Source organism: Aythya ferina (assembly GCF_964211825.1).
Source record: "Aythya ferina genome assembly, chromosome: 8".
In the NCBI taxonomy this organism is placed as follows: domain Eukaryota; kingdom Metazoa; phylum Chordata; class Aves; order Anseriformes; family Anatidae; genus Aythya; species Aythya ferina.
In genome coordinates, this window is record NC_140304.1 from 21,297,555 (window position 1) to 21,524,650 (window position 227,096).

Genomic DNA, 227,096 nt, shown 5'->3' on the forward strand with positions numbered 1-227,096 from the left:
CAAAACTTTATCTCTAGGCTTTCAATAGCCACATCAACCCTCCCAAACTCACTGCATTAAGCTCCCCAAAGTTTTTGACCTGGACAATATTGTCTATCAAACTTCCATATATATGAACAGCAGAAATACAACCTAATGATCATAGAAACATAGAATGTCCTGGGTTGGAAGGGACCTCAAAGATGGTCTAGTTCCAACCCCCCTGCCATAGGCAGCAATGCCACCCTATACATCAGGTTCCTTAGTAAAATGTCAGTAAAATTTCCATTGCTTTTAGAGAGCAAGAGACTGTGACAATGAGATACAATAAACATGCTTGCAATAAACTGTTAAAACACAGGGTGTATTTCAGAATGAGATTAAAAACACAGATTAGTCAATAAACTGCAAATATACGACAGACAGAAGAAATCCCCCCTTTTCTCCCAAATTGGTATTAATAATAATTGCCATACCTGTTTTTATAGGAATTTGCTTGAGATATAAAAGCATTTTAAAATGAGAATTAATTTACTCTCATTTTATGTTGTTATTCCTAATTGTCACAGAAATAAACATGGTATAGATTATCAAACAGAATATAATTGGCAGAACTAGAAATGTCATCCTGTTCCTCAAACACAAACTCATTGGAAATCATTCTTGTAAAAATCTCTTTCCATAACCCAAAACACATTTTACTTCTAATTCATCATAGTGAAGTTATGTCTGTACTGTTTTTTGCATTCTGTTCAACCCAGACAACAGAGACTCTATAGCACCTAATGTAAACAGGTAAAATTTACACATAATTATAACACAGCATAATGCCATTCATAAGTTTAAACCCTGTCTTCACCTCAGTTGAAGTCTGGCTGTTGATTATTTGCTTTTCCCCATCCCTGCACACAGGAGGTTTCAGCTAAACTTTCCTGCCCAAACTTTTTATTTTGTTTCAGCTGGTCTCCCATCCTGGAGCAGAAACTGTTCTGAAACTTGCTATTTAAAAAACTTGAAGTCTTTTAGTATAACTCACCAAATATTCTCTCTTCCTGTAATCCAGTCCCGGTTTGAATAAATCTTGCTTAAGCAATAATTCTAAAAGCTGCAGATACGATGATGGGTGATGTCTTAACTGACATGTACAGCAACTTGCCTATTTCCTTGCCTTCAACAGTAATACCACCCTTAATATTTCCAAGAAAGACTTTTGCTTTTTCATGGCTGTACTACATTCTTGGTTGAGTCATTTTGTGAGTGAGGAATAGGAAAGTTTTCCTTTTTCTCTGGTGTGAGTGCATCCAGCTATTCCTACTTTATACAGAACAACAAAGTACACAAACTTTTGCTTTACTCTGTTGGATTTCTTCTTGTCTTTATTGACCCTATGCTAAAGGTCATCCAGTTCTTTCATAATATTCTAGTACTCTCTGATACTACTAAGATCTCACGATTTTGTATCAGCAATAAATTTCACTTACTTATTTCGTCTTTCTAAGGTTGTTAACAAAAACACTGGATAAGACTAGTCTCCCTTCATTTGGCTTCAGATTCTTGCAAATAATCACTACATCCTCTTTCTTCAACTAATCATATCATTTTGGTATCATGATTTACTGAAATATGTGTCAGACCTAACACATTTTCTTTTATACCAAGAAAGAACATCTTATAAAAGAAATAAGGCAGCTTGCTGTGGTCTAGCCCACCTCTTCCTAAGTTACATTTTAGCCCATTTTTCTCATCTCTCCATGACTTATCTTGGCTTTCAAAAACAATTTTAAAATATGCATTAAAGTAACAGGAATGTGTCAGTAGTTATTACAGGTACTTTCTATCCATCTAGACAATAGGTCATATCTTAGCTCTATTTCAGCTCTAGTTTTAGAAATTTCTTTGAGAACCAGCAAGTGTTCAGGTTTCTGTGTGTGTGTGTGTGTGTGTGTGTGTTGAGGAGGAGACCTGGGGAAGAGCTGAAGTCACTATGACTTGCCTATGAATGAGCCCAAGGCCAGGCTTAGCAGCAAGAGGGTTAGAAAGTATGTGGGTGAGAAAGTACCACTTAAAGCAAACTAAGGGATGATGCTAGTATTTCCTCTGAGCAGTGTCTGACTGAGATTAGTCTCTCAGCACAGTGTGGTCCCTGACCTAGAGATCAGCCTGGAGTTAAGTTCAGGCTGAGATAAAATCACAGTCCAGAGCTACATTTACATTTGTAATTGGAGATGGAAATAGGCTGCAAAATGAAACTGAGATCTGCAAAAGGAATTCTGTGAAAAGAGACTGTCTGTTCCCTTTGAATGCATTAGCTCTGTATATTAAATTTATACCTTGCTTCCAGCTGCAGTAGCATCTGTACTCTTATTTTTGCTTTTCTCAACTGAATTCACTCTTTTCGCAGGATTAACATAACTATCCCATCTTTGTGAATTATGACCATGCCTAAGTATTAAGTCCCTTAGTCATAACCTAAGTGGATTAAAACAATGCAATTTGCTCAGGCCTAAAGTGATCACTGTTAGCAAACCTTATCTAGGACAGGACACTGCAGCTGGTCTCCTCAATAACTCAAACAATAGCAACCTAGCCCTCACACTCCACACTCATTTGTCATAGGAAACAGAGAAAAGTTTTAGATCTCAGCTCTTGTACTCCAGGAACTTAGTTTCCTAAGACAGTGGAACTAAGAGATTACTGAACATCTTTGGAAAGATGTTTGAAAAAGTTACTCCAGCTCCCCATTGTAAGATATTCCTTAGAGAGAAATGGCCCTTTCTGAAGGCCAATCCATAACTGGAACAGAAAGTTGTCACAAACATCATCATTTCTTGCTCCAGTGCAAAGTGCCCATCTCCAGACCACATCCTCTAAAAATACTCTGCAAATGTTACATTTATATATGTGTGTGTGTGTGTGTGTATATATATATATATATATATATATATAAATCCCCAAGAGGATGACAGGAGAAAAAGAAAAAAAAAAAAAGCTATACAGTTTAGCAATTTAATTTAGCACACTACTAGAAGTATTCAGTTACAGCGGTAGACACCTAATTAGTTACACAGCTAAAATGAGTCATTGTTCTTCCTCAAAAGGATGTAGCCAAATTTCAGCGCGTATGCACAAAATTAGCTTCATCGTTCGTACTACAGTGATACAGTCCAAATCCTTAAAGCAAATGGAAAGACTCCCACTCATTTTAGTCAATTTAACTTGTCCCTGGACTTCCCTTCCATGGTTTGTGAGGGAGTGGAAAAGAAAAAGAGGTAGATAAAAATCACATTGTGGTACTAAGTTGACTTTTAAGTCAAAATAAAAAAGCTGTCTGTAATTAATGAAAAACAACAGATAAAATGGAACTTTTCAGAATCGGAAGTTTCCAAAATAGTGGGACAAATATGTCTGGGGCATTAGAGAAAGAACAGCCTAAAGAGACATGGGGAAACTGATTTTTCTGGACCAAGAATGCTATAGAGGGTTTATAAATCTTTCCAAGTCATTTTCTCATAAGATTACCATTGCAGACTAGGAGTTTTGGTTCAGGTTGTTTGTTTTTTTTAACTGTAGGTAGTTTAAAAAAAATCTTTCTCATGGTGTATTTTAATGAAGAAGAATCAAACAATTCTTACTAACACACCACCTTATGGTATTTCAGAAACAAGAGTAATGAAATATCAATGATTTTGTACATAAAGTAAGAAATTGTCATTCGTTACAGAAGAGTAGAGTAACATAACTGTGAAGAAATTATGGGGTACAGTCTTAATGAGGCCACTTTCTTTCAGAGACTACTCAAAGTGGTGTGTTGAATATATTTTGCCTCTGGAAACAATCCTGTGTGACACAGATTAAACCCACTCCTTGCCTTAACCCACTTCCCCTTCTCATATTTCCAAGTATGACATTACTAACTCAGCTACCAAACAATTCAGGCAAGGCAGAAGCTGAGCATTTTGTTCAAAACTAGGCCACAATAGGGCCTGAAGTTTAAGATACCATGCAGGTTGTCTATGGATATTCATACAGGCCTGAGCTTAAAAACAGACCCATTATAATTTATCCAACTAAGAATTCAGACTTAATTTGCATTTAAACTTCAAAACAAGTTTGTTAAGAGAAACATCAAGACAGAAACTAGCAAAGAGCATCGGAAGGAAGACAGCAAACACAAAGGAGGTATAGATGTGGAAGAGGACAATATAGACACAAGCACTCTATGACATATGTTTTTGTAACTTAGTTCTTCATTAATCCATTTAGGTTTATTGAAAATTACCCTAAGCTTCATTTAAGATAAGCCGTTGTGTTACCACAATTGTCTTCCAAGTTCAGTGACAACAGTAGATGAGTTACACAAGGAGAAAAAACATTACTGAGGTTACAAAACCAAACTCTCAAAAGTTAAGAAATTCCAGATTAAGGATTGCCTAATATAGCTTTTGATACAAGCTTTAACCATGCAATAGCATTTTTTCTCAGACCTCAAGCATAGTACAGGATGGATAATTCTCCTATCAGAAGTTCCTCAGTATTGTGTATTATAGATGTTTTTTCCAATATATTAACTCATGACTTTACTCTAATGTAAGGCTTTCAAACATTTCATGAAATAATCTTTAATGTACTTCAAGAAGAAATATGTCATTTTACAACAGGAACATTAGCAAAAGAAAGCAGAAAGATTAAACAGCAAGGGACAGACCTACAAATTTCACTCATTTAAATAAGAAGGAATTTACACAAGTAAAGTAGGCAACTCAGAATTAAATTTTAAATTACAAACAAAAATGGATGTGTTTGCTGCGTTCATTAATGAATCAAAATCTGCATACTTGAAACATGAAAGCTGAAATCTGCTGGAGTATACTCCTACTTACGATGATTTATTCCAGCATGTTTCTGGAAGAGATACCATGCGGGTGTCTGGAAGAGATAGCATAAAATGTTTAAGTGCTGTGTTCCCAACAGGATTCAGTGCACAGAAACATTATCATTAGTTTCATCTTTGGCCTGTTTCTGAGGACTACTTCCCTTCTTTTTTGTCAGAGGCATGACAGGTCTGGAGTACCAGGCAAGTTTAAGTACTCTTTGGCAGACTAAATGGCCCTGTGTTCAAACAGAAGCCACTCTCCTTTGTTGTTAAGGTTTTGAATTTCCTTCCCTTCTTTTTCAAGTGGTCAAGTGTAGTTGTGCCTTGAACAATGCTTTGTGCCTCCAACATTTCAACCTGTGTAGCTTTTAAAGTCAAAGCCAGGTGAAGCAAAAAGGGAGTCGATATCAGTCATTTGTTGGCTTAGTGCTTCTAGCTGAGAACAGCCCAGCTGACCAAAGACAGCTGCAGAAAGCAGAGCCAGAGTGAGGATGGAGCAGCAACACATTTGTCACTTGAAAAAGCACATTAGACCCTGTCTCCATCCATCACTTTGAGATCCATTTTGCTTTTCACTTTTAAAAGCTTAGTGGAAGCAATTAAATACTATTATGTTAACTATTTACAGTGAAAAAAATAAGCCTTGAGAATGTTCCGCCACCTGCAAAGTTTTTATTTTTTCACTGATTATGCAAGGGAAAGCTAGGAAAGAAGTTGGTGTTCTTGGGAAGGTAAATGGTTCCTTTGCTCTTCTCAGTAAAGGCTCCCAGGTACCCAGATATGAATTTTTGCTTTCAATTCTAAAAACTTTATATCATATCAATAAATCTACGGAATAGAAGAAAAGAAAATATAATTGGGAAAAAATATATAACTCAGAAGCATATCAAATAATAATTTGTGAGTATGCTCTGCTCTTGCAGGAATAAAATCAGAGGCGGTTCTACCATTGCAGTACTGATGGGGGAGAGACACGACAAAAACAACAACAACAAAAATAATTTAAAACGGAAGTAATGAACAAAAATTTCCAAGCCTCAGCTGAAAAATAAGAAACCCACTGACAAAAGTTCCATTGAATAGAGGAGAAGAGGGCCTTATATACCTATAAAATAAAATATTATATCCCTCCATTTATACCACTCCATTTATAAATGCTCTTCCTGCTAACTGTAGTGAGTCAGCCTGTCCACATCTCTGTGTCACATTAATTATTTATATTATAAATAATTATTTTATTTGCTTTTCTTATGTTACTCAGTGAAATTATATTTGTACACCTGACTACAAAGGAAGATCTGATTTATTTGCTTGGTTGCTACGTGAATATGTAGTACCATTGGAAGAGGAAACTAAGAAAGTTAAGAACAAGAAAAGAAAAGAGATGTAGTAAGACCAAAGTTTCAGAGATATAGGCAAGGCTATTTTCTTTATAGTAGCAAATTTTGTGCTGTACTTAAAGTATATAACACTGTGATTCAATATAACTGCCAAATTGAAATGATGTGTGAATCACCCATTTCAAAATAACTCCTACTTACCTTGAAATGGAAATACCAAAAAATCTAAACAAATAAGGGAATGTGGTTTTCCAGTATTTTTCCTTAACATGCAATGCATTGCCAAATACATGATAAAGCACAGAACTCAATGCCACCTAGGGTAACCAAAGTTCAAATGGGCTTAACACAAGACCTCAGCATCCCTAGTACAGTGGGACAATGACAAACTGTAAGAAAATTGTTTAGCTCTGCGAGAGCATGGACTGTTTTCCAGAGACAGGGAGAAGGCTGTTCTATGTCGTATTTAGAAGAGATGAACTAACAGCTGGTAGAGGACTATTTTAAGACAAGACTGCTGTAGATGTTGTAAGGATTGTGGAACTCACCCTGAGACTTTCTTCTGCTTTTGCTCAGCAGAGCCTTTGCATAAAATGTTGCTTGGCCTGTTGTCAAACAGCAGCAGTAGTTGGTTCATCATACCTTTCCTCTGTCTCTGATTGATTTTATTATTATTATTTTATCTACAGGATATCTAATTCTAAATTTATAAATAGTCCTAGGAGATAAGTTTATTTAACTCTTACTTTTCTCTTGTCAACATCCCTGTCACCAGTAAGCTAGACTCTCCACTTGCTTCTTTAAAAGTTGAGACAATAATTAATTCAATAATTTGTTCTTCATAAAACCACATTCACTTTATAAGAGAAAAAAATATATATATTCAGGAAAAAGAATCCAGTCAAAGATACATTGAGAGTAACTTTGGAAGACTCTACTTCATTTTTGGAGACTAACTTCTGCATCTCCTTGAGGCAGGACAAGGTGTTTCTCTTTTATTTATTTATTTATTTATTTATTTATTTATTTTGCCACAGGATAAACATGACTCAACTCCATTTTCATGATTCCACTTAAAAAGGCATGAAAAAGTTCCTATTACATCCACCTGAAAATTCATTTTCAGTGCTTTCATGTGATTGAAAAAGCCTTTAAAAAAAATAAAATAAAAAAATGAGAACAGTAAGAAACCTGTGTCCGATGCCAGAAGGGAAATCTACTCAAAATGGTTACCACACCAAAATAAAACATTAGGCAAAAATTATTTCTGTTAAAATCTAAGCACAGGAGAATACGAGGGCAACACAAAGACAAATGAAACACAGCATGTCTCTACATGCTGGGTAAACCCAGAAACAATCTACAGAAATACTGATTAAACCCATTGATTATCTTTATATCTAGCTGATAGAAAATGTAATGGAGATGGGAGGAAAAAAAATGGAGATGGGAGGGAAAAGAAAAAAAGAAAAAAAAAAAAGAAAAAAAGAAAAAGGAAAAAAACGAAAAAGGAAAAAGAAAAAAGGAAAAGAAAAAAAAAAAAAACTCAAGGGAAGACCATTAAAGAATTTCAAGCATATGTAGACTGCTGTTTCACTCCCCACACCACCACCACCACCCCAAAAGAAAAAAAAGAGTCACACAAAGTCTAAAAAGGATCAGTATGCCAGCATACTTAAATATTGCCACTTTCTAGCCTCTTCCATCTAGAAAAACAAGCAAGCCTCAAGTTGCTCAAATTAAATCTCCACTCCAATTAAGAAAATGTTATAATTCGTAATAAACAAATGAAATCCAACATTCCTTGACAATATATGAGCAAATCACTGGGAACGATTTTACTAAACTCTTTTATCTTCCCATATTTTCTTTTGTTTTTAATGTCTAATAGCTTTTATTTAATTCACCTCATTAAGTGCTGTGATTTTCATGATGGCAATTGTTTTCATTTGAAGCTAGCTTAAATATAATCAGCAAATATTAAGTATTTTCTAACCAAACCATAGATATGATAATATTTTTTGCTAAGCAAAGGTCCAAATTGCAGATTCTACATTGTTGCAATTAAGGAATGACTCAGTGTACAGACTCAGTGTATTTCCAGAACATTTTGCCATCTAAAATTAATTATGTTCAATCCATGTTTCACATTACCTCAACTCACTCAGTAGGTATACAACCAATTTTATTGAGTATAAAACTTGCTAAAATAAGTCAGGAATTACTTTTTAGCTCTTATTGCCACATAACTGCCTTAAGATGTATGTGCAACATTAAAAAGCATTATTTTCCTTTGGATTTATTAACTAATTCACATGAACCACAATAAAAATAAATTGGATATATTTCTAGAAATCTAAAGTTAGGATTCCTGGTGCTTTTTAGTATGAAAACTGGAGTCACAGGTTGAAGAAGATTCAAAGGATCCATATTTGTGCCAGGGGAAATTTAGATTGGATATCAGAAAGAATTTCTTCACAGAAAGGTTGGTTAGGCACTAGAACATGCTGCCCAGGGTGATGGTGAAGTTGTTTTCCCTGAAGATATTTGAGACGTGTGGATGTGGCACTTAGGGACATGATTTTTCAGTGGGCTTGTGGTGTTAGGTGGATGGTTCAACTTTTAAAACCTAAATGATTCTATGATAGCAATATATTAAAATTAACGTGCCTGCTAAGTAAACTACGTTGTAAGAATTGCTAGAACTCAGCTGCAAAGTAACTGTGGATTATAAAGGGAAAAGGTGTTTCTAAATGTTTGGTGGCTTTTTGTTGTTGTTGTTTTAATGTTATAAATAGCTAATTAACCTCAAAATTGAATTTACTGGAAAAACTTCAACCTTCCATCATCAAAACTTCTTTTTATGTTTTATCAAAAACAGTTTATAAAATCTCTGATTTCTGTGTGACTGAATTAAGAGGTCTTCACTTCCTCTTTGATATGCTCAATAGGAGCATAAAAGGAACTCTTGAGCTTTTTATACAGTGTAATGAAAGACACACTCTTCTCAGATATTTGTCAGTCTAACTTCTTGAGAAAAGTAAACATGTAGTCCATGAGTAATTTAATATTTCTTTTAAATTTTTCTTTGCCAGCACTTGCAAATATTGCAAACCTACAGCATGTGCATGCATTTGGTCTCATGCCTGTGAATTTCTGGTAACATGAACCATTAGATCAAACTAGGAAATACTAGATTAAATTCCTGAAAAAAAAAAGAAAAAAAAAAAAAGAAAAAAAAAAAAGAAAAAAAAAACTCACAGAATCACAGAATTTCTAGGTTGGAAGAGACCTCAAGATCATCGAGTCCAACCTCTGACCTAACGCTAACAGTCCTCCACTAAACCATATCCCTAAGCTCTACATCTAAACGTCTTTTAAAGACCTCCAGGGATGCTGACTCCACCACTTCCCTGGGCAGCCCATTCCAATACCTCACAACCCTCTCAGTAAAGAAGTTCTTCCTAACATCCAACCTAAAACTCCCCTGGCTCAACTTTAGCCCATTCCCCCTCGTCCTGTCACCAGGCACGTGGGGAGAACAGACCAACCCCCACCTCACTACAGCCTCCTTTAAGGTATCTGTAGAGAGCGATAAGGTCGCCCCTGAGCCTCCTTTCCTCCAGGCTGAACAAGCCCAGCTCCCTCAGCCGCTCCTCGTAGGACTTGTTCTCCAGGCCCCTCACCAGCTTCGTCGCCCTTCTCTGCACCCGCTCAAGCACCTCGATGTCCTTCTTGTAGCGAGGGGCCCAAAACTGAACACAGTACTCGAGGTGTGGCCTCATCAGAGCTGAGTACAGGGGGACGATCACCTCCCTAGCCCTGCTGGTCACACCGTTTCTGATACAAGCCAGGATGCCGTTGGCCTTCTTGGCCACCTGAGCACACTGCTGGCTCATATTCAGCTGACTATCCACCATCACTCCCAGGTCCTTCTCTGCCTGGCACTCCAACCACTCATCTCCCAGCCTGTAGCTCTGCTTGTGGTTATTGCGCCCCAGGTGCAGGACCCGGCACTTGGCCTTGTTGAACTTCATGCAGTTGACCTCAGCCCATCGGTGCAGCCTATCCAGATCCTCCTGCAGAGCTTTCCTACCCTCGAGCAGATCGACACACGCGCATAGCTTGGTGTCATCTGCAAACTTACTGAGGGTGCACTCAGTGCCCTTGTCCAGATCATCGATGAAGATATTAAAGAGGACCGGCCCCAGCACCGAGCCCTCGGGGACGCCACTAGTGACTGGCCTCCAACTGGACTTGACTCCATTTTCCATGACTCTTTGGGCCAGGCTATCCAGCCAGTTTCTAACCCAATGAAGCGTGGGCCAGTCCAAGCCAAGAGCAGCCAGTTTCTTGAGGAGAATGCTGTGGGAGACGGTGTCAAAAGCCTTGCTGAAGTCAAGGTAGACCACATCTACATGCCTTTCCCTCATCCACCAAGCGCGTCACTTTGTCATAGAATGAGATCAGGTTCGTCAAGCAGGACCTGCCTTTCATAAACCCATGCTAACTGGGCATAATCGCCTGCTTGCCCTTTAAGTGTCGTGTGATGACACTCAAGATAATCTGCTCCATGAGCTTCCCTGGTACTGAGGTCAAACTGACAGGCCTATAGTTTCCCAGGTCTTCCCTCCAGCCCTTGTAGATGGGCGTCACATTTGCTAGCTGCCAGTCAACTGGGACCTCTCCCGATAGCCAGGACTACTGATAAATGATGGTAAGCGGCTTGGCCAGCTCCTCTGCCAGTTCACTCAGTACCCTCGGGTGGATCCCATCCGGCCCCATCGACTTGTGCACATCCAAGTGCCATAGCAGGCCACCAACTAGTTCTTCATGGATAGTGAGGGCCACATTCTGCTCCCCATCCCCTTCCACCAGCTCAGGGCACTGGGTATCCAGAGAACAACCGGTATTGCCACTAAAGACTGAGGCAAAGAAGGCATTGAGCACCTCCGCCTTTTCCTCATCTCTTGTAACTAAGTTTCCCCCCGCATCCAGTAAATGATGGAGATTCTCCTTAGTCCTCCTTTTTGTGTTGATGTATTTATAGAAACCTTTTTTGTTATCTTTAACGGCAGTAGCCAGATTGAGCTCCAGATGAGCTTTGGCCTTCCTAATTTTGTCCCTGCACAGCCTCGCTACATCCTTATAGTCCTCCCTAGTGGCCTGCCCACTTTTCCAAAGATTATAAACCCTTCAAGCACTTCAAGCACTTCATTAGTCAGAGGTTTATAGGCAACAAGTAGAACAGTGATCTAAGAAATCTGTACTTTTCATATGAGATAAAATGGAGAAAACTGGATTGATATCATATTTTGTGTAATTCCAGTATATACAGCAATTGCTTATGGTGCTTAATCAGGACAGACAAAAAAAAAAAAAAAGTGGCAGGTGGCTACTCCATCCTTAATAAAGGATATTCAGAGGAATTAGGAAATTTCAATATTAGACTGGACATGACTTCAACAAACATAGGACTTACAGGACTGAATGCAGTTCAAGAAAATAAAACAGAGACATAGGATGAAAATTTAATGAAACACTACATTGACCAAGTCTTATTCCAGGTATGTCAGCATCCAGGGTTAGAAGCCTGCATTTTCATTTAAGTAGTACAGGCTCTGAGCTTTGATACCAAAATCAAATATGTAAAGAAGCAGGCACAGAATAGCTGGACTGTTATCGATTCACATCTGAGATTATTCTTATAGTCTTTACAAGATGTTTATATTTAGGTCTAAATAAATGTTACAAAAGAAATGTTGCAGGTAAGGGATGTATCTAGCTAAGATAAAGATTGCAGTTGGGAATAAAGAAAATTGAGTATCTAGTTGCAATAAACCAAAAAGCAGCAATGCTTCCAGCAGCTGAAAAAATATATATAAATAAATAAAAATAATTAACCTTTACCTGAAGAAATTCAAGGAGGCAGGGCAGGCCACTGTCTTCTATTACTACAACTGCAAAACTGTGGGTAAGAAGGAAACAGTTTCTTGGGGGACTAATGAGGAGAATTCCCTCTAGTTGTGAAATGTCTGAGAACAGCATCTTCTGCATGCTGAAACATGTCTAATTCAGAAAGCCTAGAAATATGCAAGTGAATAAATCATTAAGATTAAATACCAGTTCTTAAGACACTATGCAATGCTTGGATATCAAATGGAAGATATTTCAAGCAACTATGTTATGTGTACTTTTAACCATGAATTAACCTGTCCAAAATGTCATTTCTTCAATTAAATTGCTTTCAACATGTGTTTCGCATAGCTGTCTCTCTTCCAAAATTTGCCATGGCTTTCAGTTTTGAGCAAGTTTCTTTAAATACAGTCATCATCTTCATTTGCACTCTTTGATTGCATGGCTTTTTTTGAACAGTGATCTTCGTTTTATATTCCAATAGAGCAGAGAAACTAATAGGAGAGAAGCAGCAATGCATTAATGAAGGGTGAACTCCTGTTATTTGTGTTCTGCTAGATAAACAAGCACAGCAACCCATGCTTTCCCTATTACTTAGCAGTGCCTGAAGGTCACTTGCCACGAGAAGAGCACGAAGAACAGTGGTGACCGTTACTCACAGATCAACTGTCTGAAGCCATGTTCATACTGCCTCCAGTCAAAAACGCAATAATCGCAGTGATGTGGATTTTAAAAATTGCAAAATTAATCTAGTAATTGTCTTTTCATTATTGCCTCATACAGGCTTAAGATGTATGAACAACATTAAATACATTATCAGCACTTAGTTGTATTAACTGATTCAATGAAATAAAACCAAAGGAGTTAGGGCCACCATTCCTTTCTAGTACAAAAGCCAGAATCACAAAAGAGGACTTGAGACCTCTCTATTAAATTGAAATATCTGGGGTCTGACAAAGAAATAATCCCTGTACATGGCAAAAGTCCACAGACCAACCACCTAGCAGTTTTTGCACACAGGGGGATGGAAGGGATTGTTACAATCTTACAGTCTGACCTCCTGAATAAATTAGGCCATAAGATTTTATGTATTCATTTTGTTTGAATTGAAGCATTTCCTTCAGAAAAGCATTCCATTTAGATTTTAAAATGTCCAATAAGAGGAAATTTATTGCAATCTTTAATAAATCATTTCACCAGAAAATCACCTACACTATTTAAGACCTGCCTGCTTGGAATCTAAATTGCCTAGCTTGAATTTCATTGCATGGTTCTCATTATACCTCTGCCAGCCAGACAGGGGAGCTGCTGTTATCAAATCTCTGCTTCACATATGGTCAAGCTGCTCCTTTATCTTCTCCTTAACAAACTTTTTTGGATCCCAGTACAAAGCAAGGTTTCCAAATCTCAGAGCTCCTCTCTTAGACTTCCCTCATTAATAAACTCCCAGACCTGCATGTGATATTCCATTAACTGCTGTATTGCAGGTAACTATAGGTTGAACAATTTCCTATTCCTCTGTTCAGACAGAAAAAAATAAAATTAAAATTAAAAAATCACCTTTATAATGTTGCACTGGGAGCTCCCTCTCTCCCCTAAGGCCTTTCCTGAGCCATTGATTCCCAAGACAGTCTTCCTTCATAAAGAAACGTTTCCCTGGTTTGTTTCCAGAAGCAAAATTTTAGGCTTAACCACATTAAAACGCATACTGTTTGGCTATACCCAGGGCAAGATGCGATCATTATGTGGCTGTGGGTAAAAATAGTCCTGGCTGTATAGTCAGTCATGCACACATTTCCCTGTATCTGCAAGCACACAGCAGATCATGCTACAGAGAAACATCTCAGCAGAGAGTACACGAGCTTTGTCACCAAACAGCCCACATCACCCAAATATCTCCCTCTTCAGCCCTCACTATAGTTCCAGTCTTTGTGTAACCTCTATTCATTATTTGTAATGATTTCTTCCCAAATTTTACTGAAAGAATTAGAACTGAGGACTATGAAGCAACTTCTTTGGAATCCCATGGATACTGTGACAAACAGGCATATAATGAGAGCAACCAGCCAGCTTTTTATGTCCTAATTTGTGCTGTGCCGATTTCCTGTTTTGCTCCTGCAGAAGGCTGGCTGCATTATATCACTTTGTTTACCCTTGATCAGATTTAGAGATGTACATCTATGGAGCAAGGAAAGCAAGGAAAACACCAAAAATGAATCAAAAAGCATGTATTCTGTCCATTTGTCAGTCCCACTCCAGATCAGACCTATAATTTCATAACTCTGCATCAGCAGCAGGAGAAGAGGGGATGCTCCTGATGAGCAGGGCAGGGGGCAGGGAAAATAGTCACACAGCTGTGGAAAACACCCTTGTCCTAGTCCTTTCCCAAGCACCTTCATTTAACCCCTGGCAGAAGGGAAAGTTCAGAGGTTTGGAAATCTCTCTGATGAGTATAACAAGTAAGATGAGTAGAATTCATTACTGGAAACAAGAAAAGCACTTCCTTGTATCTTACACAATGCTTCCTAAGCAGAAGTTATAGTCCTGACAATGTTATACCAATACAAGATGATTTAGAAACATCTGCAAGCATTTACTACAGATAAAGCCAAAACAAATAATTAACTAAAACATGAGCTCATCAACTGTTGTCTTCAAAATTACAATCTTTAAAGTTGTAGTCAACTGAAAAAACATTTCTGCAAATATGGGAAAATTTCCATGGGAGGGCAAAAGGAAGAATTTGTAAGGAAACTGAAGTATCTGTGGTACATAGAGTCTGTCTTTTTAAAAATTATTTACTAGTTCTCAACTTAATTTACTTACTTTACTTTGAAACGTATTCCAATTTATAAACTAGCACAAAGACCAAATCTCGATGTATTCGTGAAATAGTTCAATACTTATTATTTTCATTTAAATAATGGACAGTATAATTTACTATTAAATGTAAATCTGCACTGCATATTAATATATTTATGTGAAGCTTTCCTTATTAATACATCTTCTAAAAAGTTAAAAATTTAAAAAAAAATACAAGATTTATGTTTAAACATAAAGAAAGGATATATAAATTGATCTTAAGAATGAAATGGAGGTTTAAGAGATTTTATAGTACATAAAAATGCCTGTAACATGAAGAATCTCTCTTGCTTCCCCCTCCCCCCCCCCCCCCACACACACACCTTTTAAATAAGGTTTTACATATATTCATTACATTAGAGATATCCATAACATATTTTAAGGCCTGTCAAATAGTAATACATAAAATACTTCATAGGTAATGGAAATCATTCAGTGGGACAGAAATGCAGCTGTAGTAATATTTTAAATGTTATTTAAATTATTAAACTATTCATTCTGAGAGAAATATTTAACTGAGAAAATCTTTAGTCTTACAAATAATTTACATGCATAGTCTTGGGAAAAAATAACAAGGTTATGCATATATTTGAATATTTCTTGTGAGGATGGGGTGGGAGGGGTCTTGAATACCCATGTCCGAAGTAAACAGAAGAGCTTTGGCCTTGAAATGATCACACAAAAACGTGTATCAGGACACATCCTCCAGCAAAACCGTCTGCAGACAGCAAGGAGGCCATGCAGCAGCGAAGCAACCCTGACTCTCATAGTATTCATCCCCTGGATGCAGGGCATCAATTTGGCCTCCTGTTGGCCTCTGTGCCAGGGGAAGAGGCTTATTTTGTTCCCAAATACAACATTCCAGCCGCACAAAAGAGAAGATCCATTCACTTCAACTCTTCAAAGATATAAAAACCATCTTTCCAACCAAATGTGTTGACTAATTACTGTAAACAAAGAGAATCCAGACATATTCAAGATCAACAGCTGCTTAGCAGCCACAACTGAATCAAAAGTTTACTTTAAGAATCACTTTGCGTTTTCCTTCTGATTTTTTAATTTAGTTTTGGATTTTATGTTTTCATTTATTTATTTTGAGTAGTACATCTTGCCTTATTTAACTAAGAACAAGAACAAAGGCATCACAGATGTAGTTAGAAATATTCAGTTTACTTTTTCTGGTGAAAGCAGCTGCTGTTATTCTTCTGGTATACAGGAACTGATATAGATAAGTGTAAGAAACTCAGAATCACTATTACCTTTAAATAAGACTCACATCAGCATGCATACATAGAAAGATCCAATTGGGGAATGCATTTCTTATAATAGAAAAAGACTAAGGAAGCTTATGGCTAGAAGCTGCATTTTAAACAGTCAAGAAATTACACTTTTCTTTTTTTCTTTTTTTTTTAATGATGAAGAGAATTAACCCTTTGAACTGCCTTACCTAGCAACATAGCAGATCCTTCATCTCTTGAAGCCCTTTAAATCACTATTCATACATTTCTAATTATCTATAGTATTACTATACCTATTCAAATTATTCAGTTGCTGAGGAAATTACCACATCATACTAAGGTGCTATGCAAAAATTGCCCAACCTTTAAAAGTGGTCAAAAGTCATTTTATTGCTCTGTCTGGACCCTCGATAGTATTTCTGCGGGGTTGGCACATTTAGCAAACCAACTCAGAAAAATGAAGCATTTTTTTTTTCCATTTCTTTCTCTTTAAATTTTAACTCTCCTGCTATAATAAAAAACACACTTAGGAAAAAAAAAAAAAAAAAAAAAAAAAAGAAATTCTCTCTCTTATAGGCTAATACAAATTACTCTGCTGGACAGTTTTCAGCTTATCCAGCCCTGTTATTAAATCTGTTTCACTTTCACACATTTGGAAGATTATCCTTTTTCCAGAGCACATTTTTCTGTTTTTCTGATCATCCTTTGTGTTTTTGATGCTTCATATCTTTCTAATCTTTCTCTTTTTTCCCTTTCCCATTGTCAGTGGTTTCAGTCCCAGCCTCTGGCTGCAGAATGTTCCCAAACCTGTTTCTCGGAAGACATCCTGATATGTCCAAATACAGAAAGAAAATCCAAATTTTAACAGCAGTTCTACTCTAAATCAAAACAAGCCCAAGATGTTAGGGAGACAATCACACGTTCTCCACCAAAATAAACTTACATTTGCCAGCAGTGTGACCATCCTGCTTCAAGACACTTTTTTCCATGATTATGATTAGGGAACTGAAGCTCACTGAGTGCACATCTGAGGTCATTAGGCCATCTAGGTAGATTGAGCTATTCTGCTTTTCAGAAGTAACGGAATAGTTATTTCTGCAGCTTGACTCTGCTCCTTGCAATGAAGTGAGGAGCTGTCATCTGGCTGAAGGAGTGCATGACTCCTTTACAACCAGAATATCTTCAGCTAGCAAACAATGCAAAAGTTCCAGGAAAAGTTTCGGTTTTGACAAATCAGATTGTTCTGTTTAAAGAAAAGTCTGCCAGAACACACTGATTAAAATGAATTAATCTAGCTTAGCCATAGCTGTCTCAACCCTTATAATTTCAGATGGGGAAGCACATTTAAGATACCTTTCTAAACAGGTACTGCCACTTCTGAAAGTGGAAATTTCACACATACTACACACTAGCTACCCACATGCATTTTAGATAACCTGCTGCATTCACATGAACACTTACAATACATATGTAACTAATTTTCCCATTTTTAGCAATATATCAATCATTTGGAAGTAAAAATTTGTGTTTTACCTGCAGAGAGTACAAGTAACTTTGCCACTGATCACCTTAGTGAGATTGTTAGCAGGCTAATTTACTCCATCACTCTCTCAGCTGCACAATGCGTAGAATGGTGATAGCAGTAAGATTTACTATAGCAAAGGACTTTGAGATATAGCAGAGAAAAACCTTTCCGATGGCAAATTGTATGCGATATGAATTTATATAACCTAGTGTTAAACCATGCATTTATGTACAGCATGTAAAATACTTCATTGATATTGCATTCACTCAGTGGTGGGCCTTTTCACAGCAAATACTGCATTGGCTGCCTAGTCCCTGCTTGCACACCCCATGCACAGCTCCCCGGTGCTGCCTAATCATAACCCAACTGTTATGCCTCCCCTGTACTGAGCACCCGGCCCTGAGTTCCTGCCCAGCTAGCTTTTTGTTCCCAGATGCAGTGGCCTCACTGCATCAACCGGGCCTTGGCTGCACGCTCTTTTGTGCAGATGTCCCTTTTCCTGTACACTCTGCACAGGGTGTTATAATGTTACCTCATGCTCTTCAGGCCATGCAAGAGCTGGAACCACTTCATTCTGGGGTTTCCATGTGAAAGAAAAAAGTACTCCAGAAGATGTCCATTGTGCAGATAAGCCTGGTATAGAAGATCCACGATTGGTTGTGCTTTTTTCTCCTTTTGAAAATATACTTAGCTTAAATATTAGCATATTTAAAATAGATTAACACAAAGAGGTGAAAAAAATTGTACTTCTGCAGGCATGAATTCTTAAAAGAAAAAAAAAAAAATCAATCCACAGAGAAACTAAAAGCAGGACTAATCTCTAGGAAAGGCGATAAAACTCCAAATAGGACAGTGTGGATGACACCGATGACTCTTGCACTGAGACAAAAGCTCAGAGGAAACATTCATACAGTGTTGTGCCTTATTTTAGCCATTTTTATACTTTGTCCTACACAATTGTCAAAAAAAAAAAAAAAAAAAAAAAAAAAAAAAAAAAAAGGCCTACTTTTTTACTTTTGATTTGCTTTTAATAATGCTGCTTGACTCCTTTGCTCTGTGTGGAAGCAAGTCCAGTTCACTGGGGTAAAAAGCACATGTAATAAATAAATAAATAATAAAGAAAGAAACAAATAAACAAACAAGGACAAATATATATATATATGAAGATATTAGGCAAGTGATTACTGCGGTAACTCTAGTGAACTGAGATTATATTTCTTTTCTGCCGGGTATGAGTTACTCCATGAGTCAAAGGAACATTTTTAAGTGACAAATAAAGTGTCACACAGGAATTAATTGTTGCATTGGTAACTGCTGATTAGTCATACATATAACAATATGTGGCTGAGTGATATCATCTTTCAAACTCCCATCCCACACAAACATAATAAGGAGGTAATTACAAGAAGCTGGCTGGAAGTCATCTGAGGCAAGAGACACGAAGCAGAAACTGCTGAAAAGGTCATTTTATTCTTGACCAAGAGAGAAGTGGCATTCCGGATTTTCAAGGAGAAATTACCTTACTTGCATCTCCATGAACTCTGACAATGCAGAGCTCTTTTGTTTGTGAGCAAATACAGCATTTTTTTCCTTGTAAATCATACTGACTAATGACAGTTGATCACCATTGCTAGGAGAAAAGCCACCAGAAGCGAGTGCAGATCAGAGCAGCTCGCTGTCCAATATGTGTTGTGAGACAGGCAAAATATTGAAAATCCTCATTCCCTGAAGCATTTGGGAAAAAAATGTCTTAATCCCTAGCTTTCAGTTTCCCTAATCAAGTTGCATTATGCTTTTGTCCGCATATAGTTTGTCTTGGTTTAGTTTATACACTGTTCGGGACAGATTCTTGGGCAGATTTATACACATCCTCAGTGGAATCCTGATAAGAAAATCCAGGTTTCCTATACTACAAACAATAAAGGAAACATCTTTTGCCAGATAAACTAAATGCATTCCTGTTCCATAAACCAGAACATTCAAATAAAAGTATTTTTTCTGCTTACTTAATTCTATCAGTAATTGCCTATCAGTAATTCCCCTTATAAATAATCCAGGGTGATGGGCTATAAAAAATGAACGTCTAAAATTCATAAAATCTTGATTCACTGTGTACTTAGATGTATCACAGAATCTGTTTTCTATCTGCACAGTGACTATAGTAGTTATAAAAAATTTCAAAAAAAAAAAAAAAAAAAAGTTGCGATCTTGCTATCAAGTTCACAGTCCAAACAGTAGAAGTTTATGTATTATTTTATTCATTCATTTATTCAAGTGTTTTCAGTAACAGAAGATTCAATTCTTTCTGCAGTAAAACAATTCACCAAAAAGACTTTATTGCAAAGAGTAAAATGGTTGAATTATAGGCATAGCACTGTCCATCTCATACAAATCCTAGCTGGCTTTTTTGCTATTGTGCCTCATTATTTACTCTGAATATGGGAGTGAAAAATCCAAAACCCAAGCTCCTACTTGTCTTAGAGCTGAAGCAATGGTAATGCAATGGTATTTTTTATTTTATTTTAATTTTTAAATCATCCAGCTTCCATGCTCTGAAATAGAGATTACTTTTGCAGTCGAGTTTGTTATAGTGGAAATATTAATAGATGTTATGCAGTCCAGCATTCACCTACAAGAAACACCAGACTCATAAAAATAGCGTGACAAGGCTGTTCTTTCAGCCTCACTGGCAGAAACAGTGAAGACCCAGTTAAAAGACAGAGTGAAGAAAGGAAAGTGAGCTGCAGCGCAATGCCTGACAAAATCTAAGCTGGGTGGACAGAGTGACTCCCTTATTGTTCAGTGTTGCTTGGCAAGCTTAGAGGCACAAAGGAAAAGAAAGAAAGCTGTAAGCAAAAGAAACTAAGGCATGGTTCTAACATGGAGCAAAGATGAAGAAAATAAAGCACATTGGAGAAAGCAGTTTGGAAATAAAATAAATAAATAAATAAATAAATAAAACACCTCCCACCCTCAAGCCATCAAAGTAAACCAGGAATTTAAAATCTTAACATTATCAATATTTCTCTTAAAAATAAAGCATTGAAGCTGTTAAGATGCATTCTCTCCCTTCTGTGAAGGTTAATGACCTTCTTACTGAAGCCATCACTGTCTCCAGGCTTGTTCATCAAGCTTATAAAGCCATATTGTTATGTAATGAAAATTTTTGTCATCTAGAAATATGGCAAAGTGGTCAGGCTGATTATCACACATTCCACCTGCAAGCAATAAAGCAGCATGCTTGCAAATCCACTCTCACATTTCCAATTGTCATATAAATAAGACATAATGATTCGCAACAAATCTTGAAAAATATTCTCTTCCATATAAATACTACTGAGACAGGCTATTTTCTTGCATATGCATTAATGCATTTAATTGAAAACCCAAGGCAGCTGTTAAATTGGTATTCATTTTATTATGGTCATAAAAATAACGGATGTTGAACACAGAGTTGAATACAGATTGCAGCCAAACCTATTTACAAATTCCTTTCCCCCCGATCATTCAGGACTCTAAGCACAAATTTTGAAAGGCCAGAAATACAAGGGAAAATAATACTGTGGCGAGTTTAGCAAGATATTGTCAGCCATTTTGTATTTACTACAGACTAGCAATCTAAAGAACAGAGAAAATGGAGGCCCAAGCAACAGGCCACAGCACAACCAATGGCCACCATGTGGTCTGCACCCTTTCTTCATTCAACTACAGCTAGAAACTAAGCAGAATTTAGCTCTACCTCTCATATGGCCTGAGCAATTCAACGTCTACACCTGAATATTGCTGAAGACCAGTACTAAAAACCAACTGTTCCTGGGGATAGGATGCCACCCTGGCAGACTCCACTGCATTACAAAGCTGCAGCACTGGCTTTAAGCATAGACTTAGGATAGCAAAGTGACTGTGGTGCACCAAATCCATATAAAAATCAGGATCCTGCTGCTAGCAACTGAAGGACAGGTCAATAGGAGGAGGAGTTAGTGAATGTGATGCATCCCAAGCCCCAGTAGAAGTAACAAGTTCAACTCTCCAGAGATATCTCCTTCCCTTCTCCAACACTGCTCCCTTTCTTTTGACATATAGTAGGAAGTCTTGTCCTTGGCTTAACCATGTTACTTTGGAGAAGTAAAATTTCAAATCACCTATGCTGCTGAGAAAGCTTAAAGTGGAATTTGGCATCCTACTTCAGACAAAAAGGTCCCTTTCTTCAGTTGTCTTTTGATAAATTTTTTAGCTCAATATTTTTACCATTAGCACAAGTCAGGTGTTGTTTTCTTTCAGGCGATACTTCAGCTGCCTTGGGCTTTATGGACTAAAATATCAGTTTGAGCTAAGTTTCATGAATCTTTCCTCAAAGGCAATTCACTGCAGTCAAGAACCTTGTCCAGAAAGTTATATGCTCTGTAGATAATACACAGTGCACTGTATTTGTACAATGAAAGTTATATTCAATTTATGTGATATTGAAAGATGACTATTACTTTGTTTACCAAACCAGAAAGCATGTTTATTAGAGCCTTGTTTACCTAGAGCAGAACTTCACCATGGTTCTTTGTGCTTCTACTCCTGGAAAGAGGTCATACTTGTACCTTTTTAACATTTGTTTTTATTGTAGTTAGACCCTTTCGTTCTTGTTTCACTTTATAGGTAACAAAAGCATACCAAATTTAAAGCAACATACTCTTGCATTTGTTAACATAGAAACAACAAGGTCCACTTCTTTTGTAGCCTTACAAATAGAAATTGTTCACTACCAAGTTTGGTCATGCTAATGGCAAACATGCATTGGACATTTCAGGTATCCTTACCAATGGAGCTGAAAATTATGTCATTCTTTTGATCAGTTTCTGTATCTGGTAGTCAGAAGTTTAGCTTACCTCAAGATAATTCAGAAAGGGTTTACTGGTTTCAAAGCTTAACCTCATAATTAAAATTACTTGTAAAAATATCTACTGTAAACAAAATCCTCATTTTGAAAATAATGATGTTTGAAAAGATTGCGTGAAGGGTTTTGGTAGAGATTTCAATGCCATAAGTTGAATGTATGAAGAATATGAGTTGCAATGGATTTTACCACACTTTCTTTTCTGTTTCAAGCCAGAGTTTATATCTGTGAAAAATAAATCTGTGCCTTTACTAGGGGGAAAAAATCACTGCTAGATCATCTGTGTTCCAAGCAAAACATGTAATTACAAGTTTATCAATAAAAGCTTTTTTCCACTAAAAGTTTAATTCCCTGGCTATTCACCATTCTGTAAGCTTATTTCCATATTAAAACAAACAAAAGATTTGGGAATAAAACAACCTTTTTATTAAACACAAACTTCTATTCTTAGATACTGCCCAAGTATTGTGGTGCAATATGTTTCTCCAATTAGAGTTCATCTGGAATTCAAATACCTTCTTTCTTTTAAGTAATTAATGCAGTTCATGCTCCAGAAAGAGATAGTATTAATATTTAACCAGTTAATCCCAAAGGAAGAGAGCAAAAAACAAGTTGATAGAAAGCATACTTAGTAATCAAAAATTAGAATATTATAATGAATCTTGCTTTTATTCTCTCTGCCTCCATGAAAAGTTCACTCAGACACACAATGGCTTGAGAAACAAAACAATATATTTGGGAACTGTTGTTTACAACCTTCAGGTTCAGGCAAACCTATGCCTGTCTAACAAGAAACAAAATTACAGTTAACTTCCAAGATTAAACACCCGGGCTTACAACAATTAATTAGGCATTAGTTTATATGCTAGATTCATGAGCCCACATGCCTAGTAAACATTAACAGGGCAGGACAGTGGGCACATCTTGGCAATTAGTCATGGAATCACAGAAGCACATCTGCTGAGCAGAACCACTGCTGCTGAAGATCCAACATCCATACCAATCCTTCATCAATACGTACTTTGATCTTGCTCTAGTCTGACCCATAGCCTCAGCCCCTCCTTAGCAGCTGGAAAGGTTAGAAATTAAAATATCCAGCAAGTGCTCCCCCATCATTATTCATTTATACCCAGCCTTATTACCCAGAATATCTGGTAACTGGGGAGGAAGATAGGATCAGTACCAGCAAATGAGTATCCTCGTAAGTGCAATGGCACAGCATGTTGTCCTTTGTGGTGAAGCTCACTTTCCTTTCTTTATGTACTACCCTGCCTGCACTGCTGAAAGCTCCTGTGCTTAGCATGTAGTTTATGTATCAATTTCCAGAGACCACATTTGGGACACCAGATGAGGACATCAAGATTAAAGGAAATGAGACAAAGATTTGGGAAGAAAGGTTGCGACTTGCTGCTGTGGTCAGTCTTGTTCTTTATCTGAGCTCCCAGAAAACACCTAACGTGAGCCATAAGCTAGGACTACCTGTTGAGCTTTTGACTAGCAGTTACTCTTTTTTTCACACTGACAATTTCTAAATACTTTACAGGGTAATCTTTCTGACTCTTTTTAGACAAAGACGTTACCAGATATAATCACATTCATTAATCTTCAGTGTCCTACATATAGGTCACTAGAGCAGAAATGACTAAAAAGTGGTACTGGTAGATAGCTTCTAATTTCAAACAATAAACATTTATTTCTCCATGATTTTTCCTCTTTCAAATACTATATAGTAAAATTAATTTTATGACAACTATGCAACAATATGCACCCAAGATTCAGCTACAAAGCCAACAGCTACAAAAACAACACGTATATTTTCCTGAAAGAGTTCTGCCAGCAATAGAGATTTAGACTACCATTATTTAAAGAAAACTGGAAAAGCTGTTCACAATCTCTCTCTTATTATAAGCAACAAGAGATGGATCAGCCTAAATACACCGGGAGATTGCTTCTTTTCACTGTACAGACCTCGTGCTGTTCAGTTTAAAGCTAGTTTGTGTTTCAATAAAAATTTTTTTTTTTTTTTTACACATTTATGCTGCCTCAATCTTTTTCTTCTTTTTAATTGTCATCCCTTGAAATTCATACATGTGAATATATCTTTTCTGAGGAGTATGTCTGTACTGCAGACTGTGCCTTTTTTAAGGAAAGACTGTTATTATTTGCAAATACCTTCAAGAAACCAACAGGTGATGATTTCATCTACTTTTGACTTTCAATTGTGTAAATTTGTTCATATTTTCATAAACAAAATCACAGATCTTTCAGAGCGTAGTGGAATTTAAAGGCAAAATGTCTTAGAAACACGGGGAGTCAAACCAGTAAAAGGAAAAAATACTTAATATAAATAACAGATTAAATTCAGATTAAACTCTTATTGCTAAAGTTAGGTTTTGAAGTTGATTTCAAAGGGGCAAACAGTTGACACCCTGATACCAAATAAAAATTCTCAGAGCTATTTTCATGAAAAAACAACATACAATATGAAAAGTAGCAGAAGTTCACATAAAAAGAGGAAAAGAAATCTACAGTTTGCTTTTTTGTCTACAACATATAGCACTTTAAAAATTATTCATCCTGCACTACATCTTGCCTGATAGCTTTTTCTTAATAAAGCTTTATAAATTAGCTGGACTTGAAGATCAATATTCCATTATCAAACATTAAGTACAAAATTTTCAGTTTCATGACATTTCAAAAAAAAAAAAAAAAATCTAGAAGTTCTGTAGAAAGTTACATACAGAAAAAAAAATTACATTATTCAAATCAAAACGCAGATTTGAAGACAAGATTTTCCTAAATACATGGATTATACTAATAGCTATCTGAATAGCAACTGCACTGTGAATAGGGTTACATAAAATCAATTCTGTAGCTGAAGTAACATCTGGCATACTAAAGGTGACACAGAAGATGTATCAATAATTTGCAAAATAAGCTTCTTTAGAAGAGTGAAATACCCATTGTTGACTATATTTTTAAGTTTATAAGCTCCAAACTTTATGAACACCAAATTTCATTAAATCCCCCTGATGCATCTAAAAACTATTGCTTATGGAGAACAATAGAGGTATACTTTCCATCTTCCTGGATACAGCAGTGAGTCTAGAATTAAAGGCACAAACAATTGCATGTATTTGCCATCTCCCTGCAAACTGTGCACCAAATTATAAGAATACAGTTAACTTTCAAATAGCATTCAGGCTGAGTTACTACCTTGCCTCACTGCACCTCAGATTTTGAGAGGAAAAGATGAAGACAGAAAGGACTATTTAGCAACATCCAGTTCCACCTGCAACGTTGGACTTGATGATCTTGAAGGTCTTTTCCAACATAGATGATTCTATAATTCTATATACTAAGAACTAGAACTAGTACTTCAAATTAATTTGAGAGATATTTATTGTGACATTTTCACCCTATAAAGCATACAAGCACTTTATTGTTGCTTTTGACTAGGTTTTAGAGGGATCTACAGGCTGTATATAATTAGTAAAAACAACATTTTCCACATAAACTGTTACAAAGAGCAAAAGTATTTATGATAGTTTATGAGGTAATGTTATTTTCATGTGACTACTTATTCGTGCATAGCTGTAACATGCAAACAAGAGATCAGTGCAGAATGACAGCTTCAGGGACTTATCTGGCTATTTCATGGATGTAATGAGACAAATTATGCCTTGAGTAAATTGCTTGAGCTGCATTAATTTCTCAATATAAAATGAACAGCCAAAATGCATGAGGAGTTATCTGCTATAGATAACATTTTATTATTAGTTTGTAATTTAACTCCTTCAATGTACTGCTTTTTTTTAGAAGGAATTATTTGTTTTTATAATCAATGGCATGTTGATTAATAACATTAGCATATACAAACATTTTCCAACACTTTCACAAAATTTGACATTTGGGATTTCTATATAACCATTCAAAGTGGACATGGAAACAACACCAACTCTCAGCACTTCATTGCTGACATTTCACTTTTTCTTTTCAATGAAAATGAGTTTAAAGAATAAATTACATTCACTTCATATACTATATTATATACATATTTACTTTTATTATTTATTATACTTTATTAAATTATATATATTATATATTATACTTTATACTTTTTACTATTTATTATATTTTATATTATATTTTAGCCCTTTATTACCAAGAGTAGCTTAGTTAGACTGCATGGCAGAAGATGTGCTCAACTGCAGCAGAAGATTGTGAGCTCAGATTCACAATTACTAAATACAGAGAAAAGTTATTCAGCTTATACTCTCCTCCCTAAAATTATGCTTCTCAAAATAATATTCTCATAGCCTCATTTGATCAAAGGGATTTATAACATTTAACCATCTGCTTACAAAGCTTAATTATGATTTATCTTTACTAACTCAAATTTTCTTGTAAAACTATATATTTTTTTGCTACTTACAGCTTGAAAATAGCCTAAATGTTTGTATCTGTATGTATTTCTACATATAGAAATAACTATTACATCTATTTGAAGATAAATGCATATTTAGTCCCTGCTGATACTGGTGATATGAGGCACTAGTACATAGAAATTTTGAAACCTATGAACTTTCTTAAATAGAATATAATGTACGACCTCCATACATCTCTGTACTACCTATTTCATAAAAAGGAATATCTAAATTATACAAAAGCTTTTTCTTAAATTGCAGATAGAAGAGCAAAACAATAAACAATAGCATTTTTGAAATTGAAGATTATCCCCCTTAAAAGACCAGAGAACTGTGTTTACAAGACTTCATAGTCAGGCCCCATATTTTTGTTCAATTTCATTTTCAAGGATACTCATTATGTGTTATTTGGCTAAAATATAAATTTCATACATATATATATATATATATATATATATATATATGTATTTAATCAGGATCACTAACTGCAATAATTTCTTGAAAACAGCGTTTTCTAAATAAATGAGCAACTATCAGTCTTGATTAGAATCCAGCACAGGAAAAACTGAAAAAGAATACAGTTATGAGTAAAAACAAAACATTGTTCTTGATTAAACACAGAGTGAACAGGAAGGCAAATGCAGACATAGTAGATACGTTAAAAGAGACAGTTCATTTTTAATAATCTGAGATTTATTAGTAAAACACCATCAGTTAGAATAAATATTTATGTACAGTATAATTTGAAATCTTAACATCTAAAATCAATTTAGTTTATTGATTAGGTTTTGGGCACACATTTTCATCCAAACTGTGACTTTACAATAGTATCTGCTGATTTTGAACACCTTAAATATATCTATGTTGCCATGTTGAAAAAAAAAAAAAAAAAAAGACAAGACAAGACAAAGGGGGAACTTCACAGGATCTCAGCAAGGCGTTTAGCATATGCAAAGATTACTAAAGCACTTAGTCACATACTACAGCCTCCAGTGTAAGATTACATATATTACTCAAATATCTGAATAGTAACCAATATTAACATTTGTTTCTTCTTATGCAGCTGCTATTGTGATAACATGGCATCTGAATAAAGCAGCAGATTCCTATTTTAGGCATTTCTACTATACTTAATAATTTCAGAAATACCTAGGCAGTATGTATTTTGACCAAAAATTAAAGTCTTTTTCATTTTAAGGTCATAGTTCTAATGTCCCAGAAGAATATTTTTTTCTTGAATGCAGGTTTTCCGGAAGTAGGGTGGCTTATTCCCAGCTTTGTCTACAGAAAAAAATAAATACAGCCAAACAGTATAAATGCCTAAGGCTTCAGGTTTTCCACAGCTCTCGGTGTGGTTGAACACATAAGAACAAGAAAAGACCATGGAACCGCAGTGTCTTGCTGAGTAGTTTTCCATCAAGTATATAAACCTTTCTTAAAGAAAAAGAGATAAAATAGGCCTTTTTTGTTGTTGTTGCATGTCTAACACTTCAAAATATTGATATCTAAGCACATTAATTTTCATAAAATGTGTGTATACATCTTGACGCAATCTTCTCATTGATTTCTACATGTAGTTTGTTTTAAGTGTACAGTTGTCAAAACTTTGGGTTTATCTTCATATTTGTTAAAAACCTTGTTTTGCAATAGAATTTTTCTGATAAGAATAGTTATACAGAGCACCCTAGATTTATAACAATAAAAGTATTAGTATTCTGATGTATTTGAAAGTCATTTTGTACTTTTGAATAGGGATTGACACACAATTCTCATTCCAGTCGTCCTTGCTTAGCATCTCCTATTGCTCCCCATACATCAAAGACAAACTCATCTGGAAATGCAAAGTCTCCGAGAGTTTCATCCAATGCCACTGCAAATTCATCTGGGTTTTTCTTGTCTCTTCCAGCTTCCACCATTGTTGCAGCTAAAAACAAACAAACAAACATTAAAATTATCATGGAAGTGACAGCTAACATTCAGCCAAGATAATTTTCAAATGTTTATTTTCAAAACCCAGTAAAGATAAGGGTATTTAAAGCTTATCTTCCAAATTTAGGATTCCATAGGATATATGTACTTAAATCCACCTGCAGTAGCTACATTCTATCGCACTAAATGGCAGAGCTTTCTTGGAGTGTACATTATATATTCTTCCATTTGCTTGGGGGGTGTTTAATTTGTAGTTCCACCAACCTTCATTCTTATCTTGCTAAATTAATTTCAGCCTTCTTTACTGAAGGCACACAAAGCATGAGCCTACAAGAGTGTGTTACCAACTTCTGTGAGTCTGATATGAGCTTACTGATCAAAAGGCATACCTGAATGTTGTGTTTTGTTTTGTTTTGTTTATTTCTTGGTTCAACTGTTTGCTGTTTTGGTTTGTTGGTTTCTTTGTTTTTTGTTTTTCCATGGTTCAAACTCTACAAAAGCATGGGAAAAGGCTTGCTGCTGTATCTCTGCTCTACAGTCTCTGTTCATATTCACAAGAAAAGATAGTATTGTACAATAGATGAAACTCTCAAAGTCTGCTTCATTTTGTTATCTTATACACCTGCCTTAAACTGCAAAATGTTTAAAACTTGAAAGATTTGATTGCTTCTAGCCTCTTTTTAGAGGAATATTTGAGTGAAAAACATGTATTACAGTGCCTGAGAAAGGAAAATCCTGAAGCCACAGAAGGCCATCTTCATTAGGACAATCTAGTCTACTATGTACCGCATACATTGTGTGGTATTGAAATGGCAAAATCTCACTAATAAATACAAAATAAACTTTCCCTGCTCTGAAGTATTATTAAGTGTATTTAACATTTTGTTAACCTGAAACTCAGATCAAGTTTATTGACAGTTACAAACCTCTGGCAAATAGTGTTCACTATTCTGCAAACTTGTAAAAGGCTGTGAGCAAACCTGAGATATATTCCACATTGTAGATGTCAGCAACAGCAATTCTGAAGAAATTTGATGTTTCAGTTTTAACTACATTCAGATGTGAGATGTGAGATTCTGTGAACAGAATCTGTATGCCAGTATACACAAAGCAGCCCAGAGAAAATTCACATAAATTTTGACAAACCAACCAGCGTGCAACTGAAGTGTAACCCAGCCTCCTGGGCACCACTAGAGGTTCTCAAGGACTCTCAGGACCTATTTTCATGAAAGAAGTAACCATGAACTTCCTGTTACACTGACTCACAGCAGTCTAGATGGGAAATTGGCATTAATCATAGGACTCTGAACCTCATAAGTGAAAGACAAATATTTGTCCTATCAATGCCACTCTCTGTCTCTCAATCCAAAGTCATAATAAGGTACTTACAAAGGAGACAACCCTGGAGGGAATGAGGTGAAAGGCCTAATTTAAACTTCACAGACTTCCTGGTGTGAACCAGGATACAAAGTTATTTCACACAGACACTGGAAGAAGGTTGGAGGGAGAATAGCTGTGCAAGGTGAAAGACAATGTAGACACAAGAGAAAACATGTCGAGATACAGTTCCTCAACATCATAAAAAGAGACAGGAGTGAGGATCAAAGGAGTGAGGATCTAGACCGTTACAGTAGAACCAGTGGTAGCAAGGAATTCAGCCAGTTTTGATATAAATTGATTAAGATAAATGAAAGAGCCATATGACATTCTAAGAGCAGTGATAAAACAACAACACATCATTATATTACAGTCCAACTGCTCTAGTTGAATCACAGAATCGGTATGGTTGGAACTTCAGAATTGCACAGGAAACCTTAACCCAGAATGTTGCTTCAAACACAATTGTCTTCAAACATTGAGATATGTTCTTCAAACGTTGAGACATGTTGAGACATGCTTCCCAAATTATGAAATGGAACCTTAAAAACCATTTTAGAGATTTAACAAACCTGAAAACAAAAACTACCAAACTTATACAAGACAAATTTCAATCCTGACAAGGAATCATAATTCCACTGCCATTTGAGAGCAGCAGCCTCAAATAAAATTAAACAACTGTAACCAGCACATCCAGAGCATGCTCAATGTACGATATTTATTAATGCACATCACCCTTCCAGATTCACCTGATACGATGAAATCTGCTTCTGCAAAAGTGCAGGATCTTTACTGCTCGTGTGAACCTTTTCAATAGCTTGGTGCTGACCTCTAGTGTCAGCAGAATTATATTACCGTTCAGCAAACGGTAATGCAAGTTGCAATCAATCCTTCCTGATAACTGGCACACAAGTTTTACCACTGATGTATACCAAGGTGCAAAGCTGAACCCTGTCTCACTAGTTTCATACATACAGAAACACTAAAGCAGACTAGCCTTCTCAATCACACAGTGTACATACTCTTATTTCTCCAGGCACTTAGCACACATACAGGCATGGGGTAGCATCCCCTCGGAGGCACAGCTGGAAATTTTGTGCAGAATACGCATGTTTACACAGTGACATTTTCAATGTGTAATTCCCAAATCAAATCAAAAAGTACTGATTGCCAAAGCATTTAGCAGATACTTTCCAGCCTGAAGAAAACTTTACTGGTTCTCAGAGGGCGATAGCTCCATGCCAAATCGCCTCCACTGCCCTCCCTTTCCCCCCCCACTGCTTCTTGTAACAGCTGCACAATAAGTGATTACAGGAATTTTATTCTAACACGGAGAATATTTTTCCACACAATCCAGAGAGTCCCATTGTTTTCAGATATTTGTTTTAAAATCCCACTACCAGCAATGCTCATACCTGAGAAAATTTTGCATAGAATGTGAATTTCAGTAAATTCAAACATAACAAAAGGAATTAAGTCTTCTCAACTTTAACCAAGAAACTCATTATCAGGCTTCCCAGAATATGAACAAAAAATATGTTGGCATTTTAGACCTAATCCCTTGAAAATAACTTCAAAGATCATTGTTCACAAAATCCTCATTGTCAACTTTTGACAGATGCATGGGCACGAGCCCTGAGAGTTGTGATCTGCCTGCCACTGATGCTGCTTGCTGTGGTTTAACCAGGCCGGAAGCTCAGCACCACACAGCTGTTGGTTCTCTCCCCTGCAGTGGGATGGGGGAGAGAACTGGCAAAAAAGGTAAAACTCGTGGGCTGAGATAAAGGCAGTTTAACAGGACAGAAAAGGAAGGGAAAATAATAAAGATGATAAAGAAATATACAAACAAGTGAAGCACAATGCAATTGCTCACCACCCGCCAAACAATGCCCAGCCTGTCCCTGGGCAGCAGCCACCCCCTGGCCAGCCCCCAGTTGTGTTGTTCCGCATGATGCCCTGTTTTATCGTACATCCCTCTGATCAGCCTGGGCCAGCTATCCTCACTGGCAGACAGCACAAGCAGCAGAAAAGTCCTTGTGAGCACTGCTCTGCAACAACTAAAACATCAGTGCATTATCAGCATTATTCTCATCTTAAATCCAAAACAGCACCACTCCAGCTACTGGGAAGAAAATTAACTCTGTCCCAGCCAAAACCAGGACACTGATAACCACCTTACATAAGGGTTTTGCTACCTATATCCTATCCTGTAACTTTCAAAAAACTTTCAGAAGCCTTAGCAGAAATTTCAATATTTATTTAAATGTAATGCTATCAGAAGCTTTGCCTTTATCAAATTATTCTGGCCTGACACTTTAGAGGAGCTAGAAGTCTCATCCACCTTCCTTAACAACATCGCAGAAAAAGAAGCATACCATTAAAGTTTTCACTGTTCAACTTCCCTTGGTTTTAGCTTCATGTTGAACATTGTCAGATTTGGCATTCAAGGAAACATTAAAAACATCCTTTCTTCTTCTCATTTCTTTGTACTAAGTGCTAATTCTTCTTGGAGTAGAAAAACAAAACAAGTTTCTTGTTTAACCAGCTTTTTCCTTTTTCATTGAACTCAGAATTCTCGAAGTAAATGAAGAGTCAGAAACAATATACCCTAGAGTGTATTTACATTGTTTTTGATTGTTCCTGTATAAAATATATATATATATGTTCAGTGTTTCGAATTAATCAACCTGAAAATTATGAAACAAAAACTGAAGAAACTACAAACAACTGTAATCCTTTGGAGAAGGAAGTTTGGCAACAGGAAGAGCAGAAAACAATGAATTCAAGGAGAATATCACTTTAGTCCAATCATTTCAAAATAAAAATATCTATCCAATATTGCTGGGATCCAAGAAAAGAAACTTAGGTGAGGAAAATTTAAATCTGTCAGGATGTTTTGACTAGATGAAAAGTTGGAAAAATAAAATCAGGAGTGGAAAAGATTTGAATTCTTCTAAATGTAGTTGGAGAATATAAAAAGGTGTGTAATACCTGACAACATTAAACAAACGAGCAAAAAGGAAATAATCATACAAAAGCATAAAAGTAGATTAAAATATCAGTAGATATCAGAAGATGCTGAAAGGAGAGGAAAAAAAAAAAATCAAAGTTGGACAGGAAGCCTTTTTGTCATAGTTTATCCATTGGTAGCACTCTGTGGTTGAAAGCCAAAGACCCAAGCTTACTCCCACCCCATGATCTTTGATATCAAATACAGCCTATCAATTCAAGCATCACTGATTTAAAAAAGAAATGCAACCAGCATTCCTTACTAACACTGTTTCCTGCATCCCTCCAATTAATCAACTGTTCACTTTCCTCTACCAGAAAACACTGACAAGATGTAAAATAATCTACAGCAGCCCTCAATGGTGCATTTCTTTTTTAAAGAAAGCTTAAGTCTTGGCCCAATTTCTCATGTGTCCATAAAATAAGTGGGTGGGAGCCAAGTGTCATTTCTAGAGCCAAGTGTCTCTTCCACAGATTAAGTTCCTTTTTCAGTAAAATAAAGAGTTAAAAAGGTAGAAATGTGTTCAAAAGGCAGATACATATATCTCAAAAGCATTTAGATCCCTGAAAATAAAAACCTGTGCCCTATATAAAGAAAGTATATGTATTTCCATTTCTGAGCATTTTCATCCAACTCAGGGATTTGTGTGTGGATTTAGTCAGCCATCCTTGAAACTGTCAAGATACTTAACAATGCAAAAATTAAGGGCTTTATCTCATCTTTAATTCTGTCTGTAATTTTACATTATTTTTCTTTCCTTTCTTTCTAACTTCTGGCTCAAAATTGGGGCACTGTTTCAGGATTCAGTCACACTATGGAAGTGTCATTTTAATGGAGATGAAAGAGCAATATTAACTGACAACCAGAGCTTCTGACAAACAGAACTGCATGGGAGTGAGCAATGATTGAGATCTTAATCACTTGTCGGCTGTCGCATTGTGATGACTTGCATTTACAACTAATCTGGCTTGAGTAATGAGCGAAATTTCTAGCTGAGTGGTGATTGGCATTCTCTGAATGAATCCTTTCCTCATATTTCATTTTCATGGGTGACTGATCACATCCAGTATATAAAAAACTGACATATGTTAATTGAACAGATTTGTGACAGGTGATTAGCTCTCCTTTCCTAAAGAGTCCTAGAGCTGTTTAATTATTTAAAAGTGATAAAACTTTTTTCTTTCTTTTTTTTTCCCCCCATCACCATCAGCCCTCGATTAAGATTTGAACTTTAGGAAATAGCATGAAAGGTGTAAACTAGAGTTACGTGAGCCCTGTAGTCTTTGATTCGTGACAATTTCTTTGTTTAACTGCCTTCATGGGAGGAAGAGAAGGAAGAGGTGAAAGGCAAACCAACAACCCAGTTAGGAAGCAGAAAGTGGCTTAGAGGACAAAGACTTCTTCATTCTTTGAGCATTCTTTAAAGACATTCTTTGAAATTTTCCAAGCTACTCACTGAAAGATGCAAGGCTATCAGATTTAAAATATATATACATATATATATATATATATATAAATGTCATGGAATTCATAGAAGAACTCTACCAGGTACCTGGCAATCAGCTGAGTCAACTCTTTTCTAGAGTTGAGCTCCTTGGTACTGTACAAGAGCCATCCTGTCATCCTATACGGGAAGGGAAGGGAAGGGAAGGGAAGGGAAGGGAAGGGAAGGGAAGGGAAGGGAAGGGAAGGGAAGGGAAGGGAAGGGAAGGGAAGGGAAGGGAAGGGAAGGGAAGGGAAGGGAAGGGAAGGGAAGGGAAGGGAAGGGAAGGGAAGGGAAGGGAAGGGAAGGGAAGGGAAGGGAAGGGAAGGGAAGGGAAGGGAAGGGAAGGGAAGGGAAGGGAAGGGAAGGGAAGGGAAGGGAAGGGAAGGGAAACAACAGTAGAAACCACAGGAACTCACTTCCCTGTCCCACAGCAGAGCCCAGCGCACCTTGAAATGCCAAGAAACCAACCTAGGATCTCAGGATCCTGGGCTACAGAAACCAAAACCATACCAGCTGCTTGCTCCTGTAGGGCCAGGAGTCTAGGGATCTTGGATGTAACTAGCAAGGACCTTCAGAAGCCTGCAGCAGACTGGCTCAAACTGGGCCTTGCAACAGTTGCAGGACCAAAACAGCTCCTGGAGGGGTGGCTGGCACCAGGCTTGGGAGTTTTGAAGCCTAAGCCAGAGACTGATGGCAAAAAAAAAATAAAACTAAGCAGCGGGTCAGCACCACCCAGGGCTCTTGACAGCATATTACATGCCAGAGGCATCACACATTAAAATTGTTGGGAACAGAATTTTGAGAACTTAGTTTTCTGAGAATGGGGAGATTATCATCTGCAAAGCAGCATTATGAAGTTTGGGGCAGCTCTGCTCTGTCTTCCATGCCAGGAAGCCCGCCTTTACCTTTAGGTTGGGAGACAAATAACACTTACCTACAATTTTTCCTGTGAGGAAAATAGTAGAAGCTGCTGATCAGATGCTTGCCAGTAGGAGCAGCCAGCAAAGGTCTTTGGGCTATTCAGATAATTTTCTATTGTTCTCATTCCTCTGCTAACTGCTGCCTGTCCAACCCCCCTTGCTCTGCCCTTAGCTACATGCCAGACCTATTATCTTTGCTTTGCCTCTGCCACTTCTCTCTCAAGGCTTGCTTTTCAGTATCACTTTCCATTTAGTTCATCCTTTCCTAATTCTTGGCTGATTTTTAAATATTTCTATAACAATAAATAACTTCACCCTTTGTCTCAGCATTAACAGTTCCATGAAACTGTACGAGGACTACACCCAGCTCTCACTGTGGCAATTTTTATTCAGCTAGACTGAAAAACATGAGCAACCTCTTCCCTTACAAACAGAAGTTCATATTTAGTTATTGTGAGATTAACAGAGAGGCAAACAGCTGCAGAGACAAGTTTGGTGTAGTTTTAAGGAACTTATCATACTAAATAGTTGAAATAGCTTCTCTTAGTTTGAATAGTTTCTGTTACTATAAATTACTTTAATGTTAGTAAATATAATAGATAATGTCCCATGTTTCTTCAGAATACAGGCTTTAAATAATTTGATACATTATGCAGTTACTTTATCAGTTCATTGCTAAATAATTACCCTTTCACTGAAAAAAGGTCTCAGATTCTAAAAGTAGTGATCTCTTTAATGTGTCTAAGACAAGAGGCAAAAGAGAGGGGGAAAAAAAGGCAAAAAGACATGCTTGTCCTTGACAGTCCTCAAATGCCACACACAAGCTCCACCAGAAAGAATAGTGATTGCAGATAATGGCAAATAACTAAACAAATTATGCAAAGGAGTATAGCTAATATGTAGGAAGACTAGCAGATTTATTAATTACATCATAAGGCTTTTAGCAAGAGATTCTTCCTTTTTATCAGAGAGATGCATTTGGAGAAATACATGCAAGTTTGAGGGACTACATCCTGGACAGGTTTTACTTTGCTTACATTCAGAGACTAAAACAACCTATAAATTTTATACAGAATTACAGAATCACAGAATTTCTAGGTTGGAAGAGACCTCAAGATCATCGAGTCCAACCTCTGACCTAACGCTAACAGTCCCCACTAAACCATATCCCTAAGCTCTACATCTAAACGTCTTTTGAAGACTCCCAGGGATGGTGACTCCACCACTTCCCTGGGCAGCCTGTTCCAATGCCTAACAACCCTTTCAGTAAAGAAGTTCTTCCTAACATCTAACCTAAAACTCCCCTGGAGCAACTTTAGCCCATTCCCCCTCGTCCTGTCACCAGGCACGTGGGAGAACAGACCAACCCCCACCTCACTACAGCCTCCTTTAAGGTATCTGTAGAGAGCAATAAGGTCGCCCCTGAGCCTCCTTTTCTCCAGGCTGAACCACCCCAGCTCCCTCAGCCACTCCTCGTAGGACTTGTTCTCCAGGCTCCTCACCAGCTTCGTCGCCCTTCTCTGCACCCGCTCAAGCACCTTGATGTCCTTCTTGTAGCGAGGGGCCCAAAACTGAACACAGTACTCAAGGTGTGGCCTCACCAGAGCCGAGTACAGGGGGACAATCACTTCCCTAGCCCTGCTGGCCACACTGCTTCTTATGCAAGCCAGGATGCCGTTGGCCTTCTTGGCCACCTGAGCACACTGCTGGCTCATATTCAGCCAACTACCAACCAATACTCCCAGGTCCTTCTCTGCCTGGCAGCTTTCCAACCATTCCTCTCCCAGCCTGTAGCTCTGCTTGGGGTTATTGCGCCCCAGGTGCAGGACCCGGCACTTGGCCTTGTTGAACTTCATACAGTTGAAATATTATTTATACTATATAAAATGAGAAATGATTGCATCGTGTAGTAAAGTATCTGTTAAAACTCACCTAATTCAATATCTCTTATTCCCATATATGTTTCAAGAAGCTCATCCACTTTTTTTATTGCTTTTTCTTCAACTTCAGATGGCTTTGTTGAAATAAAGGGAGAGAAAGAAAGTGTATGATTAGTATCTATGCAGACTTAAAAGTAACTAACTGGATACTGATTATCTTCACTCTTATAAGTGCCTAGACTTACAAAACCTAGAAGTAAAACATGTTATTCTTCTCTCTTCCCCTCTTCTCAGAAACTCAAGTATTCCTACAAACTTCAAACCACATAGCTCTCATATTCACCAAACTAAACACAGGCCTTCCAACTCCTGACAGTACAGATCTTTACCAAATCCTCATCAGCTTTAGAGGGATCCAAAATAAATAACATTTCTTCTTCCAGACCCTAATCATGGCTTTACACACATTCAAGTCAATATAAATTATTAGCCTCTCCTAACAACCATGCTTACATTATCCCAGTACACTTTGCAGTGTCACATATAGAACCACCCTTTCAAATGTTGCTTTTATTTTCACCTTCCCTCTTTTCAACACTCCTTGGTCTAATCCATCTTAACTTTATCCATGTAACATATGGGATCACCTAGATGGAGTATAGGCTCTCCATTTCCAGATTCTTCAGCCTCATTCTATCTTTCCTAGTCTTCAAATCTGTGTAAACATTTCTCCTTGGAGAAAGCAGACTTTGTCATAAGTCCCACAGGCTTTGTAACACCCAGAGTTTTCCTTCCTGCTTTACCTTATAAACCTCGATGATGAATAAATCAGGTGCTAGAAGATTAAACTATTGAAAGGTCTTGAAATAATCATACCATTTCCTCCACAGTGGCAGGGCCTTTAGTTCTCAGCCGAAGTGTTTCTCTTCCTCTCGAGATTTTAGCCGCTGTCAGAGTTCCACCTGTGGACCTTGGTTCTATCTCTTCTAGAGAGAAAGGAAAAAAAGAAAAAAGAATGGCAAACAAATTTAAGTATGTGTTATATCAGAATATAATGCATCTGCTTCAGCTGTTACATTAATTTCAGTTTTTATTCTAATCAATATCTAAGATGTATTTAACATTTTAATTATAAATTAGCAACATTTTAGCTTTGCTGACAATTTTTTTGTCTTCTAATTTTGATACCCACTTGACTTCTACAGACCGATATATACATTGAAGCCTATTGCACATCATATCTGCACTTCATTTAATTTTACCTCATTCTATAATAAAGTACAAAGACTTAATATTAGATAATGTCTGAAGTCATCAGCCAAATACAGACTTACCCTGCTCCTTACAGGCAGACTAAATTGCAACATTTCCATCCTTGACTGAAGATATGATACAAACAGGATTGCAAAATGTGCCATGATGAGCCACACGTCTGAGGCATGTCTGTTTGCTTCATGCTAAACTGTTTGATTACTATCAGTCACATAGGTGAAACATATGCATAAGTAGGTCTGTAGGAGTTTTTCCACTGGTTTCAACAAGGTCAGGATTTCATAGCTAGTAAGTCTCCAAAGATAATATCTGAATAAACCAATAGCTTTCTTTATCTAAATTCAACTTTCCTTGTTTATTCTTGGGCAAGAGCACCCCAGTCAGAAAATGGAGTATTAAATCATTTAAGATTTGGCTCATCTCAGCCTTCCTGTTATAAGAAATCACAGAATCACAGAATTTCTAGGTTGGAAGAGACCTCAAGATCATCGAGTCCAACCTCTGACCTAACGCTAACAGTCCCCACTAAACCATATCCCTAAGCTCTACATCTAAACGTCTTTTGAAGACTCCCAGGGATGGTGACTCCACCACTTCCCTGGGCAGCCTGTTCCAATGCCTAACAACCCTTTCAGTAAAGAAGTTCTTCCTAACATCTAACCTAAAACTCCCCTGGAGCAACTTAAGCCCATTCCCCCTCGTCCTGTCACCAGGCACGTGGGAGAACAGACCAACCCCCACCTCACTACAGCCTCCTTTAAGGTATCTGTAGAGAGCAATAAGGTCGCCCCTGAGCCTCCTTTTCTCCAGGCTGAACCACCCCAGCTCCTTCAGCCGCTCCTCGTAGGACTTGTTCTCCAGGCCCCTCACCAGCTTCGTCGCCCTTCTCTGCACCCGCTCAAGCACCTCGATGTCCTTCTTGTAGCGAGGGGCCCAAAACTGAACACAGTACTTGAGGTGCAGCCTCACCAGAGCTGAGTACAGGGGGACAATCACCTCCCTAGACCTGCTGGCCACACTGTTTCTGATACAAGCCAGGATGCCGTTGGCCTTCTTGGCCACCTGAGCACACTGCTGGCTCATATTCAGCTGACTATCCACCATCACTCCCAGGTCCTTCTCTGCCTGGCAGCTCTCCAACCATTCCTCTCCCAGCCTGTAGCTCTGCTTGGGGTTATTGCGCCCCAGGTGCAGGACCCGGCACTTGGCCTTGTTGAACTTCATGCAGTTGACCTCAGCCCATCGGTGCAGCCTATCCAGATCCTCCTATGTAAAAAATAATTTTACATTCAGGACTGGAAAGGATGTATTTTACTTATTGACACAGGAGTTACATAGCTAATCTGGAAAGTACTAAAAAGACTTGTGGAACTTTTTTAGTGTGCTAGTTTCTCCACCAGGGTATTCCTTTTCTTAAAGGGAGGCCTTAAGATGTTTTTATTTTGCCCAGGTAGGTTTTATCTCATTGTTCTTGCATTGGTGGGCAAAATACAGATTATTCTGCTAAACAAGCCTTGCAATATGAATTTTAATTATTTTTATTTTAACATATATACTGCACAGTCTATTAAATACAAGACTTAAGATCAACACCTTTTTTTTTTTTTTTTTTTTAACACTTTCATGGCTTCAAGGACAGTTTAAAACATCTTTAAAACTTCCATCACTTCTGTTAGATTTATTTCAAAAAGCCATTCCTGATGCAACATACATCTTTTTCTAGCTGTCACCACTAGCACCTTAAAACTCATGATATGACATGAGCTTTATTTGTAATACCTTACACCAAAGCCAAGACAGAAACTATTTTTCACAATCATACAATTTAAATTTATACTTTGTTACCCTGCCTTTGCTTTGTTTCTGTTGATTCTTCACCAATTCGCAGAGGGCTAGCTTATGACTGGTAAGGACAAATCTTATTCAGAGAAGCCTAATTCTGTACTTTAAATATTGCCTAGAGTGCTGTGACAGCATGCATGCACATGGTAGGAAGACACACAACCAGTAAGTTATACTTACTCCACATTCCACTGACGGGAAGAAAAATAAAAGCTAGTAATTTGACACAGACTTGCCTCTCATTCCTATACCCATACAAACTTGTAGAAACCAGATTTTGTGGCAACTAGCAGGCATCCTACACCTACGTGTCCAGAAGGATCTGAATCTTGTTTGTCATCTTCTCAGGGGCTATTCTCAGCAGGCTACAGCATAAACCCTAGATATAAATTTGTGCCTAAAGCTCAGCTGCACCTAAAGCAAGAGCCAGAGTATTCTTAACCTGTCACACTGGATACTGTAACTTCCAAGCTCGTTTCTGTAGAGTAAAAAATAACATGCAGCTTTCAAAAATCTGTTCAAAAAGCTCAATTCAATGTCTTAATTCAATGTCTTGTAAAATGTATTGCCATGGAATTAGCAGGTTTCCTTTTCTGTGTATGTACATAGAAAATGTATATGCGTGTACTTTATGCTAAATTAGTATTACAACATATATTTACTTAACAGGAATATCAACTTATACCCAAAGGTATTAGAGATTAACACATAACTCTTATTTTGTGCAGAAGCACCAAAAGTAAAAAGTCTTCCAACTTCTCTCATTTTCAATTTCTGCTGTTATTCTGACACCAAGTGTCAAGACTGGTGTATGACAGCAGTTGTAAACTAACAGAAAAATAAAACCCACAACTTTTGCCACTGTGATGAAGGTGATGATTTTGAACTCTCTGATAGTGCACATTAAGTCACACATACTTAAAATGTAGCAATGTTTTTAACTTTCTTATTAGAGGAAAGTACTGTGTGGATAATCGATAAAAACATTAAAAATTGAAAGCATAAAAATTAAAACTCAGTCTCTACTTTGACTCCCGAAGCTCAATACAAAGTTTTATTTATTTATATTACACTGATAAAATTAATGTACATAAGGACTAGCAGTAGGTATACATCTCTCCTATGTAATATTACTTTCATGGAGCTTGCAGGTGGTAGGTAGAGATAGAGCTTGTCATAATGCTTTCCTTGAGTTCTAAGTATACTTCCTGTATATAAAATATATATATGTATAAAAAATACATAACTTTAAATATATAAATCTAATACACAGATGAACAGGAATTGTATGTAAGAGATGTAGCAGAAAAAGAAGAGGAGGTTTGAGGATCAGTAAAGTGATCCATGCTTTAAAACTGTGCCTGTGAAACAATTCCTGTACTTGTTTTGCACCACCATGTGGTGGCAAAGGAATCAAACAACTGAGAATCAGGGCTGATTCAGACCACACAAAGATGACTGCTGAAGAAAGCAAGATGGAAGAAAATCCATGCCTAAATTTCCCACTTCAAAGTTAAAAAAAGGGGGGGGGGGGGGGTAGGTTTGTAGCACTTACATGTAGTTCACACCTGGCTGCAACCTGAAAACAAACTTACAATGCAACACGATGCTGGATTCAATGGACAAGGTGAACAGACAACCCACACTCACCAAATGCTTTCCTGGGTTCTATTAACTGCAGCTTAAACATCTGACCTTTCTCCAGATCTTTTAGCATTTTGGCAACTTCATAATGCCGACAATCTGACACATCTTTTCCATTTATAGATTCTATGTGATCACCCACGCAGATAATTTTGATTTGGTCCATAAGGCTACCTTCTTTGATTCGCTATAATTAAAAAAAAAATAAAAAAAAAAATTAGTAACATTTCTTTAAATAGTAATTTTAAAGAGATGAAACTGGGCTTCAAGAATGTCAGTTAACGTTAATAGCATTGAGCTCGTTATGCTAGCAGTGTGTTTTGTCTGTATAACATCAGCAACAGGAAAAAAAATACAACCAAACTTCAGAATTTAAGGTTTCTGAATAAGATAATATTTTTATGCTTTAAAGCTGAACCCAAATGTGTTGATAATGTGATTGTTTATTTGATTTTTTACTTTGATTTAAAAGCCTGACAGGCATGGGTGCAGCAGTTCTCTTTTCAAGTATAGTCCAGGGACATTTAAAAACAAAAAACAAAACAAAACAAAACAAAAAAAACATGGTGTTAATGATGTAAATGATTATAAAGGATAGTCTCAATAAGGCTTATCTATAGTGAAAAAAAATCTACCATTTTCCTCACTGAGCTATACAGTTGCATATTAATGTATTTCCTCTGAAATAACAATAAAGGATAAGAAATGCTTCCAAATGCCATCTCAGGGAATATAAATAGCCTAAAGGTCATAAAATGTAAGAGAAGCAAGCATTTATAGTTTTTGTGAAGTGGTATTTAAAGAGAAGAACAAAACAATCATTAAAAATCTTTATGATTTATCAAGTCAATTAAAGGACACTTCAGATTTCACTGATTCTGCTTATTGCTTTTAAATGTAGTCATATTTATCATGCTTAAGTCATGAAACCCATTATCCTATTTAATAGAATAGATATGACACGGTAGAATGTTGAATATATTTTGTAGAGATACAAGTTTCATTCCAAAATCTTCCTGAATAATGTGCTTTTTAATAAAGGCTGATGCTTTCTTCAGGCTAACTTTGAGTTTACAGTGAGGTAAGGAAGATAAACATACTACCACCTACTACTATAACACCTAGCCTAGCTGCATAACAATCTTAAAAACCTGCTTCTAGCTTATGTGTGCATGTCTGAGCCCACATATGAGAGAGTCAGTGGGAAGTGTGATAATGTGCACCATCCTATAAGATACTGCAAAAATTTTTAGCTTCAGGCAGAGTTTAACTCTTTCCAGTGCTTTTTGTTAATGTTGTTTAACCTAGATTAAAAAACAAAAAGCAGCGTTACGGTGAATGAAGAAGGGGGTATCATACACAAACAAGAAACCAGGTCTCAAATGATTTTTGTTACCAGGTGCCAGGATTCAAAATCATGCCCGTCATACTTCAATTCCTGCTTAGTCTAAGTGTTGGTTTAATTCCCATTACCTTTTTTTCTCCACTTTGATCTATATACCAACACTGTTTAAGTAATATTGCCTATGTTACACGTGTAACATTCAAACAATTTTTTTAATATGACTTAGCATTCCAAATTAACTGACCAGAGGCCATCAAGCTACATTGTCGCAGTAATTGTGATGCAACTGATATGCCTGTATCAAGTGCTCTACAGCCCATTTAGGAGCTAGGATCTATATTTCCTATGCAATGCTAGAAATTATTTATACAAAACCATTTTAAAATGTCTCCTTACACACCATGGTGTAACAGCACAATCTTAAGCACCTACAAAATGCTCCAAGTTCTATTGTTATTCTTTGAGTGGCTAATTTGATTCCATTATACATCTTTACATCTAGCTATGTACCCAGAAAGTAAATTTGTGAAAGTAGCACAACACCTAGTTCTGTTACTAATAAGGCACAACAACAACATCAAATTTCATAGCAAAAGAGTCTGCAGTTCAGAGCATCAGGTTTAAAATCTGGCTGGGTTACATACCAATCCTGGAAACTGCTGTTACACAAAGCACAACAAAATTACTGCAGCCCATACTAGCATCAACCCACAATTAGGTAAATTTAGTATTAATCATTAATTAATAATGGAACACACTAACAAAATTTCAAGGAAAGGAAATATATAAGCAAGTAATTCCATCAAACTATTTGTAAGTAGAGACAGTTTCTGCTTAGTGATTTAGCTGGACGACTAAACATAAAAAAATATGTAGCCTTTAAATTGCATATTTATTTTCTACTCGTTTAAAATGAGCCATTAGCTAAATACACCACAGTAACAAAGTAAGCTCCTAGAAAATCTTCTAAACTGATGCAGAAGTGCATTTCCATGAAGACTGCACCACGTTCATTATACCTATTACTGGATCAGTGCAATGACAATGACATATTTATTCAGACAATTTTTTAAAACAATTCATTCACGCAATTTTTTAATACTGGAAATTTCAGCTTGCTGTTTTTGTGAGTGTTTTCCAGTCTGCTCAAATTATGCAGTATGTGATGGCTGTTTCTCTCACCCCCTATTACCAAACAAGCACAGACAGAGTCATGCTCTGTACAATGCTGCACACGTGAACTTTAATCACTGAAGCACTGCTTTCAATGCCTTCTTTTAAAATGCCACATAAGCAGCAGCGTGACTGAATGTTATGAGCTATGCTGATGCTACCACTAGAAATTCAGAGTTCTGTATCTACGAGCATAAAAATGAGGCTACAATTTTGCCAGACTACTTGCTGAAACCTCCACTGCATCTCAGTTTTGTCAAGTATTATCTCTATTGCATTTTTCAACAACAAAGACAAGCAAACCTATCTCTAGACCATGTCCTGTTTTATATCCATGGTAGCTAAGGAATGAATAGAGTATACAACCTCCACATACAAGAAGCTCTGTTTGTAACGGTAATAATATTAGTAATTGGGACAACAGTAATCAAAGGTGATTTCCAGTGCTTCACTAATAACAGTTAGTTGAAGTAGATTAAAGCAAAGCATCTAAAAAGGGGGAGAAAATGAATATGACTGTCTGGAGGTCACATAGAGGATGATGAGGAGAGCAATTATGATTAGTATGTTGAATGTGTTGCTGCCTATACTTTCTATGCAAGTTAATTGGGGGTGAATTCTGTCAGTCCAAATCCTTACAACATTTTAACTCATCCTACCTACCAATATTGGAAATACTACTTTTGAAAAGTTGAAAATGCACTATACTTGCACCTATTCTTATTGAGCATGAAGGCTTCTGCCCTGTGAACAGTCATAAAGACTGAAAGAACATGTTCTCATTATCATGAGTGACAGATGTTCTACAAGCAACTATTCACCAACATCAGAAAAAAATCAATAAAAAAAAAAAAGGAGGGGGCAGATACAAGTAGCATTTAACACCTAGCATCTCAGAATAGGTCAGAAAATATAATAGTCACATTATAAAGCTGATATACATTATAGAAGCAACAAACGAATGACCTAATTTTGAAATGACATGCAGCACAGAAATAGCTGAGCTAATTTCAAAAGATGAATCTAAATAAAGCAATTTTTTTTGTACTTGCCATATGCTAAAAGATTTGATAGTTTGAAAGCAATTATTAACCCTTTAGAGTTACAGAAGCATCTATAAAAAGAAGCATTTAATTGATAAATAAATTTACCTTTATAAATGCACAGCCAGCTCCATTGTCTGTAACGGTAAGTCCAAGCATATCATCAGATTTAAGAACTTCGACTTCTTTTCGTTTTCCTTTTATGTGGGCAAATATGAAATCTTCAAGGCCAATCTGAGCACCTAACAGCTTGTCCATATCAACTTTATGAGTGTTCAAAGTGCAAAACATGATCTGTGCAGGAAGGAAACAAATACACTACCTTAAAATTTAACAGTTTATTTAGGCTTGGTGAGCTTGACAGGCTGATAGAAAGATAAAAATAGAGCATAATTCTGGCCACATTGACGGATCCGTAACTGACATTATAACAACTCTCCTTCTTCAGCTGCCCCAGGAGAGGTGATAGTCTCCATCCCACGCACATGACAAGAGGCATCAGTGGCTCAGACAGCAGATAAGAGCTGGCAGGGAGCAAAGGAAAGGGACATATCTCACAACCTGTCACACAGCACCAACCTTGACACAAGCAGCTTGAGCTTAAGCAGAACAGCTTGTTCCAGAGGCCTGAGTGAACAACCCCCAAGAACCACCACCATGTTGTTTATCGTGATTCACCCACCTCAAATAAGGGGCACTGCTCAGGGTCAGGCTTCACTTCTGCCCACCACAGGAATGGGGCCAGCCCAGGCAGGCTCTGGGCTTTCTAACACAGCCTGTACTCAAAGGGCAAATAGCCTAGCCAAAAAAAGAAGAAACAAATCCACAGTTTCTCCTCACAGGGTAACTTCACCTGATGGCTTCTCTCCAAGCTGAGGCTGGACAGGAGCAGTGGCTGAGGGAGGCCCACACAGCCTCTTCCTGGGCAGCACCAGAGCACGGGGCTACAGCCAAGAGAAAGTCATGCCCCCGGAGAAGCTTGGAGAATGCCTAAAATTGATTTCTCTGATGCAAGCTGTTCCCTCAAGACCTTCTTTCAAGTGCAATGGAAAGCAAGGGAGGAGGAGGAGGCTTGTCACCCCATGTGGCCCAGGTAGAGGAGCCACAGATGGAAGCCACTAGCCAAAGGCCATCATCTTGTTACCTCTGCACTGCTGCCTGCAGGATACACGGGGCTCTGGCAGGACAAGAGAGAGCAGATACAGGCAGAGGTTACAGAAGTATCTGCTGGACACAATTTTCCATCAGAACACACCTTGGACCCCCCTTGCTGCCTGACAGGTCCAAATTTGGAAGCAGGAAAAGAGGTGCCAGGGCCACACATGAAAGGAAGTACACATGGCATCCAAGAAAAACAGTGCAATGTCAGCTGCTGCTCTAGTGGCTGACCTATGACCCCCCCAGTGCTCTGCTGGAAACGTAGGCTTTCCTTCTGCTGCCCCTCACCACACCTATGAAAGTTATGGGGATTTCACCCCCAGAATGCTTCAAATACCTTTTCCTTCATTCCAGTATCAGTGGATGAAGTGGTATCAGCATGAAAACTACAATGAAAGCCACTAAGTTGTTCAGGTCTATTCCAGGCCAGATGAGGGGGAAATATTTTTCCTAATGCATTTCACAGAGAGCTTTCACTTTCTGAAGTTTTATAGATCTTGGACTCTATATAAATACTTGTTTGTTTGATTGGTTTTGCTTAAAAAAAGTTTAGTAGTGAGATGGTGGTTTTGGATTGGTTGGGTCTTTAGTTGTTTTTATTTTTAAATAAAACTACTTAAAAGTCTAATTGCTTATCTGATAATCCATTGAAATACTCCAGCCTAATGCTTTAATAATGACAGCCACAACAGCACACACTTAACAGACATCAGTTTTATTCTCAGGTAATGCTAAAGTTTTCCAGTTAACCAATGCTCAAACAACAGTATCATCTAGAGAAATTCAGCTAGTTTTAAGAGTAAAATTAAATTTTATTTTATAAATAGTAATCATATTTAATCATCAACATTGTTTTAAACTGAGACAGTTCAATTCAAACAGATTATATAAAATGCATATATATGTTCAGCTTTCTCTCAAGCTACGTAACTTGGCCAGTTTACAACTGCAATTCAGTTCTTGTTCTTACAATGAACAGCAAGCACTATGGCTTTACATTTTAGGTATTAACACCCTTCATCTGACCTTGTCAAATACACAATCATCTAGTAACTACTGTCACACCTTTGAATAGATCAACTGGCAACAGAGCAGAAATGTGATATTTAGAAACTCGATCCAGAGTTTCTCTTTTTAGACATTCATCTGGATGGCATTCTCCCTACAGCCTATAAGTCTCCAGAATTCTCTATGAGTCAGTTCTATACTAACCACAAGGCTGAGAGAGCATCAACCAGTCAAAAATAAAACTTAAATCATTCTTCATCCTCTTCAGTGAACAACTGCTTTTTCTCAGAACAGATAACTTCAAAGAGTAATGTACTAAAGAGAACTGTATATTATCCACCCACAATAATATACAGTTACACCATCAGTTACAGCACAGGTTTATTTGTACATGACTAAGGACTGACAATGGAAAAAATTATATTTTTTCATAAGTGTTGTGTAAGCTTAATATAGGTACCTTATAACTGCTTATATACTTAAATAATTAAACAACAGCTACTATAGTACACCTTGCCATTCACTCAAATCTTTATATAATTTTAAGTAGTGATTTTCTTACCCAGAAAAGAAACAAGAAAGATTCAATGTGTAATTTTCATTGTAAAGTCTCTCTCTCTCTTCTCACCCTCACCCTTCACATGCATTTGATCTTCAACTCAGCATACCAGTGCTGTGATATTTCGTGCCAGTTTTAGCAAGGTACTATAAATCATAACTGTTACATCAGCCATGAAGTATCTAGGATACCTCCTTCACAGAGTTATCTTGCACAGCAGACAGAACAAGGAAATTCCATTTGCCTGGCAAAGACTGAGGGCTTGTATATAACCTTATAAAATAGATCCATCAGGTAAGATTGCTAACAAATTATTCCTTGCATCCCAATTTTCAATAGTAAGAGACATTGGTCAAGAAAAACATTGTTACAGTGCATTACATAAAGTAAGAAACTATATTAACTAAGAAAGAGGGTTACGGTATGTGTTATATGAAGTATATAGGCAGCACCATACTACATATCCTATATGTTAATGACATTCTCAGCTTCCATTAAGCCTAAACCTTAAGAACTCAAAAATAAGTTGACTGACTGACAACATGCTCAGAAGCTATTAAAAGCACTTTTCAAATCAGTAGATCTCATAACTTTATAAAGGGCATTATAATCACTTTAAGAAGCTCAGAAATGGGATTTATACTATTGAGCAAAATATAACACCCACTTACATATTTCCCTCTATATGTAGGTGTCATCTATATCAAGAAACCACCAACACATTTTCTAGCTACCTTGCTCACTTCATCCTCCCTGAGAAAAATGTGGGATCCTTGGCTAGTTGCAGTGGTAGAAGTAACCAAGTCCTCTTAGGTATAGTGTGCCACTCTATCAAATAGGCAACTTCACCTTCCCAGACACAATCAAAGCATTGTAAAGTAAGCATTCAGTATTTTGTTGCCTTTTGTTGTTGTTGTTGTTGTTTAATTTCAGAACACACAAGAATTAGTGTAAGTTTTTCCATAGAGCTAAAAGGTATCGGAAATACAGGTCATTAACACAGCAAGCATCACGTGTAATGCAGTATCAAATTTAAGCACCACTTCAGGGAACAGCAAGCAAACAATTGTTGCCATAGGGTTGGGGGTGGCTCGTTCATTTAAAGTCTCCAATCTGCAGGAGAGATTGTGAGCAATTTGTTTCAACAGATAAGCAGATACTCCAAATATTTTACTGATGAGGATTTCACAAGCTGACCCTTTTCTCTAACCTCTTAAAACATGCTTTGGATTTTTTATTTTATTGTAAAAAGGTTACTTATTGATAAACCTAAACTTCAACATAGTGACTTATTTTCCAGTATTTTTATAAAAGTTTAAATTGAATGTGTTTAAATCAAACACTTCTATGAAAGTTTAACGTGCCCCACAGCACACTTAACTGTTTAGCATCAGGAGGCAAGCTCCACTGAACAACAGCCAGGGCACAAGCTCAGCAGCTGAACGCTTCTCACTGGAAGAAACAGGGAGCTGCATTTCTGCTCCTGGTGCTACTAGGAAGGCTTCCCTGATCCTCTATTCTCTTTATGAAGCAGAAGGCTTCACCCTGAAAAGAAATTTCTTTCACCCTGAAAGAAATCCTAGCCTTCATGCGCTCTTGATAGACCCACCCATTAAGCACTCAATTCACCTCACCATACTTCACCTTATAAAGCAAACAGAATAATCAAAAGTACAAGTTATGAGTACATTAACTGGAAGTTCATATGCCTTGTTATTTGCCATTCGCTTCCCAACTGACCAAGAAATAGCCCTGCCACATTTAGATTTTAATATTCACATTTCTAACACCTGATTAGCTACTTAGAATAATATTATAATAATAAACAGGAGCACACCACCACCAGATGCTTTAACAGATCCACACTGTCCTTTGGTCAGTGCTCGTTTATTTGTCATATGGGCTGCACTTCTCCCTGTGGGAAGAACACTGAGTTTGGACCAGGAAATAAAAAAAAAAAGGGGGGGGGGGGCATGATAAAACTCAGAGAGGTGGGCAGAAATGCATGCTGAAAGGTTCAAAAGGACTGAGATGCTATTCACCTCAGAAGACAGATGAAGAATAAAATACCTAGACAAGAAGAGATGAGTACAGGGAAAGCCTTAGAAAGCCACTGTTGTGGATTCACTCCTCTGATGTTTGCTAGGTGTCTGTGAAGGAGTGTCCCTCTCTGAAGGCACACCTCTGTTGTTCCAACTCCATCCTACCCTACTTATGACAAAGGTCTGCACAGAAGTTTTTGTCACTCTGCACTGATTCTTCAGTGTCTGTCCAACAAATACCATGTTTTACACAAGCTTCTCTATGTCACTGTTGGCAGTCAATCACAGTCTGGAAAGGATTCTCCAGCAGAAGCTAAGCTCAGCTGGTCCTGTGGGACGTGATATGAAGAGCAAATGAGGTTCTATAACCATGCTGAGTCAAAAGAAATGACAGATTACAAGTATAGCTCATCCTGTACCGTACTGAAACACTTAAGCAGGAACTTATCCAAGAATCTATACCCTTGCCTACGTCGCAGTAAACTCACACGTCACATTAAATGCATTTTTGCATTGGTTTGCCAACTGCTCTCTCTCCATGGAGCTTCTCTCACACCCCTTCCCCCAGCTATTTTCCACCTCGGTCACTGCAGGGCAGAGATCTCTGTGATAGTACCTGTTTCCAGAGGCATTCAGGTATCACTGCCCACAGGCTTCAGGAGAGCTAGGTCACAGAAACTTTCCTAGACGGATAACACCTACAGGTGGCATTTGAGTACCTCAATGTCTTTCTTTCAGTTTGCAGAGGTTCAGGCATTATTCTTTATGCCTAACTGTACAAAAGCAGCTTTAATTATTAGACAATACCATGCACGTTCTCTAGTCTCCTCTTATTTCCAACAAGCTCAACTGTTGTCAGCAAATTCATGTTTCATGGCATCCCTTGCTATTCACTCACCTATTTTCTTCTGTTAGTTTTTTCACAAGACTCAGATCCAGATTCCACAGCTTAATCACCTTTACATCAGAAAGTCATTTTGATCACTATTTTCATTTTGTACAGTATAGTTTCTTAAAGCCTACTGAATTTTTTGAGTTAAAAAATAAAAAAAAATAAATAAATAAAATAAGCTCAGTGCCTCCAGCACTAATTTCCCATCCTTTTCCAGCTACAAACCATATTTTAAAAAATAAAACCCAAACAGGAATGGGACAGTAAAGAGAGAAAGACAAGAAAAAGGTTTCTGTAGTTTAGGCACAAGACTGGCAGTGCCTTGATGCCCATGAAATACATGGTGCTTCCTCTAAAAAGAAAAGGAAGAAGAAAAAGAAGAGAGAGGAGAGAGAAGAAAAAAATATAAATAAATAAAAATAAAAAAAAAAAAGAAAAAACACTTTACTGTCAGATTCTCCATCTAACAGGAGAAATAGGAAGTGCACCATTCATCTTAAACTGAATTTCCAGAACATTACTCTTTCAAGTAAGCAGAGCCACAAGATCAGTAACAAAAATTCATCGGTGAAAGGAAGAAAATTAAAACATAATCTGGGAATTGTGAGAACTTGAGAGCTGAAGAAGTAACTGGAGGTTGAACAGAGAACAAAAGGGGAACAGTATCTCACAGAAAGAAAACAGAAAACCAGACAGAAAGCAGCTGGGAAGATATTGCTTAATTACTTAACGCACCAGTGACTGGTTAAACTGTATTCGCTGTTACCAACACTTTTATAGTTTACCATTAGAAACGCTGCTTGGTCTCTTTATTTTACAGAATAAAGTTTGTCATAGTAGCCTACGAAGCTTCAGAAGAGCCAGCTACAAATAAGAAAACAAGTCAAAGTGCTGCTTGCACACCTAATGAAATGTTAACACTTTCTTTCATTTTGCCACTCAGAGGTTAAGGTTCACAGAACCACGTAGGAAGAACTTGATACGGCCACTGCCTTTCAACTAAGGGAAAACAATGCATTTACAAATGAATCATAATCCAAACAAGTGCTTAAAGCTCAGCTCAGACAAACAAAAAATAAAAGATCAAAAAGACAGAAGAGTAAAAAAAGAAATAAACCATTAATATAATAATCCTTTTCTGGGTTTAAATAACCCCGATTAAACAGATGTCTTTCAAATCTAACTGTCTGGCACAGCCTCCTCCACCACCCCGCTCAGGGGAGACCCGACGAAGGGGCCAGGTTTAACGCCCGGGCACCCGTTCACCCTCCTGCCTCCGTCGCTTTGCTCCGAAGCCGGCGAGCACCCCCGCGGCCAGAACCAACCCGACAGCCGAACGCCGGCCCCAGCGCCGGGCTAAGCGCCAGGGGGCCGAAGGCGGTGAGGGCGCGGCCCCGCCCCGACCCCCCCGGGCCGTACCTCTGCGGGGGCGATGCCGAAAGCCTCGGCCACCTTGGCGTAGAGCTCCCGGGCATTGCCGAAGCCCTCCACGCGGCCCGTGGGGCTGCCGTGCGCCAGCTGCGCGTGGAACTGCAGCCGCGACGCGCTCCCCGCCCCGGCCGGGGCTACCGCTGTCCCCGGTGGGGTGGCCGCGGGGGCCACCGCCTCGCTGTCCACCAGCTTGGAGGTGTCCTTGGCCTTGCCCTTCTTCTTGTTCCCCAGCCCCAGGGGCATCTTCCCCGCCTGCCGCACGCTCCTGCCGCCGGCTTCCCGCGACGGACTCTGCCCCCGGCGCCGCCCAAGCCCGGTCCGGCCATGCCGCCGCCAGGTGAGGCCCGGGGCCCGCGGCCGCCCCGCCCCGCCCCGGCCTCTCCCAGGGCGCTGAGGAGGCCCGGCCGGGACAGGGGGCGAGCAGAGGGACCCCCCCTCCCAACGTAAGGAACCAGAGCCGAGCAAAAGGCCAGGGAGGAGAGCAGCAGCCCCCAGCCTGCTGCAGCCCCTATTCCTGTAACAACGCTTCCTGGGCGTTGATGGTGAAGGGTTCTTTAATGGAAGGCAAGGGCACGGTCAAGTAGCCCACAGCGATACTAAGGAGTTTGACAAAGGCAGGTATGTTTTGTCTTCTGGCCTGTTCAAAGAAATCTACTTCTGGTTTGGGGGGGGGGAGAGGGGTTCTTTTGTAGACAGAATGAAGTAAATAAAAAGTTATACTATAGGCACTTTTAAAGTAAATAAAGCCAGGATGTATGAAGTTTACCATCTTTCCACTGACCAGGTTTAGGGATTTCTACTGAGAATAAAAGTGTTAAATATTGATCAGAATAGGTTTATAATGAGGACAAAGAAGTATACAAGGACTTCTGCCAACTCTTGCTGTTTTACCACAATTGTACTTAGTGTACCCACCAAATATCAAAGGATCAATAAAGCAATAGCTATGTAAGCAAAGTTTAAAGGGCTATTGTACTGTACAACAGCTTTGAAGTACTGAGATTTAATTAACACCTATATTAGAAATATATATTTTTCTAGTAGTGGACTTAAAATGTTTCCATCTCCATTGTGGAACAGAAATATTTCCTATAATGACTTAGATGCTCATATACCACAGAAAACCTCTTCTGTCCTTCTCCAATGAAACTACATTCACCTGGGTGGAATTACTCCATTTTCACTGGTGTACTCAATCATGAAAAAGCATGTCATAAGTGGAAGTGTCACAACACATTCAGCGCTTCTAGAGGAGTCTGCTGCAAAGCTGCAGAGAGAAGCAGTATTGCTTTCAATCTTCTGAGTCTCAGGAGAGGAAAAGAAAGCATAGGGAATAAGCAAGTAGGATTCTCATATATGTAATCAGACCAGGTAGGTGCAATAAAGATGATTAGGAGGCAGCCTGGAGTTAATAGTTGACTTACCAGCCCAGTTTGAAAACAGAATACTTAAGTGGAAGATTTCTGTGAATTTGGAGAAATGTATTCCCCCAAAATACTAGAATAAAATTAAGGGAACATATTGCAATTTCATTCAATTTATGCCAGTGAGATGCCATTAAATGACAGTACCAAAGTGTTCATGTCCAAGCATTCTATACCAACTCATTTATTTTGTGAAAAGATAATTGAATCAATGTTTAAAACCCATCAACTGTTGTTTGTTTCCATTTAACATCAGTAATGAAGTAAAGACATCCAAGTTCCTGTATGTAACAGAGGGTGAGTAGATTTATTTCACAAATTTATGGACATTGACATAGCCGTAATTTAGGTATGTTGCAAAATTTCCTTTAACTGAAGTGTTAATGCTTCCATGCTTTGTATGGAGATAGATGGAAGTAGCTGAAGTTGTATCAGAACTGTGCTGATCCCATTACAGCTTGGAGGAACAGCATCAGTTTTCAAGCACAGAAAGAAAAAGTGATGGGAAACCAGCACAGCTGACCAAGTAGACTGAAGATCATATTGTACTGTTTAAAACAAACAGTATGGAGCATGTATACATGCTATCATTATCAACATAACAGATAAAAATAAACTTTTTTTAAAAAACGTAGTTTTCTCTACCTCTCATATGCTAAGATATTCTTGAAAGCCATTCCTCTAACAGAATCTACATTAAGTTGTCATTAGCAGCCTCCAGCTTTGGCAAGAAATCATTAAGTGTTTAACACATCCACTACTACTACATATACTTATTTTTTGATAAGCTGCAAATGCTACGTACTAGTATTACTCTGATCATGAATTAGGTGTTCCCACCACCAGCATATCAGTGTGAACTGAGTGATCTGTAGAACTAGAAATGAGTCAGACTGCTGAGAACCTCAGAGAAAAAAAGAGCCTATATAAGGCACAAGACATTTTCTCCAACTACAACCAGTCCTGCTCTCAGGCTTCCTTAAGCGTGTACCCACTAGGGAAACATCTGCCAACATTAAGTAATACATATAATAAGATCATGTATCCAAATACACCTCCAATAGCAAGGGGTAGTTGGGATCTGGAAAGTACTTAAGTTGCACTTTTAGTAAGTGACATTGCAAAGTGTTAATCATTCAATATTTGCCATAGTTTTGGAAGAGGAAAAATAAATTACACACTAAAAAAAAAGAAAAAATATGTTTCAGTCCTTTTTGTTTCAGTGCTTTTGTCCTACAATTACATTGCACAATGCAGGTTATCACATTCCTCAGTTTAAGCCACAGTACTTCAGGTGGAAGTACCATGGTATGCAACAAGCACGTCTGTGGAACAGAACAGAATCCTACTAGTAAATACAAAATGCCACAGTGCTCTACTGCAAAGTACCCGTATCATATACAAAACTTTCACTACACATGGAACATATATCTGTGACTTCAGGAGTTCTTACCTGCAACACTTCGTATCTTTCTGGTTATCCACACTCCAAATGAAGCAGCTGCTAAAAAGGATTTTGACTAGAGAATGAAGAATCTATTTTATAAAATATTGCAGGACCTCATCATGCTTACTCTAACAAAAACAAGGCCAAGAAGAAATATGGCTGGTCCATTTAAGTATCTGTGGGAGTATCAAGTTGAAATAAACTATAAAAAAAATAGAACTGAAGTTTCCAAGTCATAATGTTAAAAGCTATTTTTAAACCACCAGAGGACACTAAAAAAAAAAAGTCTTCAATAAAACAGAGGATGAAATATAATTTTCAGACAGGAGTTCAAAAAAGGATTGCCTGTGACAGGGGTCTAAACTCCATAACCAAATTGATCTTCTGACAGTATGGCCATACCACATTGAATATTCATACTTCAGCTTTTACACATGAAAAGCAGCAGCTAGTCAAACCATCTTCTGGAGGCAAAAATAAACTCATTTTGTGCACTGACTTCAAGTTTGGGACTGTGACTTAACAGGGAGCATAAGGTGTTCCCAGGGATTTGATCCCTGTTACCTATCACTTAAAATCAGGTTGTTGGTGTATGAGGAAAAATAAAAATGGATGTGGTTTTTCTGAATTGAGCTCAAAGTTGTTCTTGGTCTTTATTACACTTAACCACAGCTGTTCTGGCAAGGGCTTCTTCTCAATTAACACAGTTTTATCATCCCTCCTTTGGATATAAATGAGCAGTTTAGACACTTTTGTGGAACATACCATACCGTACTTGTCCAGGGAAATGCTATATGGTATTTCAGGAGCTGACTGGGTTGATTTTTGTTTTTTAATGATGTAGGGCAGAAAGAGCTAAGACAAATTTGTTCTTGATAAAGCAATCAGGCATGACAAACAACATAGCTGTTGTAGCTCCTCCCCTGGGTAGACCAGCACGTCCAGTAGAACAAACCAAGCACAGAGTTGCACCTTCAAACCTCCAGAGGAGCAACAGTAGCTCTCTACTTTCATTCTTTACATAAGAAAACAATTAATTGGAGGACCATGAAGAAAACAAATCATGCCACCTGGAAAGAGTCCACTGCTGAACAATTTGACAAAAAGCTGAGATTTCAAAAAATTAGTAGAAAAAAATAGTGAATACATGAATACCCAGGTTCTACGTGGCCTGATCAGAAAGCAATACAGTAAGAATTATTAATGTCGCCTGCAGAGGAAGACTAGCATTTACTGACTGGAAAAGGAAAATTGTCTTTTATAATGTTCAGTCACATACTTAATTTTTTTAGATCTAGCTTAAGAAATCAAGTGCACAGATTTTCGTCCTGACTCATCATAACAGTTTCACTGGTGGGGTAGAACCTACTGTATCCCCAAAGCATGTTACCAGCAAGTCAGACTGGTACACTGGATATGCATACTGAAAAAGACACGTTCTGGTATTCTATTCAAGAGTCAAAATGTCTGGTTACTTCTGAGTCTTCTGAGAAGCTCTGTCATAGAGCTTAGAAGCTCTATATAAACTGGTAAAAAGGGGGCTAGGAGAATCAGTCAGCACAAGAGCTTGGGAGCTCTGTAAGTGGATCACTGGCAGGAGCTCTGTAAGCGGATCACTGTGGTACTGATACTGCTGAAGTCAGGGGAAGTGATTCTGGACCCAACAGGGAGAGCTTGTCAAACGCAAGTTGAACTAGACCTTCACAAATATACTTCGGTTCTTCTCCACAATCATTAGAGTTCAGTGTCTTCCCTTTCTATTGTGCATTCCACTCTGCTGTCTGATACTACAGATACCATTCAGTAACACATCATTCTCTCCAATCCTTATTTACAAAGTACTTGCTACTTGATGTCAGACAGACACAGTCATTAAGTAGAGAAGTGTCCCAAACTAGCGAAACAGTCTTTTACGATAAGAAAAGAGACTATGATTAACCTACCTAGCACGTTTTTAACATCAGTCAGTTGTCATGAACAGAGTAAAACCCTTACAAAAGCTATGGACTTATTTAGCTCAGCAACATCCCAGACAGAACAGATACACAGTTCTTAGAATCACATTTTAAAATGGCATCATCGCAATAGTGAGACCAAGCTGCTGGGAAATACACAAAACATCTTAAGACTTCAAGGTTTGGGGGCACTTCTAGAACTACAACATTTTGAAACACCCAATGGTTACAGGCTAAGAATAAAAAAGGATGTAGATAAGTATTGGGTCAGTCTCAGTAAAGGCCAAGGAAAACAACTTTTGGAAACCACTATTGTTTTCCTCTCTCAGCTAAAACTGTCCATCAGCCAGTTGCACCTAGTATGTCTTTAAAAGATTATTAACACAAAGCATGACTCACTAGTAGGGGAAATGTCATTTACGCAAACATTGCACTAGTGGCACATACTAAGAAGTGGAACTCATTCTTTGCCAAACACACCAACGCCTTCTGGGGTGCTGAGTTCACTTTCATACTGGTCCTCCAAAAAATTAATCCACAACTAATGACAGATTATCCAATATAAACAAGTTTGTGATATTGCCTCCTCCAATACTGAAGCAAAACTACACGAGGTTGAGAACTTCATGGCACACTTGCACCTGCATACCTGTACACAATGCAACCAGCATCTTTACAACCAAGCCAGCTATAGACTACTTCCTCACCTGTGTTTTGGCTCTTTGCCATTGAAGGTGTAATCAGTTTAAGATCTTGACTTATTCACTGCATTATACATCAATCTTAGGGATGCCTTCCTATGCCTGGATTTTTGAAAATCAGACATGGAACTGTTTTGAGCATTTACTAAAATACTAGAACTGTCACACCTGAGAATCAGAACTCTGCTAATCTCATTTCATCGATCATCATAACATGTTCATCTGAGCATTGCTTGTAAGGTTTGGACTGGAGGTCATATTGAAAATAGGGGGGGTGTGAATACTAGAAGAGGACATACAAATCAATAAAACGCTTCTACTCCTTAAAAAAATAAATGGAAGTGAGCAATCACAAAGTTAAAAGATAAAGGTGGTAAGAACAAGAGCTTACCCAACCCCACCTACTTATGTTATGTTACTTCCCAAAGTAAACATGGCATGAACCAAAACCAACCCAATACCACACCACCTGTTAAATGCACCCAATAGGCTTTAAAAAATTGTCAACATAGGTAATACAAGGAATGCTGGAATGGAAGAATGGAATGCTGATATCCTCACAACATCAGAAAGCCTGTACGGCAACAGGCACAGAATACCTCTGCATGACAAAGGAAAAGTTGAACATACCTTTCCCAACTCTTTCAACAGCTTGAGGTTATTCTATAGTTTGATATTGGGGGAATTAAAGAGATACTTTTGAAGTATGGGTTTTCATAGACTTGTTGAATAAACTCTGAAGTAACCAAATAATTTTGCTTTCTGTGGCACTTAAGCAACCCTTAAAAATTAGGGAGTATTATATAATAGAGTATTAAAAATACTCTCCTCCCAACTTTGTCAGTTTTATTTCCATGTATTTTGTAGTTAAAGATACAGTAGGCTGCCTAGAATTCACCTGTCTCCCACATAGCCTTGACTAAATAAATACTCACATGGTTTTTAAAATATAGCTTTTAATATTTCTCTATTGAAAGCGTGCTTGTTTCTTGGAAATCTTGGATTAGATAGCTATCATTGTTCCCTCTCATTTTGAAGTAATTCCATGTGCTATTTTTGAAATGTATACTTTGTTACATCTCTCCAAAAAAAAAAAGTACAAGGATTTCATACCATTCCTATAGTTCTTCTGTATTTTGAGCACGAAAACAGTTGGAAAAGTTTAGTTTGCTGTACATATGCCTCAAAATGCACAAGATACTGCAAATCCTCTTACCTGAAGATAGTTACAAAAGATGGTTCTAGTTTCTGCAAGTGTTTTTAAAAGTTGGACTACGGTTACAAGATCCTGGATTATAAAATCTCAATTATATTAGCATTTAAACAGACATACACGTTAGAATTTTTTTTTTTTAAGTTGCTTTTAGCATCTGCCATCATAACAAAAGATGAAAAGGAAATTAAAAAACAACTTTACACTTTTTACTTAAAAACCACATAAGAAATGCAATACAGAACATACTGTTTTTTTTTTTTTTTTTAAACAAACAATATATAGCATTAACATTACATACAAGCACTAAGCAGCAAATTTTTCCCTTTGTGATACTGCTCCAGCATTTGTTCAGTTCCTTGTAGATCTAGGACTACAACAGACAATATACAAAGAGATCAGCAGTTGAAAAATTGACTCAAACAGCATCTCTCAGAAGTTCTAGTCCTTTGAGTAACAAAAAATGGGATTCTTTGTGCTTGTTAAAAAGCTATTGTAAATTAATTCCCAACTCCCTTATGATTTACTTTTCTGCAGAAAATCACTTACATGAAGATAACACTATTTCTTAAGCTACCTAACAGAGCAGGTAACTACTGAATTTCCACAGGCAAAGGCTGACAGCCTTCTTTCTTCTTATGAAGAAAAATCTTTGAAATTGTTGCTAAACACTGTGTTAAGGTTTTAAACTCAAGTAATGAGAACATCTGTAAGGCATTTTTTCCACCAAAATCAAGCCACAATCAAGGGAACCAGCCCTAGTACTGTATTATAAAACTAGACTATTACAGCGGGCTCTCTTTCTCTACGCATCTTTCAACTCTATAGACAGGTAAATAATATTTTTATTAAAAAAAAAAAAAATCAATGCAAGCACATAAAAAGTTTACGGGCAATCCCTATCCCATTTTTTCTTAGGCATACTTTTCTTTAGGTAGTAGCTGGGCATTTTCTTCATTGATGGAATAAAGTTCAGTTTTTGAAAATAATGCATACTTGAGATCAGCGTGATCTTTAAAATATCTGTACTACAGTGTACTTCTACAGTGTTCTTTGTGCATCTTTCCACTCCATTAACCATTAAAGACCTACTTCCTATGGATTCAAGCCATCTCATCAGCATCACCCATCTTTGGGCTAAGCCTCATTTGCAAAACATGGTCCTTAATGCTGTCTTGTGAAAACTGCTACATCAAAGTTCACAGAATCCTTTAAGTTAGAAGCAACCTCTTGGGGATCATCTAGTCCAATACCCCTATGCAAGCATGATCAGCTAAAGCAGGTTGACCAGCACCATGTCCAGTTGGGTTCTGAGTATCTCCAGAGATGGAGACTCCACAACCTCTCTTGGCAACATGTTCTGGTGTTTGACCACCCCCACAGTAAAAAAAAAAAAACAAAAAACCAACAAATGCTTCCTTGTGCTCAGATAGGATTTCCTGTGCTTTAGTTTATGTACACTGTCTCTTGCCCTGTTACTGGGTGCTACTGCAAAGTCTGGCTCCCTGTCTTCATTCCCTCCTTTAAGGTACTTATAAGATCCCCCAGAGCCTTCTTTTCTCCAGGCTGAACTCCATCTCTCTCAGCCTCACTCCAGCAAGTCAGTAACTTTCTTCTGCTGGGGAGCCCACAACTGGGCACACTACTCCAGATGCAGCCTCATCACTGAGGAGCAGAGAAGGATCACCTCCCTTGACCTGCAGACAAAGCTTTCTAAGATACCATTGGCCTTGTTTGATGCAAAGACACATTGCTGGCTCATGTTCAGTTTGTTGTCTGTCAGGACCTCAGCCTTTTCTCAGCGACTCTGTTTACCAGTCCTTCAGCTCCCAGGGTGTACGGGTACCTGGACTTAACCCTCAGGAAGCAGGACTTTTTCTTCCTCACTGAACTTTCTTCTGTGTCCAGCTCTCTGGTCTGTCAAGGCCCCTCTGAATAGCAGCACAATCATATGGTGTTATCAACCACTCCTCCTGGTTCTGTGTGATCTGCAAATTTGCTGAGGGTACATTCCATCCCCTCATCCAGACCTTTAATGAAAGTGTTGAATAGTATTGGCCCCAGTACTGAGCCCTGGAGTATACCACTAGTGACTAACCTCCAAGCAGACTTTGTGCTACTGATTGCAATCCCGCTGCACCCATTCCTTCAGCCAGTTTTTAATCCAACTCTAGTGTCCACTTAACTAACCTGTACTTTGCCAGTTTGCCCTAAGTCAAAGTAAACAACACGGACTGTTTTCCCATAAACCACCAAGCTGGTCACCTCCCTGTAGAAAGCTATAGAGTTGGTCAGGCGTGATTTCCCCTTTGTAATTCTATCTTGACTATGGACCTCCTTGTCCTTCATGCATTTTGAAATGCTTTCGAAGTGGATTTTCTCTATCACCTTTCCAGGAATCGAGATGAAGCTGACTGGCTTTGTAGATCACCCGTTTTCTTTCTTCTTGTTCTTGAAAATAGTCTACAGTCTCACAGTCTACAGGAACCTTTCCCAAATTCTACAACCAAAGATAATTAATAGAGGCCTTGCAATGGTATTAGCCAGCTCCCTCAGCACTTCTGGATGCAACCTGTCAGCCCTCATGAACTTCTATACATCCAGTTTAAGAGCACCGTAGCCCAGTTCACCACCACCACTGCTCTTCCTTGTTTCAGGCTTCCCATTGAAGTCTCAGGGGCTTGGGATTCCTGAAGCCTGATTTTACTGATAAAGGCTGAGGCAAAGAAGGCATTGAGTACCCAAGCCTTAGCCATGTCATTTATCACCCAGCTTCCCTGCTGCATTTGACAGCAGGCCAACATTTGCTGTTTATGTACTTGTAGAATCCTTTCTTGCTGTTCTGCCTGTAGCCTGAGGAACTATCCCATGGCAAATGGCTCCTTTCTCCTCAAGCTGCATGTTCTTAGCTCAACTTGCAATGTAGTCCTCTCACGTTCTTGGGCAGTAAAGAATTTTTTTCACTTCACTGGGGGGCAGTTCAGGAGTCCAAGCTGATTCTCCCAGTCTATGCTTTGTGCAGTGGAAGGCAACATAACAAAATACCATCTTTTATATTTTGCAATTTCAAATATTTGTGCATGTGTGCATTTCTACTACTATGTCCAATTTCCATATAAACAGGTAATGTCATAGATACAGTAGGGATATTATGAAATAAAGTACTCGGACACTCAAGTACTTCATCAGAAGTATGCATTGACTTTGTAAAAACTGACTACACTTTACATTAAGCAAAATACTGAATAAACTTTTCTGATTAGGAAGATCTAAAATAAAATGAGTGGTTTTCCCTGTAAATTATACTGCAGAAGTCATCCATGACTTGTACTTAACCCTTTTCTTCTCATGCAGCATTACAGTATTTCCCCCCACCCATCCCATAAACAAAAAACAAATATTCCACTAGTTGTTACAGATTGCACTTTTAAAGCACAGACTTGCCAGTCTTCTGCATTTCCAGTGTCCTGTTTAAACAGTTGACATAGTCTTCATTTTATGAAACTGGAAGATTTCGCCTAAGTACTTCTTTTGATGCTGGAGAAATGTTATCTGGGAAAACTACTTCAAACTCTATAATTAAGTCTCCACGTTGGTCAGGATTTTTGGGAAATGGCAAACCATATCCTATAATTCTTCGTCTCATCCCTGGCTTTACAACTTCATTTACTGTCATGGGTATGGTTCTTCCTTCTATTGTTGGCACGTTGATAGAGCTACCACACAAGGCCTAAAAAAAAAAATAAAAATAAAAATAAAAATCTATCATAAGAAAAAGGAATTGGTTATAACTTCGATTGTACCTAAAACTGAATCTGGATTAATTACAAAAGACTAGCATTGCAAGGAGTATTTGCACTAAGACATGCAGAGATATCAGAACTCCAATAGTGCTCCTATCCTAAGGAGGCAAGGTTTCAATTTATCATTGAATGTTACAGAATTTACAGGCTTATGGTCACTAGAGAGTAATTGAGCTTATATATTCTTCCACAACTTTATCAAATAGAATGGTAATAGAGTACAGGGTGAAAACACTGCTTGCCACTGTTTTCAAGTCTTTAGTAGCAAGTCTCCACAGAGACTTCTCAATCTCCTCTGCATATTTAGAATCCTGTTCCATTTTTAATTTTTTTACATTGCATGGGGGTTTACTGTAACACTTCATCAACCTGTATTAAAAATGGCAGAATGACATTTAAATGTCTATAAGAGACATCAAATTTGAGAGTTGTCTTAGACAAGCATTTGCAATGCTAAAAGCAAAGCAAAGACTATTTTGGTACACCAAAATAAAAACATCACCAGGAAAACCAGGCTGTCTCCTGCTCTATTCAATGGTTTGTTTACATTAATTACTAGGATCCCTGACAGACATTGATTCCTCCAAGTTATGTAACAGTGCAGTATGGCTAAATAAGCTTTTATCTATGAAGGAACCGTACTATTCATGTCATCATTAAACATTGTCTTTTCTCTCTCACTGACCCTATTTTAAGTGCTTCATCTCATTTCAGATATATTTTTAGCTAGGAATCCTTTAAGAAGGGAGCTCATAATATGCACAAATAGTTCCTAAGGCAAGCTTGCTTCTTCACCTAATGCTAATTAAGAAAAAAAACACAAGACACTCAGCTACATTCATTTTTCAGTTATGACTATTTCAAGCCTTCAGACTCTGAAGAACTCTCCCCAGTTGTCTGATTTTTCCTTCTCAAAGCCAGTGTGTTTTGTTCTTGGAACAGAATTTAAAAAGGCTATAGCATTCTGTTGTTATATATAGCTCCTGTGACACCTGTTCACAATAATTTATCCTCATGAAATCAATCTCTACCTACTTTGAAATCACACTGAGATAACTTATGACATAAAAAGACAGGCTTAAATATTTTCATTGCCAACGAATTTTAAGACATTTCTACTTTGTTCTATTGCAATCAGATCACACAAGCAAGGAGCATGCTATATTGGATGTATTTATTAATCCAACCTAACATATATTGTTCTAGAAAGATAAATTACAAAGATTTAAGCCATTACCAACTTTCACTTTTACCCTTTCACCCTCATTCTTCTCTACCTCTATAAACAGCTTGAAATAGTACTCCATTTATATAGAAACAGCTAGCATTTCCACTATAAATAACTATACTCTGTAGCCACATTTTGACTTCAGAAAAGAGATGCTCTCTAAAAAAAAAAAAAAAAAAAAGAATAAACAAAACACTTCATTGCTGTCATTTAGCTTTTGCTGTGTAGCTACTGTACCACATAATGGGTTTGAACACTGAGTTACACCAGAAGAGACACTTACCTCCCTTAAGCTGATCTTAACAGGATAGATAATATTTGATCCATCTCTCTTGAAATGCGAGTGAGGTTTATCTTTAATGATGAAAACAATGTCAGCTGGAATTGTGTTGGGTGTTTCATCACCTTCTTTTGGAAAAGTGATTTTAGTGCCCTCTTTCCATCCTCTTTTTATCTCAATAGTGAGAATTTTGTCCTCTGTTCGGACACTTCTACCATCTGGGTTCAGCCTTTTACGTGAAATCCTCATCCTTTTTGTGCAGCCATGATATATCTCTTCCAATGACACCTTAAGTTCATGAATTACAGGTGGATCTTGTTTACGACGTAATTGGCTACCAACTGTATTCCTTTCCCTTGGAAAACCATTCATACTGAAGCTGGTGAAGGATCCAAATGGATCACCATCCACCTCCATGTCTTCAGTATCTCTGCCACCAGGCATCCTCCTTCCAAAGAAGATCTCAAAAGGATTTGTGCCACCAAAGAAAGCCGCAAACGTAGCATGTGGGTCACCATGGAAGGAGTATCGGAAGGTACCACCCTGTCCATCAGGTCCTCCAGCTCCTCCCTTCAGACCTAAATTAAACAAGAAAGTAAAATTTTAAAAAAGAAAACTTATATTAATATTCCATTTATTGTTAAGTACAACAGTAGATATCAGAACTGACAAGACAATGTCTTCACAGTAGAGTGAAAAGACTCCTCTTCAATGAGAACTGAGACCATTCAGTGTCAAGCAGTAATTCATACATAATGTTTCTCATATGCTCCACAGTTCTTCTCAAATCCAGTGTTGAACAGCTTTACCTCTGTTTTCCTGCAATTCAGTTTGAGAATAAAGTAATATAATGGGCCAGCAGCTGTAACACTTCTTTAATTTTCAACTCAGAGTCCCAAACTTATCGCAGCTTGTGGTGCTATGATATGAAGCGCAGAAGAAACTCGGGAACAACTTTCCATCCAGCCACAAATAAAAATAGCTTAAACGTTCTTAAGACCTACAAAAACATTGTATATACACTGACACTGTACCTGTGCAAATAAATTACGGTGTTCTCAAATAACTATCTTCACCAAGAAGATATTTACATTTAACTTTTTCTTGATAAGACTTCCCTTATGATTCTCAATGGCTGGTCTTTCATACTTCCCCCATCCTAAACCCAGCTAAAATCAGTTTCAAATACCTCTCCCAATAGGTTCTCTACCTATTTCCTCCACCTAGATAGTACATTGCAGCATTTCAGAACACCAGAACACTCTCTCAAACCTCTAAGATTAAAAAAATTGAAGTTTTCGTAAGAGATGAATTTCTAAACTCATGTTTGGCTTTTTTTTTTTTTTTTTTTTCAATTTTAACTTATTTTTCCTTTCACAGGAGCTCAGCACTACACCTACAATAAAATTTGAGGGTTTAATTTTATGGAAGCATTCATTCCCTGAATTTGAAATAAGTCTTTTTACCTGCATTTTAGAATCTCTATGTACAACTTTAATACTAGTTATCAACAGTAACCAAGACAGATGTTAAAAATCCAGGTGTCTTCCCCACCTCAGTACCAGATCCTTTTAAAAGTACTTAGCAATGTGTAGTAGTACGTCCTTGCGTCACAATACTGTTCATGTCAAACAACCAGATCAGTGAATCCAATCTGTGATAATGGAATAACACCTCCAAGAATAGCTAGCCATAAGTTTTTATTGAAGGTACATCAAGTTTCTAGTTATAAGAAATGCTGAGGTTTCCTCCTTCCTCTTTCCTACCCCTCTACCTTTCCCTCAGAACTGCTAATTATACTCTCAGAAGCAACAGAAAAGCTTACAGAACAACTGAGTCATCAAGACATTTCCGGAAGTGGATACAATTAATATTATGCCCGAAATAAATAGAAATCCATGTTTTGAACATCTAGATTCAAGTATGCAATGCTATAATGCTAAAGGCTGCATTGCTTTATGTTTTACATCAAGCTGTCTGGAGAAAATGTCAAAGATGGCATTTTGGGAAAGTAGTTAGGATGAGCTACTGCACAAGAATCTAAAGTGTAATTGAATCCACAAGGTAAGTAGTTCTATAATAATATACAGAAAGGAAACCATAGAAGAAAGAAGTACAAGATGGTAAAAGACCCAGGTGACAACAAAAGTCTCTAGTATCTAAACAAGCACCATTTCCCTAGAATGTTTCAAAAACAGCACTAGAGCCTTTAGACACCTGCAGCAGAACAAAAAGCTGAAAAACTGCATCACCTGTAAGAGCTGAAGACCTTCTACATGAATTGATGGGCATTAATAATTGTATTAAGTCCTACAGATGACAAAGTGCCAAACCTCACTATAAGAACCCACAATTTCCAGCACAAAAATACTCCTAAGTGTCCTCTGTTAATTTAAAAAAAAAAAAAAAAAAAAAAAAAGCCCTGAGCAAATGGCAATGAATGAGTGGGCCTCCTTGTTAACACAGAACAAACTATTTCATCTGGAACTTCTGATACTAATACATTTAAGAGGAGGGTTGTTAACGTCTTCCCCTGTTGCTCAATCCTCTTATGACTGAGGCAAAGTCATGTCGGTCAAAAAAAAAAAAAAGTCATCTTCTCCAGATAACCATTTTAGGATAAAAATGACATTTCTGAGGCCTCATTCTCCTGGCATGTTATCACTGTTTACAATTAAAGCTAAAAAATTGTTCTGGTATTTCATGACATCAGCCAAATTCTTTCCTCTCCAGGCAAGAAGCCAAGAACAACTACAGACTGGACACCTGGGCTTCTGCTCAGGGCTGCCCTGCTGAGATGAAGCAGACTGCCCTTTACCAAAAATCTTAAAAAAGAATCTGTCAAGCTCTCCAATTGCACCTCAAGAAGTGTTAGAGCAAGGGAAGACAGCGGTACAGCAAGATCCCAGAAAACTCTTCGTGGGTCAAACTCTTTCAGTCCGGTGACTTTTTGCCTGTCAAGTATTTGGGGCTTTTAAAAACACAAGAACACATTAACATAAGAAATTAAAACTAATTAAGCTGTGAAATACATTTTACATTAAAAATCTAATAGAAATGAGTCAAATATCAAAGTAGTACAGCTACATTGCCAAAAACTCAATACACTGCATTTCCATGCATCATCTACATTTATTTTGCTTCTTTCAGTACAGCAAAAGTGACCATTCACAGACAATAACAGACATACATACCTTCTTCTCCAAACTGATCATAAATGTCTCTCTTTTTGGGATCACTCAGCACTTCATAAGCTTCTGCAATCTCTTTGAATTTTTCCTCTGCGTGGGGAGATTTGTTCTTATCTGGATGCCATTTAAGGGCTTGTTTTCTGTAAGCCTTTTTGATATCCTCATCAGAAGCCCCTTTTTCAATTCCCAGAATAGAATAATAATCCTTCCCCATCCTGAGAGTTGAAGGAATTTAGATTTTTCCTTGCTATAAAGAAACCAGTATCCAGTGTCTCAGCAATGTAGAGATGCTAGAGAAGGAAAAATAAAGACAAAATTTGGATATGAAACAAACAGAACAAAAATCAACAAACTGATACGTTAAAGAAACGCTAGACAGCTTTGCCGTATTTCATTCCTTCCCCTGTTGCTCATTTATAAATAATTATACACACAGGATAAGGCACAGCCCTCTTCAGAGTCCTCCCCTCTCCACTACGTGTCTTGGCTCTTTCTAGAACGACAAATAGTGCAGGACGTCACTTCCCCAGACTGCCCCCGCTGAACAGTCAGCACAACTTGCTTACTCTCAAGTGCACGCACACACGCGTGCAAGTTGTTCAACTATTTCCTCCCTCCTGCTCAAGCAACTAGAAAGTTTAAACGTTCAACAGGGTGATACAGTGCCTTTCACCAACAGAGCTGAATCCACCCTGGTTTAAAGACATAACTACCCCAAAAGTAATTCAGTAGCCCATACAAAATAATTATAGCATTTTACTTCAGTTTCTGTAGAGACAGCTGTACATACAACTGCTTTCCGAATGTATCATCAACATGGATTTGTATCCTTTCCAGCAAGGACTGCAAAATATTTTACACCCAAGTTAACTACAAAGCTTTAGAAAGGCTAACTGCATTTCTTTAAAAAATAAAATTAAGCTGCTCTCAGCTGCAGTTGACTGCAGCCAAGTACTATTAAACAGTAAGAAATCAAACCTGAGAGGAAGAAGACAACCAAATGATGATTTACCACAACTCAAGCCACTCAAAGCAGACCAAATACGGTTGTTTTGTTGGTTTTACCCCTCACTCTACACAGAGGCAGTATTAAGACTGTTATGCAAGTATAACCGCATATCAAGGAAATACTAACATCTCATCAGGTGAATGCTAACAGAAGACGACTTGATGTCTATAAATTTGAACTCCATATTGTAAATCAAATGTAAGTGAAATTTAAGTATTTAAGTTCAAATTTAAGTATTTAAGTGTTTCTGATGCTCTGCAGAGAGAATGGCAACAAGCTTCAACCTGCAAGACTTCTTTTGGTTCTTATTTAAGAAATTATCTTCACTTTTCAGTACTGGAATAAACTTCAAGATTGATTAGTATAACTTGGAAAATGCTCCTTCCTGGAACAAAATATTACAAGAAGCCAATTTTAGTCATACTTAGAAATTACCTGTAAGACGACATCTCTTAGACTCAATCATCTTCCTTATAATGCTACAAAGCTTAAGAAAGGGAGCATATAGCAGCTAAAGGACCATCAAACTCTAGAAGAGAATGCAACTTTTGATTTGGAAAGCATTATATTCGAAGTTTGTTTCCAGAAATTGCTCTGCTAGGGGACTAACCAGAAAAGATTGAAAATTTTGTCTAAACCAGACTGTTACAAAGAGAGATTCCCTCCTCTCCCCACTATGTACAATCACCCTATTCCCCACATCATATTTACTCTTTTCCACTTCCTGTACTAGAATTGACCAGACTCCTGGTACCTGGGATTTGCCTTTTTTCTTAATCCCCTTGGAATACAAGTGAGGATGAATACAGAACAGTACAAAGATGAGGTTTCTTCACTGTTTGAAAGAGCTTGAATTTGGCATACCTATAATTATTTCAAATCCAACATAGTAATATAGGAATAGGGTTCAACACTGGAACCCTTTGTCACCAAATCTTTAAGGACTAATCTACATTTTTGGAACTCTGGGAGCCACAAGGTTACAGAGTCCATTCTCTTAACAGCTGAAGGAGGAGGTTGTCATTAAGCTTCACAAGGGGCTAGGCTTTTACCAGTTACCCATTTCTTCCTGTCTTTCTTTAAAATGTACTGGTTTGGGTAATTTACTATTCCAATAACTTCTTGTAGACTCACATCCTAAATTCAGTGTTTTTCCACTAACAAAACCTTAAAGCAGTAGGTGCAATAGCTTGAATTAAAACAGGACTTTAACTGATTTAATTTAAAATACACTATTACTCTCTAAGAAGCTACTTTACTTGCAAGTATGACAAACCACTATCCAAACCCAACAGTCACTAACTCTAAACTACAACAGCAAACAAACTTCATCACTATTAATACAAGATTTAGAGCAGCCTTAAATTCTCTTGCAAAACTAGTAGTGCAAGGAGTTACAATGCTTAGCTGTGCTTCCATCACACAGCAACCTCCAGCAAGGTCAGGTCTTATATCACTTGAAGTACTCCCACCAAGAGTCTGAGAAGGACCCTGTACTATTTGTGTCACAGTGTTGATGCATCATAGAGCTGTCAGAACAGTAACACCTCATATTAGTCTCAGGACTATTTTTCATTAGTTTTTTCAAAACTTCCAGTCAATGGAAGTGGAAGAAGGTATATATGAAAATAATATTTTCCCCATTGAAAATATTAAGTAGCTATCAAAAAAATATCCAAGGAGTTGCAATTAAAAAGGGTATGGAGGGGACTTTTTAAGACATAATAATTAACTTCCTAGGTTTCACTGAAGAACATAATAGTCAGGATTTCTCCTTTCATCAAAACTAAAGTTTTGACACTGGAGTGGAAGAAAAAGTTACACTGGGACTTTATGCTGACAGTCAGTGAGTAAAAGCTCAGGCATCCTTTCTCTCCTTGCAGAGGGGAACATGCTATTCTGGCGCTGGTGCCAAGTTATACCCTAATTAGGTAAGTTATTCCCTAAAAATGAAAAGCCTTAAGATTCTGAGTAAGGTCCACAGTAACAACTCCACTATTTCTACTTTCTGCCCTGCAGGAGATCTTCACAGCAGAATTAATTCACAGCTTACAACCTCATATTTTCTAAAAGTTGATGGGTTAACTGGAACACTTTCAGAAAGTATGTTCCTGCTTTCTCTCCATAGCAAGACCTTCCTTTTATCATACAATCAGAGATTATAGATAGGCTGCAGTACCTCTCACATGTTTATCAAGTTCTTTAAACAAATTGTAATATAAGTTGTGGCATACGCGTCTTTCATAATCAGTGGAACAACTAGAATTGTTTCAACCCCAGCGTGCACAAGTTGAGTATCTAGCAATCACACTAATCAGACTGGCACTTCTTCAGATATCCATTCGGTAAACATGCTAAGTTTTTACATCTTCCAGTCTTTGAGTATTACAGCAGTTTCAAGGACAGATAAAATCACAACTGGTAGGTTTTTAAAACTCTGAATCTTCATTGTTCATTTTGTTATTTAACCCACATTCCCCTTCAACAGTTATTAACATGAAAACAAAATCCTTCATGCACTGTCCACAAGAACTCCTGACCCTGCAGTCCTTTCAAATAAAGGCACATGACCAGAAAACAAGACACCTATCAAGAAGAACTATATATTTCATGTTATTGCTATAGTCTAACCCTGCCTGCTACCATATACATAGAATCAGAAGCATTTAAAAAAAGCTGACTGTGGAAAGATCGTGCTTCCCATATGTTTGAGTAAGTTTTGTGTTGTTGTTGCTTTGTTTTTGTTTTTAATGCCTGAATGAGTATTCTCTATAAAAAAGGAGATAAGGTCATCACCTAGGGTGGGACAACTGAATTCATTTATGGAATCATTTTATTCTTTACAAATTCCTGCATTTCCACTTCCTTTGCAGTAGTATTTGGAACCATCATAGGGTATTTTGTTAGTAAGTGCATTTCAGTCACCTCTTACTTCAGATGCCGACGCTTTGTGGCCAAGTACCAGAAGCTAAGTGCACTACAAGCATACCTGCTCATGCACACAATTTTAGTTGTGGCATGCTGGTATGCATCCTCAGCCTCTACTTGGACTTTTATTTGAATTTTTACTTAAAGGAGGGATGGTTGCTGTAATCTAATTTGTTTAACGAGCATTAACAGTACACAACCTGATAGATCCCATGTAGCCAAGCCTGGTTGCGGCTTCCTTTATGTGACAAGCCAGCAGCACTGCATCCTGCAACTGACCAAAGCCTTCTAGAAGCAAGCTGCTAATCTGAGTATCTATAAATTAGTAAAGCCATCATCGAAAACTCGAATTCGGAGTGCTCCTAAATGAGTGCTAAGCAAATGCTCAAACATAAAACTCCAGTAATGGGGTGGAGTCACAGCAAAGTGCAAATATGTAATAAATTAAATCCACCAGTTAGTTACCATTCTTCCTCATCCTACCATATCCACTCTTCTGATTGATATACCCCAGTAAGAACCAATTCTCCACCTGTTTACAGTCATACACAACAACTGCATTCCAGTACTGTACTATCAAGTAGAGTCTATAAAGCTGTTGCTTTTACTTTGGCAGAAAATGGGTTTACAGAATTCATTGTGTTCACTGTTCACAATAGTATGAGACAAATTGAAATTGAAGAGTTTAAACACTGGTAGAACAACTTCTTCCTCCCAAACACCTGATCCCATGGTGGGGGAAGGAACGGAAATAACAGAATATTCCAGATGCCTGTGCTGTATGATATCTCACATTACAGAAGCATGTGAAACATGGCTTACATGATGAAAGAATCCCAGCTTTCTGAAAATATTACTCAGTCCACCTCGCATCCATATCCTTTCAGGGGGTATGTTACTTAGTAAACACAAATGAAAAGCATACTTCTGCAGACATCCTCTATACCAATAGTCCCAGCCTTTATTCTGAAGCATATGTACAGACCAAGTATCAGTAATGTTTAAGCATCTGATTCTTGTAGGATAAAGTGGAAAAAAAATCAATGTAGTGGAGATGTTTTAAGACACATAACCAGAGCTGCAATCTATATAAGTCTGCTTCTGATGCTGCGTGCCATGCTGAAGCATTAAAACACTAAGCGAAGATGTTACCCAGCTGTTTATCTACAAGACATGCCTAACAAAGATCATATCTTCTCTACAACATATCACTGAAAATGTTATATTTAAATTTAATTAAAGTCCACATACACTTCTCTGCTTTTTCTAAATTCTACTAGAATATTGATCTAAATGCCCTGAAAACCAAAAGGCACGAGAGTCTCATGCCTCATTCCTTAACTCCAGAAGATTAATTTTAAATCCATACAAAACTTGCCTAATAAACCCTTTTCTATTGACGGAGAATTTTGTTTGCTCTTCAGTTAAGAAGTGGCATTCGTTTTTGTAATAATATTTTTTTAAACTAAAAATGTTTCTGAAATACACAAGCTGAAAACTGTTCTTTCAACAGCCCACCTTCACTCTGAGAATGAATCCAACTACTCATTCGGTATTCTGCCTCAGTTATTTTAAAGCAACAATTATTTTACTGAAAGACTATCTTTCCCATTATTATTCTCTCTGAACTACCATAGCATTTGTCCATATAAGTTAGACTATACACCGTAACTTCAGCAGAACAGCAGGAGGACGGTCCTACCACTTCCAGATCTTAGAACAGTTACATTGATAAGGTTAACTTCAAAAAATGCAATTAATTCAAAGCCTAAATAAGAACAACTGAAATCGATTAGGATACAGACAAGGAAACATTCACACTAACAGACACTGTGAACTGAAATTCTAGGTTAACCATACATTAGTACCAGTACATGGTTATTTTAAGGAAAAGTTCCCAAGCAGACCTGCGTCCTTTTCTGAAGCTCAATAAAAACACTCCTATTCCTATTAAGTTAAGCCACTGCTTTTGCATTCCTCACTTACTGAACCTCAGACAAAACTGAAAGACACAACTAGATCACAGAACAAGTTAAAGAGCAAACAAAACCACAAAGGCAAATTCCAGACAGATCACAACTATAAATATACATGCGCACATAAATGTCACGGCAGAGGAGCCAAATCCCTACCCAAAAAAGCTCTTTAACAATTAAGTAGTATAGTATTTGCAAACCCATGTGAATTAATGGAATAAGTTAATATTTGTCTAAATGGATTTGAACAAAGCACATCCATATGCAACAGTAAATTTTCTGAAAGAGCATCCATGATCTTCCCAGAGGAGAAAAACACTAACGATGACTTTTCCCCCCTCTTCAACCATATGTAGTTGTTATAAGCTATGTTAATACTTGGGGACTATGCATAAGACCTCGTACATACAAACCACGTTCACGAATGCATTTAGTGTTTTACCACAGAAGTATTCAGAACTTTGTCTCATTTACAGAAACACATTTCAGAGCCTACAACAGAAGAAAACAGTTGATATTTATATATCTAACAGAACTTGCCAAAGCAAGCCTGCAGAGAGTAAATAGCCCTTTCTAATCAATCAACAGCTCTAAAAGAAAAGCTTCACTTCATATTAGTCATTCACTTCATATCCAAGTAACTACATACAAATTTAAATTTCACTTCTGTTCTCTGTAGGCATACGCTGCTACTGTGATATAAGTAGAAAGTTCCTTGTACAAAAGGATACTGGTAATTATACAAGTGAAAGACCACATAAAATTTTTAAACAATAGAATGATCAAGTTACAACAGATTGTAGTATTAACTTTGTTAAACAGCATATTTAAGGGCACACTTTTTGTATTTTCATGTTATACCTCTATATATATTTATTTTATATATATATCTTTGAAATACTCTGATCAAAAAATGCATCAGAGTGCACCATAAATATTTATGATAATTTCTTTTATGTACTAAATATATTTTATATATATCACTGATATGTTTATATATATTTTTCCTGAGACACATGCAAAAATACAATTTAATGCATTTCACCATTGAAGCTTACAGTAACAAGACTTTTTATTTCCTGATTTTTTATTTCTTCACAGATTAAGAAAGAATAGACCTATTCCTATAAAACATGACTATACATTAGCCCCGGAATTCACATTAGGGATGTATCTAAGTCACTGTTGAACACTACTTGATAGGAACCATCCCTACAGTATGTTCTATATTTCAAAGTTGATACTATTGTCTGAAGATCTGGCTTGATTATTTTTGTCTTAAGACAACATATTAAATGAAATTGTAGGATACAAAAGTTCTCTAAGATAATTAAATTTATTATATTGAAGTTATGCCAGCCCCAGCAGCTCCAACAAAAACATAATTTATACATTCATAGTATCTGCTTCAAAAATACTTTATAACATTACTGAAATATATGTGAAGTTATGCTCCCACCAACAGGGCAAAGAATGCTTTTCTAAGGTCTTTTATGGGAAGTCCTACTTTAAACTTACATTTCAGAGTCAGTGTGAATTTGCAGGTCAAGTTCAAATGTTAGAACTCAAAAAGCATATTGCTATCACCCAGAGATATGCTGCTACCACTTCTGAACTTTCAAAATGAATTCTTCAGCTCATGATTCAGAAAGGCTTCAGTTTTATTTGAAAACCCTACATGAGAAAACAGGTACTCTTAGCAAGTAATTTAAAGTTACAAAATAACAAGAAAAATAGAGTTAAAATAGACCAAAAGCTACAAATGCTACTCACAACTCAAAGTGTCCATCACTTTCATCTTAAGACAAGACAATTAACTCAACATCAAGTTCTAGAATTAGGTTCTCCTCTTCATAAAGTAATTCTTGCTGCTATTTATATCATGACCTACATGAAAATACATGCAACACTAGGAAAAAAAAAAAAAGAAAAACTGCTCTAAGTCAGATAGATTTTATTCTAAACATGGTTACAACTATCACCAAAAACATGAGTAGGACACTAGTCATACACATACTGATCCTTCATCACAACATACCAAACTTATAGGTCAGCATCAAGGAATTGCCTTCTCATGCCTGATTCTTGCCTTCTAAGTCACAATCTCTATCAAAGCTGAAGAGCAAGAATACACTTGAAAGAACTTTCTAAGTTTCACTTCCCATGAAGTGGGAACGTTCATCACCTTACAAGCAGGCAAAGTTCTTAGAACTCTGTTATGATGCAGCATGTTGATGAAACACAACTAACTTACCCCTACTTCACAATGGCACCATTAACTGCTTCAGTCAAGTATCATGTTGGACTTGATACCAAAAGGAAATAGAGGATGGTCACACAAAGTATTTTCACTTACAGATTAAGGCTTCTCCATTTTTAAACAACACAGATTCCTTACATTCTTTTCAGCATTCATTTCAATTCTCACCCACATAGAAGTCTCTACACATGGCCTCTTCTTCAAAAGCAACTTGATCCATCACCAGGTAAAAAAGCCAAAACACAAAAACATATAAGAGGTTCCCTCACACCGCTGGCTAGGCCTATTTACCACTACCACCAGCTTCAAGGGATTATGACATCATCTCCATACATAGTTTTGTAAACATCTATACACACAAATGCTATGTGTTGGTATGGAAAAACATCTTCTTAGACTTCTTACTGTTGTCACCAAAGGAAAAAAAATACGGAATCTGAAGATGTATTTCACCCATGAAAACATTTTGACAAGATCCACACAATTTACTACTAAGTTTAGCAGTTAAAGGCAAAGAAAGCAGAAAATGTAGTTGAAAAATATCTTCAATTTTACATATAAGCCTGTATTTTCAATGACTACTATCACTGAGACTCCAGGAACACTGTCCTGACACAGCACATATGCACATGGAGAGGTGGCCTTGATCACACACCATCATGTACCCATCAGGTTTCTCCCATGTCCACAGGATCTACAAAATGATGGAGCAAAAGGGGATGTATGAACTAAACTGCTTCATGATCTACTCCAATCTACACCAGAGCTACTAAGTGAAACCAGTAGAAGCCAGTTTCAAAAAATAAAATTAAGAAATTTTTAAGTGGTAAAATTCCCTGCCAAAGGACAATGCATACTCCAAAATAGTTTGAGGGGACACTTACAAAAAATAAAAATAAAAATAAAAACACAAGGAAAACATTGAAGAGATCCACTAGAATTTACCCAACAGAGAAACCAGAGTGGGAATTCTCAGAACAACAAATACACAGAACCTAGAAGGTGGAAATGAAAACCATGAGTTTGCTTTATTTCCACTTCCCCCAAAGCACCTACTTAACAGGCACTTTTGAATGCAAGCCACTGGGCTAAACAGGCCACTTAATGGACAACCTGCCCATCATTCTCTTGCTGATGAACACCCTCATTAGATTCATGAAAAATCTCTACGTAATGCAATTCAGTCACTTCCATGTTTTAAAGAATTAAGATTTTACAGCACAGAAGCTTAAGCTGCAAGCACTGGCACTACACAATCAACCTCAGGGGCACACAAATGCTGTTGAAACATATGGGCTCAGCCAGACAGTAAAGGTCTGCTTCACCTAACATATTAGGAAGAAAAAAATGTGTTTGGATACTCTCTATATTACAAGAAAACATGCTAGAATTAGTAGAGTATGTTTTTGTATGAGCATTAAGGTCATTTATTAGTATTGTCAAGGATATTATTTTATATATATATATATATTTATATATGTGTGTGTGTACATATACTAGAAACACATTGTTTAAAACCACCTGGAAATTATAAACCAGAATACCACTGGTGACCGTGCTACCTCCTCTTTCTCTCCTGCCACCTCTCCATCTGTCCTTACGAAACAAAGCAACAACCGCCTACAGGTTTTCCAACAGCTCATGCACAAAACCTTTAAGAGATATGTAAACAGACTCCTACTCTCATTTTCCTACATGACAACGTTTATTATACAAGCCTTGAATAAAAAAATATTAAGTTTATTTAAATTGCTTTCCACCTAAGTGAAACGATGAGGGGTATTTTCCAAAAAAAAAAAAAAAAAAAGTGTTTGAAAAAAAAAAGTTATTTGGAAACATCTTTACTAGTGGAACTAATTACCACTTTTAAAAAAAGTACAGAAAAGCATGGCTTAAGATTGCACAGTGAATGTATTCAGCCCCACTCTTGCAGCACAGAAGAAATAAAAAAGTTTCCCTACAAGCACAGACCAAACAACCAGCTCATACGCTGCTTCTGCAGGCCAGCATTCTCCACCCCATGGACCAGGGCCAGCTGGCACAAATCAGAGCAGCACTTGCTCTGGGTCAGGCTGGGACTGGACAAGAGGCCAACCAGCTCAGAGATCCTGGGAACCATGACTGGCTCCCTACCAGTTCTTCCACCAAATGAGTCCCAGTGTAGGAGAACTGACCTAATGGTAGTGGTATGTACAGATTAACAGGAAAAGGACAATGGAAAAATAGTGCTAATTCCCACAATAACCCTTGCTAATTTGCCTTGAAGAAATTAGAAGGGAGAAAAGACTTGAAGAGAAAGCACTTAAAATGCATTTTGATAACCTACATATAGTTATCCCAACTACCTTATCACCCAGGAGACATTAGAATGAGTAGGCTGTTACAAAGACTCTCTATTTCAGTGGAAGTAGCATACAACAGCTCCTCTTTTAGTCTTTCACCTACATAAAAGAGAGGGCATGTGCCACCTATAACAATGTTTTGGTGTTTACATTAACTATGGTAACAATTCCTTCATTCACACAAAAGGATTCCTAAGGGGTTTCTTCCACCAAACAATATAATTAACGACCTGTTGTCTCAACAAGAAGGCAGGAGAGAGTTCAGGGCACCTGGAGAATGACTAATAGAGAAACTGCAAGACAAATAATTCTACTTGAAAAAGCAACTCAGCTACACTGTATCGTTTTCAGTTGCTGTTATTGTCAAACACAATGACGGTTATTAACACATCACTGAACGGCACACATTTTTGCTGTGGACATGTGACCCAGCTGTTCTTACATAAGCAAAAGGAGATGGTCACACTAGGCACTTTTTCCAGTGTGCTTATCACAATCCCACCCAGCTGCTCTGATTCATGCAGCTCGTTCTACATGCAAAGTTGAAAGTATACAGACAAGAATTTGGTAAGGAGATGTCAGAACAACTTTGTTTCACTTGAAAGTATCAACATCTCTAGACATTTGATTCGAATTGAAACAGTAAGAATGTCCTTCTGTTCACCTACAGTAGACAAATACAGGTAGCCCTGGTTACATTTATTAGAATTTACTTCAAGAGAAGCCAGAACAGTTGTTTATGACTCTTTCAACTGTTTCTGACATACCATAGCTCAAACCAGGTTTCTTGGGGGAGGTAGGAAAACACAACTACCTAAAATCTAGAAGAGTTTTGGGAAAAGATGTAAGGGGGAAGTCTGACAGACCTACTTTCAGTAATCTCTTAAATGGCTTTATTACTCCAGATGAACTAATGCATGCTGGGCTAAGAGGAAAAGAAGGTACAACATAGGAAGATGAACAATTAAACAAAAAAAAAAAAGTCTAGATGGAGCATGTTCTGAAGAAATAGCAAACCTCATTTTCTGTCTACTAACAGACCATAGAAGTTCTGTAGTCTCATGAAAATTCTCCCCCAAATAATGAAAGTTTGAACCATCTTTCTAGGACTCACTACCATGGAAAGACATTTTCTTTTTCACCTTTTCCCTGCTCCTCTTAGAAAAAAGACGGCAGAAAGAACAGTGACATTTGCAAATTAAACTATCATTTCTGTGACTGTTTAATGAAAATATTACTCAGAATCAGCTTACTCATAGGACATAATCCTAACAGACAACAACCAGTACAAAAAAAGAGAGATCTGTTTAGATTCTCCATAAAATTCAGTCAAAAGATGTACATATGTGTACATACACACACAAAATCTAAACTTACAGAACCTCCTGCTTTTTTGCCGTGATGATACATAACTGATTTTATTTTTGAGTGAGATCTGAGATTAACACAGCAATATTTATCCCTTTCCAATCCTATGCAACATTGTTATGGAGGTCTGGGCTTTCAATGATTACAACAAGATACTTTCAAACACCACACTCAAGTGGCAGTTAGACTAGCTTCCCCTAAGAAGCCTTAGGATATCAATTTATTAAAGAAACGATAACTATTCTCATCCATAAGCTTCCCTGAAAATATTTTCCCCCTAAAACACACATATAATTCTTGCAATAAAGAGGATTTTCAGTTTAGACAAACCTGTTTTAGTTGTCATTTTAGGGACTGAAGAGGTTAGTCATTTAAGAGCTTCCAAAGCATTTATTCCATTTTCCCTTCCTCCCTCTCAGGAAAGACTTTTTTTTTTTTAATTGACTGATTAAGCACAATTTGGTTAAGCATAAGTTGGTCTGGCTCACAAATTAACAAAGCTGTTAGCTGTAATTAAACAGTATCAGAAAGCATACTACGAAGGATCAGGCCTATAAAATAGGCAAACACACCAATCACTCCGAAGTAATTAAGATTTTCAAAGAATTACAAAATAGTTGAGGTTGGAAGGGACCTCTGGAGATCATCTAGTCCAACCCCTGTGCTCAAGCAGGATCCCCTGGAGCACATTACCCAGGATTGTATCCAGACAGCTTTTGAGACTCTCCAGGGGAGACTCCTGTGGGCAGCCTGTTCCAGAGCTCAGTCATCCTTGCAGTAAAGAAGCTTTTCCTCCTGTTCAGACTGAGCTTCCTGTGCTTTGGTTTGTGCCCATTGCCTCTCAGCCTATCGCTGGGCACCACCGAGAAGAGTCTGGCCCCATCCTCTTTACCCTCCCTTCAGAAACCTATGTACATGGCTCAGATCCGCCGAGCCTTTGCACCTCCAGGCTAAACAGGCCCAGCTCCATCTGCCTTTTTTCACACGAAAGATGTTCCAGTCCCATAATCATTCCAGTAGTCCTCCGCTGGACTTGCTCCAGGACTTCCATGTCCCTGTCATACCAGGGAGCCCAGCACTGGACACTGCACTCAAGGTGAGGCTGAGCAGAGGGGAAGCATCACCTCCCTTGACCTGCTGCCAGCACTCTTCCTAATGCAGCCCAGGACACCTTCTTTCTTGACCACAAGGGCCTGGTACTGGCCATGGTCAACTTAGTGCCCACCAAGACCCACAGGTCCTTCACCACAGAGCTGCTTTTCAGCAGGTCAGCCCCCAGCTTGTCCTGGTGCACGTGGTTATTCCTCCCCAGGTGCAGGACCCTGCACATGTGTCCGTTGTATTTCAAGAGGTTCATCTCTGCCCATCTCTCCAGCCTCTCGAGATCCTTCTGAATGGCAGCCCAGCACTCTGGACTATCTGCCACTCCTCCCAGTTTTGTATTATTAGCAAACTTGCTGAGAAGGCACTTTATCCCTTCATCCAAGTCATTTTCCCCACTTTGAGATGAGGAAGTTGAATATTATTACCTTAATTCAACAGACACTTACAGCTTTAGTAACAGGATTTGGATGCACCTTCTTCAGTGTTCTGCTGAAGAATACGATACATTTCTATCCTCTACAGCTGCTGCTACATTAACTTGGTCTTCCTTTTAAAAAAGAAGCCCACATTCAGTCCCCATTTCTGCCCTTCTTAATCCCTACTCATACTCAAATACCATGCCTCGCTCTACCAACCAATCTATTACAAGCAAGACCTTTCACACTTCTGCCATCTGGGAGGAGTTTTACAGATGTTAACAGCAAACAAACGCTCTGGGCTCTCAAAGCTTTCCTTCCCGTGACTTCCACAGAAAAACATCCAGCTCCCGTGAGTGGGTAGGACACTGGAGACTGATGAGCACACTACCATGCCAACTGGTATTCTTCAGCTGGCCCTGCACTACGTTGTGCAGAGATCACTAGACGGTGATCCGCTGTCTCATTGCATGTTGCAATTGTATTCAAGGCAGAACTGCATGTTCTCTCATTAATCTTTCTGTAATTGTGATGGTGGCATAACACATTTGGTTGCCTTCTGTCAGCTAATAAAAGTTTCAGAGGTTAGATTAATCTTTTATTGCTCAACTGTCTTCAACCACAGAATAAAACTGGTGAGTAGACCTCAACAGAAACATTGGTGCAAAGACCCCTTCTCCCCTTTTAAGCTTTACTATTAAATTCCCTTTCATCAGGTTCATCCTGCTTATACCTTTAACCAAAGACATATGGAATAAGAACCACAGCGTAAAATGTGCAAAACACACTAAGGAATCTACAATACCTACACAGCTTTGTTTCAAATGCTTAATACAGCATGACATTTTTGCTAAGAAAAGCACCACAACTAAATGTAAGGAAAAAAAACCCTGAACAACTGTTGTTGTGTTTTGTTTTTTTTTTTAAGCTTACTATACATAAGTTGGTACACAGGGGACCAGAAATGGGCTTAGGGAGCAAATTTGCTCTTCCCCTTCCACAAATGATTTTTCCTATCCCCTCCAAATCCTCAGCAGCAACCCATGCCTCTGTCTGGAATATAGCACAATAGATGTATTTCCTGAATAGGAACATGCAGCTGGCCCACCACCTCTGGAATCCTGGGTAGGTGAATTCTGTGTGGCAACCTTCCTACTTCAAGCTTAAAAACCATTCCCAATGAACTTCATCTCTCTCAAAAGATGATCTAATTATAAAGCATTGCAAAGATTCTGTAGGCAATTTAAGTTACACTTTAGTATTACCTTTTCACAAATACATTCTCTTTCAGGCCCACTTCGTGACTGAAATGTGGAATTACTACTTCAATGTACATATGGTAAACACAGAAGCTTATGACAACAGATCAGCTCTTGTTTGGATATTGAGCATGTGCTCAATCTCCTCTCAGGAGTTACATAAGAGGAGTTTTCTACTGGTAGTACTGCCGATCCTGGACACCCTTTGCCAGTGCAGGAACACCAGCTGACAGTTAAGATCTGAATCTCCTGAAGTGATGAAATCAGCAGAAGCCAACTGCAAATTTCCCCAGCCCAACAATGATTTGCAGAAAGCAGAGTGGGTAAAACTACCACAATGGTTTAGAGACTGTCATCACTTTTAGTGCTGTTCAGCATACTGAGGCCAAGTCAAACCACCACATCCAGAGATGTACAGAAAGAACTCTGTAAGAAAATTTAATTCTTTATCTTATGACCCATTGAGAGGTGACCTATCTGGTCACCATGGACCACCAAAATTAAAATATATTGTTTAAAAATAAGGAACAGTCCTCAAAGAAGCATACACTGAAGTACCTCAGCTTACACAGAGAATGTGGGTTAGTTCCACACTTACACATTTATACTTCTACAACAACTGAACTGTTTTATTTAGAACTGCCCCAAGTATCTTTCTGTAGAAGTAAGGACTCCTTAACACACAGAATTAATTAATAAAATAGAAATGCTTTCCTTTTTCAGAACTCTCCATTATTAAGTTTGTGATTATCCACCCTGTACATATAAAGTTTTCTGACTTGTCACAGTTTTGTTTCTTTTTTTTTCCCCCAAATCATCTGTTTCTTAGTAACTACATTTATCAGAATGGTCTACTCTGATGATTACTGAAAAAAAGCGTGGCCTGAATACCATGAGAGATGTCATTAAGAAGCTTAAGGGAAGACACCCCTCTCCAATCTTTAAGAAATACTGAAAGACATTTTAAAGCTATGCTTCCGTTACCTCTTAAGTTGTCCACTATCTAATTATTAAAATTTCAAAAGTCGTAGATTTCTCAACTGTACATATTTTCTTAGCAAGATGTTACTGTAGAACCAAAGCTTATTTTACACAGCAAAATCAAAGTCCTCTGGCTCTAGAAGCACAGTGGAAATACTTGTTTACCAATCCACTTAATTTAATTTCTTCGAAGGCAGATTTTGAAAAAACATGCGATGAGTAATTCTGCAAGTGAGAAAGCATCACAGCCTGGTGTGTATTGCTATACCAAGTCAGAAAAGCACTTGAAAGAATGTTGCAGTCAACAGTGTTCAGGGATTAGATCCCCACCCCACTGAGAAAAAAGAGAGAAGGAATTAATCGCATAGTGGTAATTTTTCTCGAGGGAAGTAACATTTAATAACATGAAACGTAGACAGTTTTTAAGAGGCATGGGTTTCTAGCTGATAAGTGTTAAGTGCCATCATGGGAGATATAAAAGCAACTCTACCTGTTGACAAAAGGCCATTAGATCAACTTAAGAATGCTGTAAATAAGGACCTAATATTTGTACAGGATAACATGTAAGATGTTGTTCCTCTGTAATTTGCTAAGCTTCATCTTCTAACTACCTGGAAGGTCTAAGACAACAAATATACTGCCTTCAAGAATCTGGAAGGTTAAGGAATCATACATACACTAAACCCGTCTTGCCACTTTCAAGTAAAGAGGCACTTTAAACACTAGCAAAAAGCTGGTAAAAATTCTCAAGTTAACACTTACCTTTAGCTGCTAGTGAATCTAACTAGAACACTTTTAGTAGCACAAGTCCTTTCATTAGGCCAATACACATCCACTTTGAAATGTCATTAGCATTACACAGCTGCTGGCTCATCTCACAGAACTTAACAGTCATTACCGCATTTCATAACAACAAAAACAAAGGACGCAGAAGCTCCACATCTTCAAAGAAGTGACAAACCATAAAAGACATAGCCAGCAGCCAGTATTATATTCAACTCTTTGGTCAACTACCATCACTCAACTTATTTATCTGCATAGCCTGGCTGGTATACATAGCCAACTTCACAATAACAAAGGAAACAAAAAAAAAAAAGTTAATGCTCGAAGTATTGTTTTGAAAGAACAAAGAGTCATGCGCGAAAATAAAGTTTCTACTTTCCCAAAGCTATTTTTACTCCTTGTCTTCTTCCCCCACATTAGCACAACTAAATTAACATAAAGCATACGCCAATTCTTCTGAACAGGCCTTTTTTAGCAAAGGTATCTGAGCAGCAAGTTTCACTTCGTTCTAGTTATATAATATAATTTGCCTACGTGCACATACAGATTTTAGTTTTGTGGAAAATAAATATATTAGTCTTAAAACTCTATTGAGCTATACCACTTCATAAACTGTATAGAAAGAAAAAATCTAGCATGTTTTCAGTCTCCTTCGGCATAGTTACCTAGACTGGAGATGCAGGATAATCTGACCTCAGCAGCAGCACCATATCTTAAGGTGTTTCTGCTGCCTTTTCTATTACTGAGTCACCTGCTAGAACAATCCTGGTTATAAACAGCCAGAACTGAAGGGGTCAGCAAGAAACTAGGAACTTCTTAAGACAGCATGGGACTACACGGCTAGTCACAAGAAAAGTCAACACAGCACACTCTTAAACAACTTCAAACAAAGTTGTTCCCTCCTTGCATATAGAGAAAAACGACGTGAAGTCCAAATCAAGAGATTCTTCACACTTCAATTTAAAAATACATATATTTTTTTAAAAAAACATATTAAGTTAACGTAACCCCTGATGAAGGTTACGCATATAGCTTTAAAAGAGTGCAAGCCTTTCCCTCGGCACAGCACAGGGCAGCAAGCAGCCATACAGCTTGGCCGCCCTGGCTCTCTGCCCAGGCTAAGACCATACCTTCGCAACGCCCGGGACGGTTATTCCCCCCGGAGCCTTCGCTCCGAGACAGTTATTCCCCCTCGCTCCCAGGCAGGGCCCAGAACAGAGCACTACCAGCTCCAGTTTATGATTAAAGCTTACGCTTGCTCAGCCACGAAAAAAAAACAAACAAACAGCTGTCAGAGCCATGCGATAGCGGCGAGGGCTTCAAACCAAGACACAAACAACCGAGGCGCGGGGAAGGGCCCCACGGCCAGACGTGAAGAGAAAAACTTATTATTTTTTCACAGCTTTCGTGCGTCACGCGGAGGGCAAACGGGCAGCGCCCGGCTGGGGGCTGCGGGCAGCACAGCTCCTCTTAACGGCCGGATAAGGGAGAGAAGCAGGCACCCGGGCGTTAAACGTCTCCCCGGGCGTTAAACGTCTCCCGCCCCTCCCCGAGCACTCACCGCCCGCCGCCGCCTCAGCCGCTCCCTGCCCTGCCCTGCCCGGCCCGCTCCTCAGGCACTGCTCTCGCTCGCCCGCAAATCTCGCGAGAAGTACCTCTCCCCATCCCCTCTCCCCCCCCCCCCAAGCCGCCTCTCTCACCACGTGACGCTCCCAGCCCAATCCCTCGCTGCCTGCTCACGCTCGTGACGTTCTGGAAGCATCGCGAGCTCTCCCTCCCCCTCCTTCCATCCCCCCCCTCTCCTCAACGCCGTGGGGTTGCCTCCGGCGCCGCGATGAAATCTCGCCCCTCCTGTCGCAGATCTCGCGAGGTTTCCCCGCGCGCTCCCCCCCCCCCCGAGCACGATGCCGCGCAGGAATGTGAAAGGCTCCCGCCCGCCGCCATTTTCTTTCTTTCTTGGCAGGCAGCGAGTGGGGCAGGAGGCGGCGGCCGAGCGAGCATGGCGGACTACTCCACCGTGCCCCCTCCTGCTGCGGGCGCGCCCGGGGGAGGCGGCGGCGGAGGTGGAGGAGTGAACGATGCCTTTAAAGACGCTCTGCAGAGGGCTAGGCAGGTGTGTGCTGGCGGGGAAGGCGCCTCGGGCCTCCGGCGGCCCCTCGCCGGGCCGCGGCGCTGAGGGGACGTGAGGAGGGGCCCGGCCACCGGGGTGTGTGTGAGGGGGGCAGCCCCGTCCCGTCCCCGCAGCTCCCTCCTCGCGCAGCCTTGGCGGGGCGGCGGGCGGGTTTCCAGCCTCGGGGAGGCAAATCTCGGCCGGAGACTGCCGGAGCGGCGCCTTATCGCCGGCCGGCGCTGCAGGGCCGCGGAGCGAGGCAGGGAATGGAGGCGGCGCAGCAGCGTGGCCCGCGTTGTGCGCCCCGTATTGTGTGCCCCCGGGCGCCCTCCTCGGTGCCCGCTAACCTGCTCAGACCGGTTGGAAGGGCTGCGGCCTGCGCAGCGGGGGCGGCCCGGCCTTCGGAAGTTTTTTATGCCGAAGTTTCATTTAGGGATTTTTCACCACGGGCGATGATTTCGCAGGCGAATTTTTCGCCTCGGCTGGTAATGACCGATCGCGGTTGTGGCAGCGTTTAAACATCTGGTGTAGCTGGAGTTACTGATGTTTAAAACAGTTTTAGTAGTCAGTTTCTTCGTGGTACTATACTACAGTGTTTTTTGAGAAAGGGGTAAAAAAAAAAACAAAACGTAAAGTCCCTTCTAGAGGGGAAAAAAAAAGTTTTTGCTATTTGAAGGGTAGAGTTTATTTCAGCTGATGGAAAGGAAAATACAGGAACCTTTGGAGTTAAAAAATGAGCGCAAGTCTGTTAAAAGTATTTAAAAATTAATGTCTATTTGCATAGATTCTAATAGTTTTCTATTTATTTTGGATCACCTTAATATGCTTCATTACAGCACTTAATGCTGTTCAGAAGATGTGTTTTTTGTTTTTAATTCACATCTAGTTTTTGTTTAGATTGCAGCAAAAATTGGAGGAGATGCTGGTACATCAATGAATTCAAATGACTACGGTTATGGAGGACAAAAAAGACCTCTTGAGGATGGAGGTATGCACTCACTACTGCTGCATTTATTGTTGTTCAGTATAGCCACGATGCCAGGAAAATTGCAGGTGGCTCTTTTTTTTTTTTTTTTTTTCTGTAACACGGTAAAAAAACATTTTGTTCTCTTTATAGACCATGACATGCTTTTTCATTTTCTGTTTAATGGGGAAACTTCTTTGAAACCATTGTGCTCTAACTTGAAGTGAATGTAAGCCTGTTTCAAAAAATCTTAAGTGTGGCTTTAAAAACTATAAAGAGGATAACGTGTGCCAGGGAGGGGGGCATATAAATTCATGGCTGAGAAACACTTAAACAGGTATGTCACTGAAGTCTTTTGTTTGTTATATGAGACAGATTGAAGTTTCTAAATTATAATTAGAATGGGAAGTGGTCATTTCTTAGATTGTTTCATATACTTTATTATTGCACAGGTTCAAATAAACGTATTTATGCATTTCATTGTAAAAGCATAGGACTTTAAAAAAAGACAGTAAAGTACATATTCTACCTTGTAGGCATTTTCACTTAGTTGGATATTAAAGTATATAGCATATGTGAATCCTGTTAAGATTGTACTTAAATCCCCTAGCTTGTTGCAGCTTTTTGGATTTGCCTTACACTGCAGTAAAGTTGTCTTCTGAAATATGTGCGTTTCCTCTTCTGTCTCTTACTAAGCAGCCAGTTTTAACTTAACAGGGTTTGGTATGTTTAGTATATACACAGAATCCTGGCTAAATTGTGGAAAGAAATCTCTGAGCTTGTTGAAATGTTCACATAGGTCTTATAAAAGAGCAATGCCTTTTTTTTCCTTTGAGAGTGGATTGAAACTCAGTCTACAGAATGTAACTAAGGCTTTATATCAGGAGTTCTTGTGTCCTGTAATAAAGTTTTTTTTCTATTAATGGTGAGGTTTTTAATATACAAAAATGAGCTAATGATGCTTCAGATGATATATGTAATGTATTCTTTTTATTTTATGTGTAGATGGCTCTTGGACAAGTCCGAGCAGTACAACACACTGGGAGGGAATGCCCTCTCCTTTTAAAGGCAGGAATTTTTATTTATTACCTGTGTTTAGTATGTAAACATGACATAAACTAGTGGATCTTTCTGGATTGACACAAATATTTCTTGGAATACGTGTCTGAATTTTTGCTGCACATAAATTGTGGTGGTTCATATAACCTTTATTTTGGGGTGGGAAGGAAGCATCTGAAGTCTATCTTCTCAGATACAGGTTAATTATGCCTTTTATTCCTTTACTGTACAAAAAGGATTTGAATGGTAGTGATGTAGTTGCTTTGAATCTGCTTTTTTTTTTTGAAGTTTTATGCTATGAAATGCTTGATATTTGGGTAGGAATTTCATACCAACATTCAGATTGAGATTGCATTGCTGTGTGATGCTGTTGTATTTCCAAATGTTTGATCTAGATTTGTGGTCATTGTCAGATTTTTTTCTTTAAATTGTTGTTAATTTTTTTATGAATTTGATTTTTTCTTTTTTTTTTTTTTTTTTTTTTTAAACTATAGAAGCATCATTAGCTTGAGCAACCAACAGAGCTGAACTTTGTTCCTTGTCTTAGTTAAGTTTCAGTGACTGGGTATCTATGAGCAATCTACAATGTGTTCTGAAAACTGCCTTTTGTTAACCTACTGAATAGATACATGGAAAAACCTAACATCTTTTCAGCTGTACTAACCAAGTGCTGAGTGTTCGTGAGATTCTTTCTTTTATTCAGAAGATCAACTCCCTGAAATTGGACAAAAAAAAAAAAGGAAAGGGGGACTAAAATACACTGGAAAGTTGCAATTTACACTAAAAGGTGTAAGCAGTTCTTGAATTTCTTGGCAAAAAAAATTAAAAAATCTTAATTTTGCAGATCAACCAGATGCTAAGAAAGTTGCTCCTCAGAATGACTGTAAGTAATTTTTATTTTGTTGTCGAAAAAAAAAACAAGTGTAACCTTTTCAAAACAAGAATTTGAAACAGTGTTTGGTAGGTGATATTTTAATCAGTGAGGTAGAAGGAATGACTGGGAGCTTGTCTTAGTTCTTTAAAGCAGTGCAAATCTGCTTGCTAAAGCTGACGATCATATTAGAAGCAATTGAGAATCTTTTGGCTATGTTTTTAGACTTCTTAATAACTCTTATAACGTAGTTTGAACAAAAGTGTACAAATAAGTTCTATTAGATTAGAGACTTAACTGCAAATCAGGCTGTTCAGATTTAATTTTAAAAATATTTATTTATAGCTTTTGGAAATCAGCTACCACCAATGCATCAACAACAACGGTAAGTTATGTTACATCTTATATAAAGTTTTCCATTGTACTAAAAGAAAAAAATTTCAACAAATTCTTTTACAAAAGTGATAATGTATAAAACAATTGCACAAATCAAGATCTGTGATATGTTGAAATTTAGCTTCAACAGTCCCAAGCCAAACCCTTAAAATGCATCTGGTAAAATCCTGCTGGCTGTGTTTTTCTCTTGGCAGCCAATGCTATGTATCAAAAATAGTATAAGGTAAATGAATTGCTGTTGCTTAGTATTTGAGCATAGGTAGAATAACCAAAAGTTGGAAGCAGATCTGAGGGGAAACGGATTGACACTATCTTGTAAACAAAATGGAAAAGTAATGGATTTAAAAAATAAATAGAAAAGATGTGGGCTTAACACATCTTATTGTTCAGTTACCTATGAAATTACCTACCAATTTACTAGCTTCCACTACTCTTTTCTTCCTTAACCACTTCCAACTATTCTTTTGATCCTTTACCTGATATTTTGCTGCACATAGATTATGGTGCTTTATACCCCCTTTATTTTGGTGTTCTCTCAGATACAGGTTAATTATGCCTTTTATTCCTTTACTGTACAGAAAGGATTGGTAAAATTCTGAAATGTGTGTATTTTCAGCATACTTTGAAAATAGGGATAAAATTTTTTTGACGCTACACTGGCCGTATACACACCTTGTCAATAGGAAAGAGGGTGAAAGAAAACAGATTGATTCATGTTAAACTTTGTGGTCACTTTTGTATAGTCCTAGTTCTTGTGTCTGACTTTTTAAGTTAGTGGGAGGCAAGAATGCCGGATTAATGGTTGGTGCGCTAACTTTCTTCCTCAATTTAATAAGATGGTATGTCTAAATGTAATGTCTGGTCTCTGGATGATAACTGTCCCTTGTTTGATTTAACCTTTTCTACAGATCTGTGATGACAGAGGAATACAAAGTTCCAGATGGGATGGTTGGATTCAGTAAGTAGTCTGGACATAGTGTTGCAGTATTGTGAGGGATTTTACCAGATGCTTTTTTTTACAAATACCTTTCTCTGTTTTTTTTTTTTTGTTTGTTTTTTTTTTTTTCTCCAAGTAATTGGCAGAGGTGGAGAGCAGATCTCACGCATACAGCAAGAATCTGGATGTAAAATACAGATTGCACCTGGTAACTATTCCTTTATTCGTTTTTATTCTGTTAGTTATTGTGGTAGAAAGTTCAGAAGACTGATCACTGCTTCTGAGTGCTTTCATTTATACCTTCGTTTAAGGTGTTTTGTGCTTTTTTTGTGTGCTAGTCATGGTTATCACAGGCTAAAGAAGTACAAAACATTGCAGTAGACTGATTTTTCTACTTCAGTGAAGTTCCAGTAGTTTGTGTATTGTGTTTAGTTTCATCGACTCTTTCTGCTTAAGACTATTGCTAAATCGGCTTTATTTTGTGACCTTAGATAGTGGGGGCCTGCCTGAAAGATCTTGTATGCTAACTGGAACACCAGAATCTGTTCAGTAAGTAACACAAATTCCTTGTATTCATATTTAAATGCACAACACACTTCTCCTTCAGATGTAAATACCATGTTTAGCTATTCTGTTTATAATAGTGTGTTTTGCATCCATTACAGAGGCAATCTAGTGACAAATGTCTATAAAGAAAGAAGATCCTGATGCTTTAGTCAGATTCCTCGGCATACTTGTGATTTTAGGACAAAAGTATGGGTGTAATTATTGAACTGACACTTCAAAGTCCAAATTTTTTGTAGATTACATTTATCTAGCAACATACTTATTTCAGGTTGAGAATGAAATACACGAACATGCACTTTGAGGGGAGAGGAAACATGCTAACATATGCAGAAATGAAATTATTAACCAGAATTTGAAAAATGACAGGGAAAATGAGGAAAATCACTGAAACCTAAGATGTTACTCAAAGTCTGTTCTGTCAGAGTTGTTAAATATGTATTTGGTATAAACCAATGTATATGCAAAGTTATGAAAGTAATGCCTATGTACTACCAACCAGCAAAATGAACTTTATCCTTTATGTGTTGAAGGAAGAGAGCAATAGCAACAAAAATGTTTTTTGTTTACTGGAACAGAAATTTATAATTACTTAGAGACCTTCATTTCCTGGCTTGGCTGGAAATGATCTTAAACATGGTAGTATATTTGGTAGTGCTTCATTAGCTGTTCCCATTTTATTTTCAGGTAAGGCCTGCAGCTAAATATTTTTCCTTTGTGAAAGTGGCATGGCATTCACCTCTTACCTTGCAGCCATGTATGCTGCTCTTCATGAACTCATTCCCTTAATGGGAGTTTCCTTTTTAATTATAGTTTATTCTGTTTGTGTGTTAGAGGGAAGAGTTTTTAACCAATATTAGTACTGAAATCATGATTTTATTTTGATGACTTACATGTGAGGTAAACGTACACTTGCTTTTGCCCACTGTTCTTGTAATAGTTATAAGTACAGATACCCTTTGCAAGCTGAATCAAGCAGCAGCTGTGACTGCTGAATACTAAGTGTTTTGTTCTGTGTAATTATATTCAGGGATGATAGACATGTTTGAGGACCTAACTTTTATTTGTGTTCAGTAAAGAATTACCTTTTATGTTCTGACTTTGGGGTGATTTTAGGTCTACTAGGTTATTTTTTAGGTGTAGGTTATTTTGCTATTAGTTTCCTAAGTTACTGATGCAGATTTACTGAGTTTTTCCTGATACCTTAGAATGAAAGTGATTGCATTTCTTCTGCAGAAATTTTTCAGCAGATAGTAATTTTGCAGAGGGCCTTTGATGTTCTTGGTGTTTCTCAGTGTAGCTGCAAATTGTGAATTGTAGATTTTTTTTATTTATTAATTTTTAGCAAAGCCATGTATGTTGTAATAAAACTAATAAGCCTTCCAAGCTCTTTTTTTAAGTACCTTAGAAGATGATCTGTGAATTTGATAACTTGGACTGGGGTAACTTACAGACCCTGAAGCATTTTAATGCAGCTCAGGATATGGTTGGCTTCCTGGGCTGCAAGCGCACATTGCTGGCCCATGTTTTTCCATCAGCCAACACCCTCAAGTCCTTTTTCTCAGAGCTGTTCTCGATCCATTTCCTGCCTAGCCTGTATTTTGTGTTTGGGATTGCACAAACCCTGGTGGTTAGAAGATTGTGATCTTAAAGATGGTTAATTCCCACAAACTTGGCAAAACTTGTTGGTCAGATGAGGTAATACCTTTAACTGTTGAAGTAGCTGCTGGATGTGTTTTGCATTTTGATGCTAGAGGAGTACACATTGGAAAGAGACCTGGCAAAAAGATAAAAACAATTCTCCAAAGAGTTGTGTCGTGTTTCATACCAGATTACTTTTTTTTTTCTCTTTCAAGATTCTTAAGGAAACTACACTGGGTTGTGCTCTGAGGATTTGTTAAATATGTGTATACGTAGCAGCAGGTGCCCTTCATGCACTTTTGAAACTAAGAACCAAGTGAATGATGATCCTTTTTTTTTTTTTTTTTTTTAAACTGTATTTCTTCAAGCAGAACAGGTTTGAGCAAGTGATAATTGTAGGAGTAAGTGTATTTATAAACACTTATATTCCTTTCCAGATCAGCAAAAAGATTACTTGATCAGATAGTTGAAAAGGGAAGACCTGCACCTGGCTTTCATCATGGTGATGGACCTGGAAATGCAGTCCAAGAAATTATGATTCCAGCAAGTAAAGCAGGACTAGTTATTGGTAAAGGTGGAGAGACGATTAAACAATTACAGGTATATATGAATCTTGTTTTTACACACGTGGTAATAACAGATACAGATTTGAGCAAGTATTGATCTCGCTTTTGTTGAATAGGAGCGAGCAGGTGTCAAAATGGTCATGATTCAAGATGGTCCACAGAACACTGGTGCAGACAAGCCCCTTAGGATAACTGGAGACCCTTATAAAGTTCAAGTAAGGAGTCCTTCAGAATTCATAGTATTTTAAAATCCATTCTGATGTTGCAATACCTAAACAAAATTTTACTCTTCCTCATAGCAAGCCAAGGAAATGGTGCTGGAGTTAATCCGTGATCAAGGTGGCTTTAGAGAGGTGCGCAACGAATATGGGTCAAGAATAGGAGGAAATGAAGGGATAGACGTAAGCATGGTTGAAAAACTTGTTCACTGTATTTTGAGATGTTAATGTTACAATGTTAATGTGGTTTACGCCATTGAAAGTTATTAACCCAATTCCAAAAGTGTTTGTGGCATGTAAGTATTACTTGATTGTTGATGAAGATTTGCCTTTAAATGGTGTGCAGTACTCACTTTATATTACCAGCAGTTCTGAAGAGCTTCAGTTAGCTGGAGAATTTAAGTCTTAACAATTTAAGTCTTAAGTTTTATGACTAAGTACATAAAGATGGATGTCATGGAAATTGGAATTTGGCCCATTACAGAAGAATATTTAATTCTACCTATTATGCAAGTCATGAGCTAATAACTGTTCATGAGAGATGAAGCTGAAAGTTCCATCTGCTAGAATCTGTGGTTAAGGCCCATTAGAACTTCTGTTCTTTGCTTGTGGGAAGCATAATTTCAATTGATGCCACTATAAGAACTTGCGGTACACAGGATGTTTCTTTTTGATGTTTTCCTTCAGAATTCGCTGAGTTTGTGTCTTAATTGTTGGTATTAAAAAACGCACTCCTCAAAAAGCCTGAAGTGGCACAGAGCTGGCCCGAGTTTAATATTCTAAGATGTGACCACTTAAATTTTGTGTATTTTGTAGGAATGTTTGCATCATCAACATCTTGTAAAAATATGTTCTCTTTTAAGGTTCCAATACCACGATTTGCTGTAGGTATTGTAATTGGAAGAAACGGGGAGATGATAAAAAAAATACAGAATGATGCTGGTGTTAGAATCCAGTTTAAGCCAGGTTGGTAATACATGTATAATTTACTGTGATTTAATACAAGTTGAATGGATTGCATATACTGAAATAGTTCAATTTTATTCTAGATGATGGAACAACTCCAGATAGAATAGCCCAAATCACAGGGCCTCCTGACAGATGTCAACATGCTGCAGAAATTATTACAGATCTCCTTCGAAGTGTTCAGGTTGGGTAATGCTTAACATTGTTTGTATTAACATTTTAACATTTAACATGTTAACATTTAAAATTTCCTGTTTGGCTTTTGGAAGGACATAATGTTTTTAAAATGAGTGTATAACAATAAAGTAATGTAGTGGTATCTAAATCTCCTTCAAAGTTAAGTCTGGAATATGAAAGTTTTTACAACTACAGTTTTGGGAGTGGCAGGATGGCAATGGTAATATGGATCCATAGACATGGTGCTCAGTCTGGTCTTTTTAGAGCTGCTTCTGTTGTCTTTTATTAATAACCAATATACTGTTGCTTTTAGGTTGAAATCAGTGTTTAAAAGATGGTTTTAAATGCGTATTACAAGATAGACCCCACCACTGCATTTACAGAAAGCAGGCAGAAATGATACCTTTGTATGTGTGAAGCTTCCTGTTTTTTTTGAATGTCATTTCCTTACTTGTCTTTTGTATGCAGAATTGTTCAGATCTTACAGAATACCTGAATTATGTTTTAGACGTATTTTATTAAAACTGAGTAATAACATCAGATTTTTCTTAACAAATGGTGTGATTATTCCAAGCAAAAGTATCATGTTGGCTTTAGTGATTGGTTTAGGGTAGCTTTCATAGAATGTGTTAATTTGTGCTTTTTCTTTTTAGGCTGGCAACCCTGGTGGACCAGGACCTGGTGGTCGAGGAAGGGGTAGAGGTCAAGGCAACTGGAACATGGGGCCTCCTGGTGGATTACAGGAATTCAATTTTATTGTTCCCACTGGCAAAACTGGATTAATCATTGGCAAAGGCAATGTATCTTACATATATGCGTGTGTCTGTATGTAGTTAAAAATAAATAAATAAATAAATCTTTCCTGTTTATACAAACACCATGCTAGAGAGGTATTTCAAGAGAAACCTTTGCACGTAATTATGTGTACAGCACTCCTGTTATTCTTTTCATTATTCCTTTCCTCATCAAAACACATACCTCAATATCAAGAAGCAATCAATTTTTCTAACCAGTGTTTTTAATAGTAATAAAAAGTAAGCTACATTGGTAGTGTTAGGTAGATTCTTAAAGAGATATTTTAATTAACTTGTATTTGAAACTGCTTCATCAGCCTAGAGTTACTGCATCTGTAAATAACTTTTAAAACTAATTTTTGTATATTAAGGTGATGGTGTTTACAGTGGAATCACACATAAGAAATGTTACAGGTGTCTATTATAATGATCGCTTTTCATAGAATTTCATTTTCAAATAATTTATTGTATGCTTCTAAATGAAAATGTTAATCTTTTGTAATGTGTTTTCCAGACACAACAAGTAGGCTGACATAGTTCAGTTCTTGACCTGACAGGTTGATTTTTTATTTTTTTTTTTACTGTTATTTTTAATTTTTTAAAATGCCAAGTGACCTCTGTTCTGAAAATGTGCCTGCTAACGATACAAGTAATGTCTTGGGTTTCTGTAAGAGGAGGAACTATTTCAGGGGAATTTCTTTCTGGTTTTAGTGCACTGCAGAAAATCTTAACTACTGCTATATAAGAAGGTTTAATTTTGTATTTACTGGTAACTGTGGGTAGCAGTTGCTATTCATGACTAATCTTATATTTTTACATGAACAGGAAGAAAACAGTATTGTAGGAATATTTTTTTTTCTGAGTAACAACATTGCGGTTTTAAATATTTTTACTCATTTATTGCAGTTAAGGCTCTACCCACAACAAAGAGGCTCTTTGTGTTATTGGAATAATGTTCTTACATGGCATAGGTTACTTACCAGTTCTTAAACTTCCATATAGTTGATTTTCTCTAATTTGACTGAATCTTAGTGTTTTTGTTTTAATGCATATCATAAATGCTCTATATTGCTTTATAGGGGGTGAAACTATCAAAAGCATAAGCCAGCAGTCTGGTGCTAGAATAGAACTTCAAAGAAATCCTCCACCTAATGCGGATCCAAACATGAAGATGTTTACTATCCGTGGAACACCCCAGCAAATAGATTATGCACGGCAACTTATAGAAGAAAAGATTGGAGTAAGTGTATAACTATTTTTTTCTTTTACTCTTACAACTAAATAGAGTAGTATCCATTTTGGAGATTTTTATTTCACTTCTGAATTATCAGATAATTTATAATAAACAGTGGTAATTGTGTTGTTTAAAGTGATAAAACTGCTAATTTAAGATAACATTGTGTCCTGCCTGGTTTCAGTTAGGACAGAGTTAATTAAAATAAAAATGCAAATAAACAAGGGCTTGAAATAGGTACTTCATTCAGTGTAGTATAGTTTTTTGTTTTCTAATAATGTGTTCTTGAAGATGCCCACTTTGTGCATAACAAAACATATGACAACTTCAAAGGTATCCTCGGTATTCTTAAAACTAGTAAACTACAGGTTTTGTATTTCAGTCTCAGTATGTTTAGGTGCAGTTTTAATTCTTTAGGTACAGTTCTTAAAACATACTGTACTTTGTTTGCATGTGTATGCATGTAAACAAGTTGACAGCCTATTTTTTGTACCTGATCTTATAAACATGTAGTTATTAAGATTAGCCAGATTTAGACATGTCAGTTTATTTTTAAACAGTGACGTCCTTTTGTTGTTGAAACAACTTGTGGAAAAATCCATGTTTATTTGTAAAAATCATTTTACAAAGAAAACTGAAATAAATGCAACTTAGTTATTACTGCCACAGCTGCTTTTAAGTGTATTCGATAACTAGTTATAAACCTAATTTATCAAAAAATACTTGACTCTCCAGTCTTTATTTAAGAGCCATCAAACTTTTTGGATTGCATTCTTAAATGGTTCAGATTTATACTTCTAAACTGCAGAAGAACAAAGACTTGGGGGTTTATTTTCATCTGTGCTGTACTTCCATTTTACAGGGTCCTGTAAATCCATTGGGTCCACCTGTTCCTCATGGACCCCATGGTGTTGTTCCTGGCCCACATGGACCTCCTGGGCCACCAGGTCCTGGTGCTCCCATGGGACCATATAACCCAGCTCCTTATAATCCAGGGCCTCCTGGCCCTGCACCTCAGTAAGTATTGCTTCAGCTAGCTTCCTTTTTTTCCAGTGATCCTGGGACTGGCTTTCACTGTGTTTCACTTGATGTTTTATAGTGGTCCTCCAGCTCCATATGCTCCGCAAGGATGGGGAAATGCTTATCCACACTGGCAGCCACCAAATCCGCCAGATCCAGGTAAGAAATGTCAACAGTTTACTGTAGTGTGATACGCTTTCAGTAAAATCCACTTTGTCCTTACAAATGTGTGTTCTTACTGCATTTGTGTTACGCTGGTAAATCAGAAAAAGTTGCTGTTCTTCAGGTTTTTCTTTATAGATGCTCAATTTATACGTTTTATGCTTCTGTGTTGCTTAATTTGTTGAAATTGAGTTGTCACAGCTGGAATATGCTTCTTTAATGAACGTTTTTGATCTTGCCTCCCAATTTATGCTACTTCTTACAAGGTGCTTGCTTAACTGATTTTGTGCAAATCAGTTCATTATTCTTGTAATGGAATATGATTAGCTTTTGTTTTTACATAAAGTTCTTTAATTAGGATGTATTTTCTTTCCTAATACTCAATGAGTGTTTTTATTTTATTTTGAACAGTGTCCCTGATCCTGACTTTGCCCAGTATGCTGTATTATGTATTTCTAGCTTTTGTTCACGTATATGAAATTGTTCCTAAGAATATGGTACACAGATCTGCTCAATCCTTCTTGACTATTAAAACTTCTGTTGAACTGTTGCAAGTAAAGTGGATAGGATTATGTGTTTTGAGGCTTTGCTTATAATGGTTTTGTATTTCCTTCTGAAAGCCATCTTTGGAGAATCTGTTTCTTCTACTTCTGTTTATCTTTGTCAAAATCAGGATTTTTTTCTTGATTACAACTTCTCGAAGTTTTAGTCTCCTGACTTTCTTTAAAAGAGTTACTTCCTTTGGTTGGACTAGAGCAAGTGGGGAAACTGAACTGCAGTCCCAGAAGGCATGGTAAGGCTAGATACTTGAGTCACTTGTACCTCATTTGTTTGAGGTAGACCCTCTTCAGAACTTCAACTGAAAGATCTCAATTTGATTTTTGTTTTAAATGGAGTAAATATTTTCTGATAGCCACTGGTCCTGACAAAAGTGAAATAGGATAGGGCTTTGGAGAATGTTGAAATCTACAGAGTTCTGTTCATATTCAATTATTTTATATATCTGTTCTTGGCAAAGAACCGTCTCTATTTTCAGTTCTCAGACTTCTACGGTAGCTCTGCATGTATTCCATTTAGTATTAAAAAATGTCTGTTAACAGTATTTAATAGTAAAATAATTCAAAGTGACTTGACTTGAATTCTCAGCCTACCAACTGTCATTTAATGCAATACCACTGCCAAAATGTTGCAGTCTTCTTCACTCTCACCTTTTCCTTGTTTTATGAAATTATTTCTCTGCATAACGATGTGTAAGAAAAATGACAAACACTCATCTTGACGTCATCTTGATGATTTTATCATTGTTTTTCAGATAAACACTTGTCTTGCAAATCTAATGAAGTTTTTCCTAGGTGCAGCTGAAGTCAGTGTTTCTTTTGACTAGCGTTTACTTGAATGAATTTTTTACAGGTGTTTTTTTTACACTTATTTCAGTGAAATAAATGGATTATTGCAGTCATTTTTTCAGATACGCTCTCCAAAATCATGCTTGTGTCACATGACAGTGGAGCTAGTTACCAGATTTCTTTGGAGATTTAGTGAATCCCACACAGTGTTCTTCTTAGTAGCTATTGCTCTAGAATAGGGGTGTGGGGTGGAACCAAGCAATGGCTTTTTTATATATTTACAGGTAACTTTAGAGTAGTACATGTTAGTTTTATGTTAAATGACACTGTGCCAATATCAGTTGCATCTGTCATGAGCAGTGTTGTTTCTTTATCCAAGCTGTTCAATAGATGTGGTTCCTCCTGCTGTACACTTTGTTCAGTAACTAAACGTGTTAAGCTGGGTATGTAATGGTTTGGGTTGTGTGGAAACATTCCTGTAATGCATAATAGGTTATCCCTTGACAGTCTTCCTCTTTCCACAGAAAAGTTGAGCACAGTCCCAGGGCATATTGCTTACATCCGCTGTTGTCAATGCAAGCAGTGTATTTCTGAAAGGGAAACAGCTTGTTAACTTTGCTTTCTGTATGCTGATCTATTATATGCATTTTATCTGGTTACGTTTGACTTTACTGCCAAATGAAATACTGCATGAAATTTGTTGTTTCATGTCTCTACTTTGTTCAAGGAATACTTTTATTTCTCTTCAGTTAGTCACTCACTTACCTGTTTTTGGTTTGGGGGAATATTCTTTCGTTCCTGTATATAGTTCTAAAACATTTTGTTGTCTGTGTTCTATGTGAAGTTTTTCCATCATTTGGCCCCATTTATTTGCAGATACTTTTGTTATTTAAGGATGCAAATGGTGTTAAAAGATGCTGGTTGTGTTATGAAACATCATAGTCTCTAATAGTAGATTTACAATTTCTGTGGTTTGCCAGTCTGTTAATGTAATCAATCTCTGTGTGATTCAGCAAGAAGAATAACCGTTCCTAAAGGCTATATGTGAAAAACGTTAGAGAAATAAGACTCTAGGAAGCTCCATCATTGGCCTACCTAGATGTAGTTAAAAATAAGGGAAGCATGGAGATAGCTGCAGAAGATGAAAGTGTTACAATCATTTTTTTTACTAAAAAGCTGTAAGTAAACAGTGATGCTTTATAGCCATGTATGAGAATTCAGGTTCTTAAAATGCTGTGTTTCTGTATTTCGCTTTTACCTTAAGATTTACCTATCAAACACTGCAAATGTGTAGTAAGACTTGTATGCTTCTATTTTCAGAAATACATATTTAGCATGCATGTGCTGGAATTGCTAGTGTGAGGCTATAATGAAAGTGAAACCACTGAAATTGTTTGGTGCTGGAATGATTCATTTTTGCTGCCATTGAGTAACATGATTACTTTAAATGTGAGACTGTTTCTGCTTATATCACCTTTAAAATTAATAAATGGTGTTATAGTAGTGTGGGTTCTAGAATGATATTATCTCAGCAGTCCTATGAAAGTCTAGCTTGTACCATATGCTTGTCTGAAACCTGACAGAAAGTTTGTGCCAGAACAAAAAGAACAGGTTGACGTGATTACTTGGTTTAGATGAATTTTTCTCTTGGAGGAAAATACAAGTGCATAGGAACAGGGTAAGTTGAGAGCAGCATTCAGTTCATATTACTCTTGTAAATGGTTACTTTTTGTTTCATAGGCAAGCCAGGAACAGATCCCAATTCAGCAGCATGGGCAGCTTATTATGCTCACTACTATCAGCAGCAAGCACAGCCACCACCTGCAGCCCCTCCTGGTGGACCAGCTACAACCCAAACTAATGGACAAGGTAGCAGTTTAATGAAAAGAATTAATTGCTCCTTTCTGGGGATGTAGATGAACTATTATTTTTTATTGCTGTCTTCATATATTGGGTAAACTTATTCTGTGGTGGGTTGTTTTCTTGGGAAACTGTTGCTTACAGCCTTCAGTGTTGATATTCTTCATTTCAGCAGTACTGAGGGTAATCTTGAATATGTCTTGTAATATAATTCCAAAGACATACTTTTCCAGTAGCTTGGGCTGATTTAATTGCATCTTTGTAGTGTGGTCAGTCACGAGTGAAAGAGCAAAACAGTTAATTGTCAATTGCTTAAACTGTTGCATCACTTTCAGTGGTTTTAGGAAAATTGCTTGTAGTATGTAGTTGTGTGTTACAGTCTGCATGAGGCTTAACACATTTTAATTAGTATTTTGTACTGTGAGTGACATACAATTTACAATTGAATTCTGAACATACACTGAGCGCTTCAAGTAATTCTTTGTGGTTTCTTCTAGTAATTATTTGTATTTGTAGTAGCTTGGACCGCATAGGTTTCTAGGGTCAAATTTGAATGACATAATTGAGATTGTTACTGAAAAAGTCAGGTGATGATTCTTATGTCCGTATATAAACAGAAATTGTAGTTTTATCTAGACCTTTTTTGTTGTTATTGTTTAATTCAGGAGATCAACCAAATCCGGCACCAGCAGGACAGGTTGACTATACAAAGGCATGGGAGGAGTACTACAAAAAAATGGGTATGTGTGCATGTTTTCCATGTTGTATAGTAAGATGCTATAGATCTGCATAACTCATTAGATGTGTTGTTTTTTTTCTTAAAGAAAATGCATTATCCATTTGTCTTCGAACTGTAGCATCTAAAATCCCTGAACCTTGAAGAAAATCAGAAAATAGTATTCAAGGCGTTTACCTGTATTGATGCTAGTAATCAGCTTTAGCAAAACATTTACTACTTAAATGTCTCTACTTGATCACTGGGAAACAATACGTTTTAGATGCTTCAATTTGAGTATTTTTAAGTGTATGAAAGTATGTTTTGGAGGTCTGCTTTTTATGAAGCTGTTGATTTTCTTGTTCAATAGCTGTGTTGCCTATTCTGTTAAAATTATGTACCTTTCTTTCTTTAACATTTGCTTTCTGTGATGAAGGTATTAAATGTCATAACTAACCTTCATTTATATCATACGCTTCCTTGAGTTGTTTGCTCTGCAGCATTTAAGACCTGTATTTTAAACTGCAGTTTATGTATAATTGCTAGCTTCTTAAATATTTTGCTTGGCTTCAGTTTGAAGAATTTAAATAAATTTACATTAAGTTCAAGGCTCCTCGTTTACTGAATAAGGAAAGAATATGTGCTGTTGATGCATTGGCAGAAGGCACGGTCTTTTAAATAATGGTAAGGTCTTGCATGTCAATGTTTTGGCCATACTGACTGCTCCTGGATATTATGCATAATGTAGATTTGTATAGAGGCCTTATGAATACATACCAGTGCTCTGGGATCTCACTTTGACCAAACATACAGTAGCATCTGATTTTGGCACAGTGTTAACATGAAACACAAAAGTTAAAGGGATGTTTCAAGAATTGTATATCATGAAAAATGAAACGACAATTGCAACAGAAGTTTTAAACACGTGATTTTAAGATGTAATGGAAATTCTTCCTGTTTCATTTTTTTTGTTGTTGTTGTTTTGCATTTGGTGTTTTTTCCTAAATTTACTGTCTCTTGGTTCAGGTTATGTCCTTCAATGCAAAGTACTAGGGTATTTCATTATCTTCAAGAGTAATCTAAGTTGTTGGCTCTTACTTGTTATCTCTGGAAAGCAAAGTTTGGGTTACGCTAGTCTTGCATGTGCTCTAACTAAATACCAGCTAGTAAAAAGAGTTTTGATAAGGATTTTGGGAGCATGTCCAAAGAGGAGTATTAATTCAAGAGGAACCATCAGGAAATGTAAGTAATTGCTCTTAAAATTCAAAGTTGATAAATTCCAACACAAAAGTCAGATATCTAAGAGGAAAAACAAGTAGTTCTGATCTTCACTTATTTTTCTGATCTTTGCCTGAAGGGGAGCTCTTGATATGTGCACTCTTGAAAAGTGTGTTTATAAATCATGAGAACTTCCTGCTTCATCAGCATGTTAAAAATCTTGAGATGGAAGATGTAATTTCAATTAAGATTCACTTAAAAAAGAGGATGAACTGAACAAGTGGGGCTGAAGAGCAGAGATTGCCCATCTAGCACTAAATATGGAGGCAGGGAAAAACACTGCCTGAAGTTTAACAGTGTTTAGTAATAGTAAAAATTCTGACAAATTGGAAGGCATTCCATCAGCAAGTTCTTGTGGGCTCCACTCTCTGAAATACAGCTACTGCTGTTCTTCCTGTAGTTGTATAATGGTCCTGTTTCTGATAACTATTGCAAAAGGGGAAAAGTAGGAATTACAGTTCGTTCTTGGACTCAGTTTCATTTTTTTTCCACAGCAGAGATAATTACAGAAACAACCGTTACAAAAACTTACAAGTGTCATTTCAGAAAACTGAACTGAAACTTGGGACTACCCAATGAAAATTCTAATACAGTATTCCAAAGTGACTTCCTACTAGTGTGATAGGACACAGCTACTCACAGAGAGCATGTGTTTTGCCCATGACTTAAAGTGTATAATAAGAGTGACTTAAAAATAACCTGTTTCCAACTTGGAAATAGAGTGGCAAAATCCATTCTATGTTTAAAACCTTTATTTTACTCAGGAGCTATTGCTTTGAGTAACAAATACAGTTAAAAGTAAGACTGAAGAACTGATGACATTACTTATCCACACTGGTAAGTTTACTCTATGTGGATCTTGTAGGTGACTCAGATCCTTTTATTTTCGTGGTACCCAAAGCCATGAATGCAGACAACTTGTTTTAAACTTCCTTAGTGTATTACAAGTTAACAAGACAGCAGTTTAACTCTTGAAGACATATTGGTGCTGTTGTCTTGAGTTAAAGGCATACTATTCTTCTGCCTACAAGAGTTGAAATGAAGATTAGTATAGCTGGGCCCTAAAAATCTTATAGGGATGGCAGTTCCCACTAAGCACGAAGTGACACTTTAGTAAATGATCTATATGTCACTATAGGAGTTTGTAAATGTATTGTTTAAAGTTGTTATAATATACTGATGTCTTGATTTGTAATAAAGAGATATCATCATAAAACGGTAGAACTATTCTTTAATGATTCCTCAGCATTGTAGCATGAATGAGGGAAAAGAAAAACTTTCCCGTATTAGAATCACCCTCCATGTTTGAGAAGTGGAAGAAATGTAGAATCCTCTGGAGTTTTCTTTCTTAGCCTGCCTTAATGGAGGAGATATTCTGTGTGTATTATGTTGCCTTTAAATACAGTTAATCAGTTTCACTTATTAGTGCTCCAGGTGAATCTGGATGTTAATGAGCGTGTTCCGGTGCAGTTCTGTGCACTCAGAAGGTTTTGACTAAGCTGCTGAATTCCATGTGTAGTTTCAGAATGGCTTGCAATACTTAGTGGAGGAACAATGCAGCTAAAATATTGCAAGCTTTTACTAACCCATTCTAGGGCAGTAAGCGTAGATGTCAAACTTCCTATGTTTGATGTATTATTTGAATTTAAGCACTGCCTTAGCATAGCTGGTTAAATGTTGAAAGATTCTTGGGTCATAATGCATAAAAAATGCCTTAGATTTTAGTAACTGGATTCAGACCTAAATTCTGATGTCATAGATTAATAATAAATTTGCAAAAAGTGCATCCTGAGATAATTAGAAACCATACTGAAGATAGTTTAGGTGAAAATTGTTGATCAAAAGTGTAGATTGTAACGTGGTTTCAGCTCTGAACTTCTAATGTTTTTCTGGGAAATATTTGCTTTACTGCTTTACTCAAAAACTGATGGAGAAGATGATGTTTCTTTTAATATGACATCTACAGAGTAAGTGGAAAAAATACATAAATAGTAGAGATGGTTGGAAAAGGAAGATAGTATTTTGAAAACATTCAGGATAGTGCTTTGCCAAATGTTTGGCTTCCCAGCTCACACTTGAGGAGGACTGGGAGAAAAGACATGCATGTAAGAGAAGTGTGGGTGACTAGTCGTCTTCATGTGAATTTTCTGTGTAAAAGTATTAAAAATATACAAACAAAAAAACAACCTGATACCTTAGAAAGCAGTTTTAGAATCCTTTGTATTCATTTTCTGCAGAAGGGTGATCAGTGAACTTATACCTGAATAAAAAGTGAGGGGTTCTGGATAGGATTGAAACCTTTCAGCCCTTGTTCTTGGGAAGCTCCCCTGTTGCTGGAGCCGTAATATTTTTGATGCATTACAGAGTCCTGGTGTATTAGTCTCTCACCTTTGCAAAGTTTTTAAGGTGTAGCCTGATTTTGTTGGAAGGATTGGTAGTTCTCAGCTGCGTGCATGTGTTTACACTTACTTTTAGAGGCTTGGAACTTGCAACTTGGGTTGAGAGATGTTTCAGATCTATACTCTGTTTTTCAATAAATGTTCACAAACATCAATGCTCTTATGAAAAAAAGTAACATGTACTAACCCCAAAATCACATTAAGGGTGCCAAAATTGGGAGAATGAATTCATTTCTGAATTAAGTAATGCAGCCTGTATAATATGATAAATCCTGTCAGTCTAGGCAGATAATCTGATCTCCCTTGTTGACCTATATTGTATTTCAATATAAATGCTACTGGTTGACTGGGATAGTTTTGATCAGATGCTTTAAACACTTAGTGCTCTGGAACATGATTCAAGAGTGAGAATTTTCTGTCCTAATGGTTTCTCGGTTTTGTTTGGGCATCACTGCATTAAAATAATGGGAAGAGCAGTTAAGTCAAAAGGAGCAACCACAAGGCTATTCAAAAGCCTTCAAGAAATATTGCGATAAACAAAATGGCATTTGTTAGGCAGTGAGATTTTGAAATTTTCTCACTTGTATTGCATCAGCAAAGCTATATAAATGTAAATACTTGTAGGTCAAGCAGTTCCTGCGCCTGCTGGAGCTCCGCCAGGTGGTCAGCCAGATTACAGTGCGGCATGGGCTGAGTACTACAGACAACAGGCAGCATATTACGCCCAGACAAGTCCACAGGGAATGCCACAACATCCTCCAGCACCACAGGTACAGTTTATTAAACGTGCTTTTCTGGCTGGCTTCTGTTTCAGTGGTTATATAGATATTTTTTTGCATGTCTCCTGCTTTGTTACCTTTGGAGTATGCATCTTTTCTTTTTTTTTTTTTTCTAGCAAAATAACTATCAGAATAATTAATAGATGACTTTGTTTACCGGATAACTTGAGTTCTTTATCTATCCATATGTTTGGTGATTTTGATTTTTAAAAAAAGAAAAAGAAACTTTCTCCTCCCAGGGTTTTGAAAACCATGCAAGAAGCCACCACCATTTACATTAACCAATTTTTCTTTCTTAAAGGCTTCACTCCTGAGTTAGCGCAATTTAAAGGATTTTCTTTAACTTTTTGTGTATCTCTTATGTATCTCTTCTGCACAGGGCCAATAATAAGAAGTGGACAATACAGTATTTGCTTCATTGTGTGGGGGAAAAAACCTTTGTTAAATGTATGGATGCAGACGCCTTGATGAAGATCTTAATTTTGTTTGGTTAAAAAAAATAGTGTTTTTGAAAATGTAAAAAATATCTATCACTACTGATAGGAGGTAATATTTCTGTGTAGAAATGAAAAATGGTTTGTTTTTAGTATTAGTGTAGATGTACACATTCCAGCAAATGTATTTGCAATTATGTGGTCAATGCTTTGTGATATAAATGTACTTTTTCAATGTATTCTTTATCACTTTTAAAATGCCTGTTTTGTGCTTTACAATAAATAATATGAAACCTCCTGTGTCGGTAAGTTGGATATGTGGGTATTTAAAGAGTTAGAGGATTGATTTGCAACGCTGAATCAAGGTACCTGTACAGAAATGAGATTTTTTCCCCCTGAAACTTTGCAGAGTTTTAAGAAGTTGTCGTTAGCATGTTTTTCCCCTCTTGCAGAATAGTTATAGGTGGAGGATCTCTTTCATTCATTGTGTGTTGCTGCCTAGCACCAATAATCTTGATACCTTAATTTTCTTTCTATTTGTTTAAAACTGCATGTGTTTAAGAAAGTGATCTTTTGGCATACTTCCATTGCATTAACAGTGAAATTTCCTTTTATATGTGACCACTGTTTCAGACCTGTACAGCTGTTTACAACAGAGCTTCTGTTCTTAATTGAATACTTCAAAACTGTTCCTGTATAACTATTTTAAGGATTTTTCAGACTAGTTATAACATTTATTTTAAGTGTAATGTGCTTAAGCCTTCAATTTGAAGTAGTCCACTTCAAAATTCAGTGTAGAAAAGTCAATATGGTATGCATAGTAGTTTAAAAAAAAAAAAAAAATTGCATCTGTCCTTGAAACGCTGTTTTGTTTGAGTGGTGGGGAGTGGTTGAGAACTTCCTGCAAAGCAGATAACTTCTGTTTTTGTAAATACTGAAGACAAGTATTTGAATCAATTGATTTTTTTTTTTTTTTTTTTAATATACTTGAAACTTACTGCTCTAATGCTCATACTAAAAGTCTGATTCTCTTGAAATCCTATGTTTGCTCTTTGCATATTTATTGGCTCTTTGCATATATTAGACTACATGCAATACAGTCTGTCTTGCCATTGTCTGTTGAAGTGCAGGTTTGATCCAGCCAGTATAGAACTAGCTCTATAGGGGTGAGGAGGACTGTGCTGTGTATCATCCTTGATTGTTCCTTCAAGGAGCATTGCACTGTAAGTACATCAGAATGACAAATTGATGAACTGCAACAGTATCTTTTTGTCGATGTTCCACATAATGAAAATGCCATACTTGTGTGAATATTATGTTGGAATACAGTGCTGATATCTTAGGAAAACGTAATTGCTTCTTAATTCAAAAACATAGGTTTGTGTATATACATATTACATACACATAATGTGAGCTTTGTGGGTAAGTATTCGTGAAACGTTCAGCAATAGCTAAAGAAAATCATGTTTTTGTTTCTGAGTAATAGTACTCTTTGAGACGGCTGTATCATTCAGTGTATTAAAGTATGCATATCATAACATTGAAGTTTTTGGAACCACTTGATAGCCAGAAGTTGTCTTTGTCTTCAGTTAGTTTGAAGATATGTAGTGATGTAGGTATGTTTTAATTCTATATCTGTTACTTGCTTTATCCTTTGGAACACCATATTGTTGCTTTGAGAATACATTTTTTTAGAGTGGCTGCACAGAGAAGTAAAAGTTAAGGCTTGAAAAAATTGAAGTAGTTTATTCAGGTAATTAGCAATGTATGTTTTGTGCTGTAGAAATAGAAGGAATTATTTTTATCCCTTTTACAATTAGGAATTATTCTGGTACCTTATAAAAGGATAGGACAGTATTTGCTATCTTTAGTGTAGGGTATGAAGTTTAATAGTTCAGATATTTTGCATGGTATTTTGTAGATAACCTTATAGAATGGTGCATTTATGATGTACTAAACTGAGCAAAATTGAATTCACTGGATTCTTTATCATTCACAAAATGGAGGCTGTTGATTTTGATTCATTTAAGGTATAAAATCTTTATTAATTGCAAACAGTGCAATTATTTATACTTCACAGTGCCTTCCCAGACCTTCCACCTTAGGTTCTGCTGCAAAAAAGCAACAGGTAAGCACAACCTAAGGAAGTATATAAATTTAAATATTTCAGTACATTAATGTTGTCCCTGTGAGATCTTTGTGGTTGTGTATTGAAAAGCAATCTGCTGCTTTCCCAAATGCATTGTTACTCATGGTTCCATTTCAGTGGAAAGTCTTTTAAGTTTTTAAACAATTGTTTCTATTTCTAGGTAAATATGTATCCTTTTTTCTTTTTTCTTTTTTAGAAAAGATTAGTAGATTGCATTAATTGAAGTTAAGCAAAATAAGTATTTTTTGTTACTTTTCCTCAAATAGTTACTTGTTGCAATTAAAGAATCAAAACCTTTAAAATATGCAGGAATTACTTTGGTTAGAAACTTCAACAGCCTTCACAAATGTTTTTTGTAGTAGGGCACTGTTCTTGCTCAAACACGTAAGACTTAAATATAAAGAATATAACTTCTTGTTGTTATCACTGAACTTGTTAAGTTTTCTTACAGTTACAGTGTGTTAGTGGAATTTTTAGATAAATTAGTTTGCTTACTCATACTTGACATGGTAGGAAAATAGATTCTAGAGTTTCACAGATTAGTATGTTTTATTTGGAAAAGCATGTGCACCAGTTAAATGTTAACAGTACAGCAAATAATATTTTATCTACATAGCAGTCAGTGTATCCTGTTTCATGATACTTTAACTGAATTGCTGTATATTATGATAGTTTAAAATGTTTGTATGTCTTACAGATGGTCTGGTACAGGTTTTTGTTTCCTTTTTTAGCTTAAAGTAAAGCAGCATCTATTTGTTTGTTGATTATTCTGTTTCTAAAATGTGCTGCTCCTCTTTCAAAAGTCCTGCTTATCTGTACATTAAAGAAAAATATTCAAAAATACTGCCTTCATTTTCACACACAGTGCTGAAGATGCTGCAAGCACCAAATCATAGCTCATAGAATCAGGTCCTGAGATAGTTACTACCAGTAAAGAGGAATCCTTTGAGTGTATGCCATTGGTGAGCCGATGAGCATGGACCATAGAAGGGCTCCATGTAGAAGGTAAAATTGGCAAAAACATAACAGATTTGAAATGTATCCCATACATAACGGTGTAGGGTATAATTTTTGTTTTGATCACTCTTCATTCTTTAAAGTATTATTTGTTTGACCATAAATGTTCATAATCTGTTAAGTTTTTAAACTGTGATTTAATAATAATAAGCAATCTATTTTAATTTATATTCTTCTAAACAGCCAAGCTTAGATATATTGACTTTTTGAACTAAATTAATAGTTGTGCTTCAGTTTCTCAAGCTACTTAATGTATGATGGTCTGTAGTTTAATGTGTAACTTGACTTCATTTTTAACACAAGAAAAAGTTAGGTGTGTCCCATTTGGATTTTGATTCCATGAATTTAGTGTTGGGGTGAGTCATTTGTTCGCTTCTTTTTACATGGTACTTTTTTTCTACAACTGTTGTTCCTAAAATGTATTTAACAGTCTTTCAATTGCTAAGTTTAGCCCGTAGAAGGAAATAGAGAAGAAAGCCTGTTTTTTGGAACATTGCTAGGGTGTGGAAGATGAGTTTCTTACCTTAGTGTGTAGCGGTTTTGGTGTATTGACTTTCAGCTTTCTCACTGATTGGCTTAGAGGCATGCTGTTTTGTACTAAGCTTAGAGTTTATTTTTCGACTGTCAAAATTCATAGTTCTTGGGAAAACAGAAAATACATTAATGGAGTTATCCTGATCCAAAAAGATGATGGGATTTTCTTAGGAATGTAATAAAAGCTATCTTGAAATGTTTCTTGCTTTTTCCCCCTTAGAATCTCACAAATTAGGTAGGATGTGAAGAATATAAAACGTTTTGAAGGGAAGCATAAAGTTCAAAGTAGGACAAATGTTTTCATATAGCCTTCTGCAGCATATATGTTAATAGGACATGAAGTAAAATACCGGGTGGGTAATCTTCAACCTAACATGACCGTAGGTCACCTATTTAAATTGACCAGGCAGACAGGATCGTTATTCAACTTGTACAGCCTATCTTGACATATTTCATTGTTTTTCTGGTGGTATTTTATTGGATGATAGAAACTGTTTCTCCCCTGTTCTATTCCAAAGTGATTTTTAAGTTTTCCATTGCATGCTAAGAGCCTCTTATTTTGCCTTTTTCTGAAAATGGTGGGAGGAAGGGAGGACCCCAGGCCTTTCAGAAAGCATACAGTTGACAGGATTCCCTCTTCCCTAGTAATAGCTTGTGAAACTCTTATGTATGCACAAATATTTCTCTTGTGTGCATGTGAAATGCGTTTTCGTCCTGAGAAAAGTGTTCTCTGCAGAAACTACCCGTGTGTAAAAAGAAGATTGGCTTTAAAAGGCAACTGTGATGGGAACAGTGTCTTAGGGAGATGCAGCTTGGACTTGAGGTAAATTGAATGCTTTACAAAAATGTGGTTTTGAGCTTGGCATTGTATGTAATATGGGTACACATTAACTGTATAATGTTTTTGTATGGTTTTTCTCAATAAATGTAAACTGATGGATAATAATAGAAATGTTCTTGTCTTCTTTGTGCTCCTGCCGTGCCTTAATTAGTTTTAAATTACAGCTTCAGAGGAAAGATATTGCAGCAACTAGTACTTACGTGAATGAACATCACCCACATGAAAATACATGTATATGGCTATTAGGATAAATGCTCATTGAAAACCCTGTAGCTTATCATTTTTTCAAAACGTCTGAATTTACAACTTTTATTGAGGCAGAAGAATGACTTTTAATAGGTAACTGTACAGAGAGCAGTCATCATGATTGAGCATAATAGAATTTTGTTCCATCATTTTGAAATGATGGCATAAATTTAATTTGCTGCAGATTGTGTCTTACGTTAAGGCTCTCCGCATGCTCTTCAATTTAAAATGTGACTTGTTTGTAAAAATAACAAATAACAAGCTTCAGGTGGAAAAATGCACATGGTGTTAGCACAATGGCATTAGCATTGCTATCAGAGATCTGAGAGAAAAACAGTATGTTAGCCTTGAGCAGACAATGTTTACAGATGCAGCAATAAATTTTTTGCATTAAGAGTGAGTGAAAGTGGAGAAATGAGCTTCATGCCCTTCCTGAAAATATTTTTCTTAAAGTTGCTTCCTATCAACTTAACTGTGATCAGATCATGTTTTGTTACCAACTGTTTCTATATATTTTAAGCAATGAAAAATTAGATAGAATACCAACATTTGCTTGTAGACAAAAGACTACTAAAAGCCTTACTGAGATTGTTTTTAGTTTTTGGATAACCAACTGCATAGGTTTATACGAGCCTAACAGTTTAAATGCAAGTCTGTTTTAAAAAAGAATAATAATAAAAGAACTAATGATCTTTGAAACAAACCCACAAAAGTTAGCAGTTATGTAATCTTTTATTGTTTAAAAATATTACACTGAGGTTTTTGAAAAATCACTGATAAGTATTTCCTTTTGCCAGTTCTATGCTTCTGGGATAAAGTAAAACAGCTTAAATACTTAGTGTTCATGCAAAATATACCAGTAGATTTAAACTACTACACAGGTTTCCAGATTGTGTATTTAGTTTTATACTATTACACAACAGTTGGTCTTCAAATATGGGAGCACTATTTTTCAGTTTTTCCTTTTAGTTCTTAACGTTCATTCCTTTTTAACCTTCACTACTAAATTTCATACTGAGCAAGGAACCTGGACGCTCACACAGTTTGAAGGTTATTCTTATCTGATGCAGGAATGACAAATCAATGCGTATCCTTGCTTTCTTTAGTTGGCCCCATCAGAGAAAGAGATGATGCAGTAAGAAAGTTTTGAGGGGAAGAGAGATTCCAGCTAAAGTAGAGCATTAGTAGTCATCAGCTAGAAAATAAAAAGAGTTAAGAGAAAGATTAATAGATTTTCATAATAGGAAAGATGCAAGAAGAGTATTTAAGAATTAAGTGAATTTGAAAACTAACTCTTACTTTCAATGGTGAGAATACAGGTGCTAGCAGATGTGCCTCTATTGTTGACTGCTTTACACATATATTCACCTTCATCTTCTGGGAAGGTTTCTGGCAAATAAAGGCAGTAAGTTTCTCCTCTTTCAATATATTGGTAGTCCTCAGAGTCCTGCAACATTTCCCCCTCAAACCACCATGTGACTTGAGGTTTTGGTTCTCCAGTAATTTTAACTGTAAATCTCACTGGCTCGCCATCAACAACTGATGTGTTTTTCAGTGACTTCTTGAACCAGGGAGCTCCAGATCGAGCTTGATCTTCCTCATCTTCGCAAGCAGAACCATTAATAATGCTTCCATCATCATCTTCTTCTTCTTCCCTTTTCTGTTTGAAAATAATCCAATTTAGAACATTGAAAGTAGCAATGGCAGCATGACTGCTAGTCATATGTATTTGTTTACAGAAAAGCTATCATGTTTTTGAGAAGGGGAAATGCCACACCTATCCTTGCTCCTAGATAGCAAGGACACTGAGTCTGGATGTGGAACAGATAGTAAATGCTGTGGAAATTTGATTTTAATGAGGCTGGAATCTAGGGAGGGAAATTCAGGCATGAATATGGATTCAATTTTCAGAATATTCAAAGGAAACTGCACTTTCTTTGCACTACACTTCTCATACTCTTCAAGAATAAGAAAACACCAAAAGCAATTATACATTATTGCAGCAATTCACAGCAGCTGTTAAGTATAATGTTCTTTTTATACTTCTGGCAGTGTTGCCATCAATGGTAATCAGATGCTAAGTTAAATGACATGTAGGACTGAAGAAAAGGTACTTTGTAATCTCTACCTTCTGTAATGCAGCATCAATTTCTTTTTGTTCAAACTGCATGCGTAGTAATTTTTGTTCTTCAATTCTCCTCTGTTCTTCTTCTTGCCTGGCTCTTGCCATTTGCTCAAAACGTGCCTTCATGTTTACTTTATGAGTAAATGGAGCCTCAGATTTCTTGGCTGGTCTCACATCTACTTCATCATCCTTGAAAAATAAAAATAGGACTTACTCATATATTACCTTTTCAACAGTTATAACAATAGTACTAATTCTGTAGAGTAATTCTTTTTAACTGAACAAAGCCAGAGAGTCCTGTTATTTTTTTACCCTCCCTGTTTTGTTTAATGTTGGATTTAAAATGAAGTCTTAATGATAATATCCCAGGTTCTGAGGTAGTAATTTCTATTTAAAAAAAATAAACAAAAATAATTTAAAAAGAAAAAACGAACTTTGGTCTAATATTTTAGTGAGAAGTTTTTTTAAAACAGTTTCATGACACTAATTCTGTAAGGTAAGAATTCAAGGAACGTTGGAATGTACATATACAATTCTGTACAGTGAATTCAGATACATTTTCTATAATGTCCCACTCTTGATGGCTCTATGTCAGTACGTATTAATAACACGGGAAATAATTATTTTGGATGCAACTCTCTTTGTTATATACAGAAGAGATTATTAAATAAAAACATTAAATAACATGGGAAAAAATGCAGGGTTTTTAAAGAATTTCTTCACAGTTGTAAGAACTGTCCCTTGGTGAATTGTTCTTTATACCCACTGCACACTTAGGGTTTACATTTCTGTACTGGGGAGCAATGTAAAAGTATTACAGAGAGTCCTACTAAGTACGCATCCTTTCTTGTTTTGAGAAAGGACACCGATCTTCATTACATTTCTTCTTCAAGAAGAATGCTCAGGCTTTTTCACAACTTTCATGCTTTTTTGTGTGCGCACTTCTTTTTTTTGTTTGGTCATTTTGGCTTTTTTCTACTGCTAGTGTTATAAAACATTTAGTTTCCTTCCCTCTGGACAAGGGAAATAAGTCCTTTTGGACCTATGCTGTGATTCTCCATAGTGCTATCTAAGGAAAAATTCTACCTTCTGCAAGAATCCATGAAGTACAAAAACATGATCATGGGACTGTTTGCTTTCTTTTCTTGTCACATCTTCTCACACACTGCTGTATGAAATCTGGTTTCTTGGAAGTCACTGTTGATTTGGTTGTACAAGGTCTTTTCCTGTTTGAGCTACTTCAACTTTTGCTTTGTGGTCTTGAAAAGCAGGCTTTCCGATAAAGTCTCATGTCTGTTCACAGAATCACAGAATTTCTAGGTTGGAAGAGACCTCAAGATCATCGAGTCCAACCTCTGACCTAACACTAACAATCCTCCACTAAAACCATATCCCTAAGCTCTACATCTAAACGTCTTTTCTGTGGATTGTTTTTGTCTCATAGTGGTTAGCTGGATTTGTGCTCCCTTTATGGAAACAACCAGCTTAGTAAACTTTTGGAGGGTAGATGGTGGAAGGGAGATTAGAAAGGCAAAATACTTGCAAAAGTAATTTCAAAAGTGTTAGAAAAAAATATTTTATACATTAAAATCTTTAAACGTTGAATACTGTCTTGTGATGGTAAGTCCTTAGTCACTTTTATACCATGGTGTTATGCCTTCAACATTGCAGGCTGACCTCATAGGAATGTTACAGGGTCACTCATGAAATGAAAGCTTAAAAGGTTTTGAGCCGGTACTCAAGTGGCTAACTACACTAGGTATGAACCTCAGAATGAGACTCAGATCAGGTTTACTACTGTTAGGAGTCTCCTGTACTACCCCATGATTGTGGTGAAAGCTGCTCCTGTTGGTGTCACAGGAGAGTGCTGATACACAGGTCAGACTGAAAGTTTCATTTCTTGTTTTCCTCCACTGGAAAATAAAGTGCAGTGATTCCAGATGGAAGCATATATAATTAGGCGTCCTTCCCTGCTTTAACAAGTGAAAATCCTCTCTCTGATCAAAAAAAAGGCAAGTACTTGATCTCCAAATGGTACTACGGTTTTTATTTGGTTTAAATTTTTATGATGGAGAGTGAATTAAGAGTTCAGAAGGAGAAGCAACTCATCTGACTGTTAATAGAACACACTCTCAAACATGAATGTTCTAACCCCTCAGACTGTCACGTTTGAGGTTGTTAAGATGCTAATTTGAAGACTTTGAGCAGCAAATTAGATCTGTGCTGGAGCACATGACTGATAGTGAATTGGTGCTGTTTCTTTTAGAGATGCTGGGGTGAGAGTTCCTCATGCATCCAAGTGAAGCAATAGGAAAGTAGGGACAGAACCATTTTGGAAATACAGCTTTGATGAAAGCAGCAGTATTGTCCAGTATCATAATTGTGCTGGTTAAGTAAATCATTAACATACACAGAGTTCAACTTACCTCTTGAAATTTTTCAGCTTCCCTTTCTCTTATTTCTTCATCCATTGCTCTTCTCTTAGCTCGTTCTTCTTCAATCTTCTTCTGTATTTCTTCTTGAGACAATTGTCCTATTTTTTCAAACTTGCTTTTCAAGTTCTTTGCCTGAATAGAACCACTTCTTTTTAGTTTTATTAATTCTTCATATTCTTTGCTTAGCTCAAAAGTTTCAGACTCTTCTTCCAGCTGTTCAGAAATAACGTAACATGTAAAATGGAAAATACTCTGATTGTTGTTTACTACCTGTTCTCCCCACAGGTTATGTAACTTAATATACTTGAACAATTCTTTTAGGTTGGAGTTACTTGAAGTCAACACAGTGACCTTTTCCTTCTATATCTTTTTATCGCTATGATCAAGATAACTGAGTTTGTAGCACCTTTAAACTAGATACAGATTTTAAAGTATCTTGTTTTCTCTGGCTTTGCTTGAATACACTTTTTGTTCAAAAATTGCTCTCAATAAACCACCCTTTAGAGACTCAGAGTCAGATACCTAACAATATAATAATCTCAAAGTTATCCTGGATCTGTAATTTACCTCCCTGACTTACTTGCAATGTCTTCTGAAATAGTTTTCTAAAATACAGCTACTCTGTTAAAGTTATTGCTAGATTTTTTTTTAATGCAGAAAAAGCAAATGAAATGCCAGGGTGTCATGGCTGAAAAAGTAACAGTTCTGAATCCTGTAGTTAAACCATGTCTGATGTTGTAATGGTTTATATTTTACATCCACCCTTTATGACCTCTAATGGCAATAAGAATGTGTGTGCATTTCAGTTGGATATCCCTGTCTCCCTTCTTCCGCAGAACGTAATCCAAAATTTACTTACAAAGTTCACAAGTTGGAGCCTTTACTACTTGCTCTTGCTTTGCTTACAAAAAAAAAAAAACAAGCAAACAAACAAAAAAAAAATAATACTCAAAAGGGAATTAAAATCACCACCCACAACCAAATCAAATTGAAGCGTAGAGTTCATGAATGCGATGTTCTAGTCATCTGGCATGCCAGGCAAATTTTGTGTGAGATTCTTAAAATCAACTGTGACAGTCTTCAAACCCTTTTAAAGTTTTCCTGGTATGTTAGTGATTAAAAATATGTATCTTATTATATAAAATGTTATAAAAGGATGTTTTTCAATCTTTTCACATAATACAAAAATTATGGATTGAAAATCCCTTTTTCAGTGTCCAATTACAATCTTAAATGTCAAAATTCTGTTAACTGAAATGATCCATTATATTTTTTTCAGAACATGCTTAACGTATCTTTTAATATACAAACCTCTCCCATTTCTTGTCTTAACTGTTGAAATTCTTGCTTTTCCATTTCCAACTTTTGCCTACGCTCTTCCTCTGTGCGTCTCTTTTCTTCTTCCATTTTTTGTCTCAGCATTTCCTCAAAATTAATTTCCAGTTTACCAGGTATGAGAGATTCTTGAGAAAATGTTTTAAACATCTCTGGTGATTCATCATCCAGCACCTGTTAGAAATTCAGACCATTAATGATACATCCTGAAGGTACATGTGATGAAATCAGCGTTGCTCAGACGCTTCTAATGCTTGAAGATAACCGCATATTTTGCCACGCCTACCACAGAGCAGTAAGATGTAATATGACAGCATAGGTATTGCTCTAAAGTTTTGGGAAAGAATGGGGTTTGGGAAAAACATGTTTTTGTTTGACTTTAGCCCTTTCTTATTACAGTACTGAGATAATGAAGGTGAAGGTGTTTTAAATGGGAGAGGATGTGCTCTATATGCAGCTTGGTGACCTGAAATAATTCATTCCTATTTATTTCAGACTGTCCCACGAACTGTTTGTGTTTAAATGCCATTGCCTTTAACACTGAAGTACTTCTAATCTTCTAGGCAAACTGCATTAATTTTCTGTTCTTAAGCTCCAATAATACTAGTATTCCTAGTAAGCATAAATGAACAGAATTTTCTGCAAGGAACTCATGCACAAACTGAAGACACTAAATCATGTTGCCAGTTCATTGCAGCAAGGGTTTCCTCCTTTCTCTGTCCTTTTCCCAGGCCACACAGTAGGGCTGGCTTTGATTGTCTTTCTGTATAAGCTGATTGCTTATTTTTGGACCCATTCCTAAGAGGATATCAGGGCCCCAGAAAGGCATTTTTTTTTACTTCCAAAAGCAAGAAGACCAAATACTTGATCAGACTGAATTTGTCAAAGCATAGCAGTACGAAGACAGTGAATGGTATGCTACAAAAACAGCCAGGTAGCACGACAGTCAGAGTTACACCACAGGAAGATTTTTAAAATATCTTCTTGATTATTAAAAAAGTTTGTGTAGCTATGTAAACTTTTGTCACATTAACAAAGAGTGTCTCAACAAGAGCAGTCTGAAGACAGATGTGTGAGAGGAGGTCAAATACTGATGTAGACCCACATGAAGGTGTGGCTTTTGGCACTATTTAGTCAGTGCTTGTTTGAAGTCTTGTAGCAATCGTTGCAGAGTCCGATGTGCCTTAAGTTCTAGGCATCCCTAACAGCCATCAACTAAATTCTAGAAAGGATTATGGAAGCCAAACTTTCATTTGAGAAAGTGTTTTAACTAGCTTTATAAAGAAACAAGCAAGTGTGTCTGAAAAGATGTCTTAGCACTCCCTTTTTCCTTTATTACTTACTACTTGCTGCCATTGTAACTTGCACCTTTTACTGCTGTTTGTACTATCTTAGTTCATATCTTAGTTCTTGACATACTTTGCCCATACCTGTTTTTATTTGCCACAGCACTTTCAATAGTTTTTTATGGCCTAATCGCATTCAAAAACTCTCAGTCACTATAGATTTCTTTCAGATTTTTTCCTCGGAGTAAGCTTGCAGTTGGACTTCCGCCCCACCATTCATTCCATTCTTCACTTGTTTTGCATAACACAAGCTTATTTGTAGAAATTGTCATGGAGAAGCAGAGTCAAAAAGTGAAGCTGTAAACTATTTCTTGTAGTGAGGCAACGCATAGCTAGCTGTGTATTTTTTAGAAGGTAATTACATCTAAGTCAGTAAAGAAATGTCAGTGTCTCTTTCTGATGTTGTATTAGTTCATATGCTTATCACTTCAAGATGACACAGAACCTAAGTGAATAGAAGAAGCACTAATTCAAAATTTATTAATACGTGTATGTATGAATTAAAAAAGCTGTGCATATGAGCAATGAGAGGCATATATGCATCTGAGTCAGTAAGTTATGAAAAGACAGTAAGTGAACTTATTCCTGGTTAAAAAACAGGGAAAAAAAATCAGCTGAACTGTATGTTACATAAAACCCTTGTTTAGTAAATATTGTAGCCATGTTTTGTGAGGTGAGACCGTGGTTTGGTTGTTTTTTCTACAAATTGGGAACAGATAGTGGTGGGAAACAGTCCTGTACTAGCAATAGCTTACGGCTCAGCCAGCCAATTTTCAATGGGCAATGCTGATTGATACAAAGTAGAATGGCTTTTTGTTCATACTAAGACAGGTTCTTTATGCAGTCACTAGTAGAAGGAGAATGACGGTGAAGAAAACAAATGCTTCAGTCCAAAAGGGACTGAATTTATATTGGAAAGCATGAAAATATAGAGTAGAAGAAAACGTAAAATAGGGAGATCCTCGCAAAAGGTGGTAGCTTTTGTGCTTGCTAGTAGCAGTGTTCCTACTCCTGATTTTTGTTGTTTTGTGTTTTGTTTTTTTTTTTTCAAAAAAGGAATTAAAATGAATAAATGTGGAAAAGGTTCTTAAATAACTAAATTTAAATGCTTAAAAATGAATGTGAGGTTTTAGAACTTCCGAAAGAGATGACTTCTTGACGTGCTAAAAAGCACATCTGTGCATTGCTGTTATATTGTGTAGGTGTGGAAAACAGGGAAAGCATGGGCTTATATTTTCTATTAAAAGTAAAAGAAAATGCAGTACTCATATTCAGGATGTTAATTAACAGAAAAAAATCCAAACACGTATATGCTGAAAACATACTCTGTTAATTGTTTAGACTACTGAACTTCTTTACTCTCTGCTGTTACAGTGCAGTTCCAGCCTGTGCTGCATCTAATGGATTAAACTGTTCAGTCAGTGAGATTTTTCTGGCCTGGACACTAAAGTTCTTGTTACATTGAGGCAGAAAAAGGCTGTTCACAAGAAAACAATAAAAAACAAAAGGGCAGAGTGTGAGTTTTTTTGTTTGTTTGTTTGTTTTTTGGCTTTTGAATTGTCTGCTGACTTTTCATAAAGATTGTAATGGCAGAAGTCCAATAGCACTCCTTTATTTTCAGATGTAAGGTTCCGTGTTCCCTCTTTGGAGCTGTGGACAGACCACAGACATTATTTTATGTAACTGCTTACCAGTACAATATCAAGTATAACTTTATGTTGTGATTTCTCTTAAAAATTTTGGAGTAGAGGTCTTGTCTTCAGCCCACTTTTCAGGCAGAGGTGGAGCACTGCTAGCAGTATTAATAGTCATACAAAGCATTAATTTGCCTCACAAGCATTGCTTTGAATTATGAAGAAAACAATTTTATTAGGCATGTAGTTGCTCTTTCTCAATAAAACCACACAGGGGAATGTAGATGGAGACTGCCAGATGGGCGAGTTGTTCCACAGTTTTGCACGGTATGTCTTGTCCTTCATTTTGAAACAAACAGTACTTGCAATTTTAGTTGGTAATGGTCTAATTTAACACTGTATTTCCTAACATCCATCAGTAAGTAACTGGCTTTTATCAAAAAGCATGCTGAAACTTCAAGTTAGTGCAAGAAATATGAAGAATACTGTGAAAAGCCCCATGCTGTTTTTTTTGTTTGTTTGTTTTGAGTAATTTGGTTGACACCCTCTGAAATTAGGCATTTGTCTCTCTTTTCAGGTTGGGTCAGTATGTCAATCCTTGCTCCCTGAAAATTTATCTTTGATACAGTCTTGGTCATTGCATGTCACAGGGATCTGATCCAGATCAAAGTTCCATATTAAGAACTGTTCTAACAGTAAATTCCACAAGTAGCCTTTTTGGTTTCTTTGAACAAGTAATGAAATACAATAAAAACATCAATTAGCTGACTTCAGCTTTTTCATTTTTTCTTCCTAAAAGGCCACAGATGACTACAGAATTTGCACTTGCACTGAGCATTTTTCTAGCCTGGCATTAATTATACTTAAGGAAGAGCTAATTGGTGGGCACTCTTTAAAGGCAGGGAGATTAACTTGGACAAGTGGAGCTAAAGAAACAGGAATTCCTCCCCACCCACCCAACTGAAAACAAGAGCCTCCTTCTGAAGTCTTTCTGCTTTCCATGTAGAATTATACTAGCAGTAGGAAACAATATCTGGTTTTGATTAAATTATTTGAAATGCTTTCTAGGGTTTCTGTGGGGAGATACTGCTGTGGTAATGTTTGTTAAGCTACCTATTAGAAGGTAGTGGGGTAAGCTAATTAATGAAGGAGTAAAAACATATTCCTAACTCTATTTAAAGCTTTTCCTGGAGCTGCTTTCTAGTTCAGTTTGGAGACTTAGGTAAAATATTAAAATAACTAAATACTAAACAACGTGCCATACCATATTCTTCCTTGCTTCAGCAAATGCCCGTTTCTCTTCTTCTATGCGTCGTCTTGCATCTAGTTCTGCTTTCCTCTTTTCCTCTTCTCTCCTCTGTCTTTCCATCTCCTCAAAACTGAGCCTAAGTTTACCAGGACGGAATTCTTTACCAGAATTTTCAGATTCATCATCATCACCTTCATTTATCTTTAGAGAACAGGAAAAGGAAAAAAATAAATACCTTATCCAAACAAACAAAAAAAATTCTTTGTACAGTAAATGCTCCATTAATTAATTCTATTCTGAACGCTCATAAATGCCTTCTTCTCCTAGGGGAAGAAAAATGTATCATTGGTTTGGTTCCTATAAGAAACCTTTTAAGCTTGGTTTTAACCAGGGGAGGGAGAAGAGAAATGTATTTCAGAATCACATACTCTTCTATAATTTCTTTAAATCACTTGAAGGTGTAATTTGAAGTACAATATGTTATCAGGAAAAGGCTAAACAATTAAGTATCTATTTTGTGGTTTCAAGGTTGGATTATTTACGGTGAACTCCTTATTAGCTTTCTTTACATCATTTTCATGGAGCTTTATAGCATCATGTTATTTACGTATAAATTATTTCCACCAATACAAGTATCAGTTTACAAAATATTGAAGTCTTATAGCAAAACTAAACTAAATAACATTTTGTTTTAATCCAGACTGACATTTTTTGTTTCTTTCCTTTTTAGACATTTAATCATCACTGAAGAAAGGGAAGTGAGATTCTTTACTATTGCTTATCTCCAGTAAATACTATCCACAAAGAGAAGCCTATGGTTTGCAAACTGCAATCAAGAACAAAAGAATGAACTATCTTCAGAATGTATCTTGGAGTACTTAATTTCTAATGGTGGAAATTGACTGGGAACTCTCAGAGTATCCAGCTATCTGCTTATTACAAGCAGGCTAGGGACTGGTATGTTGGGGGAATTACAGAAAACTTTTATTTGGAATTTGTAGGGTAAAAAAAAAAAAAAAAAAAGAACAGTTCAGCAGTTGAGTTCCTTCAAGAAAACTTTTGACTTCAACTTTTGATAGCCACTGGATAACTGATAAAACTGCATGGTAGAAAAAAACCGTGGGGATGTCTTGTTTTTCTATTGAATGTGTAAATTCAGTTGTCACAGTTATATTACATGGTTAATAAATGCAGATATTGAGGGGTGGGAAATGTTACTGTAGCATTTCTAATTGAAGTTTTGTTCACTTCACAAAGTTCTCTCTTCTCTTTCTTTCTTCTTCATCTTCACTAGTATCCAGTAGGAACTAATGGAAAGTTAGGTGATTTTTCGGAGTGGGTGGGAGGAACTATGATTTTGGGATCTGTCTAAACCTAGAGCCCTCTCAGTTTGGGCCAGTTGGGAATTTCAGTGTTTCAGCTTTCTGGATGTTCTGTGAGGGTGGTTTGTTTTCCCTTGCATATTAATTTCTGGAACGTTCCTGAAATATAGTCAATATAGTGATTTTGTTTGTCCAAGAATGGTCATTTCTATTTACACTTCCTTCTTATCTATCATATTTCACATGATATCATATAAATATGGGAACAAGAAATAGTATTCTGTTACTACCGAACATTTTCATAAAAATCGGTTACTGAGATGTATGAAGTAATATTAAAGATGAAAACAGACAACTAATTTTCTTCTTGAGGATTTACAGCCTCAGGTACAAAAGCTGATATGAAAACTGGTAAGATTGCTGACAAATTCAAAACACAGATTTCCTGTTTTTACTAAAATAATGTCTAGAGAATTACACCAGGATGGTTGCTGGATTAGAACTAAGATCAGAAACATTTCAAAAATTTGTGGTGATGCAATCTTCAGCTTGAAATAGAGTTAAGCAGTAAGGAAAATAATCGGATGCAGGAGAAAATCCAAAGACATATTGTCTGTGAAAATTCTGTAACAATATATATGAAATATAAATTTACCATTCGCTGTCTAGCTTCTTCAAAGGCGCGTTTTTCCTCTTCTAAACGCTGTTTTGCTTCTACCTCTGCTTGCCGCCTTTGATTTTCCTGTCTCTGTCTTTCAAGTTCTTCAAATGTTACTTTCAGCTTACCAGGAGACAGAGGCTCTTGTGATTCATTGTCTTGATTTTCACCCTGTGCAAGAAAAATTAAATAGTTACATTTTAAATAATACATATTTATTTCTTAGGTATTCTTAGAGAAGTAGTTTACCGTGACAAATGAAAGGCACTTGGTTTCCTTAAGGAATTGTTTTTGTTCTTCATATTTTGGCTTCATTTCTTCATCCTGTCTGTCTTTTTGTTCTACTCTTTCTTTTCCTGTGTTTTCAAAGTTTATTTTCTTCTTCCCAGGTGTTTTGGTGGGTTTTACAGGTACTACTGTAACCAGCAGTGAATCATCCCCTTCCTGTCCAAAAAGATATTTGTTATATTTTTGTACAGCTTGACTTCTAGGCAGACTTCTTTCTTAATGAAACTGTTGTTTTTACCTGTGTGAACCAAAGCTTCCTAAAGAATTACTTACATTAACAAGAATAAGCTACTTGTGACAGTTACTAATTTCCTTGTAATATCTAAAGAACATCAAGACTGAATTATATTTTCACCATAACTGCTGGCAAACTCTTTAATTATTTCTAATTGAATTTACTTAATTTCATTAACTTAGTTATAAATATTCATGGTTTGGATAAAAACAAGTTAAATTTTGAATACATAGAAATTGTAGTTGCAGTCTACTTCCAGTCTTGTATTTACTATGTAAAGGATGTACTGTGGTTGGAATAAGCTAGTAGTTTTAGAAATAGGTAATTTGCCAAGCAGATTATTTTGCTTTTGAAGGATGCTGCTGCTTCAACATTATTTTCACAACTTATTTGCCAAAATGTGCTTTGCCCAAGTTTCTTTTCTTTAACAAAATACCATGACTAACAAGGATACTGTCAAATAACTTAAAAGTAATGTTAGTTTGTTTTTTAAACCATAGTAGGAACGTGATTTTCCTTTGTTAGTGACAGATAAGACCTTTTTAAAATTAAATGCTTATTTGCAAGACTTAAAAATCTAAACCTTTATGTTAAATTAGTCCATTTAAAAAAAAAGACGAAGCAGTTGACTGCAGTGTTCAAACATCTGTATGCTGACAGAATCCCCTTTTAATGTCAAGCTTAAGGCAAAGAGCTTTATGATGATACTTTCCAAAGCCCAAGGACTTAGAATATCATCACCAGTGTGCCTCAAATCATTGTGGTGGCTTTCAATATTTACATTTGAGGTGCTCTTCACTCTCTTAACCACAAATTATTCACAGTTCAGACTATTTTAAACTTAAATAAATTGACTTCAAGTGCATATATACGCTATTGTATGCTTTAAATTTTCTTAGCTCCCTGGTTGAATTATAATTAAGTACGTGTGCCCTTTTCTAACTTTTCCCAGCCCATATTACAGTAATAAAACAACGTGAATAAAAATGTAGGTGAACATTTCTTTTAAAAAAAATCTGATTACCTCTGCTGCTGATTCAGTTCCCGTATTGTTTAAGTCATCAATCTATTAAATGAGAATTTCATATGATTACATTACTTTGGCTCTTTGCCTTAGATTTGCAAACAAAGAACTGGAAATTCTTTTTGTATCAGTGATATGTATGTAGCACTTAAATTCACAGAGATGGTAATGATTGAACCTTCGTTGGAATACTTCAGCTAGATAGCGAGGTGAGAAAGAGGAAACATGACAGCAAAACATGAAAATACAGAAAGCATGTTAAAGCATTCTTAATGCTTCAGTGATGAACCAAGAAGAGTGCTTTAGATGTCCATTCTTCATGGGAGCACTCCACAATTGTGTTAAAACAAAAAAAGCAAGAAGCAAGCTTATTGATTATTTCTGATATAAGTGATACTGTCTTCCTCTCAACTCCATGCAAAAAGTCTATTGTATTGGTGCCTTAATATAATGTTAGTTTTATACAGTAACATACGACCTTTCACTGTCGATTAAATACATGACAGATTAAGCTGTACTTTTTAACAGGAGATTTAACAATGCTAAAAGTCCTAGCAGAAAATTCTCTCCAAGTCCTTGTTGAAAATTGACTTCTAGAGCACTGTTTCTTTTCTTACATTTAAAAACCAAAAAGCCTTAATTAAGTATTCCTAGATTTTTTGTTAAATAAAGATTTGCTTATAGAAATAGTTATCATTTAGATGATTATTCTCACTGCAGCATTTGCAGCACTGAATAAAACTTGAAAAAGTAATTGAATATGATGCCCCAGTGCAAAATTTTACAGAAGACAAAATCTGCTTTATGAGCATCAAAAATGTTGGAGTCTGTTCACATATAGATGCAACAACAATTCACAAAGTGACAATGGAATAAAACATGATCTGAATAATCTTGATTTTTCTAGTGCTAGTATCTTCATATTTTGGTCTGACAATGTCATCTTCATACATCTTGCCTCAGTTTATCTATCACTGAACTGTATTCACTAATTTAGAAGCAAAAATTGTCTAAAATAACAGCTGGTAAAAAAACACGTTCAAATTAGTAAATTCTATAAACTCTTACATACCTATGACACCAAAATTTGTGCCTTTTTCGTATTCCTACCACGTTTATGCCTGCCTGGTCTTATTTGTGACTCAGGCTTAAAAATTGTTAGCCTAAGGATTGTTAGGAGAACCTTTATCTTCACTTTCTTCCCCACTTCGATCCCATCCAGCATCTCCCATATAAAGCACTACTATCAAAAATCTTAAGACCAACTGTTTCTGCTGATGAATACAAAACTTCATTGTGTTTGTTTACAATTATATCCTATTTTGATCAGATGAACATACCTCCTGTGCTTTTTTTGCTAGTTCTCTTTGAATTTTTCTTTTCTCAATCATATCTTGTTCAATTCTGCGCTTTCTTTCTTCTTCCGTTCTTTTTCTTTCTTCTTCTTGCCTTTGCTTCTCCATTTCTGCAAACTTGCCTTTAACAGTTCCTGTGAACATGAAATACACAATTCAGGAGGTAGATCTAATACTTAAGTAATTAATTATGTGGCCTTTAAATTTGGGCCTCTCTTACCTATTAGCTTTGGAACATAACCCTTGTCCATCTTAGATGATTTTGTGTCATCATCATCATCAGATGCAAGCAGTTCTTTCATCTAGTCGATGAAAAAGAAAGTGAACCATCTTTATATCTTAAATAAAATTCCAAAATGGTTATATTAAAATAATGTGAAAATATTTTCACATACAATATTCAATATCAAAATAACACAAAATATTTGCAAAGAAAATAACCTCCTGCTTTCTCCTGTTCCATTCTCTCTCTCTAACATATTGTTCTTTTCTTCTTTGCTTTTCATCTCTAGATCTCCTTTGATTTCTTTCTTCCCTTGCTTTCTGCATAGCTTCAAATTTATCCTTTACATCACCCTTGTGAAGCTTGGGTACATAGGATTTTTGGACGGGTTTAGATGAAGAAAGCAGAATCTTGTGAAGATACAGAAGAAATGAAGATAAGAAAAAGAAAGTTGAAACAGATGAACAGAAATAGATTGAATTAGAAAGAATGTAAGAACATAAAAGTACATTTGGGATTATGAACTCTGTGACACTAGCCATCATCTATATTAAGTATTTGTAACTAAACAGTAATAAACATGAAAATACCACAAACATTCAGCTTTGTATTAAACTTAGACTATGAGTAACTGTAATGAATACTAATTTCACAACTAAGTATAAGAACTACATAAATGTACACTTTCAATCTCTGGATTTAAAAATTATATACAGATTTTTATTATTGCTTTGAAATCATAAGTGTTCAAAAAAGTCTTTCTACCCCTAACACCACATTTAAAAAAATGTAAACACACAGATGTGATAAAATATGCGTGCATTTTTCTGCAATGCTTCAGCATCCATATGTAGTTATATATGGTACTATTAGTTCATTTATAACTTCCAATATGTTATATACTTAACTTTTTTAATATTCAGAGAAACTCAGAAGTCCAGTGATATTATAAAGTGTCAAGATCACTGGACTTGCAGGAATCTGTTACTGATAAAGCCAACAGACATTTTTTTTGCCAATGCTTAATCTACCTGTGTCCAAACAGTAAGAGAAGTACCTACTTAGAAATAGTAGGAAGATTTTTCTCTTTTTACTGCAATCACTACAGAAAAGTATGTCAATACAGTAGTGCTGAGAAAAATGGCTGAAAATATTTTGTGGTTCAAATTTTCAACCAAACCAATAGTGGGTGGTGTAATGATATATTTGCTTTTGTTCCTGTTACTCAGTGAATCAAAGCATAAGAATAAATATTTTACATTGCCTCATATTAATTAATTACTTAAATAGAAAAATTCTGATTTTATAATAAGATGTAAATGATGCTCTGAATTTCCCCTAAAATTTAGTTTCCTCATATTTTATTATGTTTATTTTGCATTCTTCATTCATTTTAATACCAAGAAGGTATTTCACACATTCCACTGAATCAGGTGGTCTTCCTTAAACTGCTCCCAAATACCCTTTTAGTGTCTTAAAATAAAAACAATTCTAGCCAGACTTACAATATAATTGTCTTTTGCAGTTGTTCATAATTATTCTTTTTAAAAGCATCAATTGCAAATTACTATGTTCCTTTGATTACTTTAAAATTGGTACATACCTCAGTTTTCTGTGCAATGTCATTCATGGCTACTGTGTTCTGCTCTGCACCTGGTATGTTTAAGTTTCTACCTTAAACCTGAAAGAAAAAGTTATAGTTAGATTCTTGTCCTTTTAAATGATACTTTTACCATTTTCCTGTAAATAAGTTTGCAAGGGCTGAAACTGATGTATCACAATTTCATTTGGTCCTTTGAGGCTCCTGAAGACAATAATAGGTTCTAAGTATGCACCAATAATTAAAAGAACAAGCTTATGATTCACTATTCATGCTCATAACCCCTCTATATAATCCTAGGTACTGGTTTTTAATTTCCATTTGGAAAAAAAAAAAAAAAAGAAAAGAAAAAAGGTCTCTAAGCCAAATTCTGGCTGCCTTGGCTGGTGTGTTATGAAACTGTTTTTCTCAATACTCATGCTAGCAGAAAGGAATGTGCTTTGCACCTCTGCCACTCTGCTTCGGTCTGATGTATGAGCCAGCAAGCTCAGGTTGCAAGAAGCCTGCCGAACACACTGGCCAAAACTCAGCCTCCTGGAGATGCTGCCTTGCCTTACAAGGGACAGATGGTCAGTGGCTGCAGGGAACGTACCTGGATTTCAGAGCTGCAGCTGGATCTGTTGCCTGCATGAGGTCTCTGTGACTCTCAGCCAGGAACCCCTCTCAGCTCTTCAGTAATTACAGAAACACAGAACACTTTCCCTTCCCCTATTCTAGGAATAACAAGTGCTAAAAGCTGTGAAATGCATTAGGTGGACCACATACACACCTTAGAAAAACTATTTCTAGTATTTAATTGTGGCTGGAACACTGCGTTTTTCAAGAGAAAAATGTTTTAAAATTTATATTACACTATAGTTATTACAAACCTAATGGGAAGGCTCTTCAAGTTTGAGACAGTTGTTTTTTTTGTGGTTTGGTTTTTAATCAAGACTGTCAGAGCTGGGGGGGAGGAAGGCAACCTGCCCACAGGTTTGCACTTGGGTAGCAAAGCAGTACTAGCCTTTAGCTAGGTTTTGCACCTAACTTACCTTGTGAGGCTACCCGAGACAAACAGCAAGCCATGAGAAGCCTTCAGCAACTACCTGCTAACGTGAAAAGCTGTACAGTCCACAGTGAGGGGAGAGAACTTCTTCCTTTGTCAGAGCACAGACAGCTTCTGGGCAAGACGTGGCTCCAACAGAAGCTGAAACTATGCAGGGAAAACATAGAGGGTGGAGATTGGGATAAAGTTGAGAAGGACCAGAAAAGTGAATTAGTGAAGAATGACAGCGTGAAGGCCGCTATTTCTTCCCATGGAAGGAAGGGAATGATGGTACAGTGGGAGCTCTGAAGGGGAGAAAGCAGGAATGGAAGGAGACTGCAGGAAAGCTGTGTACCCTGTGAATGCTGAAGAACCGCTGCATAAGACAGATTTCCCCCACAGATTTTAAGACATTTTTGTAAGGTTTAAGGGGGAAAAAAATAATTAAGGCAAAAAGTTACAGTTTTAATGATTCTAAGTTCATACATGACTCCAGTGCCACTGCTGTCTGTGCTGTACCAATGCACAGGCAAGTCCCAGGCAAGCCTGAACACTCGATGTGCTACATGGGGTGCAAGCAAATGGACTCAAAGGCTAGAGGTAAAAAGGCTTGAAAAGGAGCTCTCTGCTGGAAGGGGCTTCTCGCCTGTGGGTTAGAGGACCTGAGAACAGGGCATTTCATGATATGTAAAGATAAGTTCTTATTTATAAATAGTCTGTTCCTAAATCCCATTTTAGCATTTCCATGCCGTGCTCTTACCAATGTTAACAACTGTTCTTACCTGCCTAAGTCACACCATGTGAACCTCCTCAGCAGAATGCCGTGCAAGCACTCACTGCCCCATTACAGGGCAACAGAGAAATGATACGAAGAAATAGCAAAATTCCATTCTGGGTGTTGGGGCTTCACAAAGCTGTTATTCAGACTTATAAAGAGGAGTAGGTGAGCCTTCCCTGCTGCAAGAAAGGATGTGAGCTTCCAGCTAATAAAGAACTTTTGACTTAAAGAAAACGAAGAGCTATTTTCTTTCCTTCTAAATTCTTAATTTTTTGAGGTAGAAATTGGATAAGGGAACAAAGATAATAAGAAATTGTGTTTGGGTCTGATAGTGCCATGATACTAATGTGATGTTCAGTCAGTTCCAAGTCACATTCACATGTGCAGGAGGAAGTTATATTCATTGGTAAACTCAGTGCTGTCAGAACAACATAAAGTTGTTTTCTTTGCCGTGATTTGTGGCCTGAATACAATGAAAGCAAAGGCTTGAACTGTGGTGATTGTCCCAATCCTCTGCCCTCACTGATGGTTTCCCTATACTTCAGTTTCATGGAACAGGAATTTATGACAGTGTTTGAGCTTTCATTCTGCTAAAAGCAGCTTTTAAACCCTGTGTGTCAAAATGGTCATTTGTTCCTTAAAAGTTGTGCAACCCAGGTACCTGGTCTTGATTTGTAAGCTTAAAATAAAATCATGGAAAATAAACATGCCTTCATGACTAATCGCTGTTAATTTGACACTTTCCTTTATGGTGAAGTCTCATTTATTCACTAGTTTTTACATTCAGATGAGCTCAAAGGAACGAATGATGAAAGACAATTACATTAGCAGGCATCCTAATCATATGTCCTCTGAAAAGTCAATTACTCATTGCTTTTATATGCAGTTTTAATGAAAATTACTCATTATTTTTAAACCTGGATATAGTGAATTCCCAAAAATGAAGTATGAGGAAGACAGGGACAGAACCTGTAAGTGTGTAACCTTGCAGGCTGCAATTTTTTGCCCGTGGGGTCAGCACAATCCCTTATCTAGATAAACCCTGGTTCATGCCGGCTGTTTTTTCATAGTACCTATTCTGAAATGACAAAGCTGAAGACAGTCCAGTTTGCTCTTCCTGGGAGGCCACGAGGTTTCATCAGATCAGGAAAAAAGACTGATTCAGAAGGAACAGAACAATTCTACATGTGGCCCTAACTTATACAGGATGTACACTGCATACATATAAAATTTGGCACCTTTTCTCTTTGTAATCTCCATTTCTGATCTCTTTTTCAGTATTGCCAACAAAGGTGGTAAACTGTAATAGAGGTTTCAGTGATGTTAAAAAGTATTCCACCAGAAAATGGACAGCAAATATCTTTATTGCATTTATGCCGTCATAGATCTGTTCAGTAATGTAGAAACATACATGTATTTATCAATATGTTCTGAATAAATCAATGATGAGGGTTTTGTATTTCATTGCTTATCTCCCACTCCTTAATATTCATTTATAATATAAGCCTAATTGTAATAGGTAATTTTGTTCACATCAGCTTGAACAAGATTTTAAGATGAGAAAAATCACAGCCAAAAAATGTAATAATTTTAAGAAGTTCTTGCTGTGTCAGCCAAAAAGTGTTTTTCCTTTGCTTTTTATTTGCAATACCGTATGTATGAAGTTTTGAAGGGATAAAACCTGGGATCAGATAATTCAGCTAGATGAATCCCACACAAAAACCATGTATTAAAGTAGAAGGAAAAATCTCAGGAGCTACTAAAAATTATCTAGTACTAAAGATAGCGTAAGTGCGATGTCACAAAGGCATGTGACCAAAAAGGGTAGCACTCCCTGTTCTAGAGGCCAAACCACCGTTTTACGAATTAACTGAATGTGAGTGGGATGTAATAAGAACTGGAAGGTTCTATTTTGGTTTTATTCAATCCTATAGCAAGTATCCTAACCCACTATCATTGGGCACTTTGTAATCCTAATTTGAATTGCATGGTATGATCCTATAAAATTATGCTTCATAGAACTGCTCTGATTATATCAACTAGTTCTCACTACTTTCCTGCTCAGTGGAAAAACAAACAAATAACAATCCATGTTCTCTACGGTGTGATGTAAACATATTTCACTTATTGTTATTCCAGGAAAAATTTTTAAATAAAAGTCTTTCAGCAGACACTAAACTGACTGAAACTTTGTAGCTCAGACTTAAATATTACTGGCAAAACCATAAACAAGTAATCCCCAGAAAATACTTGTTTCCTGAATCAGGTTGAACATTAGGGCTGATAACTGTAAAAAACAAACAAACAAACAAAACACTTATTTGAATAGGACTATATGACTATTATCAGAAATACGCTAATGGCTCAACTATACCATATTTTTAGACCATGTGGAACAGAATCTCCTTTGCTTTAATGTGTAATAACTTATTCCTGACATGTTAAGGAAAGCCCCAAATTTGCAATGAGTTCGGGATGAGTTCTGAAACCTTCCTGTGGGTCATACATTGCTGAACTGACATCCCCCACCAGCCAGTGCCAGGCACAGCCATAGCTCAAAGCCAGTATGATTCTATGAAACAACTACATGGGGGCATTTGTCAAGGTGGGAATAGCAGGGCATTCCTCCCTTAATTAAACAGGCTCAGAGTTCTCTCATTCTTAATTATGAACAAATTATAAACATGGGAATTATGTGGTGTTAAAAATAATGAACCTTAGGAGCTGCCTTTGTATTAGCTTTTCAAAAATAAACCAAAGCCATAAATGGTGCTGCTGTAGCTATACAGAATGAATGAGATTCATAGATATCTTGGGATGTTTTTCCAAGCCAGAGCAGTCACAATATATGAAACAAGAGCATTTAGCTACCAAGCCCTGCCTTGATTTACAAATCCCAAACTCTTCAAATTCAGCTTCAACAGAGCTGTCTCTTTTCAACTGAGTATGTAAAGTCACTCCTGCCCCAGTCAGAGCTGACAAACATCTCATCTGAGGACTGACAGGAATCCAAGGCATTTCAGCCTGTCACTTGGGAAGCCACGAACACAGAGGTACTGAACATTAGGTCCTATTCAGACTGTTTCAGATCAGCAACAGTATGTTAAAGTTCTGTTGTGTCTCTAAAGGCAGATAACTTTACAAGCACCCTTGTGGTCTCAAGGTCCCTATACACTTTATTGTGCATTTGTGTACAGTGCTACTGCATTTGGATGTCATCGCAAGCTTTTAGCTTACTTCACACATGTGAGTAAAATCCTCTCTGTCATCAGTATGACCTTAAAACTCGTTAAAACTCTTTGACTTCTAAAAATACAGAAGCTAAATACAAGGTTTACTGCATGAATCCATCAGAAAACAAACTATGCATTGGTACAATTCATGCACTGGAGTACCCAGGGCAACAGGAGATCTCCTAGCCTTAACACACAGCTGGAGCAGAGCAGTAAGTCCCAAAGTTCATCTCTTACAAGGAATGATTGCATTTCACCCAAAGTGCTCCTGGGAAGGCATTGCTAACCTCCCCCATCTATAGAGCTTCACCTTAAAGTCTTGAAAACTGCAACTATTCCAAAGCCTGATGCATTTATTGTGTGGAATTCATCATACAAAGCAAATCATGAGTCTGAGACCACAATTAGATTTTGATCTTTTGGATCAACTTTACCTTGAACCTTTTTGATAGCTCTAATTACCTGAAGCCCTTGACAGTGTCACTAAGATTGCTGGAAGCAGTGAGACCTATCCTCAAAACACAAACCTCAAATATTTTTAAAAAGCACAAATAGTGGAAGAAATTTTCCTTGCAAACTCCTATTGTCTGAACTTCCAAAAAATCTGCCAACCTACCATGTTGTGGGCCTTCAAGATGGCAGATAGGTCTCTGCCATTTGGAATGCTGCCATGTCGGCTATTACTTCAGGGTGCTCTCCAATTTGTTGGCTTCACCTAGCTGTTAATGTGCTTGAAGGTTAGCCAGCTGGCTCCAGCACATTTTGCAACTGCAAGTCATCCTACCTCTACCTTTGATGCTAAAAGATATGGATGTAAGGCAGTAGGGCCTTACTAAACAGGAGACTACCAATGCCTGCATCCTCATCCCTCTCCATGTCACCTACACCTCCAAGAGGAACAGCAGCAAGCCCTTCCCTCAGGGACCCCTCGAGCAACCAGCTTGGGAAGTCCTAACACCCACAGACCATGGAAGAGTGTCTCCCTCATCATCTGCTGATCACTTTGCACAAAGTATGTGGTAGTAAATTCTCCAACCCAAGAAACTTTGACATGCTATTTTCTAACAACAGCAACTTTTAAATAAGATAGTATCTTCTTACTAATTCCCTGTTGAGAGAAACTAGTTGTATTTTTATGTTGTGTATGCAGATAGATATATCTGCTTGTTTTGTAATAAGCAATTCCCCATTAAGTCATGCTTATTTTTTGAGGCAACAAGGACCTACTTTTGTATGTACTTGCTTCAGAAGAGATTTGTCCTCCTACTATGAAGCTGTTAAAAATCTTAAGATACAGTCTAGTCTTTCACTTCCCGAGATCAGAAAGACTCAGGAAATGTTGCATGAGCTCCTCACTGAAGCTTCACACTCAGAAAATTCCCAGATTGTAATGCTGAATGTAACTCTGATCAAAAAGTGAATTGCGATTGTTACTAGGTGGATTTTTTTGCATATCCACTCTCATCACCCTAACTTTCATCACTATTTTTTTTCTCCACATTTTACCTTCCCTATGATTACGAAATATCTCAGGAAATGTTAAGTCTGATGTTTTAATGTTTTTACTGAAAATACTAGGCTGTATTTCCATCTTTAGAAGAGATCTGCCTCAAGATTCCCCCAGAAGGGAAATTAAACCTCCAAATTTGATCAATGGTTCCACCTCTGGAACTGCATAGAAGAGAAAATGCCATTGTTAGAGTGGCTTGACTGACTGTAATGCAGAGAGTGATCTCTCAGGAGTTTCAAGTGAAAATTTAATACAAAGCTAATAATGCTTAGAAAACTATGCAACAGATTAGAAATACTCTGGGTTTAGGGACTTTAAAGAGGAGGGGAAAAAAAAAAAAAAAAAGCAGCTTACCCATTAACAGCCTACATATAAGATAACAGCTCCAGTGTGATATGTCTTGATTTGCTGTGATCATCACACTAAATATTCACAGTGACCCTCTAAAGCCCTACTTTAGGCAAAATAATCTAAATGAATGAAGAAAAAACATTAAGAGGACACAAGAGTTTTGACAGCTCAGAAGTCCCCAAAATCTACCTCCGTAAGTGTAATTAATTTATATTTCTTAAAAGAGGACAGCATCCAGAATTGATCAAATAATGTCATGCAGCTTTAACCAAATAAAATATCCCATAAGTAAATAATAAAAAACTAGAAGCTCATGATTTTCGGTGGAGTAGTTAACATCGTTACATGAGACACATAGAAATACAAATGTTTTCCTGAACCAAATGCTACTCTGTACAGATGGGAGTACGAAGCCAGGACTTAAAATAAAAGTCTTGTTGCTCTGCAATTCCTCCTTTCGGGAGGCCCCCCTGCTGTCCTCCTGGCTACTGTGAGTTATAAATAAGCCCACTGCAGCACAGTCTGAGTTACGGTTACCATCTGTCTCCTCTTTGTGATCTGCTTGCAGGGAAGACTCCATTATACAAGAAAACCATACTGTGAAACTTGGAAACTTACTACCTGCAGCCAAAGCACTTCAGGAGAGGAAAACACAGTCCACAATGCTAAAGTATTTAAAGAAATATGAAATAGAACTGGAAAGAGGAGAGGAAAGAGCCATGCTCATCATTTCTGGCCTTATTGCAACTTGTCTGGTATGACATTACCAGTTGTTGTACTAAATTACAGATACTAAAATTATCAGGCACAGAGGAAGATCCTGAACTGGCATGAACTGTCACCTCCACTGAAGCCAACAAGTTATGACAATTAACAACAGCTGCTTAAACATTACATTTTTAAGAATATAAAATATAAAACTATTTCTGCTCGGTTGTATTTAACTAATGAAGTCTTTATTATCAAAGGCTAAGATGCTTACCAAAAATTGGCCCAAGTAATTCAACTTCATCTACATTTTTTTCCTCCATCGTTGAATTTATTGCACTTCAACATTCACTAAAAGTCCCCCATTAAAGCAGAACAGTCTTTATGCCACTTATAAAAATCTATTTATTAGAAACTATTTTGTCTTTTTATAGAACTATAAATACTCTTAACATGACACTGCCAGGCAGTCCAACTGCTGTGCTAAAAAAAACAACACACAAGTAGCGCCTCTCTATGGAAGAGGTCTGCTTCAATTCTTTAATCTTCTTGGGTACTATTATGGGGCACATATGCTCCCGAACAAATGTGGTGGGGACTGGGAGACTGGGGGAAGCCCTGTCAAGATCTTCTGGCCCCCGATTTCACATCCCAAGATAAGATAGCTTGGGATCCTAGTTGTGGGGGGCAGTAACTGTGAAGACAGATGCCCAAGAGAAAAACTAGTGTACATCACCCCATGCCACAGCTCCTGAAACTCCCATTGCATCCCAGCAGCTGAAGAGAAACAGTGCCGATGCCACGGACAGCACCACAGAGGCCAGGGCGCTGATACATGGGATAAAATCCCGGGTGTGAAGTTTGATTGCAGTTTGCTTCTTCCCTTCTCAGAGGACAGCTCACAGCCTATCCGCCACTTCTCCGCCATCCTCACGGCTCCCCCTGCACAGCGCAGGTCTCCAGCCGAGCAGCCCGGCCGTGCTGGACGCGCTGCGTACCCGCACCTCCGCAGAGGGACGTGGCTGCTCCTCCCGGTGCCGAGTTGCTCCTCCAGACACGAGCCCTCACCGCGGTTTGGCCCCGTCCAGCTTCCAGGTCCCGTCCGCAGCTTGGCCGTGGCAGCGCTCCTCGTTAAGTTTCCGAGCAGAACATGCGAGCGCTGCAGTTGCGGCTCGTCTCGCTGCCTTGCCGAGGAAAGCGGTCATTGAAATGTTCCAGATGCGGTGAGAGAAAGTGTTTCTTAGGCATGTGTCTTGGGCTGCCCACCTGGTTCTTGTATTTCTCTCGCGTTCTGTGTACGCCAGACAGCCTCGTGTATTTCTGTGCAGTCCTTAACGCACTTGGCCCTCCTCGAAGACTAATTATTATTTCCCAACTTCATTACACGGGGCATTTTTCCAAGCGACCTGCTAGGGTCCGGGAGCTACGGCAGACAGCGCTAAGCACGCAGCCGCTTGCTGACCAATTCCCAGCCCAGCCCAGCGCTCCGGGGAGCGCTGCAACAAACGGCTCCGCTACCAGAACCCCTCGGTACCTGAGGCGCACCCGGGCACGGATCCCTCGCCAAGCGCCGCGGGCAGCAGGGGGCCGCCGCCCGCCAGGCCGCCTCACGGCGCCCCCTCAGGGCGCGGGACGAGCCGAGGGCCCTCAGGGTCCCCAGCCGCGCCTGGAGCCCCCGGGGCTGCCACGGGGCTCGCAGCCGCTTCCGTGGTCCTGAGCCCGCAGCTCGGCCCCGACCCTCGCCGCTGTGCCGCGTCCCCCCCCGGCCGCCCGCCCCGGGTCCTTCAGCAGGCGCCGCACTGAGGGCGGTGTGAGGGGGCAGCCGCTCCTCCCGGCTCGGCGGGGCTGGGGGAAAGCGGCGCCCGGCCGGGGGTCTCCCGCCGAGGCCGAAGGAGCCTGCCCCGCTCCCTTCTCCTCCCTCCCGGCACCGGCGGAGCGGCTCTTACCTGGGCGCGCTGCCCCTTGGCTGCGGCTCGCTCTGGTCCCGGCGGGCGGGCGGGGAGCGCTGGCGGCTGCCGAGCGCCCCTTGGCTGCGGCCGCGGCTGCGGCTCCGCCGCTGCAACTTGCCATAAAAGTCGCGGCGCGCAGCCGGCGCCCGCATTCCAGGCGAGCCCCGCGCCAAGGCAGCTGTCCCGGCCCGTCCCGGCCCCTCCCGGCCCGCCCCAGCCCCTCACAGTAGCGGGGGGCGCAGCCCGACCCCGCCGCTTGCTCCCCGCGCCCTGACTGATTGTGGAGCCATCGACACCCGTGGGGCGGCTGCCCCCTGCCAGCCCGCTCCCGGCCGCAGGGCAGCGGCACGGCCCGGGCAGGGGCTCCAGGAGGGGCTCCAGGAGGGGCTCCTTCCCCAGGGTCCCCCCAGCCCGGCGCCGCGAACTTACGGCCAGCGCCGCGGTCCCCGCCGCCAGCAGCTGGCTGAGGCTCCGCAGCGCGGAGGTTTTATAGCGGCCGTGGTCAAGTCCCGGGTCGCTTATGGCACAGGGGGAGCAATCAGCTCACTAATAATAGTAAGGTGACAGCTCGCTCCTGGAGCGGGGAGGAATCGCGCTAGCGCCAGGCCTCAGAGACGCCGAGCATGGTCGGTTTAAAGCAGTGCCTTGCTCTGGAAACTTTACAGAGCAGAGGCAGAAACACGGTTTTATTACAGCTGAGTACGTTCCCTCTCCTCCTCAACGATGACTTGTTTCCTACATTTTCAATTGCAAGGTCTTCAGCGCAGAACTTTCTTTTTCCTATCTCACTTGTATTTTGTCTGCCAAACCGGAGCCTAACTGCCAGCTGGACTTATAAATATCAGGACAATAACCACATGACCTTACCCTTTGCAAATCTGAACAACAGATATCAACGTTAAAACACAAAACACATCTGATTTTCAAAGGACAGCACAAGAACTTTCCCTCAGTGCCAGGCTCAGAGCAACTGCACTCGCAGTTCTGAAAGCAAGCCACAGGCTTTCTGTTCGCACAGGGCATTCAGCTCTCAGCCAGTAACAGCTCTCAGCAGGTGAACACGTTTAACTGAAGAGCAAATTTGGTCCTATCAAAGCCTACACGGATTGCTATTCTGCAGCAGTAAGGATTAGACACCTTTGTTATGTTCTGCGTTTCATTACCCCCCACGGGAAGTTTTATCTCACAACTGGAGCTCATTGTAGTGGTATTGTGTGGAAATAAACCTGAAAAAATTCAGCTCCTAAAACCAAGAAAAGAGACAACCCCTTGCCATAAATAGAATGCAATTAAACCATTCTGATTAGTGTGATAGGCAAGGGTCTTGCCAGCTGACCAGTTGCTCCTTGTGTCCTGCCACTTAAAGCTACATCATGCCTGCAAGCCAGAACAATCATTCTTAGGTCAGGGTTTTCTTCATTTATTAAGGTCTCTGGCTGAGTTTTTTTTTTTTTTTTTTTTTTTTTGACTTCCAAGATTAGAAACATCACTATCTGGCTTTTGGTGTTGAAAATTTATCAGTGCTGTGGACTATTTAACAGAAGCAGGATGAAACAGGTCCACAAAATTGGTTAAAAGTGGACAGCTGTTCCCATTCCATTTCTTTTTCTCATATATAATTTATGTAATAGTTTTTTTGTTCTTGCTGTTGGATTTTAAGAAGCAAATTCCAATTTTGAGATGACTAACTGGTATCAAAACTGCTTCCATATCAAATTTTTCACATTAGATGTCAAGAGTTATGCAAACTCAAGTTTTAGTTATACAAACAAGTAATTTCACTGCATCATTTTATTTAATATACACAACTGCAGTTCATTTAGGCAATAGAAAGTTCACAGATATCCTTACCCCAGCACATGATTTGACACGTTTAGTTTGACAGAAACCAAAGAGTACAAAAGTGGAGTATAATAACCATTAAGAACACATAAAGAGTGAGAATATTACAACTAAATTACAAATAATATAAATATTTGATTCATGTATAATCTTTACACATTCAACATTTCTAATCTTAGGAGTAAAGTTATAGAAGAGGAAGATGGCTTTTAAATTTAGCTTGATCTTATTAGTGGAAAGTGGCATTCAGAACTATCAAAAAAGTTAGAGATTATAAACCAAATTCTCATTGTGATTATGAACTCACTAAAGTAGAACTGCACAAATATTATCATTGCCTTGGTGCAGCTCTGGTATTTGTTCTTCAAAGATGGTAGACTTGAAACTCTTGAGCTAGGTGGCAGGTTATCAACAGATATTCTTTATATGTCTTCAGGCTAAGGCGTATAAACCTCAGCAAGGAGACAGCTATCTCCCACTGAAATTTATAACCGTCTTTGGAGTTAGGAAGGACAGAATATGCAAGTACTTTGGGGGAAAAAGCCTGAAAGGACTCAGATACCTGCACATATTTCTCTTCTCTCTTTTCCCCCTTCTCTCCCTGTTTTTTCTTCCTTCCTTCCTTTTTTTTTTTTTTTTTTTTGGAAGTTCACATAAATAAAAGCCAATGTCTGAATGAAATATTTGTTGTTGATATCTCTCTGCACCCAGATACTGTAATTCTTATTTTGGATGGAAAAAAATCAGTCAGATTTCTGACCTGTTTCTATGGTCTGCTGAGAGCTCTGTGATGTCTTGTATCCCTTCAAGTCAGGAACACTTCCATTTGTTTAAACAGATAATATCAGGTACTTATCTATTTTCTAAGCATTTTAGTGCCTCATCAGGCCCTTTTCATTCTTTTGTTAAAAGAAAAAAAAATGGCAGCTTTCATTTTTGACAGAAGACCAAGCTATTAAGTTATTTGGAAACAATCTCGCATCAACACTGTTGAATAATGTTTGGGTTGTACTTTGTTCAAGAACTTTTTATAAATACGAAAATCACTCACTTAAATAGACATTTACCTCTTCAAGAATGTGTGTTTCTGCTTTTCTGCGATGAATGTTAAGGTATCATTTTCTTAATGTCATTTTATTAGACCAAACCTCAGCAAACAGTTTCCTGTGACACATTACATCCCCAGGTAGTATATTTGCCATGGAATATACTATTTATCCTGATACTTCTACTTCCAGCTATTCCTATTGATTCTGAACCCAATTTGACACCTTAATATAATATATATATATTATTCATAATATAATTTAATTCAGAGACTTGCAGAAAGCTGCTAAAATGCAGATATTTTTTAGATGAGGGGAGATAAGTGTGTTTAAGCTAAATGAGAGGGATGAAAAAACCTTCACATTCTAGTATTGAAGACATACTCCATTGAGAAAAAAGTATAGCATAAAGCCAAGTTTAGCAACTTGAATGGTTGAAATAGAGCAGAAGCAGCAGCATTTGGAATTTGTTTTATTACACAGAGAAGTATACTTTTTTTTTTTTTTATAAACTATAACCAGTTGGCATTTCATACAAGTCATATGACATTTCCATAGTTTTTACATTTATGTAATGAGTACAACCAAGGAGCAAAATGTTGGCCTCAGTAAAACCTATGGAATTAACACAAGCCCTCCTCTTCAAGTATCATCAGTTTGGGTTGTGCTTTCAACAAAGTTGAAATGTTTCTAATCAAAGTTCATTTCAATATGCCAGATTATAACAAGTTCCTAAAGTATCTGAATATTTAGAATTAGTCTGTATTATTTAACATAGGCTAGATTCTCCTGGGCTGGCTTTGTGAATGGCAAAGCATACAGAAACATAGTTTAAAAGGCTAAGCTGACTATGAAACATCGTTTCGGTTCACAGGAATTCAAGATTAGAGATCATTACTGTTTATTATCTTTAGCACAGTAAAGATGTTGCTGCAAGTTCCCTCATGCCACATTGCTATGCTTCTACCGAAAGTTAAGGGTTCCATTTCCCAAGTCACCAGTTTCACACGTGCACATAGATGGCCACACTTGCCAAAACTTTCTTTAAGTAGACAACTGACCTCCTACACACATGGGAAAAAGACTGAAATGCTTTTACTTATAAAAACACTGCCTTTGATTCTGTTTAATAATTAACAAATCTCATCATACATCCTGATTTAAAAATATATTTTGAAATGCTACATATGAACTAAGAATTATCCTCATCACCACCATACAAAGTCTTCACAGTTTTAGAAAAAGGAAAAGTTTTAAATTAATTGGTGAAACTAGCATAGCTTTTTGGATATAAATAAGTGCTCTCAAACAAACACTTTTGTGATTATTACACATTTTAAAACAAAATAAAGTAAAAAATGCATTCTGGAAGTCATTACTGCCCAAATGGTGCCTGCATTTCCTGCACCACTCTTTATTATACTGTAGTACAAAATGACTGCTTACACCCACACAAATGTAATTTCAGGGCAGTGGCAACAAGTTCAATTTTGTGAGTGTGATTACTTTATTGCACGTGTCACGTGAATCAGAGACTGCATATACCCCTGTTGAAACACCTTCTAGATCTAGACACATAATGACTTTGAGACTCTGTAGTGAACATTTTGCACTATAAGCCTTTAAAGGAAACTACTCCATCAGCTTCACTTACAAATTATCTGTGGCAACAGTACAGCATTTCATAAATAAATTTTACCCAAATATTACAGAAAAAAGCTTTGGGATACATTAAATATAAATACAGTGACGGCTGAGCTGCAAATTTAATTTAGGTATATACAATAATATGCTCACCAGTTCTTTTCACAGATGTATGCTTAACCTCCCTGAGTCCTTTTCCTTACTTAGCAACATGGTACTTTTTCAGATGTTTGCTCAGTAACAGCAATGACAGCTTTGGGGTTAGAAAGAAAGGTGGGAAGGATTATGTCAAAGTGCACTCCATCTCATTTGTCACGTATTTTAAGCTTACTGTACTTTTGCTTCTACGAGCCCACTGGTCACGACATGCCCATGACCACTTACACAAGCACTGACATGTCTTAGTGAATCTGCTCCAAGATAGGCCATTAAAAGTTCAGTGCGTCGGATTAATAATTGCATAAGGTCTTCTGCCAAACTCTCCATAGTTGAGTATCGCACCTTCTCAAAATCAAAAATGTCTTTGAGGAAGAAAAGCACTTGATCCTAGTAAGGGAAAAAAAGAAAAAAAAAAAAAAACTTGTACTTACTTACAAGAAGAAAAAAGTATGCAATGCTACCTATTTCTTTTAGACATTTCATAAAACCATCCATTTATGTATTCTTGTGGTGCTTAGATATAAGTGCACTAAAACATATTTTGCAGAACAGTTTTAAGCCTAAAAGCCTACTCAATACGAAAATAAATATTTTCCTTATTACATATATACAAATATTTTTACTGTTAGTCTTAATGAAAATGCAAATGTGTGCCTAGAAGATCCTCATTTCTTTTAATCTGGAAGATTTTAATTCTTTTTTAAATTAAGCCAAGTGGTAGTTAAGAAAACATTGCAAACCTTGAAGAAGCAGCATAGGTCATAAAGGGAGTTCCTGGGGCCTAAAAAACCCCATGCCAAAACAGGGCTGATATGTTCACATATAGCATAGAAATGTGCAAAAAATCCATCAGGTACCTAGTGATGTAAAAATTAGAGACAAAAGTTACACAGTAAACATAGTATAAAATTCTATTACATAAAATTAGGTCTTCAGAAAAGCTTAAAAACACCTACCACTTTAGGGTTGTAGTAACCTGAACTGTAACATGACCAATCTACTCTGCCTTCCTGCATGAGGGATCAGGTAAGAGGGAAGCTGCAACAGAGCTCCTGCAGTTGTTGAGGAAGATGCTACTCCAGGTAAGTGAAGGGACAGGAAGAATTTTATTTAGCTGTGGAGATGGTCAGGGACATGGGATAGAGAATCCTAGCATAAGCAGGCAAGATACAAGATTAATGACCTTGGCCTACGAAAATTCAAAGTACATGCGTGGACCCAGAAGTCAGACAATGTCACCATTGAGCTTTGGACCTATTCTACTTTGGGAGTCTTTCAGCTAAGATTTTTTTTTTCGGAAAAAATAGTATTAGGGCCCTATGAGTTAAACTTCTCTAAGAGGCAGACTCTTCTCTAAACTAACATATCTACATTGATTAAGGATTAAGGGTTGATCTGTAATCAATTTTTCCAAAGCTACGAGGCAGAACTTCATACTCTTTGGAGTTAATCAGTAACTCTGCAAAGCAACTTACCTTCATTTGCTGTCTTTTTTGCTTCAGTACTGACCAACAGCTTGAAGCCACAGCCTAAATGTAAAAACAGCATGAAACCATGAATAAAAATAACTAATTGTGTAAGAAATTTTTACTTCTTATTTTTAAGTCTTTTTGTGATGCTTTCCTTAGTTTAATTCAAAAGTGATTTGGCACCCTTGATTCCTTTTTACAATTCAACAGTTAGCAATATCTACTTAGTTTAACTGAGGACTAACTTATTATATACCAGAGAGTGTGTTCAGACACCAGGAACTATTTTAGATATTAAATAGCATGTGAACACATTGAAATGTCCTTTTTCATTTTAGCAAAAACATTCTTGCAATAGCTTCAGATTCAGCTAAGTAGTTTTGTCCAAATATGGACCTGTGCAAAACAATATACCCATATCAGAATTAGGCTTCTCCCCCCTCATAGCTTGTAAGGAAATTCTATCCTCATCTGTTTCTCCACCAGTACTGCAAGATAATATACTACTAACAACAACAACAAGAAAAGATCATCCTATGTATTTTTCGTAGTGTCAGCTTTTAAATTATGATTACAAAACCCTCTGATAATATGTTTATTTTTGTTGAGGAATATTTCAGGTGTGCATTCAGTTGTACTGGAAACTGAATTAGACCTTACACTAAAGGAGGGAGTAGTTTATTTCCTTTAAAATTAATGCTATTATCAAGATGAAATACATAGTCTTTATTCTGCAGGTATTGTATTTATTCTCATTTTTACATTGCGCTCTACAATATAAAACACTGATCACCAGAAGAACAGTTTCAGCATATAAAGAAATTTTATATCAGAATGCTCACACCATTGCTATATTTGTCTTACCATCTACTTATTGTAACGTACTACAGAATCATGATTATGAAAATTAAACAAATACATACTGTTTCTTTAAAAGAGGAATTTAGCCAACGGTTGTTTACTACATTCTGTATAGATATTGGTGGATTTTCTAAATCTTCAAATGAATCCATCAATATGAAGTCCAGAACAACATCATAAAAATTCAAGTTCTTCACCTGTATTAAATCAGAACATGATCTAAGTAACTTAGTTTTTCTTTTGGCGGTGGAATTCAACATGCACCATATGCTAGCTCTATATTAACATGCAAATTTATCATTGTTGTTGATTTTTGAATGGACATTGAAGACATTCATTAAAGTATCATTCTCCTGTCAGCACAGAAGTTAAAAAATACATAAATCAAATGTTTTCTGGCATTAAACTATATTGGTAGATGTCATTTCTTTATTTCAGGAATGTTAAGCATAAAAGAGATGACTTTCCCACAATTCTGACAAGCAAAAAACTATTTTTGGCTGCTACAGTTGGCATAATTAAGGGGGTAAAAACACTTCAAAAAATTCACACTCACTCCTCTAGCAGCAAGTTCCATTTCAGTATTATCCCAGTGATCTGTTTGTTCCAAAAAATAAATCATTTCATCAAAGACATCTTCAAATTTCTTTGGATTCTGCGAAGTAAAAGCAAGGAGTGTCAAGCAAACCTAACAAGAGAGATGGTTTATTTACACTGAAAAGTGAATTATGGTAGAAGTTACATTAGCAGTGAAACATTATTTAAAAAGGGCTTTTACCTTTCGTGCTCTCACAATTAAAGCAGACAAAATTTTTCTTCCACTTTCAGCAAGAAATATTCTGTTTGCTGTTTCTGAAAGAATTATCTAGGAAAGGTTTCAGAAAAAATAGTCATATTAATTCACAAATAATAGTAAGTGTCTTTTAATTACTTCAATCAAATTTAGTAAGTACTTCTTCATTACAACCATGAGCATAGTAGGCCAATAATCTATGGTCCAAAGATTCCAAATTTTGCTAGTCACAAGACTGGAACTCCTTTGCAAACATATCATATTTTAGAATTATAGTAATGTAAACATAACAAGAATATATTTAATTACATGATGTATTATGAAAACACTCGCACAAGTACTGTGTTAATAGTGGCATTTCAATGCCACATGTTTTTAGGCTAAGAACGCACACAGATAATTCTGCTTTCTATTTACCTGAAAAGCTTGTCGAATGCAATGAAGCTTAGCAAGAAAGTCACTGTCTCCTAGACATTCAAACATTTCAGTCCTGTATAAAACAGAAAAGTTTTCAAAGGCCATCAAAAAAAAGAAATACAAGAAAATTTAGCCAAACCTAGTTCCTACTTTGAAAAAATACCTAGTATGAGAAACCTTTTAAAAATGAGCTCTATAGAGAATATTTGACTTTAACTTTTGCTTTTCTTGGAAATTAAATAGACAAATTAATACCTTAACACTCTTGAATAAATTTTGCCTTCTTCTGCTAAGTGCATAGCTTCTTCATACAATGGACAATGGCAAAGGGAATCTAGACCATACGTATTACGAATTTCTCTATGCTCTGTGAGCTGAAAAAGAAATTAACATTTATTAAAGAGCTTGCTGAAATAAAGATATAAAAAAAATAAGTCAAAGTTTTCCTGATCTTATAAGAACACTTATCCTTTTCTGCATCTGCTTAAAAAAAGGCGGTAACACTTAACGACTAAACAGAAGCGAGACACCATGCTATTTAAAATGGCTGTTAATTTGTACCTTTCAAAAGCTAAAATCTACAGTTTCAGGTTTCAACTTTCGAAAGTTATTTAATGAAATTTTATCAGTTTTCGTTTTAATTTGACTATTTAAATCTAATGAGTCTTGATGCAGTTCAAAAAAAAAACAAAAAAAAAAAACAAACTGTCAAGACACCAAAAGTGCAGAATGACTGCAGCATGCAAATCTTCAGGAAGCTGGAAATAGTAACATCCTCCCACCCTTGTTTTGTTTTGCTGGTAAATCTGTCTGCTAGTTACAAAGCATAGTGCATGAAGCACAAGCTGCCAGCATTGTACTACAGGATCCCCAAAAGATTGTCATTATTGGCAGTTTTAATTCTGTGGTTATCATATAAATTAACATGAATTCATAGACATTTTTAGAGCAGAAAAAAAAACAAACAAACAAAACAAACAATCAAACAATAAACTGATTAAGAAGTTAAAGGATGCAAATAATACAGAGAAATCCTGTTGTAAAGAAAACATTGGCTAGCTACAATTTCCACTACAAACATTCCGTCATATTATCGACAATCCAAAAACCAAAAAACAACAAAAAAGGCATATGCTTCTCAAACTTAGCTAGATTGAAAGTATTTCTATAAAAAGGATTCATTTATTTGTTAGTTGTCTTGCTTGGAAGAACACAGGAGGATAAGCTGAATTACAGTTCATGATTTACAGCTACTGAGACCAGAGATTTTATTCAGATTTAACAATATTAATGCTAGCAGCAACTTGTTTTAGATTTACTAATTCAAAAAGCCAGTCTGAAAATTTATGTTCTTATTTAACAAAGAAAGCCATGTAACTTTCATTTTAAAATGTATGTTCCTATGTAGGAAGGAGTAAATTGACCAACTGTAAGGAACAAGAATATATTGATTTCTGATACATATTAATTTCTTTCATATATATATATACACACACACAAGCACACACAAATACAAATATTATATGCATGTATATATAGCGCAATAATTAGAATGGGTATATAAACATGAAAAAGTGAAAAATCTTTACTCCAGAATTTGTTTTTCTACGTTATGTTAAAGAAACTTTAACTATGGAGCAATACAGACATTTTCCAAAATAAAGACCAAAACAGAAGACAAATAAGCATACTTACTTCTTACCTGATCCAGCTATAACTGAAGCCATAAAACATGCAATTTATTTTATTTCATATGCAAAGCATGAGAATAAATAGTTTGTGAACACATATGCACTTTGTAAACAGCTGCCCCTCTCTTGGAGGTTATTGTTTCTGTGGTAAAAGGGATTACGTTAGTTTTCCCCAGAGAACTTCAGGTAAATAAGCTTCTTCAGATGCTTAGGCAAACTGACTAACTTGGACTGAATTAGGACTCCTGAGATCACCACAGTTAGATGTACGTAACCTCCACCTGTTGCCAGCAAGCCTGAGATGAGAATGTCTTCAGGCTAGGAAGATGCCTGATCACAGCCTTTGTGGTTACAGATTAACACAGAACCTCATACCTAGGAGTTCAATGAGGCCCTTGGTTATCCATAGCTTTAACTTCCTCTCATGCTAGCTGATGAAATAAAATAGCTGTGTTACTGCTGTAAGGTGTATTACTGAGCTCAAATTATGTGAGCAGTTACATCAACTGGGTACCAAGCAAGCTAGAAGGGTATAAAGATTCTTCTGCTGAGACACTTTTGACTACAGATTGAAATTAGTCCCAACCAGGAACATTTGGACAAGGGGTACAAATTCCTCTCTCACTGACGTCTTTGAGTCAGTGATATAAAAAGAGGAGTGAAAAATGAACAAAACCAGCCAAAAAAAAAAAAAAAAACAACAACTAACTAAAAAACACCTCTAACTTTAACTAGAAAAGGTGATTTCCAGCTGATTTCTGAAGATACTTCATAATGCTTTTGCAATCATCACAGATTTTCTTTTGATGTTTTTGAGCATTTCAATATATATATAAATATATATATAGGTATAAATAAAAAATATATGAAGTATATAATAATAAAAAGGCTTGCTTATATAAACATCCATATTCAAACTAAAATTATTTGAAGATGCTCTCAGCATATATCCACATTTCTAACATAGCAGAGACCAGATATTAGAAGAATGGGAAAGTCATACTGAATATTTAACAACATGCAGAGCATACACCATTTTCTAGATTAATAACTTCTCAACCTGGCATCAAAAGGATTATTAATCTTTTTCTTGTAGAGAAGAACTTGTCACCTTTGAGAAAAAAAGGTGGTGAGATGGATTAGTTTAAAATTAGATAGTTCACTCTAACTATTTTATATGAATTGGCACACAGGCTGCAATCAGATGCCTGCTTTTTAACCCACTATGCACCTCTGTGTACTGAGTAACTATTTCAATCAGTTCACTATTTGTCAGAAGTTAGCAGACAGCCACGGCTCCTCACATCTTGCCATTACAAGTAAGTTGGACTCATGCAAGTTCCTTGATTCCTTTCTTGCCCTTCTGCAGAGAAGGCTCCTTTGAGCAGCCAGTGCCATTCTGAAACTCGTAACATACCACTAAGGATGGAGAAAGTGCCCAATGCACCAAAAGCACTGGTAGCTGAGAGTAACACGGAGGCTTGCGATGATGGAGCTGATGTCCAAATGTCTGCTACCTCCTCAATGCCACATGGCATTACATGAAGAAGAATATGAGAATGAAGTCAAAGAAGGAATGAGAAGATTAATCACTCTAAAGCAGCAGCCTGGTCTTGTAGCACTTTATTTCTCTCAGTTCAAGGCTCAAGAAAGAAATAGTAGTTGCTTGCAACCAAGAATTAGCAGGCAGCAGCAACCACTGCCCAAGACATTTTTGATGACCTGCTGTGGATACCTTCATTACGTTGAAAAAACATGTACATCTTCAGAACTCCTAAGCCTGCAGTGATAGCTTGTGTCTCTGCACACTGTGCTGCACAACAGCTGCCAAAGATTACAACGTAGGTTGTTTGTGTTCAGATGCTAATTAATTTTCTATGGATAGTTGAGCTTTACAGACACATTTGCTAGTAACAAGATGCTTAAACAATTGAAAAATATCAAACCTCTGGAGCTTGCAATAGTTTTTAAACTTGGTATTTCTTAACTGCTCTGGTCTAATGAACAGACTCAGTACTTTTATTTGCCATCCATAAGTTGTTTCTTAATAAATAGAAAAATTCTCAGCTGTGCTTGAAGATCTTGTCGACTACCAAACTAACCACCCACATGAATCTAACAAAAACATGCAATGCTAGACCTTTAAGGAATTCTTGTTTACTCCCTGAAATAAAATGGTAAATTTACTGGTACAGTCAGCTTTCGTTACATTCTGAGAAAGTATGCTTATCCTGTACTGAAAAGATCAATGAATTCTTTCTCTTGATATTTGCATCTTTAAATATAATATATATATATATATATATTTTTTTTTTTTTTTGAGATAAGTAGCTGCAGGGTAAGTGTGAAACATGTTTTCAGAGTTGGAGGATGTGATGGTGGTTACTAACTAAAACATTTGAGATGGTACTGAATATGTTTTTTTTTCTCAAAGAAAATGCATTAAGTGTCCTTGTAACATATACAGCTAAGTATACAAGGCAATCATGATGATATATGAATTTCTCTCCTGCTTTCTTTCAGACACCAGGAAGAATGCATCAGTTCATAATTTCAGTTGGAAATTATGATGAATGTATTCAGAACATGATTTTATCTGAATTATTGTCTTTGTTTATACTGTATGCTAGGGCCGATCTAGTAGGCTAGGGCACGGTGCTACATGGAATGTTTTTTGTCTTACAATACTAGTTTGCTGTGAACCGCAACTTTAATAATTAATTCACTGTGTTGCATGAATCAATGGTAGTGTTATTCCTTGCTAGGCAGAATAATTCTAGGCTGTATGCTGTGTTGGGTACATATGCTTCAACATACATGGAGGTATTATGGCACAATAATGAGTTCAGTGTTAATATATAGGATTTGTTACAAATGTTACATATATTTTCTAAGAATTAAAAACAGTTTGGTAAAGGTGGTCAGTGTACAAGAACATATTGGCTATTGAATGAAACTCCTCCTTGTTCTAGAGCTAAAACTATTAAATATAGTATGTAAGTAGTGACATACCTAAGGCTTCAATTTGAGGACAAGGATCAACCCCATCTTTTTTGTTACTTTTTAAAGCTTTTAGAGCACCATTTAATAAGTTGTTGGTCTAAATTTCCTATTCATACCTATACAGCAGACAATCATAGTTGTCCTTTGAGGGAATCAAAGGAATCTGTTTTGTGTTGAACATTCTTCATTGCCACATGGAAAAGTGCCGTAGCACAGATTTTATGTCAAACTGCCCCTCCTCCCCCCAAACCTTTTTAACTAGGACTACATATATCAGGATGCAGAAGACAAATAATGGATAAAAACAGAATAACAACAACAACAAAAAAGCACAGGTGAAGTATGATGCTTAAGGAATTTGTTAGAAAGTACACAGAACAGGAAGAATTTCTCAAAGTGGGACAGAGCTTTCTTGCTGCCTGTGACATCACCAACATTTACTGGGAGCTGCAAAGGTTCTGGTGATGACAGTAAGAGGCAAGTTTTAATCCTGGATATTGTGTTTCACCAAATACCATGAAATCGTTTCAGCTTGCTCAAACCAGCAGACAATGGTTTGCGGCACTTCAGGTACAGGTTCTTCAAAGAAATAATATTGGCATTAGTGGTGGGAATGACTTTGGAGATGAGTTCTTTCCTCCCTTTCTCCATGTATTTTCAGACTATAATTTAAGGTACTTCCACACCTCAATGAAGTTGTTTTGTTAGAATGGGTTGCTCCTCACAACTTGCTATCCAGGGCATGGCAGACTGCAGCACTGCTATGTTACATTTTTTGAGGTAAAACTAGTCCACATCAAATTGGATGGATTACATGAACATGGGGGAAAGTGACCAGGATGAGCACAATGACTCCTGAGAAAAGTCAAATTAGAAATTATGGTCGTATTTCTGAAAGCAGTTAAACACAGAAAGGTACGTCTTTACTTTTTGTAATGAAACAGGAAAAAACCTCACTTATAAATGCCACAGGAATACACATTATTATTTGCTAACATAATTCCCTTTGGTATTCCATATTTTAGGGAAGGAATAAAACATCTATTTGGAAGCCAGAAAAAAGGCAACTCTACCTTTCGGTGACAGAGCACTTTTGGAGCATGTTTTGAATATAAAATTCAATTTCAGAATTTAAGGGTTTTGTGCCATTTATAAATAAGTTTAGACAAAAGGAAACCACTGTTCTTTCCCAGTTATTAAAGCCTTTTCCTTCCTGCACTATTTTGTTTCAACAGATTTGAACTGTGAAAGACAACCTTCCTAAAAAATTACTGGGAGTGTAGAGAAGGGGGGAAATGGGATGAATAGGGTTGAGCAAAGAAAGCACAGCTAAAGCTTTACTGAAGTCTTAAAGATTCCCTCTAAGCTTTGGACTGAGGCAGTATTTTCACAAGGAAATCAATGTTTGTTTGATAACTGATTCAGTTGTTACTAACAGATGAAAGTAAGACATGATAAATGTCTGTGCACTGACAATGGAGCGACAGCAATGTAACTCACTGTCACGGAGAGCAGGAAAAGAAAAAAGGAAAGATGGAAAAGAAGTCAGGAAAGAGAGGGTGGAGACCTTTATCTGGCACACTCGCTCTTGTATATTTGCCAAAGGTGGTAGCCATTTCAACCACACAGTAGGTGAGATAAGAATATGAAAAGAATATCGACTTTCATAAATGCAAGTTGATGGCAGATGGGCTCAAATGGGGAAGAAAACACCATTATTTGTCACAGTACACAGTATCAACAAGGCAAATAGTTATGCTTACCATCCCCTCTCCAGTGTTTCTGAGAAGCCTATGTATTTAGGAATGGAAGTCTGGCTGGGCTTGGGGATGGCAACTGTCTGTCTAAATCATCTTCATGAGGATTTGGACACCTGTATATTGTAGGTGTCCAGGTTGGCACAATTCCATGAGTCATCTAGTGCATGACCCTCAGTACCCTCTTGACTACTAGCCGTAGCCAAGATGAAGTCTTGGCATACCCTACTGCTCCTGTAGAGCTCATCAAAAAGGCATGTGATTTAACCTTTGCCAATCATTCCAGTTTTGTATACTTCTTTTCTTGAAAACTGTTTTCCTATGATTTATCCTAATATGATACAGCACAACATTCTTGTTGCCTCCTTAGCAGTGTCCCTATTGATTTCCATCAATGTAATCTACCTGTCTCTTGTTTTAGGATTCCCTGCATTTTTGCTTGTATTGCTCCAAAGGGCAGAGAACTAAATTTGAGACAATTGTGTGTCAGCACAGGAACATGGAAATAGCTTCCAGTTTCTAAAACCAAAGCCACAAAAAATACTTAGTGCTGCTCCCTGGGACAGGATGCAATGCAGAAAGAAAATGAATAACTGTCAATATAGTTCATTGCATGATGTGATCAGAAAAAAACGCTACTACTGTATGATTTCCCAGAAAGTGAAATTACCGATTGGTAAATTCAAGTGGCAACACCATCAAACTTCAAGCTGCTATGGTTTTGCTAATCTTCAGGATTCCTCCTAGAAAATTAATCTATTAAAATTCTTCAGTGAAGTCTGACAGAGTAGATCAGAGAGCACATTCTGTTGGTACATGCTAGAACAGCTAGAAAGGAAGAGAACATCTTCGTAACTTCCTTCTGGAATAAAGCATCGACAGAAAAGGCTTCAATGTACCAAAACGTGGATACTATTTTCAGGATACATGAACACGAAAAGAAAGGTCTAAGATTGTTGCAAATTTTGAGTTGAACATTTCTTTAGCATATACTGAGACAATTCAGCTTCTGGATGGGATGATTACTCCCTGAAGGTGATACATCCTGTTTCTTTAAGCCAAGCAACATAAATGAGCATAATGGATTGTCCTGATCTTCACACACTTGCAAACATACTGGAAAGTTCACGGGAGAGAAAAAAAAAAGATACAAAGAAAGCATACAAACTGTAATGGTTTACAGTTCCGCTCAAGAGTTGATAGAGTTGAAAAAAGCCAGAACTGTGGTCTCATCCAAATTACAGGAAGAAGTAACCAGTCTCTATAGACACAATCTTTGTTAGAAATGGATGCTAGGCATACTACCACAACTTAATGGGAATTACTAAGTCAAGGTAATTGTGTCACGGAAAAACAAGCCATACAGTTGACAGTCAAAAGATAATTGCAAGCAATGCCTATGCAATTGTCTCTTTTTACAACTGAGTTTAGTAGCTTAGTTGTAGTGAATATATGATAGTAATATCTAACACAGAATATATGTATTGAGACTAACTGCTTTCCTAGTAATTTGCAGAAGAGTGCTACTCAAGATCACTTCAGCTCCTGAGAGACTATGAAGTGAGATATTCCACATTCGAGTAAGTATGTCACTGCATACAAGATCCTTTCAAATACACCAGTGGTGCTGTAGCAACTTAGAGCCAACAGGCAATGTCCTGTTACCTGAAGATTATTTCTTATTGTATTATTTGTGGTCTTATCCAAAAAGGTGAGGGAAAGTTAGATGATGTATATAATACACTAAAATATGAATATTTTCTAATTTCTAATTAGAATTAGAATAATTTCTAATATTTTACTCTCAAAAAACTCTACTCCAAAAAAGACAAAGTCTGTTTCATACATCTTTATATTACCTAAGACAATAGGAAGAAAGAAAAAAAATAGAGAAGGGCAACTGAAGGTAAGAGGATCCAATGGAACATCCAATGTAAAGTGCCTCTTCATTAATGAAAATCTGAGATACATGGAAAAGCATATTCTTTCTAGAAGGACTTTAGAAAACATGCCAGTTGTCATTCCTCCCCACGTCCCCACTTCTTCCCCCCAAAATACCCCAAAAATCACAAAACAACAACAACAAAACAGCTAATAAGCAAACTGATTCCAATTTTGTAATTCAAACAACTAGGAAAAAAGGTTGGGTGGTTTTGTTTGTTTGTTTTTGTTTTTTCTCCTCATAGGAGAAATACGCTTTGCTTAAAATGATTAGCAAGAAAATAAAATTCTTCATTTCACTGTTCAAACAGATCAATGAATCTTTCAAGAAGCAGCCTTCAAAAGTCTTACCTCAGCCGTGGAAACAAAGGAGTCTGTTGATGCGATGCTTAGTGTGTCTCGAAGGGCAAAATCATCCATATTATCCTTTACAGTAATATCTGTATTTTTATCTTTAAAATAAACAAAAAAGATGAATTAAGTTTTCTGATAGTCTAATAACTTGAAGCCTTTAAAGTGTTTTTCCTGTACACTTTAATGTGCAAAGTACACTTTTCATGTACTTCTTCTGGAAGGCACTACATTGTACTACTCTGAGTAAGTACTCCTGTGATCTGCTGACATATGTAAAGGTGAGTGTATTTTTCTGTCTTTCAAGTAGACTTACAAACATCATCCACAATGGACAGAGAAAAAAAGATCTCTCACTAAGATCTCTCTCACTAAATATCTTACTTTGCTATGTTGATCTAAATCCTTTTAATTTTTTAACTTGGCTGTATCATAATATAACAAAGGTGCAATGCTTTAGTAGCAAGGAAATAATATTCAAATAAAAGCTATTGATAAAAAAAAAAATAGGTTTCAGCTTCACTTGAACTTTGTTTCCTAGTTTAGTTCTCATGCTTTATTTCATCTGCTGGTTTTCCAGCAGAGCAGGAGAAGTTTTTGATCTTCACTACATCCCTTTTTCCATTGAAGCAACACATCCAGAAGCACTTCCTATAGCACTACAACTATTACGGCCTTCAAAATAACTTATATTTTATGCATAAAATCATCTACAATACAGTTTCTCTGTTTTCATTTATTTTATTCTCAGATTTCAACTGTTGCACATACTGCTCGCATCCATTTTATTTTTTCTATATAGAAACACTTTCACAGAAGGATTAAATTCATAAGTCAGTAAGTCAGACTTTGGCTTGATGTGCCACATACTACATTCTCAGTAGAGCACAGGCATTTATTTTGGGTTACTTTACCTTCAGACATTACACATGTGTTGCTAAAAGTCTGTTTTATTTCCAACAGTCAGCAGCAACCAGTTACCCAATGTCATCCAGATCTGTTGCTATAGCAATACTTTTATAAAAAACACTATTACATAGCAAGTGGCCAAATGCCAATATACTGGAATGGTTTACTCATCAATTGAAACGCTACAATCCACATATCTTAACTATTATTTCGGTGGTTGTTATGGTTTTGTTTGTTACGGACTTGGAATGACAGCTCAAAAATTGTACATAATAAATATCTGTCTTTGAGACTATTCACTGAGTAAAAAAAAAATATTAAAAGTTTGGAGGAAGATTTTACTAGATGCTGCAACATGGCACTGAGTTAGAGGCAGCTTCCAACCTGTAATCACAGCTCCACCAAGAAAAATCTCTGATTTTTCAGATCCTTCTTGATAGTTTATCCTTGCTTCTAACCTCTAAAAACCAAGAAGAAAAGTACAGCAGCATTCAAGCTGGTTGCGAAACAATCATAGACTGGAATCTGAAGAGCTGGAACACAAAATCAAACTGTGGTCTGTAAAGCATTTGCTTGACATCTGGTAAAAGCGGATGGGTAACATGATGTTTCCTCCTTATTTTTAGCTCATAATTCGTGTTAATATCACATTATTTTCTAATATCACTTTTTCACATCAGCAGTTGCTGGAACTGCAATAACACTGTTAAACACTGGGCTGCACGGGGGGTTGTACAGCCTGGTCATGGATTTTTCCACTGAACTTCTTGTTTTGGCTAAGTTCTTTTCCGTAATAAATTTGCAATTAAAACAAGAGTATCTACATCTCAAGGTTAGAAAAGCTCTCTAGCACCTGGTTCAAGTGCAATCCAAAGAAATACTGTTTTCCTGACACTCCCAGTCTATAGGCAACATTTCCTTCCTGAGAAGTAAACAGCTATATACATGAGTAGCAATATAAATTAGAAACTCTCATAAGAGTAACAAGTGGGCCATACTGTTAATGATCCTACTGATGGCTTTACTCAAGATGCTAAGATAAGGACACAGCTCTTATGTACACCAAGTGCAGCTGTCAAGTAGTCTCATATATCAACCTATTCACAATCTCAGAAAGTCTCTGTCATCCTCATAGGGATGTCCCAAACACAGTTAAGGCAGTAATTTCATAGGAACTTTACATTGTACAACGGCCAGAAACCTCATGGTAGAAAAATGAAAGAACTTATTTTTTTTAGTAAACGTAGCAAGAGTCATTAGGAACCTCACTAACAGTCTACTATTATGTCAGTGAGGGATTAAATATTTGATAAAATACGATTTTTGTCATTCTAAAAAGATTACCAAGTATGCTGCTAAGTCCAAGATGATTCATTACACATTCCTAGCTATAGGGATACAATTATAGGGGAGAAGGAGAAACAACCAACCAACTGACAACAAATCATGCCATAAACTTAGTTCGTTATTCCACAGCAGGATAGGAAATGAAAAGAGTAAAAATTTGTTGTTGCTGTTTGTTTGTTTGTTTTTCCCCAAGTGAAGAGCTGTGTTTTTTTATATTTACTTTTATTTAAAATAAAAGGCTGCAATAGCTGACTGTGGTAGCATTAGTTGCTTTAAAAAAAAATAAAAATCCACAGAATATTTGTAATTTACTTTTGCTAAGGTCATAGTTCCAATACTCCTAATATGGGCCTGAAATTTTCACTTAGATAAAATGTTTGTAAGTATTTGCTGAATATAGAATACCTGTGTTTTCAAAAAACCCAGAAAACACTTCTCACCATTACAAAATGCACAAGTTCTGCACGTTATGACAAAATACTGATTCATAAAAGGTTGCTAATGTTAAGTGAAATAATATTAATACCTTTGGCAAGTGGTATGTCCATACAAATGGGAGTATACCCAAATAAAAGAACACAGCCTTGTCAGCTATTTCTGACTTTCTGGCTACCACCGCCCTAATACTCTAAAATACCCTTTGCCTAGCAGATGCTTATTGATACCTGCACGGTGCGGAGAACACATTATTATGAAAACAGTAGGGTGAAAATTAAGTTATAGTTAGAGTACATACCATGCAAGTACCAGGAGAACATTCTTAGACATGAGAACATGAAAAAAGAGACAGCAGCACAATGAGAATCCCGGAATGAACAGCTGCAAGAGGAACCCACCCACCCGTGGCTGCATCTGCTCATACAGCCAGACCAAGTTCCTATGGAGTCCAATACCTTAAAGAAAGAAATACTAGCAAGGATGTGAGCTTCAAATATACTGTACTTATTTGAGAAGCCCAGGAGTTATTTACAGTTCGTTTATATTTGTAAAGAGGATGAAGTGGGGTTTCAGATGTGATACAGACAACAGTAATTGCCATAAAGACTCTAAGCTCTGGTGCTTTAAAATGCATAACTGGTTCTAAAGTTAGATTAAGGGTATTCAAAAATGTTAAGAATACAGAGTATGGCTAAAGCTTGTGAAAGTAATCCCAGCTTTATAAGATTATGCAAACAACTATGTATTCAAAACTAAGCAGGCTAAAAAAAATATCACATCTATTACAGAGTACTAATCTAGGATATTTATTTGTCTTTGTCTCTGGTAGATTCCTGTGGTATGACAGACCAAAAAATAAACTTCTCAACTCGCAAAACAGCATTTGACCTTAGAGATGGAATTGCATAGAAGTCAACTTTTTAGTATTCATTTGGGAAGTATGCATCTACAAATAACATTTTAAAATTCTGAATGTGTGTGTGTGTCATCTTCCCTACGACCCTGAATGAAACATGGCATGAGTTTGCAAGTGAGCTGTGCACTTATGTGCAGCAGTTAAAAAAGGAAAGCACTTATCCCCTGGCAAAGAATTCACGGAGAGTTAAGGAATCTAGTTCTGAGTGTAACCGGTAAAGCCATGGCTTCCTATTATCCCCAGCCACCCACTTCAGTGGCACATTAGTGCAGTAATACATCACAAGCAGGAAAGCAGGATGGGAAAGGAAAAGCACTTCTACAATGTAAGCCAACCCCTTGATAGACTCTGGAGAGGAGTTAGCCTTGCAGAGAAATCCACTTATGAGAAGTCAAGGTACACTGACAGTAACACGTTCCCCATATTCTGCCAGGTTACCGCACAGGCAGCCGCCGTGCTTTGTGCTAGTCACATCCCTCAGCTGTGTGGCTTCATGCCTAGACAGCGGAATTACAATAATCAAGTTCAGAGAGCACAGAAGCATGAATTACTATCTAATTCAATTACAAGAGAATGTGTCACTGTCTTATAGCTAGGTCACAAGCAGCACTGTGTTTTGTCAACACTGTTGCTGAAGCATCCAAAAGCAGCTTCATTTACATTTATAAATAGTCATAACTCTGACAGTGTTGACTGAATATTCTTTAAAAATTTGTCAGTCCTACTAAGTAGCTACTAATGTATTACATGAAGTCTTCCACCGTGCACCTAGAAAGCACTGAATTTTACTTCAAGCCATGCTTATAAAGGGAAACCAATCTCAACCTTCAGATGGCACCTTCCAATGGCTGGGTCACTCAGCAAGCTAGCCAACGATGGAGCAGGGTGACCACACCAACCACTCCTGATTTAACACTTACTGTTAAGTTACTCATTTACAATTTCTCAATAACACAAATATCCAGATTTAAGAAAGTGCTTATAGCTGGGGACATCTCAATTTATTGTATACAAACAAAGCTGTTATCGCCTCAAGCACAAAAACATTTTAGCTCAATCTTTTAAAAATATCTAACCAAATCTCGTACTTTCCCAGTCTGCCAGCGTGCATCACCAGTAAAACATCTCATCATTCTTTGTCAGGACTGCTCTGATGCGAACCAAAATGCACTAAAAGCAAGAACTACTCAGGCATTTGTTTAAAGGGAAACAAATCCCACTCCAGTGCTTTCTGACTGTCCTGCCAGTGTGTGCCCCCACCTCCAGCAGGCCCCGCTGCAAACACACCACTTCTGCTCCCCAGCATTTCGCTAGGAACTCAGCTACCAGAGCAGTGGTTTAACAGAAGGGAACAACTGGGGAACACAGAGCATGGGACAGCACTGAGCAGTCACAGTTTTACCTTCCTCCTAGCACTCATGGATCTTCACAGACTTTTAAGGTAAGCTTTGGCTAAGCTAACTGCTGAGCCTTCCCATTATATCCTTCTTAACAAACGCCCCAGTTGTTTTCATGCAGAGAACAACCGTCTGGAAAAAGATGCAACTTGCTTAAAATAACCTTATCATCTTTAGGAGATTTTCCACATACTTTAATGGCAATTTCTGGGATGTTTGAAATAATATGGTTATTTTCAGACCTTCACGCCACTGACTTTGTCCATAAAGTTATATTATCTGCTGACCACCACAAGCTTAACGATGTATGAAACAGAACAACATGGCTGCTGCTCTTATATTCTCAAACTGTAAAATCAAGCACCTTGAATGCTCTCATACAGAGGGAAACACAGCACAAATTTGATAACTGGATTGGAATAGTTTTGATGGTTGCCAGAAATACGATTTTGTTGCAAAGAATGTGACCTGTGAAAACTGTTCCTGAATCATTATGACATGCTTTACTTTAAGACCCATATCTCAAAATAGAAAGGCCTCAGCATTAGGAATTCTCCAATTCAAATCTGAAAGTAGAGGCAAGATAAACACTCTTGGTGCTAGATTATTCAAATTTGAATTTTAACAAAATACAGCACCATCTAATGTGTAATTGATAATGCAAACTAATACATCATATGTGCTGACAGCTTAGAAATCAGCTTAGCAAATACAAAGTAAACATATCCCTATATCCATTTTCTTGATTTCCTTCTCTGACTCTCTGCTTGATGTAGACATATGAACCTGACACAGATTTGAGATGTATATTTTGCATAAACTACATGTATCTGCTAGGTTTCTCCCCATCATACAGGTTCTTATTTCTTTGAAAATGTAAACTTTGATTATTTGTAACTGCATATTACAAGGTTCTACATTTTTAATGAGTTACACTTTTGTGTAAATTCTTTTCTTTGTGGTGAAGCTAAAAATCAGTGCATCCAGATTAAATGCCTATCCTTTACACAACAATTTGATTTCTGATCACCCTCCTGTTTTGAAGTAATAATTCAGATAACAATCAGCCTCTGTACTTATATTTGATTAAAAAGAAAAGATTTGGCAATCAAGTTTGCTCAGCTGTCTAAGCTGTCTTAGAGTCTGTTTAGATGTATGTGCAACACAAAGCTGTCACTTCATCCTTTTTATCAGAGTACTCTACTCTCCTGTAGTTCAGAAAGCGTAACATCTATCTCGGCCATTGCAAAGTCTAGTTTGAATTCACATGCTTATTTTAAAACGTAGGCTGTCCACTGGAGATTTATAGCACAGCACTGTGAAGACTGCCAGATGCCTTAGTCATCAGATTTGAACGTCACCGCCTTTTCTTAGTTCTTCACATCCTAAAAACAAGCACAACCTGCCACTATTTTTGCACATGCACTTTCTACTGACAATAGAATGGTCTGTTCAGTCACATACAGCGTGATAGCACATTAACTCTCTGCGATGCAGAGCAAATTCAAAAATGCAGTATCACATTTAAAAGAAAAGGAAGTACAAGATTAATTTTGAGGCCTACACATCTGGAATTAGCTCCTTGAATACATTTCCTACATCAGAGGTTTCCATAAGCAGGTTAAGTAGAAAAGTCTTCTCACAAGATTTGAGAGAGGAATCTCAAAGGTAAACGAACTTATCCCTTTGTCCTCTGTTCTAACACACCTATGTAAATCTAATAAACACCCGTGAGCATTAATAGTATGATACTTGGACAAGTTCTTTACTATTGGTACTTCTTTCCAACACCATTTTGGCTTCATCAACATGTTGCTCTTGATAAGAAGAGGAGGCAGTAAGAACAGTCAGTGAAAAAGTACAAAAATTGCCAGCAACCATTGCTCAGCACCTGAAACTTTTTGCTTTGCGAATTTCCTTAAGTAGGTATATACATGTATAAAAAAAGGAAAGAGTAAACAGTTTAGTAAGCTAGCATATGGACTATTTTGCTCAATACAGTACAAGAGTACAGGATCATCAAGCACATCCATGAATATCAGTTCTCTCTGAAGCAACATTTTAAACACAAGATTGCTGGAAAGGCTTTTTCTTTAGCCAGTGTTTTACGCTTCAGGGATGTTCACATTTCAAAGTGAGAGAGACAGACTGACAAAAGGAACCTACATGTTCATTTGCTCTTCCATTACAAAAAAAAGTATACTGTGTAGCAGTTGGTAATAACCTATTTTAAAAGAATGAAACACTCTACTCCTGAGAAACAGTTATGGTAATATGCACGTCATTCAGCCTGCAGGCATGAAGACAGTGATAAGAAAGATAGGTAGGTACCTTTTTTATCCCAGGAATTAATAGGAAGATAGAAAGACAGAACCAACTATTCAACCATTGACACTCAGAGAACTAACTGTTAATCAGAAGATGTAAATATATATATATATATATATATTTTATTTGGACTAAATACTCACATTCTGTATTCAAAATGGAGACTGTAATAGATTTGACACAGGCAAACTCTGGAGGAACAGCAGAGTAATCCTAGTTGTCACTTGAATTTCAGGGCAGAACAGTCTTAGAGTATTCTGCAGACTCCAGAGAGGCCACTCTGGAATGTGACCGGCTTCTGCAAACCCAGCTGCACACAGCATACACTTTAGGAATCCAAATTCATAAGAAACATGCATAACTTTAAACAATAAGACATAAAGAATATCTTAAGTGCCCTACTGATGGGGGCCTGCTTGCCTTCCACTTGTCCCTGACAGTAGGAAAGAATGAGACAAGGATCCTTAAAAGTTAGTTCTGAATGGAGTTCTTTCTCTGAACCTTTGGGTTACTAAATAACACTGTTTACCAAACTTCACTTGAAAAACAAATCAATAACACCAAGACTACTAAATGCATTTTTAATAACATATTAATACCTGAATTATAATTAACAATAAGTGCGATCAGACCTTGCAATTTAGTTTGACACTGATTAGCAGCTACTTCAGCAAATGCAGTTAATGCTGCTGTCTAGTCAAGCTGTTAGTTAACCCCAGTTAAAGTAAGATAAAGCAAGGAATATATGTAATTTGGGACATCTGGAAATATTTAAATGGTTGCCTTTAAATATTTGCAGGCATTTCTACACGTAGAGCAAGGGCAGCTTTAAATAGCAGTAGAGAATAAAGCCTCGTGTGATCGGCATGTGCTCTTGAACCAGATACTCTACAGCACTTTGCTACAAACAGGATTATTAGGTAAGGTGGGAGAGAGCATACAGACCAGATATTGCACAAAGAATGAGAAAACTGGCAGTATTTTCTTTTTTAATTTACATTGAACCATCAAAAAAGGATATAAAACTTATTTTTTAATAAGTTTTTGTAACTGACTGCTTAAATACATGCACGAGAGAAAACCAATACACAAACAACAAATTTTACTCTCTCTGTTATTGCTCACAACACCTTTCGCTATAACTTTCCAGAAAAATAGATTTAGTCCCACATATAGGTTCAACTTTGAAAAGTTGGAAAGCTGAGATAAAACTTGAAAAAAAATGGAAAGATGGAAAGGAAAGACTTACACAAACAACTTTTGCCTTCCAGAGTAAACAATTGGATAAAGCCTATATGAAGCCAAACTATATCACCAGTAAATAGCTGTAGCAATGGTCTATGGAAAGCACTAAATAACAGAGAGAGCAAACAGCAAATATGGAAGACTGCAACATGGATACCCTACAACCATTATGCCAGGCTGATTCGTAAGGGCCTCTGACTTAAATGGCAGCACAATTTAAATGCAGTAGGCATAACACTTAAGAAATATAGTTGGCTTTCTCATGTGTGCAAACATGACACTGCTTTCATTTTAACCCCTTGAAAATAAATAGCAGACAAAAGCTGATTTACTTTATTGTCAGTTGAACTACTGAATTAATAAAGGAACTGTAGTGCAGAAAACTAAATTTACTGATTTTATATGACTCTGTCAATATTTCATCTTGATATTGTGCTCAAAAGCAATCACAAGAAGTTGAAATGTAGTTCCTGCTTTTTCAAGATTAAGCTAACGTATGAAATCTTTTTAACTCTGAACTATCATTCTGTCTGTATCTCTCCCACCACATTCTCCTTTCATTTTGCCCAAGAATATTCTAAGAAAGGCTTGTCTGAAACAGAGTTTAATGTAACAATAAATTGTTTTTAGTAGAAGTTCTAAAACAGGAATTAGGCCTATGGGCCAAAACATGTTCTTGATCATCAGTTTATATAACCTCACACTGCCATACCCCAGCCAGAAAAACAAACACTTATCCCACCCTCGCAACTTGCCATCTGTCTGGTATGAGTTTTCCTGCCTCTGGAACATTTATACTCAGAATGTATATAAACACATAGAAATTAAGTGTGCATATATCCTTTTTAGTAAGAAAAGGAATTTGTAAACTTTAACTTGTTAAGATATGCTATAAGAATGTGCCAGAGGATTTTTTATTTTGAAGAAAAAGCAACTTCCTGCCTTTGTAAGGCACATATACCACTTTTCAAAAGTGTTAAAAAGTAAGTTATTAAATCAAACCCTGACATGGGGGAAAATGATCACTTACCCTTACACAAAAAGGAGGTAAATACGCATTAAATGGTTAAAATGGTTAAGAAAAAAAAAAAAAAAAAAAAGCACAGAGAAGATATTGATTAGAACTAAACACTAGAATGGTCAACAAATAAAATGCAAAAGAAATACACAACAAATAAGCACGTTGCAGTTAATGAGTTCTTGAACAAGAGCAAATATGAAATTGATGAACTACTAATTGTTGTTTGCAACGTTTCACAAAAGCTAATGACAAAAAAAGCAGCTTAATATAAACCTTTAATAAGGGCTCTACTGTTGATCAAACTACAGATGCCAGATACTACTCCTATACCAAACAATGGATGAATATAAAGAATTAAGACATACTGAGCATTATCAATGTAACTTGAGAGGAGGAAAATCATGCCCCACATCTTTTAAGACTTTTCTGAAGTAATCAGTTAGCTCATGGGGAAAAAGTGATTTAATTAACAGCAAACAAATGTACAAGAACAACCTCAGCTACATGAAGCCAAAAATGGGATTTGTATTAGGAACGGATCATAAAAATGAAGCACGTAAGTGATTGTCCTTTGGTTATCTGGTAGAAAATACAACCAGAACGCTGAAAACTATCAGGAAATAATAAGTATTGTGTCACTACAAACCCCTATTTGTCTGCATCACATGAACTCTATCTAATAAATTCTGGCCAGGGTATTCAGAAAAAGTATACAGTGAGCTTGGAAATCTATACAGAGAGCTAGCCAGTATAAACACAAGTACACAATGGTTTTCACACAAGGAGATGTAAGGGACTTCGGCTTAACTAAAATGAGAAGCAATAAAATCAGACAATCAGGCAGATTTTGTGTATGCACAAAAAGGTTGAAAAGGGAAGAGGGAATGAAGCATATTGAGAGACTTAGTAAAATTTAAACAACAAGAAGAAAGATTTATTACATTTCATCTCATAGTAGTTCCCCTGGTTCTTACTGTGTGGATTTTTTTTCCTCATTATTTTTAAATGATTAAGACGTGGTAAGTCATAGCTACAAGACATTATGTAAGCTGAAAGCATAAAAAGGATTGAAAAGGACATACAGAGGTCCAATTCGAAAACAGATGGTCAGATATAAATTTGGCTGCAGAAGTCTCTAGCAGTAGTCTGGACACCAAGAGTTGTGCTAAGCAAGATTCTTTTATATATTGAGACTTCTTAAACTCCTTTCAGATCTATTGCCAACTACTATTGGAAATAGAACATTGGGCTACAAGGACCTATAATGTGACCTGTTCACCTGTTTTGATGCTCTAGCTTGAATTTTTCCTTACAATTTCATAACATTGTCCTTACAAGTGCCAAACAGCAAAGAGTCGTAAAACAAACAAACAAACAATGTTCCGTGCTATTTATTCACATCAAGGAATATTTATACATTTCTTTCATTTGTTTCAGCAGATTGGGGGTTTTAATTCAAATTTCACTGATGAGTGGATGAAGATCCTTGCCCTGCCCTGAACCAGCTTCTAATGTCTGATATTCTTCTGTATATGATTTCTGATATATCTTTTGTCTAATGTCAAGAAAACTAGATCAACTGACCTGAATAAAAGCCAGTCAGTTATGATTGATTTGTATGGTCTGCTCTTCCTTCAAAATGAAAGGAAACACCAAATAACACCTAAGAAAAATTTAAAAGTAATACTTTGTTTCAATATATTTAAAAACATTTTGGACAGCTAATCTAATATTTGTTTTGAGGATTACTTTAATAAGCAGCATAGTGTAATTTATTACAAGCAGATTCACACTAAGTTCTGAATGAAGATTTAAGATTACAAATGATGAAGCACTGAAATGAAACTGTCCTGTGTGACGTATTCTTAAAAAAATAATTTAGTGTTCATACTCCTTTTTTGATACAGTTCTAAAAATTAATATTCAAAAAGTGCAAAAAAAATCCCTCAGTGTATAATATTAATGCAAAACGGTATTTTATTATTTCAGACACTCTGCAAAATTTAACTTGCTTAAAAAGTGTTTGTAACCCTAAATAGGCTTTTAAAATAGAGTTAGTCACGTGTGTTTGCTGTCAAGGGGTAAATGATAAATACACAGACAATACAGTATGAGTTAACCAGTCCTATCTGCATAGTATTGTAAGGCCCTAACTGCATGAACTATTGTACAACTGTTCCTTACTTCTGTACGGAACTGGCACAGCTTCATTAGATTTCACCCCTTTTATCAGGGATCACAAGTTGATGGGCAGAGGAAACAAAAAGGAAAAAAAGTGGGCAAAAGCAATTACAGTTTGCCTGAGTAACTGTAAGGAGGCAGAAAACTCACATTAAGAGGAGACCTTGGGAAAGAAACGAGTGCAGCTGCTCACATAAGGAATGAGCAGAAACAGTTGAGAAATTGTAGGCAGATTTTGTATTCGGAGGACTGAAAAGAGAAACACTGGACTGGCTAACAGAGCAGAGCTGGGGGGTTTAAATCAGGTAGGTGAATTGTGGCTCAGTTATAAATAGCTTTTAGAACTAAAAGGAGGAAATGCTTGCATTTTGCTTCAAGAGAAACTCCTGAAGGGAGTTCTCTGGTCACAGTTTTTGTTTGTTTGTTTTTACTTTTTTTTTTGTTTTTTAAGAATCATCTTTGCTCTTTTAAGTCTGTTTGAGAGAAGCAAGTTTTAAATGGACAAGGTAAGGCACGAGAACACAGCAGGAGTCACGAAGTGAGAGAGATGAGGGCTTCAACGGGAGTTTTGGTGTGAACAGAAAGAAAGCAGGCTTCAGAGATGCCATTTGCAGAAAAGCAACAAGGTGTATAATTAGCCTGCCTGGTCTGATCTGGAGAGCATAGCTGGGGGGCAAGTGGTAACACAGGTCTGAAACAGACACTTTCTGATTTTACTGAAGCATTTTCAAAAATTTCCAGCCACGTTACCCCTGGCTAACACACAAGAAATGACCTCCAGTGCTGGCTCAGTGTATGGTGAAAAAGATTATCTTGAGCCACTGCTGAAAAGATTTCAGCTAATCTGTTTTACTATGCAATGAAACGGCAGCTGAGCGTCAGCTTTTAAGATAAGTACAAGCATATGCCCCAGGTTATCAAATACCAACATAAAATTACAGATTATCAAACTCTAACCTTTTTTTAGTACTGGTAATTTCACTGCAGGTCCATGAAAAACTATTTTGTGTTTTTAGCATAATATTGCTAAAATTAACAGGGTGTTGCTGAGAGAGCCAAGCATTACAATCCTTCAGTACATGTAATGTTTGCAGAAATATTTGTTTACAGTTTTAAATCGAACTTCCAACTACCAATCTTACATTTTACAATCTCAGCATCCTGTGTTTAGGTGCTTTCTGGCAAAGAATTTTGCTGAATGCAATTCAAAATGGAAGTGTTATTACTATCAGACAAATGTGTCTTTAGAGTAAATCTGAAATATTATTGATAGATGAAGACATCGTATCCAATTCAAATATTTGCCATTTCAATACCTATTGTGCAACAGAAACGAGGACTTGCAGCAATACAGATCTCACAGGAAAGTGCAGCAAGCTTCAGTAGTTACTGAGCTTCCACAAATTATAATTACTAAATTATATTCAAATTAAAAAAACAAAAAACAAAAAACTTTTCTGGGCTGTTGCTTAGTCTTAGCAATATCATTTTCTTTCCCTTATAAGAACATTTCTTGGGATGAAGACTTCTCCATACAAAGAAAAACCTAATGTTTTCTTTTGTTTTGGTTTCAAATGCCCATGTCCCATTTCTGTTTCAACCACTACCAAGCACTTTATTTTTTCTCCAAGACATGAAGAAATCATTTAATGAAAATTTATTTTCAGAGAACACAAAGCAAGAAAAAGTGTTCAACCTATGATTAAAAAGTTTAACTGCTTTGAACTTTATTTATGGTATGTACCACTAGACAGCACAACTAAGTGAATTATTACAAATTGCTCACCTCCTAATTGGTGCCTGTCTGAGAATTAGAAATATTTCTTGCACATAACCAACTAAAATGTAATAGTCTTGATATATTTTTTTCCATTAAGGCTTTATAGGAAGGAAAGAAAATACAGCCCCTAGATATCCATCCCTGGGCAGTAAAATATGATATATTTAATCAACACAGATTCTATAAAAATGATCTTTACATAAGCAATGAAGGTATTGAAAGATTTTTATTAGTTTGTTTTAAGGGCAGCTGGAAAAAAAGCTTCTAATATGTAAATAAGTTTTCCAAAGCGTTTTGTCACTAGGTTAAACGCTGTGCTCATTCTCTCCAAAATGCCAGGCATATCTTTGAGCGTGAGGAGAAAATTAAAAAAAGAAACAGACATACCTACCATCCAACAACACAGACCTTCATGAGAGATCTTTACTGCAGTAACTCAATAAATTTATTTGTTGTAAGTGGTATAAAGATTTTTTTCCTTTAAAAAATGTAATTAGCACATAGGTTTTGATATTATCAAAATGTTTAGGGGGCACATTATACAAAGTCACCATTAGCTTGAGTGTCAGCATTCCTTTTTACAGTAGAAATCTAAATAAGAATTTCAAGAATTAAGAATTCAGTACTGACAAGGAGCACAACAATATGAGATTTTTAACCTCTGACCTGCAATTCTGCTTGTAAGTAAAGCTATTGTTTCTCTCCTAACTCTTTGCATTCCTCTGAAGTTAGTTCGACTAACGTTTCAGCCTCCTAGAAAAGAACTAAAAAGTGAGGACTTTCTTCAAGAACAGACTACAGAGAATATTGGAAGCCTTTATCCCTCCACCCCCTCATGTTTACCTCTCAGAAAAAACAAGCCGAATATTTTGTTTTACAGTTTTCTGCCAATTGCCTTCTTCCTCACTCAGTGTAGCTTATGCCTGCCTGCCTCACGAAAGCCTGTTTGTAGGCTTCCCAGGCCCAGGTTTCACAGTCCTAAAATCAGCACAAAACCAACAGTAGTTTAGCCCTATATATTCATTTTAATTTCATGTCCAGAAATACTTCTGCTTTAGAAATCCTGTTTTAGCTTGCTGGTTCCTACGATAATTCATAGAAATTGTAAGTCCAATGGAGAAATCAACCACAGTGAACATAATTGTGTTCCATTATTTTATCTTTTTAAAATGTAAACCTTTTCCAGGGATGTATTCATTTATAACTCAAGAGGATGTTACAGAGTTGAAAGAGTTGATTTGCAGTTAACAACAAAAACAACCACCACCAGGCACAATTCTACCCACAGGAAGAAAAGATTTATGCAGCAGTACAGAACCCACAGGTGTAAAGTTGAATATTTAGAAGTATTGGGAAAAGAAAAATACGTAATTTACACACACTTAGAAAGAAAATCATTTGGAGGTTGTAATTCACACAAAAAGAATCAAAAGGCAATTAGACTACAGCATACAACCACTTCAAGTGATGACTGCCTACTCTGACAAGTCATCTTTTACCTGTCACAGCAGCCAGAGAAGAAGCACTTCAGCCACATCATGAGAGAGACTAGTTGCAGTGATGAGCTCTTGCATTCTAACAGTATCCCAGGTAACTTATTCCTGACTCTCCCACGTAGCACATTACCAATAACTTCCTCCAGAAGACTATTTCTCAGAGCACATTGGCAAATTCATCATGCCAACCAACTTCAACTAGTCAATGGGATCACAAAGAGAAATCCACGTTTGTGATAGGCCAAGTGTTAGCAGCATGACCCTGCCTGAAGCACCCCGCCTCAGTCTCCCTGTGTCATGTGTTGATGCTATGAAGAATCACACAGGAAACAGGGGCCTTGGGAGATTCGTACAGCTCAGGTACTGCCAAAGTATCAGGCTAGGAAAGCAAGGACCACAAAATTTAATCACTTTTTTTTTTTTTTTTTTTTTTTTTTTTTACAGGAATATCAAGTCAACAGCACCACTAAGAACTTTGATTAGACAGAGAAAATCATGACTTGGGAAGAATCATATATAAAAATGTTGGGAAGGAGCAACACCTATGATGAGTGGCCAAGTAAGGGACAGGAATGGTTTCAAGAGCCCCAGAGGTTTGGCAAAATATTTTACAGAGAAAAGTGAAAATGAGAAATCAATGGAAATTTTTACCTTTGAAAGTTTCCTTCCTGATCAAGTTCAGAGCTCATTACAATTGAGGGTTTCAGAATGAGAAATGCTAGCTAGACATTTTGTAGCAAATCTTTTGGTAATGCTTGATAGCATCTGTCCAACTGTCAGAGCCCTGTCTCCTGCTGTGGTTAAACACAAGTGCTTCAGATGGAGAAAATGGAAGAAAAATCCACAAAATACATCTAGGCAGGGGAAGATAGGAGGGAGGAAAGGGGAGGATGAAAAAAATCTCAAACATATTGTGGAGAAACTTACTTCAGAACTTATATTTGTTTCACTTGAACAAGCAGAAACTGGATCTGGTTATGACTTTGACAACCAGGTCTAAAAATTCCCCAGGAGGATATAACTTTTCTATGTGTAAGTCGCTATTCAGAACAAGCAAGTCACCTCTCAGTACCTTCTTTAATAAAGAGCTGGACATATGCAACTTAAGCTGTGTTTTAGTTCGTTCTTCCAAAACATGGATCATTTTTACGGTTTGCTTTGAGCTAGTATTTCCATATCTTCTGAAATTGAGACATTACTGGACACCATTCTAAAACCATAAAAACCAGGATCATATTTCTGCAAATATCCTGATACTGTCCTTTTCACATAACCAAAGATTAGCAACGTGATTCTTTTTCTACTGCACTGTACTGGGAACGTATATTGACTGTGATGAATAACTATCCTAAGGGATTCCAAGAATGCTTCTTCATTATTTTTAAATCTCCCATCTCTACGCACAACCCATAGCTGCCTGTATTCAAATGAAATTGCAATCATTTAAAAGAAATAATTCAAATCAATATTACCAACCCTTACTTTTCACCATCCAATGCTTTTAATGCCCCAAATGATATTTTCTAATCAGCTTCAAGCCCTATGAACAATTTTTATCAGCTATGCAGCTGATAAAATTAGTGTTTGACTGCAAATCACCCCTAGAACACTTTTCTAGGAACATTTCCCTTAACAGTGGGCAGAACATCAATAAACGTTCAAGTCAGTGAGCTAGCTTTTATCATCTAATGTATGCTATATCAATTCTCAAAATTGCAGATCTCTCAGAAAACCGACAGTCCAAGAAAAACGGTTCCAAAAAAAAACATACCAAATGACACTAATTACAGCTTTTAGCTTATCAGCTGGGGTAACAGAACTATGAATTAGCAACAGCATTATTTTACAGGCATGACTCTTAATTCATGATATGCACTTCTTAAAAAAATTTGTAACTCAATTGGCAATTTCCCAATCATTTGAAACACTTTTCACTTTCCAAGACTAGTGAAGAGTAAGTGATAGATTAGGGTGATTTCTTTACCCAGCTTCTTTCAAAATTTTCAGATATGAATTGTCCAGGACTACCAATTCTTACATAGCATATGCTGCCTCTTACACCACAAATGATACACATTTTTATCAGTGTTAAAGATGTATACACTTTCTTGCCTCGTTTTAAATACAGAGCAGAGACCTTCAATTCTGTTCCTGTTGAGAACTGCCATTTGCATTCTACACTATATTATTCTTTGTAAAGAATGCTGGATCATCTTTCTTTCTTTTGGCCACTGGCATTTCATAGTTTTCTTGGACCTGCTAGTTCTGGTGGCTCTTGAACCTTCCATTCCTGTTGTTGTTTACACATGCATGCACATGCATACACACACACACTCAAAAAGGAAGTCAGGAAAAAGCGATCAACAATTAGTACACTTCCTAAAAGAGTAATACAAAGCTTTAAACAGAAGTGAAATAAAATAAGTGGTAATATATATTAACATATACATTTCATGGTGTACTGGGTCTGGTAATACAGGAAAGTCGGTTGAGAGCACCTTTCGTTTTCTTTTGCTAGGTTACCAAATACAAATAAGAGGAAAAATAAAGCCGTAACAGAGCCTCTAGGATTCTCCCAAACATACTTTTCCGTTTCTTCTCTGAAAAGTTACTAAAAAAGTGGTGATCTCAAAAATATCCTACTTCAAACATTCACACACTATACCTAGTAGTTATATCCTACACGAACATAAATTACTTAAGAAACTGTGAGTGAATAAATGTTTCTGCATCAAACAAATACTTCACAAAAACATCCTCTGTATTAAATCAAGTGCCACCATGTTTGAGATGATGGTTGTCTGCTTATGTTCTAAAATATTCTGAAAAAAGTGATGCATTCTCTAATATACTACTTGCTTTTCAAGACATTAATTGAAGATGATGAAAAGCCCCAAATCCTGATCAGTGAAGCACTGTTCACTAAACTAGTTCTTTATTTGTTTTCCCTGCATACCTGGCACAGCACAAATAAAATTCATAATAAAGTAACTGACAACATCTATTCAGTAGATCATAAATGATTTCTACATGTAATATTTAAAGAGAACTCAATTCTCTTGCTAAACAAGAATCAAATTATCACACCTAAAAAAGATAAAATATCAATTTAAAATACTTCCAGGGAAACAAAAATAAAAATAAATCAATAATTAAACACAGAGACCTTTGAATACCATTTTATTAATTTTGCCTGAAGACAGAAACTACAAATAAGCTACAAATAATGGACACTGCAACTTTATCTAGGGCTTATGGTTTCAGACACTAAAATTAAAACAACCAAACATTTTTCTACTTTAAGAATAAGTTGGTAGATGTACCCAGACATGTCAGAAAGCTAGTTTTGACCTAAATTTAATTCCTACCTTACTCAGAGCTGTATTTAGAAGTTGCAGGACAACATGAGGGCTAACAGATGAGAGTACTGCCACCTTGTGCCAGCCAAGCTGAAGCCTAACAAACAAGACTAAAAAAGAAACTAAAACTAATTGCAAAACATGCTCTGCCTTTGAAGTCTGACAGTTATTTGAGATCAGATGCTTGATACTGAATTATGAAAGGGTGCAGCAGTATCAGATTTGAAAATTCAAAAAGACATATGAAGCTTTCTTTTTAATTTCTCTAATATGTCCATGTTATAGAAGGGTGTAATATGTTCTTAGTACATAAATATTTAAATACTTGAGTCAAGATAAACTTTAGAAAGTTGAGTAGAATTCTGGAAATTCTGATATATACTGACAGTCCACATGAGGAAAAAAAAAATCCTCTCAGTCCCTTCTTAGTTAAAATACAAATACTACATCAAACTTTACATAACAGTGTATAAAAAATGAAACTGCTCAGTGGATATTTCTGTGAGCTCCCTCCACAAGGGGCACTATTACAAGTAATAAAAATGTAAAATAGTAGTACTCACCAATATCATTAGCTAGAGAAGCAGGATCTGAGGTCCCAAGGGTGGCCTCAAACTCCTCCTGAAGACGATAAGCTCGCTGAAGCAAGGATTCAAGCTTATGAATGAATTCAGCACTGATGATATCCTGCAAGAAGAATGACGTTAGAATATTTGCTATTTGTTTACGGTCTATATTCTTAGATTTTTACAAACAAATCTTATTAAATCTTCAAAGGGTTCATTGTGCCGCGTTAATTTTCAACAAACAGCACAAAGACTCTGTCAGATGTACACTTCAACATCCAGAATACAAGCATCTTTCTAAACATATATGTTTAAATTAACATAATAAAAAAAATACTAAACTAAACTTAAAAATACATTAAAATTATACGTGATGTTTACTGCACTAGAAACAATGAAAACTGTGCAGCTGTATGTTTATCTCAAAATATTTCATCATTTAGTTCATGAGAACAAAGGGATACAAATAAAGTCCAAGCACATTATTTGTGAATACTCATAAACTTATCATCCTTCCCAAGACCTGCATCTAAGCAGATATCCTCTCACAGCTGTAAAAGGAAGGCATGACCCAAGAGATTTTGTGCAGAGAACTGATTAAAGAAATGCTTTGTAGCTTGGTATTAGTAATACCATCCAGATGTAAACACTGATGTAACTGCAATTGACAAGAAGTCACACCCAAACTAACTAACAACAGCAAAAAAGTCCTTTAAATGCAATGTAGAAGTTTAAAATATTAATGTAACAAAATGTAGTGAATTTTCAGGGCAGTGTCAGTAGATTAAATATACTCACTTCTACACTTTCTTCTGCGATTGCATCTCCTGCTCCCAGCTTGATGGAACTACAACTTGCTTCGTCTTCAACTTGTCTGTTACGGAAATTTAGTGCCTGTTCCCATCTACGTAGTGCTTCTTCAAAAAGCTCCATACCTAGGGTAGATCAGAAAAACCTTCACTCAATCAAACACACAGCTTCCATATGTATTTTAGGCTCACAGAAACTACGAAAACTATGAAAACTAGTTTTCTATCTACATAGAAAACTATGTAGATAACTAGCCTAATTACAGCAGAACTGTTATTTTTAAAAATAGCAATTCCCAGTCTAAAAAGAAAAACAAAAACAGATGACAGCTGCCTTTTTAAGATAAGGAAATTCACAAAGCAACAAGGACAACAGTATTTTTTCCAATTTATTTCTAAAAACGATTCTATAGCTTACTACTACAAATACAGGAATCACAACAATATATTTGTAAAAACCTAACACTAGATTAAGCAAGCTTTCAATATTTTATGGAAGTGTTCTTGGACACATGCTCAGAAAACATTGTAGAATAAATTACCACAGTATTGCACAAGCATCACTTTGCCATAAAACCAAGAAATTTACTTTAATTGCTATTAGATATTGAATATTCTTATCATAACCTACCCATCAAATACAAATTCTCAGGTGTTGTCACTGGAATATTGACAAGTTTAATATCATCTTCGTCTGCTTTATCCCAAGAGTTAGAATTGGCACAAGCACAACTGTGACAAGAGGTGGCACTCTGAACCTGAAAAATAAATACATTTTGAAGTGTTGTTATACGAGGTATCCTTAAAACTACATTCTTCCAGAGTACATTATGGTCCAAGTTATCTATCTAGTCTTACCTACAAATTACCATTTAAAAGACTTTAGAAAAAGCACAATTATTTTCAGATTAAGCATAATGTATTGTTTCCTTTGTTATTAATGCTAGGGTGTTGTTTGCCAATATTTTGAAAGTCATTATTGCTCCTTTCTTAAAGTAAGAAAGTAATTAGTGATTTTCAATATTATTTTCCAAGTAACACTTGACTGCAGATTATAATAAGAGTTTAAAAAATAAAACTTGTTGTGTAGACTGATGTAAACAGGGTCTATTACATGACCTGCACATGCCTCTCTGAAAGTAAGGGAAGCAAATATAGACGTACAGAAACATACAAAGACTGGTTTAAGCCTGACAAGACATATAAAACAATATACAGCCACTTCCTTCTCTGAGAATAGCTGAAAGAACAGGCTTCTGCTTTTAGGTGAGAAGCATGTGTAAACATGATTGTTAATTCCTAAAAACAACCCATTTCCTAGGCAAAACATTACAGATATTATGTTGCATTAAACTTCTCATCCTGTAAATAGTTCCTAACTAGAGGTGCTGTTCACCAAAACAGAGATCGCATGCAGCCTAATGGACCCACACTATAGCATCTGCATGTATCAGTGGAGCAGAAAGAATATTCATTTATTTCTGTACTCTGACCAGAGCAACAGTGGAGCTTAACTCTTTTCTTCTCTTTCTGTCCTCTCTGAATTAAGCCATGTTGTTCCAGATTGCAAGTCTAGGAGCAGCTGATCAGATAGGAAAGATCTCGCTACCTCTTCTCCACTAAGGTTTTGCTTTTACCCTTGTGTCAATTCTAGCGTTCAGAAATTCAATTCAATTCACTAACCTAAGATAATAAGAAATCATCAATTTTTAAGTGATTTTCCTGCCAAGTCAGTAAGGTGACTCACTAAATGGTCTAAAATGCACCAGAGCATTATATATAGAGGCCAGGAATGCATAACTGAGTGCAGGATACAAGGAATCCTGCTTTCAGCAGCACTAAATTGTATAGATTTGGCTCATTCCATTGCACACATCTGCATCCTCATGAAGTTGTTAGACATAAGACAGGAAGAGTCAGAGGCAGTAGACACAGAATCAGTAAGAACAATAAAAAATATTTTTAGTATGTAGAAAGTACAATAAATTCTCTACAAACAGGTCATTTTCCATGCAGTCAGTATCTCAAGCCTTCTGAGGCTGCATAACTTATTCAGGAAAGTTGTTTCAGGTCAGTGAAACCATTAGGTGCACATCCAAGGCAAGTTAACATACACTGAAAAGCCTTAAATCACTTACCGAGACCAGACTCTGAACTGAGCCAGAGTATTTACTGAAAAGTCCGCCATTTGCATAGATACAAGACTGTGATCCTTTTTCCTTGGCAGAGCTCAGAGAAAGAGTCAAGTTTTGTCGGCTACTGGAACAACTTGAACCTAATAGATACACTCATTTTAAAGATTCTACAAAACTGAAAACATTGTATCTTGTGTTAACAAGAACTAGCAAGAACTGTGTCTAATCGTTTCAATAAAATCCAGTTTCGAAGCAAACAACAATTTTTCTTTCATTTACATTTCTACATTAGAAACTATGAATTAGAACAGTCGATATCCATACAATAAGTATGCATATTAAGCACTATTATTTTCCCATCTTATAATGTTTAAATCTGCTTTTCTCAGTTTTGTGGCAATACATCCACAAGAACTGCAACCCCAATTGTTAATATACTACTGATAAAAATAGTTTTAGTCCAAATGCACAATTAAAACAATAGCTTTAAGACGACCAGCTAAATTATAAAATACTGTAACTTTTTCCTACTTTGCACAATTTCTATTTTAACAATTAAAACCTGATCAGCATTAAAGGAAAATGATTTATTTTACTATTGTATACTGTTACATACACACCCTCACATCCCCTTGCTTCCCCTTCAAGACAGACTAACCAAAAAAACTTTGGGGTTCCTTCGCATACCTTTTTCTGATGCAGCTGCTTTGGTACATTCTAATAGTAGATGGCCTGGTTCCCATTGTGACACTTGCTTGTTTTTTCTTCCACGTCTTCTTTTAAAATGGTGGGCCAGAAAAATAACAGATATTGCACTCACTGCTGTGACTGTGAACAATTTCTTTAACCCAGGGGAAAGTTTAATCTGAAAATACAAGAGCATGACTTCATTGGAGATACACGCTCCTTAGCTTTCACCTTTCCACTTATCCTCCTTTTGGCATCTTCAGCACAGGCTGAAGGAAGGACCTAAGAGATTCAGCTGTCACATAGCTTGAGAAATAAATCAACTCTTATCAAGGACATAGACTAATAGCTTCTCAAAGTTTGTGATGGCCAGGTGAGAAAGCTTACAAAGGGGTTGGTGGGACAACATCAGTGGTGGCACTGGGAGTCATACTCCAACACCAAGAACTCTAAGACATATTGCAAATCCATGAACTACGGGGTTCTAAACAAATAACTTTCACACTTCTTTTTTCTTTCTTTTTAATGCCAGGACAATGCAGGACTTCAGTTAGTTCTTAAACAGACCTAAAAAAAGAATCTCGGCCTTCACAGCTAGACTTTCTTGCACTGTGAAAGAATGGAGGACACAAAAGCTAACATTTGCATTGTTTCAATTTGGGAAGAACATGTACTTAAACAAATTTGCCTAAAATTAGTTTTGTTTATTTTTACTATTTATTTTGAACATAGATAATCTGTAGATTTGTATGTTTAAATTTAGCAAATAAGAACCACATATTCAAGCAACTGGAATTAAACCCACTAACAAAGCTTAGAAAGTTCAAAGTGACCAGACTTTAAAAAGAATTCAAGAAAAAATCCACTTAACTAGAAAATACTGCCCACATCCAAAGAATCTTTAGGGAATCTATGCTACTTGAGAAGGCATGACTTCTGGGGGAAAAAAAAAATAAAAAATCTGCAGCCCCTGAGGCCAATACAGTGTTTCTGTAACACCTCCTCATGTGAGAAAGGAACTGGCCAGAGTATCACTGCACTCTGGCAGGCCATGGTTGCTGTGCAGTTGGCTAGTACTATCAATAGAGTTATGCAATTTCAAGAAGCATTGAAAGCTTCTTTGATAGCTTCACTGAGTTTGCTATAAGTGTCAAATACCTTTGACTTGAGAACTCTAAGATAAAGAACTTAAAGGTACCGTATCTTGACTGAGGCCAAGAACCTAGCAGTATATTGTGCAAGCTAAAGTAAAACCCTGAAAAAGCACGAATGCATATTTGCAGGAGACTACTGGATTTAACAGAAAAGAGTAACAATCAAATAACTAAAATTGAAAATTCAGCTCTAGCATTAAATTCTGTAAGTTTCAAGGTTCAAAAAAAAAAAACTGTAAGATTTTTTAGAAGTTTGTCTATGTCTGCAAGTATGACGATACACGTTAGCACGTTGAAAAATATTTATATGCGAATTTGAAGAATGACATTGCTTCCATTTATAAACAACTAATTAAATAAAAATAAAATACAGTTGTATTAAGGACATGAGTTTTCAAAGCAAAGCTTTACTAATAAATTGTTAATATGTAACTCTGAAAAAAACTTTATCAACATTGCTAACTACAAACATTTTTTTCCTTGTCCTTATCCTTGTCAATAATTTGCCATAGGCAGAATAGGGAGGGGGAGAGGAAAAAAAAAAAAAAAGCACCTTTGAGCCGTGTTTTGTATAGCCAAATAAAAACTCCCCCACCCTGTGTATTACTGAAACAGAATACGGTTCGCTGTTCAAGAAATTTATTATCTGAGACACATGACTGCGGCTTTAGTGTTTTCTGAAGTAATTCAGACATATTTAGCTCTACCGCTTATCACTCATGTAGTTACAGGCAACACAATTACAGCAACTCTTCTTTGCCTTTGTCACGACAGTGCTCTAGGGAAGAATCTTGTAATTCCCTGCAGACAGGGAGTGTCAGCATCACAATACTTACAACTTTCCAGCCTGACAAATAATAACATACTCTTCAGCCAGATTTGACTGCTATCCACATTGCTACTTATATAGTGAAAACTAGCCTATAATACCAACAAAATAAATCACCGTATGATGTTGATATGCAATGATGAACTGTCAACAGAAACACTTATAGCTTGCAGCTGTAAATAAACAAAAATCCTTACAAATTTAGTTCACATTAAGCTCTGAAAAAAAAGAACATTACAATTAAACTTTAAAAGTATATCATAAGTTGCAATACTCACAGAACATATATATTACCTGTATAAAAGAATAATACCAAGAAAGGGGAAGATGAAATGCCCGAAAAGCTACCGTCTTCAGAGAAAACCGTGCCTCAGTAACAGCTTCTTCTGACATGGCTCCTTCTCTCCCATAACCTCATTCAGTGGATCTATCTTGAAAACATGAGTCCCAGATGGCCTCTGGAACGGGCTGTCAAATGAAGGATACATACTCAATTATGTAATACAAGGCGAAGATGGCTTTCTTCTACAGACTTGAAACCCTTACGTAACAGGTAGCTGACTTGTTTGATTGATGTGTGTGACCAGAGATGAGATTTGCGTTTAATGAGAAGACAGCAAATGTGCTGGCTCAGCTTAGGCCTCGCTCATCTCAACTGCCCTGTGTGGAGACCCGCGTGTGTCTGACAAGAGCCATCGCTCTGCTTTCGCTGTCTGACAGCTCGCTTCTCACATCCGATAAATCACACACAAAACAACTCTGATGTTAAACCTTCAGCCGACGCCCGGCCTCGCAGGGGCTGCGGACCCCGCCCCGCCGCAGCCCCCTCCCGGAGCCCCGTGCCGAGCTCTCCCCCGTGTCGGGGACCGAGGGCCAGCGCTGTCCGAGCTCCCGCACCCCTGCGGCTGAGGCAGCCTCGGCTCGGCTCGCCCAGGGGCCGGATCCCACGCCTCGCCGCCCGCCCGCCGCCCCCCGTTAGCTGCCCCCGCCACCCGCCGTTACCTGCCGGGCACCGGGGCGGGCACCGCGGGCAGCAGGCACGGCCCCTCACGGGCGGCTCCGTCCCCGCCCCGGCTGCCGCTAGGAGGCGGGCGGGGATCCGCTTCCGGGCCAGCGAGGAACCGCTGTGGGCTGCCAGGAGGCAGCGGCCGCCTGATGAGGTGAGACGAGGTGAGGCGAGCCGCTCCGTCACCCGCCCGCTGCCGCCATCCTCCCGCGGGGCAGCCCCCGCGGCTGGCGGCCGGGCAAGGCGGGGCGAGACTCTGCGGCCGCCATCTTGGTGTGGGGCGGCGCTCACGTGAGCGGCGCGGAGGCCCCGCGCGGCCATCTTTGTGCGGGGCGCGGCCGGGGGTGCCGCAGGCGCGGCCGGTGAGGGGAGAGAGGGAGGTGTCGCCGCGGGCCGGCTGCGCCCGTCCTCCGCCGGGGCTCCTGGGTGGCAGGGGAGCGGTCCCTGCGCTGTCCTCCTGGGCTGGGCTGGGCTGGGCTCCGTTCTGCCCTCCGCGTGAGCCGCAGGGCTCGCCGCGGCCCGGCTGAGCTGCGGGCTCCGAGCACGGCCGCATCCTGCCGGTGAGGAGGAGGAGGGGGAGGAAGGCGGCCGTGAGGCGGGGGGTGGCAGGAATGGGGCGGCCGCGGCCTGCGGCCGGTCGCAAAGTCCGGGGGGGCTCGGGGCGGCCGGGGCGGGGCCGGGGGCTGCGGGGGCTCGGGCTGTGTGGGTTGGGGGCTGTGGCCGGGGCCTGCCCGGCCCTAAGGGGAGGGTCGAGTCCCTCTCCGGGAACGTCTGCTGAAGCGGCGGCGGTGGCACGGCAGGTAGGAGGAGGTTCCCAGGGGCCGTGGTTTCTCCGCGAAATGCTGGTGCTGCCGTGAGGCTGTCTGCGAGGATCGATCGTCGCGGCCGAGGGATGGAAGAGGGGGAAGAAGCCTGGCGTGACGCCCAGGGGAAAATCGCCGTGGGCTTCTCCTTCCTGGCTGCAGGCCTGAGCTAAGGAAGCCTCCTCAGATGCGTAAAGGACAGCTGATGGGTTACAAGGTCAGGCGTAGTGCTGTGGAAGGAAGAAGTGAACAGGCAGGCGCCGTGCCCTAGAGGCAATATAAAATAAACGCTGTCTGACCCAGTAAGCGGACAGGCTGTCAACTCAACCATTTTCCTAAGGTCTGCTTAGGAAGCAATACTTAATAAGAGGGGGAAAATCTAATGGAAGTGGCTTAATAACATTGCTTCTTGCTTGGGTGGATAGTTCTTGTTGCCCAAATGCAAAGACCAAGCAGAAAACGTCTACTGGGTAATAGAGCAAAAAAGAACTTAGTGTGTGAAGTTCAGGTTAGTATTCCCTCTGATTGGACTTATTGGCACAGGAGGACTGTTCTCAAGTTTGGTAATGGTAAATTAGAAATTGATTCACAGACATAGTTATTGTGAAGTGATATTGGCAAAGAATTCTTTAGAAAGTAGCATGTACCTTAGTAATTTGAATACATACGTTAAAGGTGATAGCTTCATTGGACGTGTATAGTTAGCAGTGAGCTCTGCTGTTTTTTACTGAAGTGTGAAAAATGTCTATATGATAATGAATTACTGGAAGCTCCAAAGCTCTTCACGATTTTAAGTAATTAAACAATCAAGTACAAAATTCTATGTCATTATTTTTTATTGTTGTTGAGAAAGAAAACAAATGCGATTGTTTCAGTGCACCACTAGCAAAATAATTGTGAATGCAAATGAGAACGCTGAGCTTAGTGCTCACTGGTTACATATGCTGTTATTCATAGCTGTACAGTCAAAATAATAAAAGCCTATAATGAAGATACAATTACTGCTTCAGGCAACTGTTGTCTTCAGAATAGCTGCTTTATTCTTAAAATCTTCCACCAATGGTCTGGAAGTGAATTCTAGTTTTGTATTTACAAAGGTTAGAATTTACATTGTATTTAACTGGAGTTTTATGTAAGATTAGTTTTATATAAGGTTAGTTTTTTATAATTATTTTTTGATCTCTAAGTAGTTCATTTAGACTTGTTCATAGGGCAAGTATTCAGGTGTGTGGGAGCAACCCTGTAAAACGATCTGATAAAATGTCTCCCTGTTTAAGGACATCAGTGGAATACAGATAGAGGTTTGTTTATTTCAACATCTGTTGAAATGCTAACTGCTATGATTAGGTTGATGGAAACATTAATTTCAGCTTCAATGCCAAAAATTTTGAGAGAATTTAAAATATGTCGTGTTTGTTTTGGAAATATTAAGCTCCCAGTATGAGCCTTGAAAAGCTTTCAAGGTTACTTGAACTCCTAGTGATTGGGATATTTTTGTGTGTATGATGGGCCTTTTGTGGTAGGCACCACATACGTCTTATGATGGTGTGGAAGTCTGTTGCATGATGAATGGTGAGCTGGTCATCAAGCTTTAAAATATTGTTCATACTTCTCTGATGGCTCACATGAGCCAGTTTTTTCATAGTGAATGCAAAGTATGAAAGGGGGGAAGATATATTTTTTGTATGTCTCACGCTGCATGTGGTAAACAAAAAACTTCTTCTTTTGATCATTAAATGATTCAGTTCATGGAATGATGCAGTATGATACTGTATGGTGGGACTGAGAAGAGGTGGACTGAAGCAAACCTTTCAATAGAATGGTGGAGACCTAGGAATGGACTTCAAAGTTCCCTCCCAAATGTATGGGGAATATTGTAATGAAGTTTATTGCTTCTTATGTGAAGAAGCAACTTTCAGATGAGGTCAACACAACGCAGAATTGGTGGAAAAGCAGGTGTGATGAGATGCATTAGTAGAGGGAAATTGGTAGTCTTCGGATGAATTAAGAAGTGGTGAAATGGAGGGAGGGCAGCGAGCGAGGGAGGGGCTGCCCAGGGATCGCTAGTGCTTTGAGAGATGAAGGATGAATCGTGGGTTGGAATTCAATTGTACAGTTTAAGATTTTAGTGGAAAATTTTACAAAGTAGGTAGGTTATAGCAGCCTAGGTATGTTAAGCTACCAAGGCTCTTCCTCTACAGTGACTTACGCAGTTGCTACAGCATGGAAGGCAGGTGCGGGTCGAAGAAGTTTGACAACAGAAGCTGAAAGCCCATTCATTTTGCTGTGCCCATATGATGTCACCTACAGAAGTTGTAACATGCACTAGAGTTCTGCTAGGGACGCTTTCCACATGGAAAGCAGTAGGAAACATGTCTGTAGGGACACGTGTGTCGATGTGCTTTGGTCTTTCAGATGATTATTATTAGAAGAGGGATGCAGATGGAGACTGCACCAAGAAGCAATCTGCAGTGAGCAGAACTCTTGAGTTTGTGTTTGTGTTGGTTTTGCAGTTCCAGTTGTGAGAAATAGCTATTAAAAATCTGGTAGTATGCAGTGAAGTTTATCTTTCGTTCATAGCTTTATATTACTTGGGATAATTCATTCGGAAATTTATTTCCATAAAGTAATTAAGCTTAAAGCTTTCCTAAGCCATTATACCAGTCTTCCTAAAGCATTGGTGTTAAGTCAGCATTAATTCACACTGAGATCTTTTAAGTTAGGTCTTTAATCAAAACTCATTTGTCCGTTTTTAATGTTTTATAGATGTCGCAAAATGTGCGAGATGAAGTGTGCGTTTATGTTTCTGTTCTGGAAAGGAGTTTTACAGTTCAAACCTGAATTTCCAATATGACAGAAAGTTTAGGACTTTTTGCCTGAAAAACTGTTATTTTCATACATGAAGTCTTTCAGCAATACTGCAAATAGATACTGAACTGAGGAAATATTTCTCCAGCTGCAGCTTATATTTAAGACTAATGCTTTTTAAAAGTCTTTTCGTTGTTCCAGGAAAGAGGATTTAGACCTCATTATGAAAAAAATCCCAAGTTATTAATTTGCTGTTGTATTTCTAGCCATGTGAGCTTAGTTCTCAAGTATTTTATTGTAAAGCTCTTAAAGTGAGATACAAAAAGACTGAAAGATATACATGCATACTTGAGTATGTTATATATTAATTGTATATCTATAAAATATATTTAGTGTGTGCATATATGCATATATATACGCATACAATAAATATACAATAATGTTATATCCTATTTTTATAGGAATAATATATGTAATACCATGTTTATACAGGTGCACATGCACACGTTAAAAAGGTGTACACGCATGTGCATTTGCATACACGTGCACACATTTAAAAAAATCTCTGATAGTCAAATGGAACTGAAACGACCCTGACAGAGGGTTCTTATTGCAAGACAATAGAAATAAAGACCAGGTTAAAGATAAAAAAAAAAAAAAAAAAAAATGTGTTTACTAGGCAGCATGTAGGAGATGCCTACTAGGCAAGGTTTTGTGCCCCCACTGTATGCCAAAGCCCCAAGTTAATATTCAACATAGGGGTTGCTGATGCTGTGTGATCCATAGGCCCATGAAGAAATGGACATAAAACTGCTAGAGCAAACAAGAGAAGTGGAAAGAGATGTCAGTAACAGTGCCAAAGGCTGCAAGCAGGTTGAGGAAAGTGCATCATTAAGTTAGGCTGGAAGCTCAGTTGCATGTGTTGACAAATGAAAGCTAGATTGGCTAGGTAAGTAAGTGGGCAAAGAAACTTTAAGACTCCTTGGGCTTGAGAGATTGATGTCTCAGTAGTAATTCTTCAGCGACAAAACCGGAGTGAGAGTCAATTGGAGTACCTACGTGAAAGTAATGTTACAAAGTTCTGTTTTTTTTTTTTTTATTTTGCTTTCGTAAAGTATCAACTCTATCTGTGCAGCTGTCAAAATAATAATCACAAAAGGGTTGGATTTAGCATTCCGTGTTTCTAATAAGTCTGTGTCCACATCAGAAACCCTGGATGAACAGAGAGAACTCAAATGAGAGAAACTTGCTGAGTCATCAGTACTACGTGGGAGTTACAAGCTCATTTGCTTTTGATATATAATGTGCTGGTATCTAGAATGATTTTTTTGTAAATAAATAAAACCAAGATAAGGTTCAATTCTCCCATGGCAAGTGAATCACGTGGCTTCAGCACGTTTCACCAGTGTTGCGTAATGACTGTTTCCAGAATGTACAAGCCAAGCTACCACCAGTTCTGGGTAGAGTTTAGAAAACGTATTTTTAGAATTGTTTTATTTTTCACTTTTGGGTGCCATGGTAGAGGCCACGAAGATAAATCAGTCCAACTGGCTTTGCTCCATTCAGGATTCTGTTGTTTGGTGCCCTAAAAGTCAGAAAATAGAGGAATGCATTTTAGATCTCCGCTGTATTTAATTTAAACTATTGGATTCCCTTACCCTTAAGGTATTTATTTAAACTTAAAAATGACACATTCTTGTAAAGGCTATGTATATTTTGTGTAGTGGATATTGACTTCTGCTGCCTACTGCAAGGAATAGGATTTTACTTACTCTTACTTCTGTTGAAAAGCAGCTTCTTGGTCTTGGAAATTCCAGCTGCAGGATCTCGGAAAATACAGCTTCTGAAATGTCATCACTCAGCAGCAACTGCCCCCACTTGGAATCAGTGGGTGAGATAACAAAAGAGGAATTGATACAGAAATCTCATGTAAGTTGTAGCTCCTTCCTTCTAACTAATTAATTGTGATCACTTACTTTAGCTGCATACCTTGTCATGTATCGCTATGCACAAGATGTGTTGAACATAGGATAAAACTTACTGCACTGCAGTAGTAATGTTCAAACAAAGTATTGGAAGAACTATGGGCTTTGAAGCTGAAAACCTCATTTGCCATACTTAATACTTAAGAGTACCTTTCCCAGCAGTGTGTTCCAAAGCAAATGTTACTTTAATATCACTTAAAAGAGATAGCATAACACTAAGCAGAACTTATTTTCAGACTTTGTAATTTTGGCTGTTAGTTGATTAGAATGTGAAAGTAATATACTATGACTGGACTTCAAGTGGAAGCTGTAAAAAAGAAATTTATGCTTAAGATTTTTGTTGGATCACAGTTCACTTTCTGATAGAGGAGTCACAGGTTGAGAACCTGTCCTTATCTGAACTCTTGCTTTCCATCTAGTATTAATAAATGATACAAAAGATTTTTGTAACCCATTTTAGTAGCTGGGATGTGGTGAAAAGTCAACCTTTTTCTGTCCATGGTACTAATTTTTTTTTTTATTTGAAAGTGCAGCAGTTGATTTGCTGCTGAGGAGAATGCCATTCTCCTAGTGTTGTATCTTCTTTTGTAAATCTTTGCAGGTAGTGATGATTTTATGGAGCATGCAGTTGTTAGAGATCCTATTGTTTTCATTTCTCTTTGTTAGATTGGTAGACAAGACTAGTTTTGAAGTTTTTGATGGTAATGTGACATAAAACAGCTTCAGATTTTTTTTCTTTTAAGAATCTCAGATCTTAGATTTTACTAGAAAAAAATACACAAAGCTTAAAATCATGTGAAATGAAACAAAAATTGAGTTAGTATCAACACATTCATTTTTGTCTTAAATTTTTCAGTTGATAGTTGTTTTTTACAGTATTTTTTCTCATTTTATCTTGAGGTTGTGGTTTACTGATGAAAGTAAGTGAAATAATCCTTTGCCTGTGCATTTAATTTAACAGGGCACTTGTCAGGACTGTAAAGTTAGAGGACCCAACCTTTGGGCGTGCTTAGAGGTAAGTTGTTCTGCTGAAGTCCTGTTTTAGTAAACTGTGAATAGAAGTTGGAAGTAATTTATTTGTTGTTGTTGTTGAAAGAAACAACTATAATTATGTTCTTTTTAAATAATAACTCACAATTAATTTGAAGTAAAACCTCTCATGCAATTTTTTATTTCTAAAATGTTTTATCTTCTATCAGGTACATATTTCTTGTAATTTAAGAATATTATGTTTAAAATGAGTTCTTTGGATAATAAGCTGACATGTTAAGGGTTCTTGTTTTACAGCTTCTAAGAATTTTTTAATCTTTTTCCTAGGTCTGTAGATTTTAAGATAATGTATCATTCCTGAATTAAGTTACTTCTTTTAAGCCTGCTTTAAAATTTGTAGTATAAACATCTAGCAGTAAATGGTGACTTCTTAAGAGTATAATAATATATACTTTTTTTTATTATTTGTAGGCAAAATAACTAAAAAAAAAAAATTGAAACATTATTCAAACTTCGGAGTTTTGTAGTCTTTACCCTGTGTACAGTTCATTCTTAAAAGTGTAATTGCCTTAGTCTTCTTGCTGTCTACAAAGAAAAAATGTATTAAAAAAAAAAAAGAAAATACTACTACTTCAGATTGATCTATGATACCAACAGGGAAGTATGCAGCAGATTATTTTTTAAAATGTCTTGAATTTTTTAAACATAGAGCTCTTTTCAAAGGTTGAGATTCTGCTCTATAGGCTTGGCTTTGTTTCTTGGCAGAATAAATTTAAGTCCTATCAGGAGGATCTCCATGCTGAGATGCAAATTTGTAGGTGTGTGTATGAGTACTTTCAAAAATCTGCATTGCTGATTTCCTTTAAAGTGCATTATTGTAACAGTTAAGAGATTATTTTGATCCCATTATCAATAAAAGATAAGGGGGAAACAGCTGTTGTTTAATGTCTTTTTCTGAGGTTGCTTGAAGTTTAATTAAATGTAAAAACTCTTTGGGGAATAACAAGAGAAGTAGGAAGAGGTGTTGAGGCATGCATGAACCTGGCAGGTGGAGAAGCGCTGTGGAGCTTAAAGCTTTTTTATTATTATTTTTATTTTTATTTCTCACTTAGAACTCTTGGACTGTTTTTGAAAAACTTAATTTCATACAACATTTTCCATAGGAGAGTTTTCTAATTACAGTAGGACACTTAAAGTGTCATGCTGTGCTACATCTCCTCTTGGATGAGTTGGCATCTTGCCTTCACCTTTTGTGCATAGAAAAACAGCCAGCACATGGTGAGATCCCAGCATGTTAACTATCTGTAACTTAACCAATATCTGTGATTATTTAATATAGAAAATCGACTCTGTGTCCAGCTGCAACTGTAAATTAACATGCTTAGTGTTATACAGATAACATGCTGTACCTTCTTACAGGATTGTCTTGGCTCATGCAAATGAGGAATTACTGAAAATTGCTTGAAGATTGGCAGCTGCAAGATTGCATACTCAACTCATCCAAATATGTTTTGTAATTAGCACGATTAAAATCAGCAATTACTTTGCATCTTTTAATTAAAATTTAGTAAGTTATTAACCATATAGTGCTGGAAAGCTTTATTTAAAGGTTAAAAAAAATACTGAAGTAATACTATAAGCAAGAGGCATAGTAGATAGGGACATGAAGCATGACACATTTATTCAAAAATGCCTTTAAGTCTTTCGTAATTTGGTATTTTAGACACTGAGCTAACTTCATGGTTTCTGCCACAATCTCTACCAAATCACAAGTTGTAAATATATATATATATATATATAGAGAGAGAGAGAGAGACTTGAATCTGAACAAAAATGTCAAAAAAAGACCCGAAACACCTGTATATTCCAGGAGTACTGTCTAACACTGTCTACCAGTGAAAGGAGTTGAGTTAAATCTTGCAGCATTCTTACTTTGCTTTAGGTGATATTTAACACTTACTGTGCATGTCTCTTGGTTTGTGTAGGAACCTGCAAGTTTGAAATATAAGTGAATTTAAAAGGGGCTGGCAGTATGTTCCTGTTCTGTAAACCTGTTTGACACCATGTTTTAATTCTGTATGCTTCTTCATGTCTTGCTCAACAGAACAGATGTACATATGTTGGCTGCGGTGAATCCCATGTCGATCACAGTACAATCCATTCCCAGGTATGTATATTTGCTAGTAATACAGCAGTTAGAAACAGTGAAGTAGAACTACTGAACTCTTTGATTCTGTGTAGCAAAGCCAATAATCTGTTAGTATATCTATTTGGCAGTTTGGTTCTTTGTTTTAGTTTTTCTCTTACAGAAGCAAGTCTTACTGGCTTAGGGACATGTGAGTTTAGAGTCTTTGTGCAGTTGCATAATTATTTATGTAATTCTGACACCAGTGCTTCTTAAAGGACCATGGTGAAAATTAAAGAAAAATAATAATAATAAAAATGATTTTCAAGATCCATAGACAAGTCTGTACTTAGGTTGAAGTACAGCATAAAAGTTTAATTTGGGATTATGGCTGCCTAATGGGTAAGAGGAGGAAAGTTGTATTAAAGAAGATGGAGAGTAGAAGATAGGAATTAAAAATTGTAAATTACCAGAAACAGGTGCTTTGTTTCTGTATTATGGTTATTGTTCTGGTGGCTGCAGCTAAAAGCCCTGTAAGCCAAGGTAAACGTATCCTTTAGTGCCAAGTCTTGATTTTGAATTCAGCTTGGGAGGAGCAATGGCATGCATGCACTGTATTCACCAGCACACCAAGTTCTGTCAAGGGTGGTCAGCTTGAGTGCATCTGTTTGGATCTTAAATTTACTGTCTCTTCAATGCACACACATGTACAACTGGAACAGTTGCCAAAATGACAGAAATAAGCTGCATCATTCTTTCTTAACAAATATTTTCAGAATCACCGGCTTTCTGATGAAATTCTTGCCACTAATTTATAATTAATTGGAATAAGAAAAAATCCAATAGAAATTTCATAGAAAATATATTGAAGACTCCACACTGAGCTATTTTTGGTCCTTAAAAATAATAATAATTTAAAAAAAAAAAAAAAGAAAACCAAAGTAAACAATCCTCACCCCCAGCTGGTGAACGTTAATGAACAAATAGGACATAATATAGTTCTACAAGGAATTCACTTTGCATTTTACCACCACTCCTAAAGCAGGGCCTAGTGCATATTTATATAAATCAATATTGAATTAATATAAATCTATATAAATGTGCATTTTTAACTAGCTATTTAAGCTTATTCATGGTTCTAAAGCCTTTACAGTAGTTATATAAAGGGGCCACTTGTAGTGCATTTGGGTAACAGATGGTCCCTGAATTTCTTGCCTGTAATTTTACACCTTCTGGCTTTCTATTGTAGCTTATCCCTGTTTCACATGCTGTTTTAGCAATGTTAAGTAATTACAAGGTAACAAACAGAAAGGGAATAGATGGCTTTACTTGATGGCAGTGACATCCTTGTCTTGATTTTTCTCATTTGATTTAATTTTAATTTTTGACCCTCTTTAAGCCCTCTTCAGGATACAAGCTTTCCTAATTTGCTATCTCAAGTATTTAGTGGTTACCTTTATTTGATCTTTGTGCGTTTGTTTTTTTTCTTATGTGATAATCCTTAACTGATTAGAATGACAGAGACAAGGTTGATGGGAATCATTTGAGTTCTCACAAGTTTCCATCAGCAAGGCTTCCTATACTGCAAATAATTGTGTTCATTGTCTCCACTTTGTGAAAATTATTAAACCCTGGAGACTTCTAAATGCTTGTGCAACAGAAGCTGCAAAATCAAGCATATTCTTATGTTTAAAATATTCTAGGATACTTACTGTGATGTTTCTGATAAGTTTTGATGGTGGGAGGGCTTCTTAATGAAACTACAGCCCACACTTTGTATTAAAAGCATTATTCTTTTACAAGACCTTATTAAATGAGGGAACTTGGAACTCAGACATCCTGTAGCAGTATTATTTTCCCAATTTCTAGCAAATCTCTCATCTATAAAGATGTCCAGTGCTACCGTGTAAGGAAGAGATACAGGAAAGTGTGGTGAAAATATCTCGAGTTTAATAGCAGCTGTTTGCATGATCTTACAGTAAGAAAAGAGGTCAACAAAAGAAAGGTGAAGGTTAGAAACATAAAATATGCTCCATCTGTCAAATTTTTATGTTGCTGCATAATGTGAAGCTGTCAACGAGAGAACTAATTGAATCTAGAATGAATGTTTGCTTTGGTATGAGCAGCTCTTATAACTGACCTAAGAATCTTGTATTATCTTCTATTTGATTGTTCAATGGCCAGCAACGTGAAATTCGTACAGCAAACTGGTAGAATGAAACACTGTCCTTACTGTATAGGAGGAGGCTGCCATTGTGACTAACAGCAGATACTGAAGGTAGCTTTATTGTGAATTTTAACTTTCCACCACAATGTCAGTTGTGGTTTAACCCTGAAGGCAGCTCAGCACAACACAACCCCTTGCTCACCCCCCACTCTCCCAGTAGGATGGGGGAGAAGAATCAGGTCAGGGGGAGTAAAAGCTTGTGGGCTGAGATAAGGACAGTTTAATGGGACAGAAAAGGGAAATAAATTATTAATATGTGTACAAAACAAGTTGATGTACAATGCAGCCGCTTGATACCTGCTGACTGATGCCTAACCCATCCCTGAGCAGTAGTCTGCCCCCTACCTTGGCCAGCCACCCCATATTAATTACTTGGTATGACATCACATGGCGTGGGACATCCCTGTGGCCAGTTTGAGTCAGCTCTCCTGGTTCTGTCCCCTCCCACCTCCTGGTGCACCCTTAGCCTCCTCACTGGCAGGGTGTTGTGAGAAGCTGAAAAGTCCATGGCTCAGTGTAAGCACTGCTCTGCAACAATTAAAACGTCAGCGTGTTTTCGATGTTATTCTCATCCTAAATCCAAAACAGCACCATACCACTAGGAGGAAAATTAGCTTTTTCCTAGCTAAAACCATGACAGTGTCTTTTTATTTTTATAACACAAGTATGTCAGATATGACGGTGGCTTAAATTTTGATTGTATGTTGTTGCTAGTGTGACTTATACTAAAAACGTGTTGTGCGGTTTACACTAAAATTTCACTAACCAAATTGTTGTTTTTAAATATTTTAATGTGCATATTTATTTCATTGTTGAAAGATCCAACATTTTAATACTCCTGTTCTACCTTGCATGTGCCAGTATTTAATTATTCTGTGCTTCTGAATCATAATCTTGTTTTTTATCATCCTTTAGGAGACAAAACACTGTCTAACTGTCAACCTTACTACACTCCGTGTTTGGTGTTACGCCTGTAGTAAGGAAGTATTTCTGGATAGAAAATTAGGATCTCATTCTCCACTACCAAATGCAAGACTGTCTCAACAAACACAAGAAAATAGCATACAGGTATTTTTTAACCCAATGAAGCACAGCTGTAGCTTTGCAATAAACTTTGTCTTCTAATAATTGAGGCATTGACTTTTCCTTTTTCTTGTGAATGTTGTTTCTACTCACTTTTCTGTTTTTATACAATTTCTTTGAAGAGACAGTGCCCATCTTGTATGTTCAATCTCTTTACTCCATGCTAAGAATGTTGTTTTCATCCGAGTGTCTGTTAATCAGCAGTAATCTGTAAGATACAGAAATTGTACAGGCTTAAATTTAAGGCTAGAAAATGGGGGATAGTTCACCTGTGCTACCTGTTCTGTGAGCTCTTGAAAATCTTTTAAAAGCATAAATGTTCAGTACGATGCATGTAACTGGAAAAAAAGGCATTAATTCTTACCTGTTTAATGTACTTACATAAAACTGACAGGTAACTCAGTTAAAATTGACACAAGTACCAGTGCAGCATTTCTAATAATGTTGTCCTTGGGGAACAGAGCTATAGGAAAGATGATGCACAGGTTGTGTACGTTTTTAATTTATTTTTGAAAATTGAAGTTGTACAGAAAGATGAACAGTTTTTTTTTCAATACACACCAGCACCTCAATTAGAATAGTACAATTGGATTATTTTTTCTAGTGTCTGTTAACCAGAAGTTCTGTTGACTTGATGTAAAGCTCGGTTCAGACTTCTGAGCTTGTATTCTATTACAATTAACCTGTTTTAATCTTCCAGAGAAATGAGTATAACATACAGAAAAATCAGAAGAACTTAAGAAGTCTGTTTCATGTTTTGTGTGGAATTCTTGTTTCTGTGCTCGCAAAAAGAGCTTGTCAAAGAGTGTTTGCCTAATACATGTGTTCTTTTTCTTTATTTGTACATTTTGTTTCAGCAACTTCATTTGTCTTCATTAAATGTAGTGAGCCATCTGGTGGCATATCAAAACCACACATAGTAACTTTTATGTGATGACTGCTGTGTTAGCATTTCAGTGCTGGCTAACTGATTATTATCCAAATGAATGAAATGCTTTGTTTTGCATTGCTTTGTTTTGATTCTTCATTTCTTGTCATAAAATCATATCAGTGTTGTCACTGGTAATCTAAAAACATGGGCGTGTTTTTTCTGGGTAAACTTTTATCAGGGTGGCTGTGGAATCTGGATATTCTCACTTTAAATGAGATTTCAAAATGCAGTGAGATTTCAAAATGCATTTGCATCATCTGTAGTTCCCAGTTAGTGAAAATATGCTTAAGAAGAAAAATGATAAATAGAAGTAAATACATGTTTTTTTTCTCCTTAAAAGGATTTTAAAATACCCAGTATTCCCACACTGAAGACTCCATTAGCAGCTGTATTTGATGACCTAGATATAGAAGTGGAAGAAGATGAGTTAAAGACTAGAGGTAATAAAATCAAAATCTAGCACTTTAATGCCCTTTATCGCATGTGTCCAGCTATATATTAGTTCTAATTAGAACTGTTTCCTGTTCTGCTCCAACTAAGATCTTTATTTTCAGTTTCACCTTAAATGCAGCAATCTTTACCTATCTTCAGAGCAGAGGCTGTGGTGATATATGTAATATACCTGTGAAAGTAGCAACAAAAATAAGAAAGAATGTTGGAGTAATGTTTAATGTAGCTGGTGTTTTAGACACTCTGGTAAGAGTAGTTTTTTATTAAATCTGTTCTAATATTTTCTCTTGTCTAACCTAAAAGGTTCTTGGTTTGAATGCTTTTCTGCAATTCGGCTAACTTTTTTCTGAGCCTTTAGCTTACAGGTTTGTTTTTTTGTTGTTAGTTCTTTTTTCTCCTCAGTAATTTCATGCACTGCTAAACCTGCAGATATAAAAGGTTACACCACCACTAACATACAGCTAGTGGAAAGATAAAAATCAGCGTGGGTGAAACTCCAAAAAGAGAAGCTTTAGTGTTTAATTTTCCTAAGAGAACATCTTGATTATCTCTTAGAAACCTCAAACTGGTATTAATCATTTCCGAAAGGATATATGTATTTGTTAGAAAGGAAAATTATTTCTAACTGCCATTTTCTAAGGAATTTTAGACCAGCAGACTGTTAAAGTTTTATTTTTGACATGCCAATGCATATGTGAAGGCAGTTTGTTTTCTGTCAGTGAAGTTATTCTAATTTATGGATCTTATTTCTCCTTTACTCATCTGCTACCAGTGTTCTCACCCCTAAGTCTCCTGGCATTGGCCAAAAAACCTGTTTCACCCCTTCTGTTGTCTGGCACAGTCTTTATAGATATATCACCACCACACTGATTTGCCATCTGCCCTTAAATCATTAAATCATGTGTTTTATTCCCAGTTAGTTTTTCCTACCAAAATGTATTATTTGTGTTTCTTATTGTCCTATAAATATTTTTGGAAAAGTAAATTTTATGGAAGTAATATAAAAGTAGAACTTCTATGTTGGGCTGCTGTTGTGTGGGCTGCTGCAGGGAAAGGTGACTCCAGCCCAGACAGACCCAACACAATGTTATAGTTCCCAGTAGTATTGATGTGACCGTGTTCATACGTTTATCAAACGTGAAACTCTTCAGCTCCGTTTAAATTTCGTTCTTAAATTTAAAAGTCTTTTTAAATGTATTTATTGAATCAATCACTGGAATATATCTTAATGAGGAAAGAAGTCCCTTCAAAAAATTTATTTGCAACACTCCAGGCTGGAAAACAGACTTGCGGAATATCCATTATATTTTTCAGGTCTAACAGGATTGAAAAATATTGGTAACACTTGTTACATGAATGCAGCTTTACAAGCTCTTTCCAACTGGTAAGGAAAATGGATGTAAATAATATTTTATATTTGCTTGCACATGTATTTTTTCCTCAAGATTGACTTAAAGACCTTGGGCTGGACTACAGTGGAAGACAACATGTATTTGTTAATTCTCAATCTTGCATGCTACAAGCAATTGTGTCACTGATAGAAAAAAACAGTGTTATGGTATACAGGCTAGGCAGTTTTTACCCTGTTTTCAATTCCTTACTGTCCTAAATGAGAATATATGCAGTTCTAGAAATTAGAAGAAAATCTAACAAAAGATATAAATTTGTTTCCTTCTATAGAAGAAATCCAAGGAAACACATCTCATTTTACGATTAGGGTTTATTATTATGTTAATATCAAAAGGTCCAATTTGTTGGTTACAAACAACATGTCTGGGACATCCAATGAGAAATCATCTTAGGAATGGCTAGAACACAGTCTTCTCATCCTATTGGGATACCAGTTGATAAAAGAAATCTACAAACGCTGAAGAGAGAAACACTAACCAACTCTGAAGTTTCTTGCACTAGGAATGGTTAGGCTGGTAAAAATACTGGTACAGTGCCTCATCCCTGAAGGTGTTTTACATCAGGTTAGATGGGGTTTGGGGCAGACAGGTCTAGCAGGAGGGGTTCCCGCCCTTGGCAGGGCTTGAAAACAAATGAAAAGTCCCTTTCAACCCAAAGCATTCTGTGATCCTACAATATTTAACTACAAACCGCGTGGCAATACTGGGTGTTAGAGAAAAGATTTAAGATGTTATTTGTGGACTAGGCCTATGGTGATGGTTGCTGTAGTGGTATACATGTATGTCTTCTATGACTAGTAACAGTTACTTTGTATTTGAATACCATTGGACAATTCTGGTGCTCTTAATAAATGTCAGAATACATTGGAATAGCAATGTTGCTGTGCTGCTGAAGTTGTCCTGTTAGGAAGTGCTTGGCTAAACATTTTAAGAATGTAGGAAATGGAATTGTTCAATTACATAATAGTGTTATTCTTTTTTAATGACCTTGTACGAAATGTGGAGTTACTTTTTGTATTTTAACAACATGACAAAAATATTATTTCCTTCTTTTTAATCAGCCCACCTTTGACACACTTTTTTCTTGACTGTGGGGGCCTAGTCCGAACAGATAAGAAACCAGCAATTTGTAAAAGTTACCTCAAGCTTATGACGGAGCTCTGGCACAAAAGCAGGTATTGTATCATTTTGGTGACTATAACTATAAATACGTTCTGGAGTCATAAATGATGGATTAGTCTATCCATAGTGTCTAATTATTTTTTTTGGTGTGTGTGTGGGGGGGGGTGGTTATCACAGAATTGCTTTCCTAAAACAAGAAAGTCTAACTTGCAGGATGTTTACTTTCCTTACAGCTATCTCTTTTCAATATCTACTAATGATAGGCCAAAAAAACCCAATGTTATTCACAGTAACAAAGATCTGGCAAGAAAGTTGATAAACACTGTAGAAAGTAGCATTGAGCTTTTAAAAGTAAGTTTGTATCTGTCAGAAATACATCTAGAATGTTTCATGTAGTTGTTTCAAAACATCTAGAATGTCCTTTATCCCGTATCTTGAATCTACATCAATGATTTTTCAGTTGCTTTTATTTCCTGCCATAGAATTTCTATCTCTAAGATAATATTTCAAGATATACATAAACTGTTAAAGAAATAGTAACCATGCATAGTACCAGGAATATGTCTGATTCATCATCTGATTATATATAGTACACTAGAAATATAGTGTACAAGGTCTGATATAGTCTTTATTTCTGTCAGATCACATTTTGTTTTGGATAGGTAAATGAATACCAGCATATCTTTGCTTAATATTAATATTATTGGTTAGATGTGTTGTAGGTCAGTTGCAGGTAAAGTTATGATTCCAGTAAATAGGGAAAATTTCACTTAAATGCATACTGTTTTATTTAACATGTTTTATGTATTTGAAACTTTTTTTTTTAGGCCAGGTTCTGTTGTTCCAACTGGTTTATTTCAAGGAATTAAAAGTGTTAATCCAACTTTTCGAGGCTACTCTCAACAGGTAAAACTTCCTCACGTGTTTTAAATCTGCCAAAGCCATAAGGTTATATTTTTTGAATTGAGAGTTTAAAATATCATACTTCCTATATTATTTAAAGCAAATTAAAAACAAACTTTCATTTATATGCTTCAAATATCAGTAATCTGAAACAGAAACATCAACATTTAAGTCAGCTTTTAAGTTTGTATTGAATTATTTAAAGGCTCTTGAATTTTGAGAATAAATTCTTTTTTTCAGTGTTCAAAAATGATTAATGTGCACGTTACTTTTTTTTTTTTTTTTTTTTTTTTTAAAGTTCACAGTCTTTGTGAACTTAAATTACCAATTTTCATTTGGTAGCCTTAAAAAACACGGTTATTTCATAAGCATCGTTGTGGGAACTGTGTGTTGGTAACCTCTTAAGTAGTCACGTATTATTATGTAGTAAAAGCATTTTTCAGATGATTGTCCAGACAGTTTCATGCTGCACTGATACAGTTTGCAGTACTTTAATCCAAAAGCTTTTAATAGAGGAGAAACGTAACCCCTGTAATTAGAAAAGCCTGCTAAAAATATTCATTGGATTTCAGGAGCCTGCTCTTACTCAAAGGAATTTTGCTTTACTGTGTTTGATATTTGTGGAACAGAGGTTTAAAACGCATTCTGATGTTCAACTGCTGCACGTGGCTTTAAAGTAAATGTTTAAAGAGTAATCTCTTAGTTAAAATGTTTTTAAATTTATTAAGAGTTGCATGAATTTCTGGAAAGGTAGAAAATCATCAGTCCTGATAACTTAAAGGGATCTATATGGAAGCTTGGTTCTTGCAGCTTTGAACACTGAGGAGAATATCTTTCCATGCATAGTAACACTTAATGAGACATTTCTAGGTTCTGTGTCGCTCATGCTGTAGTTTTATTTTTAGTAGGTTTCATGGCAACAATTAAAACAAGGCAGGTCTTACATGACCAGCACTATCCTGTTGCACAGCCTCACAAGTTGGACAGCCACATCCAATCTTCTGGAGGGAAGAAGGAATTATTTTGCTAAAGGAAAAATGTGTATCATTTAATCTGTATCTAAAGCTTTTAGTCTCCTTTTCTAATAGAAAGGATTACCAGAAGTAGGTATACTAGGTTTTTCTTCATTACCCAAAATCAAATCTAACAGCTGTAATTTTTAAAAACTAACAAAATATGCTTTATACCAAAACTCTGTGAAAAGAATGTTTTCTGGTCCATGCACTAAGCCGGTGCATGGATTTTAATATTGGGTGGCTTTTAAAATAATATTTCTAAATGTGGTCTAGACTTGTGGTAATATTTGACAGCTTCATGTGGAAACACTGATAGTTTTTGACTTTCCAGACTTGAGAATTAAAATTAGTATCTTGTTGACGGTTTGATGCAATTGGAAAGATGTGCTATAGACCATAATACATTTTAATAAAGTACTTCTGTGCCCAATAAAAGTAAAGCTCTAATTGCTTTACTGAAGGTGCTGCATAAGGTTTTAAAAAACTGTCCTAAAATGTTGCATTGCCAGTAAAGCTGGAGGCTGACCACACTGCTGGTAGTTGAGTTACATTCATCATATATGCAATCCACAATCCAATATTTTTGTTAAAGTTGTTGAAATAAGTTTTCTGGGAATTGAAGCGTTTTGAAGGCATTTACTTGTATGATAAGATTCCTTGTGATGTGCAAGAAATGGATGCAAGAAACAAATATGTGATCTGGAAATCAAATTTCTTTTGGACTTTAGACCTAGATAGAGGAATTTACTTTATTATTTTTTTTTTTTTTAGGCCAGCTTTCAGTTATGTTCTAGTTATCATATCCTGTCCTGATACAACTTTAATATTTTCTAAACATAATGGAATAATATTGTAAACCTTGTTTAAAATCCTAGGATGCACAAGAATTTTTGCGTTGTCTGATGGATTTGCTTCATGAAGAACTTAAAGAACCTGTTGTAGAATTGGAAGATGCACAGCCTATGAGTGTTGAAGAGAGTATGGAAGTAGACAACAGCCAGTCAGATGTAGCCTTTCAGTCTTGTGAATCCTGTGGTAATCCTGATAAAACAGAAAACGAGGCTATTTTCAAACCTGTTCTAGAGGATCCTGCAGAGACAACCATGTTAATACAGGATGATGAGAACAACTCAATCACATCCAAAGACTGGCAGAAAGAAAAAATACCAAGCAACAAGCTTAACCGAGCAAGTTCTATGGAAGACTTGGAAAAAGACATAAACACTGCTTCAGAAACAACTGAATTCTTAAATAATCCAGGAACTGTCAAAGTACAGATACATAGCAGATTCTCAGGTAATACGGTACTAATGTGCAATTGATATACTCAGATGCTTAGGTGAAATACTGGTGCAGATGGAAATGAGTTGTAGAACACAATAGGGAGGTATAGGTCAAGCAGGGTGACTGGATCTATTTGTAAACATTGCGCTTTCTTAATTTATTTTTTTTTCAGTTTAAGTGCTCTGAATCCAGTATGAATTCCCCTGGAAAGCTAAAAATATGTACTTGGTAAGGTTTTAGAACAAAAGAGTGGATTTTTTTTTTTTTGGTTTTGCTTTTAACTTAAAAAACGCTTGAATTAAAATCATCTTTCATTCCTAAATGTCCAGTGACTTGACAGTATAGTTAGATAAATTACATACCCATTGTGTCAGTTCATTCTGCAGTAACTTTTTTTTGCCAGAATTTGTGAAATAATGCAAATCTTAATTGCAGAGTACATCAATGATGTCCACATGAATGATGTATCTGGAGTCCAAACCCCATCATCAAATGAAGGGATGAACACCCGCTTATCGAACATTCCTCCAAAATTATGCTCGTCATGCGCTTCATTGACACCAGTCCACAAAAAAGGTCTGTGTCCTCTTTTTTTTTTTCCTCCCTCCTGGCACTGAATTTGTCCATTTTACAGTTTTCATTTTGCTGTCTCTTGTACCTTTACAGCTGACTTCCAGACTTGGACGATTTACTCGGATTTCACACTAGCATAGCAATGCATTGTTGTTGTTTGTAGAGGTAGTGGGGTTGTATTTTTTCTCCTTTCCGTAGTGGAGAGAGGAAGTGTTATATAAGCTTGACATATAATAAGACTCCTTTTACTTCTGTAAAATTTTGATATTTTCTTTATTTGGAAGCACTAATGATAATTGTCTCTGCTTTGGGATGATGGAATAATAATGCTTCTAGACAAGTTTATCAATTGCAGTGGTTTGGAGAGAGCAAAGTATAGGAGATGTCAATATCCGCAGAAGGAAATAAAAACTAATACTTTTCAGAGAAGATGCAGTGGTTCTTCAGAAGTTTCATTAGTTCAACCTTTTTCTAAGACTTAAGGATCCATATGTACACATACTTGTACATGTTGCTTTCCAGTTGCTACTGTTTCTGTAGTGTAGCGTATTTGTTTTGGCAGCATTAGTGCAGCTCTAGAACACAAGGCACAGCATATGAATTTTTGGCTTTATTCATCTAACAGTAGAGCATTTTAATAAAAGTTCAAGTTCTGAAACATTTTTTAAGGTTAACGTTAAAAAGCAAGCAAACAACAACTTCAATAGTGTGATCCTCTTTCATTCAACCAACTGTCCAGGATAAATCCTGAAAGTGTTCTCTTTTATCCTTTTAATGTTTTAGCATTGATGTTGAATGATCATAATTTGGTGGATTTGAATGGATTCCCATCACCTCCATGGTCCATTTGTTCAGCAGTTATGAGACTGCCTCTATAGCACTGTCTCCAGTTTTGGTTTCCCTAGGTTCTGGGTGATACTAAGTGGAGGAAGGCTTTGATGCGGAAGGCCGAGAGCTCGGGGTTTGTTCATCCTGGAGAAGGAAAGGCTAAAGTGGAGCTGCTGTTGTCATTGGCATTTAATAGGGTGGTTGTAGAGAAGGTAGAGACAGACTGCTCTTGAGGCTGTGCAGCAAATGGAAATGGATGCAAGTTGCAGAAAGGAATTGAGTATTGAGGGAAATTCTGTATTGAGGTTCTACATGTATGCAGTAGAACTGGCTATGTGAGTAATGGAGAAGCCATTTTACTATGAAGGTGGTGAGGCACTGGAGCAGGTTGCCCAGAGAAGTTGTGGATGCCCTATCCCTGGAGGTGTTGAAGGCCAGGTTGGAATGGGCTATGAGCAACCATGGCAGGAGGGTTGAAACAAGATGGTGTTTGACGTTCCTTTCAGTCCAAACCATTTTATGATTCTTAGCGCTTGAGTAATTTACAAGGATTGCCTGGTAGAAGCAGTAATCTGTTCCTGTGAATAATAATAAATATTTAGTAAACAGAAATGGGGCCCTGGCCCATAATCTACTCCTAACTATGTTATCTCTAATTGTATTATTCAAAGTCAAAGGAAAGCAGAATCCACTGTATCTTACATTAATTTCAGCATTGTATGTCTGTCCTCTTACAGTTTCAACTGTGTCATCACCAAAAAGGAAGAAGCGCAAGAAGTACAGGAGTGTTATCTCTGATATATTCGATGGGACTATAATAAGCTCAGTACAGTGTTTGACTTGTGATAGGGTAAGTAAGGAGGGGAAGTTCTATTCTTTAATTTTTTTTCCAGTACAAATAGCTATAGCTTTATAGACATAGTCGTTTTGTAGTAATTTTATTCTCTTTAGGCTGACTTTGTCAGAAGGGAAGGCTGTTCCATTCTTATTTTCTTAAATCCTATTGGCTTCTACTACCAGCACCTTGTGTTTAGTCTAACATTCTTTCACTGAGCTGGAAACTTCCTCAGAGCTAAAAATAATACTTTGAGAATTGGTTTACAACAAGGATGGAGGAAGAAATCTGAGCAACTTAATTTAGGTTGATTAGTTTCTGGAATGTTCTCTATATCTTAATGCATACCTGCTATTGTGGTAAGTTCACAAGTACAAAATGTTACGTAGAAAAGTAAAAGACAGTAGTCCAATCATACTGCTTTAACTGTCCCATCTGGTAGATTGAGCTTAAGAAAATTGATGTCTGACAAAATCCACAAAAAGATATTTACAAGTGATCTAAATCGCTTACTGCTTTCTGAAGTTGTCTTCTACTGCAAGATGTATATTATAAGAACATTGGCTCATAAAATTATTTGGAAGAGCAGAAAAAAAAATATTTATATATTAGTAGTGGTCTACTCTACATATATATATATATATATATATATATACACATACATATTATATAATGTTAACATATATATATATATGTTAACATGAAAAAGCAAGGAAACAACAACTTCTATACACATATACGTGTGTGTGTGTGTATATATATATGTATGTATGTATGTATATGTAGAGTAGACCACTTTAGTTTCAAAGCAGTAGTACCAAATATTGGGTATCCAAACCTGTGCACTGAGACAAGTTTCCTGGGCACTAGAACCAGGCTCCTCAGTGCGGTGGGCAGTGGTCACAGCTCTAAGCCTGACAGAGCTTAAGAAACATTTGGACAGTGCTCTCAGAAATGTGGTTTCATTTTTTTGGGGTGGTCCATGTAAACTGAGTTGCTATTGTGGTTCCCATCTAACTCGAGATATCTGATGATTCTATGAACATTTGGTTTAAACCTCACTCTGGTGTAACTGAATGTCCTTACAGCTTCCCTTGTTTTAGTTCTAATAATACCAAGACTCTGGGGTGATCTGGTGAGCAAATTCGACATGAACTGCATATATTTTTAACGCTTTCTTGGTATTTTAACTCTGTGACTATGTGATCGCTAAATCCAAAATCGGGGAAAGAAAATGCACATCTGTGTCTCTTCTGCAGGAGGTCTAGTTACACCAGGTCAAGTTAATGTCAAAATAAAATACTGTCTAAACAATGAGCTGAAGCTTTCTGAAACTCACTTGCTTGAATAATAGAAGCCTGAGACAAAATATTAGGGCTTTTTTAAAATTTATTTTTAGGAAGAATAAGAATTGCTGGGAAAAAAAATAAAAGTTACAGTTATAACTGTGCAATTTCACTCTGAAATGTTATTTTTCTTCCTATTTTTTAACGAACTTGTCATTTACTTGCTATCTAGTGTGACCAGTGACTGTACAATGACTTAGTAACATTTACATAATTAAATCACTGTTTCTCTTTATGCTTAACTTTTTTTTTCCCCATTTGTTTTCTCCTTCAGTTGTCTGTAACCCTGGAGACCTTTCAGGATCTGTCCTTACCAATCCCAGGTAAGGAAGATCTTGCTAAACTCCATTCTGCAAGTCATCAGACATCTCTAGTCAAGGCAGGGTCATGTGGAGAAGCATATGCCCCCCAGGGATGGATAGCTTTTTTTATGGAATATTTCAAAAGGTAAATGATACTTACCTTGTTTTATTACTTATTTATTTTGAAATTCCAGTTTCTGCTCTTCTGGCAGAACATTTGTTGGTTTTCTTTCTTTTCTGTCAATGATGTTTCAGGTTTGTTGTCTCATGTGTTCCTAGCTGGTTTTGGGGTCCAGTTGTAACCTTACAAGATTGTCTTGCTGCCTTTTTCGCCAGAGATGAGCTCAAGGGTAAGAGGTTAATTACATGAACATGCTGCTTTTTTCTCCTATTATGATAAAAATATTAGCATATTCTTTGCTTTTTATTCTTTGCAATTAAGTGGAAGCCACCTTTTAGCCTATAATACAGTCATTCCTTGCTCTTATGGGATCATTCATTTCAAAAAGGTAAGCTTCTTGTTCAACTGAATGTTTTGCCCAGAATTGCCTGTGAAAGCTGATTTTAGAAATATCAAGTGAATCTTAATTTGGTGTAACAAAATGGTATCAACTAAAGGTTTACACAATTTTCAAAAATTACTGTTTAATAGCCATTCTCAAAACCTAAATTTTGACATGGTAAATTATTTTGCTTTTAAATTCTGTCGCATCATCTCTTCAGACTATTCTGTGCTTCTTAGTTTCATGCTTTTAATTATAAAGAACTTCTCAATTTAATTGCTATGCCAATACTCTTACTGCAGATAAGCATTAAATGCAACGTAAAGACAAATTCTCCTGAAACTTTTATGTATCCAGTGTTTCAGCTTGAAGGATAATCATTTGGATTTAGAGAATAATGGCTCTTTTTTTCTCTCAATATTTGCAGGTGACAACATGTACAGCTGTGGAAGGTGTAAAAAGTAAGCTAGCTTTTATCTGTTTGTTTTATCTTGTTTCGAGTCCTTTAATGTTTCTGTTAGTCAAGAGACATTTATTTCCTTTGGATACTTCACAGTACTTTTAATCTATTTATACCAACTTGTGCTGCAGCTGCCAGAAATTCAGTATTACGAAGATGCAGGAGCCAGGAAGCACCGATTCACTGTACCATATTGCAAAACAAATCTGATACATACTTTTTCATGTTCCTTAAAATTCTGGAGTGTTTTGTTCTTTCGATTGAATGGTAAAATAAAAGCTTTTATCTGTCTATTACGGTCAACCTAGCATTGAGATGCAGTAGGTCACTTCAGTGTGTGGAGAACTAAATCTATATAGATTTACACAAGCATGCATGTGTGTTAAATACTAAAGAACCAAGAAACACAAATAGTCTGAAGACTGCTCAAAGCCCTGTATGGAGAAGGAGCATTATTCTTTGCTATATTGCTGGCATCTGCTGTGTATAACTTCTTAAAAATAAACTTAGCTGGTTTCATTTTTTTTCCTTTTCCTTTTGCTGAATAGTCAGTTTAAAGTTCTTTATGCTAAGAGAAACTCTTAGCTGGAAATTGTTTGTCTGTAATTGCCGCTTTGAATTTTTCAGCAGTACAGATTTTTTTCTTACGAAGCATTATTGTGTGTATCATTTTGGCTGTTCCATGTCTAGTTATTTTTGTGTTAAGTAATGTTCACTTCGTATCTTCACTTATTTTGTGTTTACTTAAATTCAATTTAGACTTCTGTTATTCAGTGTAGACTTTCATAGCACAATAAATTGAAACCTTTTCAGAACTAATTGTGGATTATTCCTTTCTTTGCTTAGGTTAAGAAATGGAGTGAAATTCTGCAAAGTGCAAAAATTTCCTGAGGTACTGTTACTACATGCACTTAAAAGCACTTTTTCTGCATGATTAGGAATGTGGTAAGGCTTAAGAGTTGCATGTAGTAAGCTGTGTTTATAATGTTACATTTTGAAAGCCTATATTGGCATTTGTTTTAAGAATGTGAGCAATATTTGACTGTTCACCTTGTAGAAAGCGAACCTGGTTCATAAAATGTAAAGTTAGAAGAATTTTTTTTCCTCTTGTTATTGTCATCCTGTAGAACTTAATTATGCTGTAAATCAAAACTAAATAGCACAGCCAGACTGGAAATCTTTCCAATAAATTATGCTTGTAACTTTACATTTTAAAAGTAATCCAATTTTATACTTCAAAACATGAGTTGATGGCTGCAATAACCAGGAAGAATTAATGTCCCTTGTGACAAGGTGGTGCACTATGCTCATTAAGAAAAAGAAAAGGTATGTCTCATTGCTGCATCAGTGTTAGTAACAGTTCAGGACTGTCCTTTTGTACTGTCAGTAAAGTAAGTCTTTGATCACACAAAAAAAAAATAATCACAAATTCGTTTGAAACTCCTTGAGCCTCAATTGATTTGAGAAAAAAAAAAAAAAAAAAAATCTGTGCAACACAGAGCTTGTGATTGCTTTCCTCAGGCCGTAGGGAAAAGTGATCCTTTTGAGGTGACAGAAGATGGCATAGTATAGTATAATTATTAAATATCAAATAGTAACATATATATATTTCTTCTTGAACAATTATGTTGATCCTTCTTACAGATACTGTGCATTCATCTGAAAAGATTTAGACACGAACTTATGTTTTCCACAAAAATTGGGACCCATGTGTCCTTTCCATTGGAAGGCCTTGATCTTCAGCCTTTCCTTGCAAAGGACAGTCCAGCTCAAATAGTGACTTACGATCTCCTATCTGTCATCTGCCATCATGGAACTGCCAGCAGTAAGTATGCGGTTAATTGCTTTGCATTTGCAGTTAATATTCACATCAGCACTTCTGTTTAAAAATAATATTGATGTACTGAAGAGTAAATAGATGAGTGGTTAATTTTAACATGGAAGTTAAATTCTGTGACTTCTACTATATAAACAATAAGATGGCTTGCTCTTAGCAATTACACATCTTTGAAATTGTATGGTGCTCCTAAATAAAATTGTACATGGAGGGGGAAAAAAAGATTCTGGAATAGTAAGTACATACTATGTGCACTACTGAAAATGAGACTTGTAAATGTACAAATAATGTTACATCTCAGCATGTAACTAGTTAGCTTATGCATAACTATTGTTTGTCTAGAGTTTTGATGCTTTTTATATCTTTATTTTTCTTGGAAAGAATTCACAGAGCACCATGAAGATGTTAGTAATCTTTCTGTAAAGACATTTGCCCGAATGATCACTACCAGTTAATCCCACAATAGGGAATGGATAGTGATGACTAGCTGAATAAACTTCTTAGTGCTATCTGTTGGGTTTGTTTCTGCTCCAGTGTTTTCAGCATTTGTAAGATTTAGAAACTAGGAGAAAGAAAAGTTTGAAGCCAGAAGCCTGAAACTTCATAGTTTATTTTTTAAGTTACATAACTGCTTCTATTCTCCAGACTAGAGGTAGACATTGTTTAGATAAAGTTGCTTTGCCACCATTTTTTCCTGGATGCTGTTTCATTTTCCATTTCATGCTTGGTGAATGATACTTCTGTTAATGAATCTAGTTGTTATTTGATTATTCAATTGTTGTCACTTATATATGTATTTAAAAGTAGTAGTATTTTAAAATATATTATGAATAGTATTCAAAACAGAGTATGGTCTTGATATCATGTAGCTGTTAAATATCTGTGCTAATTTCTACCAAAAAAAATTTGAAACTTGAATTCATCAGAGAAACTGATTTCTGCAAACAGTTCAGATAGCCTGTTTCTGATTTGAATTTTGTGGTTCATGAATGTGTTACACAAGTGGCTTGAAGAATTCAAGAGTTTAAGAGCTGCTTGAATATGCTGAAAATGGTGTCTGACTTTCCACTGGCTGTTAGAAATGCAGGAAGAAAAAAGGCTGATTGTGAATTTGAGAGAAGTTAATATCCATGTCCTGTCTTGCTAACAAATTAATGTTTCTCCCACTTAAAATATTTGCTTTTTGGACTTACTCTGCCATATGTGAAAAAGTAGTAAAATGAGCACTTTTGCATGCTTTTAAATAACTTTGTTGTAACACTCCAGGTGGACATTATATAGCTTATTGTCGAAACAATTTAAATAATTTGTGGTATGAATTTGATGACCAGAGTGTCACAGAAGTATCAGAATCCACAGTACAAAATGCAGAAGCCTATGTTCTCTTCTACAGGTAAGAAATTACAAGTATAATGATACAAATATTAGTCACCTTTTAAGCAATTGGGCAGTTTCATTCAGCTTTCAGAAATTAGCTGCTCTGGGGGAAGAATTTGACCAACCACAAAAGCCTATTTTGGAGAGAGACTTAGTTCTTCAGTTAAGTCCTTACCGCTTGCTTTGTCACTGCTAAAACATATATGGAACTTGAAATGAAAACTAAACCTGCATAAGTAAAAAGCAGTAAGATGACTAACAAGAGAACTTGAGGTAATGCACTACCAGTTCTAACAGTTGCCTAGTTTTCAATTAGAGGAAAAGAATTCTGCACAAGGGGAGATTTTGTATACAGACTCTAATTGTTAAAGCTCTAAAGGGAATTATGGAAACTCTTTAGCAGATGGGATGTGGAACAACAGGAGTTTCACTGTGTTGTAATTTAATTTCAGGGAATTTATAGGCTGGTATTCTCCTGAAAGTCAAAATGAAAGTCAAGAAGTCATGTTATTATCATCTTCAGTCTAAGGAATTTTTGTACTTGAGTTAATAAAAGCAGCTTGACTCAATTTTCAAATTCTGAGTTTCTGGTATCAACATCAAGTTTCCACTAAAAGTTGTTGACTTCAAAATAGCTCATGTCAGGGTTGCACGAGAAATAGGATGTATTCTGATGATTTTTTAGCTTTCATTAGGATCACTTATATTTGTCACCACCTGAGCTAAGCTTGTGAGTCTGACTCGGTACATTTTTAAAAGGAATGTGGAAGTCATGCTGTAGTGTAAGAACACTGTACCTGATTGTGGGCAAACGTATTAATGAAAGAACAGTGTTCGTTAAGTTTGATTTTAAACAAGAATATACCCACAAAACACTTCCAAACACTGATGTTCTTTTAGCAGTTTCCTAAAAAGGTTGGTGGAGATACTTATGCATTTTTTGAATTACAGCTGGAAAATGAATTTACCTGCACGAATTTCATTTTCAGAATTTTACCTTTTTGTTAAATAATTTTGATTTGAATTTTAACATGTAACTTATTTTAAACTGGTTCAGAGCATTTGGCTTTCCTTCTCTTTTATTGTTTTGCTATATTGTAAGCAGTCTTTGCTATAGCCATTAGGTTTACCTAAAGGTTTTCTACCAGGTATTTGAGTCACTGTTGACTCCAAATATTAACTGAGGTAGCCTAGCTGCTGCTGTGAGATGCTGAGTCAAGTTTCATGTCAGGGCATTGGAGGACGGGATGAACGGACAAATGGTTCAAACCTGCCTTTGGAGAAGAGAGATTCTATCCGATCTAAATAAAGAGAACAGAGGGACTTCCATTTAGACAACAGCAACAGTTTCAGCAAGAAAAATAGGGGAATTACAGAATCTATTGTTCAACCTTAATTCTGAAGCTGCATAAGGAACATCTGTCCAGGAGGACAGCTTGGGAAGCTTTAGCTCAAAAAATCATAGAGAAAATGGGCAGATGGACAGAGCCTTATCTCCTTCTCCTGCATTAGGATACTCCCCTGGATCATAGTGTACTTTCTCTGTTGTAGTCCAACAATTCGTTTTCTCAGGATGGCAAGGTGAATGGGAACTGTTAGGGTCTTTTAGTTGTTGAAATAAGCAGACAAGTGTTTTCTTCTAAGCGTGATTACACCTGTGCTGTAGCTTTGTCAGAAAAAAGGACAAGAATAGACTTGGCAGGAAGTCTAGAGCCCTTTATGCTCTGTACTAAATACTGACTGTTGCAGCACATAATTCTGTGAGGTGAAACTGCTGGTTCTTTGCCACGTGTTTAGATGATGGCTCTAGCTGTTTCTGAAAAGTGTGAGACTTTTCACATGTTAAGTTAACTAGTGTGGGCCCATTTTACTTGAAAATCTAGTTCTCTTTTGCAAAGTGAATTATCTGCATTGTACAAAAACATATATCTCTGTTTATGATTATTATTTCTCTAATAGGAAGAGTAGTGAAGAAGCTCAGAGGGAGAGACGGAGAATATCAGGCCTACTGAATATGATGGAACCAAGTCTTCTCCAATTCTATGTTTCGAGACAGTGGTTGAATAAATTCAAGACTTTTGCGGAGCCAGGACCAATTTCAAATAATGACTTCCTTTGTATGCATGGAGGTGAGGCTGTAACAGTATCATTTAAAAATAATTTGCTTATCAACCTGTAGTTACTCAGGATTTTATACTTGTTTTAATTAAGTAAATTAAGTAGCTTAGTAATTTAATATTATAGCTACTTATCCTTAATGTCTAGGTAAATTTTCATTATTTTAGTAGCCAACTAGTTGGAAACTATACCTAATTATTAGTCCTCCTATTTTTTCCTCTGTGCACTTTTATGTGTAAGCTTTATTGATTCCTTAAAGAGGAACAGTTTGCTACATCTGCTTGTTTGCTAAACAGTTATCTTCCCATTTTTAAAAATCCTGTTATTTTATCATCATCATCCTTAATGCTTAGGTATGCCAATATTTTTCTCAGATATGTGCTAGAAGCAGCAAGAAGGTTTGGAAGATGTGGAACAAGAAATTGGTCTGTTGGAGAGTGTCCAGAACATAGTGTGATAAATAGAGTAGTCATTCTGTATATTTTGCATAAGAGCATAAAAATTTTTCCTTTGTGCTAAGTGCTAATAAAACTAAAAAGAATATTCAAGTAAAATCTGTTTTGTAGAAATGCACGTATCTGTATGGCAACATTCCAGTGAATCACTGTGTGGTGTTCTTATACCTGATTACTAATATAAAATTCATCTGCATTAGATTAGCACTTAGGTGTTGCACCTGCTGCTGAACTGAACATTTAATGTAGGGATACTGTGCCCCTGTAGCCATTTGTATAATATGTATGTGGGAGCACTTTTCGCTGTGTTTTTCCTTCTGCATGGCTACAGCAGATGACTCTTGTTGTACAAGTGTTGCAGCTACTAAATCTTTCCCCATTGAAAAGAATCCCTGCATAACACACAACTGCTTACAATACACTTCAACTCAACACTTCTAATTCTGCAAGCACCTCTATTTCTTCCTCCATTGAATTTTCACTCCTGTCTACCATTCATGCTGTTCAAAGTAATTAAAAAAGGTCTACTGCAAATAAACAGTTTTTGCGTAGACAGTTTTGTAATTCCTATCACCGGTCTTTACCATTTTTAATTGTGTATCTTAGGAAACATTTTGCAATCACTATTTTAAAAGGATTCCAGCTATTTAATCTCTCTTATAGTTTGCTTCTGCTTCTTTAATAAACTTTTCAGCCCCATAAAAAAAAATAAAATTAGGGTGTTCTCTTTGAATACAGTAATGTATTTCAGTATGATAAATCTTGCTTCATGTGTTTTTAAATTCTTTGAACAGGGGGATTGATTTAGAAACCTCTAACACAGTCTATCCCAAAAATTTTTTTTTTGAAACTCTATTTTAAGAAAAAGTCTGTTCCTTTTGTTGCTTCTGCAGGTGTTCCTCCCCACAAAGCTAACTTCATAGAGGACCTAGTTGTCATGCTACCTCAAAATATATGGGATAATCTGTATAGCAGGTATGTTTTATGTTGTAACTGAAAATACCCAGTGATATAGTTTGAGGGTAAATACGTGCCAAGCAGCAAGATAAGGGTTCTTCAGTTAGTGGCTCATAAAAACTTGTGTGCTCATAGTTTAAATTCGAAGTGTCATCTTCAGTGCTGCAATCTAAGTTTGAGAGCAGATATGTTCCAGGCACCAAAATCAGGCTTCTAGGATTAGTGGCTCATTAAAATACATGTACTGTGGGCTCAAAGCTAAGTGAAGGGATGGCAAACTGCCAAATTGTTTAATTTGCTTGTGCAAAGTAATTCTAGAAGCCTAGGTATAGTAGTATGGTACTGAGATAATGATTGAGTATTAAACTAATAAACATGTATGGTATGTGCAAAATAATACAAAGTAGGTCAGAAAAAGTACTCTTTGCAAGAGTTATTTTGAAAGAGCTCTCTGTATCGGCTTCCTGTTCTCTGTTGGCTAGAGGCAGCTTTTCTTTTATGTTGGCTTTGAATCCATAGCCTCAGCTGCCACTATTGCTTCAAAATAACTTAGATATAAATGTTCCAGATTACTACTCCCTACTTTCTGTGTAGGTCACATGTAAGTGCTTGCTTACAAACAAGGAATTCTTAAAAGATGTGTAACAAAAAGCTGCAGAAAACCTTTGCTTACAGACTCTGTGTCACACCTGTATTAAGCATTTTTAGGTGTTAATTTCTGGCCATCGAGGTGCTAAAGGTAAAGGCTTGTTTAAGTTTCAATAGCCACAAGTAGGAGAAATAGGAACAATACAATTTCTAGCATAGTTCCACTTCAGTTAGTCAGAATTTGATTATCGTAGGATAAAGTACAAAATAGTACTAGGAAAATGAATGATGGCATTTATAGATCAGTGTGATTGGCATGTATCAGACTTGAAATAGATATTATAAGAAGCTGACACTTTTGATGTCTACAGGTGTGTGATCCTTTTTACATAGTGTTTTCCACAAGGTTAATGTTGTGTTTATTTGATTTATTTGTTTATTTTTGCTGTCACCACAGGTATGGAGGAGGACCAGCTGTTAACCATCTATATGTTTGTCATACCTGCCAAATAGAGTCTGAAAGACTTGAAAAAAGAAGGAAGAATGAATTGGAGATGTTTATACGGGTAAAAAGTAAACAATTCTTATTCATTCTGCTTTTCAACATACCCAGGTGTTCATGGCTCAGCATAAGGGATTACCAAAAGTGAATGGGTGATTTCTGTATTTAAGTGACTTTATTAAGCAAGTGTATATCTATACAAAATCCCTTTTTTGCTGGCAACAACAATGTTCTTGTGATATCCCATATAATTCTTCATATAGAAATGTACTTTGAGAAGATATTTAATGTGTTTCTTAATTGCATGGAAACTGACTGCAGCCATAGAAGCAGTTGTTCTTAATACACTTCCAGTGATCTGTTCTGTGCAAGCAGAATGCCCTTAGTCTCTGAAAAAGAACAAAATATTAATTTCCTAAAATTTGAATTAGATATTTGAAGAGAGAGATGGAAAAATACATATATTTTTTTAAATATAAATAGGCCTAGATCAATACAAATAAGTTATCATATTTCTCCTACCACTTGAAAGTTCAGCCATTAGAGTAATTATCCAGTAAGGTTTGATGGATAAGCATTTGTACGTAAGAAGAACCAGTCTATTCTACGTCTCATTGCTGTTTCCAGGAGAAAAACCATTCTTGAGTAAAGAATAAGTAATCTCTTTTTAGTATGAATGCTACCACTACATCAAAACCTCACCTCAGGAATTCACCAAGGATCTACTGTTATGATGGCCAGTAGTTCAAAATGTTTTGTAGTAGTGTAGTACTATGTGACATAGAGTATTTAGCCATAATAGAGTGGCTAAAAGAAGGTAGTAATTTAAACAAAAGGAAAAAAAAAAAAAAAAAAGGCCAAAAAAACAAGGATTCTTCTTCTTTCTAGCTTTATAGAGCATTCCAAGAAGAAGAATCTCCATCAACTTTTTACTGCATCAGTATGCAATGGTTCAGAGAATGGGAAGGATTTGTAAAAGGGAAAGACAGTGGTAAGTTGTGCTTTATTTCAAAAAAATTTTTTTTCCACATAGTGGTAATATTTGAGTAAACTTCTACTTCAGTAGAAGCATGCAGGAAGAACAGATAAAGAATGCAACAAAAGCCTATAAAGTATTGAAGACATGTTTGATAGCTTGCATATGTATCTAGGAATCGAATTACAAAACATAATCAGACCTTCTTAGTAATTCACAGGAACAGGTAATGGGATAAGTGTGGGAAAAGCACTATATGTTTGCTGCAAGGGGTGGCAGGAATACTTGCTGTTGGCAGCAGAGGGAAAATTATATGTAGGTATGAGGGAGGATACCTAGATTTTTGCAGTACAAACTGAAAGATAATGCTGTAGTCTCTGCAGAAAGCTGATCTCGCTGTCACAGCATAAACTCATAGATAACAGAATAAAAACTGTAATAATACAACTTTAACATTCTGTTAGAGCCTCTAAAGATTAGAAGTGGAAACATTGATAAAATATTCTACAATCTCATCAGAGCCTGCTTTAGGACAGTTTTGCTAGGGGTAAAAATTAGGATTAATTTATGTTTTTTGTGTTACTTGAAGACTTACTGTAATCATGAATGCTTTGAAAAATTCATCTTAATTACAATTCTGATTAGCTTTTAACAACTTATTACATACTGTTAAGCAGAGAAGAAAGAACAAGCAGTAGACAAACTAGCTGTTTCTCCTTCCATTTGAAAATGGAAACTCCAACCTGCCTTTTATTTCACCTCTCCCAATTTTAATCATTCTTTTTATCACACTAGATCCCCCTGGTCCTATTGATAATGCTAAGATTGCAATAACAAAATGTGGAAATGCTGTGCTAAAACAAGGTAGGTGTCTGATACTGCTGCAGTTTTGGGAACCTTATGATGTATTTGTTGAAGTTCAGTAAATTCATTATGTATTCTTATTTCTAACTGTTATGGTAAAATGGCAATACCTAATGAATCTGTATTCTGCTCTATTTTAGAAAAATCTTAAAAGTAAATTTGGGTTGCAGTTGAGGAAGTGACAGTTACTCCAAGGCCCATTTTTGGGGAGACCATTTTGTTCTTAAATAATACCTATAATAGGCTAGTCTAAGTGCAGGTGAGAGTGTAGAAAACAATACAGAGTAACTTTAAAATGGCTGAAGTGTGCTTTGGTTTTGTATCATTGGTTTTGTTTGAGTTCTCTTTTCTCGGTGTGAATTGGAGGTGCTTGGTTTTTGGCTTTTAGACTGTCACGTATCTCTATGTAGTTACTTGAATCCTGAAATCTAATTTGAATTGAGAGCCACTTCTTATAGAAGGAATAAATCACAGTAAATAAATGCTGTTGCTCATTTTTCTGAGTTATTTACCAATGAGTATTGCAAAAATTTCTCTGATATATCAAGATAGGTTTTTTTTTATTGCTCTTAAGTCAGATGGTTAATGTCATCTATTTGAAACTTGTAGGTACAGAGAGAAAAAAAATCTAATATGAGGACTTTAGACTTCCTATGAAAGCATAATATACATTTCATATACATATATTCATATACATTTTAGCTCAGCTTAAAAAAGAAAAACTAAAAATTGCAGTGTCAAGATTGAGGAAAAAAATAAAAAAGTCAATTTAACTTAATGCCTCAGCATACAGTGGACCTACTGGCAGCCTCTAGACCCAGCATGAATTTCACCAATTGCAAAATGTCAAGAGCATATTTAAAAAGCAATGAAGTCTTGCTCCCATGAGTTTTGCAGGACATTTTAATGATTTAAGCTCTTAACACAGAAATAAAACGCAAGGCTTTAAGTATCTGACTGTTGTTTAGCAACAAGTACAAAAAAAAAATCAGCTTAGAGTCAGTAACTGATAGTAAAATAGGCAGTTGATACCTTGTAACTTCAGCTGTATTGATTCAAATCAGAACTTGGGTAGAAGTTAAGAGTTAATTGCAGCTAGGTTAGTGCAAAGAATGCACTTCGTCTGTGTTGGACAGGTTCCCTCTGTTAAAACCTGGAGGGGCGATATGTTGATGTTCCCTTGCCTCTTGTTGCTCTATAATGTTATGGAGAACCAGAAATGATTGTTGGATGCTGAGCTGAGACAGAAGAGAGACCTCTAGCCAGAGGAATGGGGGAGAAAAAAAGGCAAAGACTTCAGTCAATAAACAAGAAATCAGGCTGACTCATCATGCTGCCACATACATGGAGCATTAGCAGGGCTGTGAGTGCCTTAACAGTGGTTTCTGTCTGTGGTTCTGAGAATTCCACTGTGGCTTGCAAACTTCCATTCTTTACTGTCAATACTAACTTATTTCACACAATAATCTTGAGTCTTTGAACTTTACGCTGTAATTGATGAGACTGCATGTCCTGTTAACATGAATCCTTGCATACTAGCAAGCAGCCTCACAGCTCCCAAGACCCACCAGTTGTTAGCTTGGTGGATAAATATCAGATTAGGTATTTATTAGAGAAACTATGTATTTTATGCTTGATACGTTAAGTATTGGATAGTTTTGGGAGCAGGTAGTTTTAGTAATGAAGAGGTATAAAGTTAACACAAACCATGTCGTTAGGTTTGGTAGCTGGCACAAGGAAAAAATGCAAATTAGATTAGGGTGTTGAATTTGAATTGTATTCTTCTTTCTTTTATTTGTTATGGGTTCCAAAGAATCGTGGAAAAAATTAATTTTTTTAAAATGTTTCCAGGTGCAGATTCTGGACAGATATCTGAAGAAACATGGAATTTTCTTCAGTCAATCTATGGTGGAGGTCCAGAAATTATTCTCAGACCACCTGTTCCTCCGGTAGAACCTGATATCTTGCAGACAGAGGAGAAGATTGAATTAGAAACTCATGGTCTGTAGCTACTGAGGAAAAGATGAATTTGTAAGGAATCCAGCTTCCTTACAAAATGCCCCATATACATTCCTAAAAGTTTTATTCTCTTATGTCTGTTGGAGGCACAGCTCACTGGGCATTACATTAACTACAGAATAGTAAGTTGAAATGTATTATGATTTGTTTAAATGAAGACTGTTTCTCTGTTTTGGAAGGCATGTAGTTTTGTACATTTTGGAGTGTTTGGTAAATGGAAAACACTGTTATTTCTGGACTCTTAAGTTTAAGTCAAAATCATGTTATGTCTTTAGACTTGAAAAATGGGAACAAAATTTTAGAGATGTTACATAACCCTACTGTTTCCTGATTGGGCTTCTGATACCTACAAACTTCTGCCTGTCTTAATTGTACAGCCTTGACAAGCTTAAGTATAAAGGGAGTATATTTTAAATGGATTGCAATCAATGATAAAGGATTTTAATTTCCTAAATGCTCAGGAAAAAAAATTCTCACTTATTTTGCACTGTAAGTATATAAAATGAGTAGTATATAACATCCAAATACTTACCGTATTTGAATGGATCAAACATTAGCATAGATCAAATATTGTTTTAGTCAGCAAATGTCATAACTTATTACCTGCTTAATTTTGCATCGTTAGGCTTCTGTAACTCTATAAACCTGGCTAGAATTAATAGTGTCTGTGACAAAAAGATTTAGTCTTCTCTAGGGTAATGTTTGAGAGCATGAAGTGTGAAATGTAAAATGATTATGGACATGAGTGATATAAATTTCAGAAATTAAATTGTCTGGTCTCTTGAATTACATTCACAGTTGCTTTTGAAGGATTTTATTGTATTGGTAATTTTTCATTGGCATGATGACCTATAATGTCAGAAGCTGGATAAAATGTATATATTGCAAAACTTTACTAAATGAGTCAGATTGGAATGCAGAATGGCACTTGCTCTTTTTTGCCTGATGTTGTTACCAAAAAGCAGCATTATTCAAGGCTGGATCAATAAAAAAAAAAGAAAAAAAAAGAAAAAAAAAAAAAAGAAAACAAAACCTGAAACTCTGGAAGGAGTGTGTGGGGAAAGCTTTTTTTCATGTTTTTCATTTATTCTATCAATACAGAAACTTTTCAAGTAATGCTGTGATACTGCTCCTACACCTATGTATTTCCTGACTACTTTCTGTTTAGGCAATGGTGTTGACGCTTATAGTTCCAAAGTGAGAAACACTGATGTAACATTCTTCCGGATAATGTCATATCTAGTATAAAATCAAACTTGTACTTAAAGCCATTGTGGTGAAAAAGCCACCTATAAGAGTCCTAGACAACGTCCTATAACCTAAAGTACTTGACCATGTTACTAATACGCTGTGTAGGAGTTACCAGTTCTGTCCGAACAGGTGTGAAATCCCAGTAGTTTCCTCAGCCTACCTGAGAAGAGCTAGAACTAAAAACAGATCTCAGCTGAGTTGTGTGTCCTGTTTGAGGAGGGAAAATGAACAGCAGTGCAAAGCCTAGCATGGAAGCGCATGAGGAAAACATTTTTCAAACTTGAACTGTATCACAGGTATCAATTGGCCAGCCAATTTTTAGTTTAGTAATCAGGATAGTGGAAGAGACTGCCTTAGAACTTGTAAGAGAATGAAGGATTGAATGTTGGGGACATTGGCTTCTCAGAGGAGCGAAGCAGTTCTGTGCAATGTATTCTGGCTATTACAGCAGATCAGGCAAAGAGTTAAAATCCAGTGATACCAAACCAAAATATATTCTGGGTAATAGTAACAAAAGCATCAGATGTGAGGCACAGGAGGTAATTACTCTGCTCTGCTTGGTCCTGTGTTTGATGGTGAGATTGTACATCCCAGTTTTGGATGTTGTTGGGTACTAACTGCAAGTTGAGGAGAGATTACATCAGAGAAAAGCAACAAGACTCAGAATACCTAAAAGTGCTTTCACTTAAAAGAATGCTGATGGAAGATGCGAGACTTTGAGTGTGAAAATATTGCTAGATGGTAGTGAATGTTTTTTCCTAGACGAATAGGACTATTTGCCTTAGCTTTAGCAATGGTGACTTGTGCTGGGTTTAGGTAGCCATTGGAACCTAGAAATCAGTCTTCTAGCAGTTCGGTAGAAGTTTTTCCACTGGATGCCTGGGAATCTGTAGTCCAACATAATCTTAAATTGTGATATGCATAAAGCAATAATGAGTACTTCAAACTAGCAGAGCTGTGAAATGCCTGTGTCACCTCTGTGACAGGCATCTTCACACTACAACTGTCATGCTAACAAAAAAAAAAAAAAAGGAAATCCCCCAGTTTGCAAGATGAAATGTGTTTGTGTTTGAGACAATTCCAAAGAGATGACTTGCTTGTTTTTAGCTCTTTCAGAACTTTACAAGGGATTTTATGTCACCGAAATGGAAGTAGCCTTTTAAAATAAGACAGTGTGGGAGAACTCCAGATGGATCACTTGTGTATACTGGCAGGCAGGCAACACTGCAGTGTTTAAAGGAGAAATCTTTACTGTGAAGAGAGGTCCGGTTCACAGCAGAGAAAGAATGCATCTTGGGAAGGGGCTATGGAAATGATTTTTTTCCATAAGCCTTTCACCAGACTTTTTAGATTCTTTGTCCATTTGTTTCCAGTTGAGAAAACATGGCAATGTGTCTGGGTGCCAGGGAAGCTGTCATTTCAAGAAAGGGAAAATTCAGTGGAGGCCTTGTTTGAAGCCTGGGAATCTATATTTGAGCTGTTAAAAGCCTGCTGTTCAGTCTGGGAACTTTAACCCTCTTTTCTGGAGAAAACGGCATGGGAGGTAGGGTACAGCTTACCAGCTGTAAGTTCAATTTGTCTAATTTTTTCAATTTATTTTTTTGCAAGCAGTACAGCTTAATTGTTCATTTGAACCCTCAGGATCCAGAAGAATGCTTCAGATATTGTGTGATATAAGTGAACAGTGTGATTGGACAGAGAAAGGTTAACCAAAAAGCTATTGAATTAGTAGCAAAATAAGGCACTTCCACAGTATATTTCAGAACCAAGTAGTCTGCCTTTTTAATGAAGCAAGTTAGGTGTAAAATTACCCCTTGTCATTGGGATGTCTTATTGACTTAAAAGCCAATCTCTTCCTTTCCTGTAAATGGAATTTTAGGAAACAAAGGAAGTTCTGGAGATGCTTGTGATGCAAATTCGTTTTTTGTTAGTCCAGAAAACTTTTTCCAAATAGAGTACAAATTAGTCCAGTATCTAGGGATGGTGATGTGTGTATATACCAATATATGTATGTATACATAAAATGACATGCAGTCTATTTCTCCTGTTCCTTAATTGACCTTTGGCTGGAGGCACTACAGTAATTATTTTTAGTTCTACGCTGGAATAGTGATCTTGAGTAGACACATCAGATAAACGATAATAAATGCCGTAATGGGTGTCAGTCTTCCTATCAGTAATGGCCAGAAAGTTTGGGTAAGCTAGACTTAATACACTGTTCAATAATTGTGTCAAGAGAAGAAAGGTAATCAAGCTCAGAATACATTTTGGTAACTGCATATTTTGAGTAGTATTATCATTGCCAGCTGTTGAGATGCCTGAATGTAGCAAAAACAATTTTTTAGGTATCTTCTGGTATGTATTTGACAAAAATTGCTGTAAGGCAGCATCCCTTTGGTAAGAAATCTGCTAAATCTGAATTCAAGAGAAAATAGCCACACCCTTTGTTGCTACATGTCCCCAACCATGATAAGGAGATGTTGCATTTGAATTTTACTGCTCTGTGTAGATACTGTACTGTGACTTGCAAACCTATTATATGCAGCTGCATCAATGGAACCTACTTTACTTAGTTTTTTATTTAATTAATTTTCCCCAATGATACTATATATTTTATATGGAAGTTCAAGTCTGTTTAGCTTGGTCTGGGAGTTGCATAGTCACATGGGAATACTTACTGTTCTATTGATAGAGCCAGGCTGATAGGAATTAACTTCTGACCAAGCTATAAAAGTAGAGATGTCAGCCAACTGCAGCCAACAAGTAGTAGTGTGTTAGTCCCTAATCTGGAGGCTAATTTGGATAACACTCACAGAAGTCTGCCCTTTCAGCAGAGTGCAACGCTTAGTGACATCTGGAAGAATTTATATTTAGAGCCTTTTGTAAATGTGTATAATCCTGTATTTCATTAGAGAGCCCCAGAGCGGGGTAATTTCATATAACTAGCTGTTGAGTTAGTAGTATGTCCTAGTGGCACTGGGATATCAGCATAAAGAGTTGAAAATACCCTTGGCTAAAAAGTATGTTAGGTGGATGAAACATTTTTAATTTGTGGAACAAAAGTTAAATATGCCCATCTAGGCCTGATTTTTTTTCTTATGCAATCTGGTGTAATTCGATGTGTGATGATCATGCATTATGTAAGAAACCTGATTTTCAGATTCAAAACTTATAAACTGTTTGGCTTTTGGCAACACAAGATATTTTAGGATTTCTTAAAAGGACTAAATCCAAGAAGCTTCTTTCCTGTTTGTATTATAGGCATTTGTTTATAATGATATTCATCATATAAGTTCATTCGGAAAAGCAAATGTGAGATTTTGAAAATTTACAGGAAAACTTTAAAATTATCTAAGGGGGCAAATAGATTCTTCAAATTCATCACAGAACCATTTTACACTGAACTAAGAAAATCCTGTTCCATTTATTCCTTTTGAATTCCCTATATACATCTGGCTTATTGCAGTCTAAGCAGTTTTCTCACTGAAAACCTTTCAGCTCTTCATTTTGCCCAGGAAATGAGTAAAACAACTAGGCTTTTTCATTCTTCCAAACAGATGGCTTTTCTGGCTTCCCTCTATGCTTAAGCCATCCAGAGCTGACAATTAGTAGCAGGAAGCAAAGTAAGAGTTCTAGACTTCTGAAGTATCACAAAGGACAAATTGCTTTCAACATTATTTCACAGAAATTATCTGGTTGCAAACAAACTTTGTTTATTTTGGGGTATTGGAAAATATTCCTTCGTGGTAAGGAAAAAAAATTAGGCTGTTTTCACAATCAGAGGAAAAACATAACTTATTTTCTTGCATGTGTTCTGTAATAGATACTGCTGTTTAAAACTTGTGCCTTGGTTTTAATTGATAGCATCAGTCTAGCTTTCAGCCATTCAACAAGGTGATAAGGTGCTTTTCTCCATGAAAAAATTGTGAACACTGCCATATCATAAGATAAAATGTCACCTTTTTATAATACATCTAACATTACAGATGTTTGCTGGCAATACCTGAGTCATGTATTTCATAGAAAGTTGGTACGTTTGTCACAAACCGTTACTCTCTTCTAAATGTTTCAGCTGAGCATGCAGATAAAAAAAAAAAAAAAAAAAAAAAGTCAATTTGTGAGAAGCAGCTCACTAATGCCTGATAGGTTTTATGGATCATTAGCAGTATTACAGGCTTGAAGAGTTAAAAGTGCTGTGTATGGGTAGATGAGTGGATTTAAGAAAATACAATAGGATGTTGATCACTCCAATAGAAAGTGAAGTTGGAGTAATAGGAATACGCTGGTGGTTATGCAGTTCTGTTATGCCTTTATGCAATGCAAGTGAATCTCAATCACTTATTTTTCTTATAAGCTAGTCATTTGTTCAGTAGCAGGGTAGGTGCAAAAAAAGCGGTCACCCATCCCCAAAGTGTTTACATAATATAAATGAAGTTGAGATGGTATCTTCCAAACATGTGTAACAAACGTATATCCTTTCCAGACCTGTTCGTCCCTTCTCACTTGGAACTCACAAAGAATTTATTATATATTAAGAATTTCAGTAAGTTCCATTTTTGGAATTACCACATACAAAAGTAAATCTTAAAGTACTTTGTTGAGAATAAAGAGGGCAGAGGAGAAGAGGAGACATTTGGTTCCCACAAGTAAGCAAAAACCTAGCTTAAAATAACAGGCAGCAGTCAAGAATGAAAAATAGCAACCGTCTCTTATCTCAAAGAAAAATGCCAAGACCTTTTCATTTTAATTTTGTTAAGTTTTGCCCAGAAATTAATATTTTCTAGGTGACTAATTTTGTTCTATCGTGTGTGTTTTTTGAATGTATGCTCTGAGACAAGATGTCCTGATACAAGGTGATACATTGCCTTTTTATCCTCCCTACCGTGTTCCCCCCCCCCAGTCTGTGGGTGTCTGTTAAAATGCCAAACCCAAATGAACTGAGATGCAACACGTGCTCATCTTGTGAATGCATGTTCATTTTAACAAAAGCACACACCTTCTTCTGGTTAGTACCATGAGTAAGATTACTTAGAGATTTTAAGCTGTAGCAAAATAAATGCACTCAGCCATTAATCCATTTGGGCAGTATTTTCAGTAAAATTTCTAGTCTATTTCCGAGTTCTAATATTTATACTGACTTTGATTTTCAATCTGGAATTTTTTTTTTAAATAATGCACCAAAATGTAGCTAACATACGTATCTAACTTTGATGCCTCTTCTGAAATGAGAAGCAGCCATTTAAATGGGAGTATCTCATAAGCAAGGAGTGGTTGCGTGCACTGAATGTAGCCAAATGAATTTTATTGGGAGAGATACCTACTGGTTCTATTTAACTGTAACTTTCTGGACCAATTTGGATTAGATTGCCCCTACTTTAAATACATGGGCAAAAGATGGAAATAAACTAATAATTCCCTAAATGTGTTTAACTTATATGATTGGCAGCTTGATTTTACAGTGTCATACATGAAATCCTTCAACAATCACAGTGAACTCCACAGTAGTCTGTGTGGGGCTTAAGACTCCTAAATAGTTTTAAGAGCATGTAAATTATCAAGGCTGGAGATCATTCTGTTTAATAAAAATTAAAAATCTATTTTCTTAAAAATTGTAATTTAAGTTGTTTCCATAAAACAAAGTGACATAAAACCAAGCATTGCTCATTTATGGCTCATGTGGATTTATTTTGAATAGATGTTAGACCATGTGACCATGTATTTGAAGTAATGGAAATATTTTTTTTTTTAATACTATATTAGTGAACTGATAAAATTGTTAATTTTAGTAAGTTCTAGCAAAAACCTTTACAGTCTCCAATGTAAACTGACCACTGAAGGTACACCTAAATGAGGCAGTAGAGTACCTCCTCGGGCAGAACTTTTTTGGGACACAAAGCAACTTTATCTAAAGCATTTTGCCTCAGGTAATAACATTGAAAATGCTTTTCTGTTGTTTTTGGTATTAAGGGAAACCCTAGCCTTTCTCATGTTTGTTTTCTATGTATGGCTGCATGACTGAGAGAAATGTTTAGGGCTCTCCAGGGATTACAGCAGGCAGAGCTGAGCAGCAAAATACAGGACTTCTAATGCTGAAAGCAGGTAGTGATTCTATGATACATACTTAAATAAATGTGTTAAAATTTAACACTCTTAAAAATGTTATTGTCTTAAACTCAAGCTTCTCTATTATATCTTTAAGCTATATTTTATAACTATCTTTTTTTTTTTTTTTTTTTAAATTCTTGAGAATGTAAATGTCTTGTGGTTTCTCTCAGAAAAACTGCAAATACAAAATCCAAAAAGTCACCTATAAACTATTCACAAACAAAATACTGAGTTGGCAAACTAATTAGTGCAGAGATTTCTGGCTGTTGTGTTCAGCCAATGCTCATCCAGTCCAGGGTGGTTTATTAGGTTTGGGCAGTACTGTGGAAGCTGACACTATTCAACCTAAGCTGGCTTCAGGAAGAGTCTCTGCTCTTGTCCAGGACTTACTGTGCAGCCACCCAAGTAATTCCACACAAACCTGCCAGTCCAATCAGCTGGCCTTGAGTCAGAGTAAATAAGCCTGAGCTGAACTTTGGAGAAGAATTCAGCTCTAATCTCCCTCCTGCGTGCCTTTTTTACATCTAGAGCAGCACCCAAGAACACAAACCCTATGTTTAATTGTGGCGTCAGGCAGCAAGCAGTAGCAGTTTGCTAATGCATTTCCTGGAGTGTGCTATGAGGATAACGAGAGTGGCTGTCACAGAACTAACTAGCTGTCCCTAGGATCAACTCATTTGTGCTGAAGTGTGAAGGGCAAACTTTGTTAATCTTTTTGTTACAAAAAAAAAAAAACAAAAAAAATATATTTGCTTTATTAATACGCTACTTCAGATTAAATAGGAAAAACGATGATGCTGTTTGATGGATTGAAATAGGTTGAAACAATGATACTACCTTTGAAAGCATGAGGCATGGAACAGCTCCATCAGTATCTGGCCTTGTTGTCCTAGGCAGAGCTTAGAGCACAAATGTGAGCTGGGTTTCAGTTAAGTGGTGGTAATAAAGCAGCTCGTTGTGTAGCAAGTAGTGACTTGGAGGGGGGGGGAGGCGGATTAGTATTTTTAGCTTGTCTTTCTATAACATGATGGAAAGACATTAGCATCGTTTTCCGTTGATCAGAGTAGGTTTTTACTGCCACCATTGACAAAGGTGGAAAAATTTTATTGCCCTACACATTACCCAAGGCTGCCCATAATAAATATAGTTACCCATTACTAGTACAAGACACAAGTTGTTGCACAGAGAAAAGGGTGGCCCCAAGACTTTGCATTGGATTAAGTTTGGTAGGTTACATGAGGAGCAAGGAAGACTGTGGAAGGAGAAACATATCAGAGCAATGTGATGCTGCTAGGCAGGAGTAGGTGGGTTCCTTTGTACTTCGGAATTACTCAGAAGCTACTATAGGATCTTGCAGGAAAGGGGCAGCCAGATAGCAAGAGCACATGGAAGAGAATTTGAACCGTGGGGATAAGAGAATCGAACCAGCGTTGTATCCAACCAGCTCCAAACAAAGCAGGTTTCTCAAGGTTTAAATGTAAATTCTCTTGGGTGGAGATCTCATAGTAAACCTGCTTGATCTCACTCCTTAGTATGCATGGACTGCTTTTTGTTCTTTGCATATTGTTATTTTCCTCTGCTAGGGCAGCTGAGCCAAACTACCCTGTAGGTACACAGTGGCTGGATTCAATCCAGGGAACGCAGGGGGCATGTAAAGGCAGAGTAGGAGCCCCAGGAGTATCCCTTTCATTAGCAGGAGCTATTACCTGAAACATCACACTACTAACAACAGTTGCTCTTTGTTATCACTCCCATCCCTAGACATTACTGCTTCTTAAGCAAGATGGCAGAACATAATATTTAAGTACTTAGTGAATTCAAGGCAAATCCTGGTCCAGGGTGTGGTTAGACAATATGAACTGGGTTAATCCTGTTGCCAAAAAGTTACTGCTGCCAAGAGGATAGTCCTGCTCCTCCCCTCTGTTGGCAGCACCTTCTCCCCCACTTCTCACATGCTGGCTCCATTGTCTGTGTCTACTGTAAAGCCAATGCAGCTCATTTTTTTTTACCTGAAAAATAACACCCCAGAAACAGGAACAGTTTCTTGGTAGTTTAGGAAATCTGGTTGACAGTGTGCTCTGATGAGCACCAGTGGGCAGAGGGGAAGCAATGGGAGTGTGTGGCTGGCAGCAGGGGCAGCTTGTCAGCAGGCCATCAGATTAGGTCTGCCTATTGCTCAACTGCACCCTTAAGTGGCCATGGGAATTTGAAAAAATACAATACACTTTGCTCTGAAGCAGCTGAGAAGAACAGTCAGTTCTACTGCGAAGGGACTAGCACTTGGCTGAAATGCAGTAACGTCTCCAACCACTGCAGCTGTTTAGCTAAGCGAACATATTTCTAAACTGATTACAGTGCTTACAGGTGCTCCTGCAATAACACACAAAGCTCCATTGCTCTTTCAGATTTGGGCACGTGGACAAAAGACTGCATGAGAACAGTGGCATAGGTTCAAGAAAAAAATTTCCTTCCCTCTCTTGTGGGATTTCAGTTGTTTTGAATCTGATGGCAGGAGAAGAGTTCCAAGTCAGCAAGAAGCAGGGAAAAGTGAAAACTGCTTGGGAAAGTGGAAAAGCTACTGAGGTTTTTATGCAGACTCCAGGGCTGCAGAACGAACGCCTGTCTGACTAGACTAGTAATTTGGACAATTACCATTTTATTAAATCTGAAAGATACCGTCTTCACAGAAGTACAAGCCAGTCTAACTACCATAGTAACCGCCTTCAAAGGAAATTGAAAATATTTTTCAGTGCCTAGTCTCCTGTTACAGAAAACTAGTTTAGTTTTAGTATTTTCTTGCAATTTGCAAAGTTGCTATGGGTTCTTAATGTAAAAAGGGTTTTGAATTAGGTAAGGATTTAAATGGAAGAAAAATGAATCTTCTCTGTTTCTTGGTTAGCTGAAGCTCTTCCAGGTGAATTATAACTGTGAATTACCAGGGAAAATAAAAATCGAGAGGATAGCGATCAATACATGATAGTGCCTCTCCCTCTGTAGGAGCCCTGAGGTAAATAACGCCCTTTCCGAGCGGGCTCCGCGTTCGGCGGTAACTCGGCGACCCCGCGCCGGTTGGTGGCAAACAGGAGGCTGCCGAGGCAAGAGCA

The 227,096-nt window shown here is 37.0% G+C and overlaps 6 protein-coding genes and 1 long non-coding RNA gene across 72 annotated transcripts; 3 read left to right on the forward strand and 4 right to left on the reverse strand.

Moving 5' to 3' along the window:
• Nucleotides 1-27,716: 27,716 nt before the first annotated feature.
• On the reverse strand, nucleotides 27,717-53,442 carry GIPC2 (GIPC PDZ domain containing family member 2). Of its 2 annotated transcripts, none has more exons than XM_084528263.1 (6): nucleotides 53,045-53,442; nucleotides 46,075-46,260; nucleotides 42,412-42,592; nucleotides 38,524-38,630; nucleotides 37,700-37,781; nucleotides 27,717-28,969 (listed from the first exon to the last, which is right to left on the reverse strand). In XM_084528263.1, exons 1-6 carry the CDS (start codon nucleotides 53,297-53,299, stop codon nucleotides 28,815-28,817), a joined length of 966 nt encoding a protein of 321 aa, XP_084384389.1. In that variant the 5' UTR covers nucleotides 53,300-53,442; the 3' UTR covers nucleotides 27,717-28,814. The 2 variants fall into 2 exon arrangements, with proteins under 2 accessions (XP_084384389.1, XP_084384388.1); XM_084528262.1 differs by having other exon boundaries at nucleotides 38,524-38,633.
• Nucleotides 53,443-53,478: 36 nt separating this feature from the next.
• LOC311440844 lies at nucleotides 53,479-68,172 on the forward strand. The gene is made up of 2 exons (XR_014695631.1): nucleotides 53,479-53,674; nucleotides 67,841-68,172. It is a non-coding gene; the product is annotated as an uncharacterized lncRNA (long non-coding RNA).
• On the reverse strand, nucleotides 59,689-86,451 carry DNAJB4 (DnaJ heat shock protein family (Hsp40) member B4). Of its 3 annotated transcripts, none has more exons than XM_084528261.1 (4): nucleotides 86,428-86,451; nucleotides 68,302-68,588; nucleotides 65,111-65,685; nucleotides 59,689-63,526 (listed from the first exon to the last, which is right to left on the reverse strand). In XM_084528261.1, exons 2-4 carry the CDS (start codon nucleotides 68,510-68,512, stop codon nucleotides 63,293-63,295), a joined length of 1,020 nt encoding a protein of 339 aa, XP_084384387.1. In that variant the 5' UTR covers nucleotides 68,513-68,588; nucleotides 86,428-86,451; the 3' UTR covers nucleotides 59,689-63,292. The 3 variants fall into 3 exon arrangements, with proteins under 3 accessions (XP_084384387.1, XP_084384385.1, XP_084384386.1); XM_084528259.1 differs by lacking the exon at nucleotides 86,428-86,451 and adding an exon at nucleotides 86,286-86,380; XM_084528260.1 differs by lacking the exon at nucleotides 86,428-86,451 and adding an exon at nucleotides 85,855-86,230.
• Nucleotides 86,452-86,522: 71 nt separating this feature from the next.
• Nucleotides 86,523-123,629, forward strand: FUBP1 (far upstream element binding protein 1). 45 transcript variants are annotated; one of them, XR_014695618.1, is made up of 24 exons: nucleotides 86,523-86,837; nucleotides 87,732-87,822; nucleotides 88,804-88,866; nucleotides 89,702-89,740; nucleotides 90,074-90,113; nucleotides 91,033-91,082; nucleotides 91,198-91,269; nucleotides 91,553-91,610; nucleotides 93,704-93,866; nucleotides 93,949-94,047; nucleotides 94,132-94,233; nucleotides 94,914-95,016; nucleotides 95,100-95,200; nucleotides 95,847-95,988; nucleotides 97,067-97,227; nucleotides 98,084-98,238; nucleotides 98,321-98,400; nucleotides 101,490-101,618; nucleotides 102,275-102,349; nucleotides 106,626-106,771; nucleotides 108,345-108,437; nucleotides 109,295-109,342; nucleotides 110,229-110,368; nucleotides 122,856-123,629. XR_014695618.1 is itself a non-coding variant. In XM_084528210.1 (22 exons), exons 1-22 carry the CDS (start codon nucleotides 86,559-86,561, stop codon nucleotides 122,871-122,873), a joined length of 2,217 nt encoding a protein of 738 aa, XP_084384336.1. In that variant the 5' UTR covers nucleotides 86,523-86,558; the 3' UTR covers nucleotides 122,874-123,629. The 45 variants fall into 45 exon arrangements, 26 of the variants coding, with proteins under 26 accessions (XP_084384336.1, XP_084384340.1, XP_084384339.1 ...); XR_014695625.1 differs by lacking the exon at nucleotides 122,856-123,629 and adding an exon at nucleotides 111,651-111,866 and having other exon boundaries at nucleotides 101,490-101,624; nucleotides 102,278-102,349; nucleotides 108,340-108,437; XR_014695627.1 differs by lacking the exon at nucleotides 122,856-123,629 and adding an exon at nucleotides 111,651-111,866.
• NEXN (nexilin F-actin binding protein) lies at nucleotides 112,715-138,922 on the reverse strand. Of its 7 annotated transcripts, none has more exons than XM_084528240.1 (14): nucleotides 138,813-138,922; nucleotides 128,834-128,911; nucleotides 127,449-127,640; nucleotides 127,228-127,309; nucleotides 126,993-127,141; nucleotides 125,653-125,694; nucleotides 124,355-124,549; nucleotides 124,103-124,276; nucleotides 122,141-122,326; nucleotides 117,873-118,070; nucleotides 116,553-116,774; nucleotides 114,130-114,315; nucleotides 113,301-113,661; nucleotides 112,715-113,196 (listed from the first exon to the last, which is right to left on the reverse strand). In XM_084528240.1, the coding sequence occupies exons 2-14, from the start codon at nucleotides 128,858-128,860 to the stop codon at nucleotides 113,183-113,185; spliced, it is 2,028 nt and encodes a 675-aa protein (XP_084384366.1). In that variant the 5' UTR covers nucleotides 128,861-128,911; nucleotides 138,813-138,922; the 3' UTR covers nucleotides 112,715-113,182. The 7 variants fall into 7 exon arrangements, with proteins under 7 accessions (XP_084384366.1, XP_084384367.1, XP_084384370.1 ...); XM_084528241.1 differs by lacking the exon at nucleotides 138,813-138,922 and adding an exon at nucleotides 138,381-138,734; XM_084528244.1 differs by lacking the exon at nucleotides 127,449-127,640 and having other exon boundaries at nucleotides 138,813-138,921.
• A 1,234-nt stretch (nucleotides 138,923-140,156) lies between these two features.
• Nucleotides 140,157-181,096, reverse strand: MIGA1 (mitoguardin 1). Of its 2 annotated transcripts, none has more exons than XM_084528287.1 (16): nucleotides 180,957-181,096; nucleotides 180,249-180,422; nucleotides 177,972-178,149; nucleotides 177,288-177,424; nucleotides 175,781-175,907; nucleotides 175,139-175,275; nucleotides 174,338-174,461; nucleotides 155,358-155,458; nucleotides 146,870-146,988; nucleotides 146,615-146,687; nucleotides 146,183-146,269; nucleotides 145,961-146,059; nucleotides 145,467-145,601; nucleotides 144,550-144,603; nucleotides 143,815-143,931; nucleotides 140,157-143,461 (listed from the first exon to the last, which is right to left on the reverse strand). In XM_084528287.1, the coding sequence occupies exons 2-16, from the start codon at nucleotides 180,345-180,347 to the stop codon at nucleotides 143,243-143,245; spliced, it is 1,806 nt and encodes a 601-aa protein (XP_084384413.1). In that variant the 5' UTR covers nucleotides 180,348-180,422; nucleotides 180,957-181,096; the 3' UTR covers nucleotides 140,157-143,242. The 2 variants fall into 2 exon arrangements, with proteins under 2 accessions (XP_084384413.1, XP_084384412.1); XM_084528286.1 differs by having other exon boundaries at nucleotides 145,961-146,092.
• Nucleotides 181,022-217,558, forward strand: USP33 (ubiquitin specific peptidase 33). Of its 12 annotated transcripts, none has more exons than XM_084528280.1 (25): nucleotides 181,075-181,124; nucleotides 181,761-181,980; nucleotides 186,363-186,500; nucleotides 187,518-187,571; nucleotides 189,651-189,713; nucleotides 192,814-192,966; nucleotides 194,253-194,352; nucleotides 195,677-195,746; nucleotides 196,833-196,946; nucleotides 197,721-197,799; nucleotides 199,688-200,108; nucleotides 200,532-200,672; nucleotides 202,235-202,347; nucleotides 203,953-204,125; nucleotides 204,236-204,330; nucleotides 204,911-204,944; nucleotides 205,790-205,835; nucleotides 206,588-206,768; nucleotides 208,047-208,173; nucleotides 210,117-210,286; nucleotides 211,624-211,705; nucleotides 212,733-212,841; nucleotides 213,666-213,768; nucleotides 214,549-214,617; nucleotides 216,469-217,558. In XM_084528280.1, exons 2-25 carry the CDS (start codon nucleotides 181,951-181,953, stop codon nucleotides 216,624-216,626), a joined length of 2,823 nt encoding a protein of 940 aa, XP_084384406.1. In that variant the 5' UTR covers nucleotides 181,075-181,124; nucleotides 181,761-181,950; the 3' UTR covers nucleotides 216,627-217,558. The 12 variants fall into 12 exon arrangements, with proteins under 12 accessions (XP_084384411.1, XP_084384410.1, XP_084384403.1 ...); XM_084528281.1 differs by having other exon boundaries at nucleotides 204,260-204,330; XM_084528274.1 differs by having other exon boundaries at nucleotides 203,953-204,124; nucleotides 204,226-204,330.
• Nucleotides 217,559-227,096: the final 9,538 nt, after the last annotated feature.

Bases quoted from the DNA above. Each gene is read 5' to 3' on its own strand.
- GIPC2 (XM_084528262.1), bottom strand. From the start codon at position 53,299: ATGCCCCTGGGGCTGGGGAACAAGAAGAAGGGCAAGGCCAAGGACACC. The intron at 46,261-53,044 runs GTACGGCCCGGG...CTTCCTGCACAG, and splicing joins TCGGCATCGCCCCCGCAGAG to ATCATGTTTTGCACTTTGAA. The intron at 42,593-46,074 runs GTAAATTTATTT...TTTTAATTATAG, and splicing joins CTGGCTGTGCATTTATAAAG to CGAATCAAAGAAGGTAGCCT.
- DNAJB4 (XM_084528261.1), bottom strand. From the start codon at position 68,512: ATGGGGAAGGATTATTATTCTATTCTGGGAATTGAAAAAGGGGCTTCT. The intron at 65,686-68,301 runs GTATGTATGTCT...TGTTTAATTTAG, and splicing joins TGATCAGTTTGGAGAAGAAG to GTCTGAAGGGAGGAGCTGGA. The intron at 63,527-65,110 runs GTAAGTGTCTCT...TTTTTTTTTTAG, and splicing joins TTAAGATCAGCTTAAGGGAG to GCCTTGTGTGGTAGCTCTAT.
- FUBP1 (XM_084528210.1), top strand. From the start codon at position 86,559: ATGAAATCTCGCCCCTCCTGTCGCAGATCTCGCGAGGTTTCCCCGCGC. The intron at 90,114-91,032 runs GTAAGTTATGTT...CCTTTTCTACAG, and splicing joins CCAATGCATCAACAACAACG to ATCTGTGATGACAGAGGAAT. The intron at 91,611-93,703 runs GTAAGTAACACA...ATTCCTTTCCAG, and splicing joins GGAACACCAGAATCTGTTCA to ATCAGCAAAAAGATTACTTG.
- NEXN (XM_084528240.1), bottom strand. From the start codon at position 128,860: ATGAATGACATTGCACAGAAAACTGAG. The intron at 127,641-128,833 runs GTATGTACCAAT...TATCTTCACAAG, and splicing joins ACATTGCACAGAAAACTGAG to ATTCTGCTTTCTTCATCTAA. The intron at 125,695-126,992 runs GTATGTTCATCT...CTCATTTAATAG, and splicing joins TAGCAAAAAAAGCACAGGAG to ATTGATGACTTAAACAATAC.
- MIGA1 (XM_084528286.1), bottom strand. From the start codon at position 180,347: ATGTCAGAAGAAGCTGTTACTGAGGCACGGTTTTCTCTGAAGACGGTA. The intron at 145,602-145,960 runs GTGAGTGTGAAT...GATTTAATACAG, and splicing joins TGGAACTTGCTGCTAGAGGA to GTGAAGAACTTGAATTTTTA. The intron at 143,932-144,549 runs GTAAGTTGCTTT...TTACATCACTAG, and splicing joins AAAAAAGACAGCAAATGAAG to GTACCTGATGGATTTTTTGC.
- USP33 (XM_084528274.1), top strand. From the start codon at position 181,951: ATGCGTAAAGGACAGCTGATGGGTTACAAG. The intron at 186,501-187,517 runs GTAAGTTGTAGC...TTAATTTAACAG, and splicing joins AATTGATACAGAAATCTCAT to GGCACTTGTCAGGACTGTAA. The intron at 212,842-213,665 runs GTAAAAAGTAAA...TCTTCTTTCTAG, and splicing joins AATTGGAGATGTTTATACGG to CTTTATAGAGCATTCCAAGA.